We start from the raw sequence: 288358 nt of genomic DNA, 5'->3' as shown, positions 1-288358 counted from the left end.
AGCAGATTTGTCCAATGCAATATGTCATTTGATTTCCTGACTGCTGCTTCAATGGGCATTGATTGTGGATTCATGAAGAAACACATCCTTGACAACTTCAATTTCTTTTCCATTTATCATGATATTGTTTATTGGTCCAATTGTAAGTATTTTCATTATCTTTATGTTCAAGTGTAATTCATCCTGAAGGCTGCAGTCTTTTACCTTCGTCGGTAAGTACTTCTTGTTGTCTTCACTTTTGATGAGTATAATTCTGTCATCTACATATCGCAGGCTGTTAAAGAGTCTCCCTCCAACCCTGATGCCCTGTCATTCTTCATATAGTCCAGATTCTCGGATTATTTTCTTAGCATACAGATTGAATAAGTATAGTGAAAGAATACAACCCTGGTGCACACTTTTTCTGATTTTAAACCATGCAGTACCGCCTATGTACAGGTTCTGCATGTTCTGGAATTACCATTCTTCACAATGTTATCCATAATTTGTTATGATTCACACAGTCGAACGCCTTTGCATAGTCAATAAAACACAGGAAAACATCTTTCTGCTATTCTCTGCTTTTGGCCAAGATCCATCTGACATCAGCAGTGATATTCCCCATCCCACATCCTCTTCTGAATCTGACTTGAACTTCTGGCAGTTCCCTCTTGATATACAGCTGCAGCCATTTTTGAATTATCTTCAGTAAAATTCTCCTAGCCTGTGATATTAATGATATTGTTTGATAATTTTCACATTACGTTTGATCACTTTTCTTTGGAATGGGCATAAAGTTGGTTGGCCAGGAAGCTGTCTTCCACATTTCATGGTGACTTAGTTTGTTTTAGTTTTCTAGTGCTGCTATAACAGAAATACCACAAATGGATGGCTTTAACAAAGAGAAATTTGTTTTCTCACAGTCTAGTAGGCTAGAATTCCAAATTCAGGGCATCAGGAGAAGGCTTTTCTCTCTGTTGACTCTGGAGGAAGATCCTTGTCATCAATCTTCCCCTGGACTAGGAGTTTCTCTCCGCAGGGACCCTGGGTCCAAAAGACGCACTATGCTCCCAGTGCTCTTTGTTGGTGGGACCTCTCTCTGCTTCCTTCTTTCTTTTATCTCTTATAAAATAAAAGATGATGCAGGCCACACCCTAGGGAAACTTCCTTTACATTGAATTAAGGATGTGACCTGAGTAAGGGTGTTACATCCCACCCTAATCTTCTTTAACATAACCTAATCTTGCCCCATTAGCCACAGGCAGAGATTAGGATTTACAAACAAAGGAAAATTACATCAATCACAAAATAGAGAACAACCACACAATACTGGGAATCATGGCTTAAGGAAGTTGACACATGTTTTGGGGAGGTACAGTTCAATCCATGACACTTGGTGTAGACGAATAAGTGCTTTCAGCATTGCATCTGCTTGTTGAAGTATCTCAATTGGTATCTCATCATTACCTGAAGCCATGTTTCTTGCCAATGCCTTCAGCGATGGCTTGCACTTCTTCCTTCAGTACCAGTGGTTCTTGATTGTATGCTACCTCCTGAAATGGTTGAGCATCAGAGCATCAACAAATTCCTTTTGGTACAGTGAATCTCTGTATTCCTTTCATCTTCTTTTGATGCTTTCTGCGTCATTCAATTTTTGCCCATAGAATCCTTCAATATTGCAAATTGAAGCTTAAATTTTCTCTTCAGTTCTTTCAGCTTGAGAAATGCTAATTTAGTTTTATAAAGTACTATACTATAATGAAAGTATAATGAAATATGCAAAGACCTGGAGTTAGAAAACCAAAAAGGGAAGAACACAATTCAGCATCATAGCAACATGCAAGCCACCACAGCATGACAAACTAACATACAGGTGGTAGAAACATTAGGTAGACCTCATCAAAGAATTGATTTAGGGCTTGGGGCCAAAACCTTGCTAGCCATACAGGATTGCATGGCCTGGCCATGTCTTCTGTGCATAGATCTTGGTTGACAATGGTAGACAACCAATCAAAAAACAGGGTTATGAGGTCAGTATTCAATATTCTGGACTATAGACCTTTTCCCCCCCACAAATAATGCGCCCAGATAAATAATACACCCACACATGTAATGCACCGAAAGGATAAAATTAAGTAAAACAGATCTGGCATAATGTGTGCATTATTTCCATAAAAATATGGTATATCTTCTCCCAGTCTCAATAAAACTAACTCACACATTAGTACATTGGACCCTTAATGTAGAGAGATAGGTGTTGTACTGCCTGGCTTCAAAAATGGGAAGAACGGAAGTAAATATGAAACACTTGGCCTGCTTGACAGTCAGTGTTGATTAGGTGGATCTGAGTGACCAGATACCTAAAGCTCCCTGCCACTCCTCCTAGAAGCTGAGTTACAGGGAAGAAAAGCAAGAGTGAAACAGCAGGTGAGATCTATTTGATTCCTGAGCAATGGTAATGGGTTTTTTTTAGAACTGCATTTTTCTGGGCAAGATATTACTTTGCCATTTGTAAAAGACACTTGAACGGAAGCCGTGACTGATTTTATGCAACTTCAAATTAGCAAAATTTGGAACATATCAATTCAGAAAACATTGGAGACTACGTTAGAGATCTATAGGGGAATTGCTGTGTATTTGTGTTACATTTCTATTTGCAAGGCGTATATCCTCAATTAAGCTATTTCTTAGGCATGACAACCGTGAGCTGATTGGGGAACAGCAATAGAGATATTGTTCTGTTTTGTATAGCTGAGCTTTTATTCTCCATGGTCACTTAAGTTTTTTTCTAATGAGAGTTTTTGAAAAATGATAAAGCTTTATAATAGGAAGATACATATTTAGGAAGGCCATGGACCCATCCCAGTCTAGCCACCTTTGTTTTGTGAAGGAATCTCAGTGTTTGTAGTGTGTAGAGAGAGACAGAGAGACAGAGACAGAGAGAGATGAAAGAACAGTGTGATCAAAGAGCTCTAACACTTTGGGGATCAGGCAGTTATGTTGTGGGATAGTCTTAACTGAGCATGACACTGGGAAGATGGCCAAGAGAATCTTCTTCCCACTTCAAAAAGATTTCTAAGCTATCACAGAACCATGAGAATGGAGACAATGAGGGAACAATGAGAACGAGGTGGATCTTCATGCTTTGAACCCCGAATTAAAGGGCAACAAAGAGAAATTCCCAAGCATGTATTATCAAGGTGGGCAGTTTCAGAGTTCAGCTTCAAAGGGTACACCTGAGTGCCAGCTTCATTAATAAGCCAGAGAAGACATGTACAAACTCTCTCAGGAATTCATGGGAGCAGTTAAAAGAGCGGAACCCAGGAAAGATCGAGTTTATGGAGAACCAGTCAAGGAAGGTGGAGAGGGCAGTAAGTGTGTGCTGAGAGCTACTGCAATTGAGTATCAATGTCCATGGAGCCTCACAGGCTGTAAGTCTGAACATGGTTACATTTTAGGTTTCCTTTCAGGATTTTTGTGAATCCTAATGCTGTGCACATCCGTAGCAAGGACTACACTGTAAGAATTATAGTCAATTGGTATTTGAGAAATGGCAGGGTTATTGTAGGAGGCCTAACGCATGGAAATGTGTGTGGATTCTCAGTTTGTGAGTGCCAGTGAATAGCAAAGAGACTGTCGACACGTAAAACACCCAATGGGCTACTTTAAGGACCCTGGAAAGGGATAAAGTGCTTGGCAAATTTTTCAGAAAGGAAGAGAGGACAAATGCAACCTTACTAGAACTTAATTACTCTGAGACTTTGGAAGAGATACAGGGAAAGAGGAGTATCTGGAAAGTAGGCTTTTAGCCCAGCCCTCTCTACTTTGAGTACTAAAGTTCTATAAAGACTGAGCCTCTTCTCAGACCAAGACAAGCAACGAATGTCAGATATCGTCACAGCTTCTGAGTAAAATATCACCCAATGGATTTAAACCTGAGCATGCCATGTGCCACAACTCAGCTGCAAACTGTAAGGTCTGCGGTTTGAGCCCACAAGCCACTCCGTGGGAGAAGGATGTGGCAGTCTGCTTCCATAAGTATTTACAGCCTTGGAAACTCTATGAGGCAGGACTACACTGTCCTACAGAGTTGCTATGAGTTGGAATCTACTCGATGGCGGTGGGTTTGGTTTAGGGTTTATGCTATGTGCCATGTGCACATGTGTTCATGTCCTGGGATAGACAGTGGTGGGAACCACGGGGGCTAGGGGCAAAAGCTGAACGTGTTCCTCCCAAGTGTCACCACAGCACAGGAGGAAAAAGACACTTAAACTCTGGCTGGAGAAAATCACTTGCCATGAAACCTGACTCATGGCGACCCTGTGTGTGTAGGAGTAGAACTGTGCTCCACAGAGTTTTCAGTGGCTGAGTTTTCAGAAGTAGATCACCAGGCCTTTCCTCTAAAATGCCTCTCAGTGGACTTGAACAGCTAACTGTTCAAGTCCACTGAGAGGCATTTTAGAGGAAAGGCCTGGTTAGCAGCTGAGGGCATTAACCGTTTGCATCGCCCAGGGGCTTACTGCAAAAATGGCAGGTACCAGAAGAGAAATAATAACAGCAACAAACACAGTCACAAGAATAGCTCACATTTACTGATTGCTTGCTAGGTTTCAGGCATTGTGATAAGCACTTTGCAGGCATTATCTCATTTAGAAAATTAAAGGAGTGTGATGGAGAATCTTAGAGGCTTGACAATTGAGGTCATATATATCCTAAGGCATATGGTACTTCAATAACAGCAGTGGAATTTTTGAAAACTCTCGAGCAGACATTTGGGAGTATTATGAACTGCAAAGCAACCCAGGTAAAATTGCTAAAATTATCACTGAGAGAAAAAAAGCTAACTTATTAAAACTGGAGACCCTAAGCTGGAAGATGGTAGAGAAGAAAATATATATCAGGCTCTCCGTGAGCAAGCAATTATTGGGTTTGTCTTGTGCATAGCACTTCAATCATAGTTTCAGCTACCAGGCCAAGGACGTATGCCTAATTACTTCCAGCTGCTGAGACTAGGGATTGACACCAGGAAATACGGGTCACCTAGATCAACTAGGGCAGCTGCTGAACTGCCAAGAAGGCAAAGGCCTGAACTCAGCCCTAGGGTTTCTGAAAAGGAGTATACGTGGCCTCTTGCCAGACACAAGGGATTGTCTGCCAATGAAAAATACAGGAAGGGGTGCCCAGAAAACTGTAGAACAACACTGCCTTTCAACGGGGGAATCAGTGCAGTGAACTCGGCTACATACAAAAAGCTATGATCAATAAGAAAACCTATCTTTAGCATCCTAAGGAAAGGAGCATCAGAGAAAGTCACCTGGTGCAAGTGGCCCAAGATATGAATTGCCCCTAGTCCTTACAATAGCAGTCTCTAGGGGTGCAGAGGTTTGAGGTTATCGGAGGGGAGACGAAAAGGAGCAAAGAGGGATTTGATGTTAAAGCAGTGCAGAAGAGTGGGCCACACGCAATAATTACGTCGCAATCCCTCCATGACATACACCTGACCCACCTCCCTTCACAAGAATTGGATGGATTGGGATTATGTGGTTCCATCATAAAGTTTTTACCCCTACCCACTTTGGAAATGTGAATTCAAGGTTTGAGTTTTCCAAGGAAGGGAAAATGTGGATGTTGATAGTAGTGATTGTGTGCCTGAAGTAAGAAGGTGGGGACCAAGGAGAAGATGGATGGTCAAGACACTACTCCAGTTTATTCAGTGTGTGGGCGGCAGGCTATCACGGGGATCTGGAAATTCTCCCCACCCACCCCTGCAGACAGAAGCTTACAGAAGAAGGGTGGAAAGGAGCCAAAGACTTCTACTCGAGGTTGTCCCAGCTGGATCCCCAAGAATAAATTTAGAATTCTTAGCAAGTTCTGCTGCTGGGTGAAAAGAGAGGTTGAGGGGATCGTAATTCCTTAAGACCAAAGTTCTTTCTATGAATGGGACTTACATGATTTTCAGGGAAAATATAGAGCAGAACTGCTTGACCCTCTTCTCTTCAGGGAAAAGCTTGCAAAGATTGCATTGCTTGGGACTGGTAAAATCATTTTGAAGAATTACTGATTAATAAATGTCAAAGTCCTGAAGTCTCATGACATATATCTTCATGGTAGTGGCGGAAAAATGGTTAATGTCTTAGACTGGGTTCTCTAGAGGAGCAAAACCAGTGAAGCATATATATTTAAATATATACATAGAGATTTATCTCAAGGAAATGGCTCACACACTTGTGGAGCAAGTCCCAAATCTGCGGGTCAGGTGTCAGGCTGGAGGCTTCTCCTGATTCACATGGTGGCAGGGGCTGATAGACCCATAATTGGCAGCTCAGGTGGAAGGCCGCTTGCTCATGGGGTTGCAGGAGCTGACAAGCCTCAAGATCTGCAGGTCAGGCAGCAGGCTTCTGGCTCACATTCCAAGAAACAGAGGTAAGAGGATGACAAGTTGAATGCAGGATGCTAGCTTTGCCAGACCATCCATATGTATTGGATGTAAGCCATACACCCAAGGAAACTCCCTTTTCAACTGATTGGGTGCTCACATTAGATCACAAAATGGAGGATGATTACATCATTGCATAACTGCCAAACTACATCATTACATAACTGCCAAACTACATCATTACATAACTGCCAAACCACTGAGAATCATGCCCCAGCCAAGTTGACACACAACCTTAACGATCACAATTAAAATTCAGATATGTGTAGATTTTAGCACTCTGAATAGATGAATTAAACCAAACTGCTATACACAATAACAATATGCTAAACGGAGAAAGTACTGAAGTTGTCAAAGATTTCATTTTATTTGGACCCACAATCAATGTCTATGCAAGCAGCAGTCAAGAAATCAAATGATATATTGCATTGGATAAATATGCAACAAAAGACCTCTTTAAAGTGTTAAAAAAAAAAAAAAAGATGTCACTTTGAGGACAAAGGTGCACCTGACCCAAGCAATAGTATTTTCAATAGCCTCATATACATGGGAAAGCTGGACAATGAATAAGGAAGACCAAAGAAAAATTAATGCATTTGAATTATGGTGTTGGCAGAGAATACTGAGTATGCCGCGCACTGGCAAAAGAATGAACAGGTCTGTCTTGAAAGAAGTACGACCAGAATGCTCCTTAGGAGCAAGGATGGTGAGACTTTGTCTCACATACTTTGGACATGGTATCAGGAGGGACCCATCCCTGCAGAAGGACTTCATGCTTGGTAAAGCAGAGGGTCAGCAAAAAAGAGAAAGACCCTCAGCAAGATGGATTGACACAGTGGCAACAACAATGGACTCAGACATAGCAACAATTGTGAGGATGGCACAGGACTGGGCAGTGTTTCATTCTGTTTTACATATGGCAGCTAGGAGTCAGAACAGACTGCATGGCACCTAACAACAAATATGTACAATACTTGCTCCAGATCGCTTGCTAGGAGCTCAATGATTTCAGTGTCTATTTGAGGACCTGGAAACCCTGGTGGCGTAGTGGTTAAGTGCTACAGCTGCTAACCAAAGGGTCGGCAGTTCAAATCCGCCAGGCACTCCTTGGAAACTCTATGGGGCAGTTCTACCCTGTCCTCTAGGGTCACTATGAGTCTGAATCGACTCAACGGCACTGGGTTTTTTTTTTTTTGAGGACAAGGAACCCCAATGGTGCAGTGGCTAAAGTGCTCAGTTGCTAACCAACACGTCAGCAGCTCGAACCCTCCAGCCACTCTGCAGGAGAAAAATGTGTCAATCTGCTTCCGTAAAGATTTACAGCCATGGAAACCCTAAGAGGCAATTCTACTCTGTCGTATATGGTTATTATGACTTGGAATCAGCTTGACAACACTGAGTTTGGTTTGATTTGGTTGATTGAAGAGAGGGTTGTCAAAATCCTATGACTGAAAGGAATAAAAAGAGAACATGAAATAACCTATGCATAATTTCAGTTGAAGAAATTTGGAAATAGAATGGCTTGTCTCTAGGCTTGTCTCTAGATGGCTTGTCTCTAGATGTTATTAACAAATATGCTGTTAAAAATAATATATAATGCTATATACTTATATAGATCATGGAGTGATTCTAGGCTGGTATTTCTCAGGCTTCAGCCTCTCTAGTACCACCTCCCACAGTTTTGCCATATCTTTGTATCTCTATGCCATTATTTACTGTATTTTTACGCACATAACAGGTGTCTTCTACATTTGTTTGCCAACCACACCCTCCCCCCAGGAGATATTTTTGTAAGTGTGCTGTGTCATTTGCTGTAAAAAAAAAAAAATAGCATAATGCGATTACAAAAATACCTCCTGGGGGGAGGGTAAGGCTGGCAAACAAATGCATAAAATATGGTAATGTTTTTCTTTAAATTGATGTGTATTTTAAACTTACATACATCTTTTTAAAGAAAAAACTTTGTGTCATGACAGTAAAAAAAAAAAACAAAACCAATATCACTTGCCATAAATAGGAGGTAACAATAAAAACAAAAACCAAAGCAAAGTTATAAAACTCTAGTTAGATACTATTACACACCAAAGGCTCTCAGCCTAAGGCCTGCTTTCTCTTTTAAAAAGGGAGATTAGCAAGTGATAGACATACAAGCACCAAATGGAAACTTTCTCCTTGAAGTAATCAGTAGGACTGAGCAAGAACTGGAAAGGGAATAACTCTCTCACTGTGTGATTCAATGTCATTTAGTGTCAGCGTCTGGGTACCACTGATAATCTACTCCAGTGCCACTTAAATCCAGATCATGGTAAAATCCAGATCATGGTATGTGTGCCGTATGCTTTGGGAAACACAGTTCTTGGCCCTCCTAACATAACGTAAGCCTCACTCACCCTGAATAGTAGATATAGAGTTAGAGTAAGATAGGGAATCAGAGAAAGAAGGTATAAAAAAAAAAAATAAGAACAGTCTTACAAAAAAAAAGTCTAGGAAATTAAGAAGCAGGAGAAAAGCAGGAGTGAAAGACGCACAAAAATAAGGCAAACCGTCAAAGAAGACAGGTCAGAGGATAAGCTTATGTTTAAAAGTAAAAAAAGACACCTAAGGAAAAGAAGAAGCAAAGCTAATTGAAGACTGAAAGTGGCTATGAAGTGAAATCACACCCGATCAAGATAAGCACGAACAGAAATGCAGAAAGTTATCCAAATATGCACATGGGCTAAGTCTGTAGGTCACAAATCAATTAACTGTTACTCACTGACCTTTGTTCTTGAAGGGGAGCAGAAAGGGGGTGGTGGCGGAGACGGCAAACACCTCTGTTTGCATACAATTAGGTCATCATATGACCGAACTGACTTACCTGGCTGAAGTAACAGGACTGGCTGGTGTGTCAGGTATTTCAGCTACTTTAAAAAACAAACACCTTCTTCATTTTCCCCTGGAGAAAAACGTGAATTTATCCAGCTGAGTTATACTTCACAGATAGCTGTTTTGCATGTGGGATTTGAATTGTCCATCACTTAATTTGTTTTTCTAGAAGGTAATAAAATGTAATTTACAACTGGTAGGTTTAGTGGCCACAGAGAGTGATAAAATTCCAAACCCAAAGCCTTGGTATTCAGTACCTTTAGCTATTCCGCCATATAATCTAGCTTACAGCAAAGCAAAGATAGGTCACTTGGGGTTCCTATAGTTGCCATTTATCCCTCAGAAAATAATTTCTAATGATTGGGATAGGGTAAATAAACAGAAGATCAATAAAGCTCAAAGTAAAAGTTATATTTAGATCATACCAGAAGCTATACATATGCTAACAAAAAACTGTGTCTTGTTGCTTTAAAAATTTCACCATCTGGGTTATAACAGTGACTTGGATATAATAAATAAACATGGGAATATATATATATATACCCACAGTATATTTTTTTCTTTTCTTTAAGCTTCAAAATAGTGTTTCTTAAGTACTGTTCAGAAACCCTGGTGGTTCAGCGGTTAAGTGCTACGGCTGCTAACCAAGAGGTCGGCAGTTGGAATCCACCAGGCGCTCCTTGGAAACTCTAAAGGGCAGTTCTACTCTGTCCTGCAGGGTCACTAGGAGTTGGAATCGACTGGACGGTAGTGGGTTTGGTTTTTTTGTTGTTGTTAAGGACTGTTCAAATGTGGTTTTCTGAATTTTCAAAGTTCCTCCCAATTTTGTCTTATTCTTACATTGACAGAATGAAGCAAGTACCATGTTTATAAGACTTCCCAGATTTTAATGTAAAAACTTTTAAATAATATTTTCCATTTATATAGTGCATTATAACCTATAAAGGGTTCTCACATACATATTATACCCATGACCCTGTGAGGCAGTTAGGCTTTACAGAGGCCTTAACAGGCTCAGCCAGATGAAATGACTTGCTCAAGCCCACACAGCTAGTTAATGTGCAAAATGAGCATCAGTTGGGGCTTGTATGTTGTGGGGCTGGCTTTCTCCTCAGAGGCCCCACAGGTGGCCTTACTCCATAGAGTCACCAGGTTGCAGGAGCTATCCTCAGCTTGTCAGTGTTTCAGACTTTTGCATAGTCAACTGAAGATTCCTAACCAAACCCATAAGAGACCAAAGTCTAAACCAGAAGACTGGTTTATTTATTGTGAGGAACATCACTGCCGTATGGACCAGACAGAATGCACTTGCTGAACCAGTGTATTCTCTCCCCGTGGGCAGAATTACACGGCTGACAAACTACAGTTATGAGATTGAATGATGAGCATGAAATAAGCTGGAGGAGGTAGATGTTGTCGAGAGGGCAAGGAGAAAAAGAATGTGTATTGATAACTAAGGAGTTCCCAGGCTGTGCAAACAGTTAAGCACTTGACTACTAACTAAAAGACTGGCGATTGAACCCACCCAGGGGCCCCTCAGAAGACAGGCCTGGCAAACTGCTTCTCAAAGGTCATGGCGTGGAAAACCCTATGGAGCGGTTCTACTCTGTACACACGTCAGAATTAACTAGACAGCAATCAATTTTTTTTGTTTGTTTTATTGGTAAGCTATAAGATACCTATCATTATTATCAATCCCGTTATTACCAGTACTTACTATCATTATTTGTTTTATTCTATGAAGGAGGAGATTTAGACACAAAGAGATCGATTAGCTTCCCCAAGGTCTTACAACCAGTATGAGAGAGGATTCAAACCCAGGTCTATCTGCTTCCAAGGCTCTTGGGTCTTGCAGGACAGAATGTGGTGGTAGTTATAGGGGGTGGTGGTAGCGATTATGATGATGAGGAAGGAGAGGGGAAAGAGGAAGAAAAGCAGGGAGGGGAAAGAGAAGGAGGGCAAGAAGACGGGGAAGAAGGGCAGGAGAAGAAAGAGAAGTAGGAGGAAGAAGAGGAAGAGAGAGAGGAGGAGGGGTGGAGGAAAAAAGGAAAGGGAAAGTGGGAGGCGGGGAAGACAGAGGGGAAGAAGAGGGAAGGCCAGGATACAGCCTCTAGTTGAAGTAAATCCCAATAAATTCTAAAGGTACCTCAAGGTAGCTCTAGTGTGAGGAAGTCAGTAGAATTGAGCTAGTGCTGCTCTGCTGGGTCCCTATCCGGGAGTGATGCTGTTTCTCTGCGAGAAAAGATGGGGTGGGCGGATAGAGAGGGAGCCAAGCAGGCACTGTAGCAGCTAGTGCTAGTGGTGCGGACCCGTTTGTGATTAAGCTAATCTACCATTTGGGGACTTTCAGAACAACCAATTTAAAGAAGCAAATTTTAGCCCATATCATTTAGAGGTGGTGGTACAGTCTCACCGGGTCACCAATTTGGACTCCTGATTTCACTGTTTATTTTCTAACTTGAACATATCATCACTTAAACTCATCTGTGAAGTGGAACTAATACTTCTTGCCCCACTTTCCTTAAGATACTAATGTTTCTTGAATACTTACCACGTGTCAGCTCTATGCTCAACGCTCTCTCTGTATGCTCCATTGTTTTTAATAGTTATAAGAATCTTGTGACTCATAAAAGGATTTACGGTTATACACATTTTATAAATTATTAAAATGAGGCTTAGGAAGGCTAAGTATCATACCTAAGGTGATACTGAAACATGTTTGTCATAAAAATCTCAAAAATTTATTCTAAAAGTTTCTTGACTCAAAGAGTAACCTCTTTTTTATTTACTTATTTTTATCCCAGGTCATGAGTCAGAATCGACTCGACAGCAATGGGTTTGGTTTTTTTGGTTTTCATGAGTCCCTTGGAATCTCAGGAGGAGTAAAGAATTTGTTTGATTGCATTTTTAGGTACTGCTTCTTGAGATGGTGTTCTCACAGTTGAGCCAGAAGCTACTCACCCTGAATTACAGCAGGAAAAAAAAAAAAGTTACACGTAGGTTGAAGGCATATGAGCTTGCCAGGAATGGAGATGTTGTTGGGTAAAAACCCCCAAGTTAAGGGCCAAATTCGAGCACTTTGAGTCTCAGCTCCTTTGCAGGCAGCATCAGTAAATTTATTTAGTATGATGCTTCATACAAATCAGAGGCAGTGAAATGGTCCTCTCTTAAATGCAAATCCTCTCTAGAGAAGCTCGTCTGTCAGACAAGTGGTTCAGAGCTTGGATGTAGAGTCTTCCAAAACTTCTTGAAATTCCTTGTTAAAGGATGACGTAAATACTCTTTTACTAACATTTAATTTGATAAGCAGTAATAAGAGACCCTTTTCTCTTCTCCTTTTGCAATGTTATAGCTTCCTCTTTATTTTTTAAAGTTTTAAACGCATCATCTTTTCAGGACCCTGTAGGTTTTAATTACCAAAGCAGCCACACAGTTTTTAGCAAAAGCAGAATGACCTTATTTTACAGCTAAAACAAAGTCCAAAGCTTGATCCCAGCAGCAGGCAGTTAACAGGTCATTCCAGAAAGATTTATATATACTTTGAGGACCAAGAAGAATTTCAAACAGGAAGTCAAACTGATGGACTCGCTTATCTTTAATCACTTTAGGCAAGTTTGGATTTACTTCAATTACAGGCTGTAACCTGGCTAAATGAGGTTTGTTTTTATGAAAACTCCACACACTGCTGCCATTAAACAATTTAGAGAACAGAAAATTCAGCAACTAATTTTAATACACCTGTAGGAGAAACAAAAACAACCACCAAGTTTTCTTTCGTTTTAGAGAAACAGCCAGTGTTTCATAATTGTATTTATACACCTGGCATAAGAAAATATTCCTCAAAAGTGAAAGCAAGAAACTAGGGCAGCAATAGCTGGGTGCTGAAGGCAGATAGGTATGTGTGTAGGGACATTCTTTTATTACCTCTTAGATAAAATCAAGAGGTAATAATAGCAATATCAGCCTGTCGTAGTAATAGCAGTATCAGCCTATCTTCTAGTTCACTTTGCAGCTGTGACATTCCTTGGGGGGGGGAGGGGAAAATTATGGTTAAAATCTGCACCTCTGAATCCCCATTTTCACTCCCACCATCTTTGTTCCTTGAAAAAATCTGTTTCCAGTGTCTGCGCTGTGACCCTTTCTTATGTAGGTTTTCATTCTTGAATAACAGATAAATCAGGAAAAGGTCTTAGCCACAGCTCACTTCTTCAGTGACTACCTCGAGGACAGCTGGGGTCTGACAGATCCCGGCCAGTTGCCATACATGCAATAGCTTTTAAAAGCAGGCTGTCTTCAGTGCTAACCTCATGCAGGAAAATGAAAAATGGGAAATGCAGTGATATTTCATTCTGTTTCCTCTTGCTCATTCTAGGAAATACAACCAAGGGAACATATGATTGGAGTGAAAGTTGGTTTTTCTTGACAAATAAACATTCCACACAAAGAATCAGTACAAAATGGCCTGGGGTCTTAAAAAAACTTCCAAGGGGCCATCCAAGGCACAACAATTGGTCTCTATTTGCCTGGAGCAACAAAGGAAGGAGATTCAGGAATAGGAGGGGGATATGGAATGTGTAGTTAACTCTTGCCATGAACAACTGCCTCCTTTGCCATGAAACTAGAAGAACTGAATGTTACCGTTTTGATCAAAGAGTACATAGAAGAATCCTAATCAAAGGGGGAAAAATGCAGAACAGAATCTCAAATTCTCACGGACTCCAGAATTCCTGGAACCATGAAGGTTGGATGAACCCCTGAACTTTAAACCAAAAATATCCCGTGAAGTCTTGTTAAAACCAAATAATAGTTTAGCTTAACTAGTAAAAAATGTCTGCCTTGAGCATTATGCTCTTTGAAGATCTATATTGGATCAAATTGACAACAGCAGCTTGAAAGATTAGGTAGGAACCTTAGGGGGCAGTGAATTTATGTTAATAGGAGGAGCAACTCAAAAAGGAAGATGCAAATGGTTGCACAACTCAAAGAATGTAATCAATGTCACTGAATGGTGCATGTGAAAAACTGTTGATTTGGTCTATGTTTTGCTGTGTATATTCTCAATAAGAACAAAATAAATAAAATTATACAAAACAAACCAATTGGTACAAAATGGTACTGGATTAAATCATATTCTATAAAACAGTAAATGGCCATTCTTCCTCTTCCTACCAGTGAGGGTGGGAGAGCAGATAAACGGTTGACACTTAGAGAATAGGCCTGATTATTCTCATTTTTGGAAATAGCATTCAAATGTGTATAAGCTTTACAAATTATAATTGTCATTACAGACAGAATTATCCTTGTAAATACATTTTGGATGGGATATAAGGAAATGTGGGTGTTCTGATCTTTTGCGAACTCTTAATTAAGCCTATAAGAATTTTCTGCAATATAACCAAAAAAAAAAAAACCAGTTTCCGTTGAGTCAGTTCTGGCTCGTGGTGACCCTGTGCATGTCAGAGTAGAACTGGACTCCATAGGGTTTTCAAAGACTGCAATCTTTCAAAAGTAGATAGCTAGGCCTTTCTTCTTAGGTGTCTCTGGGTGGATTTGGGTGGCCAACCTTTCACCTAGTAGCCGAGTGCTTAACCTTCTTAACTGTATGTACTATCCAGCAACTCCTTTCTGCAATACAGGGTCCTTTGTCTGCAATATGAAGCCCAGTATACCCTTCTCGTAGATGGGGGATCAGGAAACGCTGAGCCTTGAAGTGAGAAAGATACCCAGTACAAGAGGATTGGGAGTGGCAGCTTGCTACCAAACAAAATCCACAGCCATTAGTCCCAACAGAGCAAATTCCCCTCCCCTAATATCCTGTCTCATTCCCAGCTCTTTTTTCCCCCCAAACTCGTGCTGTCAGTTTACAGCCTCTTGCATCTGCCTGAAAGCTGTGTCCTCTCAGTGCAGGAGCTCACCGGGGCCTCCATGCCCAAACGAGCAGAGAGAGGAGTTACCCCATATGTAATTATGCTGTGGAATCACTGCATTTCTTCATGTGGGAAGGGCAAGGGCTTGGCTCCCTACAATCCTGCCATGATATGGACCAGCAATATATATTACAAAGATTCATCAGACTGAGAGAGATGCTGCTTAGCCCAGGGACTAGAGGAGCTCCACCTCTGAGGCCAGACTCCAGCATGAGATGGGAAGTAGGATGGAGGCCAGACCTGCACTGCCACTGGGAGAGAAGGAGGGTCTCTTCGGAGGCAGTTCAGTGCAGTGGTTAAGAGTCCCGACTATGGCATCAGACAGCCTGGCTCCCTATTTACTAATTGATTTGGGGCTCATTTCTAAACCTCTACGGTTTTAATTTCTTTGAAGTACCATGTGGCACAGTTACAGGGAGCAGCATTCACATTGTATTTTACATCCCACGTGGCAGCCCTGAGTTTTTTTTTAATTGCTAAAATCGAAATAACTATTTCTGAAAATTATAAGAGATAATGCATGTGAACTGCCTGGCATAGAGTAAGCAGTTGATAAGTTGATAAGGATTAGGCATTATTATATTAAAGGTAAAACAAACACAGATTTCTCAAATGGCATCTGATATGTGGCTGAGGGCCCTTTCATCCCTGAGCCCAGGCTGCCCAGGTTCTTGGGTGGGCAAGTAGAGGGGCAGATTTAACTGGGCTTTAAATTATGCCCTTTACTTCAGTTCTGCAAATGTTGATTTTGTGTGGGTTAATTTCTGTGCAGAAGAGCTGGCAGGAAAACAGGCTGAGCTCTCGGTTGGGCACTTTCCCTTTATGCTCTACCTGGTCTCTACAAATTGTCTAATGAATATTGATGAATCAGTAGTAATAAACGTCTGCCTGAGAGAACTGCAGAGCAGTAACCTCTGACCTTTCATCCTGTCTCCTGCTTTCTGGGGTTCTGATAGTGACAATTATGGTTGTAATATCCACTTTTATCAAATAAGGAAAGGGATAAAATTAGGAAGATGAAAGTCTTGGGTGCACTTGGCTGTGCTGTTTTTTTTAAATGGGTATTAACTATTAAGAAAACCCTGGTGGCGCAGTGGTTAAGAGTTCGGCTGCTGACCAAAAGGTCGGGAGTTCAAATCCACCAGGTGCTCCTTGGAAACCCTATGAAGCAATTCTACTCTGTCCTATAGTGTCGCTATGAGCCGGAATCTACTCAACGGCAATGGGTTAACTATTAACATTAACTTTGTTCTGGGTATTGTGCCAGCTGTTGTCTTCATGCTCTATCCTTTAGTCATTGCAAGAACCTATGAGGAAGTTATTTTAGCTTTATTTTACTAAGAATCAGAGAGGTTAAGTAACCTGCCCCAAGTTACACAGCCGTAAGTGGCAGAGTCCTAATCCATCAATAGCTAGATTTATCTATATATGTTCACTCCTCAAGTATTTTTTGAGTGCCTACTGTGTGTTATTCACTGAGATAGGTGCTAGGGACATAATAGTGAGCAAGACAGACCCAATCCTGGTCTTCACAGAGCTTATAGTCTAATAAGGAAAGCTGATAAGTAAATAGGTGATTACAATTAAATGTTACAACTCAGGCTGTCAGGGACATTTCGAACAGGAAAAACAGCCTCTGCAAAGGCCTAGGAGCAGAAGAAAGCAAGACATTTTTGGAGAACTGCAAGGAGTTTGCTGCTATGTTAAATGCTATGTAGTAAATGAAGGCATAGAAGTGAGTACTGTGGACTCTCAAGGAAGGGAGCCACTATCTCTTTCTGGGGAGAGTTAGGTTGAGTTAGAGTTTATCTGAAGAGTTCTGCTTGTTGTCAAGACTCTCTGATGTTTTCCAAAGCAGTAATAATAGGCTCCGGAGATGATTATGTTTCATTTCTTTGATTAGAGGTTTCCAAAAAAGAATAGGGCCCAGGTTTCCCCAGGGGGTTTCCATGTTCCTGTGCCCCAGCATGAGCTGGAGGGCAGCTGTGGCTGGTTCACCAAACCAAACCAAATCCGTTGCTATCAAGTCGGTTCCAACTCATAGTGACCCTATAGAAGAGAGTAGAACTGTCCCATACTGTTTCTAAGGAGATACTGGTAGATTTGAACTGCCAACCTTTTGGTTAGCAGCCATAGCTTTTAACCACTATGCCACCAGGGTTTCCCAACCGATCACATTTACCAAGAAGTTATTAAAATAAGACATGGGAGGGGTGGGGCACCAAGTGTAAGGTCCTGATGTCCCATCAGCTGCCTCTAACACCTAACATCTATTTTGTGCCAGGCCATGCTCTAAGGCTTAACAGGTCCTGACTCATGGAGTCTTCATGATAGCTCTATGAGGTAGGCCTTGAGAGGTTAAGTAAGATACTCAGGCTCACACAATGAAGAGGTGCTAGAGCCAGTACATGAACCCAGGGCAGCGTGGCCCTGGAGTCTGTGCTCTTATTCACAGTTCTGTACCTCTCCTCTATTCCGACTGTTGGAAATGTGATGGGACTGTCAACAGTCTATGAAATCAGCTATATAAATTACGGAAGATAAGTCACAGCTCTGTTCTGTGGCAGCATAAAAATGAAAACCATTTATGAGCAATCTTATGGAAAGCTACACCTACTCCCAGTACTTTTGACCCTACATCTTTGCCAAACAACCAGAAGTGTTAAAGTGTGTTACCTCCAGTGAAGCAGTAAACAAAGATACCCCACCAAACCTTGAAGAAGTGGGGTGATTTCTTGTACAGGGCCTTTTTTTCCCCCTAGCCTGAGAGTATCATAAAGGCTCAGACTAAGGTGGACCATGGTGACATGGTGGCAGCCTTTTGCTCCCAAAGAAGCACCTTAGGGTCCTCACTCTTCATTATTTGACCTGGTCTTGCCCTAGGAGATTCCGATTCAGTGGTTCAAGGATAGGGCTCAGCACGCAGACTGAAAAAAAAAAAAAAAACTCTGCGAGTGATTCTGATATATAACCTGAATTGAGAACTACTGGAACTGGTCAATTAGATGGCATCATTAATCTGCCTGGTTAACACAAGAGGGTGAAAAGGGCCACAAACGCACTACTACTACTACTAATGATAATAATAATAATGAATAAAAAAATTAATTGAATAAATGAGTGAAATAACGCTTCCATGAAGTCTTTGGTAAAGTAGAGGATCAGCAAAAAAGAGGGAGACACTCAATGAGCTGGACTGACGCAGTGTTTGCAACAATGGGCTCAAACATAGCAACGATTGCGAGAATGGCACAGGACCCAGCAGCGTTTCATTCTGTTGTACATAGGGTCACTATGAGTCAGAACCGACTCGCTGGTATATAACAATAATATGGTTTCCAGCCTTCGTTATGTCAGTTATGTCAAGAATTCCTTCTCTTTTATAGAAAGTTATGACCTGGGCTAGATTTGCTCCCTCTTTGTCCCTCACACATATTTGATTGTCATCTCTTTGCCTCCTGGCCCATCTTATTCAGATTGTTCCACAGTGTCCCTTTTTCTGTCTTCATGCAGTGCTTAGTTCGATTGGTTACCTTTGGGTCAGTGGTTATCCCCCAGCTCTGCTTTTATCTGTGTAAGGAATTTCTGCTTCTTCTGTTACATTAACCTAAGTGAACCTGATGCCTAGGAGCTGCTATGAGTATCATTTTCCCCACTGAACTTTAGTACTCACTGCTGGGGAGTCAAGGTAGGCAAGAGGTTCAGCTTAGACACAGAGAACAATTTTGTATGAAACTGAGACAGACATTTGTGGTGTCTTCCTTTTCCCTAAATTCAGAGTGATGGTATAGTCAGTGTCTCATGGGGACACTACGGATATTTTGCTGAAAAGTGAGAGAAAGAACTGAAGACCTCTCCAGGTTCTTTGTTGTTGTGTTATAATGATCGGCATGGCTACTGTGGAAATGATACAATTAATTTTTTTCTCCTATTGAGTACAATTCTAACTTCAAATCTTGATGAGTCTTTTTGTGTAACATATATAAATCATGACCATTATTCATATCTACTGGTGTTTGCGGTTCTTCCCTTCTTTCTTTCTTTCTTTAATGCATATACATTTCCAGGAAAGTACTAAGATTAGAGAGAAAAATTACTTACCACCAGTACAAAAACATAACAAAACAAAAAAACAACTTTAACACATTTCTGGCTGACCTGGAAAAATAAAAAGCTATAATTTTATTCCTGTGGTCTAATTTTTTCCATCCTATGTAATACTAATAAATTATTGTAATTTGGAAAAATGTGAGAAAAGCTCAGTGACTTAGTTCTTTCAGCTTACATTAGAGGGAAGAAGAGCCCTACAACATCTTGACAGGTAGACCCCTAGCCTTTTACATTAAGGAAAACATGTCTGTGTAAGGAAAACATGTCTGTGTAGCACGGTGGTAACCAATTCATGTTTTAGGTTGGGTGATTAAATAAATTAGCTGGCTGTAAAGGAGGAAAGTCCATGTCAGGATTCTGCTAGGTATTGCCCCTGACTGGGAGGGCTACCAATGAAGAAATGAGATAGTCTGAAGTGAAATTATACAATAATGGCTCAAAATAAATAGACTTCATGTGTAAAATTCAATTCAATATTAGCCCTCAAATAAATCTTAACCTTAAAAATCAGATACAAAAAAGGTTTTGTTTTTTCAAACCAGATCCATCCCATAATTTAAGAGGCAATACTGGAATCACACATCTCATTATGGCTCTATTATTACCAGGAAGCTTCCAGTCTGTGGACTCCCAAGTAGATTGCGTTCAATGCTTCCAAAAGGTTTTGTGGCGTTTCAGCAGGCCTGTTCTGAATTGCAGGCTTAAACCTACCTGACTTGTTAGAGTATTAGGCTGAAACTTGCACAGCATATTTGGAATTTCAAAACTCTAAGTCACATTTACATTTTGGAAAAAGAAATACAAAACCTTACAATTCATAACTGGAAATCTGTAAGTCCTCTGAGCTGTTTTCATGCTTGAGGCTACTCAGTAAAATGCCTGTGGAATAAGAGCTCCTTCATTTTCAGCATTTATAAGTCACCACAGTTTGGCTGTATAATCTAGTCCTTCCCCCATTCCAGTCAATATAAAATCATTCTCTGACATAGAAGCACAAGATGTGAAATCAAACATTAGTTTAAGGTAATTAATAAGAACCAGGAAAAGGAAAGACGTGTATGCACCATGGAATCGATGACTCTCTGTTAAGAATTCACAGGTCAACAGATTGAATTTACTCATTCTTAATATCAGTTGTGCACTAAGGAAAGTCATTCTACTTCATTATTTCAGGAGATAGGTATATAGGAGTGTTTGAAAATCTATTATGTATAGAAAAGTATAAAAACTGTCAATAAACATATAAATAACCTTAAAGGACTATTATTAGTAGTAGGGGTTATTATTATTATTAAGTAACCCTGGTTAAGTGTTTGACTGCTAACTGAAAGGTTGACAGTTCAAACCCACCCAGTGGATCTGTGAGAGAAAGATCTGGCAATCTGCTTCTGTAAAGATTACAGCCAAGAAAACCCTATGGGGCAGTTCTACTCTGTCACGTGGGGTTGCTGTGAGTCAGAATTGATTTGACGGCACCCAACAAAAATATTGTTATTATTAGTAGTAAGGGCAATGCTTATTTAGAATCTGTTTACATTTTCCTGGTATTGCTAAGGTATAATTTTTTTCCAAATTATTGAGACATCCCCTAGACATCAATAGTTTAAAACAGAGTGCCTTTTTTTATGTTACCCAGAATTGTGAACACACATTTATTTTTTCCATGCTGTCAGCTGTAGCTTTTTAAAAAATTGTTGTAAACATACATGTAACACAGCATTTGCCAATTCAATATTTTTCACAGGTACAATTTAGAAACATCAGTTCCATTAATCATGTTGCTTAACCATCACCAACATTTGTTGACATATTTTCTTTTCCATCACTGTAAATGGAAACTTGATGCTTTCTAAACAATGACTCTCCTTTTCCTTCTCCCTCCTGAGCCTGGTCATTATTAGTAAACTTTGGTCTCTATAAAAACCACAAAACCCCGACTCATGCCTACAGGAGATATTTCATATGAGATCATAAAATAGTTGTGATTGACTTGCTTCACTGAGCATAATGTTTTCAAGGTTCATCCATGTTGTAACATGTATCAGGATTTCATTTCTCTTTATGGCTGAGCAAACTGACAAATATTCTACTGTAAAAGAAAAAAAAATTTTTTTTTTCTTTGTGTATGTACCAACTTTTGTTTATCCATTCATCTGTTGAGGGACATTTAAGTTGTTTCTACCTCATAGTTATTGGGCTGCAGTGAAAGTTAGTGTACTAAAATAGAGTGCTTTTTTATAGACATTTTACAAAAAACTATTTACATGCTCCTTGTATATTGATAATTTAACTTTTTAATGAATCAAATGAAGCAGTTTGAATGTCAAAATTGATGGGCTGGGACTTAAGTTGTATGTAATCAGAAACAAGGAAACATTTTCTTCCCTCCAAAACCTGTTCTTCCTCCTCATTACTATGCATCAACTTGTCTAGGGCAGAAATATCGATGTTATCTTTGATCACTCATCTACCATCTAATCAACTGTAGCATCTAAATGCCTCTTGAAATGTCTGCTTTTCTTCTTTGCCAATGACACTATAGTTCAGAACATCTCTGCTAGACGATAGCAAGCCACCATCTGCCAGTTTGTCATAACTGTAGTAGCTTAATGTTGCTATGATGCTGGAAGTTACACCGCCTATATGTCAAATGCCAGAAGGGCCACCCATAGTAGACAGGTTCCAGTAGAGCTTCCAGACTGAGACGGGCTAGGAGGAAAGGCCTGGAGACATACTTCTGAAAATTAGCCAATGAAAACCTTACAGAACATTGACACATTTGCTTTGGATACATCATCAGTAAGGATCAATCACTAGAAGAGGACATCATGTTTGGTGAAGTAGAGGGCCAACGACGGTGTGGGAGACCTTCAGTAAGATGGATTGACACAATAGCTGCAAAGATGTACTTGAACATGCTGCTGACTGTGAGGATGTTGCAGGACCAGGCAACGTTCTGTTGTACATAAGTTCACCAGCTAAAAACAGATGATAGCAAGGGTTTTCTAACCGGTCTCTCCGCCTTTAGACAGCCTGACTGTGAAGCCAATTCTCAATTTTATAGCCAGAATGATCATCAAAACACACATCTGATCAAATCATTCCTCTGCTTAACACTCTTAAATGGCTTCCTATTGCTCTCAGAATAAAACCCTAACTCCTTAATATGGTCTCCTTAGAGGCCCTTTATGATTTGATCTCTATTACCTCTGTTTACAAATTTTCAGTCTGCTTGATCTGTTTCCGATAGATGATGGTTAACATCTTCCACCAAAACTGTTGTTATCGAGTTGTTTCCAACTCATGGCAACACCACGTGTTTCAGAGTCAAACTGTGTTCCACAGGGTTTTCAGTGGCTATCATCATTCAGAAGTGGATCTCCAGGCCTTTCTTCTGAGGCACCTCTGGGTGGATTTGAACCACCAACCTTTTGGTTAATAGCCAGGCACTTAACCATCTGCATCAGTCAGGGACTCTTACTATGATGATGGGTTTGTCAGTTTCGCTTAGTGATTCTGGCAGTTTTGATTTCTACAGTTGAAAGCTTCATTGTTAGTTACATTCAACTTGTTGGTAGAGTCCCTGTTTATCTCTATTAATACGTTTTGTTTAAAAAACTATTTTTTTTTTTTTGGTCTGGTATTAATAATGCTATATCAGTTTCCTCTTTGTTAGTATTTTAATAATTTAATTTTTTCCATCCCTCTTTATGTGCATCTCTTGCTACCATAATATAGCCAAATATTTTTAAAAATAAATATGATAATTTCTGTATTTTAGTGATTTAAATCTGTTTAGTTATTTCCTTACTGACATATTTGGACTTAATTCTACTATCCTGTTTTGTGTGTGCTTTGTTTATCACATCTTTCTTGGCTTCTTGTATCTTCTTTTCTGCCTTCTTTTGAATGATCAATTTTCTATATCAAATCTCCTCAACCCAGGCCTCTCTTCCTCTCTGCTGGCTTAGAAGATCTAGATGGGATTTTTTAAAATATAAAACATCTTAAATACAAAGTATTTAGACAAAGTTATTATTTCTAGTCCTTTCCAAGTATGTCAAAGGCCTTAACATGCTTTATTCACTGTACACTTCCTTTTTTTCTTTAACACAAAAAATAGTTATTATTTTAATTCTGCGGTAAAAGTGGTGTTGTGGGGAAGGCGTCTGATCTCCTCTAATTTCACAAGGAGGAGACAGAATCATTACCAGCCTCAACAGCCCAAGGCTGATTCCTATGAAGCTGAGGTCAGACATGCCTCCACCCTTCAACCTCTTTACCAGTTCTGACACCAATCGTCCCTCCCACGGCTCTCTCTACTTTTCTGCTGAGTTCAATAATTCATTGCAATAGAGACATAGAGCTCACAGATCACACTCACGACTACGGGCTTTATTAGGGAAGTTACAGTTACAATTCAGGTTCAGAAACAGGATACACTTCTTCGATCAGGACAGCCTCTGCCCAATCCTGCTTGCAGGCATGACTCTCCCTGGCCTCTTGGCCTCTTGGCCCCTCAGCCTGACATCTGCCCTGCTTGGGTAAGTGTCACAAACCTCTTTTAACTCTGCCAATAAGTGCCCAGAAGCACCCTCCACCAGCAAGCCTTAGCCCAAAGGCATTCAGCTCCCTTGGTCTCTGGGCTGGGAAGCCCACTTCGCAGCCTCCTGCAGATCTTCTGCTGGTCTCCTGGTTCTGCTATCTCTTCTGCCACTGTTTCTCTGCTGCTGCTCCTTGCCATCTTCAGTGTTACAGCTGTCTCTGTCCTGGGTCTGCTGCCTCTGCTACATCCCTCTGTCTTCTATGTTACAGTTCCTCTCTCTATCTTTCTGTCTCCCTTTAAGTCTAGTGGGATGGCAAAATGACCAATCCCCTTGTTAGGGTTCCATATACCTTACTTGCATGGCCCCAACCACAAGGGTGCCATGCACCTTATTTACATTATTAGCAAGCTATCTAATCCCCTTGGTGGCCACAAGAACCTCATTTGCATAGTCCCACCCAATCATTTTGTGGGAGTTGCAAAGATTATGGCTAAACCAAAATCCTGTTGCCATGAAGTCGATTCTGACTCACAGGAACACTATAGGACAGAGTAGAACTGCCCTCTAGGGTTTCCAAGGGGCAGCTGGTGAATTCAAACTGTCAACCTTTTTGGTTAGCAGCTGAGCTCTTAACCATCGCACCACCAGGGCTCTATGGCTAGAAGGACCATCGTAAGTAATTCACTGCACTGCATCTATCAACACATTTTATTCATTTCTTCTATCACCAGTATCTCTGTCTTTTCTTTTTTTATTGTGGTGAAAATATACGCACCAAAACATTCATCAGTACAACTTCCATATTTACAATTCAATGACATTGATTAAATTTTTCATGTTGTGCCACCATTATTGCTATACTTTTCGAAAATATTCTACCACCATTAACATAAGCTCAATGTCCTTCAAACAAAAACTCCCCTTTTCCCCCTCCATCACATTCCTGGTAACTATTAATAATCTTTGGTCTCTATATATTTGCTTATTTCATATATGTAAGATCATATAGTATTTATCTTTTTGAGACTTACTCATTTCACTCAGCATAATGTTTTCAAGGTTCATCCATCTTGTGATATGCATCAGGACTTCATTTCTCTTTTTGGCTGAGTAACATTCCATTTTGTTTATCCATTCATCTGTTAATGGATATTTCTGTTGTTTCTACCTTTTGGCTATTGTTTAAAATGCTTCTGTGAACATTGGTGTACAGGTTTCTGTTTGCATTCTTGCCTTCACTTCTTCTGGGTATATACCTAGGCATGGGATTGATGAATCATATGGTAGTTCTATATTCTACTCTTTGAGGAACTGCCAATTGGTGTTCCATATTGGCTGTACCATCTTACATTCCCACCAGCAATGGAAGAAGGTTCCCGTTTCTCCACAACCTTGTCAACACCTGCTATCTTCTGTTTTTTTTATTTTATCATCGTCATTCTAATGGGGGTGAGGTGATATCTCACTGTGGTTTTTATTTGCATCTCCCTGATGTTGAGCATTTTTTCATGTGCTTGTTGTCCACTTAAATATCCTCTTTGTTGAACTGTTCAAGTCCTTTGCCCATTTTTTTAAATTTCTTTTTATCGTAGTTGAAAATATATACAGCAAAACATATGCCAATCCAACAATTTCTACATGTGCAATTTAAGTGACACTGATTTCATTCCTTGAGTTGTGCAACCATTCTCACCCTCTTTTTCTGAATTGTTCCTCTTCCATTAACATAAAGTCACTGCCCCCTAAGCTTCCTATCTGACCTTTGGAGTTGCTGTTGTCAATTTGATTCTATAGAGATAGTTCTTTAAAAGATGACAGTGTTCAAACTCAACCACAAAAAGACAAACAACCCAATCAAGAAGGGGACAAAGGATATGAACACGCACTTCACTAAAGAAGATATTCAGGCAGCTAACAGATACATGAGAAAATGCTCTTGATCATTAGCCATTAGAGAAATGCAAATTAAAGCTACGATGAGATTCCGTCTCACTCCAACAAGGCTGGCATTAATCCAAAAAACACAAAATAATAAATGTTGGAGAGGCTGCGGAGAGATTGGAACTCTTATACACTGCTGGTGGGAATGTAAAATGGTACAACCACTTTGGAAATCTATCCGGCGTTTTCTTAAAAAGTTAGAAATAGAACTACCATACAACCCAGAAATCCCACTCCTCGGAATATACCCTAGAGGAATAAGATCCTTTACACGAACAGATATATGCACACCCATGTTTATTGCAGCTCTGTTTACAATAGCAAAAAGCTGAAAGCAACCAAGGTGTCCATCAACGGATGAACGGTTAAATAAATTGTGGTATATTCACACAATGGAATATTACGCATCAATAAAGAACAGTGACAAATCGGTGAAACATTTCATGACATGGAGGAACCTGGAAGGCATTATGCTGAGCGAAATTAGTCAGAGGCAAAAGGACAAATATTGTATAAGACCACTATTATAAGATCTTGAGAAATAGTATAAACTGAGAAGAACACATACTTTTGTGGTTACGAGGAGGGGAGGGAGGGAGGGTGGGAGAGGGTTATTTACTGATTAGTTAGTAGATAAGAACTACTTTAGGTGAAGGGAAGGACAATACTTAATACACGGAAGGTCAGCTCAACCGGACTGGACCAAAAGCAAAGAAGTTTCCGGGATAAACTGAATGCTTCAAAGGTCAGCGGGGCACGGGCGGGGGTTTGGGGACTATGGCTTAAGGGGACTTCTAAGTCAATTGGCAAAATAATTCTATTATGAAAACATTCTGCATCCCACTTTGAAATGTGGCGTCTGGGGTCTTAAATGCTAACAAGCGGCCATCTAAGATGCATCAATTGATCTCAACCCACCTGGATCAAAGGAGAATGAAGAACACCAAGGTCACACGATAACTATGAGCCCAAGAGACAGAAAGGGCCACATGAACTAGAGACTTACATCATCCTGAGACCAGAAGAACTAGATGGTGCCCAGCCACAACCGATGACTACCCTGACAGGGAGCACAACAGAGAACCCCTGAGGGAGCAGGAGATCAGTGGGATACAGACCCCAAAATTCCCATAAAAAGACCAGACTTAATGGTCTGACTGAGACTAGGAAAATCCCGGCGGTCATGGTCCCCAAACCTTCTGTTGGCCCAGGACAGGAACCATTCCTGAAGACAACTCTTCAGACAAGGAAGGGACTGGACAATGGGTAGGAGAGAGATGCTGCTGAAGAGTGAGCTACTTGTATCAGGTGGACACTTGAGACTGTGTTGGCATCTCCTGTCTGGAGGGGAGATGGGAGGGTAGAGAAGGTTAGAAACTGGCAAAATTGTCAGGAAAGGAGAGACTGGAAGGGCTGACTCATTAGGGGGAGAGTAAGTGGGAGTAAGGAGTAAGGTGTATATAAGCTAATATGTGACAGACTGACGATTTGTAAACGTTCACTTAAAGCTCAATAAAAATTATTATAAAAAAAAAGATCACAGTGTTCAAGGCAGGCATTCTTTTTTTAAATTTTACTTTAGATGAAGGTTTACAGAGCAAACTAGCTTCTCATTAAATAATTAGTAAACATATTGTTTTGTGACATTGGTTACCAACCCCATGACATGTCAATGCTCTCCCCTTCTCAACCTTGGGTTCTCTATTACTCAGCTTTCCTGTCCCCACCTGCCTTCTAGTCCTTGCCCCTGGGCTGGCGTGCCCCTTTAGTCTCATTTTGTTTTATGGGCCTGTTTAATATTTGGCTGAAGGGTGAACCTCAGGAGTGACTTCATTACTGTCAGGCCAGTAGTCTGGTCTTTTTTTGTGAGTTAGAATTTTGCTCTACATTTTTCTCCAGCTCTGTTCTGGACCCTCTATTGTGATTCCTGTCAGAGCAGGCAGCTGTGGTAGCTGGGCACCATCTATTTGTCCTGGACTCAGTCTAGTGGAGGCCGTGGTAGATGTGGTTCATTGGTCCTTTGGACTTATTTCTAGCTTTCTAAAGAAGCACCATATTGTTTTCCAAAACGGTTGTACCATTTTGCATTCCCACCTGCAGTACATAAGAGTTCCAATCTCCCTGCAGCCTCTCCAACATTTGTTATTTTCTATTTCTTTGATTCACGCCAGTAATGCCAGAGTAAGATGGTATCACAGTGTGGTGTTGATTTGCATTTCTGTAATGGTTAGTGATTGGGAACATTTCCTCATTTGTCTGTTAGCCACTTGAATGTCTTCTTTGGTGAAGTATCTGTTCATTTTCTTTGCCCATTTTTTAATTAAAACATTTGTCTTTTTGTTGTAGGGGTTCAAGGTAGACATTCTTTACTAATTAAGCTAAACTGTTTTCTGTTTGCTTTTTATTATACTTTAGATGAAGGTTTACAGAATAAACTAGCTTCTCATTAAACAATTAGTACATATATTGTTTTGTGACATTGGTTACCAACCCCACGACATGTCAACACTCTCCTCTTCTTAACCTTAGGTCAGCTTTCCTGTCCCCTCCTGCCTTCTCGTCCTTGCCCCTAGATTGGTGTGTCCGTTTAGTCTCATTTTGTTTTATGGGCGTTGTCATGGATTGAATTATTTCCCCACCCCAAAAATGTATCAGCTTGGTTAGGCCATGTGTGGTTGTCCTCCATTTTGTGATTTTCCTATGTGTTATAAATCATAATCTTTGCCTGTGGTTAAAAGGATTAGGGTGGGATTGTAACACCACTCTTACTCAGGTCACTTCCCTGATCCAAGGTAAAGAGAGTTTCCCTGGGGTGTGGCCTGCACCATCTTTTATCTCTCAAAAGATAAAAGGAAAAGGAAGCTAGCAGAGAGTTGGGGACTTCATACCACCAAGAAAGCAGTACCAGAAGCATAGTGTGTCCTTTGGACCTGGGGTCCCTGCACCTGAGAAGCTACTCGACCATGGGAAGATTGAGGACAAGGACATTCTTCGAGAGCCAACAGAGAGAGAAAGCCTTCCCCTGGAGCTGACACCCTGAATTTGGACTTGTAACCTACTAGACTGTGAGAAAATAAATTTCTCTTTGTTAAAGCCATCCACTTGTGGTATTTCTGTTATGGCAGCACTAGATAACTAAGATAGAATTTGCTACTGAGAGAGTGGGGTGCTGCTCTAACAGATACCTAAAACATGGAAGTGGTTTTGAAACTGTGAATAGATAGAGAAGCAGCAGCTACAGGGCCAGCAGCAGCAGCAATAAACCTACAGCAGCAGAGAAAAGATAGTGACAGAGAATCAGCCAGCAGCAGGAGAACCAGGAGAGCAGCGCCAGACAGCACTGGAGCTGACCCACGGAACAAGAAAGCTGAGTGCCTGTGTGCAGGAGGCTTCCTAGCTGAGTGGGGTGCCTACAGGCACTTACTGGTGGAGCTACAGACCTTTGGAAAACTTGCCCCAGCAGGGTAGACACGGGCATGAGGCCTGAAGAGCTAAAAGACCAAGAAACTATGAAGCAGGAGCTGAAGAGACAAGGAACACAAGAAGCTGAGCTGCCTCAGTCTCAAAAGGTATGGTCATGACCTCAGGGGTTTCAAAGGGTGGAGTCACGCCTCTGGTGTTTCTAAGGGTGGAGTTGCCACTCGGATGGTTGAGGAGAATGGTGCATCTAAAGCCAAGGTAGCAGAGTTGCTGTCCCAGTGGGTCTGGAAGGCGGAGCTGAAGCCCAGGGCCAAGGGTCCTCCACTCAAAATCTGGAGAGTGTGGCCAATACCTAGAGTCTGGAGGGCAGGGCCATTGTACAAATTGTCTCAGAACAGAGGACTACTTTCAAAACTTTGAGGGCTAATGTAATGTGTTCTGCTGACTTGCTTGGTGCCTATTATGCCTTTTTTTCCTTCAGTTTCTCCCATTTGTAATGGAAATGTCTAGCTTGTGCCTGTTCTGCCATTATACCCTTGGAAGCAGATACTTGTATTCTACATTTACAGACGAAGAGGAATTTTTGGATTTTGGTCTTGTAGTTAAGACTTTTGCTATGATATGACGGGGTGAATATGTTTTGTAAGTTGCAAGGATGTGATTTTGGGTGGGCCAAAGGGTGGAATGTCATGGATTGAATTATGTCCCTTGGTTAGGCCATGTGTGGTTGTCCTCCATTTTGTGATTTTCCTATGTGTAATAAATTATAATCTTTGCCTGTGGTTAAAAGGATTAGGGTGGGATTGTAACACCACCCTTACCCAGGTCACCTCCCTGATCCAAGGTAAAGGGAGCTCCCCTGGGGTGTGGCCTGCACCATCTTTTATGTCTCAAGAGATAAAAGGAAACGGAAGGTAGCAGAGAGTCGAGGACCTCGTACCACCAAGAAAGCAGCAGCAGGAGCAGAGCATGTCTTTTGGACCTGGGGTCCCTGCACCTGAGAAGCTCCTCGGCCATGGGAAGATTGAGGATAAGGACCTTCCTCCAGAGCCGACAGAGAGAGAAAGCCTTCCCCTGGAGCTGATGCCCTGAATTTGGACTTGTAACCTACTAAAAAAAAAAAAAAAATAGACTGTGAGAAAATAAATTTCTCTTTGTTAAAGCCATCCACTTGTGGTATTTCTGTTATGACAGCACTAGATAACTAGGGTAGATAACTAAGATAGGCCTGTCTAATTTTGGCTGAAGTGTGAACCTCAGGTGTGACTTCACTACTGAGTAAAAGCGTGTATGAGGGCCATACTCTTGGGGTTTCTCCAGTCTCTGACAGGTCAGTAAGTCTGGTCTTTTTTTTTTTTCCTATGAGGTAGAATTTTGTTCTGCATTTTTCTCCAGCTCTGTTCAAGGCCTTCTATTGTGATCTCTGTCAGAACAGTTGGTGGTGGTAGCTGGGCACCATCTAGTTGTGCTGGGCTCAGTCTGGTGGAAGCTGTAATACTTGTCCTTTGTCCATTTTTTTGATTAGATTGTTTGTCTTTTTGCTGTTTAAGTTGTAGAAGTTTTATATATATTTTGGATGTTTGATACGTGTTTCCTGAAAATTTTCTCCTAATCTGTATGTTGTCTTTTTACTTTCTTGATCAAGCCCTTTGACGTACAAAAGTGCTTAATTTTTAAAAAGTCTCATTTATCTATTTTGTCTTCTGCTGCTCAAGCCATTGTTGTCGTATCTGGTAATCTACTGTTAAACACTAGAGCCCACAACTTTGCGCCTACATTTTCTTCTAGAATTTTAAGATTTTACTTTTCACATTTAGGTCCTTGATTCATTTTGAATTGGTTTTTGTGTGTGATGTGAGGCATACATCCTGTTTCTTTCTTCTACATGGGGAAATCCAGTTGTCCCAGTATCATTTATTGAAGACTCTTCTTTCCCAGTGAATGAACTTAGCTCTCTTGTTGAAAATCAGTTGACTGTAGATGTACGGAACCAGTATCTCTTATATCCTATGCTTTCCCTCTAGGTATATTTTTCTTATTGAGAGAAGCACATTCTTTAATAGTTGTTTTGGGGCAGATCTGTGGGAGGCAAACTCTTAGTCTTTTCTGACTGAAAATGTCTTTGTTTTGCTCTTTCCCTTAAATGATAGCTTATCTTGAAATCAAATTCTCAGTTGATAGTGTTTCACTCAGCACTTTGAAGATATCATTCAATTGTCTTCTCATTTCTATTACTGCTTTTGAAAAGTCTACTTATAGTTCCTTTGCAAATAATCAGTGGTTTCCCTTTGGTAATTTAAGATTTTATCTATGTCCTCATTGTTCTGTAGTTTCACTACAATGTGACAAAAATATTGGTTTACTCTATTTATTGTGCTCAGTACACTTGGTGTTCTGATCTTTTGATTAGAAAACCTTTAGCCATTTTCTTTTTAAATGTAGTATCATTTTTTTCCTTCTGAAACTTCTATTAGGCATATGTTTTTTTTGAGCCACTCAATCTAACCCCATGACTCTTAACTCTTTCACATTTTTTAAATCTATTTTTCTAAACGGTGTTCTGGGTGAGTTCTTCAATACTGCCCTTTAACTCAGAACTTTTTCTCTTCACTTTTGGCCTGCTTTAGAGTTAACCCCATCTGTTGACTTTCATTTCAATGATCATATTTCTGTTTTTCAAGATCTTTAATTGTTGTTGTTAGCTGCCTCTGAGCTGGCCCCTTTCTCATGGTGACCCCATGCACAATGGGATTGTTGTGACTCTTAGGGTTTTCAATGGCTGATTTTTGGAAGCAGATTGCCAGGCCTTTCTTCCTAATCTGTTAGTCTGGAGGCTCCACTGAAACCTGTTCAGCATCACAGCAACATGTAAGCCTCCATGAGTGGTGGTTGCACTTGAAGTGCATTGGCTTGGAATCAAACTCAGATCTCCTGCGTATAAGGTGAGAATTCTACCACTGAACCACCACTATCCTCTTTTTAATATTTACTTGCTTTTTATTCCATCTGTGTCTGAGTCTCGACTCCTTGAAATGGTGTTATCCCTTTATTTATCTCTTCGAGTACCCAAAAATATTTATTTTAAAAATCTTTGTCAGACAGTTACACAGAGATGTTTTATCTGGTGTAAATTTATGTTTTGAGTGTTCATTTTATTGTCCGTATTCCTTAGTATTAGATATCTTTGTTTGGTATTTGGTGGTCAGGCTCATTTTGAATGGGCAGATTTTGTTTTTTTCTGTTTTGTTCTTAGTTTGTTTTCTTCCTTTCACCCTTCCTCTATGCTTGCCCTTCCATGTTCAATGATTTATTTCCTCCACCTGCCTCCCAGACTTCCATTGTATAAACAGTTCTTATGTTGACATTTTGGTGTTCCTACCTTAATGTGCTGTTGGGGATATTGTAGATCCAGTCCCTTGGCCAGCTGCTTAACTTGGTTCCTGATCCAAAGTCTTTGTACTTCTGCTTTCCCAGGCAGTGGGTTGGCAGCAGTTTAATTTCATCTCCTTTCATGAGCTTCTGGCTTCAAGCACTAAGCCTAGCTCCTCTTCTCCACCCCATTTGGAGCATCTTTAGTTCCTGTCACCTTGTAGAGCACAAAAACCTTGGCTTTTGAAGCAGGCCTGTGACTTCAGCCTTCCTAAGTTCTTTCTGCCTTGGTTCCATTTCTGATCCATGAAATTATTTATTTTGCTTTTGAGTCGGCTTATGTCTTTTTGGTTTTCTCTTTTTAAATCCTAGCCATCGCTGATATTTGTGTGGAGTTAAGGGAACGGATCATCTGTGACCTTACTGCAACAACCTGAGCAGAAATCTTCCTTTGTTTATCTTTATGGCTTTACCTCTTACCATTCTTCTCTCTACAATCTATGTTCTAGCTATAACGAACTACTTTTCATTTTACAGAGGATCAATAAATTACTTGACCTTCCAACCTCACAAATCTGGACGAATTAAGACATAAAAGACAGTCAAATAGAGATAAAAAATGTCAGCTTTATTCTAGACCAGCTACTAGAAAGCCAGGTTAGATATCTGTAACCTAATGGGGCTTGCTAACACTCTCTGCCCACCTCCACCCCCTGCAGTATCTAGCATCAGGAAAGTCCACCAAAGGGAAGGCTGGGTCTGCAGAGCAGACACCCTTACTCAAGATCATTGTCTCCACTCATCTGGGGCAGAAAGAGAAAAGAGAATGAATTTTCAGTGATTGGGGCCTTTTAACAGATTAGCTCCATCCAATCTAGAACTATGAGCGAATGAAAGTAGCAGTACTTACCAACCAGGTTACCCACTCCTGAGTGTAAAGGATAGGGATAGTGTGAGAATCCAGGAGTGATATTCCAGTAAATCCTTCCCCATGAAAATATGGGACCAGAGGAAGGAGGTTCTCCTAACACAAGCCATGCTTTTTCTCTTTCCTCCTTTGTTTCAAGTCTTTGCACAGATTCTTCCATCTTTCTGGAGCATTCTCTCCCACCTCTCTTTACATGCCAGCTACTACCCATCCTGAGGCCTATAAAAAAACAATAATATTTACTGAATCCTAAGTATAAAAGAAGGACTATCACATACATTATATCATTTCATCCTCACAACAATCCTATAAGGTATGTATTTTTATTTTAATTTCATGGAAGAAGAAACGGAGAACAACGATTTCCAATGTTCCATGCATGTAAATGGTGGAGGAAGGATTAAGCCCAGTTTTCTACAGCTCCAGAGCCCATGCTCTTTTCATCATATGCAGCTCCTTTCCATAGTTTATTGATCTTTGGATGCCTAGCACATAGCATAGCACCTGGCAGAGTAGATGCTCAATAATATTTAATGAATGAATAAATAAATCAGTAAGTCATATTCTCAAGCTAGCTGCTTTGAGTGGGTTAAAAACAACTTTAATATGAGGATTTATGAAAAATACTTAACCTTTTTGGTATCAGATGCCTCTTTATAAAGGTGGATATGAGCATCCAGTTTTGAAGGCATCTGTAGAGGTTGCTGGAGCCCTGATGGCACAAGTTAAGTGGTTAAGTGTTTGGCTGCTAACCAAAGGGTTGGCAGTTCGAATACACCAGTTACTCTTGGAAATCCTATGAAGCAGTTCTACTCTGTCCTGTAGGGTTTCTATGTGTCAGAATGGACTTGACGGCAACAGGTTTTTTTTTTTTTTTGGCAGGGGGGTGGGGGTTTGGTAGGGGTTGCTAGGTTTAATTGGCTTCTACTCTCACTTATGTCCAGCCCTTTCAGCTTTATGTCCTCTTCCTCTGGCTGCCCAAGGAGATTGTTGTTCTCTCCTGGTTCTACCCTATTTTTGTCCCTGTCCCAAATATCCTTTTCACTTGTAAAACTAACCGATGCTTCACATACAATTGCAGCCCCAGCACCTCCACACACAGACACAATGTATGTTAATCAAGAGTCTTTTGATTGCAAGCCACAGAAACCAGTTCCAACTGAAAAAGAAATTCATAGGTTGGTGTAAGTGAGAAGTTCAAAGGATGAACTAGCTTTAGATATGGCTGAATTCAGATAAGAAGTAGATTTACTATGAGCCCAATGAAGTTTAAGCTCCTAGTCCCTCACTGCTGGCCCTGTCTAAGGCCCTGAGAGAGGCTCTAGCAATGTATTTACATGTTCACCTGTTTTTCTCAAATTTGCAGAAGTAAAATATTTTCATCACAATTGGTTAAGACTGTGGTCTCTTTTCCACTCGGACTTCCCATCCATCCCACCCCTTCATGGTTGGTGTTTCAGTGGCCTCTGGCATTTTGAAGAAATATATACTTGTAATTGAATTCTGTTTTAAACAAAATCCACTTATGTAACTCATTTTGCATTTATGATTCTGTATTCTTTTTCTTAAAAACAGACCCCAAATTATATGTGCTTCAGGGCCCACAAAACCTGCACCACCCTTGCCTCAAGGGCTCAGGTGATATAAGGTGAATATTTTCTCTCCCGGAGCCCTGGTGCCATAGTGGCTAAGAGCTTGGTTGCTAACCAAAACATCAGCAGTTCAATTCTACCAGCTGCTCCTTGGAAACCCTATGGGGCAGTTCTACTCTGTTCTACAGGGTCACTATGAGTCAGAATCCACTTGACAGCAACGGGTTTTTTTTTTTCCTCTCCCAGTGTCTCAGGTTCATTTGTAGGCAAGGTTCCTCTTTTTCACATGGTGGAAAAGAGGGCCGACGGGAGATTTAAGGTTACAGCATTCTCAGGATTGGTAATTCCAGGGAAAAGAGAGAGGTTTCTGGCCGATGTTGTTAGCAAATGACATTGATTTGGTTGGGTCACATGTCCTTCTCTGAACCAGTCATTATGACCAGGGAAATGTAGTACACTAATTAGTTAGGAATGAGCTCTAGTGGCACAAAGGTTGGTGGTTCAAGCTCACACAGTGGCTCCATGGGAGAGGACTGTTGACCTCATTCATAAAGATTAAAGTCAAAATAACTCTGTGGGGCAGTTATATTCTGTCACACGGGGTTGTAATCAGTCATAATCAACTCAACTGCACTCAAGAACAATGATTAGTTAGGAGTCCCTGGATGGCACAAATGGTTAAGTACTCAGGTACTAACTGAAAGTTAGTAGCCAGAGCATCTTGGAAGAAAGTCCTGGCAATCTGCTTCCAAAAGGTCACCAAAACCCATAGCCATGGAGTCAATTCCAACTCATAGCAACTCTATAGGACAGAGTAGAAATGTCCCATAGGGTTTCCAAGGCTGTAAAATTTTACAGAAGCAGACTGACACATCTTTCTCCCATGGAGAAGCTGGTGGGTTCAAACTGCCAATCTTCTGGTTAGCAGCTAAGTGCTTGACCACTGCACCACCAGGGCTCCTTTGGAAAGGTCACAGCCATTGAAAACCCTATGGAGTGCAGTACTACTCTGAAACACATGGGGTCACCAAGAGGCAGAATTAATTCAATGGGAACTGGTTACTGGTTTAATCAGATCAGAGCCACATACTCACCTCTGGATACAACTGGTGGTTGAAGAAGTCATCCCAACCTGAACCCATAGACTAAGATTGAGGAAGGGATGGCTTCCCAAAGGGATGCTAGGCAGAGTAAAAACTCATGTTTCCAAGCACAAAAACACCATCATCAACAGTCACGCATTATTTTGTACAAAACTAACAAGTTTTTAGGGCATTTTATAAATAATAGATGATTTGGTCTTCAAATGGTCCTATAGAATAGGTGAAGATTATTGTGATTTATCAATAAGGAAACTCAGTAAGTGGTGGAGCTAGATTGGAATCCATCTTTTGATTCCTAGTTCAGTAGTCTGTTCATAATCTGTGGTGTTTCTTATATACATTTGAATAGTCCCATTTTATTAATGGATTTGAAGAGGTAATATGTTTGCTGAAATAACAGAGCACTACCAATGAAAGCAGAACACCATCCAGGTCTTCTGATTACAGAAACACATTTATGATGCCCATTAGTCATCGGAGCCCATTTTACCTGCAATGTAGATAATAGTTACTGCTTCACCATTCTCATTTTCCCAGTTCTAGCATGCTGGAGGATTAGGGCAAGGCAAGCTATTTAATGAAAGAGTAAAGCAGGGAAGGGCTTTGTGGGTAAGCCACAGGAAAAACCAGCTATGGGTGTCTGTGCATGTTCTGCTTCTTAGGTTGGAATACCACCCTTCTCTTCTCCTGGTTAACTAAATAGTCAGCTTGGGTGACATTTGATCCAGGAAGCTTCCCTGACCCACAACCAATTACCTTCCACCCTGGTGCCCTCTCAGAGTTCCCGTAGCCACTGGGGTTTTATTCTGACAGAACTTGCCCCAATGCCTGGTCAGTGCACATCTCTCTCCCCATACCAGACTGCAAACTCACTGAGCATAAGGATTCTGACTTGTATCTCTAAATCTCAAAGTCTCTAGCACCTGGTAAAGGGCTTGTCACACAGGAGGCCTTCAACAAACGTCTCTGTTATAAGTAAATGAGCCTCAAGTACTTTGTCTAAGAGAAGCAGCCTAAGCTTTTTTTTTTGGCTTTTCTGTCTGTCCATGGAGCTAACTTGAGTTTCATAACATTGAACTTCAGCTTATCTCTGGCCTCCGAGGAGAAAAGCTTCACAGAAAAAAGCAAGAACAGAAGGAGCAGCGCTGAAGCCTGATTATGGTTTTCCCTACATATTTAATGGTCAGGTCTTGGAATCTCTCCTCTAACATCTTCCTTGAATACTTTGGGAGCCAGTTGAAACTTAAAAAGGAACAAGTTATGTAGGGAAATCAAAACTCTCTTTTTGCATACCAGCTATATTTTTTTTTCTCCAGCACGTCTTCGGTTTCACTCAAAACAGAGCTAGGAGACGTGTGTGTATATAATAGGTGTTAAAATTGTATCAATAATGGAAAAACCAACATATGATTACACAAATACAAGTAAATTTGACATTGCAATGCCTGAGTGGATTCCCAGAGTGGTTCTATGAATCTGAAACCTGGAGCAGTAATTTTGCTTTGCTAGGAATTTAATACTCCTAATTTCCTAAATTGTAAATGAATTAATATGGATTTTAAAATGAAAATCACCATTTGGCACTTTGGAATCTTGACCATACCTTTGATCAAAGCATACTCTTTTTTTTTAAATTTTACTGTGGTAAAATATGTATAACATAAAATTTGCCATTTTAACCATTATTAAGTGTACAGTTCAGTGACATCAATTATATTCACAATATTGGGCAACCATCACCACTATTTCCAAAATTTTTCATCACCCGAAAAAGAAACTCAGTACCCATTAAGCAATAGCTCCCTGTCTTCCCTTCCCCCCAGACCCTGGTAACCACTAATCTAGTTTTGTCTCTATGTATTCCCCTGTTCTAGATATTTCGTATAGGTGGACTCATACAATATTTGTACTTTCGTGTCTGACGTATTTCACTTAGCATAATGTTTTCAAGGACCAGAACTACTCTTTGAAAAGAATATATTCTCTTTACCCTCTCTGGAATGAAATCCTTCCCTGTTACGTACACCTAACAGTTTGCTCTGCTCTCTGCTGATTGCCCTCAGATGGACCCTAGTTTGTATGTTCACCTTGATTATGACTGACCTACCTATCTGCGATCTGAACTTGACCTTCTCTGGCACCAAGTTTCTTTAAAACTTTATTCATGTAATTATAAAAAAAATATAATAGCATACATAAAATATCAACAACCTAACACAACAGCCATAATTATTTTTGAATATTCCCTTTCAGTCTTTTTATACATGCATTTTTTATATGCTTGTAATCATAGTTTATGAATTTGTAACTTGCTTTTAATTTTTGAAAACACTGCTGAATCTTTTAAAATTCTTTGAGGGGGGACCTATCATATTTTTACACAAATAACACATGCCTTCTGTGTTTGTTCGCCAGCCACACCCTCCCCCTGAGGTATTTTCATAAGTGTGCTATGCTAATTTTTTTTTTTACAACAACATGTGGGGAAGAGGATTGGCATGGCAGCGCTTGTGAGGATACCTCACGGCGGGAGGGCACAGCCAGCAAACAAACGCAGATGGCACGTGTTATTTGTGTAAAAATACATCAGTTTACAGAAGAATATATATATAAAAAAATAATAATAGTTTTTTATGCTGGTGTAGGATTGTGATGAAATAACTTATCGGATCATCAATACCTTCAGAACTGCAGACCGTATTTGGACATCTACAATAACCAATTTAATAATGTTTTTACTCTCCTGAAGGAAAAATGAATTTTGCTAAACAGGCAAGGGCAATTAAGTAAAGGGACACATATAAGCCGTCTCCACCAGCTATGAGAGTGAGCCTGCTTAAGTTACACTTGTCAACTAGGTCTAGGTTTTGGCAGGTTTCATGTAATTTATAACTCTTGTAGTTAACAATTTGACGTTGTCTTAGGCTGGGTTCTCTAGAGGATCAAAACCATATACATATACACACTTCACTTTTTTATTTCAAGGAAATAGCTCATGCAGTTGTGGAGGCTGGCAAGGCCCAAACCATGGGTTAGGCATCAGGCTGGCGGCTGCTCCTGACTCACATGGTGGTAGGGGCTGACGAACTAAAAATTGGCAGGTCAGACAGCAAGCTGCTGGCTCACGTCTGAAGAACTGGACGGCAAGAATGACAGGTCAGATGCAGACTCGAGAGTGCAAGCTTTGCCAGAACATCCATATATACTGGATGCAAGCCACACCCTCAAGTAAACTCCCCTTTCAACTGATTGGCTGCTCACATCAAATCACAAAATGGAGGATGGTTTCATATCTGCTAAACTACTGAGAACCATGGTCCAATCAAATTGACACACAACCTTAGCCATCACAGTCAATCCCTTGTCAACTTGGCACCTGTATACATCTCCTTAAGCCATACATAATCTCTAAATACAATTATAAAGTCATACTTACCCCTAACATGATACAACTATCATGTGTACAACCGAAAGCATACTAGCTCCATTTACATCTTACATTTTATAAGTAATGGAATAAGGGAGGGAAGAAAACAAAGATATTTGCTATATACACACATACACGCATATATATATGCACATATACATGTGTGTATGTCACATACATATAAAAAAATAAGGAAGACATACTCAGGACAATTACAGTCTTAGTTTCTGCAACTGGTTACATGGTCCTGACTGGTATTTAGAACTACCTTCTTCCACCACCCATTCTGTGTTCCCTTTGCCCTCAGCAAATAACTTAGCTGGTCATGGTTTTTTGCCTGGTGGAGTGAGCCCTTCATTCCTGAAAGGTCTGGGCCATTAGTAGTCATGTTGGAATTGGGTTGTTGTTGTTGTCCATTGAGTTTAATCACCAGGTATGGTAGTACTAAGAGATGTCCTAAGGGATTTCCAATATTCCAGACACACTCTTCTTTACCTCCATTATGTAATATCAATCCAATTGCCACTTGGTAATCAGGATCAATCACACCAGCAAATACAGCAACTCTCTCCTTTGCCTGTTGATCCAGAGGCATGAGGAGCCCAAAGTGGCAAGGGGGCATTCTTAAATTTCAGTTCATTGGCACAATCAGTGTTGCGTCTCCTGGTGAGAGCATTCCTCCCTTTGAAACTAAAACCTCTAGACCTGCCGAGCATGATGTTGTGGGGACAGGAGGCAAAAATTTTGTGAGTGGGTCACTTGTGGTAATAGTGAGAAGTGCTACTCTCATCTCCACCCCTTGATTCCTGGGCCCATGAATCCTGGCTATGGGAGAAATAGCATCATAAATTGGACACTGGTTTAGAGCATATATAGCTTCCTAGAGAATATTGCCCCAACCCTGCAAGGTATTGCCACCTAGCTGGCACCATAATTGTTTTTTGTTTCTTAACATTTTATTGAATTTCTGATGAAAGTTTACTGAGCAAGTTAGGTTTTCATATGACAGTTTCTACAGAATTTGTTCAGTGACATTAGTTACATTCATCACAATATATCAACATTCTCTTTGTGTTGTTTGTTCTCTTTCCAGTATTCTAATTTTCCTGCCCCCTTATCTTCTCATCATTGCTTTTGAGTAATTTGTTGACCTTTTGGTCTCATACAGACTAGTAGAGACCTACATTGTGTCTTAGATGCCCTCTTGAAAGCTTCTAAGACCCCAGATGCCACTCACTTTAGTAGGATGCAGATCATGATTTTTGTGAACTATGTTTTACCAATTGAAATAGTCCCATGAGACTATGGTCTTAAGACTTCAAATCCAGAAAACCAGTCCTGGAAGGTGTTTGGTTATGTCTGAAGAGCATTCGTATTTTTGTCTTCAATGAATATATGTGCCCGCACAAATGTTTGTATCTACCTAAATAGATACTCCCTGGTGGTTTAGCGGTTAGGATTTGGTGCTCTCACCACCACAGCCTGGGTTTGATTCCTGGTCAGGGACGCCTTTCTTCTTCCTCTTTGCTCACAAGCTTGCTTCACACCTCTACGCCTTCCTTTTGGAGGCTTGGTGGTGCAGTGGTTAAGAGCTTGGCTGCTAACCAAAAGGCTGGCAGTTCTAATCCACTAGCTACTTGGAAACCCTATGGGGCAGTTCTACTCTGTCCTATAGGGTCACTATGAGCTGGCATTGACTCAACAGCAATGGATTTGGTTATTTTATGGTTATACAGATACTTCCAGGAGCCCTGGTGGCACAATGGTTAAAGTGCTTAGCTGCTAAGTGAACGGTCAGCAGTTCAAACTCACTAGCCACTCCATGGGAGAACGATGTGGCAATCTGTTTCCATAAAGATTATAGCTTTGGAAACCCTATGGGGCAGTTCTACTCTATCTTATAGGGTTGCTATGAGTCGGAATTGATTCGATGGCAATGGGATTGTTTTTGGTACAGATACTTCTATCTGTTCTCACCTGTGTACACACCTGTAACTACCCACATACCACTTTGCCTATACACATTCATATGGGCTCAAACACTCCTTTTTACTTTGGTTGTGCTGTGCTCACTACATCTACATTCAGTGCCACTTTTCCCATCACCAAAAATAAGAGGTCTCATGGTCTAAAACATTCTTTCCCCTTTCTCCCTCTCCCTGATAACCACAAATGACCACTGGTCTCTCTCTATTTATCTGTTCTTGTCTTCTTATAAAAGAGGGATCATACAATATTTGTGCTTACATGCTTATTTCACTTAGCATTATGTTCTCTAGGTCCATCTATGCTATGTTTTCTGGACTCATCACTGTTCTTTATGGTTGTGTAATATTCCATTGCATGTATATACCACAATTTGTTTATCCATTCATCTGTTGTTGGGCACTTCAGTTGTTTCCATTTATTTGCTACCATGAATAAAGCAATGAACATAGGTGTGCCTATGTCTGTTCACGTCATTATTTTTAGGTTTCTTTAGGGTATATACCTTTCAATTTAGCTACTCGACATTCAAGAGCAAGTTTCAGAGTCTCTTCTGACGTCCCCTTTGGCCTTTTCTTTCTTTCCTGCCTTTTTAATGACCTCTTGCTTTCTTCATGCATGACGTCCTTGATGTCATTCCACAACTCATCTGGTCTTCGGTCACTAGTGTTCAATGAGTCAAATCTATTCTTGAGATGGTCTCTAAATTTAGGTGGGATATACTCAAGGTTGTACTTTGGCTCTCATGAACTTGTTCTAATTTTCTTCAGTTTCAACATGAACTTGCATATGAGCAATTGATGGTCTGTTCCACTGTTGGCCTCTGGCCTTGTACTGACTGATGATGTTGAGCTTTTCCATCGTCTCTTTCCACAGATGTAGTCAGTTTGATTCCTATGTGTTCCATTTGTTGAGGTCCATATGTATAGTCACCATTTACATTGGTGAAAAAAGGTATTTGCAATGAAGAAGTCATTGGTCTTGCAAAATTCTATCATGGGATCTCTGGAATTTTTTCTATCACCTAGGCCATATTTTCCAACTACCAATCCTTCTTCTTTGCTTCCAACTTTCGCATTCTAATCACCAGTAATTATCAATGCATCCTGATCACATGATTGATCAATTTCAGACTGCAGAAGTTGATAAAAATTTTCAATTTCTTCATCTTTGGCCTTAATGGTTGGTGGGTAAATTTTAATAATAGTCGTGTTAACTGGTCTTCCTTGGAGGCATATGGATATTATTGTGTCTCTCACACCGCTGTACTTCAGGATAGATCTTGAAATGTTCTTTTTGACAATGAATGCAATGCCATTCCTCCTCAATTTGTCATTCCCAGATCAGACCATATTATTGTCAGATTCAAATGGCCAATACCAGTCCATTTTGGCTCACTAATACCTAGGATACTGATGCTTATGCATTCCATTTCATTTTTGACAATTTCCAATTCTCCTAGATTCATGATTTGTACATTCCACATTCCAATTATTAATGGATGTTTGCAGCTGTTTCTTCTCATTCTGAGGCATGCCACATCAGCAAATGAAGGTCCTGAAAGCTTTACTCCATGTCACTAAGGTTGACTCTACTATGAGAAGGCAGCTCTTCCCCAGTCATATTTTGAGTGCCTCCCAGCCTGAGGGGCTTATCTTCTGGCATTATACCAAACATTGTTCCATATTCATAAACCTATTCATAAGGTTTTCACTGGCTAATTCTTTTCAGAAGTAGACCACTGGGTCCTCCTTCCTAGTCCATCTTAGTCTGGAAGCTCAGCTGAAACCTGTCTGCCATGGGTGACTCTGCTGGTATTTGAATACCGGTGGCATAGCAGCATGCAAGCCCCCACAGTACGACAAATTGACAGATGCATGGGGGTCATGAATGTTGAGTAGCTAAAGTGAAAGAAAGAGATGATGAAGTAAAAGAGCTGAACAGAAGATTTCAAAGGGCAACTTGAGAAGACAAAGTACTATAATGACATGGGCGAAGACCTGAAGATAGAAAACCAAAAGGGAAGTACACACTCAGCATTTCTCAAGCTGGGAGAAGTGAAGTAAAAATTCAAGCCTTGAATTGTAGTATTGAAGCATTCTACAGAGAAAATATTCAACGATAGAGGAAGCATCAAAAGAAGATGAAAGGAATACGCAGTCACTATACCAAAAAGAATTGGTCAATGTCCAATCATTTCAGGAGGTAACATATGATCAGGAACTAAGAGTACTGATGAAAGAAGTCCAAGCTGTACTGAAGGCACTGGCAAAAAACAAGGCACCAGGAATTGATGGAATACCAATTGAGATGTGTCAACAAATGGACACAGTGCTGGAAGTGCTCACTCATCTATGCCAAGAAATTTGGAAAACAGCTACCTGGCCAACCAACTGGAAGAGATCCATATTTTTGCCTATTTCCAAGAAAGATGATCCAACCAAATATGGAAATTATCAAACAATATCACTAGTATCACACGTAAGTAAAATTTTGCTGAAGATCATTCAAAAGTTGCTGCAGCAGTACATCAACAGAGAACTGCCAGAAATTCAAGGTGAATTCAGAAGAGGATGTGGAACCAGGGATATCATTGCTAATGTTAGATGGATCCTGGCTGAAAGCAGAGAATGCCAGAAAGACATTTACCTGTGCTTAAACGTCTATGCAAAGGCATTCAACTGTGTGGATCATAACAAATTATGGATAACATTGCAAAGAATAGGAATTCCAGAACACTTAATTGTGCTCATGAGGAACCTGTACATAGGTCAAGAGGCAGTGGTTTGAACAGAACAAGGGGATACTGAATGGTTTAAAGTTAGGAAAGGTGTGAGTCAGGATTTTATTCTTTCACCATACCTATTCAATGTGTATGTTAAGCAAATAATCTGAGAAGCTGGACTATAGAACAGGGCATCAGGATTGGAGGAAGACTCATTAACAGATGACACAACCTTCATTATGCAGATGACACAACCTTACTTGCAGAAACTGAAGATGCTTGAAGCACTTAATGATAAAGACCAAAGACCACAGCCTTCAGTACGGATTATACCTCAACAGAAAGAATACCAAAATCCTCACACGTGGACCAATAAGCAACATTGTGATAAATGGAGAAAAGACTGAAGTTGTCAAGGACTTAATTTTACTTGGATCCGGCATCAACACCCATGGAAGGAGCAGTCAAGAAATCAAACAACACATTGCGTTGGGCAAATCTGCTACAAAAGACCTCTTCAAGGTGTTGAAGAGCAAAGATGTCACCTTAAAGACTAGGGTGGGCCTGACCCAAGTTATGGTGTTTTTGGTTGCCTTATATGCATGTGAAAGCTGGACAATGAATAAGACCAAAGAAGAAGAAGAGTTAACATCTTTGAATTGTGGTGTTGGCAAGGAATACCGGATATACCATGGACTGCCAAAAGAGAGTGGCTGTACAGTATGTTTTGATATTGCATTGTGTGAGGCCTTCTGTTGTGTTCTTTTTCTTTAGATTGCTTTGGTTATTTGGGGTTTCTTTCCTTCCCACATGAAGTTGGTCATTAGATTCCATTTTAGTAAAGGATGTTGTTGAAATTTGTACTGGGATTGCATCGTATCTGTAGATCGCTTTTAGGCATAATTGACATTTTCACTATATTGTCTTCTAATCCATGAGCCACCTCTTGAAATGGTTGAATATCGACTAATTCTTTTTGGTATAATGACTCTGTGTATTCCTTCCATCTTCTTTTGATGCTTCCTCCATCATTTAATATTTTCCCCATTGAATCCTTCACTATTGCAACTTGAGGCTTGAATTTTTTCTTCAGTTCTTTCAGCTTGGGAAACGCCGAGTGTGTTCTTCCCTTTTGGTTTTCCATCTCCAGCTCTTTGCACATGTCATTATAATACTTTATCTTCTCGAGAGGCCCTTTGAAATATTCTGTTCAGTTCGTTTACTTCATGAATTCTTCCTTTTGCTTTAGCTGCTCGACGCTCAAAGGGCAAGTTTCAGAGTCTCCTCTGACATCCACCTTGGCCTTTTCTTTCCTGTCTTTTCAGTGACCTCTTGCTTTCTTCATGGATGATGTCCTTGATGTCATTCCACAACTCATCTGGTCTTCGGTAACTAGTGTTCAATGTGTCAAATCTATTCTTGAGATGGTCTCTAAATTCAGGTGGGCTATATTCAAGGTCATATTTTGGCTCTTGTGGACTTGCTCTGATTTTGTTCAGTTTCAGCTTGAACTTGCATATGAGCAATTGATGGTCTGTTCCACAGTCAGCCCCTGGCCTTGTTCTGACTGATGATAATGAGCTTTTTCGTCGTCTCTTTCCACAGATGTGGTCAATTTGATTTCTGTATGTTCCATCTGGCGAGGTCCATGTGTATAAAAAATAAAAAATATAGTCGCCGTTTATGTTGGTGAAAAAAGGTATTTGCAATGAAGAAGTCGTTGGTCTTGCAAAATTCTATCATTCGATCTCTGGCATTGTCTCTATCCCCAAGGCCATATTTTCCAACTACTGATCCTTTTTCTTTGCTTCCAACTTTTGCATTCCAATCGCCAGTAATTATCAATGCATCTTGATTGCATGTTCGATCAATTTCAGACTGCAGCAGCTGATACAAATCTTCTATTTCTTCATCTTTGGCTCTAGTGGTGTGGTGCTGAAGAAGTCCAAGGTGCTCTGAAGCACTGGTGAAAAACAAGGCTCCAGGAATTGATGGAATATCAATTAAGATGTTTCAACAAACAGATGCAGTGCTGGAGGTGCTCACTCGTCTATGCCAAGAAATATGGAAGACAGTTTCCCGGCCAACTGATTGGAAGAGATCCATATTTATGCCTATTCCCAAGAAAGATGATCCAACCGAATGTGGAAATTATAGGACAATATCATTAATATCACACGCAAGCAAAATTCTGCTGAAGATCACTCAAAAACGGCTCCAGCAGTTTATCGACAGGGAGCTGCCAGAAATTCAGGCTGGTTTCAGAAGAGGATGTGGAACCAGGGATATCATTGCTGATGGCAGATGGATCCTGGCTGAAAGCAGAGAATACCAGAAGGATGTTTACCTGTGTTTTATTGATTATGCAAAGGCATTTGACTGTGTGGATCATAACAAACTATGGAAAACACTGCGAAGAATGGGAATTCCAGAACGCTTAATCCTGCTCATGAGGAACCTTTACATAGATCAAGGGGACATTGATTGGTTTAAAGTCAGGAAAGGTGTGTGTCAGGGTTGTATTCTTTCACCATACCTATTCAATCTGTATGCTGAACAAATAATCTGAAGCTGTACTATATGAAGAGGAACAGGGCATCAGGATTGGAGGAAGACTCATTAACAACTTGCATTATGCAGATGACACAACCTTGCTTGCTGAAAGTGAAAAGGACTTGAAGCACTTACTAATGAAGATCAAAGACCACAGCCTTCAGTATGGATTACACTTCAAGAAAAAGAAAACAAAAATCCTCACAACTGGACCAATGAGCAACATCACGATAAACGGAGAAAAGATTGAAGTTGTCAAGATTTCATTTTACTTGGATCCACAATCAAGAGCCATGGAAGCAGCAGTCAAGAAATCAAAAGACGCATTGCATCGGGCAAATCTGCTGCCAAGGACCTCTTCAAAGTGTTGAAGAGCAAAGATGTCACCCTGAAGACTAAGGTGTGCCTGACCCAAGCCATGGTATTTTCAATTGCATCATATGCATGTGAAAACTGGACAATGAATAAGGAAGACTGAAGAAGAGTTGACTCCTTTGAATTGTGGTGTTGGCGAAGAATATTGAATATACCATGGACTGCCAAAAGAACGAACAAATCTGTCTTAGAAGAAGTACAACCAGAATGCTCCTTAGAAGCAAGGATGGCGAGACTGCATCTTACATACTTTGGACATGTTGTCAGGAGGGATCAGTCCCTGGGGAAGGACATCATGCTTGGCAGAGTACAGGGTCAGCAGAAAAGAGGAAGACCTTCAATGAGGTGGATTGACAAAGTGGGTGCAACAATGAGCTCAAGCATAACAACGATTGTAAGGATGGCGCAGGACTGGGGAGTGTTTCGCTCTGTTGTGCAGAGGGTCAGTATGAGTTGGAACCGACTCGGAGGCACCTAACAACAACAATCCATGAGCATAGGATGTCTTTCCATTTTTGTAGGTCTCTTTTAGTCTCCTGTGGTAATGTTGTGTAATTTTCATTCCATAGTTAGGTTTATTTTATCAATTTGTGGCCCACTGTAAATAGTATTGTTTCATTTCTTTCCCTTAGTCTTTGTCAGTATAGGTGAATCCAACTGATTTTTGTGTGTTAATTTGGTTTTTTTTTTAATCTCGTACTGTTGCTAAATTCTCCTATTAGTTTCAGCAGTTTTCTTGTGGAAAATTTAGGGTCTTCTACATATAGGATCATGTCATCTGCAAAAATAGTTTTACTTCTTCCTGTCCTATGTGGATACTCTTTATTTCTCTTATTGCTCTGGCTAGGACTTTCAGTGCAGTATCAAAAAAGAGTGGTGATAATGGGCATCCTTGTCTCATTCTTGTCCTCAAAGGGAAAGCTCTCAGCTGTTGGTTTTGAAAATATGCCCTTAATTATGTTGAGAAATTTCCATTTATTTATTTTTTCCATTCTACTCCCATTTTGCTGAGAGTTATTATCAGGAAAGGTGTTGAATTTTATTGAATGGTTTTTTGCATAAATTGATATGATCATACGGTTCTTTTTGTTTTATTTATGTGATGAATTCCATTAATTTTCTTATGTTGAACCACCCTTGTAATCCTGGTGTGAATCCCACTACATCACGGTGAATGATTTTTTTGATATGTTGCTAAAGTCTGTTGGCTAGAATTTTGATGAAAACTTTTAGATCTATGTTCATAAGGGATATCAGTCTGTAATTTTTTTTTTTTTTTTTGATGCCTTTGCCTGATTTAGATATGAGAATTATGCTGGCTTCATAGAAAGAGCTTGGTAGTGTTTCTTCCTCTTCCATGTTTTCGAAGAAATTGAGTAGGATTGGTGTCAACTCTTTTCTGAATGTCTGGTAGAATTCTCCAGTGTAGCCATCTGGTCCTGGACTTTTCTTTGTTGGCAATTTTTGATGACACCTTCAACCTCTTCTTTTGTAATGAGCCTGTTTAAATTTTCCACCTCTATTTCGTGAATACCAAAACCTGCAGGTCAGACGGTAGGCTGCTGGCTTATGTCCCAAGAACCAGAGGTCAGAGGATGATTGGCTGGATGCACGATGGAGAGAGCAAGCTTTGCCAGAACATCCACATATACTGGATGCAGTCCACACCCCCAAGGAAACTCCGCTTTTAACTAATAGGCTGCTCACATCAAATCACAAAATGGAGAATGATTACATAATATCTGCCAAACCACTGAGAACCATGGCCTAGCCAAGTTGGCACATTAACCTTAACCATCACAGGTGTAAACCTAGGTAATAATTACTTTTCAAGACTTACATAACTTGGTATCTCATTCAGAGTCAATATTTATTTTTGTTAATCTTTCCATGAAAAATAATGACCTGAACGGTAGGAAACCGATGTATTTCTTTTCATTTGGGTTACAGAGAGCTCAGAATTAGACAGTCAAAATTGGCACATTTCATAAAGACACATTGGGAGGGCAGGGAGCTTCTTACATTTCCTATTCACATTTTCACAAGTGTTCAACACAAATTTCACTTTTGATCAGGCATTCTTACTGCCACCCTGGCTAGCTGAATTTGTGAGAGGTAGCCCTTAAATATATTAACTCATCTTTATTTGGTGAAGTGGGTCAACGACAACGACTTCTTTTGTCTTATGGTAGATAGATATGCAAAGGTTCCAGCAACAGTGAAGACTGGAATGTAGTTATGAATTGTGCCAATGAACACGAGGCTTTTGCTTCATTTTAAACCTAAGGCTGATTGTTTTTCCTTCCACTTAAGGGCCTCTCCAGTCTTCTCAATTCCATCATCAATAAGGATATGTAGAAGGAATGACAACTGATGCTAATATTAGAGCAAAACACAACCAGAACAAGCAAATTTGATGCAAGAGAATATGTATGTATCGCAACTAAGTTTTTTGGACTTAATCTCAGCACGGCTGTTTTCAATACCATGAAGAACAGAATTGACTCAGCTTGTTTTTCTTTCTAAATTTAACCAATATTGTTGTATTTTCGGGTTTTATCACCTTCTTTGTTCACTATCATTGCTTTTCCTGGGGGTGGGGGTAGGGGGTAAAGTGAAGCTTGTAAAGATGAAAGAACGTTTTCCAGCAATCGAGCCACAAAGAGCCTCCTGTCATACAGGGGGTGCCCAGACTCTTCAGAAAGGTAACCTAATTGAACGGGCAATGTATCCATTTTAACACAGAGCCTGGCACATGGTTCGTGCTCAACATATATGGCTGGAGCCTGGGGTGCCCAACAACGTGCACAGGGGCCGCATGGAAGAAATTTAAGACCCTGCCGTTGAACCGTAAGGACCCACGGTCTACAATGAAGACGAAATTTCACAGAGCAAGATTAAACGCTAACTTTAGCGGTCAAAACCCGTTAATTCCAGTAACTCTTAATTCCGCGATATTTTCGCGACCTGAGCCTTCTCTCTCTCTCGCCCAAATACCAGGTCAATCAAACGAACTGGCGGGGGCAAAGCTGAGGGCACGGGTGAAAGTTATCAGCCGAGCGCAGATCGTCCACCTTCTCCCCTCACACGCCCAGACCCGAGACGCGGGACGCTTCCGGGGAGCCCGCAGCGCGCGAGACCGGAACGCGGGCGAGGGGCGGGGGAGGGGCGGTGGCGGGGCCGGGAGCGTGCGCGCGCACCTCACACTCCGCCGCCCGGGGACGCCCACTCGCGAGTAGGGGCTGGCGAGCCGGCCCGCGCCCCAGCGAGCGCCCCGTAACTCCGGGTTCCTCTCAGAGGGGCGCCGAACGGGTGTCGGCCCCATAGCTGCTCTGCGCTCACTCGGGCTAGGGAGGAAGGGAACAAGGCCCGGGCCGCAGTCCCGCACCGCGTGGACGCGCTGCCTCTCCCGCTGCCGCCAGAGCGAGGGGCTGTGAGCGACCGGAGGTACCGCGGAGGAGGCCCCCACGGCGGCCGGCGGCCGCGGGGCAACACACGGAGCCTGTCTCTGCTTGCCCGAGGCGCTGCTGGTCCCGTGCGCCCAGGGCCGTCGCCTCCCCGGCGCTAAGCGAGGAATGAGCAGGCGCCTGCCCAGGCTCTGGGACTAAAGGGCCGCGGCTCGGCTCCTTCCCCCCGTCGCGGAGCCCCTGGAGCTTGGTCACTGCGGCCGGGCGCGACGGGGTCGGCGACGGCCTCGCTCCGGAGCAGACGCCGGGGTTAACTGAACTGGCGGCGGAGAGGAGGAGGAGCCGGGCGGGGGCGGCCGCCGCTCCTCCCCTCCCCCCCACGCGCCGGGGCTTTTCAGTGGCCGGCGGAGGAGGAAGTTCCGCTCCCCGACAGAGCCGTGCGGTAGCAACAGCGGCGGCGGCGGCGGCTGGGAGGGCTCAGGCATTTTGGACCCGATTGCCCGTAGCGCCTGCCGTCGAGGGAGGGGGGCATCAGCGTCCCCCCCCCTGCGCCGAGCCTGCGAGGCAGTGTCGGGAGGTGCCGGCGTCCCAGAAGACCTTCCTGCCACTTCAACCAGCGCCGCGGCTTCGGCTTCTCAGCGAGGTGGCAGACCTTTCTTCGTATTCGCAGACTTCTGAGGAGACCCTTATTTTTTTTGCACCAAGGTTAAGGAATTCCGGAATAGAAGCGCCAGTGGAGGTTTAGTGAATCGTCTGTAACTCTGGGATCACGTAAGGCCCCCCGTTTGGGGCGGGAGACGACATTTGAGCATCTCATTGGAGAGCAGGAATGGCAGAAGCCACCTTACATCTTTTCTGCAGTGTTGCTTGCCTGATGGACCCCTAGGAATGAAGAGGTGACTAGTGATAACCCGACGAGGTACTGAAAGGCGATGGCAAAGAAAATCCCGCCGGACACACACTAGTGGACGTCTGGGGGGAGAGGGGGGGTCACACAAGTTTTTGAATGTAAGTGGACGAGCTGTCTTAAAAAGCACAACAATCCCTTAAGCATTGAGTTTGCCTTTTTTTTTTGGCCAAGATTTTGAAGATTGTGTTCAATGTATTGTTGGTTTGATATAAGATGAGAACTTTATGAAGTGTTCTAGCCAGGAGTGGAACAATGACTACCCCCGCACTGCTGCCCCTGTCTGGGCGGAGGATCCCGCCTCTGAACCTGGGGCCGCCCTCCTTCCCACATCACAGGGCTACCTTGAGACTGTCCGAGAAGTTTATCCTTCTCCTTATTCTCAGTGCCTTCATCACCCTGTGTTTTGGGGCATTCTTCTTCCTTCCAGACTCTTCAAAACACAAACGCTTTGATCTGGGCTTGGAAGACGTGTTAATTCCTCATGTAGAGGCCGGCAAAGGAGCTAAAAACCCCGGGGTCTTCCTGATCCATGGACCCGATGAACATAGACACAGGTTGGTTGGTTCCTGAAGTTCTGGTTTTAATATTTGGCAAAGCAAGGGGTGATTTATGTGTCCATTTCTTTTTTTTTTTTTTTTTTGCACTACGGTGTTATTTTCCCTGGGTCGTAGGAGTTGTGTAGTGATTTCAGAATCGGTGGATTAGAACCGTAGGCTGAAGGCACTCCTAGAGCCTCATCTAAAGTTCAGCCCCTTCCTTTTATGTAGGAGAAACAGTAATGCTCAGAGCGGTGGCGCCTGATGTGGACAATTAGGAATGGAGGTATGAGAACTTCATCTAAAGAAATAGTGACATTTGCTGCACCTTTATTTTTTCAGAATGTGTCGCCTTCAGTCTTATATTGAATCTTGGCAGCCCCAATGGGTTTGTTCTCTCTCTCCCAAAGGGCTCTCATTCCCTGGCTTGAGTTAAAAGTGTGGTGGTGAGTCTTAGCATTTTAGGAAGACACTCTTGAATGGAATATACCTGTCACTTAACGTGTGAAAATATTACAGTTGTTATTTTAAGGAGATGTTCTTGGTACTCTATATGGAATCAGTAAAGTTCAAGCTGCCGTTGACTCAAGTCATTTCCTCTGTGAGTCTTGTAGACAAGGTTTAAGTCTCTCTCTCTCTCTCTGTGTTTGGTTATTCATTTAATTTTGCTCTGATCATTTTTTTCCCCCAGTGTGAGAGGTGGAGTGTGTCAAATAGCTATTACAGTTGGCCTCGCTTAAATTTGGCCCACTGAGGAGTTCAGTTCTTTCAGATCACCAAATCTAAAGTGAGCTCTTTCTTAGGAGACTGTGTTAGGATAAAATGGGAACTCTGGTTAAAGTCCTTTTAAATCATTTATACATTTTTACTTGAGGAAAGTTTGGAAATGTAGTTTACTTTTCCCAAACCTACAGTTTTTTCTTTTTTTTTTTTTTTCTGACCTACTAGCTCTTTCTCCTATCTTTTCTACTTCTTAAAATAATTCTTGGATATGTGGGGAAAAAAAATCTTATGCTCAAATTCTGTTTTTAACTGATATTAGTTTTTTTTTTTTTTTAACTATTATAGGGGCAAGGTGTTGATGTATGCGTTTAAGAATGACCAATATAAATTAGTTTATTATATGATGAATTCTTAATTTTTTGAAAAAGCTTATGTTCAAATGTTAGACTAAGTTTAAATTCTTGGGAAAATGCGTTCTTATAATGAGAGCTTTTTTTTTTTTTTTCCTTTTTTCCAACCTATTTAATTCATTACTTGCTTGATGGTTTGACTTTTGGCTGAACCTTATGGAGTAGTTCCTTCTAAAATTGTTTCACGCCCTTCTTCTGTACATACAAGAATTTGGAATATTGGCCATCTTTTTAATTTCCATATGCTTCATGTGTTTCTTTTATTTTGCCTTTTGTTTTTGTGATTTCGAGAAAAATACTGATAAGACCTGTGAAATAGGATGCTGAAAAATGAACTTTAAAATGCCCTGCTTTCCTTGAAAACCTTATTTCTTGTACTTATGTAAGCTATGATGAATATTTGAAAAAAAAAATGTTTTAAGCTTGGCTTCAGAGCTGTTTGACAGCAGCCACGCATTAACATTATTTAACTATCATTATTGTAATCTGTCGTGTACTAAGGTTTCCTTTGTATTTTAAGTGTGGTCTAAAGTTTACCAAAAAAATGGCTATGTTGTAGTTTAAAAACATTTATATAGAAAAATTCTCAGTTAAGCTGAATTAAAATATGAAATTTGAATGGAAGTATAGATAATGTACATTTTACTTACATTATGCATATTATTTATTGCTTAAACAAGAATTCGTAAATTTATATAGCCTCTGTCTCTCTATATGCGTGTGTGTGTGTGTGTGTGTGTGTAATCTAGTTTTCTAAAGCTATTTGGTTCTTGATTTTGGAAAGTGAGAAATTATTTATTGAGTTCTGGTATGAAGGGATGGTGAGTGAACCAAATCCTGAGCTTTGGATAGTAAGCAATAGGAGTTTGGATAGCAAGTGATACATTTGAGAATTTATTTGACTCTACGGAAAGCAAGCATTCAAAAACTGAGAGTTCAGGTAGGAATTTTTGTTTTATCTCTGAATATTTCTGTGGTTATATCAATATATTTTTATATCTGCTTAGTAGGTTATCTATTGTTGCTGACCATATCAGAAAACATAGTCTGATAAGGATTCTTCTACTTTTAAGAGTGAAATACATTTTAAATTAGAGATCATCCAGATATAAGTTTAAAATGTGGAAACACGAAACATTAAATTAAAAGATAAACATCAACTATTTAAAAAAAATTCAGAAAGTATTATTTACAGAATTAGAGCATACTTATTTTGGGTATGAATCAAAAACATGATGTTTCTTAATTTGGAAAATACAAATTGGCAATTTATCTTAATTTTGTAAGGGTGGGAAAGGTGCAGGATGGAGGGTTGAGGGACCTTTATTTTTATCGTACTTTATTTACTTATTTTTTCAATTGTGCTTCAAGTGAAAGTTTACAAGTCAAGTCAGTCTCTAATACAAAAATTTGTATACGCCTTGCTATATACTCTTAGTTGCTCTCTCCCTAATGAGACAGCACACTCCTCTCTATCCTGTATTTCCCCTATCCATTCAGCGAGCCTCTGTCCCCCTCTGCCTTCTCATCTCACCTCCAGGCAGGAGCTGCCCAGGTAGTCTCATGTGTCTGCTTGAGCCAAGAAGCTCACTCCTCACCAGTATCATTTTCTGTCTTCGAGTCCAGTCCAATCCCTGTCTGAAGAGTTGGCTTTGGGAATGGTTCCTGTTTTGGGCTAACAGAAGGTCTGGGGACGATGACCTCTGGGGTCCCTCTATCTCAGTCAGACCATTAAGTCTGGTCTTTTTAGGAGATTAAGGTCTGCCTCCCTCTGCTCACCTGCTCCATCAGGGATTCTCTGTTGTGTTCCCTGTCAGGGCAATCATCAGTTGTAACTGGGCACCACCTAGTTCTTCTGGTCTCAGGCTGGTGTAGCTTCTGATTTATGTGGCCCTTTCTTTGTCTCTTGGGCTCATAATTACCTTGTGTCTTTGGTGTTCTTCATTCTCCTTTGGTCCAGGTGGGTTGAGACCAATAGTTGCATCTTAGATGGCCACTTGCTAGCGTTTAAGACCCCAGATGCCACTCACCAAAGTGGGATATGGAATGTTTTCTTAATAGATTTTATTATGCCAGTTGACCTAGATATCTCCTGAAACCATGGTCCCCAGATTCCTGCCCGTGCAACCCTGGCCTTGAAGCATTTGGTTTATTCAGGAAACTTCTTCACTTTTGATTTAGTCCACTTGTGCTGACCTCTCCTGTGTTGTGTGTTGTCTTTCCCTTCACCTAAAATAGTTCTTGTTTACTGTGTAATTAGGGGATACCTCTCTCCCTCCCCACTCTTGTAACCATCAAAGAATATTTTCTCCTGTATTTAAACTGTTCCTCAAGTTCTTATAATAGTGGTCTCATATAGTATTTGTCCTTTTGCAACTGACTAATTTCACTCAGCGTTATGCCTTCCAGATTCCTCCATATTATGAAATGTTTCACGGATTCATCATTGTTCTTTATTGATGCATAGTATTCCATCCTGTGAATATACCATAATTTATTTATCCATTCATCTATTGATGGGCACCTTGGTTGCTTCCATCTTTTTGCTATTGTAAACACTGCTGCAGTGAACATGGGTGTGCATACATCTGTTCGTGTAAAGGCTTTTATTTCCCTAGGATGTATTCCAAGGAGTGGTATAGCTGGATCATGTGGTAGTTCTGTTTCTACCTTTCTAAGGATGGGCCAAATCGACTTCCAAAGTGGTTGTACCATTTTAAATTCCCACCAGCAGTGTTTAAGTGTCCAGTCTCTCCACAACCTCTCCATCATTTATTACTTTGTGTTTTTTGAATTAATGCCACCCTTGTTGGAGTGAGATGGTATCTCATTGTAGTTTTGATTTGCATTTTTCTAATGGCTAATGATCAAGAGCATTTCCTCATGTATCTGTTAGCTGCCTGAATGTCTTCTTTGGTGAAGTGCCTGATCATATCCTTTGCCCATTTTTTAATTGGGTTATTTGCCTTTTTGTTGTTAAATTTTTGCAGTATCGTGTAGATTTTAGAGATTAGACGCTCATGGGAAATGTCATAGCTAAAAACTCTTTCCTAATCTGTAGGTAGTCTTTTTACTTTCTGGTGAAGTCTTTGGGTGAGCATAGGTGTTTGATTTTTAGGAGCTCCCAGTTACCTAGTTTCTCTTTTGGTGTTTGTGCATTGTTAGTAATGTTTATGCCATGTATTAGGGCTCCTAGCATTGCCCCTATTTTTTCTTCCATGATCTTTATCATTTAAGATTTTTATTTAGGTCTTTGATTCATTTTGAGTTACTTTTTGCACATGGTATGAGGTATAGGTCTTGTTTCATTTTTTTGCAAATGGATATCCAGTTATGCCAGCACCATTTGTTAAAGAGACTGTCTTTTCCCCATTTAACTGGGCCTTTGTCAAATATCAGCTCCTCATATGTAGATGGATTTATGTCTGGATTATCAGTTCTGTTTCATTGGTCTGTGTATCTGTTGTTGTACCAGGTTGTTTTGACTACTGTGGTGGTATCTTATGTTCTAAAATCGGGTAGCGTGAATCCTTCCACTTTGTTTTTCTTTTTCAGTAGTGCTTTGCTTTCCCAGGGCCTCTTTCCCTTCCATATGAAGTTGGTGATTTGTTTCTCCAGCTCATTAAAAAATGTCGTTGGAATTGCATTGCATCTATAGATTGCTTTCCGTAGAATTGACATTTTTACAATGTTGAGTCTTCCTATCCATGAGCAAGGTATGTTTTTCCACTTAGGCAGGTCACTTTTGGTTTCTTGCAGTAGTGGCTTGTAGTTTTCTTTCTATAGGTCTTTTATGTCTCTGGTTAGATTTATTCCTAAGTATTTCATCTTCTTAGGGGTTACTGTAAATGGTATTGATTTGGTGATTTCCTCTTCGACGTTCTCTTTGTTGGTGTAGAGGAATCCAACCGATTTTTGTGTATTTATCTTGTATCCTGATTCTCTGCTGAACTCGTTTATTAGTTTCAGTAGTTTTCTTGAGGATTCTTTAGGGTTTTCTGTGTGTGAGATCATGTCATCTGCAAATAGAGATACTTTGACTTCTTTGCCAATGTGGATGCCCTTTATTTCTTTATCTAGCCTAATTGCTCTGGCTAGGACCTCCAGCACAATGCTGAATAAGAGTGGTGATAAAGGGCACCCTTGTCTGGTCCCCGTTCTCAAGGGAAATGTTTTCAGGCTCTCACCTTTAAGGATGATGTTGGCTGTTGGCTTTGTATAAATGCCCTTTATTATGTTGAGGAATTTTCCTTCTATTTCTATTTTGTTGAGAGTTTTTATCATGATTGGGTGTTGGGCTTTGTCAAATGCCTTTTCTGCATCAATTGATAAGATCCTGTGATTCTTGTCTTTTGCTTTATTTACGTGATGTATTACAGTGGTTATTTTTCTAATGTTGAGCCATAGCTGCATACCTGGTATGAATCCCACTTGGTCATGGTGAATTATTTTTTTGACATGTTGTTGAAGTCTATTGGCTAGAATTTTGTTGAGGATTTTTACATCTATGTTTATGAGGGGTTTAGGTCTCTAATTTTCTTTTTTGTGGTGTCATTACCTGGTTTTGGTATGACGGATATGCTGGCTTCATGGAATGAGTTTGGGAGTATCCCATCCTTTTCTGTGCTGTGAAATACCTTTAGTAGTAGTGGTGTTAACTCTTCTCTGAAAGTTCGATAGAACTCTCCAGTGAAGCTGTCCGGGCCAGGGCTTTTTTCGGGGGAGTTTTTTAATTACATTGTCAATGTCTTATTTTACTATGGATTTCTTTAGTTGTTCTACCTCTGTTCGTGTTAGTTTAGGTAGGTAGTGTTTCTGGGAATTCATCCATTTCTTCTAGGTTTTCAAATTTGTTAGAGGATAATTTTTCATAATAATCTGATATGATTCTTTTAATTTCAGTTGGGTTTGTTGTGATATCACCCACCTCATTTCTTACTCGGGTTATTTGCTTCCTCTCTTGTTTTTCTTTTTATCAGTTAGATGGCCGCTTGCTAGCGTTTAAGATCCCATGCGCCACACTTCAAAGTCGGATTCTGCTCTCATTTTTATTATTTGCTTTCTTCTGGTGTCTGAGGCTTTCTTTTGTTGCTCTCTATTTGTTTAAGTTGCAGGGATAATTCTTGGAATTTGGCCCTTTCTTCTTTTTGTATGTGTGTATTTATCCATATAAATTGACCTCTAAGCGCTGCTTTAGGAAACCCTGGTGGCATAGTGGTTAGGTGCTGTGGCTGCTAACCAAGAGGTCGGCAGTTTGAATCCACCAGGCTTTCCTTGGAAATTCTATTGGGCAGCTCTACTCTGTCCTATAGGGTCACTATGAGTCGGGATCGACTCGACGGCAGTGGGTTTGGTTTGGTTTGGTTTAAGCGCTTTAGCTGTGTCCTTTAGGTTCTGATAGGAAGTGTTTTTATTCTCATTGGATTCTGTGAATTTCTTTATTCCATTCTTAATGTCTTTTATAACCCAGTCTTTGTTGAGCAAGATATTGTTCATTTTCTAAGATTTGATTTCTTTTCCCTGCTTTTTCTGTTATAGATTTCTACTTCTATGGCCTTATGGTTAGAGAAGATGGTTTGTAACGTTTTGATGTTTTGGATTCTGCTAAGGCTTGCTATATGACCTCATACGTGGTCTCTTCTAGAGAATGCTCCATGTGCATTTGAAAGGAAAGTATACTTGGCTGCTGTTGGGCGGAGTGTTGTGTATATGTCTGTGAGGTCAGGTTGGTTGATTGTGACATTTCGATCATCTTTATTGAGCTTCTTTCTGTATGTTTTGTTCTTCACCGAAAGTGGTGTGTTGAGGTCTCCCACTATAATTGTGGAACTGTCTGTTTCATTTTTCAGTGTCTTTAGAGTTCGTTTTGTGTACCTTTGAAGCCCTGTCATTGCGTGCGTAAATATTTAATATGGTTATATCCTCCAGTTTTAGTCTTTTTAATCAATATATAGTATCCTTTCTTATCCTTCGTGGTGGATTTAACTTTAAAGTCTATTTTGTCAGAAATTAATATTGCCACTCCTGCTCTCTTTTGTTTTGTTGTTTGCTTGATATATCTTTTTCCATCCTTTGAGTTTTAGTTTGGTTTCTGTCTTCCAGTGTAAGGTGTGTCTCTTGTAGGCAGCATATAGATGAATTTTTTTTTTTTTTAATCCTTTCTGCCACTCTCTGTCTCTTTATTGGTGCATTTAGTCAATTTACATTCAGCGTAATTATGGATAGATATGAGTTTAGTGTTGTCATTTTGATGTCTTTTTTGTGTGTTGTTGATAGTTTCTTCTTCCCATTTAATTTTTTTGTGCTGAGTAGTTTGTCATTGTATATTATCTTTTCCTCCTTTTTGTTGTTGTTGATTTTGTTCCTGCTAAGCCTTTATTTTTTTCTTGTATTTGATTTTGATGAGTAGGATTGTTAGTCTTCTTTGTGGTTACGTTAATATTTACCACTACTTTTCTAAGTTTAAACCTAACTTTTATTTCATTATATTGCCTTGTCTTCCTCTCCATATGAAAGTTCTATGACTACATTCTGTATTCCCTCTTTATTGTTTTAATGTTGTCTTCTTTTACATAATGACATGCTGTTTTCCTGTTTTGAGCAGTTTTTTTAATCTTCATTTGTTTTCATGATTTCCCTGTCTGGGTTCTCATGTGATTGCTCTGTGCTGTGTTCTAGTCTTGGGTTGATATCTGATATTATCGATTTGCCAACCAGAGAACTCCCTATAAGTGTTTCTTGTAGTTTTGATTTGGTTTTTTATGAATTCCTAAACTTTTTATCTGGAAATGTCCCCATTTCTCCTTCACATTTGAGAGACAGTTTTGCTGGACGTATGATTCCTTGCTGGCAATTTTTTTCCTTCAGTGCTTTCTGGAAGTCATCCCATTGCTGTCTTGCCTGCATGGTTTCTGCTGAGTGTTCTGTGCTTATTCTTAATGATTTCCCTTTGTAGGTAACTTTTCGTTTTTCCATAGCCACTCTTAAAATTCTCTATCTTTGGTTTTGACAATTTTGATTATAATATGTTTTGGTGACTTTCTATTGAGATCTACCTTATATGGAGTTCGATGAGCATCTTGGATAGGTATCGTCTCATCTTTCACAGTATCAGGGAAGTTTTCTAGCAACAAATCTTCAACAATTCTCTCTGTATTTCCTTTTGTCCCTCCCTGTTCTGGTACTGCAGTCACTCATAGGTTATTTCTCTTGATAGAGTCCCACATGATTCTTAGGGTTTTTTCATTTTTTAAAATTCTTTTATCTGATTTTTCTTTGAATATATTGGTGCCAAGTGTTTTATCTTTAATCTCACTAATTCTCCCTTGCATTTCTTCAGTTCTGCTCCTCTGACTTTTTGTTGAGTTGTCTAATTCTGTAATTTTATTGTTAATCTTCTGAATTTCTGATTGCTAGTCTCTATGAGTTCTTGCAGCTTATTAAAGTTTTCATTACATTCTTGAATAATCTTTTTAATTTCTTCAACTGCTTTATGTGTGTGTTCCTTGGCTTGTTCTGCATTTTGCCTGGTGTCCTTCCTGACCTTGTTCCTGATGTCTTGAAGATTTGTGTATATTAATCTTTTGTATTTTGTATCTGGTAGTTCCAGGAAGGCACCGTCATCCAGAAGATTCCTTGATTCTTGCTTTGAGAGCTTGTTGAAGCGATGTGATATTGACTGTTGTCTCTGAGGCATTTATAAGTTATTGTATTAGTTTATTTTACATTTGCTTACTGTATTCTAGCTTCTTGTTTTGTTTTGATATGTCCAAATAGGCTGCTTGAGTGAGCTGGTTTGATTATTTTTGCCTTTGAAGCTCTAACGTCCTGTCACCAGATGGCTAAAGCTGTTATCAGGTATATGAGCATGGGAGTCCGTTCACTTTTCTTGTATGGATTCAGCTCAGGCAGCTAGGTAGTAGGTCATTAAGTGTGTGGCACAGGCTCTGTCCTGCAGTCTTAGAGGGGCAGGGGTGATTGGTGTAGGTACAGGTATCTGGTTGCAGCAGGAGGTCATGCTCTGAACAAGACGGGCCTGACAACTATCCCTTGAGTTTCTGTGAGGAAAGTGCTTTCTTGTTCCCTAGAGTGCACAGATGGGTAGATTCTGCAAACGGACCATTGGCACCCAGTGCTTTTAGTTGTAAGGACTGGGAGGTACCCGTTTCATGGTTGGCTGGGTCACTTTGCTGGAGCCATCAGTCCTTAGGCCCCTGATGTGTGTAGGTGAGGACCCTGTTTAATAGACAAAGCGGTGTCAAATATCAAAAACCCACCTCTCAGCCTCACAGCTGAAACAGTTGTGGTCTGCCAACAAGGGCCTGTTCCCCTGAAGTAGGCGCACACAGGTCCATGCAGGGGGGAAATGTATTCAAAGTCCACAGACCGTTTATGCCTGGGCAGGAGCCGCTTCTGTACTGAGCTCCCCAGGTTAGTGGAGCTGGCAGAGTATCTTTCCGCCACTTGTGAATTTATTCCTTCTCTAAGGCCGGGAGAATGGCTCACTATGCTCAGCAGGGCCTATCTCAGGCCCAGGGAAGTCAAAGCCACTGAATCCGGCTTGGGATCTTGGGGCGTGGTAAAATATATAGAAGTACTTAGGTTTTGCCAAGAGCGCTGTTCTCCTCTGGTTCCGAGGTATGAGTAGGCTGTGGCTTGCTGTCTCTCCCTGAAGAAACTGCGTCCAGAACGCTACTGCCAGCCCCACCTTGGTCGCTTCAGGGAATGGTGCCTCAGGGTTGCTGGCATTCTGGTCTGACATCTCCTCTGTGCTTCTGAACCATCTCTCTCTCCCCTTGCTGCTCAGTCCATTTTCTAATTTTCTTTTGATGCTTAGGGCTCCTAGCTTGTTGTAAATTAATTGTTTCACTTGTTTTTTCAGGTCTTTGTTGCAAGAGGGATCTCTGGAAGCATCTGAGTACTCCGCCATCTTGACTCCTCCTAGCAGTAGTGTTTTGTGGTTTTCCTTTTATAAGTCTTTTACATCCCTGGTCAGGTTTATTCCTAGGTATTTTATCCTTTTGTGGGCTTTTGTAAATGGTGGTGTTTTCTTGATTTAATTTTCAATGTTCTCTTTAGTGTAGAGGAACCCAACTGACTTTTGTGTGCTGACCTTGTACCCTGCCACTTTGCTGAATCCTTCTCTTAGTTCCAGTAATTTTCTTTTGGACTCTCTGGGATTTTCTATGTACAGGATCATGCCATCTGCTAAGAGGGATAGTTGTACTAGTTCCTTTCAAATTTGGATACCCCTTATTTCCCTTTCTTGCGTTATTGCTCTAGCTAAGACTTCCAATACAGTATTAAATAGGTGGTGATAATGGGCATCCTTGGTTGTTCCTGTTCTCAAGGTAAAATACTCTCAACCTTTCTCTGCTGAGAATAATATTGGCTGTTGGCTTTGCATACGTTCCCATAATTTTGCTGGGGAATTTCTGTTCCATTCCTATTTTGCTGAAATTTTTTATCAGGAAAGGGTGTTGGGTTTTATCAAACTCCTTTTCTGCATTGATTGAGATTAGCATGTGATTCTTTTTCTTTATTTTATTTATGTGGCAAATTACATTGATTTTCTAACATTGAATCACTGTTGCAGCCCTGATACGAATCCCACCTGATCATGATATATTGTTTTTTTGATATGCTGTTGGGTAGAATTTTGTTGGGAATTTTTGCATCTGTATTTTTGAGGAATATCAGTCTGAAATTTTCTTTTTTTGTGGTATCTTTGCCTGGCTTTGGAATCAGGGTTATGGTGGCTTTATAGAATGAGTTAGGGAGTATCCTTTTCTGTGTTTTGGAATAGTTTGAGTAGAATTGGTATCAACTCTTCTCTGAATGTTTGGTAGAATTCTCCAGTGAAGCTGTCTGGACTGGGGCTTTTTTATTTGGAGTTTTTTTTAATGATACCTTTAATTTTTTCTTCTGTTACGGGTCTGTTTAGATTTTCTATCTATGTGCTTGTTTAGGTAGGTGGTGTGTTTCTAGAAATTTGTCCGTTTTAAATTTGTTGGAGTACCGTTTTTTGTAATATTCTGTGATGGTACTTTTTATCTCAATTGGTGCTTTTGTAATGTCACCCATTTCATTTTTATTTTGCTTATTTGCATCTTCTCATTTTTTTTTCCCTTGTCTTTTTGCCCAGTAGTTTGTCAATGTTGCTTATCCTCTCCAAGAACCAACTTCTAGTCTTGTTGATTTTATTGTTTTTCTGTTTTCTATTTCATTTATTTATGCTCTGGCCTTTATTATTTCCTTTCTTTTGGTAACTTTTTTGGTAACTGTGGTCTTCTTTTGCTCTTCTTTTTCTGTTTGTTATAAGTTGTTGGGTTAAGTTACTGATTTTGGACCTTTTTTCTTTTTGGGTGTATGCATTTGTTGCTATAAATTTTCCTCTGAGCACCGCTTTTACTGTGTCCCAAAGGTTTGGTATGTTGTGTTTTCATTCTCATTCTAAATACTTATTTATTTTAAACTGTTCTATAAGTAAAAGTTTACAGTTCAAGTTAATTTCTCACAAAAAAATTTGTACACACATTGTTATGTGATCCTAGTTGCTCCCCTATAATGTGATAGTACAATTCTCCTTTCCACCTCGGATTTACTGTGTCTGTTCAGCCAGCTCCTGTCCCTTTTTGCCTTCTCATCTTGCCTCTGGACAGGAGCTGCCCATTTAGTCTCATGTATTTTTATCTACTTGAGCTAAGAAGCCTTCTCTTCACAAGTATCATTTTATGTCTTATAGTCCAGTCTGATCTTTGTCTGAAGAGTTGGCTTCGAGAATGGTTTCAGCTCTGGGCTGACAGAGATTCTGGGGGCCATGTCTTCTGGGGCCCCTCGAGTCTCAGTCAGACCAGGAAGTCTGGTATTTTTACTAGAATTTGAATTTGTACACCCACTTTTCTCCTGTTCCATCAGGGAGTGTTCCCTGTTGGCCTGTCTTTCAGGGTGGTCACTGGTGCTAGTTGGGCACCATCTAGTTCTTCTGGTCTCAGGCTGATGGAGTCTCTGATTTATGTGGCCTTTTCTGTCTCTTGGGCTAGTATTTTCCTTGTGTCTTTGGTATCCTTCATCCTCCTTTGCTCCAGGTGGGTTGGGACCAATTGATGAATCTTAGATGGCTGCTCGCTAGCTCTTAAGACCCCAGGTGCCACTTACCAAAGTGGGATGCAGAACATTTTCTTAATAAACTTCATCATGCCAATTGACCTAGATGTCCCCTGAAACCATGGTCCCCAGGCCCCCACCCCTGCTACTCTGTCCCTTGAAGTGTTTGGTTGTGTTCAAGAAACTTCTTAGCTTTTGGTTTAGTCCAGTGGTACTGACTCCCCTGTATTGTGTGTTGTCCTTCCCTTCACCTAAGATAATTCTTTACTACTATCTAGTTAGTGAATACCCCTCTCTCTCCCTCCATACCCTGGTAACCATCAAAGAATGTTTTCTTCTGTGTTTAAACATTTTCTTGAGCTGTTACAATAGTGGTCTCATATAATATTTGTCTTTTTGTAACTGACTGATTTCACCTAGCATAACGCCTCCCATATTCATCCATGTTATGAGATGTTTTGCAGAGTCATTGTTGTTCTTTATCATTGCATAGTATTCCATTGTAAATATTTTTTAATTTCATTTTTTCATTTCTTCTGTGACTCAGTAGTTTTCTTTTTTTCCTGGAAAATGTTTTTATTTTATTTTTGTGGTAAAAAAAATATGTAACAAAATATTTGCCATTTCAACAGTCTTCACATTACCCAGTATTTTTAAAGTAATGTGTTATTCAGTTTCCACAAATTTTTTTTCTTTGTCCTGTTAACTGATTTCTAGTTTTTTTTATAGCATTATGGTCACGGAAGATGCTTTGTATTATTTCAGTGTTTTTTAATTTTTTGAAGTTTGCTTTTTATCTAAAATATGGTCTGTTTTAGAGAATGTTCTATATGCACAGAGAAGGATGTATATTGTGATATTGTTAGGTGATGTGTTCTATATATGTCTATGAGGTTGAGTCAGTTGATTGCCTTATTTAGATATTCAGTATATTTGTAGATTTTTTAGTTTTTCTGCCCATCATTGAAAGGTGTGTGTTAAAGTGTCCTGCTATTATGGTAGAACTGTCTGTTCTTCTTCTCAGTTCTGTTAGAGATTGTTTTACATATTTTGGAGCTTGTCATTGGGTGCATGGATATTTATTATCGGTATGTCTTCTTGGTGAATTGACTGTTTAATCGTTACATAATGGCCTTTTTCTCTTATAATAGATTTTGACTTAAAGTCTATTTTATCAGAAATTCTTACTGCCACTCCTGCTCTCTTTTGGTTACTGGTTGCTTGATATATTTTTTTCTATCCCTTGATTTTGAACGTTTTTATGTCATTTTGTCTAAGTGTGTCTTGTAGGCAACATATTGATACACACCCACCCAGTGCCGTCGAGTCGATTCCAACTCATAGTCCATTCTACCCATTCTGCCACTCTCCGCTTCTTGACTGGTGCATTTAATTCATTTACATTCACTCCGATTATTGATAGGTATGAATTCATTGCTATCATTTTATTATACTTTTTTTTTTGTGGTGTCAGCAGTTTTTTTGTTTCTCTTAATTTTCTGTGCAGTTCTTTTTGTATATGAGTTTCCTTTTTCTATCATTTGTTGATATTGTTTTTGTGTTTACTGAGTCTTTTTTATTTTGGTAAGTAGGTTTATTAATTTTCTTTGTAGTTAGAAACCAAACCTGTTACCGTTGAGTCAGTTCTGACTCATCGCACCCCTGTAGGACAGAATAGAAGTGCCCTTAGGGTTTCCAAAGCTATAATTTTTATGGGTGCAGACCGCCACATATTTCTTCTTTGGAGCAACTGGTGGGTTCAGACTACTTCAGATTGGTGCTAGCAGTATTTTGTCTGCTGGAGAGCAGGGCAGGATGTCTCCATAGCCACTAGGCAGCAGTGCTACCCAAGTGGAAAGGATAGGCCCTCTACACATGCATGAATTGGTGTCTCATTAGGTGGTGGCCGATCGAGGAGTTTCAGAGCATTTAGCATGTTACCTTTCGGTTAGTGGCCGAGAGCTTAACTAGAGCTTCTCTTGGTGGGTACCCTGAAGTTTACCTTTATCCTCCTTTGTTTAAAACAGTCTGTTATATCTTGAAATTTCCTTGACTTCCTCTCCATATGGAAGTTCTGTAACCAAAAAAAAAAAAAACCCAGTGCCGTCAAGTCAATTCCGACTCATAGCGACCCTACGGGTCAGAGTAGAATTGCCCAATAGGGCTTCTAAGGAGCGCCTGGTGGATTTGAACTGCCAACCTTTTGGTTAGCAGCTGTAGCTCTTAACCACTGTGCCACCAGCATTTCTGGAAGTTCTGTAATAACACCATTTATTCCGCCTTTTGTTCTGAAGTTGTCATTTACAGCTTAACATCTCTGGTTCACTGTAATTAGTTTTGTAGCTTTATTTTACTTTCATGAAGTCTTTATCAGGGATATTATCTGGGTGATGCTGTTGTGTGCCTTTATCTCAGGTGGTTATCTGATATACTGTGTCTGAAGGACCTCTTTTAATATTTTTAGTAAGGCTGGTCTGGTGTTTAGAAATTCCCCTAATTTCTGCTTATCTGGGAATGTCCTAGTTTCCTCCTTGTTTTTGAAAGACGATTTTGCTAGATATATGATTCTTGGTTGGCAGTGCGTTTCCTTTCAGGATTTTGTATGTTGTCCCATTGCCTTCTTGCCTGCATGGTTTCTGAAGAGAAATCAGTGTTTAGTCTTATTGATGCAGCTTTGTAAGTGATATTTCATTTTTCATGAGCTTCTCTCAAAATTATTTCTTTGGTTTTGGAAAGTTTGACTATGATATGCCTTGGTGAATTTCTTTTGGGTCTATCCTGGATGGGGTTCATTGAGCTTCTTGGATGGAAACCTTCTCATCTTTTATGATATTTGGGAAATTTTCTGCCAATACATTTTCAAAAAGTCTCTCTGTACGTTTTTTTCTCCTCTTCTTTTGGAATTCCTATTGTGCGTAAATTATTCCCCTTCATAGTGTCCCATGTAACTTTTAGGCTTTCTTAACTTTTATTCAGTCTTTTTTTCTGATATTTACTCAGTTTTTTTTAATTGTGCTTTAAGTGAAAGTTTATAAATCAAGTCAGTTTCTCATAGAAAAACTTGTATGCACCTTGCTATGTACTCTTTTAGCTGCTCTCCCCAGTGAGACAGCACACCCCTGCTCTCTACCCCATATTCCCCACATCCACTCAACTAGCTCCCATCCATCTTCACCCCGCCATCTCACCTCCAGACAGAAGCCCCATAGTCTCATGTGTCTCCTTGAGCCAAGAAGCTCCCTCCTCACCAGTATCATTTTCTGTCTTATAGTCCAGTCCAATGCTTGTCTGAAGAATTGGCTTTGGGAATGGTTCCGCTCTTGGGCTAACAGAAGGTCCGGGAACCATGACCTCCTGGGTCCCTCTAGTCTCAGTCAGATCATTAAGTCTGGTCTTTTTAGGAGAATTTGAGATCTGCATCCCACTGTCTCCTGCTCTGTCAGGGAGTCTCTGTTGTGTTCCCTGTCAGGGCAGTCATTTGTTATAGTCAGGCACCATCTAGTGCTTCTGGTCTCAGGCTGACATAGTCTCTTGTTTATGTGGCCCTTTCTGTCTTTTGGGCTCATAATTACCTTGTGTCTTTGGTATTCTGCATTCTTTGCTCCAGGTGGGTTGAGACCAACTGATGCATCTTAGATGGCCACTTACTAGTGTTTAAGAGCCCAGACCCCACTCACCAAGTGGGATACAGAATGTTTTCTTAATACGTTTTGTTATGCTACTTGACCTAGATGTTCCCTGAAACCATGGTCTTCAGTCCCCTGCCCCTGCCACCCTGGTCTTTGAAGCTTTCGGTTGTATCCAGGAAACTTCTGTCTCTGCTGTCTCTGAGACATTAAAACATTAATTTATTTGAATATATTTTTTGTTGACTGCATTTTTGTCTTGTCCTGATTTTTTTTTTGTTTCGATATATCAGGAGCTTTGTTTCTTCTCTTTCTCTTTAGGATGTCTTTTTTCCTTTGTGTTATTTTAAATGTTATCCTGTGGTACTGGTCTGTGTATGACTTCGGTAGTGTCAGTTGGATGGGTGTGATTTCTTCTCCCTATTTTTTTTTTTAGTGGTTATAGTGGTTCATACCCATGTGTGAGCCCTCTCTTGTTAGGCTTATATGGGTTTCCTTACAGAATTGAGTGGAAGTGTGAAAGCCGGTCCTTTCCCTGATTTAGAGTGAGAAGTCGTGGGTGGTCAGGGTCCCTCCACAGCTCTCTGGGACTGCTTGGTCATTCCAGGTTGATGCTAGCAGTTAGTGTGTCTCCTGGAGAGCAGGGCAGGACCTTTGTAGCCAATGGGAGGCAGTGCTACTCAAATGGAAGGGATAGGCCCTCTGTGCTTGCACGAATTGGCATCTCAGTAGGTGGTGGGGGTTCAAGGGGTCTCAGCATGTGCAGTTGGCATGTGGGAACTGCCTGGGTGTGGGATGTGTGATGTTCCAGCTAGGAGGTCATTGGGTGAGGACACTGAGATCTCCTGTTCATTGTTGAACAGGGGCATGGGTGGCTCCTGTCGAGATGTGCTGGTGAGGTAATGTACCTGCCCAGTCTGTTACCGGGCATGGGTGTGGGAAGTTCTCCCGCTGGTTACTGGGTTATGGTTGTGGTGAGTGTGTACTACTGGTTGCTGGGCAGGGCAGGGGAGCATGTGCCCTGGTCACCTACAGGGTGGCAGAGTGTGGGTTGCCGTTTGCTGGCCAGGTGGGGTGGAATCAGGTGCCATTGAGTGGGTAGCATGGAGTTGCATGCACCAGTGGTAGCCAGGTGTGTTGCATGGTATCACACGTTGCCAGGTGAGTGAGGTGGGAGGGCACTCTGCTGGTCACCAGGAAGGGAGGGGTCGGCCATGTCCCATAGGCTGCAGCTGGTGATCAGGGCTTGGCTGGATAAAATACGAGCAGGGAGGGGCAGCCTGGAGTCTGGCTGCGTGGGAGACTTCTGGTTGTTACTCTGTGGATCCACTATTCTGTGGGTGTTTCCTGTCCAAATGGCCAGGCACTGCTGCTGGTGAGTAGTCTCATCCCTGTTTCCTGGCCCCCTCCCTGTGCTGTGGTTGCACAGATCTCTGGAGCTCTCACGTGCCTTCTTGTGCTTTCCTTCCTTAGATCCAATTCATGAGCTGTTCACCTAATCAGTATCTCTGTCTTCTATTGAGAAATCTGTGAAATTGCCTCCCTGTGCTCCTTTTTTTGGTGGCTCCTCTCCTGGGAATTGCCTTGTCTTAAGATGGCCATGCTGTGCTGGTACGGCTGGCAGAGCACCTACGATCCATAAATCTCCTTGTTTGCTGTTTTCATTCAGTCTTTCCATCCATTCATGTTTCGTTCTAATTCTTTATCCTTCTGTTTGATGGTCAGGTTTCCAAGGTTGTCATCTTTATCAGTTTCACTAAGTTTCTTGCGTTTTTGTTGTAGTGGAACACTATGATGTGTCTGACTAAGCTGCCGTCATGTACCAATCTCTCAGGATAGATTTTATGGAAGACAAAATCCTTAAGTAATTCAAACCCCCAGATCCTGTGGAGGCTCTGATTTTCCCTTAAGGCACAATTCTCTTTGGTTTAAGACTATAATTTCCTAACCTTAATATTGAGAGATGCCATTTACAAAGTGTTCTCTTCTGTTCTCTATTATTTAACAAGAACTTTTTAGAAAAGTTATATAAATAGTACAAAAAAGAAAAAAATGAAATAATCTGGAGACTACAAAGTACAATGTATTGTTGCTTTTATTTTTGACATTTACATATTTATAAAATCAACTGCTACTACTTATGCAGGTATATTGGACTCTCCGTAGTGATATTGATGTTACCATTAAAAAATAGTAGTCACATTTATTCAGAAAGGAATTTTGAGAATTTGTTATGTGCCATGCATTATGCTATGTATTGGGGATTATTGGAAAATATTATAGAAGATTAATTTTGACTGTGGGTACTATTGAAAAACTCAAATCTTAATGTTATTATTAAAAGCATGTATTATTATCTTTCAAATCAAATTCTTGGGGTTTTAGAGATACCTTTCCATTTAGGTGAGGTTCTGTTGCATGCATTTAAGTCATTGGCATTTTTGGAGAGTTCAGATAAATTATTTCATTATCTCCCTCTTTTTGTGTTTTTTCTAATATGTATTAGTAAATTAATAAATCATTAATTTGTGTGTTCCTGGTATATGGAGTAGGTTATCTGGAAATAAGGGGCAAATATTTTGAAGCTTTCTTTTGACCAGGAACCAGATCCTGGTATCTGAAAAAAATATGCCAAGCATTGTGCTAATTTGAGATCTGGCCTAGTTATATGCATTTATATGTAAAAAACCATATACATGTAGCAATATATGGCTATATTTGTAAGTTTATTTATAAAGCTATATGTGCATACATGATCTTTTTTCAATAGATTGGCAATAAGTTGGCATCTGGTATAAAGTTTATATCTCAATATGAAAATTTTTCCTGGCACTTTTGTGATACCATTAATAAACTTGTACCTTTTCATGACCTTGATTTTTTTCTCTACTTAAAAAGATTGGTAATACCCAGGATGAAGTGTACATTGAACAGCTGGCTCCTTGCATACTCTTGGTTTAATTGTTGTTAGGGGCCCTCGAGTCGGCTTCGACTCATAGCGACCCTGTGCACCACAGAACGAAACACTGCCTGGTCCTGCACCATCCTTACAATTGTTATGGTTGTGCCCATTGTTGAAGCCACTGTGTCAGTCCATCTTCTTGAGGGTCTTGCTCTTTTCCGCTGGCCTGTACTTTACCAAGCATGATGTCCTTTTCCAGGGACTGATCCCTCCTGACAACATGTCCAAAGTATGTGAGACACAGTTTTGCCGTCCTTACTTTTAAGGAACATTCTGGTTGTACTTCTTCCAAGACAGACTTGTTCATTCTTTTGGCAGTCCATGGTATATTCAATATTCTCCACCAATATCACAATTCAAAGGTGTCAATTCTTCTTCAGTCTTCCTTATTCATTGTCCAGCTTTCACGTGCATATGATGCGATTGAAAATACCATTGCTAGGGTCAGGTGCACCTTAGTCTTCAAGGTGACGTCTTTGCTTTTCAACAATTTTTTAATTTTAAAAAAGTAGTTGACATATGCAGAAATAAAAAGCAGCATTTTGAAATGACCTTGCTGAGGTCGGTGCACTTCCTGCTCTTTGGAATCAGTTGAGCTAAATGAATCTGGTGCTCTTGTTGGATGGGAACAGGTGATAGCAAATGCCTATCATTTAACTTTAGAAATGTATAATTAAAATTTACTCATTATGCTTGGACTTAGGGTACATTCCAATGCATCATTCCCTGACATGTCAACTACATAAAAAGTCAAATGCAATGTCAAATTCAAAGCCTCAAAATAAGAGTTCAGTTCCCAAGAGAACAGTGATAGATTAATAATGTAGAACTTTATCTAGAGTTTATCAGCATTAAATTAGTACCATTGAAACCACACATGGATTTCCAGTACCATTTGGAGGTTCTTTCTAAAGTACACATAAATAGAATCGTGGAAGCTTTTTATATTACCTAATCATTTTATGGCCTTATAGTGAACAAAATGAAAAAAATCTTCATTCCACACCCCGCCCTTTACCTCTGGATAAGATAAAACTTTATTTTTTTTTTAAATAGATTTTTTAAGTGTCCACATTTCTTAAACAAAAAAAAAAAAAATTTTTTTTTTTTTTTTTTTTAAGGAAACCATCTTTTAATTTTTGGACATTGTCACTCCTTATTTTGCACATGGAACTCCAATGCATATAACATTGGCATTCATCATCTAGTCAGACCCTTCACATGTTCTTCAATCAGTGAAATTTGAGATTCTCAACATTTTCCGTGTCAATAATATAAAGTATGGAATTAGTAGATTCGATGGAGATCTGATTTTTCCTTGCCATGCTGGAGCTTCTAGTCGTCATTTGGATTGAGTTTAGAAGATGGGGAAGTAGAGGTGTTTCTTGGCCTGAGTCTCTTAACAGTAGAGATGTAGAAGGGAGAGCAAGACCACGAGGAGACTGGCTGTACACTGCAGGGGACTTCCATTTTCCGTGGTGGTGGCGTTGGGTGGACTTGTGGCAGCTGAGAGATACTGGGAGGAGTTACTTACAGGTGCTGTGGTAGTTGTTTGATTTGAATAAATCTGCATGGGGAGGAGCAGCGCCAGGAGCAGCAGCCCCAACCCGAGCCTGACCACCATCGCTCTGCCCATGTCCGCTCCTCTGGGGCGCAGCGCGTCTCACTGGGTACCGTGAGCACGAAGAACCGCTGGCTAGGGGCCTCTGTAGCAAGATCTGTTGTATCTTCTTGATGAATTGACTTGAATACTTATGTATTTTAGAATTGGGTGATCAAAATCCCACTCTCTGCATTCCAGTCTGTCATTAGTGCTCCCTTTTAGTGGAACCCCAAAAGAAACTAACTGATAAAAGAGAGAGACAATTTGCAGAGAGTCTCATCTCTACCATCGTGAAGTAGAAAATGCAGGAGTGGATTTGGAATTGAGGATTATGGCTTACTCACTGGTGCTGTCTGACTCTCTTGTTTTAGTCTGTGGACTTTGATTAGGTCTAGATAAACAGTGAGTGAAGCAGGCTATGAGGCCTCTTCCTTGTAGAATTTGAGTTGAATGGCCAGCAGCTCACCTCAGGTAAAATGAGTGTGTGTTGGGGTGGGCCTTTTCTCAGGAGAGCTTTGCAGAATGTTATGACTTGTAGTCTCTTTCAGGTGATGGTTTGTCCCACACAGGTGAGCAGGAGGTCCTCTTCCTAACAATGACTGAGGCTGTTTAAATGGCAGGCCCTCTTAGCCAATGTTGGAGGTTATACTGGTTTTCAACTCAAGGTATAGCCTTGCAGGAGAGCAGACTGTATAGGTGAGTGCCTCTGTGGGTCCCAGGTCTCTTCCTAGATTCCTGAAAAAAAAAAAAAAAAAAACCCCGAAACCAAACCTGTTGCCATCAAGTTGATTCTGACTCAGTGACCTGATACAACAGAGTAGAACTGCCTTGTAGGGTTTCTAAGGAATGACTGGTGGATTTGAACTGCCTATGTTTTGGTTAGTAGCCCAATGCTTAACCACTGCACTATCTGGGCTCCTGAAAGTAGCTTGTAACTGAATGAGTAATAGTAATTATGGGCTGGTTGACTGCCTTCCTGCCTGCTGCTTTGTTCTCATCAGTGCCCGTATTCAGAGTATCTTGGAGTTTCAAGCATGTAGGTGGGTCCCATATCCATTTTTCAGTAGCGTTGATGGGCCAGGGTTGTCCATTCTACATTGATTGAATTGCCGTAACAAGAATTGAAAGGCGGAGAGTCCAAGGTGTATGCTTAGGTTATAGTCCCAGAATTCGTTTTCCATTTGTAGTAAAAAGAATTGTATGAGAGGAGTTTTGTATACAAATTGTAGAAAACTAACTATAGTGAGTTGAATAAAAATAGTTATTGGAAGGCTGTTGGGTGACTTTTAGAATTAACACGAGGCCTGGAACACTAGATTTAGCAAATAAGCAAATATCAAAGGAAGCCAGGTACTTAGAACCACAGCAGGTATTAAGGAGTGGTTAGGGTACCACTGTCAGTGCCACGGCTTTGCTCCCTCTGGTCACTCACTTGCTTCAGATCTAGAGTCCCAGCCAAAGCATCTAGTTGCCTTAGGATACATAGGTCATAGGCCCTTGGTGCTAGAGATTAGGAAAATCCCGTATCCTGAACTTTCTGGCTTCTGTAGGGAAGGAGGGATTCCACTACCAATATACTGGTGAATTCTTGAATTTAGGGAAGGGGTTATATACTGGAAGCTTAAGAAACGTAAACCTAAAAGAACCCTGCATTTTGTAACAGTGACTTGTGCTACAGTTGGGAATAAAGTTCATACTGGCACTATGCTATTTAGAAATATAAATAGATATAAATAGCTTTTCTATACTGTACCATTTTAGCGCTTTCTGTTCAGTGGTTTAAAACGGGCTGGTGCTGTCCCCTTTAAGAGTGCTTGGAAATGCAGGGGCATTTTTTGGTTTCAGAATGATGGGGGAGGGGTGTGAGGGAAGAAACTACTGACATTTAGTGAATGGGGACCAGGAATGCTAAACATCCTACAGTGCCCTGGTGGTTCTGCACCACAAAGAATTGAATTATTCTGCCCAAAATGCGAATATTGCATTTTAGAACCGTTGGGTTTATATGGATCATCTTGATGTGGGATTAGAAGTTATTACAGGCTTCCTTTGCTTTACAGTTTGTGTACTCTGGGTTAAATGTTACTTTTCACTTCCTTGCTTTGCTTATAGTTCAAGGGACTTGATTCCTTGTCTAGCTAAAAAAAAAGTTTTTTTTTTTGAAAAGTCGAGCTCCAGCCTAAATCCATGTTCTCTAGTTGTTAATCTTTCCTTAAAAGTACAGGATAAAAATATTTCCCATCACTCTGTGCTGGTTGTTATTAGCAGTCTCTGTCCAATGCGTAGTTGTCATTCTAATTGAAGTAGCAATTGGGTGAGACAATGATTGTTATGGTTTGGATCAAGAGGTACTGGTAGTGTGTGGCTCTTGGTGTTTGTGGGGACAAACCCCATAGCTCTCTGGTCTGTATTTTACATGTTGTTGTTGCGTGCCATTGAGTGGATTCTGGCACGATGGTTAAGCGCTCGGCTGCTAACCAAAAGCTTGGCAGCTTGAACCTACCAGTGGCTCCGTGGGGTAAAAGACTTAGTGATCTGTTTCCTTAAAAATTACAGCCTAGGAAACCCTATGTAACTGAACAAGGGTTCTTGTCCTGTCCTATCAGCCAATTGAAATAAGACAAACGCCACACCACCAGTTGCAAGGGAAACAGAAAATGGAAATTTATTGTTTGCACAGATGAGGAGCAATGTGGGGTCTAGCGACCATAAGGCCATGTGCTCCACATCTAAGGGGGCTAGGGAGCTTTTTGTTTCCAGTGGTGTCTGGGGTTGAGTTTGGTACCCGGAACTCTCTGCCCTTAGCCCTCCCATGTCCATACTTGGAGGTCTGGATATTAAATAATCTTCCGTTGGATGTGCGTGTAGTGGGACCCCTCACTTCTAAAACGGAACCAAGTGAAATCATGGCCTGGGAAATATCCTTCTTTCTAGTGACCATCAGGTCCTGGGTGGGTTGAAGGATGTGATCCCTTCAATCTGTGCATGCTTCAAGGTGTAGCTTGGGCTAGGTCGGTTGATGGAGCCACTACCTGCTGAAAAATGTTGCTCAAAACAAGGTTGTGGTTAGCAAGACAAAGAAGGGGGTTTTGATTGGGGTTTTCACTATGAGGCAGTTCTACTCTGTCCTCTAGGGTCGCTTTGAGTCTGTCTTACATGAGTAGTGTGAATCATTCCACATCACTTACAGGGTCCCTGTGAATATAAGTCTGTCTCACGTGAGTAGTATGAATCATTCCATATCACTAGGTCCAGTATACCATAAATGGAGTGAATTTTAAATAATGTAATAAAACCAAACCAAGCCTGTTGCTGTCAAGTTGATTCCGATTCATGGTGACCCCATGTATATAATGTAGAACTGTGGTCCAAGGCTGTGATCTTTTGGAAGCAGATTGCCAGGCCTTTCTTCCAAGGTGCCTCTAGGTGAATTCTAAGTGCCAACCTTTCAGTTAGTAGTCGAATGCTTAGCTGTTTGTGCCACCCAGGGACTCCTGTGTATGTAACGTGTGCCATTGAGTTGATTCCAACTTACGGTGACCCTGTAGGACAGAGTAGAACTGCCCCATAGGGTTTCCTAGGCAGTAATCTTTGTGAGAGCAGATTGCCAGGTCTTTTCTTCTGCTGGGTTCAAACTGCTGACCTTTCGATTTGCAGCCGAGTGCTTGACCTTTGCACCACCAGGGCTCATTGCATATGTAATTGGTAATTATAAAATGCAGAGGTGTGGGGTGGAGGTGTGCCATTAGCTTGTGAGCTGCAGGGCTTGGGCTGAGGGGAGGGACCAACCTGAGAGAGCATCTTACGGAGAAACCAAATAAACGTAGGTTGACCACAGAAACAAACTGTCTGAAGGGGCCAGACAGAGAGAAAGGATCTAAGCCAAAAATGCAGAAATTAGAGAACCCAGAAGAGAGAAAAGATTCAAAGTCAGAGAATGAAAAGGGAGAGTTTAGAGAAATTACCTGGAGAGATGGCTACAGCAGTTACGTTATTGGTTTTTACTGCCCTCGATGTGGACAGGGAGGCACTTGGTAAAGAAGCTTACAGTGCTAATAGCAACTTTCTGCGGGCTGCACTAAAGACTGAAAGGATAATGTTTTACTCCACAGAAAAATAATGAATAATGTAACAAGGCCTTTTTTTAAAAAAAACATTTAAAATCTTGACAGATGACCTATGTGACTTTTTGTTTCAAACCGATGTTGATTTCTTACAATAAATAAGTGGTATATCAGTACTCTCTGACCTGTTTTTATTTATGGTAATTTTTTGATGAAAGTATATGATTTTTTGTGAGAGCATCCTTACAATGATCAGAGAGCTTTCAACTTTTTTTTTTTTAATCTTTTCTTCCTCTTTAAAATGCCAATCTCTCTGTATGACCAAAAAAAAAAAAAAAAAAAAAAAGGGTCTTATATTAACGGAAGAGAAAGGAGGGGGATGGAGTTTCTGTGTGAATGATAGTGTCTTTTTTCTTTGGGTTTACTACATGTATACTGGGGTAGTGACTTTTATATCTGTTTGTTAAGTATTCTTAAACAACAGTAAAACAATTTGAAGGTTTTTTTTTGTAATGGGCTTTTACATATATTTTTCAGTTATCCATGTGTTTGCGTTATCTGTGCTTAGATTTTAGTTTCAGTCTGTAGGGCATCGGAATCAACTTGATGGCAATAAGTTTTTGAAGGAGTACAAGTGTATTGACAAATTGTGGGGTTTTCACCCTTCAAAATAAAGAATGTTGAATCCAGCAGAGGAAGAAAGGAGTCATCGTGTATTCATATCCCATGTCCCTGTCCCCCTTCCTCCTCTCAAGCTAAACCTAAGTTATTGTTGAAAAGGGTAATACGGGAGTTCAGGTAGTGGGATATTTGGAAAGAGGAGTTTGATAGTAGCTGCTGCTTGATGAGTTAGTTCTTTTGTGACCTACAAGTAGGTATAAAAAAAATTAGATAAAATACTTGACTGTAGAAGCCAGGGAAAATTCCAGTTGTAAAGGATAGTTCTTAATAGCTTTTTGTCTGTGTGAGCAGCTCCATCCAGTAGTCATAGGATTATACTTCTTGGGAAACGTTTCACTTTACGTGTTCCTTTTTTTGAGAAGTTGTCACTTACATGAACAACACATGCATTTCACAAAGTGAAAAATTTTCCAATTAAAAGCTCTATTTATTTAGATTTGTCATTTGAACTTCTTTTGAAAGGTTTTTTTTTTTTATGCTCTAAGAAGAATGGATTGGTAATGTTTTTTGTAATACGAAAAATCTCATAAAGGATTGGGGTGGGTGTAGGTTACCTGTGTATTTCCATATTAGTTTTCTGACAGGATAGTCCCTAGAGCTTGACTTCAATGAACAGGCAAGGAAATACCTTAAAATAGTGTAAAGAATGTGAGCTTTGGAATCAGATAGACCCGATTTGAATCCTGATTCTGCCACTTATTACCTATGTTGCCTTATTATTCTTATCTGTAAGAAGCCAATAATATTAATAATGCCATATTTTTATGCAAATAACATGCATCTTCCAAATTTGTTGCTGGAGGTGCCCTGCCCCTGGGAAGCATCTTCACAAGTGCGCTATGCTAGTTTTTCTGCACAGCAACATGTAAAAAAAACTGGCATTAGAGGTACCTATGAAAATACCTCGTGGTCGGGGGAGGGAGCAGCTGGCAAGCAGACACAGAAGGTATGTGTTATTTGCGAAAAAATAAAGTAAGTGTAAAGATTAAAATGACACAATGGTTAAAGCGATCCACTGGTGACTGAAAGGTCGGCAGTTTGAAACCACCAGTGGCTCTGTGGGAGAAAGATGTGGCAGCCCGCGTCTTTAAAGATTTACAGCCTTGGAATCCCTCGACTCGACAGCAGTGGGTTTAATATATATACTACCAAGAAATGTGGAAGACAGCTTCCTGGCCAACTGACTGGAAGAGATCCATATTTATGCCTGTTCCTAAGAAAGGTGATCCAACCGAATGTGGAAATTATAGAATGATATCATTAATATCACACACAAGCAAAATTTTGCTGAAGATCATTCAAAAACGGCTGCAGCAGTATATCGACAGGGAACTGCCAGAAATTCAGGCCGGTTTCAGAGTGGAACCAGGGATATCATCGCTGATGTCAGGTGGATCCTGGCTGAGAGCAGAGAATACCAGAAGGATGTTTACCTGGGTTTTGTTGACTATGCAAAGGCATTTGACTGTGTGGATTGTAACAAACTATGGATAACACTGCAAAGAATGGGAATTCCAGAACACTTAATTGTGCTCACGAGGAACCTTTACGTAGATCAAGAGGCAGTTGTTCGGACAGAACAAGGGGATACCGATTGGTTTAGAGTCAGGAAAGGTGTGCGTCCGGGTTGTATTCTTTCACCATACTTATTCAATCTGTATGCTGAACAAATAATCTGAGAAGCTGGACTATATGAAGAAGAACAGGGCATCAGGATTGGAGGAAGACTCATTAACAACCTGCGTTATGCAGATGACACAACCTTGCTTGCTGAAAGTGAAGAGGACTTGAAGCACTTACTAATGAAGATCAAAGACCACAGCCTTCAGTATGGATTACACTTCAACAAAAAGAAAACAAAAATCCTCACAACTGGACCAATGAGCAACATCACGATAAACGGAGAAAAGATTGAAGTTGTCAAGATTTCATTTTACTTGGATCCACAATCAAGAGCCATGGAAGCAGCAGTCAAGAAATCAAAAGACGCATTGCATTGGGCAAATCTGCTGCCAAGGACCTCTTCAAAGTGTTGAAGAGCAAAGATGTCACCCAGAAGACTAAGGTGTGCCTGACCCAAGCCATGGTATTTTCAATCACATCATATGCACGTGAAAGCTGAACAATGAATAAGGAAGACCGAAGAAGAGTTGACGCCTTTGAATTGTGGTGTTGGCGAAGAGTATTGAATATCCCGTGGACTGCCAAAAGAACGAACAAATCTGTCTCGGAAGAAGTACGGCCAGAACGCTCCCAAGAGGCAAGGATGGCGAGACTGCGTCTTATATACTTTGGACATGTTGTCAGGAGGGATCAGTCCCTGGAGAAGGACATCATGCTTGGCAGAGTACAGGGTCAACGGAAAAGAGGAAGACCCTCAATGAGGTGGATTGACACAGTGGGTGCAACAGTGAGCTCAAGCATAACAACGAGTGTAAGGATGGCGCTGGACCGGGAAGTGTTTCTTTCTGTTGTGCATAGGGTCGCTATGAGTCGGAACCAACTCAACGGCACCTAACAACAACAACCAGATAATGTGTGCAGTAACTGTTTTCTTCTTATTTTAAACGGGAAACATGCCTGGCTTATTTGTGATTTACACAACTGATCTACTTTGGGATCTCTGTTCTTATAGACAGTTACTAGCTGTGCTAGTCTCTTCTGGATTGTTTACATGACGTAGGTGAAAAGACTCTGATAACAGCAGAAGTGCTAGGTCATAACCAAGTAGGCACTCAATATTCAATAACTAATAATAAAGATTTTTAGCTCTTTTGGTAATGTATTTCTAGTTTGTTGTTGTTAGTTGCTGGAGTCGGCCCCTAACTCATCAGAATCCTGTGTACAGTGGAGTGTCCTTTGTGGTTACCGTAATATTTACCCCATTTTTTAAAGTTTAAACCTAACTTTTATTTCTTTATATTACCTTGACTTCCTTTCTGTATGAAAGATCTGTGACTGTACTTTTTAGTTCCTCTTTATTGTTTCAGTGTTGTCATCTTTCACATAATGACATTGCTGTTTCCTTGTATTGAGTGTTTTTTTTTATCTCGATTTATTTTTGTGATTTCACTATCAGGGTTGACACCTGGTTGCTCTGTCCTGTGTTCCAGTCTTGGGTTGCAATCTGAAATTACTGATTTTCTAAGCAGAGAAATCCCTTTATTATTTGTCGCAGTTTTGGTTTGGTTTTTACAAATTCCCTAAACTTCTGTTTATCTGGAAATGTCCTAATTTTGCCTTCATATTTGAGAGAGAGTTTTGTTGGATATATAATTATTGGCTGGCAATATTTTTCCTTCAGTGTTTTGCATAAGTCATCCCATTGCTTTCTTGCTGCATGGTTTCTGCTGAGTAGTCCGAGCTTATTCTTATTGACTTTCCTTTGTAGGTGACTTTTTGTTAATTCCTAGCCATTTTTTTTTTTTTTTCCTTAAGATTCTCTCTTTATCTTTGGTTTTGGCAGGTTTGATTATAATATGTCTTGGTGACTTTCTTTTTGACATCTACCTTACATGGAGTTCTATGAGCAGTTTAGATAGATATCTTCTCATCTTTCACAATGTCAGGGAAGTTTTCTGCCAACAAATCTTCAACAATTCTCTGTATTTTCTGTTATCCCACCCTGTTCTGGTACTCCAATCAGTGATTGGTTATTTCTCTTGTTATAGTCCCACATGATTCTTAGGGTTTCTTCATTTTTTTAAATTCTTTTATCTGATTTTTCTTTGAATATATTGGTGCCAAGTGTTTTATCTTCAGTCTCACTAATTCTACCTTCCACTTCCTGAATTCTGCTCTTCTTACCTCCTACTGAGTTGTCTAATTCTGTAATTTTATTGTTAATCTTCTGAATTTCTGATTTCTGTCTTTCTATGGATTCTTGCTGCCTATTAATTTTTTCAATATGTTCTTCAATAACCTTTTTAATTTCTCCAACTGCTTTATGTATGTGTTCCTTAGCTTGTTCTGTGTTTTGCCTGACCTTGTTTCTGATGTCTTGAAGAGTTCTGTATATTAGTCTTTTGTATTCTACATCTGGTAATTCCAGGAAAATACCTTCATCTGGAAGATTCCTTGATTCTTTGTTTTGAGAGCTTGTTGAAGCAATTATGGTCTGCTTCTTTATGTGGTTTGTTATTGACTGCAGTATCCAAGCCATCTATAAGTTGTTGTATTAATATATTTTATGTTTACTTACTATATCCTAGCTTCTTGGTTTTTTTTTTTTTGATATGCCCAAATAGGCTGCTTGAGTGACCTACCTTGACTATTTTCACCTTTGAAGGTTTAACATCTAGCCACCAGTTGGCTAGAGCTGTTACCAGATATATGAGCCTAGGAGCCCTTTCACTTTTCTTGTATGGATTCAGCTCAGATGTCCAGGTAGTTGGTCATCAAGTGTGTGATACAGGCTCTGTCGTACAGTCTTAGAGGGGCAGGGGTGATTGGTGTTGGCATAGGTATCTGGTTTTAGCAGGGTGTCACGTTCTGAACAAGGCAGGGGGTTGACAATCATCCCCTGAGTGTCTGTGAGGAGAGCATGTCCCTGTTCCCTAGAGTGCACAGGTGGGTGGGGTCTGCATTTGGACCATGGTTACCCAGTACTTTTTGTTGTAAGGACTGGGAGATACTACTTGTCCTTGGACCTCTGTTGCAGGTGGCTAGGTGACGTGGGTGGAGCTACCAGTCCTTAGGCCCCTGATGTGGGTAGGTGAAGACCCTGTTTAACAGGCAAAGGGGTGTCAAACATCAAAAACCCATCTCTTCGCCACACAGCTGAAACAATTGCAGTCTGCCAACAAGGGATTATTCTTCTGAAATGGGCTCACATGGGTCCGTGCCAGGGTGAAAGGCATTCAACGTGCATGAACCATTTGTGCCTGGACTTCTGAGCTTCCCAGCGTAGTGGAACTGGCAGATTATCTTTTTCCCCAGTTGTGAATTTATTCCTTCTCCAAGGCTGGGAGAATGGCTCTGGGCACTCAGCAGAACCTATCTCAGTCCCAGGGAAATCGAAGCCACTGAAACTGGCTTGGGGGCTGGGGATGCGGTAAGATAAACACAAGTATTTAGCCTTTTCAGAGAGCGCTTTTCTTCTCTGGTTCTGGAGGTGTGAGTAGGCTCTGCAGCTCGCTGTCTTACTCTGACAAAACTGTGTCCAGAATGCTACTGCCAGTTCCGCTCTGGCTGCTCCAGGGGATCGTGCCTGAGGGTTCCTGGTGATTCAGGTTGTGCACCTCCTTCCGCTTCTGAACTGTCTCTCCCTCCCCCTGTCGCTCAGTCTGTTTTCTCACTTTTCTTTTTATGTTCAGAGCGCCTAGCTTGTGATATATATAATTGTTTCACTTGTTTTTTTGGGTGTTTGTTGTAAGGGGGATCACCAGAGGCATCTGACTATTTTGCCATCTTGGCCCTGTCTCTGAAGTCCTTAATTTTGATAAAGTTTCGTTTCTCATTTTTTTCTTTTGTCTATCATGCCTTTGGTGTTGTGTGTTAAGAAACTTTTGCCTAACCCAAGGTCACAAAGATTTTATCCTGTGCTTTTTTCCAGAAGTTTTATTATGCATCTAGGTCTTTGATCTTTTTTTTTTTTTTTTAAATTTTGTGCTTTGGAGGAAAATTTACTGCACAAGTTAGTTTTTTATCCAAAAATCTGTGATCTATTTTGAGTTAATTTTTGTATATGGTACATGATATGGTGAGAGTAGGCATCCTTCCCCTGTTTTTGGGAGACACATTTAGTCTTTCACTGGTAACTGATGTCAGCTGTATATTTTTCACAGATATCTTTTTATCAGGTTAGGATGTTCTTTTCTATTTTTAGCTGGCTAAGAGTTTTTGTTAGGAATGGGTGTTGGATTTTGTCAAGTTTTCTTTCTGCATCTATCGAGATGATCGTGTGGTCACTGTTTTGATAAGTTAATATGGTGAACTACAGCGATTTTTGAATGTTAAATCTCATTTGGTTGTGATGTATTATCCTTTTTTTAATCATAGGATTTGATTTGCTATTTTCATGAGGGCTATTGGTTTGTAATTTTATTTTCTTTGTCTGCTTTTTGTCTGTTGGCCTCATGAAATGAATTGGGAAGTATTCCCTCTTCTTCAGTTTCCTGAAAGAGTTTCTGCATTAATTCCTCCCTAATTTTTTTTTTAAAACCATGGTAGAATTTACCAGTGAAATCATCTCAGCTTGGAGTTTTCTTTGTGGAAAGGTTTTTAAATACAAATTAAATTTCTTTAATAGGTATAAGGCTGTTCAGGGCCTCTTAAGTTCTTCTTTGGTTCACTTGGTTAAGTCCCTTTGCCGTAAAGAGTTTGCTCGTTACCTCTAAGTTGAATTTATTGGCATAAAATAAGGGCATAATAGTCCCTTATTATTGTTTTGGAGCACCCTGGTGGCTCAGTGACTAAGAAGAGCTCAGCGGCTAACCAAAATATCAGCAGTTTGAATCCATCAGCTGCTTCTTGAAAATCCTATGGGCTAGTTCTACTCTGTCTTGTAGGGTCACCGTGAGCTGGAATCTACTTGACGGCAATGAGTTTTTATTGTTTTTTATTTGTAGACCTGTAGTTATGTCAGTTATTCTTGACATTGGTAATTCATGTTTTCTCTTTCCCGCCACCTGCTGATTATTAGTATGGCTAGAAATTTATCAGTTTTATTGACCACAAAGAACAGCTTTGGTCTCATTGCTTTTTTTCTGTTCTTCTGTTTTCTATTTTATTTCTTTTTGAACTTATTTTTATTATTTCCATTCTTTTGCTTACACTAAGTTTAATTTGCTCCTATTCTATTGTTTTTAAGTTTGAACTCAAGGTAAGACCTTTCTTCTTTTCTAATATAGTTAGTGATGTAAATTACCTTCTAATCTTTTTTTTCTTTTCTTCATATAGGCATTTAGTTATATGGATTTCCCTCTAAGGAAATTCTTCAAATTTTAGCATCATTCTTCAAATTTTGATATGTTTCCATTTTCATTCAGTTCAAGATACTTTTTAATTTCACTCTTGATTTCTTCTTTGACCCATGGTTATTGAGATGAGTGTTACTTACTTTCCATATATTTGGAGATTTTCTAGATATGTTCATGTTATTGATTTCTACTTTAGTTCCACTGTAGCAAAAAATATTCTTTGGTATGATATGAATTCTTTAAAATTTATTGAAATTTGTTTTTTGGCCCCAAAAATGGCTATATTGGTAAATGTTTCATTTGCATTTAAATAAAATGTCTATTTTGCAGTTGTTGGTAGAAGTCCTTTCAAAAAACCAAAACCAAACCCATCACCATCAAATAGATTCTGACTCATTGTGACCCTATAGGACAGAGTAAAACTGTCCCATAGAGTTTCAGGGGTGTAATTTTTATGGAAGCAGACTGCTAAGTCTTTCTCCTGTGGTGGGTTTGAACCACCACCATTTAGGTTAGCAGGGAAGCTCTTAACCATTGCAGGATTAGGGCTCTTTAGTGGTTTGCTGTTATCCTCAGGATGAAATGCAAATTTTCTTAATTGAGTTTTTGTTTCCTGACTTACTTGTTAAGCCTAATTTTACCTGCTTTACTACATTCTTTCCCACCATACTACCGTCGCGGCGAATACTAAATTATTTGCGCACTGCTATGTTATTTCACTTCTTTCATGTGTTTGTGCACTGTTTCCTCTTGTTGTTGAGTCAGTTTTGACTTACGGAAACCCCATGTTTTACAGGGTAGAACTGCTCCATAGAGATTTTTTTTTTTGGCTGTAATCTTTATGGAAGCAGATCACTAGGCCTTCCTTCTGAGGTGCTGCTGGGTGGGTTTGAGCCACCAGCCTTTAGGTTAGCAGTCAAGTGTAAACTGTTTGCATCATCCAGGGACCTGCGCTCTGCTTAGAATACCCTATTTCCTTGATTCTGCTGGCAATCTCCTATTCTTCCTAGGTTGTGGCAGTTTTAGATCCTTTGAATTTTCATGTAAATTTTAGAATCATTTTTCTTTTTTTTTGGAAAAAAATCCTTCTGGAGTTGTGATGAATCTGTAGATTAATTTCAGTAAGTTCACATCTTAAAGCTATTCAGTCTCCCAATCCTTGAAAATGCTATATTTCTCCGTTTATCTAGGTCTTCTTTGTTTTGTTCTTTAAAAAGTCCCTTGGCATTTTGATTGAAGTCACATTGCATCTTAGATCAATTAGGGAAGAGTTGACATTTTGATGATATCTAGTCTTTTAATCCATGACCCTGGTATTTTCCTCCAATTTTTAAAGGTCTTTAATGTCTTACCATAAAGTTTTATGCTGTTCTCCATACAGGTCATCCATATCTATTTTATATGTATGTGTGTGTGCCTGTCTGTTTTAGATACGTACGTGTGTTGTGCATATATAGCATCTTTTATAAAAATATGTTTTCTGTTGCAGGTGTATAGAAATGTGTTTTTTTTTTTTTTACTTTGATTTTTATATTCAACCACCTTGTACTATTGTTTCTAAAAATTTGTAAATTCTTTTGGATTTTCTGTGTAGAAGTTATATTGTCTGTGACAGAAGGTTGTTTTGTTTTCAACTTCCTTTTCAGTCCTATATTTTATTCTTATTTTACTTTGCTGGTTAGGACTTCCAGTAATGTGGAGCAGAAGCTGTGCTAGTGAACATCTTTATTTGTTTTCATCATTTTGAAGGAAATGCTTCTTTTTTTAAAAAAAAATTTTATTAAGAATAATGTTTGTTGTAGTTTTTAGAAGGTGTCTTTTAATCAGGTTGAAGAATTCTCTTTTTCTGCCTTGGCGTGAGGTTTTAAAATCAGGAATGGGTATTAAGTTTTATCACTTTGTTTTTTGATTTCTATTGAATGCTTTTATAGTTTTTCTTCTTTAAGTTACATTGATAGATTTTCTCTTGTTAAATTGTTCTATTTCTGGGATAAACCCAATTAATTGAGATGAATTATCTTTTTTTTTCCCCTAAATTTTAATACTGCAGATTCACTTTGCTAATATTTTAAGATTTTTGCATCTGTGTTCATGAATGAACTTAGCTTGTAATTTCACTTTTTTGTACTAATCATTCAATTCTGTTTTAGACATGTTGAAGGTGCTTGGCAAATATTTGATGGTAATATCTTACACAGTGTTAGAAATACGTATCTGGAATATTCACTATCCAGGTAAAGGCTTACCATGTATACGTTGATACAGTCAAGAAAATGCAGTTAGATGATGTTGAACAGAAAGAGTATTGTCTTGCACAGTGTTAGAAATGTGGATCTGGAGTATTCAGTAACCTGGTAAAGACTGACTATATGTATATTGATGTATTTGTTAAGAAAATGCAGTTAGATGATGTTGAACAGAAAGAATATAGTGTAATAGCAGAAGTGATCCAAAGGATGGAATACAACATTTTGGGAATGCATTGAAGATGGTGAAGCTGTTGATCAGGCAGATATTGTTGGAAAGGCAGATATGAGGAATATGAGGAAGAGACAGTATCAAAGGAAGGATAAATGTAACTACTAACTTTTTATTTTATTGTGCTTTAGGTGGAAGTTTACAGAGCAAATTAGTTTCTCATTCAAAGCTTTATACACAAATTGTTTCGTGACATTGATTGTAATCCCTGCAATGTGTCAGCACTCTTCCCCTTTCCCTTTACACCCTGGGTTCCCCGTTTCCAATGTCCAGTTTTCCTGTTCCTTCCTGTCTTCTAGTCTTTGCTTCTGGGCAGGTGTTGCCCATTGGTCTTCTGTACTTGATTGATCTAAGAAGCACACTTGTGTTATTGTTTGTTTTATAGGCCTCTCTAATTTTTGGATGAAGGGTGAACTTTGGGAGTGGGTTCAGTTATGAATTAGAAGGAGGTCTAGGGCCACGGTTTTGGGGGTTCCTCCAGTCTCTGTCAGACCAGTAAGTCTGGTCTTTTCTGTGAATTTGGATTTTGTTCTATATTTTTCTCCCACTGTGTCTGGGATTCTCTGTTGTGATCCCCTGTCGGAGCAGCCTGTGGTGGTAGCTGGGCACCATCTAGTTCTTCGGGGCTCAGGCTGGCAGAGGCTGGTGGATGGAAGAGTGCTGTGAGATTCAGGAAGTGGAGACAGTAAGTGTAGTACTTTTTGGAAAAGTGGAGTTGTGAAAGGAAGGGAGGAGGACATGAATGAAGGCGGAGATGGAGGCAGTTTTGAGGAAAGTATTTATATGTTTATTTATTAAGGATGGGTGAGACTTCGTGTTTGTAGGTGAAAGATAAAGCTATAAAGCACTAGTAGGGAGGAAGAGAGTAATCTTTGCCAGATAAGATTTCAATACGGTTTTAGTTATCTCTGTGTACATAATTGACCTTATTTGCCCTCCTGGAGTGCTTCCAAACATGACTTATTTAAACATTCTAGTTGGAGAATGACATCTATCACTTAGCTATTTTACTTCTGGGAAATTAGCCCTTAGATACTAACACAAGTCTTAGGATATCTAGGACGGAGAGAGAATTGGTTAAGATTAAGGGTCGTTGATAAGTCACACACATAGGAAAAAAAAAACCCTCCAAAACACACACACAAAATAACAGTGGTTTAAGCGAGGTAGACATTTATTTCTGATCACATATATAATTCTATAGGAAAATTTCAATATGGGAGGCTAAGAAAGAGAGTTTTTATTTAGAGGGAGCATGTGTGCAGTTAAAAACTGAGGGCTCTAGGACTAAGGAGGAAGGGAAAAAAGATATTGGGAGACAGTTTTAGTATCTGCACAGTGAGTAATTATGAGACAAACTTAAATAGAATTCATCTCTCTTATTTTTTTTTTTTATATGAAAGGCAGTATTTGCATTGTGTTTAAGAAGGCAGAATGCATGTGTTTCAATGTAGGTTCTCTGCTTACTAGCTATATGTCTGAGTAAATTACTTAATTTTTTTCTTTGTGCCTCAGTTTCTTCATAATAAGATGGTGTAAAAATGAAATAAGATAATCTAATTGATTAGACCAGTTCTTGGCACATCTAAGCCACGAAATATATTAGTCTCGTTCTTAATTACTTGATTTTCAAGGACCAGGGTTGTGTTCAAGGACAAAAACAAGACAAGAAAATGGCAACAAAACCTAATGTTACTTGTGGGATATAAAAAAGTGAGTTAAATATTACGCTTTAAGATACAATTAAAAAGAGTACAGTCATCCCTTAGTATCTGCTGGGGATTGATTCCATGACCCCTACGGATACCAAGATTTGAGGATGCTCAAGTCCCTTTTATAAAGTGGCGTAGTATTTGCCTATAACTTACTCACATCCTTCCATTTACTTTGAATCATCTCTAGATTACTTATCATACCTAATACAATGTAAATGCTATATAAATAGTTGTTAATGCTTACACTTAACACTTAATACTTTTTCAGTGTTTGCAAACACTTTATCATGAACCCGAGAGACCATTTTTGCCATGGTAGGGGCAGCACTAACACTTCCACAAATTTCAGCTTCTTTCTGCTTTATTGTACGAATGCTAGGTTCTTACCGACCTTATGGCCCACTTGGGTAAGTGATATGTCACTTTTCATAAGATCCAAGATTTTTATCTTCTCATCAAGAGAATTTGTCTAATCCAGGAAATATCTGAAGAAGGTATGATTGACCAGCAATTTGAAGGTAATGGAGGAGTTTTAAGAGTGTTTTAAGCAGAGGAAACACCAGGCACAAAGGTTGTAATTGGTGGGAAAGAACATGGGTTGTAAAAGAGCTGAAAGAAGGTGTCTTAGTTATCTAGTGCTGCTGTAACAGAAATACCATAAATGGATGGCTTTAACAAAGAGAAATTTATTTTCTCACAGTCTAGGAGGCTAGAAGTCCAAATTTAGGGTGTCAGCTCCAGGGGAAGGCTTTTTCTGTAAGCTCTGGAGGAAGGTCCTTTTCATCAGTCTTCCCCTAGACTAGGAGCTTCTCTGTGCAGGAACCCTGGGTCCAAAAGACGTGCTTTGCTCCTGGCACTACTGTCTTGGTGGTATGAGGTCCCCCTGTCTCTCTGCTTGGTTCTCTCTTGAACGTCTCAAAAGAGAATGGCCTAAAACACAATTTAATCTTGTAGGTCTCATTAACATAGCTGTGGATAATCCATCTCATTAACATCATAGTGATGGGATTTACAACGCACAGGAAAATCACATCAGATAACAAAATGGTGGGCAGTCACACAATACTGGGAATCATGTCCTAACCAAGTTGGCACATATTTTTGGGGAACACAGTTCTATCCATGACAGAAGATATGGCTGTGGCTCACAAATAAATGGTGTGAGATGAAGCTGGAGAGGCAGGTAGAGAACACATACAGGATTCCTTAATAGGCCATACTAGGATTTTTTTAAAGAATTATGGGAAGGCATGAAGTGTTTTAAGTGGGAGAATGACATAGTTGGCTTTATATTTTGAAAAAAATCATTGAATCTGTAATGTGGATAGAGAACAGCTTGGAAGGTACCAGAGTAGATGTGTGGAGACTACTGAAAGGATATTACAGTAGTCCAGGTGAGGGATAATGGTGGCCTGGACCACAGTTGGTAGCATTGGAGATGGAACAGAGTTGATAGCTTTGAGAAGTGTGTAGGGGGTAAATGAGAGGAATTGGTATTGTGGATTTGATGTAGGAGGTGAGGGAAAGAGAAGTAAGATTAGGTTTTGATTTGAGAACCTGGGTAAATAATAAGTAAAATTGCCATTTACTGGGATGAAGAAGACTGGCAGAAGAGTGGGTTTGTAGGGACTGAATCAACTCTTCTATTTTGGATTTGTTAAGTAGAACTACAAAGTGGGCAGTTAGATACATTTTAGAGCTCGGGAGAGCAGTCAGATTTTTTTACTTTTTCCAAGTAACTAAAACTACTTTTATCTTAGTATGTTACCTTTGAGTTTTGTTCACACATGTATTTTATTTTAACATAAGCTGCAATCATAGGGTGTCACAGCTTCTAAAATATATTTTTCAGTTTTTTTCTAGAACTCCTTTTGAAGCTGCTGGGTTTTCAAGGGAGGTTTTGATTCGAGAGTTTTCTTCTCTGTCCTTGTGCGTTGTTGTGCAGGCCCTCAAGGAGGACGGTACAGAAAGTCTGGCTCAGTTACTGCTCTGAGAGAGGCCATGTGGTCTGGGCAGAGTCCAGATGAGGCTACAGATAAGCCGCTGAACTGGAGGGACTTTAGGGTGTGGGGTTCCCTGGGAGTTTCAAGTTTTTCAGTCTGCTTCCAGGGACTCCTGTGCTGAGCAGTTTTCAAGCCACCTACAAACAAATATTGAGAGGGCCACTCCTTACATTCACTTCCCCAAAGACCAGGGCTGGTGTTTAATCCGGGCCCGTGGGCCAAGGGCTGGTCTTTGGAGGGGTTCCCAGGCTTCAAGTTTGGAGGTCACACAAAAGAGTTCAGGCGTAGTGTCTCCAGGATTGCCTTAGAAATTAAGGGTGCAGCGAGCATGAGTGCTGTCCTAGACAGATGGGCAGAGGTCGGTGCTGGCAATGGAGCCAGCAGGGTAAGGAGGGCACAGCTGTCTGCCATTTTGACAAGAGGCCGGTCTCATCTTGAGAGGATTTGGTGCCCTCCGAATCTTTGTAGATTTGTCTAGAAACTACTCCTGTCACCTAGTTCAGAGAAGCCCAGAAGTTGCGAGAAATCATTGGATCTAGATCCTCCTTCCTCAGGACACTGTGATGTTAATCTAAATAATTAAATGACAATGTATGGGGCGGGTAGAGGATATTGGGATGGAAAGAAGAGGCTATAAGCGGTAAGGGAAGGAAGGCAACCTGAGTTGAGGACTTTTCTGGATTCTTAGACCCATGTGTTACCTCATTCAGTCTTCACAACAATCTTGTGAGGTTGGAGGGGACTCTTCACAGATGAAAAACGAAGGCTCAGAGAGGTCACATATCTAGTAGCACATGTCAAAAAAGTGGCCTGGTGATGCAAACAGTTAAGTGCTTGGTTGCTAACCGAAAGGTCAGTGGTTCAAACCCACCAGCCACTCTGCAGAAGAAAGATATGGCAGTTGGCTTCTGTAAAGATTATACCCTTGGGAACCCTGTGGGGCAGTTCTACTGTGTCCTGTAGGATTGCTATGAGTTGGAACAACCTTAGTGACAGCGGGTTTGGTTTGGTTTTTTAGTGTGTTCCATGGCATGTGCAGAGGGGTTGCGTGCAGAAAAGGGGGGCTGTTGCTGAATAAGTTTGAGAAGTGCTAGGTTAGACAGGAGTATCTATTGCAGGACTTCTCAGGACTTTCAGAATGCCCATATGCATTGTGAAGTTTTTGAGAAGGGGATATGGGATATATTGTGGCCTGTATCACCTGCCCCCTCTAGAAAGTGGGATATAATACCTGTTTGTGAAAGTTTGCTGGTGGGTGAAGATGTTTTCCACAGTAATGCCTTCCAAGCCATTGCAAACACGCTGGGGGCTTCCACATACCATTTACCAGTCACAAGGGGTAATGTGGTGCTTAAAGCTAGAAATGGAAAGCTTGGTTCCCTATGGAGACTCCCCCATCTGTCATCAGGTCAGAAACTGTCCATGAAGGAACCTATCCTCTTCTTTGCTGTTGCTCTTCCTTGGAGCTCAGTCCTAGGGCCTCCTTCCTGACTTTGTGCATGTTTGCTTGGGGAGTCAGTGAATTGGAAATATTCTTGGCTGAAAGTGACAGAACACCCAATGACAGTTATTCCACAGAATCTGAAATCTGGAGACAGGCAGTTGAAGGACCTGGCAACAATTCAGTGATATCAGCAGAAACTCTCCCTTTCTCTCTTCTACTCTCCTGAGCCATGTTGGCTGTTTGACCCCAGGTTTGTTGCCTCTTGGCTGCAAGATGGCTACCACAGCTTCAGGCATCACAGCCACATTTGAAGGCAGTAATAGGTGGTTGGGTAGGTGGGGCCTTAGCAAAAGGCCTTTTTCTCAAATGGCACTGTCTATTTGTTAATCTCTAGAGGAAAATATTTCCCAGTAGCCCCTTTCTTTTTGGTTAGAATTAGGCTCTGTGGCCACCTGTAGCTGCTAGGGCAGCTAGAAAAGACTTATCAGCATAGACTGATTATGATCTATTCTCTGGCAGAACAAGGGGTTTCTGTTGGTAAGGAGGGGGTGGAAGGCTACTGGGTGATACATGCCTGTGTTTGCGTTAGTTATCTTACTTGTCTAATACTTCATTTAGCATCTCTGTACTGATGATGCCCCTGTCTCCCTGAGTCTCCTCAAGAGATTAGCTGTTGAATTTTTCTTGGATGCATCCAGGGGCCAGCCTTGTCCCCTCCCTGTCCCATGCCTCCCATATCCAGTCTATGTGCAGCCTCCACGGATTCTTCCTCCTTTCTTAAATGACGTTGTGTGTCCTTCTAGCCCTGCTGTGTCCCTCAACCCTCTTTTCTCTTTTGCCCATCAGTGCCTTCTCACTTAGCAAGCCAGTTTTCTTTTTCCCCAAATGTTATTAATTTCATTATTTTTTTAATGTATTGTGCCTTAAGTGAAAATTTACAAACCAAGTCAGTGTCTCATACAAAAACTTATTTACACCTTTCTATGCACTCCTAGCTGCTCTCGCCCTAATGAGAAAACACACTCCTCCTCTCCACCCTGTATTCCCTGTGTCCAGCTCCTGACCCCCTCTGCCTTCTCATCTCTCCTCCAGGCAAGAGCTGCTCCCATAGTCTCATGTGTCTCTTTGAGCCAAGAAGCTCACTCCTTACCAGTATCATTTTCTGTCTTCTAGTCCAGTCCAATCCCTGTCTGAAAAGTTGACTTTGGGAATGGTTCCAGTCTTGGGCTAACAGAAGGTCCAGGGGCCATGACTCTGGGGTCCCTCCAGTCTTAGTCAGACTGTTAAGTCTGGTCATTTTAGGAGAATTTGAGGTCTCCATCCCACTGTTTTCCTGCTCCGTCAGGGATTCTTTGATGTATTCCTGACAGGGCAGTCATTGGTGATAGCTGGGCACTATCTAGTTCTTATGGTCTCAGGCTGATGGAGTCTCTGATTTTTGTGGCCCTTTCTGTCTCTCGGGCTCATATTTACCTTGTGTCTTTGGTCTCCTTCATTCTCCTTTGCTCCAGGTAGGTTGAGATCATTTTATTTTTAATAATATACTGTAAAATAGATTTTTTCTTCCTTTGGTATACAGTTCTGTCACTTTTAACACATGTACATTTTGTATAATCACCACCATAATCAGGATACATAAAAATTCCAACATTCCAAAAAATTCGCTTGTGCTATTCCTTTATAGTTAGGTCCCCCACGTTACCCTAAGCTCTGGCAACCACTGATCTATTCACCATCACTACATTTTTGTCTTTTTGAGAATGTCGTTATGAATGGAATCATTTAGTATATAACCTGTTGAGACTGGTTCTTTTATTCAGCATAATAATACCTTTGATATTCATTCAAGTTGTTGTGTGTATGAATAGTTCATTTCTTTTAGAGGCATCTCAGAAGAAAGGCCTGGCGACCTACTTCTGAAAGCTCACAGCTATTGAAAACCCCATGGTGTGCAGTTCTCTGAAACACATGGGGTCGCTATGAGTTGAAATTGACTCAATGGCAACTGATTTCTTTTTTGTTTTTTTTTTAATGATTTTAGTGTGGTGAGATGAATTGGCACAAAATAGCTGCAAATGATGGACTTGAACATGCCAGTGACTGTGAGGATGATGCAGGACTGGGCCGAATTTCGTTCTTTTGTACATAAGTTCACTATGAGTCAGAGCCCACGGCAGCTAACAAGTATTCCGTAGTGTGAACATTCCGCAGCTTGTTTAACCATTTTCTTGTTGAAGGACATGTAGGTTGTTTTAGTTTTTGGCTACTGTGAATAAAGCTGCTGTCAACTTTAGTGTACAGGTTTTTGTGTGAACATAAGTCATTATTTCTCTGGGATAAATGCTCAGGAGTATGATTGTTGAATTCTATGATAAATGCATTAAGTTTTTTAAGAGAAACTGCCAAACTCTTTTCCAGAGTGGCTGTACCATTTTACATTCCCACCAGCAATGTTGTAAATCCAGCCATCTGCAGAATTAAATTAAATTTTTGGAGAGGTGTTTCTAGTCATTGTTGGATTAGGTGTTTACTTTTAGAGTTGTCATTATTGACCAGATTTGGAAAATAATGGCTGAAAGTAACCACCACTCCTATATTCATTCATATAGGTTGGAGTAGAGGTAAAAAGAACACTGAGCTCTCAGAAAAGTAGAGCTGGGTAGAAAACCCAGTAGGTGTCTAGTACAGTAGTGGTTTCCAAATCTGTATACATGCCAGAATCATCTGGTTAAGTTCTTAATAATACAGATTAGTGGGTTGTATACCCACCCACCCCACTGACCTTGAGTTGATTCCGACTCATAGCGACCCTATAGGACAGAGTAGAGCTGGCCAAGGAGCGCCTGGCGGATTCGAACTGCCGACCTCTTGGTTAGCAGCTGTAGCACTTAACCACTACGCCACCAGGGTTTCCGGGTTGTATACAGACCTACTAAATAGGAATCTGTAATTTTTAATAAGGGCTCAAGAGAGTTTTAGTTGGCCATGACAACATGAGTTGGGAACATTGTACTATAATATCTATGCTATTTCTAAAATTAGAAGTTTTAGAAGCATATGATGTGCTACATAACAAATGAAAAATTTCCCATCCCCTTATCTTTTTTCCTTCTCTCTTTTCTTGCCCCTGTGTTTATATTTTTGTCCTCTCTGTGATACTTAATTCTTTTTTTTTACTCCTCCATCTAGTTTTTCACTGATATCTATTTTTTTATGTTCCTACTGATAAGTTACATGTTATCTCTGTTCTTATTCAACCGTGAAATTGTAACTTTCTTTGTAGTTTCCTTTTCTTCCCCAGTGTAAGATGTTTGCTCTTCTGCAGCTGTGGTTTCCTTTCTGTCTTATAACAAGTTTTATTTACCCTGTTCTTTCGGCATATCTGAGTCTCACTCAGCATTTTTACCTTTAATGGCAGGAATAGAAAATAACCATTGGAGTTTGGTGGAAGAATCTTTAAGTTTTATGTTTAAAGGTTGATATTCTTAAGAAGGCTCACTCTTAACAGTCATTTTTTTCTGCTCTTCCACAGGGAAGAAGAAGAACGTCTGAGAAATAAAATCCGAGCTGATCATGAGAAAGCCTTAGAAGAAGCAAAAGAAAAATTAAAGAAGTCAAGAGAAGAAATCCGAGCAGAAATTCAGACAGAGAAAAATAAGGTAGTCCAAGAAATGAAGACGAAAGAAAACAAGCCACTGCCACCAGTCCCTATACCCAACCTGGTAGGAATAAATGGTGGAGACCCAGAAGATAATGACATAAGAAAGAAAAGGGAAAAAATTAAAGAGGTAATAGGCTGAGCTTTGTGATATGGAATGGTTATGAATTTGTATTTGACTAGATTTAAATATACATATATATATGTATTTGTACTATTTTTTGTTATGCACTACTTGGATCTTGTTTGTTCTTGGGTCATAGTTGTAGTTTATTTTTCAAGTTGGCAGTAAGGACTAAAACTCTGTTTTCTTAATGTTGATTATAATATAGTTATTGACCACCAAAAAAACTGATATAAGATGGTTAATTGGATGGTGCCATCACTCATCCAGTGTTCACACATCTTTTGATAGTCAGCATTTTATAAATAATGTAAAGTAGATCCATATATAATTTATCATTGAATAAGAAATTTCCTAAGTGTTCAGTTACAGGAAACTGTGTTAGATACTTTGCAAATCTTCCCATAAGCGTGTTTTTGAAGAGCTAGCATTGTATCTGCCATCTTTTAATGAACATGTCATGATAACCCCTCGACCATTGTGTGGGTTCAGAACATATTCCTTCCAGTGAGCCTCAGTGCATTGAAGAACGGGGAAGGATTGATCTCAAAATTCTTTAAATTGATGTAGCCTCAGGAGTCTTTCAATTTGTTATTCTAGGAATTACTTGGAAATAAAGAGAACACCAGAGGGAGGAAAATCTTGTGTGAATAGTTCAGTTACAGTTTGCTAATTAGAAATCTTGCTAATTCAGAATTTATAACTATTTGGGCGAGAGCTGGATGGAGTCTGCAGTTGTACTGTCTCTGAAGAAAAAGATTTTGTCAGAGAGTATAATAGCATCAACAATATTTCATAAGAATTGTTTATCATAAAATAGGAAAATAAATATAGTTCAAATAGTCAAATATCTATTTGGGTATATTCTAGTAATGGATAGGGAAGGTTAGCAGATAATTAATTTAAGCCTGGTCTTATGAATTACTGTAAGACCTTGACCATGATGTAGTCAAAAGAGAACTACACACTGAATTTATATTACCTCTGGATTCTTTGGTTTATATACAGGCTGGTTAAGGTATTTTCTTTGTACATTGTTGGGGAGATATTGATAGTTTTTTTTTTTCAATGCCTGACTGGTTTTTTTCAGGTGTCATTAGAATTTATTGAAATACTTTCTCATGTATGTAATTCAGATAGATAACCATGTATGTTCAGGGAGCCCCCAGATCACCCTCATGTTTAATAATTTGCTAGAAGGACTCACAGACATCAGCAAAGCTGTTGTAACAGCAAAAGGATACATGTTGAAATCAGCAACAGAAAAAAGCACATAGGGCAGAGTCCAGGAGAGACCAGGTGCCAGCTTCTAGTTGTCCTTTTGCCGTGGAGTCATACAGACAGTGCTTAAAGTCTCCCAGCAACAACGTGTAACATGCACAAAGTATTGCCAACCAGGTTCACCTGAGCTTTAGTGGCCAGTTTTTTATTTATTTTTTTTTTTTGAGAGGGAGGTGTTGGTCACATAGGCATGGCTGAGCACTCACATGACTCTCCAACCCCTACAGAGGTTAAGCTGATACTGCATGACCCAAGGCTCCCACCATAAATCACATTGTTAGTATAAACTGTCTGGTGTGGTCCAAGGCCTCAGATAAACCAAGATACTCTTAACAGGCAGGATATTCCAGGGCTTAGAAGTTATCTCCCAAGAACTGGGCAAGGATCAAACTTTTCTTTAGAATATGCAGGATTTGAGCAACCCAGAGACGCTGAATTAATCCTTAACTGTACAGCATATTGTCACTGTTCCTGAAACTCAACATCAAAAATATGGTGTAGACTGCTGTTAAATATTATGAGTACTGATTTAGCAAGTAGAAAAAAAAGTTGAAACCTAAGCCTACGGGGGAGAAGCTAACAAGAAGCAAGCTGATTTGAACTACAGAATACTTGAAAATTTCAAGAATTTGAGGCACCATTTACCTCTAAAGGCAGGAGTATAAGATGGAACTGGAAAAGGATTATTTGAAACTTTGTGTAAGGAGCTCTTAACTTCCCAGATCCTCAATCCTAGCCCATGCATCATAGCTACTGTTCTCCCTACTCCAACAAAAGACCAAAGGTTTACCTTTTGGAGAAGATGAATCAGAGAAGGTCTGGTTTCTGGGAACACCAGAAATGACTGAGGGCAAAGGGCAGAGGTTATTCTGAAAAAATGAAGAGGGTGGTCAGTGTTGAGAATTAAGTGAAAGCCTGTATTCTGAATAGTGATACCACTTCATCCTGTTTAGCTCTCAAGAGTACTTCTTTCTAGGGAGACTGACCCAAGAAAAAAGGAGACCTACACTGTTCCTCAAAGAAATACCCCTGGTGTTATGGAATGAATTGTGTTCCCCAAAAGTGTACGTTGGAATCCTAACCCCTATACCTGTGGATGGAATCTTATTTGGGAATAGGGTTTTCTTTGTTATGCTAATGAGGCCATATCAGTGTAGGGTGTGTTTTAAAGACTTTTGAGATACAAAAAGAGCAGATTAGACAAAGAAGCAAGCAAGCACAAGTGGGGGAAAGATAGATGTCACCTGGAGATCTCCAAGGAACTCAGAAGAATACTAGAGAAGCTGAGACACAGATTTTCCCCCCGAGTGGGGAGAGAGCCTTCCTCTAGAGCAGGCCCCCTGAATTCAGAGTTCTAGCCCCCTGAACTGAAAAAATAAATTTCTGTTCTTTAAAACCACCCACTTGTAGTATTTCTGTTATAGCAACGCTAGAGAAGACACCTGAGTTTCCCCGGATCTCCCTTAGATGAGGCCCAGTCAACAAATCTTGGTCATTCCCTTACAGCCTTTGATTATTAAGTACTTCATTCTTAAATATAAAGAGCAAGCCAAAGATCACTAGACATTTAAGGAAGTTTCTTATATGAGAGGACCTCTTGCTTTTTCATGTATGATGTCTTTAATGTCATTCCACAGCTCATCTAATCTTTGTCATGAGTGTTCAGTGTGTCAAATCTGCTCTTGAGATGGTCTCCAAATTCAAGTGACATATACTCAAGGTCGTACTTTGGCTCTCATGGACTCGTTCTAATTTTCTTCGGTTTCAGATTGAACTTGCGTATGAGTAATTGATGGTCTGATCCATGGTTGGTCCCTGGCCTTGTTCTGACTGATGATACTGAGCTTTTCCGTGGTCTCTTTCCACAGATCCAGTCAATTTGATTCTGATAGTTTGTCCCAATTCAGCTCTAGATTTAATGTTATCCCAGTCAAAATCTCAGTAGCCTTTTATTTTCATAGAAAAGCTAATTCTAGAAAGTTTAAGAACCTAGAGTGGCCAAAACAATTTTTGAAAAGAACAAAGTTGTTCTTTTTAAATCTTACTTGATTTCAAAACTTACTATAAGTTGAAGTAATCAAGACAGTGTGGTAATAGTATTAAAAATGGGCATATAGATTAATGTAACAGGTAAGAGTTCAGAAACAGACTGAACACATATAATCAAGTGAATTTGGACCAAAGCACCAAGGTAATTTAATGGCAATAATAATCTTTATGACAAATGGTACTGTAACAACTGAATAGTCACATGGAAAATAAATGAACCTCACCCTTACCGCACACTATGAACAAAAAACTAACTCACAACAGATCACAGACTGAATGTCAAAGCTAAAACCAAAACATGTGCCTACACAAAGACTTGTACATGAATGTTCATAGTAACTTTGTTCATAATAGCCCAAAACTGGAAAAAGTCCCAAATATTTATCAGCAGGTAATTGTGGTCTGTCCATAAAATGAAATGCTACTCAGAAAAAAAAAAAACCTTTATATGCAATTACATAATTATCACAAAAACATTATGCTGAGCAAAAGCCCAGACACAAAATAGTACATACTATATGATTCCATCTGTATGAAACTCTAGAAAAGACAAATCTAATCTATGGTAACTAAAAGCAGATCAGTGGCTGGATAGAGCCAGGGAGTGGGATGGATTAACCGGGAAGGAGCACAAGGACATAGTTGGAGGTTCATGGAAATATTACATCTTGATTGTGGTCATTCCTGCACAAGTGTATACACCTGTCAAAACTCATAAAACTCTACTCTTAAAATGGGCATATTTTACTATGAGTAAATGATAGCTCGATAAAGTTAAATTAAATTAAAAAAAAATCGAATGTCCCGCCATGTCTTCCCCCCTACCAATTCCCACTCTCCTAAGGCAACTGCTTAAACGCTTTCAGTTGTTCTTTCTGCTATTTATCACTATTATTTCTAAATAATGAGTTTATAGTGCCATTTCTTGATTTTTCCCTCAGTTTTGCATATTTACTATTTTCTTTCATAGTTAAGATAAGACATTAGTTCTTTTACACCACTACCAACCCACCTCCATATACACTTCCCCACGTATCTTCCTCCAGCCCATATCCTCCCAATATTGTTTAACACTATATGTTTAATATTATTACACTTCTTTGTTCAACTTTTATTTTCCCTGGTATTAATAGTTGCTCTAAGAATTTTTGTTTGCTAAGTTTTAATGTAACTAATTTACTTTCAACTTCTATGCAAGTTTCAAAATTTATCTCAATATAATCAAACATATCAGCTAAACTATCAGTTTCAATTTATTCTCTAACATATCCTTCCTGAAGCCCTCAATTCTCCTGCTATTATAATCTGGATTTTTTTCTCTCAACCTGAAGTACAGGCATCATCCTGCTGATTCCCTTCATCACAATCCTGAGAATTTCCTGTCTCCCTCTGGTGACAGATCCCCTATTCTTGAAAACCCATCTTCTTATTTTTGGTTTAATCCTTCATTATGGTGAAGCATATTTGCCAGTAGCAATCTGAGAAAATTTAATACTAAAAGGCTAAATGATTTGATTCATAATTTGGCTACAAATATAATTCTTTCTAAGGCTTTGCTCCACTGTCTTCCAGTTTCCAACATTATTACTGAGGAATGTGATCTGCCTCTTCATTATTTCCAATTCCAGTCTTTTAGATGGAACCATTTTTTTCTCTGTAAACTTTTCAGATCTGTTCTTTGTCCTTTCTGCTTTTCTGAAATTTCAGTAAGAGTCTTTTTTTTTTTTTGTTGTTGTCTTAGATGACTGGCAGGTCCTTTAAATGTAGAAGCTCACGATCTTTAGTTTGAGCCAATTTTCTTTAATTATTTCTTTGACTTCTCCTCCTCCGTTTTCCCTGTTCTCTTTGCAACATCTACCTATTTAGTCATTTGTTAAGATGTTCTGGATTGATTTTCTGATCTTATTTTTTTGTTTATTAAATCTTTTTGTTCTACTGAGAGACTTGCTCAATTTTATTTTCTAGCTTTTCTATTAAATTTTTAATTATATCATGTTTTTATTTTCTAAGAGCTCTTTATTATTGCACTGGGCAAATTGGCTGCAAGAGATCTCTTTACAGTATTAAAAAGCAAAGATGTCACCATGAGGACTAAGGTGTGCCTGACCCAAGCCATGGTGTTTTCAGTGCCTCAGATGCATGTGACAGCTGCACAATGAGTAATGAAGACCAAGGAAGAATTGTCACCTTTGAATTGTGGTGTTGGCGAAGAATATTGAATATAACTATGGACTGCCAAAAGAACTAACAAATCTGTCTTGGGAGAAGTAAAACCAGAATGTTCCTTAGAAGCAAGGATGGCGAGACTACGTCTCACATACTTTGGACATGTTATCAGGAGGGATCAGTCCTTGGAGAAGGACATGATGCTTGGTAAAGTAGACAGTCAGTGAAAAAGAGGAAGACCTTCAGTGAGATGGATTGACACAGTGGCTGCGGCAATGGGCTCAAGCATAACAATGATTGTGAGGATGGCGTGGGGCTGGGCAGTGTTGCGTTCTGTTGTGCCTAGGGGTCACTATGAGTAGGAGCTGACTCCACGGCATCTAACAACAACAACAGCAATCATCTTAACAATACAGCGGAGTCTTACATTCTATGAGAATAGTATATTTTTCCACTTACTTAGATTTTCCTTAATTTCTCTCGGCGATGTTCTGCAGTTTTCACTTTACAGTTCTTGCATATATTCTGTTATATTTATTCCTCAGTATTTCGTGTTTTTTGATCTTACTGTAATGGAATTTTTTTTTTTTATTTCCATCCACGTTGCTCATCACAGTGTATAGAAATACAGTTGACTTGGTTTGCTGAACTTGTCTCCTGTTACTTTACTGAACTCATTTGTTAGTTTTAGTGACTGCTTTGTAGATTTCTTAGGATTTTCCTTGTGTACAGTCATGTTGTCTGTCAATAGAGGCACTTTTCCTTTGTTGTTTTTGATTTTTATGCCTTTTTCTTATTGGCCTGACTAGGATTTCCAGTACATTGGTGAAAAGAAGTGATGAGAATGGAGATACCTTATTTGTTCCCAACTTTAGGGGTTAAACATTTAGCCTTTTACCATTAAATAAGATGTTAGCTGTAGGTTTTCTGAAGATACTTTTTATCAGATTGAGGACATTCCCTTGTAGTTATAGTTTACAGATAGTTTTTTTTTTTTTTAAATCATGAATGGGTATTGAATTTGACTTTGTCTGTATCCATAAAGGTGATTATATGATTTTTCATCCTTATTCTGTTACCATAGTGAATTATATTGACTGATTTATGAATGTTATATTAGTCTTATATTCCTGGGATAAACTGCATTTGGTCATGTTGTATTATCCTTTATTTTGCTAATTTTTGTTAAGGAATTTTGCCTGTGTGTTCTTGAAATATATTGGTCTTTAGTTTTCTTGGCAATGTCTTTTGTCTGATTTTGGTGTCTGAGGGAGTCCCTGAGTGGTGCAAATGGTTAATGAGCTGCTAACCTAAAGTTTGAGATTGAAGTCTACCCAGAGGTGTCTTGGAAGAAACGCCTAGAGACGTACTTCTGAAAATTCAGCACTGAAAACCTTATAGAGTGTAGTTCTTTTCTCATATACATGGGAATGCCATAATACTGGCTACGTAAAACAAGTTGGGAAATGTTTTAATGAGTAGTGTACTGAGAAAGAACAGCCAGAATGCTCCTTAGAAGTGAGGATAGTGAGACTTCATCTCCCTTGTTTTGGACACGTCATCAGAAGGAATTGAGCAGTTGCTGGAGAAGGACGTCATGCTTGGTTGAGCAGGGGGACAGCGAAAAAGAGGGAGACCCTCAGCAAGATGGATTGGCACAGTGGCTACAACAATGGGCTCAAACATAACAATGGTTGTGAGGATGGTGCAGGACTGGGCAAAGTAATGTTCTGTTATGTATACTGTTGATATGAGTCAGAGCTGACTCGACAGCACCTAACAACAACAGTGCTGTTAAGTGAATGGATGTTTTAGACACCATTGACCACTATTATATTATTCAGCTTATATATAAAACCAAATTTTTTTTTTTTTTTTTTTTACTATTTCTGCTGTTGTATAGCTCAGAAGCTTGGGTTGTAAGAAACTCAAGTCAAACTAATTGATATAAAAATATAACTTATTATGTCAGGGACTAAACTGTAGGGCATTAGGCTTGGCTGGATTCAAGTCTGCAGATTTTATTGTCAGGAATATGATATGTCTCCGTCTTTTTCCTTTTGTTATTTAGTTGTCAGTATTGGAAGAGAGCCCTCATAAGCTCTAGGATTATGTATTAGACTTCAGACTGCAAAAGGAGAGAATCCTTCCCAGCGATCCCTCCCATTGTCTCCCATCAATATGCATGAAAGAACTAGTTGAATCACTTGTATCCAATCAGTTTGTCTAGGATCAAACCAAATAAATAAAACCAGTTGCCTTCGAGTCAATTTCAATACCATAGGGTTTTCATGGCTAATTTTTCAGAAGCCTGTCCATCAGGAAACCCTGGTGGTGCAGTGGTTAAGTGCTACGGCTGCTAACCAAAGGGTCAACAGTTTGAATCCAGCAGGTGCTCCTTGGAAACTGTATGGGGCAGTTCTACTCTGTCCTATAGGGTCACTATGAGTCGGAATTGACTTGACGGCACTGAGTTTGGTTTTTTTGGTTTGGTCCGTCAGGCTTTTCTTCTGAGGTGCCTCTGGGTGGACTTGATCTCCGACCTTTTGGTTTATACCACTCAAGGACTCTCTATTGTGGGTTTATTTATTGCGGGTAGGGGTTGGCAAATTGCCAACCAGTCCACAGTCTATTAAGTTTAACTGAAACACAGACATGCCCCTTTGTTTACTTACTGTCCAGGGGCAGCTTTCGTGTTACAATAGCAGGGTTAAGCAGGTGGGACAGAGACTGTATGGCTTGTAAAGCCTAAAATATTTACTGTAAAGAAAAAGTTTGCTGACCTTTGTTCTAAGGGTAAGGGACCCTCTAGCCAGGCTGAGTTAATTGTTGGTGGAATTAGTGCCCTTTGATTAACAGCTCTCTTGTAATCACAGTGAAGGAAGGACAGCAGTTCCAAAAAAAAAAAAACAATGCCAAACACTTTTCCTCCCTAACAAAAAATAACTTGTCCATCATTCATAATTTTTTTCCTGTTGTGTAGACCAAGGCTAAACATGGGTTATGTTGTATTTTCACAGTGATAAACATGTTAATGGAATAATATATGAATATGGGAGATATGGAAACCTTGGTGGCATAATGGTTCCACCAGGCGCTCCTTGGAAACTCTATTGGACACCTCTGCTCTCTCCTATAGGGTCGCTATGAGTTGGAATCAACTCAACGGCAATGGGTTTGGTTTGGTTTTGGTATGGGAGATACAGGATAGTGGGTAAGGATGTATGGTAATAGGATACCTAAGTTACCTGAAATATAAAAATAACAGTCTTTGAATGATCTAAATTGATAGATTATAATTTTCTTTTCTCAGATGATGAAACATGCCTGGGATAATTATAGGATATATGGATGGGGACATAATGAACTCAGACCTATTGCAAGGAAAGGACACTCTACTAACATATTTGGTAAGTTTTCTTTTTCTAATTACTATTTTCATTTTCTTCCTCCATTTTTAAAAACAGAATCTAAATTTTTAAAGTACTTTCTAAAACCTGAACATTTCTATGTAATTGTAATTTAAAGCAGCATGCTTTTCATCTCACAACATGAATGAATCTGGAGGGCATTATGCTGAGTGAAATTAGTCATTTACAAAAGGACAAATACTGTATGAGACCAGTGTTATAAAAACTCATGAAAAGATTTACAAACAAAAAGAAACAATCTTTATGGTTATGAGGGAGGGAAGGGATGGAGAGGGAAAAACACTAACTAGGCAAAAGATAAGTGGTAACTTTCGTGAAGGGTAAGACAGTACACAGTACTGGGGAAGCCAGTACAGCTTGATGAAGGCAAGGTCATGGAAGCTCCATAGACACATCCAAACGCCCTGAGGGACCAAATTCCTGGGCTAAGGGCTGTGGGGACCATGGTCTTTGGGAACATCTATCTCAACTGGTATAACAGTTTATAAAGAAAATGTTCTACATTCTACTTTGGTGAATAGTCTCTGGGATCTTAAAAGCTTGTGTGCAGCCATACTCCACTGGTCTCGCCCCATTTGGAGCAAGGGAGAATGAAGAAAACCAAAGGCACAAGGGAAAGATTGATCTGAAGGACTAATGGACCATAAGTGCCACAGCCTCCACCAGACTGAGTCCAGCACAACTAGATGGTGGCTGGCTACCACCACCGACTTCTCTGACAAGAGATCACAATAAAGGGTCCTGGATAGAGCTGGAGAAAAATATAGTACAAAATTCTAACTCATTAAAAAAAAAGACCAGACTTACTGATCTGACAGAGACTGGAGAAACCTTGAGAGTATGGCCCTTGGACACACTTTTAGCTCAGTAATGAGGTCACTCCTGAGGTTTATGCTTTAGCCAAAGATTAGACAGGCCCATAAAACAAAATGAGACTAAATAGGCATACCAGCCCAGGGGCAAGGATGAGAAGACAGGAGGGGACAGGAAAGCTGATAATGGGGAACCTAAGGTCGAGAAAGGGAGTGTTGACATATTGTGGGGTTGGCAACCAGTGTCACAAAACAATATATGTATTGTTTAATGAGACACTGGTTTGCTCTGTAAACCTTCATCTAAAGTACAATTAAAAAAAAAAAAAAATGACAGACGAAAATAGAAGTTGTTTTTATGATTACAAAACAAGTAGAGTAACATGCTTCTTTCTGCAGTCAAGAGTTATAGTTGCTTTGGAAAACAGATACATGGCCAGTTTTCTATTAAATTACAAATGCTTTTGTCATTTGGAAACCCTGGTGGTGTAGTGGTTAAGTGCTACTATGGTTGCTAACCACAAGGCCGGCAGTTCAGATCCACCAGGTGCTCCTTATAAACCCTATGGGGCAGTTCTTCTCTGTTCTATAGAGTTGCCAGGAGTCGGAATAGACTCAACGGCAACGGGGTTTTTTTTTTTAAATCATTTATTCTAAGTATTTTAAAGTTTTTTTCTGCATTTTTTTGCTCTTATACCAGGGAAGGTAGGTATCTGTAATTATTTTTTTCCTTCAGCACAGTGCCAGTTCTAATACTCGCACATTATAGAGGAAAAGAGGAAGAATAGGAAATTGTAATAGTGCTATGTACATTAAAAAAAGAAAAAGAAAAAAGAAAAACTTACCAAGGTGATTTGGTTGGTAAATTGAGTGGGCTGTTGCGTGTATCCATGGTTCCTAAAAAAGAACATTAATTGTTCGGGAGGGATTTAGGTGTTGGAAGAGCGCTCTGTTCACCTTGAGTTCATTCTGACTTTCTGCCTCTCTTGAATTCAGTCCCCTTGTTTAACTGGAAATATATATCCAATGGTAACTCTTGAGCATTGTCAAAATAATCTTCGTAGCCTCCTTTCCCCCCTTTTAAAGACTTCTTGATGGGATAAACATCTTTTAAGTAAAGATGGGTGAAGTCAAGAAAATATTAATGGGGAAAAAAGCATATATGTTAGTCATCTGCAGTGCAGTTTGTTTTTACTAATTATAACACTCCATCAAAATAACCCAAGTAACAGCACTTTTCTTTGATTGCGATGCTGTCGAAAAATCAGAATTTCCCTTATTATTTGTTTGCTGTTGCTTGGTTGCTCTGTGTAAAAATGTAAATGGCTTAAAAGATAATTTCCCAGGATTTGAGAGGTGTTCGAGTTGGGAGATATTCTTTTCCTTTAGATAATCAGTGACACCAGAGATCTCTAATGTGACATTTAATTTAGCAGCTATGATTGAATGAAATAAAGTACTTTTCCTTAACAGAGTTAACAAATTGAAAAGTTCCCATGACTTTGTGGCTGCCACAATATGAGATCTTAGTGCATTAAAATAAAACTAGTGCATTAATTAAAACTAGATCCCCCTTTCTAGTAGTTATCCTTTTATAGTGAACTCAATGGTAAACTGTGATTTCTTTCGAAGGATTGGAGTATAAACGTGTGTTGAAAGTGAAATTTTGATGTTAATTTTTTCTATTTGTCTTTTCAAACCATATTCCTTAGAACATCTAATGCATTGACATTTACCAAATAACTACTGGTCCTAGGCAAGGCGGTAGGTACATAATATACAGTATTTCATTTTAATCATCATAATAACTATATAAGGAATTTTTTTTTTTGCTGAATTTAAATTGAGAAGCTAAATGAACATTCAGGTAGCTTAAAATTTCATTCTTTATAAGGCAATATATTTCAGTGAGTGAAAGGGCTGTTTCCTAACTGAATATAATTGTGTTAAAAAATCGTAATGAAGAAGTTTTGACTTAATGGTTTTTCTTTTTAAAAATAATAGCCTTTGTTTTTTGTGAAAGGTAGTTTTAATTTATGGTAATTCCATCAGACTGGTTCAGATGTAAACTTTGTAGATTACAGATAGTCCCGGATTTATGACGTATTTGAGTTATGATGAACAGCACTTAAGACTCTTTTTTTTTTTTTGTTAGAAATATGTACTGTATACAGTGTTGCACCATGTAATTTGCTGATATTATCATTCTCAGGTGTTCAGTATTATAATTTATGAAGATAGCGATAATAAAAGGCAATAATAATGAAAACAAACAAACAAAAAGAGGTATTCTCCTTACGTTAGAACCAATTTACGACGGAGTCTTTGGAATGGAACCCTGTCATAAGCTGGGGACTTACCTGTATTATTTGGTTAGGTTGGAGCATGATGACTGGGACATAACAAGGTTCACGTTGTTGTCAGGAGAGTTCTTGCCAGCTGGTCGTTAGGAGCATTTAAGTTGATTTACTAGGTAAACTGAGAGTCATTTGTAAGTTCAGAGAAGTTAAAGGAGGCTAGAGTTGGAAGGAGTCCCTGAGTGGTACAGATGGTTTAGAGCTTGACTACTAACTGAGAGGTTGGAGGTTTTAATCCACCCAGAGGCACCTCAGAAGAAAGGCTTGGTGATCTACTTCTGAAAGGTCACAGACATTTAAAACCCTATGCACATTTCTACTCTGAAATATATGAGGTGGCCATGAGTCCCAATTGACCAGACAGCAACTGGGTTTTTTTTTTTAATTGTAAAAGGAGACTTTACAAATTATCTTTTTCATTCTCAGTTAACTGAGTTCAGCAGCAAGATTTTGCCAGTGATCGTCTATTTAAAAAGGAATATAAGGATAGTCCAATAAAAGAGATTTACTTTCTTGCTATTACTCTGGCATGAGGTCAGTTATTTACTTTAGCGATTCTGTAATTGGATATGTGAATAAAACTAGATTTTCCTTTAGAACAATAGTCATAAACACATTAATAATAATGCCAATGATATTTACATAGTATATACCATATGCCAAAGACTGATCTAAGTGATTTACGAGAATGAACTTATTTAGTACTCACAACAACCCTGTGGAAAAACACCAGACCTGTTGCTGTCGAGTTGATTGCGACTCATAGTGACTCTGTAGGACAGAGTAGAACTGCCGCATAGGATTTCCAAGGAGCAGCTGGTGGATTCAAACTGCCAGCCTTTTGGTTAACAGCCATAGCTCTTAACCACTGCCCCCTGTGAGACAGGTATTATTATTGTTCTCACTTTTACAGATGAGGAAACTGAAGTGCAGAGAGGTTTAAATAACTTGCCCAAGATCATACAGTTAGTAAAGAGTAGAGTCAGAATTTGAATCTATGCAGTCTGCTACCAAGGTCCAGGCTCCTAACTGCTGTTTTATACTGCTTTAGTAAAGCTTAAGGGTAGAAAAATATTGTTATCAACACACGGGAAAAATGTATTATATGAGGAAAATGATAGTGAACACAGTAGAAAAAGTGAAAATGCAATCTGTAGAATTTTCAGTAGTCTAAATTAGTTGTTTATATTTTTCATTAGTTTTTGAGTGGTGTCATGGATTGAATTATGTCCCTCCAAAAATGTGTGTGGAAACCCTGATGGCATAGTGATTAAGAGCTACGACTTAACCAAAAGGTCTGCAGTTCAAATCCACCAGGCGCTCCTTGGAAACTCTGAGGGGGGCAGTCCTCTGTCCTATAGGATCTCTCTGAGTCGGAAACAACTCGATGGCAACGGGGTTTTTTTTGGTTTAAAAATGTGTGTATCAACTTGGTCAGGCCATGATTCCCAGTATTCTATGGTTGTCCTCCATTTTGTAATTGTAATTTTATGTTGAAGAGCATTAGGTTGGGATTGTGACACCCTTACATGATCACCTCCCTAATCCAATGTAAAGGGAGTTTCCCATGGTGTGGCCAGCACCACCTTTTATCTCTCAAGAGATAAAAAGGAAAGGGAAGCAAGGAGAGTTGGGGACCTCATACCACCAAGAAAGCAGTGCTGGGAGCAGAGCATGTACTTTGGACCCGGGGTCCCTGTGCAGAGAAGCTCCTAGTCTGGGGGAAGATTGATGAGAAGGCCGACAGAGAGAGAAAACCTTGCCCTGGAGCTGACACCCTAAATTTGGACTTTCAGCCTGCTTTACTATGAGGAAATAAACTTCTCTTTGTTAAAGCCATCTGCTTGTGGTATTTCTGTTATAGGAGCACTAGATAACTAAAACAAGTGGTTACAGCTTTTATCAGCCAAATAAGCTCAGTAGGAATGGATCCCTTATTATATGTTTTGCCTTATGATTTTTAATATGCAGTTAGTTTATTAAAGAATTTGTTTAAGAAGTTGTTTCCTATTTATTCTATTCTTTTTCTGCATTTCAGATTTAAAAAAAAAAATTTATTGTGCTTTAAGTGAAAGTTTACAAATCAAGTCAGTCTCTCACACAAAAACTTATACACATCTTGCTACATACTCCCAGTTGCTCTTCCCCTGATGAGACAACCCGCTCCTTCCCTCCACTCTCTCTTTCATGTTCATTTCGCCAGCTTCTAACCCCCTCTTCTAACTCCCTTCTAACTCCTGCAGGCAGGAGATGCCAACATAGTCTCAAGTGACCACCTGCTCCAAGAAGCTCACTCCTCCCCAGCATCCCTCTCCAACCCATTGTCCAGTCCAATCCCTGTCTGAAGAGTTGGCTTTGGGAATGGTTCCTGTCCTGGGCCAACAGAAGGCCTGGGGCCATGACCACCGGGGTCCTTCTAGTCTCAGTCAGACCATTAAGTCTGGTCTTTTTAAGAGAATTTGGGGTCTGCATCCCACTGCTCTCCTGCTCCCTCGGGGGTTCTCTGTTGTGTTTCCTGTCAGGGTAGTTATCCATTGTAGCCAGGCATCATCTAGGTCTTCTGGTCTCCGGCTGATGTAGTCTCTGGTTTATGTGGCCCTTTCTGTCTCTTGGGCTCATAAGTACCTTGTGTCCTTGGTATTCTTCATTCTCCTTTGATCTGGGTGGGTTGAGACCAATTGATGCATCTTAGATGGCTGCTTGCTAGCTTTTAAGACCCCAGATGCCCCTCTCCAAGGTGGGATGCAGGATGTTTTCCTAATAGATTTTATTATGCCAGTTGACCTAGATGTCCCCTGAAACCATGGTCCCCAAACCCCCGCCCCTGCTACTCAGATTCTTGTTAGTATGATTGGAGTTTTTTTTTTTTTTTTTAATAGAAAAAGTCTTAAGAGAAGGATGGTTCTCAGTGTCTCGTTTGACATCCCAAATTCAGCAGACCTTTACAGAACCAGAATCTTAGAAGGAAGTTTAATCTCTCTATTACTGTAGGAACATATAGGTTGGATATCGAACCTTTATTCATAATGTCCTAGATTATTTGGAAAACATTAACTTAAAACGTATCCTTTTTCATTTTTCTTAGCTTTGATTATTAAAAAATTATGTAGCATTTGAAATGTGCCTGCCTTTGAGCCACAAATGCTATTCCTAGAAGGGTGAGATATATTGATTTGTTTTTGCCCAATTAGAGCTTACCTCTGGAGAGGGAAAAGTTGAGTGGGGAGAGAAAATGTTGGGCATAAGTTAGCGCTGATACTAATTTTTTCAATAGTGATTAATTATACTGAATTACTTTACTTAAATATTCTGGAGAAATGAAAATTTTTTGTTAGAGATAGGCTTTTTTGCACACTTAAAAGAAGGAAATTCAATTTGAGAAAGAGGATTCTTTTACTTTGCAATGCTTTTTGAGGTGTGCCTTTTATTTTCCGAGAGAGAGTGTGTGTGTATGTATGTATGTAGATATGTTTTCATGTGTGTGTATCTATATGTGTGTGTATAAATAAGTTCTTTTTGTTATTTCTAACTTAAATGAGCTTGATGAGAGAATGTATGCATAAAATACCGATTTTTTGAGATTTTATTTCCTAGTCTTTTCTGCAAATGTCTTATTGTGTTTGAGTGGAATTTACATATTTCTATTAGATCATTTTTTTAAATATTCTCATTGATTTTCCTTTTTTTCCCGGCCACTTAAAGTGTCAGTTACTGTGAGAAGTCTGTTAAAAATCCTCATGGTAATAGGGCATTTGTTTATTTTTTCTGTTTTTATTAAGATGTTTTTAACCTGTTACTAAGTGCATGCAGGTTTGAAATTGTTCTACTTTCCTAGTTGTACCTTTTATTAGCATGTAATTACTTTCTTTATATGAACCAGTACTTTTTGGTGTAGAGTTTATTTGGTTTGATACTCATGTAACTTTTCTTTTGTCTAAGCTGTTTTTCGTTAATTTTTACATTGCGTATATTCTAACATCTATTTACTTTTAATATTCCTAGCCTTTCTGTTTTAAATTTATTTCTTATAAATGGCATATAGCTTTTTTAATAGCATGATTCAAAAATAGAGCCTGATAATCTTTGTCTTTAAGTTGGAGAGATCATTTATGTTGATTGTAATAGAAATATTCAGACTTTTTTCTGACATATTTTTATGCTTTCTATTTGGCCGTTTTTAGTTGTCATCATCTTTTTTAAATCTCCTTTCCTTTTTGACTATTCCTTACATGTTTTTAGTCATTTGTAAGTATACAATAATAAGGAGATTCTAAACATTTTATGATGATTCACATTTTATATGTGAATATATATAACGTGCAATTCAGATTTTGCTCTCTGGCCATTATCTTCCCATTTCTATTGATTTGAGCAATGGCAAAATGATTGTTAATTATTCTTGAAATAGCTATGAATTATTTTGAAAACATTGAACTTAGTAAAAATATTTGACAGCAAAAATCAATGAAATAACTTACTCACATTCTGGTATTCCATCTGACTGTGGGAATAAAAGAAAAGATGGAATTTATGGTAGAGTTGTTTTTTGAAGTAAAAATAGGAGGGAGGAGAGTTATCACTGATTTCAGAGGGGAAAAAGTGTGTAGTATGATCGGAGAATAACGAGTAGTCCAGTTCGGTTAGAATATAGTAGAATTCTGGGTAGGGTGTTACCAAAAAATAAGAAGGATCTTGAATGTCAAGGTGAGAAGTATGAGTAAGGCATTTGAGACCATTGCAAATGTGACTATATTTACTAGTCTAATTGAGAATTCTAGAAAAAAGATAATACAGGACTGAACAAAGGCAGTAGTGTATTTCTTGGAAATTAAGGTAAGCCAGAAAAATTCAGTTGTATCTGACTGTAAGCATAGATGGGAACTCTGGTGACCCAGTGGTTAAGTGCTTGGCTGCTAACCAAAATGTCAGCTGTTTGAACCGACCAGCCACTCAGTGGGAGAAAGATGTGGCAATCTGCTTCCGAAATGATTTACAGCTTTGGAAACGCTATGGGGCAGTTCTTTTCTGTCCTATAGAGTTGCTATGAGTCGGAATTGACTACAGCAAGGGTTTTTTTTTTTTTTTTTTTTAATAAGCATAGATCAGATTCCTTGATTTAATCAAGGAGACAAAATCTTACCAAAACTGAGATGGCCACACAGAGAAGGAGCAAACATGTCCTTTCTCGTAGAGTTTTCTTGGGCTCCATAGTATCTGATGAGAGCGTAAAGCTTATAGTTACGCTCTTCACCTGGAAAAGCCATTTACTAAGCCACTCCCTTATTATACTAGGAGATTACCTCACAACTCAGGAATTACTTATACAACAGCCTGTGCATTTCCATTTTTTTAAAAAACAGCTTTTTTGGGGCATAATCGATATGCAGTAAACTATCTGTATTTAAAGTATAAGAACTTAATAACTTAATAATTTTGACAATCACCGCAATCGAGATAATGAACGTATCTGTCATCCCTGCAAAATTTCTTTTTCCAATCCCTACCCAACTACTGATGTACTTTCAGTCACTATAGATGAGTTTACATTAAAAAAAAAAAAAAATCCAAACCGTTTGTGTCCAGGCTTTTAACCACTATGCCACCAGAGCTTTTGCATTTTCTAGAGTGTCATCAAAATGGAATCATTCAGTATGTAGTTTTTTTGTATGATGTCTTTTACTTGGCATACTTACTTTGATACTCATCCATATAACATGCATTAGTACTTAATTCCTGTCTGTTGCTAAGTATTATTCCATTGTGTGGATATACCAGTGCTTGCCTACCATTTACCAATTATTGTAAGATTGGGTTGTTTTCAAGTTTTGGCTATAAATATTTGTGTACAAGTGCATTTCCATTTTGAAGAGCAAAAGTTTTAAATTTTGATAAAGTTCAGTGTCTTAGTTATCTAGTGCACTATAACAAAAATACCACAAGTGGATGCTTCAACAAATAGAAGTTTATACTTTTACAGCCTAGTGGCTAGAAGTCCAAATTGAGGGCGTTAGGTCCAGGGAAAGAGTTTCTCTGTCAGCTGTGGGGGAAAGTCCTTGTCATCAATCTTCCCAGGTTGAGGAGCTTCTCAGCACAGGGACCGTGGGTCCAAAGGATGAGCTATTCTCCCGGCTCTTACTTCTTGGTTCTATAAGGTCCCCCTGTCTCCCTACTCATCTCTCCCTTCCACGTCCCAAAAGAGATTGACCTAAGACATCACCCAGTCCTGTAGATTGAATCTCATTCCATCAACACAACCTAGAGGCAGGGTCTACAACACACAGGAAAATCATATCAGATGACAAAATGGTAGACAACCACACAACATTGGGAATCATGGCCCAGTCAAGTTGACAGACACCTTGGGGGACACAATTTGATCCATGACATTCAGTTTATCATTTTTTCTTTTGTGATTTGTGTTTTGGTCCTGTTTTAGAAATCTGCCTACCTCCAGATCGTGAAGATTTTCCTTTGTGTTTTCTTTTGAGAGTTTTATACTTTCAGCTTTTACATTTAAATCTGTGACCTATTTTGAGTTAATTTTTATATGTGAATGTGATAAAGTCAAGGCGTACTTTTTCCCTTTTAGCTATCCTGTTCCAATACCATTTTTTTGGAGTTTACCCTTTCCCCATTGAATTAACTTGGCATCTTTGTCAGAAATCCATTGAACGTTTTTGTGTCATCTATTTCTAGAATTTTTTTCCTTTCATTGATCAATATATGTATCCTGACTCTAATACCACACTGTCTTCATTACAATAGCTGTGTATAAGTCTTAGAATTAATTTATGTGATTCCTCCAGCTTTCTTTTTCTTTTTCAAAATTGTTTTTAATTATTTTAGTTCCTTCATGAGTCCATATCAATCAACTTGTCTATGTTTACAAAAACTGACTACTTTGACAGAAGTTGCATTAAACTTATAGATGAATTTTGGAGAATACGTGACTAAGATCACGGTGTGTTTCTCATACTGAAATAAAGGTATTCTTTGATTGCTTTCAGCAGCATTTTGAAGAGGAGAGCATTTTTTCTGCATACAGATCATGCACACATTATATTAGATTTATAACTAAGTATTTAACTTTCTTAGCCATTGTGAATAGTATTGAATGTTTAATTTCAATTTCCATATGTTCATTGCTGGTATATAGAAATATTGATTGTGTGGTATATGTGTTTGGGCATGTCTTGCAACATTGTAAACTCACAGTTCTAGGGAAAAAAATTTTTTTTTAATATTCCTTGGAATTCTTTATATAGATAATCATGGCATCTGCAATAGGGAAATCTGCGTATTTCTGGTTTCCTTTTTTTGCCCTATTGTACTAGCTAGGACTTCCAATACTATGTCGAATGATAAGAACTGGCATCCCTACCTTGTTCGAGAGTTTAGGGGTAAAGCAGGCCGTCTTTCACCATTAAGTATGGTATTAACTCTAGGTTCTTCTTCTTTTATTTTTGTATCAAGTTGAAAAAGTTCCCTTCTTTTTTCCTATTTTGTTCAGTTTTTTTTTTTTAATCACGAATGGGTATTGAATTTTGTCAAAAATTTTTTTCTGCATCAATTGATATGATCATGTCATTTTTCTTCTTTAATAATGTGATTGAATTTTCATTGAGTTTTAAATATTAAACCAGCTTTTCATTCCTGAAATAGACCACACTTGGCTGCGATGTATTGTTCCTTTTACATATTGTTGGATTTTTTTTGCTAATACTTTGTTAAGGATTTTTATATCCATATTGTTCTGTAGTTGTACTGTCTTTGTCTTGTTTTGGTATCAGACCAATGCTGGCCTCATAAAATGAATTGAGAAATGTTCTCTGCGCTTCAGTGTTTTGGAAGATACTGTGCACAGTTGGTCTTTTTTTTTTACTTGTGTGTTTGGTATAATTTGGTATAATGGTTTTACTTTTTTCTTCGTATGTTTGGTATATAATGTAGTGAAACCATCTGCATCTGGAGTTCCCCCCCCCCCCAGGAGCTTTTAGATCTACACATTCAATATCTCTAATAGTAAGGATATCAATTTTGGTTTGATATTAGTAATAGTAAGGATATCAATTTTGGTTTGATACAAATAAGGAGTATTGAAGTCCCAAACTTTAATTTTGAATTTGTGCCTTTCTCCTTTCAGTTCTATCAATATTTTCTTCATGTATTTTGAAGTATTCTTGTTACATGTTTGCACATTTAGAAGTGTTATATCTTCTTGGTGACATCATCAAACCCTAATCCAAAACCAGACAAATATAAGAAAAGGAAACTATAGACTGTTAATCCCTCATGAACATAGACACAAAAATTCGTAACCAGATCTTTCCAGTTCCATTTGCCATCTTGTCAGTTCCAACTCATGACAAACCTCTGTAGAGTTTATAATGCCTGATTTTTCAGAAGTAAATCGTCAGGGCTTTCTTTAAAGGGGCTTCAGGGTGGACTTGAACCTCCAACCTTTTGATTAGCAGCTGAGTGCATAAACCATTTGCAGCACCCAGGAACTCAACCAAAGTCTTAGTAACTCTAACTCATTAGTATATAAAGAGTAACACATCATGACCAAGTGGGGTTTATCTCATGAATATATGGTTGGTTTCAAATTTGCCAATCCATCAATATAATTAAAGATATTAAGGGGATAAAATAAAAGTCATATCATCTCAGATGCAAAAAATCATTTAACAATATTCAGTATCTGTCCATGATAAAAATTCTCAGCAAACTGGTTCTAGAACAAAACTTCTTCAATGTATAAAGGGCATTTCTCCATCTCTCCCCCAACGCCCCCCCCGACAAAAAAAGCCCAAATTCATATATTTAATGTTGGAAGACTAGTGTAAGAAAACAGGCCAAACTTAAATAAATAAACATAACTGTATAAATTCTAAATAAAATACTAGCAAAGCAAATCTAGCAGTATAGTAAAAGAGTAACTAACAGGGGGCAGATAGATGGATCCTCTCCCACCCCAGCAATGCAGTTGTTAGTTCTGAACTTTGAGAATGCAAATAGTTCACATGGCTTACTGTCTATATTAACATGTCTTAATCAACATGAGTTTTCTGTTCCAGGATACTCTTGTTCAGTCCAGGAACTTCCTGAAAGACTCATTAACTCTTCAACAGAAAGCATCAAATGACAGTTTACACCTGTTTTACCTTCCTTTAACTTTTGTATTATCAATATGCCATCTTTAGGAAAACATGCTAAATGATGTATATTATCTGTTACAGTGAGAAAGTGGACTGTATTGGGTATTCTTTTTTTGGTCCTCATATTATTTTGGTTATATTTTACATGTATATACATACATATGTATGTGTATGTGTGTTATATATATTATATGTATATATTTGGAGTTCTGGTGGTGCAGTGGTTAAGAGCTTGACTGCCAACAAAAAGGATGACAATTTGAATCCACCAGCCACTCCTTGGAAACCCTATGGGGCAGTTCTATTCTGTCCTGTAGGGTTGCTATGAGTCAGAATCGACTCTATGGCAGTGGGTTTTAGATATGTATATATGTGTGTACATACATATATACACACACATAATTAAAATAGGCCTTGTATAAAGGGCATCTTTTTAATGATAGATTTTTTTTTTCCCCTGCAAATATAGGAAGTTCACAAATGGGTGCTACTATAGTAGATGCTTTGGATACCCTTTATATCATGGGACTTCATGATGAATTCCAAGATGGGAAAAAATGGGTTGAAGACAACCTTGATTTCAGTGTGGTGAGTACATGATTGATAATTATCTCTTAGAGTGGCTGTGAAAAGACAGTGTCTGATCACAGTAGTTTTTGAACATTATACTATCAGTTTAAGGAAATCCTGACACTAAGTCCCCTTTCTTCTTTTAGGATTATCAATTATTTAATTTTTCTATAAAATACATACGCTTCTTCAATATCTTCCTTTTATGCTTATCATTTGAGGCAATGTGGTATGTATAAGAAAAAAAAAATAATGAACTATAAATAGCATTAAACCATAAAATACTTTATAAATAAGAGGGTTTTTTTAAAAAAAAATGATTTGGTGCAGCACCGATGACCCTTTATAATTAGGCCTATGCCCATCTGTGCTAACTGTACTACTAAATGAACAAGGTGGGAAAACCCCACCTTTATCACTAATTGCATGTATGTATCACCATGAATCCAGTCACCACGTGGAAATGGATCCAGGCTTCACCTTCTAATGTTTCCATGATCCAGCCGTATCTGTGGCACTTTCTCTCTCACACTAGCAACCCAGAGTTAGGTCAGACTTTGTCCCTGGCTACGCTGAGCCATGTCAGAATGTTCCTGGCCTCCTTGGGCCAGGTCATCTGGTACTAGTTATAGGCTCAGGAGTCTGCACAACTCCCTGTGCTTCAGACCAGCTGGCCTTTCTCTCTCTCTCTCTCTCCCTCCAAGGTTAGGTTACAGGCTGGGAAGATTCTATCCTTCTTCACCAACTGCCTGTGCAACCTTTCTCTGACCACCAGCCACCAGAGCTGGTCCTCACAGAATCACTGTACCAAAAAGAATTGGTCGACGGTCAACCATTTCAGGAGGTAGCATATGATCAAGAACCAATGGTACTGAAGGAGGAGGTCCAAGCGGCAATGAAAGCTTGGACAAAAAACAAGACTCCAGGAATTGACAGAATACCAGTTGAGGTGTTTCAACAAACGTATGCAGCACTGGAAGCGCTCACTCGTCTGTGCCAAGAAGTCTGGAAGACACCTACTTGGTCAACTGACTGGAAGAGATCCTTGTTTGTGCCCATTTCAAAGAAAGGTGATCCAACAGAATGCAGAAATTATCGGACAATATCATTAATATCACATGCAAGTAAAATTTTGCTGAAGGTCATTCAGAAGCGATTGCAAAGAATGGAAATTCCAGAACACTTAATTGTGCTCACGAAGAACCTGTGCATAGACCAAGAGGCAGTCATTCAGGCAGAACAAGGGGATGTTGTATGGTTTAAAGTTAAGAAAGGAGTGCATCAGTGTTGTATCCTTTCACCATACTTATTCAATCTGTATGCTAAGCACGTAATCCAAGGAGCTGGCCTGTATGAAGAACGTGATGTCAGGATTGGAGAAAGACTCATTAACAGCCTGTGGTATGCAGATGACACAGCCTTGCTTGTTTAAAGTGAAGAGGACTTGAAGCACTTAATAATGAAGATCAAAGATCACAGCCTTCAGTCTGGATTACACCTCAACATAAAACAAAAATCCTCACAACTGGACCAATAAGCAACATCATGATAAATGGAGAAAAGGTTGAAGTTGTCAAGAATTTCATTTTACTTGGATCCACAATCAAGAGCCATGGAAGCAGCAGTCAAGAAATCAAAAGATGCATTGCATTAGGCAAACCTGCAAAAGACCTCTTTAAAGTGTTAAAAAGCAAAGCTGTCACCTTGAAGACTAAGGTGCACCTGACCCAAGCCATGGTGTTTTCAATTGCCTCATATGCACGTGAAAGCTGGACAGCAATTGACGAAGAGTGAAGAAGAACTGATGCCTTTGAATTATGGTATTGGTGAAGAATATCGAATATACCATGGACTGCCAGAAGAACAAACAAATCTATCTTGGAAGAAATACAGCCAGAATGCTCATTAGAAAGCAAGGGTAGTGAGACTTCATGTCGTATACTCTGGTCATTTTATCAGAAAGGACCAGTCCCTAGAGAAGGACATGATGCTTGGCAAAGTAGAGGGTCAGTGAAAAAGAGGAAGACCCTCATGAGATGAATTGACACAATGACTGCCACAATGGACTCAAGCATAGCAATGATTGTGAGGATGGCGCAAGACTGGAAAGTGTCTCGTTCTGTTGTACATAGGGCCGCTATGAGTCGGAACCAACTTGATGGTACCTAACAACAATTACCTGTACTTACACTCATCTATTTATTATAACCCAGAAAGGATACAAGCAAAGAAACACATCAAGCACGGTTCAGAAGAGGTCCAGACACAAGGCTTCTATTGTCCCCAGGAACAGGCCATACTGTCTCTGATGTATGAATGTTCTTGCCAATCCAAGAAGCCCCAAAAGGAAGCTTATAAGGTGTCTACCTTAGTTATCTAGTGCTGCTGTAACATAAATACTACAAGTGGATGACTTAACAAATTTATTTTCTTACAGTTTATGGGCCTAGAAGTCTGAATTCAGGGTGCCTGCCCTAGAGGTTGTCTTTCTTTATTGGTTCTGGAGAAAGATCCATGTCTCTTTGAGCTTCTTGCTCCTGGGCAGTCTTCATGTGGCTTGACGTCTCTCTTCCCCCATCTCTACCACTTAGCTTGCTTGTTTAATCTCTTTTATGTATCCAGAGAAATTGACTCAAGATACGCTGTAACACTGCCTCATTAGCATAACAAACATAACTTAATTATTGCTAACATAACCTAATCCTGTCTTATCAATAACAAACGTAACCCGTTCACAAATGGGGATTATAACCACAGGCAGAGTTTAGGATTTACAACACGTATTTTTGGGAGATACAATTCATCCTGTAACATAAGGGTCCCTTATATGTAATAGTCATTGGGACCTCAGAGCATATGCATGACTCAGTGAGTATGCATGATTGACTACATCGTGTACCCTTTCAGTATTTGAGGTTTGGTGTCAGGTGAAGAGTTGGGGTCTCCCAGCTCATTTTGGATGCCTGTAAGTGTTCCCTGGCTGTTTTAGAAAATCAAAGACTGCTTGACTGCTTGGGAAATTCTAAGGGCTATTTTCCACAATCTGGAGACAAAGGCTAGACTGAGTTCTTTTTCCCACACACTATCCTTCCAGCATTTTGGCATATTCCTTAAGTGGGACCCTGTAAATTTGTAGCCCAGCACAGCTGCACTCTAGCTATGTGACTTTGGAAAGTTACTTATTCTTTCTAAACCTATCATACAATTACTATCTCATTGCAATATTATTAGGATTAGTTTAGGTAATCTGGTATATGTTAAAACTCGTGGGGCAGTTCTACCCTGTCCTGTAGGGTCTCTATGAGTCAGAATCTACTCAATAGCAGTGGGTTTGTTGTATGTTTTTGGTGTATGTTAAGTGCTCAGTAAATAGCATGTATTCTCCTTATTTTCATAAAAGATGTGTTGACTGTTTTGTCATATTCATTTTCTTTCGTGATATTTGCACTCATTGTTCATTCTGACTGTAACATCCTTCACTCTTTCTCTAGGTGTTTTTCTCTCAAATCTTTGATTATTTCTTTTGTAATGCCTTTCCTGAAACTAACTAGACAAAAACTGTTCACTTTAATGTTATTAAAGCATTTGGATATACCTCAATTAGAACAGTTTTCATTATCATTTAGATTTAGGTTTGGCTGTGAGTGACTTATAGCGGCCCTATAGGACAGCGTAGAACTGCCCCATAGGATTTCCAAGATGGTAAATCTTTAGGGAAGCAGACTCCCACAACTTTCTCCCATGGAATGGCTGGTGGGTTCAACCCACCAACCTTTTGGTTAGCAGCTGAGTGCTTAACCACTGTGCCACCATTGCCAAGCCAAGGTTCAAAATCACCAACAAATGTCATGAATCATATACAGGCAGTGGATGGAGAACTCACATAGAGAAGAGATGGAGCAAGGTCAGCTTCAATAGGGGCACTGGTTCCCCATGGCCAGTGAGGTGCTCTCCGTAGATGACACAGGGCTGGTCTTCTGCATATACCAGTCTCATGCTGCAGATGAGGAACCCCATTCCTTCCTCGTGGGCAACAGATACAGAAATGGGGTTGGGCAGCTGCCATACTGCACCCGTGCGTGAACAGAACAGAGAAGGTTACTGTGTACTAAGACAGGGAGAGAGGCTCCCTGATGAGGAGAAACTGGGAGAGAGAGAAACTCAGTTCCCAGCCTCTGTTAGGGAGTGTCCTGGGCCCAAGGCTTGTGAATTGCTGGCATGGGTGGGAGGCCCAAGGGCCTCAGTAAACCATCCTCCCAGCCAATATAAAATAGCTTAAATAAGATAGGTGTTTATTTCTTTTTCATGTAAATTAAGTACAGGAATAAGCAGTTCAGGGCTGATTTGGGTCATTCCATGACTATCAGGGACCTAGGATCTTTTGTCTTATTGCTCAGTCAACTTCAAGATGTAGCTTTCATTTCATGTACAAGGTGATTTCTCAAGATCCAAGTATTTTATCCAGCCTCTAACTGGCAGAAAAAAAGAAGGGACAGAGGAAGGATATGCCACTGATTTGATTTTTTTTTTCTTTTAAAAGGTAATGCTTGATTGTGTTTTCGGTGAAGGTTTACACAGCAGTTTAGGTTTCCATTCAACAATTTTTACACAAGTTGTTCCGTGACATTGGTCACTTTCTTCATAATGCCTAAGCATTCTCATTTCTTTTCTGGTTGTTTCATTTCCATTAATCTAGCTTCTCTGCCTCCTTACATTCTCATCTTTGTTTTAAATTAATTGTTGACCATTTGGTCTCTTATAGATGATATTTTAAAGGAACACAGTACTCACAGCTGATATTCTTAATTTTGTTAGCTAAAAGGTGACTTCAGGAGCTAGTTTCAGTTCTAGGTTTGAAGATATCTCAGTTGACCTTGCTTCTTGTTTAACTGATGCAGTGTAAAGCATTTTAAAAACAGTGAGTATGTCTTCTCAGTATTAAAACTATAAACCTGTCCACATCTATGCTGTATACTCTGACTTCCTTGCTGGCAAAATACCCATATTCTTACCCATATGCCAATCAAAGGCCTGCCTTTTTTCCTGTCCACTGGATTCTGTCCACCTTCACCTACTCAAGGACATTGCTGTATAATTGATCCTCCTCATTTTTTCTTTGCTAGAGCAGTTCCATCAGCATAGAAATGTCTTCCATTAAAAAAAAAAAAAAACAACCCCAAAACCCTTCTGTCTGTAGGGTTTTTTTCTTCATTTTACTGCAAAACTTTTGAAAAGTATCGATACTCCTTTTCCTTATTTCTCTTGAATCCCCTTTAGTTTGACTTTTTTTTTTGCCTCTGCTTCAGCAAACGTGTAGGATTAGCAATAAGCCTTACATTGTCAAATCCAATGGTTGGTTCTCAGTCCTCATCTTATTTGATTTGTCAGCAGTATTGGACACAATTGTTCTCTCCTTTCTTCTTTTTTTAAAAAATAATTTATTTTACTGTTTGGTTGTTGAAAATATGCACAGCAAAACATATACCCATTCAGCAATTTCTGCATGTACAAGTCAGTGACATTGATTACATTTTTCAAGTTGTGCAGCCATTCTCACCCTTCTTTTCTGAATTATTCCTCCAGTGTTAACATAAACTAACTGTACCCTGAGCTTCCTTTCTAATCTTTCGAGTTGCTGTTGTCAGTGTGCTCCCACACAGATAGTTCTTTAAAAGAGCACAGTGCTCAATTAAGCTATTGTTTGATTTAAAGAAGATTTCAGGGAATACTTTTGGTTTAAGGTTTTAAGATTATCTCAGAGCAGTAATTTGGGGGGTTCATCCAGCCTCTATGGGTCCAGAAAGGCTGGATTCCATGAGGATTTGAAATTGTTTTGCATTTTCACCCTTTTTGATCAGGATTCTTTTATAGAATCTTTTTTTTTAACTTAAGATTTTCCATTTTAATTATATTTAAGCATACAATTCAGTATCATTAATTAAATTCACTGTGGTCTGCAACCATCACCACTATTTTATTTCTAAAACTTTTTCATCACCCAAACAAAAACTGAGCACTACTTAAGCAATAACTCCCTATTTATACCACTCTCCTCCCACCCATCCCCTAGTAACCACTATCTTATTTTCTGTCTCTATGCATTTGCCTATTCTAGATATTTCATATTAGTGGGCTCATACAATATTTGTCATTTTATGTCTGGCTTCTTTCTCTCAGCATAATGTTTTGAAGTTTCCTTCATGTTGTAGCATGCATCAGAACCTCATTTCTCTTTATGACTGAATTCCTACCCTTCCCCCCCTTTTTTTAAAATTGTGCATTAGATAAAAGTTTACAGAGCAGATTAGATTCCCATTTGATAGTTTGTACATAAAGTGTTTCTTGGCCTTGATTTCATTCCCCACGGGTCATCACTCTTCTCATTTCTGCCCTGGGCTTCCTGTTTCCCTTTGTCCTGATTTTCTACCCCTTCCTGCCTTTTCATCTTTGCTTTTGGGAAAATATTGCCCTTTTGATCGCATGTAATTGATTGTTCTAAACAGCACATTCCTCTCAGGTGTTATTGTTTATATTATGGGCTTGTCTGTTGTTTGGCTGGAAGGTGTTCTCTGGGAATGGCTTCAATTTCGGGTGAGAAAGTTGTCTTAGGACCATAGTCTTGTAGGTTCTTTCAGACGAGTAAGTCTGGTGTTTTTTGTGAATTTGACTTTTTGTTCTACTTTTTTCTCCTGCTCTGTCCAGGACCCTCTGTTGTGATCCTAGTCGGAGCGGTTGATAGTGGTAGCCAGGCACCATCTAGTTCTTCTGGTCTTGGGGTTGTGTAGGCTGTGGTTCATGTGCCCATTAATCCTTTGGCCTAATTACTCTCTTGATCTTTTGTTTTCTTCACTCTCCTTTCCTCTGGATGGGAAGAGGCCAGTAGTTTAGATGGCCTTCTATAGAATCTTTGATCAACATGTTCAGTAACGGTAGCTGAGCGCCATTCCGCTCTTGTGGTCTCATGGCAAAGGAGGCAGTTGTTCATGGAGGCAATTAGCCGTGCATTCCATTTCTCCCTTCTTTTCCTGACTCTCCTTCCTCTGTTGCTCCAGATGGTTAGAGGCCATTTGTTGTACCATGGATGGCTGCTTGGAAGCTTTTAAGACCCGAGGTACCACGCAATAAACTAGGAGGTAGAACAGAAGCATTAAAAATGATATTTGGCCAATTAACTGGGATGTCCTGTGAAATCATGACCCTAAACCTCCAAACCCAGGAAACAAGTCCCATGAGGTGTTTAATTGTATATAAGCAGCATCAGCAGTTGCTCTTCTTTTGTTGTTCTTGTTGTAGAAATATATCTCCTTTCTTCTTGATTTGCCACCCTTGGTATAGAATCCAGTCTCTCAGTTCTCTTCCTGTTGTTTCACTCTTTCTCAGTCTGTGTTGATGGTTTCTCTTCCTCTTGCAAATGTCTAAACACTGGACATCCCTGGGTTCAGTCCTTGGAGCCCTTCTTTTCTCTCTCTTCACTTACTTTATAGATTTAAAAGAAAATGTAGTTTCATGACTTAATTTCTTTGAATATTTCTTTTTGGGTTTAATCGCTTTCTCCACGCTTTCTTGTACTCCAGTGACATATATTAGATCTTTTGATATTGTCCAACAGGTCTCGGGGGCTGTTTGTTTACTTTTTAAATTTTTGTCTCTCTGTTCTTCATATTGGAAAATTTCTGTTGATGGATCTTCAAGCTTACTGACTTCCCTCTGTCATCATTCCATCATTAGTAGAATGGAAATTTACTAATGAGCTCTTGCTTGAATTTTTGATTTCACATATTGTAGCTATAACTTCTGTTGAGGTCTTTTTTTTTTTCTTTTTTTTAAAGTTTTTATTTCTGTAGCTTTCAACTCATTTCAAGTACATTTACCCCACAGAGTATAGTTCTAAGAGGTACTTTAAAACCTTTGTCGGATACTTGCAACATCTGGGCCACATTGGGATTGGCATCTGTTGATTATCTTTTCTCTTGGGAAGTAGTTACATTTCCCTGGTTCTTTGTACATCAGGCAATTTTGAATCGTCCTGAATACTGTGTAAACTCTGAGTCCTTTTGCCATCCTCGAGAATGATTTTTTTGTTTCAGTAGGCAATCGACATGGTTAAGTTTATACTGTAAGTTCTGTCTCACCCTCTGTGGGTGGTGGTTCCAATGCCAGTTTAGTTTTCAAAACCTCTGCTTTCTCCTTTGGGTCTGCCCTGCACGTGTATCACCACAGGTTAGTCTGAGACCTGGGCCCTGGTTTCAATCTTAGTTCAGTTCTCTGCCTCTGCTATGCCGTTTTGGGTCTGTTCTGCCATGTACAAATCAGGGATGAGTCTTAGGCTTAGGTGGGTTCATACACAGAGTTAGGGGATCCCCTCTTGCTTTCTCCTCTCTGTGATTCCGCCTTACACTTTCTGGCTCAGGGAGCCCCTTTTCTTGGTTCTCTTGCCAGACAGGTGGGTTTTCTGTCAGAGGTTAGTTGACTGTGCTGCCGCTCTGCTGTGGACCTCCACGACTGGGCCCACCCTTGCGGCAAAGCCACAAGAGAAAAGAAGAAAAAAGTAATGGACATTAACTCCTTTTCAGGTTACTGGGCTGCTTTTATTCCCTTTTCAGAACCCTCAGGTAGTTGCTTTTGTCCAGAGATTTTAGCTGTAATTGGAGGAGAATGGCTGTAGTGGACTTCCACCACTGTGATAGGCTTTATGATTTTAAGTGCCATACTTTTTACTGAACACTCCCAAGTGTAGATCTGCTGCTAGGACCTCTCCCCTCAACTCAACATCTTCTTTATGTCTAAGAGGCATCTCAACTTAATGAGTCTAAAGCTGAATTCTTGATTTCCCACCACGGATTTTTTAAAACACTTCCTGGAAGTTGTCCACCCCATTTTTGCTCGTATACTTTTGGATAGACCTTACTCATGTGTCCCCACCTAACTGTGAAGGGAGGGTGAGAAATGTAATATTTTGTTTGTTTATCTATGTAACCCCTATAGATTGTAATTTTTTGTATCTTGTCCATTTCATCCATGTTTTCCAATTTGTTGTTGTACAATTGTTGCTAATATTCTCTTATGACCCTTTTTATTTTTGTAGAGTTGTAACGTCCCTACTTTCATACCTGGTTTTAGATATTTGTGTCTTTTTTTTTTTTTGTCAATTTTACTGATCTAAAAAAAAAAAAAAAAAAAACTTCTGGTTTCATTGATTATTCCTGTTGTTTGTCTATTATCTATTTAATTTATCTCTGTTCAGATCTTGTTTTATTTTTTTCCTTCTGGTAGCTTTGGACTTGGTTTGCTCTTTTTTTCCCTACTTCCTCAAGTTGTAAATTTAGGTAACTGATTTGAGATCTCCCCTTTTAATGTAGGTGTTTACTGATGTTAATTTCCTTCTGAGCACTGCCTTCTCTGAATCCTATAAGTTTTAGTATACTTTCATTTTCAGTCAGCTCTAAGTATTTTTCTGATCTCTGTATTGATTTCTTCTTTGACTCATTAGTTGTTTAATAATAATATATTGTTTAATTTTCACATATTTACGTATTTTCCAGTTTTCCTTCTGTTATTAATTTCTAACTTCACTTCATTGTGCTTTCTATGATTTTGTATGATTTCAGTTGTTTAAATTTATTGAGACTTGCTTTGTGACCTAATATAAGGTTTATCCACATCACTGGTGAAGACTGTGTGTTATACTCTTGCGTGGAATCTTCTACATTGGCTGTTAGGTCTCGTTGGTTTATAGTGTCCTTCAGGTCCTCTATTTTTTTATTCATCTCTTTATAGAATTTCTGTTCATTATTTAAAGTTGTATATTGAAATTATTGTGGAACTATTTCTCCCTTCAATTCTGTCAGTATTTGCTTTATATATTTAGGAGCTCTGATGCTAGGTGCATATATATTTTTAATTATTGTATCTTTTTGGTGAATTAACCCTTTTATCATCATGTAACGTTCGCCTTTGTCTTTCATAGCAGATTTTGACTTATAGTCCATTTTTCTGATACTAAAATCACAACCCCAGCTCTTTTTTGGGTATTGTTTTGCATTTTTTGTTTTCACCATCTTAGGGTTCTGTAGAGAAACAGAACCAGTGAGATATAGACCTGTACTGCTCCTTTCCCCCGTGTTATCACTTATTACATTGTCATAAATATATATTTGTATATATGTATACATACATAAACATATATATGTATGTATATGTGATGTTTGTGTGTGTATATATAGTGAAAGAGGGAGAAAGGGAGGGAGAGAGAGGTTGATTTACTTCAGGGAATTGACTCATACAGTCGTGGGGGCTGGCAGATCCAAAATTAATAGGTCAGGTGACAGCAGCTGGAGACTTGTGCAGACTTGCATCCCAAGATATGTAGTTCAGGTGATAGAGAGTGCAGAGAGGAGAGAAAGAATATTCATCTAAAAAACTATTTATAGTCTAGAGGTAGAACACACCTTAAGGAAACACCCTTTTTAACTTATTGATTGGTTACATTATATTAGATTACATTATGGAAGGTGATCAAATTATAGTAGATTACTTTATGGAGCAACAACTAGTCTAGTGTTTGGTCAAACCACAGGGAACCATACCCTAGCCAAGTTGACACATAAACTTAACCATCACAAACCTGTTTATGCCTTTGGGCCTATGATGTGTCTCTTGTAGATAGCATATGGTCAGATTATGTTTTGTTATGCCATTTTGTTACTTGTGCCTTTTGATGGAAGCATTTAGTCAATTTACATTCAGTTAATTACTGTTGCCTTTTTGATATTTGTTTTTGTGTTTGTTATAACTTTGTGTTCCTCTCCTCTTCCATAGCTGCTAACTTTTAAATTGTGATGGACCATTTTGATTCCCTTTTCCATTCTTTTTGTGTTTCATCTTTTAGATATTTTTCCATGTGGTTACCATGAGGATTACATTTAACATGTTACATTTGCGCTGACCTTGTTTATATTGATAGCAATTTAACTTCAGTAACATACAAAGCTCTACTCCTATATTGCCCTTAGTCCCTCTGTTCATGTTGTTTTTATTACCTGTTACACCTTTGTATCTCATGTGCCCTGTAGCATAAGTTTATATTTGCACGAAAGACTTAACAGCTAGAATTGCCAAGCAAAAATACCTTAAAAAATTTGCCCATAAACTTGCTTATGCAATTACCCTTAATGGAGATGTTTTTCCCCCCCATGTAAGGCTTTGAGTTACTATGTAGTATCCTTTCTTTCCCATCTGAAAGACTCCCTTTAGCATTTCTTTTTGGGCAGTTGTAGTGGCTACAAACTCAGCTTTTGTTTATCTGAGAATGTCTTAATTTTGCCCTAATTCTTGAACTGCAGTTTTGCTGGAGATAGTAGTATTGTTGACAGTTCTTTTAGCCCTTTAAAGATGTTATCCCGTTGCCTTCTGACCTCTATGTTTTCTGAGGAGAAATCAGCATGTAAACTAATTGGGAATCATTTTTGTGACTGTTGCATTCTTTCTTGCTGCTCTCAGCATTCTCTCTTTAGTTTTGAGAGCTTGATTCTAAACTGCTGCAGTGTGGGTCTCTTTGGGCTTCTCCTGCTTATAGTTCATTGCGCTTTTTGAATTTGTAGATTCATGTCCTTTATCATCTTTGGAAATTTGTCTGCCATTATTTCTTCAAATATTCTTTCTTTTCCTTTCTTTCTATCATTTCGTTGTGCAATTCCCATGATATATATGTTAGTTTGCTTGATTGTATTCCACATTTCCGTTAGGCCATGCTCAGCAGTCTTGAGCCTTCTCTCTTATTGCCATCTTATTTAATGATTCCTGATTGATGTTTCTTTTCCTCTTTTTCATTGCCTTCCTTTTAATTACGAGTCAGAATCGACTCTATGGCACTGAGTTTGGTTTGGTTTTTCCTTTTAATTGGACAGATATTTTTCTCATTCCTTTCCTTAAGAAATCTTTCCCCACCCCTGGGTTAAGAAGATTCCTTTGTTACCATCTACAAGATTTATTTTATATTTCTCACATAGGATTACATTTCATTTGGATTTGATTTTGGGATATGGTATGAGGGTCCTGTTCCATATTTGTTGCTGTCAAGTCTATTCTGACTCATGGCAATCCTATCGGACAGAGTAGAACTGCTCCATAGAGTTTCCAAGGAGCGGCTAGTGCATTTGAACTGCTGACTTTTTGGTTAGCAGCCGTAGCTCTTAACCACTGCGCCACCAGGTCTCCTGGTATAAGGGCGGGGGTCAAAAATTTTTTCTTAAGTAGTAATAGTTCACAACATACCTTTTCAAAAACTGCAGTGCAATAACTTCATTTTAAATCTGATGATTCTATATGCAAGTCTGTTTCTGGACTCTATTCAGACCCATATGGTATGTACCAGTACCACAGTGTTTTAAATACTTTAATAATTCTTGATATCTGGTGCTGAACATCCTTAAAATTTTCATATTTTAAGATGGTCATGGAGGAATTGGCGAACTCTGTTTTGGGGTTAAATCCAGCCTGTGTCCTATTTTTGTCTGGTTTAGTTGCTGAGAATTTTTTTACTTTTAAGGAGTTGTTAAAAAGAAGAAACAATCAGACATGACTTCTAATACCTAAAATATTTATTATCTGGCCGTTAACAGAAAAAGTTGCTGACCCCTGTCAGTTTCCATAAAAAAAAGTAGAAGAAAAACATACTGTGATTTTTATTACAAATGCATTGAGTTCATAGATGAATTTGGTAGTAATTTGTGTTTTTATAGTACTGAGCGTTCTAATTCATGAACATGGTGTAGCCTACCACTTCTTTAGGTCTTCATTAATTTATCTCAGTAACACTTCATAATTTCTATACCATACACATCTTTTAACTGAGTTGTTTATAAGGTTTGATTGTTTTTGATACTGTGTAAATTTGATCATTAAAAATCATTGTCTCATTATTTGTTGCCAGTATATAGAAATATTACTGATTTTTTTGTGTGTATCGACTGTGTATCCTGTGAAATTGTTCACTTAATAATATGTGTATTTCTCTTTAGATTTTTTCATTTTCCCACATACCCCAGATCAGATTTTCTACAAATAATGACAATTTTCTTTTTTATTCAATTCCTTTTAAGTTGTATGTCCTTTTGTTTCCTTATTGCAAAGACCAGTGCCTCTAGTACCATGTTGAATAGAAGTGGCGATCGTAGACACCCTATCTCATTCATGATCTCAGGGTGAATGCTTTCAATATTTCACCATTATATGTTCTGTAGACACTGTTAGGTACCTTTTATCAGATTAAGGAAAATCTTTTTTTTTTTTTTTTTCTTTTTTAGCATCATGTATTTTTAATCATGATGAATGGGTGCTGAGTTTTGGCAAATGCTTTTTTCTAACAATACTGGGTAATCTTCCGATTATTCTGTGTATATTTTAATGTAAGGAGCCCTGGTGGCACAGTGGTTATGCACTTGTCTGTTAATCGAGGGGATTGAATTCAGTAGGAAGATGTGGCAATCTGCTTTGGTAATGATTACAGCCTTGGAAACCCTAAGGGGGCGGTTCTGTTCTGTCCTCTAGGGTCGCTATGAGTCAGAATCGACTCAGTGGCACGTAACAAAAAACAACGTATTTTAATTTGATAAATTATTTTGATATTTGAATGTTAATACCTACCTTGTTTTCCTGGAATAAACCTAATTATGTTATTCTTGGGTCCAGTTTGTTAATATTTTATGTATGTGAATTTTACATCTTTATTCATGGGAGTGATTGTAATAAATTCTTTCATTATGATAAATGCACATGTAACAAGACATTTGACATTTCAACAATCTTCACATGTATAATTCAGTTAAATTAATTATGTTTGTCATGTTTTACAACAAGTAATTTTTTCTTTGAAACATCAGATTTTGCTGTCAAGGTTATGCTGTCATTAAATGAGTTGGGAATTATTTCCTCTTTTTCTGTTCTCTAGAAGATACCTGTGTAAGATTGATATTAAAAGTTAAAAAGAATTCATAGGTTAAACCTTCCAGGCCTGAAAGTTTATTTGCAGGAAGGGTTTTAATTGTGCATTTTATTTCCTTAGTAGATAATTGCACTAGTTAGATTTTCTGCATTCTTGAATTATTTTTGGACATTTGTGTTTATCTAGAAATTTGTTTACATCATCTAAATTAAAAAAATTTTGGCATAATATTATGTGTATCATTCCCTTACTAGCATTCTAATTCCATGGAACCTGTAGTAATGTATTCCGTTTTATTTCTGATAACTGGATATTTGAGCCTACTTTTTTGTTATTGTTCAGATTTGCTAAATAATCATTAAAATTTTTACTTTTTTGAAAACCAGCTTTTGTCTTTGATTATCACTACTGAACAGTTGTCTATTTTATTTCCATCCTTCTAATGTTTTTATTATTTGCAATTATTTTTCTAGCTTCTTGAGATAAATACTTCAGCTTTAAATGTGATTTATTTTCTAATATATGCACATAAGCCTGTATCTGTGCTTGGTTTTGGCTGCTTTCCACAAGTTTGCAACCAGGGAAGAAGGGAGTAGAAGACTGATTATAGTAGATTCATTCATAATAAGCCAAAACTGGGTTATTAAGTCTAATATAAATTCTTATTTTTATAATTTCCTTTATAATGTCAGTACTAGGGCACTTTAACTCCACTTACTGACTGTTCTTATCTTTTGTTCTTTTGTTGTCACTTTAATTCCACATGTTTTTAAATCTCCACAAGATATTATTATTGATTTTTTTTTGCTACCCTATTCATTTTTTTGAATATTTTTATTCTTTCATGCATTTTATTGCTTCCATGGGATCATTTACTTCAGACTGAAGAATTCTTTTTAACTATTACCTTTATTGCCTATCTGCTGGTAATGAGTTCTCTTAGGTTTTTTTTGGTTGGGAAATATCTCTATTTTGCCTTCATTTTTTAAGGGTATTTTCACTTGGATTAGAATTTAGAGTTCCTGGTTGGTGATTATAGTATCTCACCACTTTAAGCATCAGTACTTACTTTTCTGAATTTTGTATTTTTTTGATGTAAACGTCACCCCGAATTTGAGTCATATGGTATGTGTATGTTTAACTTTTTAAGAAACTTAAAGCGGCTATAATCACCAGCAACATACGCAATTTCCATTTATATCGCATCCTTGCCCATACTTTTTTTTTCTTATAGATGATTTGCATTCTGGGTAAGTTTAAATCTATCATTTGTTATCAATGCTACTGATTTTATACCCACAATGTACTACTTTTTTGAGTAAGTTAAATATTGTCATATTTTTCCTACTTTTTTATAGTAATTTTTTAAATATTTATTTCTGAATCATCTGGAATTTATTTTGATATGTATGTAAAATGTGCATTCAACTTAATTTCTTACCTAGGAGCCAATTTTCTTAACATTATTAACTGAATAATCCATCATTCCACTGTTGTTTTATGGTACCTTCTTAACATTAATTATTATATGTATTTAAAAAAATTAAATTCATGAAGAAAGATAAAAGTAAAATATGGAAACTATACTGTAGTTATTGGAACAGAAGGAAAGGAACCAGGAAGGAGAGTGGTATTCCAGACTTCAAGAAATGGAGGGAGAATAGTCAACAGCATGAGATATCTAGGTAAAATCATAATAATATGCAAAGTATATGAAAATAGCCTATTGGTTTTAAATATTAAGAAGCTTTGGTGACAGTAATAAGAGTAATTTCAGTAACATTGACAAATGGTTGGTTAGATTGCAATTGGATGAAGAACAAAGGTGCAGAAATTGGGAAAAACCCTTTTCCATAGGGTTTTTAGAAAAATTGAAAATATTTTGAAAACTCTGAAGTAATATATATTGTGAAATATATCCAACATGTTTTCGCAGAATTCAGAAGTGTCTGTGTTTGAAGTCAACATTCGATTTATTGGAGGCCTCCTTGCAGCATATTACCTTTCAGGAGAGGAGGTAAGCAAAATCAAGCAATACATTGTTTGGGGGAACAAGGGTTATGGATAGAATTCAATAAAATGAAAGATTTCCCTAGTAACATATTGTTTTTCTAAATTAACTAATATCGAACTAACCTAAAGGATTGCTGAAAGAACTAGATGCAGGTAGGAGTAATCATTTTTTCATTTTGAGAATCTCAATAAAACATAAACTCATCACAGATCCCAGCTTTCTATACATCATGTCTCCTTTGCAGTGGAATCCTTCTTCAGTGCTTAGTTATGGGTGTATCATTAGTTTCCTTAATATACATTTGTGGGCTATACTGTACTAGAAAGTAATAGTTTCTTTTATATTTTACAAAATAATTTTTATTTACCTTCTAGAAACTTTATTAGAAATTTCTGCCTCAGGCACTGTTTTTAAAAATTTATGATTTGCTGTTGCAGTTAATTACATGATTCAAACAAAAGGGGAATAGAAACTAGTAAGACTCAAATTAAGAAATCAATCAGGAAGAATTAAGACTATTCTCTAAGACCGAAAATTATTGAAACCGCCTCTTCAGAAATTAAATGCAGTTTATTGCTATAAATTAAAAAAAAAAAAAATTGAATGATTGATGCAGTATACACAGACACACTTGAGACCTATGGTGATGGGAAAGTGGGTTTGAGAAATTCCTTTTCATTACTCAGATGAGTAAAGGGATGGGGTTGTAGAGTGGGAGAGAGAAGCTGAAGGAAGAAGTTACCAATCATTTCTGTTTTGTTTTCTGATAAACTGCTTGTTTATGTTCTTTGCCCGTATATATTTTTAATTGGTTTACTGGGCTAAATTATTTATAAGACCTCTTTATAAACTTAAGTATAAATGCTAGATGTAGGTTTTTTGGAGACACTCTGTTAAAGAAATTAGCTTCTATTCCTGGTTTACTGAGTTTATGAATGGATGATGAATGTTGTCAGATATTTTTATGGTGTTTAATAAGTTGGTAATACAGTTTTTATTTTTTAGTCTATTGATATGGTAAATTATATTGGTTGATTTTTGGATGTCAAACCAGCCTTGAATCTTCCAGAGTAAACCCCACTTGCTACGAGCTTGGCTCTGACTTTTATGATGACCTATATATATATTTTTTATGTATAGCAGAATGAAACCCCACTTACTCACGGCATATTCTCCTTTTTATTTACTGCTGGATTTGATTTGTTAATATTTTGTTGAGAATTTTTTGCATTTGTGTTTATGACACTAGAATGTTTGTATGTGTATGTGTGTGTTTTGTTTAAGGGTAATGCCAGCCTCCTAAAAGGAGTTGGGAAGTATTGCCTCCTTTTTTTTTTCTGGACAATTTGGTGTATAATCAGTTTTTTTTTTCTTTAATGTTTGGTAGAATCCCACTCGGTGAAGTCTAGAGGGTTTTGTTTTTTAATTAGAAGTTTTAAAAATATTTAATTTCTTTGATAAATATAGGACCATTCAGGTTATTTCTCCTTGACTGGCTTTGTAGTTTTTGTCTTTTAGGGAATTTGTCAATTTCCTCTAAGTTATCTAATTTGTAGGCATAACGTTGTTTGTAATACACTCTTTTATTCTTTTCATATCTGTAGGCTCTTTAATGATAACCCCTATTTTGTTTTATCTTTTTTGTCAGTCTGGCTATAGGTGTATCAATATTAGTGCTTTTTTCAAAGAAATTCATTTTACCGTTAATTTTTATCTATTTTTGTGCATTCAGTTTTATTTATGCTTTCATCTTTTTTTACTTTCTTCTGCTTGCTTTGGATTTAGTTTGCTTTTTTCCTAATTTCTTTTCTTTTTGGTTTTTTTTTTTAGATTGTCTTTTATTTATTTATTTTTTAAAATAATTTTTATTGTGCTTTAAGTGAAAGTTTAGAAATAACTCAGTCTCTCACACAAAAACCCATATACACCTTGCTACACACTTCCAATTACTCTCCCCCTGGTGGAACAGCCTCTTCTCTCCTTCCTCTCTCTCTTTTCATGTCCTTTTCACCAGCTTCTAACCCCCTGCACCCTCTCATCTCCCCTCCAGGCAGGAGATGCCAACATAGTCTCAAGTGTCCACCTGATCCAAGAAGCTCACTCCTCACCAGCATCCCTCTCCAACCCATTGTCCAGTCCAATCCATGTCTGAAGAGTTGGCTTCGGGAGTGGTTCCTGCGCTGGGCCAACAGAAGGTCTGGGGGCCATGACCACCGGGGTCCTTCTAGTCTCAGTCAGACCATTAAGTCTGGTCTTTTTAAGAGAATTTGGGGTCTGCATCCCACTGCTCTCCTGCTCCCTCAGGGGTTCTCTGTTGTATACCCTGTCAGGGCAGTCATCGGTTGTAGCCAGGCACCTTCTAGTGCTTCTGGTCTCAGGATGATGTAGCCGCTGGTTCACGTGGCCCTTTCTGTCTCTTGGGCTCGTAATTGCCTTGTGTCGTTGGTGTTCTTCATTCTCCTTTGGTCCAGGTGGGTTGAGACCAGTTGATGCATCTTAGATGGCTACTTGGTAGCGTTTAAGACCCTAGACGCCACTCTTCAAAGTGGGATGCAGAATGTTTTCGTAATAGATTTTATTATACCAGTTGACTTAGATGTCCCCTGAAACCATGGTCCCCAGACTCCTGCCCCTGCTACACTGGCCTTTGAAGCATTCAGTTTATTCAGGAAACTTCTTTGCTTTTGGTTTAGTCCAATTGTGCTGACCTCCCCTGTACTGTGTGCTGTCTTTCCCTTCACCTAAAGTAGTTCTTATCCTAATTTCTTGAGTTTAGATAATTTGACACTTTTTTTCTAATATTACGCATTAGTGCTATAAATTTATTTCTCAGCTCTTTAACTGTGTCCCTTGAATTTGGATATGTTACGTTTTCATTTTATTTTAATTCAAAATATTTTCTACTTTTTCTTTGTACTTCCTCTTTGATCTCTGGGTATTTAGAAGTGTGTTGTTTAATTTCTAAGTATTTGAGAATACCCAAGATATCTTTCCATTACTGATTTCTAGTTTATGTTAGGAGCGGGAAATAGGGAACAAATCTCTTAAATTTGTTGAAGCTTGTTTCATGGGCCGGAGTATGGCCTATCTTAAAAAGAATGTACTCTTGAAAAGAATGTTTTCTGTGCTGTATTTGGGTTTAAATATCAATTAGGTCAGGCCAGCCAATAGTCAGATCTTCTGTGGCATTACTGATTTTCTGTCTACTTGTTTTGGCCAATACTGAGAGAGGAGTGTTGAAGCCATCAACTATAATTATGGATTTACTTATTATTTCTCCATTCAGTCCTGTCAGTTTTTGCTTCATGTACTTTGGGGCTTTATTCTTAGGTGCATACATTTTTGGTATTGTTATGTCTTCCTGGTGAGTTGACCCTTTTATCATTATATTACTTAATTTTTCTCTTTATCCATGGCGATTTTCTCTGTTTTTAAGTCTAGTTTGTCTGTTACTAGTATTAGTCACACTGGCTTTCTTTCAGGTGGTGTTTACATGGCATGTCTTTGAACCTATATACACTTCGATATTTAAAGTTGGATTTCCTGAAGACAGTTTTGACAGTGTTTGTGTGTTTAGACCATTTACATTCAGAGTAATTATTGGTATAGCTGTATTAAAATCTACTAGACCGTTAATTGTTTTTTGTCTTACCTGTTCTTATTACTTTTTTTCCTGCCTCTTTGGATTTGTGTGTGTGTGAAAGAGAGATTTTATTTTATCTCTACTGTTGACTTAATTTGAGTCCCTGAGTGCTACAAATGGCTGTTGTACTCAGCTGCTAACTGAAAGATCAGAGGTTTGAGTCTACCCAGAGGCACCTCAGAAGAAAGATTGGGTGATCTACTTTGAAAAATCAGCCATTGCAAATCCTGTGGAGCACAGTTCTACTCTGACACACATAGGTTTGCCATGAGTCAGAATCGACTTAATGACAACTGGTTATTGCCTTATTTATAATTTAAAATTTTTTTTAGTGGTTGCCCTTTGTTTACAGCATACATCTTTAATTAATCACAGACTTCCTCAGTCACTGTTATACTGTTGTTGTTTTTAGGTGCCGTCAAGCTATTTTTGACTAGTAGCGATCCCATGTGATAGAGCAGAATTGCCCCATAAGGCTTTCTAGACTTTAATCTTCATGGAAGCAGGTCTCCGGGTCTTTCTCCCACAGAGCTGCTGGGTGGGTTCTAACAGCCAGCCTTTCGATTAGCAGCCAAGCATTTAGCCATCGTGCCATCAGGACTCTTCTAATATTATGCTACTTCAAGTGTATTGTAAGGACTTTGTAACAGTATGCTCCCAATTCTTTTTTTCTCTTCTTTTGGGCTATTGTTTTTATACATTTTTTAAAATGCTACAGACCCATAATACATTGGTACTGTTTTTGCTTTGGATGGTCAGCTATCATTTAGAGCTATAGAAATAAGAAAAATCATGCTTTTTTTTTTTAACTTCAACTTAGCCTATTTTGTCAGTCTTCATTTCTTAGCGTAGGTCCAGAATTCTCTGTAGCATCATGTACCTTCTGTCTGAAGAGCTTCCATTAACATTTATAAATAATGTAGGTCACTTGGTAATGAATTTTCTTAGCTTCTGTTAGTCTGGAAGTTCTTTTTCTTCATTTTTGAAAGATAGTTTCTTTGAGTATAAAAATCTAGGTTGGCAGTTTTTCAACACTTTAAAGATGTCGATAAATTGATTTGTGATTTGCATAGTTAGTGACAAGCAGCCTGCTTCAATCCTTTTTTCCTATATATGTAGTATGTCTTTTTTCCCCCCTCTGACTGCCTGTCAGATGATTGTATTTTGTTCTAGTTGAAGATTCTTAAGTGGTTTTACTTTTCTTTCTTGGGGAGGGGGGTGGTAGGAATAGGGTTTATTTAGCTTGCTTAGGGTTCTCTGAGCTTCTTGGACCTGTGGCTTGATATTTTTAATTATTTTTTTAAAAAATTCTTGGTCATTATGTTTTAAAATATTTTTTTCTGCCCTCTTTCTCTCCTCCTTCTGGGATTCCAATTACACTGTGTTAGACTGTTTGATATTGCCACACACTTCTTGGATTCACTGTTTTTCCACCCCAAGCCCTCACTTTTTTCTTCCTGTGGTTCACATTGAGTAATTTTTCTAGACCTGTCTTCAAATTCACGGATTTTCTGCCCAGCTCTGTTGAGTCTATTTATGAGCCTGTTGAAGGCATTCTTCAATTCTATTACCTTTTTTTCCCCCTAACATTTCTTTTGACTTTTATAGTTTCCATTTCTCTGCTAAAATTCTCCATGTGTTCATGCATATTTTCCACTAGGTGTTTTAGCATATTAATCATTATTGTTAATCCAAGTCATTTTATATTCTGTCTGGTTGTTTCAGCTTCTGTGAATCTGATTTTATTCATTGTTTTGTCTCTGGACAGTAGATCTTTTCTTGCTGTCTTACACTGGCTTCAAATTCCTCTCGTATTACCTTTTAATTAGAGTGGTGCCTGGTTTGCAAGAGAGTTTTTCTTAATTTTGCTCTACCCTCTACTTAAGTCATTTCCTATATGCCCTTTTACCTCAGAGAGGTTCTCTGTGTCTTCACCCTCTCCCAGCCATAGGTTACTTGTTATTCCATGATTCCTCGCTTTATATTCATATTTTTCCCTCTTCCTGTCTCTATATATTGAAAGCCATGAATTTACACTGTTAACTCCTGTTTCACCCCAACACCATAACATTTGTTCTAGCTTTCTGCCTTTTCATTTTTATAACTCTTTTTTTGATTGTGAGAAAACGTGTTTCGTATTATTCCTGATGTATTTACCTATTTGCTTAGTACTCCTGTATGAAACCACTCTCCTGCTCTCATCAGGCTGCTACCTTATTCATTGTATCTTCCTCACATGGGCTCCTCTGGAACACCATTTCCTCTTCCTTGCTGGCTTCTCCTACCTCATGTGGGTTCCAGCCCTCCCCAGATCATTGCTACCACCCTAGGCATGTCTTCTGAGCACAGACCCCTGACTCAAGAGCTACTGAGTGAAATATTAAACAGTGAAGGGAGGAAGAAAACGAAACTGTTTTGACGCCTTCAATTTGAGATTTCTTTTCTCCAGGTTAGAGGTTATAAAATGTCTTTGAGAAAGGAGAACCTTTTTTTTTTTTACTTTTGGCGTATCTGACTATAAGGAAGTCATAAGTTTCTTTTGTGTGTAGTTGATATACTTGATGAGTTTTCTTAAAAGCCATGTGGTCCAAAATTAATTATGAACAGTTTATGAAAGAGAAGTTTCAGCGTCAGCTATTTCATTTTAGGCTCCATTTTTTTTTTTTATCTGAAGATTGAAGGAAAATGTTGAAATTACTGTTGTCTTAGATAAAAATAATATGCCAAAAAGTATATTGATGTTATCATTACTTCCATTTTACAACCTTTATGCCTCAGACTTCAAGAAGAAACATTTTCAGGTGGAGGGAAACACTTTTATGCTTTGGAGTTTTAGGTTTGAGTCCCTACTCTGTTGCCTCTTTGTAATACTAGGCAAATTATTTACCTTCTATAAGCTTCAGTTTCTTTGTCTATGAAAGTGTGACACATTCCTCTTAGAGTTTTAACAGTTAAATTGTGTGAAAGTAATTTCACATAATTTTTTATGTGATTTTTTACTACATAATTTTTGTGTTTCTAAGGATTGGATAATTATTTTACTGATTTTAAAATTAAAAAACTTGTTATTGTTGAATCGATTCTGGCTCACTGAGATCCCATGTGTTACAGATTGGAACTGCTCCACAGAGTTTTCATAGACCCCATGTGTTATAGATGAGAAGAGCTCCTTAGGCTTTCTCCATAGGGTTTTTTTTTTATTATTATTATTGTGCTTTAAGTGAAAGTTTACAGCTCAAGTTACTCATACAAAAACTTATACACACATTGTTAGGTGACCCTGCTTGCTTTCCCTGTAATAGGTCAGCACACACCTCCTTTCCACCCCAGATTTTCCATGCTAACCAGCTCCTGTCCTTTTCTGCCTTCTCATCTTGCCTCTGCACAGGAGCTGCTCATTTAGTGTCATGTAGCTGCTTGAACCAAGAAGTATGCTGCTCTTCATGAGTATCATGTCTTATAGTCCAGTCTAATCTTTGTCTGAAGAGTTTGCCTCGGGAATGGTTTTAGTTCTGGGTTAGCAGAAAGTACGGGGCCATGTCTTCTGGGATTCCTCCAGTCTCAATCAGACCATTAAGTCTGGTCTTTTTCCTAGAATTTGAGTTCTGCACTCCACTTATCTTCTGCTTTGTTAGGGACTCTTTGTTGTGTTCCTTGTCAGGGTGGTTATTGGTAGTAGCAGGGTACCATCTAGTTCTTCTGGTCTCAGGTGATGGAGTCTCTGGTTTATGTGGCCGTTTTTGTCTCATGGGCTAATATTTCCTTGTGTCTTTGGTGTTTTCTATTCTCCTTTGCTGTCGGTGGATTGGGACCAATTGATGCATCTTAGATGGCTGATCGCTAGCTTTTAAGACTCCAGACGTAACTCACCAAAGTGAGATGCAGAACATTTTCTTAATAAGCTTTGTTATACCAATTGACCCAGATGTCCCCTGAAACCATGGTTCCCAGACCCCCGGCTCCTGCCACTCTGTTCTCCATAGGGTTTTTTAATAGAATAGATAACATAAGTTAATTTTTTAGAATACAGACTGCTCTACTAAAAAGGAAAAAGTTTTTTCTATTCTGACTTTCTTGTTACTAGAATTTTACTGACTGCTTTTCTACTTGATCATTTTATATTAAACATTCTAATCCATACCTATTCTGGGAATCCAATGACGAATCCCTGAGATCTGCCAAAAAGAAATAAAACATAGGAAAATAATTTGAATACAGCATAATTTTGATACTTGATGGGCAATAAACTCCTGCATCTCCTATAAGCCAGAAAGTTAACTATAATTTATGACATGGCAGTGTCTTCCTTGTATTAAGGGTGCATGTAACTAGAATAAAGAACATTTTACATCCATTCTATTTACTGGTATAGGGGACCACCTGGGGGTTATACACCATCCTACCAAAGTGTTCCTTTCTTTTGTTGATTTATTAATATCAAAAATGTGAAACTTTATTGTTTTATTTTCTCAGAACAAAGCTATTTATATTAAATATTCACAAACTAAAAAATCTTGATGATTTATTATATTTATTGATGCTAGCCTCAAATATATAGCATTTCTTTTGCAGGATTTTTTCTTCTCATTTTTTTTTAACGGTTATCAAAGTGACATTCTTTCCTGATAAGATAATAGCATAATTTATGTGAATAACTGCATTCTGAAATCTGTCAGAGTAGAGAAGTGGTTTTGTGGCATTTCATACATGTTCACAGATACTAAAAGCAAAATAAAAGAAACAACAACAAAACTATTTTTACCAAAACACAAATGTACTTCATCACCTGTACCTAAGGCAGTTTCTGAATAAATGCAGCAATATTTTCTAAGACAAATATAATAGCTTTTTTTGACTTAAAGTTCTTTAGCTCCTGAAAAAACAATAAAAAACCCATTCGGGTGTCAGTTTTCCTGATTGAACTATTAACCGCTATTTTCCTTATTGCACTGATTTTCTATTTTTAGAAAATCTGTTTTTTCTCCAGATACTGCTGCTATTTCTATTGAAAATCGGACTTACTTTCTATAGATGTACTGGTAATTGGGGAAAACATTCCACTAAGTTTTGCTGACCCAGAAAACATTTTTAAATACACTCACCAACATTTTTCTCTTAAATGTGTGAAGGTCATTTATGCATTTGTATACATGCAAATATGTTTAAAATCACAGTACTAATACCAGTTTATAGTCGATGATTATGCTTATGATTATTGATTTGAGGAATCAGAAGACGGAGTTTGGAGTTACCACCAAAAAAAAAAAAAAAACCAAACCCGTTGCCATTGAGTTGATTCCGACTTATAGCGACCCTACGGGACAGAGTAGAACTGCCCCATAGAGTTTCCAAGGAGCGCCTGGCGGATTTGAACTGCCAACCATTTGGTTAGCAGCCGTAGCACTGAACTACTACGCCACCAGGGTTTCCACCTTTTGGTTAGCAACCTGTAAAAACAGTGTGGGGGCAGTGTCTGACCTCCTGTAACTTCACAAGGGGGAAGGAGAATCAAGATCAACAGCCCAAGGCTGATTGCTATGAGGGGGAGATCAGACAAACTTCCTCTCTCTGCAGTCTTTACCAACTGTCCCTCCCATAGCATTCTCTGTTTCTCTATTGGGTTTGATAATTCATACAATGGCCACACAGAACTCAACAGACCATACTCAGGATTATGGGGTTTATTAGGGAAGTAACAGATTACAATTCAGGCTCAGGAACATTCAAAGATACAATTTTTCCATCAGGACAGCCTCTTTCCAGCTGTGCTTATAGGCACATCTTTCCCTGGCCCTAGGCCTCTGCCCAAAGGCATGCAGCTTTCTCTCTCCATGGGCCAGGAAGCCCATTGCACCAACTCCTGCTGCCGGGTCTTGTCTCTGGAGTGGCTCATTTCAAGCCCAGTGGGATGGCAAAACCGACCAATACCTTTGGTGGGCCACAGTTACCATATCTTCACAGTCCTGCCCAATCACTTGGGTGGAAGTTATAAGACCATGACTAGAAAGGCTACACAAAAGTGACCCATGTCACTGCACAACCAAATGCTTAACTGTTGTGCCACCAGAACTTGAAGACAGATCAGTATAAACTACCTGGTTTGAAGACAGGAGGTTAAAAAAATTAGGACAGGAATACAGCTTTAGAAACTTGTGGGATAATATTAAAAAGTCTAGCATACCCTTTCTTAATTGAATTCCCAGAGAGAAAGAGTAAATATCCTAAATGAATAATGGCCAAATTATCCTCTATTTGGTGACAGACCTAAATTTCCAGTAGCTAAATGAATCCCAAACAACATAAATACTAACTACAAATAGGCATATTATGGTCTAGCAGCTGAAAACCAGAGAAAACCTTTAAAGCACCCAGATAAAAACAACACACACATTATATACAGAGGTTCTGTAATGTGAATGATCACTGACTACTTATCAGAAATGACAGAGGGCAGACAGTGAAAGTAACATGTTTAAAGTGCTGAAAGAAAACCCAGAACTATACAACCAGGGGGAATTTATTTCAAGAGGGCAAAATGAAGACCATTTCAAATAAAAAAAAGCTAAAAGAATTTGTCTCCAGAAGATTTATACTACAAGAAATGCCAAAGGAAGTTATTTAAGTGAAAGAAAATGCGATCAGATAGGAATGCAGATTTTCAGGAAGAAATGAAAGAGCAGCTGAAATAATTTTGTGAGCAAATACAGCAGATTATTTTTCCTTGTATTTTCTTTAAAATATATATGATTGTTCAAAGCAAAAAGTCTTAACATTTTGTAGTGAGGTTATAATAAATACACAGTTATAATACATACGACAACTATTACATAAAAGACAGAATGAGGTAGGAAATGGACCTGTACAGTTGTAAGGTTTCTACATTTTTCAACAAAGAGGCACAATTTTAACTTCTTAATAGGCTGTGAAAAGTTAAGGCTGTATATTGTAATGCCGACAGCAGGCACTAAATAAAAATACAAATGTGTATAGCAGGCAATAATAAATACATTAAATTTCTAGAAAATGTTTAAGTAATTCAAAAGAAGGAAAGAAAAATATAAGAATAGAAAACAGAGGGACAGAAAATAAATAGCAAGATAATAGATATGTATCCAACCATACCAGTAATACCATTAAAAGGCAACCACTCCAACTAAAAGGCCAAAAATAGTCAGAATGGATATAAAAACAAGACCTAACTAAATACTGTAAAAAAGAGGGACACTAATTATAAAGATGGAGAGGTTGAAGGAAATGGATAGAAAAAAGATCCGTAGCATACAAACCAAAAACCCATTGCCGTCAAGTTGATTTTGACTCATAACGACCCTATAGGACAGAGTAGAACAGCCCCATTGGGTTTCTGTGGCAAAATAGAACAGCCCCATAGGGTTTCCAGTCTTTATGGAAACAGTCTGCCACATCTTTCTCCCACATAGTCTGATGTGTTCAAACTGTTGACCTTTCGATTAGTAGCCAAGCATTAAACCACTCTATCACCGTCATACAATGAGTGTAAAAAGACTGAAATGGCTATGTTGATATCAGGCAAGATAGATGTCAGGATAGAAAATATTGCCAGAGGTAAGAGGGACATTTCATAATGATAAAAAGGTGAACTCATTAGCAAGATATAATAATCATAAATGTGTATGTACCTAATAATAGAGCTTCAAAATGCATTAATCAAAAATTTACATAATTAAAAGGAGATACAGGCAATTCCACAAAGAATGTTAGATTCCCTGACGTTTCTCTCTTAGTGAACAATAGAACAAATAGAAAGTCAGTAACTACGTAGAAGCCCTGAATGATATTATCAGCTACCTTCACTAAATTGGTATTCATAGAACACTCTACCCAACAACTGCAGAATACACAGTTTTTTTTTAAGTACATGTGGTTTGTTTGCAAAGATAGGCCATGTTTTGGTCTCTAAAACAAGTTTCTATCAATTTAAAAGGTTAGAAATCATGTAGAGTACATTCTTTGACCACAGGCAATTAAATTAGTTATCAATAACCCTAACACATCAAGAAACTCCAAATAGTTAAAATCAAAAGATACTTCTGAATAATAGAAATATCAAGGAAGCAATCACAATGCAATTTGAAAATATTGCAAAGTTGGTTCTTGGAAAGTATCAGCAAAATTAATAAACCCTTTTTAGTTATATTGATCAAGAAAGAGAAGACAGATTATTAATATCAGGCAGAAATGAGAGGTTACCACTGCAGATCCCACAGATATTAAAAACATACTAATGGAATATTATGAAAAATTTGTACACAAATTCAGAGACTTAGACAAAATGGAAAAATTTCAAGGTAAAGCAGAAAGCATGAATAACCTCATATGTAGTAGTAATTGAATTCGTTATCAAACACTGTCCTACAAAATTAGGTCCAAGCCAAATGGTTTTATTGGTGAATTCTGTCAAATAAGGAAGACATAACATCAGTTTCCACAAACTCTTTCAATAAATAGACAACACTTTCTGGCATTTTTTTATGAGGCCAGCACTACGTGACAAGGCAAAAAGAGAAAATTACAGGCCATTATTATCTCATGAACACATTAGCAAAACCTGAACAAATTGTTAGCAAATCATATCCAGAAACAGTATGAATATTAAAAAAAAAAAAAAAGTCATGAACAAGTTGGGTTTATCCCGGAAATTACAAGGTGGAATTAACATTTCAAAAATCAATTAATGTAATTCACCATATTAACAGAATAAAGGAGGAAAATTATATAATCATTTCAGTAGATTCAGTATGAGCATTTGACAAGACCTAACATCCATTAGGAGCTCCAATGGCAAAGTGGTTAAGAGCTCAAATGCTAACCAAAAGGTCAGCAGTTCAAATCAACCAGCCTCTCCTTGGAAACCTTATGGGGCAGTTCAACTCTGTCCTGTAGGGTAGCTGCGAGTCGGAATCAACCCAACGGCACATAACCACAACAACATTAGCTCAAGTCCTGTTGTCGTCAAGTTGATTGCAACTTATAGTGGCCTTTTCTAGAAGGGCCCCCCAGGGCTTCCAAGGCTATTTACAGAATCTGGCTGCCACAACTTTCTCTCATGGAGTGGCTAGTGGGTTTGAACTTCTGACCTTTTACTTAGCAGCCCAGTGCTTAACCACTACGCCACTATGCTCAAGTAGGTTTTTTATTTTTTGGTAAATTCCTTAAGAGTTTTCTACATATACAATCATGTTGTCTACAAATAAAGTCAGTTTCACTTCTTCCCCTTTGTTTGTAATCTCTGTGCAGCCAGGAACCCTATCATATTACTGGTTCATTGTAGCTATCACTGCACACACATTATAGTTTGCACTGATGTGGAATACTGTCCTTAGGAGCACATTTTTTTTTCCTCCCTGTAAAGTGGATGTACTTGTTATCACCCATTGGCTGTACCATCTCTGGTCCCTAGCTTCTTTATTTTCAGCATAATCTTGGATACCCCTGAGTAGCAAAACCTAGGTTATGTTGCTTACCCTGTAGTTTACAAAGGAGTCTGAGAAAAAGATTATCTGGTATTTGTGGCTTCCTTAAGGTAAAAGGTTCCCCACACGTAGGAATGGGGTTTCTTGTTCATTAGCCAGACAGAATGACACTTGTCCATAAATGATGGAGGGAGTGGAGAATGACATCATTAAGATAGCAGAATAAGAAGTTCCATACTCCTGTCTCCCCACAGAAACATCAGAAAGAGCAGAAATTGTTAGAAACCTTGTTTTGAACTCTGCTGAAGAGTCGGGGGTTAACAGCAACTGACTGAAAGTTTGTCAGCATTGTGGGATAGCTTTGTAGCTTTTTGATACTGTCTTTTGAAGTGACAGCCCACACTTTCGGATTAGGATCCTGGTCCCTGGTTCTGGAGTGAACAGAGCACATCTTATTTACAAATTACTGTTTTTCTGTTTGAACCTGTTGAATGACTTCCTAAAGAATTGAGGCAAACTGCCCATCTCTGTTTTTCCGTCTCAGAGGATCAGCGTGGAAGAATGTCAGGTACAGCCTAGGACAATATAGGGTGATCCTGTGACTGCCTGGAAATATAGAGGGTGATTGAGACAAATAGCCAGGAGAGTTTCTTTGGGAAATTGGGGCATTCAAAGGCACTTATGTATAATTTGGAGAGCCACATGCATGCCCAGGGCAAAACACATACTCAGAAAAAAAAACCCAAAACTAAACCCATCGCCATCAATTCTGACTCACAGTGACCCTATAGGACAGAGCAGAACTGCCCCCATAGAGTTTCCAAGGAGTGCCTGGTGAATTCGAACTGCTGACTTTTGGTTAGCAGCCATAGCACCTAACCACCGTGCCACCAAGGTTTCCATACTCAGAAAAGACATGTGGAATTCCTAAAGCTTCGCCTCAGGCTTGAAACGGGCAGCTGCTGGACAACGGCCGGGTAGAGTTCAACTGCTGGACAGCGACTGGGTAGCCGAAACAGGCAGCCCCTAGACAGTGGCCAGGTAGGGCTAAGCTAAAACTGGGAGAGTTAAAAAATAAGAGGCTGGGGTGAATACTGCATAGAATCAGTCTGAGGTGCCTGCACAGGCACAGCACAATGCACGCGTGCATAGAAAGCCTCAACTTGTCCTCCCAGTGACATATCACAGAGATGTCGCCAACGGGGGGGGGGGGGCACTGCGAGGAGCTAAGTCACCATTTTCCCTTTGCCGCAGCCATCTTGTGAATTCTGAACCCCAGTGTGACTGCATCAGCCCAATGATGATGACATCATAGAAGTTGTCCACCAATCCTGATGGACCATGTTCCTGGAAATGCCCGGAAGAAAGCCCCCACTCTGTTTTTCTCCCCGTATAAACCCCTGTGCCTGCCGATTGGGGAGCCATCTTGGCGACACAGGTCCTGGTGTGCTCCTTTGCTTGACCAAGGAAATAAAGTTTTCTTCTTTCACTTTCACCCAACTCATGTCTCAGTGTCAAGTCGAGCGAGACCCAGAGGACTGGTAACAGGCTGATCTCTAGACTTACTGTAAGCCCGGCTAAGTGTTGAAGGAGTTCCCCAGCACATAGCCAGACTGAAAGACAGCAAGAGGTGTTTTGTTTATTTTTTTGTTTGTTTTCTTCCCTTCTGTTGTTTTTCTTTTCACTTGTGTGTGTTCTTTTTTTTTTTTTCCTTTTTAACTGCTGGCATTCAAGGAAATCTCAATCAGAACGCTAGCTGAACACAAAATGTTTTAGGCTGAGTTCTCTAGAGAAGCAAAACCAATAAATAAAATATAAATGTATATATAGATAGATTGATATCAAGGAAACGGCTCACGTGATTGTAGAGGCTGGAACGTACCAAGTCCATGGATCAGGATAGAGGCTTCTCTCGATATACATAGTCACAGGGTCTGGCAAACCCAAGATTGGTAGGTCAGAGGGCAGGGATCCTGCTCACAGGCTGTGAAGATTGACAAATCCCAAGATCGACAGATAAGCTGATAGCTCAAGTCAGGAGAACCGGAGGTCAAATGAACAGAAGGCAGCCACAGGATCCAGAGTGAGCAAAAAGCCAGAATGTCTGCTTATATTCAGATGCAGGCCACACCCCCAAGGAAACTCCCCTTCAACTGATGGGCTACTCACAGCAGATTCTATGTGATCCATGGGAGTGATCACATATAAACACTGAGATTCACAGCGCAGCCAAGTTGACACACAATCTTAACCATCACACAAACTAAAGGAACAGGAGCTTCAGTGAAGAGATATGTCAAGGAATCCAGTCTTTGCAAAAATATTTTGGAAAAGCCACTAAACCAATGGACTACTATGACCTTCAACAATAAAAAAGAGAGGGAAATTAAAATAAATAAACCTCCCAGCAAGCCCTGAGGAAGGGCAATAATCTCATTTCCAGAGTTATATTATTCAAATGTTCCATTTACAAAAAAAAAAAAAAAAAGCATACAGAGAAACAGGGGTGGATGACCCATTGAAAGAAATAAAATGACATAAACTATTCCTGAAGATGCTCAGACATTGGAATTACTAAAGACTACAATAACTCAAATATGCTCAAAGAGTTAAAGGAAATTATGGACAAAGAAGGAAACCAAGAAAATGTGTGAACAAAACGAGAATGTCAGTAAAGAGATAAAATCTATTGCCGTTGAATTGACTCATGGCAACTCATCTATTACAAATTAGAACTGAGCTCCATAGAGTTTTCTTGGCTGTAATCTTTGTGGAAGCAGATCACTAGGCCTTTCTTTTGCAGCACTGCTGGGTGGGTTTGAACTGCCAGCCTTTCAGTTAGTAGTTGAGTGCAAACAGTTTGCACCACCCTCAAGTGAGTTTTTCATTTAATAATTATACTTTTCAGCTCCAGAATATCTGTCGGGCTCCTTTTTTATAATTCTTATCAATAAAGAGAAAGAAATTATAAAAAGAAACCCAACAGAAATTCTTGAGCTGAAAAGTACATTAACTGAAGTGAAAAAGCTAATGGAGGGGTTCAACAGCAGACTTGAGCTGGCAGAAGAAAAATATCAGTGAGCTTGAAGATAGTACAGTTGAAAAGATCTTGTCAGAGGAATAGGAAGAAAGAAAAAAGTAAGGAAAAAAGAACAGAGCCTAAGGGACCTGTGGAAGACCATTTAGTGGACCAGCATACACATTGTGGGAGTCCCAAAAGGAGAAGAGAAAGGAGCAGAAAGAATATTTGAATAAATAATGGTTGGAACTTACTAAATTTGACAAAAAGAAAGGAATTTGCAAATTAAAGAAGCTCAACAAACTCCAAGTAGGATAAACCCGGAGATATCTACACTGAGACACATTATAATCAAACTTTTGAAAACAAAATATAAAAGGAATCGTGTAAGCAGCAAGACAGAAGCAAATTGTCACATAGGAGGAATCCTCAATAAGAATAATTTCACCTTTGAAACCATGGAAGCCAGAAGGCATTGATTGGGATGACATTTAAAGTACTGAAAGAAGAAAAAAATGTCAACCAAGAATTCTGTATCCGGCAAAATTCTCTTTAAAACAAGTGAATCAATTACATATATGACAGTCTATGAACCCTGAGCATCAAATGCAGAATTAAGGAATTGGTCTGACCGACAGGGGAGGGTGAGACAATGCAGAAGCAGTGATGAGTTGCCGAGCCTGCGCAGCACCTCAGCTCTGATTTCTTGGTGCTGTTCTTTGGCACGATGGCGGCAGAGCAGATTGTAGTTTCCTGAGACACGGCAGCTTCAGCGAAAGAAGGCAAGAAAAGTTGCACATCCCTGACTCTGTGGCATATCTACAGCGGGGCTGGCCGCGGTGTTTAGGAAGTGGCTACTTCAGTGAAAGAAGGCAAATGAAGTGCCGGCACCCCGACCCTTTGGTGTGACAACTGTGTGACGAGCTATGAAGTTTAAGACAAAGCTGCTTCAGCAAAAGAATGCAAGCGCAGGACGCAGCCCCAACCTCCTGGGGCAATCTTGGGGGGGACCCAGCCAGCACGCACGAGATACACACGCCTCAAGAATCTGATATAAAACAGTGCTCTCGACACAAGATAAGAGATTTTGTCTAACTTACTGTGTGGATCTAATAGCTCCTTCTTCTGAAAGTACTTTCTCCTATCTATCTGATCCTTCCCCCCTCTGCGTCAGCCAGCTTCATTAACAGTTGAATTCCCTCGGCCTGAGATAGAGCCTACTGCACTATCTTTGAGCCATTCTCCTGGCCTCAGAGAAGGAACAAATTAATAACAGGAGAAAAAGACTTTCTTGACTCCACTAACCTGAAAGCTCAGAGCAGAAGTGGCTCCAGTCCAGGCATAAGCGATCCACAGACTTTGGCTTTCACCCCTACATGGATCCAGATGACTCTTATTTTGCAAGGGAAAATCTGTTAGAGGTCAGACTGTAATTGTTGCAGCTGTGTGGTGGAGAGAGAGGTTTTGGAGGTCTGATACCACTCTGCCTATTAATCAGGGCCCTCACCTACCCATAGCAGGGACCTGAGCGCTCGAGGCTCCATCCACGCCACCTAGCCACCCACGAAAGGGGTCCAAGGTTAGTGGTGCCTGCCAGTCTTTACAGGTATAAGCATTGTGTGTGTAAGGTACAGCTGCAAACCCCATCCACCAGAGCACTGTAGAGAACAGGTGCTCCTTCCTCACTGATACTTGGGGGAAGGCTGTCAGCATCCTGCCTTCCTCAGAGTGTGACCCCCTGCCACTACCAGAAACTAGTGCATACAACCGTCACCACTACTCCTCTAAGATTGTAGGTGTGAGCCTGTACCACACACTAGGTGACCGACTATCAGGACACCTGAGCTGAATCTATACAAGAATAGTGAATGGACTCCTGGGCTCATATACCTGGTAACAGCTCTAGCCATCTGGTAACAGGATATTAGTGCTTCAGAGGCTCCAATAATCATGTCAACTCACTCTAGTAGCTAAAAACTCAAAATAAAACAAAGCAAGAAGCTAGGACACAGTGAGCAAACATAAAATAAATTATTACAATAACTTATAGATGGCTCGGAGACAGCAATCGCTATCAAATCACATAAAGAAGCAGACCATGATTGCTTGTACAAACTCCCAAAACAGAGAATCAAGGACTCTCCTGGATGAAGATGTGTTCCTGGAATTGCCAGATGTGGAATACAAAAGACTAATATACAGAACTCTTAATGACGTCGGGAATGAGATCAGGCAATACACAGAAAAAGCCAGGGAACACACAGATAAAACAGTTGAAGAAATTAAAAAGATTATTCAAGAACATAATGAGAAATTTAATAAGCTGCAAGAATTCATAGACAGCATTCAGAAATTCAAAAAAATAACAATGAAATTACAGAATTAGACAACTCAATAGAATGTCAGAGGAGCAGCACTGAGGAAATGGAATGCAGAATTGGGGAGATTGAGTATAAGGTACTTGGCACCAATATATTTGAAGAAAAATCACATAAAAAATTAAAAAAAAAAAGAAGAAACCCTAAGAATTATGTGGGACTCTATCAAGAAGAATAACTTGTGAGTTATTGGAATACCAGAACAGGGAGGGATAACAGAAAATACAGAGAGAATTGTTGAAGATTTGTTGGCAGAAAACTTCCCTGACATCCAGAAAGATGCAAGGATATCTATCCAAGATGCTCATCGAACCCCATACAAGGTAGATCCTAAAAGAAAGTCACCAACACATATTATCATCAAACTTGGCAAAACCAAAGATAAAGAGCAGCCAGGGATAAGCAAAAAGTCACCTACAAAGGAGAATCAATAAGAATAAGTTTGGACTACTCGGCAGAAACCATGCAGGCAAGAAGGCAATGGGATGACATATATAGAGCATTGAAGGAGAAAAATTGCCAGCCAAGAATCATATATCCAGCAAAACTCTGTCTCAAATATGAAGGTGAACTTAAGACATTTACAGATAAACACAAGTTTAGGGAATTTTCAAAAACCAAACTAAAACTACAAGAAATACTGAAGGGAATTCTCTGGTTAGAAGATCAATAATATCAGATATTAACACAATAATAGAACACAAAACAGAGAAACCAGATATCAACTCAGATAAGGAAATCAAACAAAATAAGATGGAAAAAAAAAAACGCTAAAAACAGGGAACCACTGATGTTATTATGTAAAAGATGACAGTAATCAATAAAGGGAACTAAATGAAGAAGGCATAGATCTTCCATATGGAAAGGAAATCAAGATAATATAAGGAGATAGAAGTTAGCTTTAAACTTAAAAAAATAGGGGCAAACATTAAGGTACCCACAAAAAAGACTAACAATTCCACACTTCAAAATAAAAAACAAGATAAACATAAAGACTCAGGGAAAACAAATTCAACTACAAGGAAAAAGAGGAACACACAATTTAAAAAGAAAAACTCTGAGCACAAAAAAGTAAGCAGAAAAGTGAAACTGTCAACAACACACAATGAAGGGCATCAAAATGACAGCACTAAACTCATACGTATCTGTAATTATGCTGAATGTAAAGGGACTAAATGCACCGATAAAGAGACAGAGTGGCAGAATGGATAAAAAAACATGATCCATCTATATGCTGCCTACAAGAAACACACCTTAAACTTAAAGACAAACAAACTAAAGGGATGGAAAAAAATATATCAAGCATACAACAATCAAAAAAGACAAGGAGTGCAAATATTAATTTCTGGTAAAATAGACTTTAAAGTTAAACCCACCTCAAAGGATAAGGAAGGACATTATATACTGATTAAAGGGACAGTATACCAGGAGGATATAACCATATTAAATTTATGAACCCAATGACAGGACATCAAGGTACATAAGACAAATTCAAACAGCATTGAAAAGTGAGATAGACACCTCCACAATTATAGCAGGAGACTTGAACATACCACTTTCGGTGAAGGACAAGACATCCAGAAAGAAGCTCAATAAAGACACGGAAGATCTAAATGCCACAGTCAACCAACTTGACCTCATAGACATATACACAACACTCCACCCAACAGCTGCAAAGTATACTTTCTTTTGTAGTGCACAGGACACATTCTCTAGAATAGACCACATATTAGGTCATAAAGCAAGCCTTTGCAAAATCCAAAACACTGAAATATTACAAAGCACCTTCTCTGACCATAAGGCCTTAAAAGTAAAAATCAGTAACAGAAAAAGCAGGGAAATGAAATCAAATACTTGGAAACTGAACAATGCTCAAAAAAGACTGGGTTATAGAAGACATTAAGGGTGGAATAAAGAAATTCATAGAATCCCATGAGAATGAAAAAACTTCCTATCAGAACCTTTGAAATGCAGCAAAAGCAGTGCTCAGCGGTCAGTTTATATCAATAAATGCACACATACAAAAAGAAGAAAGGGCCAAAATCAAACATCTATCCCTACAACTTGAAGAAATAGAGAGCAATAAAAGAAACTCTCAGGCACCAGAAGAAAACAAATAATAAAAATCAGAGCAGAATTAAATGAAATAGAGAACAGAAAAACAATTCAAAGTGTTAACAAGACCAAAAGCTTGTTCTTTGAAAAAAAATTAACAAAATTGATAAACCACTGGCCAGACTGAGAAAAGAAAAACAGAAAAGGAAGCAAATAACCCGAATAAGAAATGAGATGGGTGATGTCACAACAGACGAAACTGAAATTAAAAGAATCGTATCAGATTACTAAGAAAAATTGTACTCTAACAAATTAGAAAACCTAAAACAAATGGATGAATTTCTAGAAACACATTACCTACTCTAACACAAACAGTGGTAGAACAACTAGATAGACCCATAACAAAAGAAGGGATTGAAAAGGTAATAAAAAACTCCCGAAAAAAAACCCCCCAAAAAGCCCTGGCCCTGACGGCTTCACTGCAGAGTTCTACCAAACTTTGAGAGAAGAGTTAACACCACTACTGCTAAAGGTATTTCAGAGCACAGAAAAGGATGAAATACTCTCAAACTCATTCTGTGAAGCCAGCATATCCCTGAGACCAAAACCAGGTAAAGACACCACACACAAAAAATTACAGGCCTATATCCCTCATGAACTTGGATGCAAAAACCCTCAGCAAAATTCTAGCCAGTAGAATTCAACAACATATCAAAAAAAATAATTCATTATGACCAAGTGGGATTCATACCAGGTATGCAGGGATGGTTCAATAGTAGAAAAACAATTAATGTAATCCATTATATAAATAAAACAAAAGAAAAGAACCACATGATCTTATCAATTGATGCAGAAAAGGCATTTGACAAAATTCAACACCCATTCATAATAAAAGCTCTCAGCAAAATAGAAATAGAAGGAAAATTCCTCAGCATAATAAAGGGCATTTATACAAAGCCAACAGCCAGCATCATCCTAAATGGAGAGAGTGTGGAAGCAATTCCCTTGAGAACAGGAACCAGACATGGATGCCCTTTATCACCACTCTTATTCAGCATTGTGCTGGAGGTCTAGTCAGAGCGATTAGGCTAGATAAAGAAGTAAAGGGCACCCAGATTGGTAAGGAAGAAGTCAAAGTATCTCTATTTGCAGATGACACGATCTTATACACAGAAAACTGTGAAGAATACTCAAGGAAGCTACTGAAAATAAGAGTTCAGCAGAGTATCAGGATACAAGATAAACCTACAAAAATCACTTGGATTCCTCTGCACCAACAAATAGAACATTGAGGAGGAAATCACCAAATCAATACCATTTATAGTAGCCCCGAAGAAGATAAAATACTTAGGAATAAATCTTACCAGAGATGTAAAAGACGTATACAAAGAAAACTACAAGACACTGCTGCAGGAAACCAACAGAGACCTACATAAGTGGAAAAACATACCTTGCTCATGGATAGGAAGACTCAACATTGTAAAAATGTCTATTCTGCCATAAGCGACCTGTAGATACAATGCAATTCTAATCCTAATTCCAATTACATTTTTTAATGAGCTGGAGAAACAAATCACCAACTTCATATGGAAGGCAAAGAGGCCCCAGATAAGTAAAGCATTACTGAAAAAGAATGAAGTGGGAGGCCTCACTCCACCTGATTTAGAACCTGTGATACCACTACAGTAGTCAAAACAGCCTGGTACTGGTACAACAACAGATACATAAACCAATGGGACAGAATTGAGAATCCAGACATAAATCCATCCATATATGAGCAGTTGATATTTGACAAAGGCCGTAGAACAGTTAAATGGGGAAAAGAGAGTCTTTTTAACAAATGGTGTTGGCATGACTGGATATCCATCTGCAAAAAGATGAAACAAAACCTATACCTCATACCAGGCATAAGAACCAACTCAACGTGGATCAAAGACCTAAATATAAAGTCTAAAATGATAAAGATCATGGAATTAAAAATAGGGACAACGCTGGAAGCCCTAATTCATGACGTAAACAGTATACAAAACATTACTAACAATGCAGAAGAGAAACTAGATAAATGGGAGCTCCTAAAAATCAAACACCTATGCTCATCCAAAGTCTTCACCAAGGAGTAAAAAAGATTACCTACAGACTGGGAAATGTTTTTAGCTATGACATTTCGAATCTCTAAAATCTACATGATACTGCAAAAACTCAACTACAAAAACACAAATAACCAAGTTAAAAAATGGGCAAAAGATATGAACAGGCACTTCACTAAAGAAGACATTTAGATAGATAACAGACACATGAGGAAATGCTCACTATCATTAGTCATTGGAGAAATGCAAATTGGAACTACAATGAGATTCCATCTCACTCCGACAAGGCTGGCATTAATCCAGAAAACACAAAATAATAAATGTTGGAGAGGTTGTAGAGAGACTGGAACACTTATGTACACTGCTGGTGGGAATGTAAGATGGTACAACCATATTGGAAATTGATTTGGCATTTCTTTAAAAAACTAGAACTACCATATGATCCAACAATCTATTTGGAATATATCCTAGAGAAATAAGGGCCTTTACATGAACAGATATATGCATACCTGTGTTCATTGCAGCACTGTTTACAATAGCAAAATGATGGAAGCCACCAAGGTGCCCATCAACGGATGAATGGATAAAGAAATTATGGTGTATTAACACAGTGGAATACTATGCATTGATAAAGAACAGTGATGAATCTGTGAAACATTTTATTACATGGAGGAATCTGGAAGGCATTATGCTGAGTAAATTTAGTCAGTTACAAAAGGACAAATATTATATAAGACTACTATTATAGAACTGGAGAAAGAAATCATTTAAATAGAGAAGAAAATATTCTTTGATTTTTATCAGAGGGGGGAGAGAGGGAAGGAAAGGAGAGGGGTTTTCGCTAATTCGATAGTAGATTAGAATTTTAGGTGAAGGGAAAGACAACATACAGTATGGGAGAGGTCAGCGCAACTGGACTGAACCAAAAGCTATGAAATTTCCTGAATAGACTGAATGCCTTCAAAGGTCACCGTAACAGGGTCAGGGGTTTGGGGACTATGGTTTCAGGGGACATCTAAGTCAATTGGCATAATAAAATCTATTAAGAAAACATTTTGCATCCCACTTTGGTGAGAGGCTTCTGGGGTCTTAAAAGCTAGCAAGTGGACATCTAAGATGCATCAATTGGTCTCAACCCACTTGAAGCAAAGGAGAATGAAGAACACCAAAGATACAATGTAATTATGAGCCCAAGAGACAGAAAAGACCACATAAACCAGAGACTCCATCAGTCTGAGACCAGAGGAACTAGATGGTGCCCGGCTACAACCGATCACTGCCCTGACAGGGAACATGACAGAGAATCCCTGAGGGAGCAGGAGAGCAGTGGGATGCAGACCCCAAATTACCGTGATAAGACCAGACTTAATGGTCTGACTGAGACTGGAAGGACCCCAGTGGTCATGGTCCCCAGACCAGTTAGCCAGAGACAGGAACCATTCCCATAGCCAACTCTTCAGACACGGATTGGACTGGAGTATGGGATATAAAATGATACTGGTGAAGGATGAGCTTCATGGATCAAGTAGACACATAAGACTATTTTGGCATCTCCTGCCTGGAGGCGAGATGAGAGGGCAGAGGGGGCCAGAAGCTGACCGATTGGACTTGAAAATGGAGAGCAGAGGACAGGAGTGTGCTGTCTCATTGTGGGGAGAGCGGTTAGGAGTATATAGCAAGGTGTATATAAATTTTTGCATGAGAGACTGACTTGATTTGTAAAGTTTCACTTAAAGTACGGAAAAGTTAATACAAAAATAATAATTAAAAATAAAGTGAGGGTAGAGAGACACTCCCAGATACATAAAAGCTGAGGGAGTTTTTTTACCAGTAGACCTGCCTAACAAGAAATGCTAACGGAAGTCCTTCAGGTTGAAATAGAGGACACTAGATAATAACTCAAAACTGTGAAGTAATAAAGATCTCTGGAAAAGGGAATTTCAGGCCAGGTTTATTTTTGGTTTATACTACTTGTTATGTCTGTAGTCTTGTGTCTTCTGCTATCATTTATGAGACTGCGCCAGGCTAACTTGTTAGTTTGCGAATAGAACAAAACCTTGGATGCTTCATGGTTTCTTCCAGTTGTGGTGATGGGATGATGAAGAAAAAAGGGTCATGTTAATGGATTTGAAAAGACTCCCTGAAATCCCGTAGTCAGTACTCTCACCCATGTAGTGGATGATAAGGGGGATGAAGGGACCCTTACTGTCCTACCTGGTAGTGAATGTTTTTAGAGCCTTCACAGTGAGAGATAGGATTGCAGCACACAGCCTGAGTGTGCCTTGGTTATTGTTCACTCACTTCTGGAGGGAGGAGGAGGGGCAGCAATCCCTGGTTCCCCAGCCATAAGGCATTATGGCTATGGCTGCTCAGTTCAGTGGGTCCTCAAAGCTAAGACAAATGATGTCAACAATTAGGGTGTACAGCTTTGTGTAGATTAAAAACAGCTGAAGTTAGTTGGTTAAGGCTGAGCAAGTAATTCCTGAAAACCAAAAGTAAGTGCAAAGCTTTGCTTACTTGAGTAGAGCTGCTCTTCTCCTGAGCCTTCTGAGTCTTCCCTCCCCTTCTGCCCTAACCTCAGCTGCTTTACGGAAGAAAGTCAGTTATGGACTTAGATTTTATAGTTGTGTTGGATAAAGACATCTGGGCCATCACTCTCCTTTAGCATCTCAATCTTCCTAGAGTGCCTTCTATTGATAGAGCCTAACAGAAGCCAATTAACAGAGCAGAAATGTGGTTTGTAGCGTCCCAGCCTAAGCATCACAAAAAAGAACATAAAGTGATAGTTTGGAACTGAGAGACTTTAAGTGGTACAGTTTTAAAAGAACACATCCTATATTGAAGTGTCATATATGGTAAAGTATTGGGAAATTATGGTTTATTTAGTAATTGGTACTGTCATCATGATTGATTATACATCCCTGAAAAAAAATACTGGACCTTTTACATCCACTCAGTATAATAGAAGAAAAGACCGTTTTAATATCTAAGGCTGGGGTCGACTTACAGAAGAGTTCTTGCAAATTGAATAGAACAAAAAAGAAAAAAAAGGAAAAATGGTCACATAACAAGACCACATAGTTCACAGAAATGAAATGTGGTGGTTGATAAACATACGAAGATGTTCAATCGCAATAATATACAGAGAAATGTGAATCAGGCAATAAGATGAACTTTTCTTTACTCATGAAATTAAATAACATTGATAACCAGCTTTAGCAAGCGTGTGGGGGAAAGGTACAGTCTAATATCTTGCTGAGGTGTGAATTGCTGCATCCTATTGAGTTAATGACTGGACCTGTATCATTCTCATTATCCCCATCGTTAGGGGTATCCTTAAAGGCTATTAAAAGGCCTGTTGCTAGGCAAGTTTTACTTAGGGTGAAGTAAAGATTACTGAAAAACTGGGTTAACAGAGAAAAAAAATTCATACACATACCTCCCACTCAAAATGAGCTAGCAAACTATAATTTAAAAACTAATGAAGATGCTACAGCATGAATAAACCTTGAAAACATTATCCTCAGTGAAATAAGCCAGTCACAAAAGGATAAATATTGCTTATACACAGTACGCAATGTATAGAGACCAAAGCTTATTAGTGTTACCAGAGTATCAGGGAGTGGAGAAAGGGAGTCATTGCTTAGGGAGCACTGGTTTTCTGTTAATGGTGGTGGAATAATTTGGAAGGGGATAGTGGTGATGGCTGCACAACATGAACATAATCAGTGTCACTGAGTTGTACATGTAAAGATTGTTGAATTGGCAAATGTTTTGTTATCTGTAGTTTTACCACAATTGAAAAAACAACTAATGAAGAAATGTAATGCTAATAAAGGGAGTCAACAAGAACTTGACTTTAGTCTAAATAATATTAATTTTATAGAATATTCTGACAAAATATAGTTGGGATGCTCTATGAAATTAATAAAGCTATAGCTTTCATTTAAAAAAGAGTCTTATAGACTTGTGAAATGAAAATAGACTTAAAGAGAGAATTCATGATTTGGAGGGCAGTACTGAAAATTCATCGAAGCATAGAGAGTCAGAGAGAGAAGATAAGAAAAAAAGATAGATTGGGAGGCTTCAAAGAATGTTTCTCAGGAGGCCCAGATGAGGTTTATGGAATAAATGATAGAGAACCAGTACTTTAAAAGATTTGAATTAATATTTGAAAAAGATTTCAAGAATAAACAGGAAATATTAAAAACTACCAAAGTGAAAGGACCAATTACTTAACAAAAGAATGGCATCTGACAGTAGAGTTCTTAGCGCAGTTGATGTCGGAAGATAAAATATATAATTGCCAACCTAGAATTTTATAGTAGCCAAACTATCATTCAAGAGACAGGATGTAAGATATAGGATAAAGAGGTATGCATATAAACTAATAAAGTATTTTGAGAATTATTGACTGTATTGAATATTACCCACTGCCGTCGAGTTGATTCTGACTCATAGCGACCCTACCGGACAAAGTAGAACTGCCCCATAGAGTTTCCAAGGAGCACCTGGTGGATTCGAACTGCTGACCTCTTGGGGAGCAGCTGTAACACTTAACCACTATGCCACCAGGGTTTCCTATATTAAATATTATTAACTATAAAAATTAAGACAAAACAGTGGAAGGTTTAAGATTACGTGGTGTTGTTAATTGCCGTCAAGTTGGCCCCTGACTCATGGCAACCCCATGCACAACAGAATGAAGTGCTGCCTGGTCTGCAGCAGCCCCATGATCATTTGTGTATCTGTGAGGTTTTCATTGGCCAATTTTTGGAAGTAGGTCGCCAGGCTTTTCTTCCTAGCTTGCCAGTCTGAAAGCTTCATGGAAACCTGTTCAGCATTATAGCAACACCCAAGCCTCCACTGACAGATGGCTGGTGGCTGTGCATGAGGTGTAATGGCTGGGAATCGAGCTCTGACCTTCCACGTGGAAGGTAAGAATTCTACCACTGAACCACCACTGGATTTTATATATTGAAGTTGTCAAGGATTTCATCTTACTTGGATCCTCAATCAATGTCCATGGAAGCAGCAGTCAAGAAATCAAATGATGTTTTGCATTGGGCATATCTGCTGCAGAAGACCTCTTTAAAGTGTTAAAAAGCAAATTGTCACCTTGAGAACTAAGGTGCACCTGACCCAAGCCATGATATTTTCAGTTGCCTCAGATGCATGCCAAAGCTGGACCATGAGTAAGGAAGACTGAAGAAGAATTGGTTCCTTTGAATTGTGGTGTTGGTGAAGAATATTAAATACACCATGAACTGGCAGAAGAATGAACAAATGTGTCTTGGAAGAAGTACAGCCAGAATGCTCCTTAGAAGGGAGTGTGGCAAGACTTCACTTCACGTACTTTGGACTTGTTATCAGGAGAGACCAGTCTCTGGTGAAGGACATCATGCTTGGTTAAATAGAGGGTCAGCGAAAAAGAGGAAGACTTTCAATGAGGTAGATTGACACAGTGGTCTCAACAATGAGTTCAAACATAGCAGTGATAGTGAGGATGGTGTAGGACCAGATAGTGTTTCATTCTGTTGTACATATGGTCGCTATGAATGGGAACCAGCTTGATGGCACCTAACAACAACAAAGCAGTGAAGTTGTCAAGTACATGGATTGTGGAGTTGGACTGGCTGGGTTTAAACCAAGGCTCACCACTTAGTAGGTGTATGACCTTGGGAAAGTTACTTATATCTCACTTTCCTATTCTGTAAAATGTGACTAATAGTATTACTTATTTCATTGAGTTGTTGTGAGGATTAAATGAATTAAAATATGTTTGCCATTATGATTTCCATCATTATCCAAACATTTTTGTAGACTATAGTATTGTTGAATGTTAACATCAGATATCTCAGGTAGATGGGGGTGATATAGAAGCTGGAGGAGAGAATTTCCTTGTTTATTATAAATCTCTGTGCCCTTTGGCTTATTAAATTGATTCATTCAACGGTTGTTGAGCACCTACTATATGTTAGACACTCGTTTAAGCACTGACAGTATAACAGTGAATAAAACAAAAACTTCCAGCCCACCTATAGCTTCCAGTCTACTGTGGGGAAACACAATAAATAAGATAGAAATTCAGAGAATGTATGTGTGTAACCACATATACAATGCATACATACACTGTTAGTAATAAGTGCTAAGGAGAAAAGTGAAGCAGGGAAGGGGATAAGGAGTTTATTATTTCAAATAGGATGTCCAGGGAGTACCCGAGACAGTAACATTTATGTTAAGACCTGAAGGAGATAAGAGAGTGAGCCATGAGGAAGAGTATATAGTCAAGGGACAAATTGGCAGTAGCTGTGAAAATGACAAATAAATATGCCCATTGATCAAACAATTCTAGTTCTGAATTTATTTTATATAGCTGTATAACCCAGGCTTGTTTGCCGGCCAGTGTACTTCACGTAGGTAGTATTTCATTCCATTGTGCATGGCGTCGCCTGAGTTGGAAGCCAAGTAGATGGCAACTAACAATAACAACGTAGTTTGGAAACAAATTTAAATGTCCATCAGTTTAGGGAACTGATTAAATAAATTATGGTATATTCATATAAGAAGTAATTCTGCAGCCCTTTGTGTGCTGATTTGGAAAGATCTCTAAGATACGATTAAGTGAAAGAAGAATGTTCAGAATAGAGTGTATGATACTGTACATGAGGGAGAGAGAGACAAAGTGTGTGTATGGGAGGCCAGGAAATGAGATTAGGAACTATGAAACTGATCAGCATGCATTATTTACTAGATATTCAAGAAACTGATGGCCGATTGCATTGTAGATGGTTGAGGGACAGAATTGAAAGAGACTTTTTTTTTTTTTTTACTGTATACTCTTTGATACCTTGTGTATTTTGTCTTACCTGTCTGCATTGTGTACTAAAACCTATTTTAAATTAGCTGCTGGTACTGTGTACTAAAATATGTTGGAGTTTTCGCTCTTGTCTACCAAAATGTGATTCTGAAAACAGAGAATTTAATGCTACAATGTATTTATCATTAAAGAGTTTGTATATTTTTGAATAAATTAAGTAACTATAAGAAGAGTTTCTCAGTGCCTTAGGTGTTTTCTCTTTGGAGTGTCCATTAGAATTGGTTACTATATATGTTAACTGTAATTAATGACACAGGGTAGTTAGTTGAAAATTAGACAATATGTTATTGATTACTTCTATAAGCGAAATGAGACTGCTTTCTATTGTGAAAAAATTTATATTTATAAATCATTTTACCATTTTTAATATTAGTTTCATACTTAGAAAAGATGTGATACAAAAATAAATGATTAGCAAATAGATAACAAAGCACTCAACTGCTAGCTGAAATGTTGGCAGCTGGAACCCACTAAGAGGTCTCTCGGAAGACAGGCCTGCTGATCTGCTTTCCAGAGGCCACAGCCTTAAAACTCTGGGGAGCAGTTTTACTCTGGACCCATGGAGTTGCATGAGTCAGAATGGACTTGAAGGCAACTAACAATAACAATACTAGTTCTTAGATGAAAACTTAGTTCCTTTGTTCTCATGGTAAATAGAAGTGATACTGTTTACTATAAAATGTAACCTGTCTTTATTAACATGTAAATATTAATGCTAAGAGAAATGAATTCACATTCGCGTTTCTGAATTAATGAGTTGAATAAGAGAAAATTATTCAGATGTTGACTTTAAATTATTATGTTTTTATTTGAGATTTTATATTAAGGTAAGTATTAAAGGAAATGGTAAATTGTGAATATATGCGTGTATGTAATTAAAAGGTCTGCTGAGTGGTTCTTACCATATTGAAGTTACCTTGCAGAACATTTTAACGTCATTCTTTTTTTTGTCTACTTGCACCTATTCTTCTCTAATATATTCTACCACAATAATGTCGTCATGCTTTGTTTAATATTTTCACAATTCAGACCTTTGGTCTGTTCAACTACATGTTATTATTTAAAGGCTTTAATAATGTTTTATCAAAAACATTCGGCTTTAATGAAAAGATGAGACCTTAAATAACCAAGCAATTTTTAATCAGCCTGAGAGGGGATAGACCTGAGGTAGATTGGTGAATGTGCTGCTGCTTCTAATCAAGCGTTATGACCCAGTCTCAGTTCAGAGCCTCTAATTCAGTGGTCTTCAAAGTGGGGTACACAAGCCTATCTATGGGAAAATGCTAAGAAAATATTAAAAATTTTACTATATATATCTTGATAATAGTACCTGGTTTAAAGAGTTTAGAGGCCACTGATATTTAGGCAATTTATTGTTTGGGATACCAAAAAAGCAGCAAATGGGGCAGAGAGGCACAAAGCATTTGTATGTCTGAAGGTAAACTTGGAATATGAACAGTCTACATTTTCTTTCCTTTTTATAATGCTTGTTAAATCTTGATGGAAAATGTTTAGACATAAGCATGGTTTCAGTAATCCAAGGCCATTTGTCTGAGTTGGATTACATCTCTTTCTTTTGTCTTAATATTTGAACTAAGCTCGTATTCCTTGGCTGAAAATTTGGTGGCCTAATGTTTTAGGTTTTTTGCCAGGCGAAAATATAGTGTCAACACCAAACCATGTTCTTCACTTTCAGTTAAATTGTAGTTTCAGGCCTTTGTATCTTGGGTACAAAGTATCCAGTTTACAAATGCTCTGATTGCTGTATGCTCCTGATGCGAAAGAGATGATGTCTTTTTTTTTTTTAACTGAGTGCATTGTGATATGTATCCATGAGAGATGAGCATATGCTTACTGATGGCTATAATTACGAATATTTATGTTTTTACCTAGATATTCAAGATCAAAGCAGTGCAATTGGCTGAGAAACTCCTTCCTGCTTTTAACACACCTACTGGGATTCCCTGGGCAATGGTCAATCTGAAAAGGTAAACTGCGTTTTGTGTGTGTATCTGTGCTGGAAGAATTAGATTCTTGAGCTTTTTATCCCTAGAATTTTCTAGTTCTCTCCACACACACTTTTTAAGACGAATTATTTTTTCTGCATATAAGCAAAAGCATGTTTTCTTTAAAATATTTTCTGATTTTTTAAAAGGTGTCCTTACTTTGAAACAGTTCACCTTTCTTAGCTTCATTCCAATTTCTGTCACTTGTTTCTCTAAGTCTAGATTTCACTTGCTTACCCGTATGGTTATAAAATGTCTCTTTTATTTGCGTATTCATTTCCGTGTAGTGCTATAATGGGTTCAGAGTACTTTTCCTCCCTTTTTTATTCTTTAACACCACCTGCTGATCTCTCTGTGTCAAAATGGAAAACAATATGTCTAAAAATCAGGACTTTCTATTGCTGAAAATCTTATTAGTGATAAAGGCAGGCACAATTCATGATGTTGACTATAGAGTGTTATAGTACCTATGCTATTGAAGTTCAAAGTGAACTTTTTTAAAACATGATTCTTTGCAATCTGTTTCATTCTAATAGAAAACACTTTTCACTTAGAAATGGATTAAATGTTTTCTTTGGACAACTTTAGAAATCATTCAGAGATACACAATTAAAATTTGAATAATGTCAACACATTTTAACTTACATTTAAATAATTTATGCTGGCTGAAATTGTTGCTGCTCATTTCTTCTTAAAATAAAGTTTATTATTCATTTCAGTGTGGGTACTTGGAAAGTACCTGAAAATGTGACTCTTGCTGTCCTTGCACCTGCCTTTTGAATAAAAGTTAGGAGTGTTTTTTTTGTTTTGGAGACATGATTCTGTGATTACTTGAAATAAACTAATCTATTTTAGTTATTTCTTTCTAACAGACAACTTTATGGAGTTTGTGTTTACATTGAGAAGTCAGCATTTATTACTGAACCTTAAACCTGACTTTACTATTCTCTTATTTCGTGTACTGGATGTAATGTAAATTACCTTCATGTGAGAGAAAAAGCCAGCTGGAGTTTCAGAACAGCCTCCGCAGATGGATATGGCCAAGTGATGTTCACATACCTGTTCTTTTTCCTTAGTTTCATGACAGATTTTCTGATGTTTCCTTTACTATCATCGTAAGAGTCATATTATCTTCTTATAGAATAATTAAATCTTAATTCTGATATGAAGAAAGACTGGAGGACATTTTTGTTTGTTTTGTCTAAATAGAGGAAAAAAACTGAAAAATCAAGTTTATGTTGCAAAACTTCAAATTTTGATTGAGATTAAAGTAGAAAGGTTTTCAGGGACCATGTCCTGAGCATTTTATAAATTTAATCTTCATTTAGCTTTTTTGTATATACTTTGTATATACCCATACCAATACATAATTTTACTTAAGTTGACATAAGTGTAATTACTTCTTTTTTTTTTAGTTGGCTTAGGCTTGCATCTGCCTGTTCCCCCACACAGGCCTTCCTCCAATCCTGCTGCTTGAAAGCCAACTCATGTTAACAATAGAGCATTGTCCTTTGATGTTTTTCTCTTTCCATGATAGGATCCAGCACACAGAAATACAAACATACCTACAGGGTGGGGCTCATTTTGTTTGTTTGTTTAGATGGTTGTTTTTCTGCTCTCGTTTATCCTTGAGAAAAATACTCTTACAAAGACTCATAGAAGTATTCTTCCAGGCTATTTGATAAAAATCTAAATCAGTCTTTATAATAACTGCATAACTGGGACAAGGGTTAGTTATACCATATCAGTGGTATTGATTTGTTTCCATTATTTTGCCTCTTTAAACATTGCTACAACAGTATACCTTTACATATGCCCTTGTGTAGTGGGGATTTTATTTCTTTGGAAATGATTATTTAGAATGGGATTGCTGGTCAAAGGGCGTATGTCGTTTTAGTTTTGTAGAATAAATTCCTACTGTGGAATTGCTGGATCAATGGGTATATGTGTTTTTAAATTTAACAGATACTCCAAAATATTCTCCAAAAAGTCTGTAGTACATGACATTTGCACCAGCAATGTGTGAGAGTACCTAAATGCCTGCAGATAGAAGTTTTTTCGAAATTTTGGCAGATTGGTACCCATAAGGCACTACTCATTGTTGTCTTAATTTTTTTCCTACTAGTGAATTTGAGCAACTTTTCTATAAATTTGTTGGACATTTAGATTTGCTTTTTGTGAATTATCTATTCCTAAGCTTTGCTTGGAAACCCTGGTGGCACAGTGGTTAAGAGCTACGGCTGCTAACCAAAAAGTCGGCAGTTCAAATCTGCCAGGCGCTCTTTGGAAAACCTATGGGGCAGTTCTCCTATTTTGTATAGGGTTGCAATGAGTTGGAATCTGCTCAGCAACAATAGGTTTTTTTTTTTTTTTTTAAGTTTTGCTTGGGTTGCTTGTCTTTTTCCAGTTAGTTTGTAAGAGTACTTTGTAGATTATAGAATCACCTCTTCTCTCCCTGCTCTACTATTTGTCTGCTATTTTTATTTATAGTATTTTGGTCATTCAGAAGTTTTAAATGTTTATCCAAATGTCTTTTATAACTTTTGGGTTTACAGTCTTGGTTAAACAAATGATCTCCCCCTATTGTTTTATAGTCTTCTAGATTTCAATAAAAGATCTTTATAATATTGCTTTAAAAAAACTTCACCAAGTGTGATGTTAATGGAGATTTTTCATAAAATGCCTTTATCAGTTTGAGGGAGTTCCCTTCTCTTCCTATTTTGCTGAGCGTTTTTATTATGAATGGATGTTGAATGTTGCTAGATACTTTTTCTTCATCTCTGGAGGTGATCATAAGGCTTTTCTTCTTTATTCTGCTATTATGGTATATAAACTTCATGCTGGAGTTTAAATGTTAAACCAACTTTCAATTCCTAGGATATTCCTTGGCCACAACGCATTGCCCTCTTTATGTGCTGCTGAATTTGATTTCCTATTATTTTATTACATACTTTTTACTGGGTTATTACTTTGTTACATACTTTTACAACTATGTTCATGAGGGATTTTGGTCTGAAATTTTCTTTTGTAGTGTCTTTGTCAGGTTTTGGTATTAAAGTTATCTGGCTTCTTTAAAATGAAGTAGGAAGTATTCTCTTTTCCTTTATTTTCGGAAAGAATGTTTGTAACATTGGTATTACTTCCTCCGTAAATGCTGGCTAGATGCATGCATTAAACTGTCTGAGCTTGAAATTTTCTTTGTGTGAAGGCTTTTGATAATAAATTCAATTTTTCTAATATACGTAACCAAAAAACCAAACCCGTTGCTGTCGAGTTGATTCCGACTCTTAGAGACCCTACAGGACAGAGTAGAGCTGCCCCATAGAGTTTCCGAGGAATGCCTGGTGGATTCGAACTGCTGACCTTTTGGTTAGCAACCTTAGCACTTAACTACTATGCCACCAGGGTTTCTATAGTGCTATTCAAATTTTCAATTTCATTTTGTTTCAGTTTTGGTAAACTGTATTTTTTAAGGGATTCATTGATTTTATCAAAGTTATCAAATTCGTCGGTGTAAATTTGTTCATATAACTTTCTTATGCCTTTCATGTTTCTACGATCTGTAGTAATATAACCCCTCCTTTAGTTCTGATGTTGGTAATTTGTGTTCTCTCTCTTCTTAAAATCAGTTTAACTAGGTATTTATAATTTTTTAAAATATTTTCAAAGAACCGTCTTTTGTGTTTGTAACAATTTTAACTTTTTTTGGTCTGTTTTCTGTTTCATTGATTTCTGCCTTATTTTTATTATTTCTTTCTCTGTACTTGGAATTACTTTGCTTTTTTCCAGGCTTCTTAAATTTGAATCACAGATCTTTGATTTTAGCCTTTCTCTTTTTTCCCAGTAGAAGTATTGAAAGCTATAAATTCTGTCTAATCTTGCTTCAGCTGCATCTCAGACATTTTGATATGTTTTCTTTTTCATTATCGTTCAGTCCAAGATATTTTCTGATTTCTGTTAGAATTTCTTTGATGCATCAGTTATTTAGAAGAGTGTTGTTCATTTTCCAAATATTTGTGAGTTGGTTAGATATCTCATTGTTTTGATTTCTAATTTAAATTTATTGTGATCAGAGAAAATACTTTGCATAATTTCAAAACTTAAATTTATTGTAACTTGTTTATGGCCCAGCATACGATCTTTGATGGTAAATACACTTGAAAAGAATGCTTGTTCTGCAGTTGTTGGGTATAGTATTCTATTAATAATAGTTACGTTAAGGTGGTTAATGGTGGTGTTCAGATCATCTTTCCTGATTTTTGTTTGTTTTTGGTGTGATTATTTTATGAGTTGCTGAGACTGGTGTTAAAATATCTGAACTATGATTGTACAGTTGTCTATTTCTGTCAGTTTTTTGCTTCATGTATTTTGAAGCTTTATTGTTAGGTAAGTTTATGATAGGTCTTTCTGATGCTTTGACTCTTTTATCGTTATGATGTGCCCTTCATCTGTGGTAATATTTTTGTCTTGAAGTTGTTTTATCAACTGTTAATGTAGCCACTCTACCCTTTTTATGCTTATTGTTTGCATTATATGTGTGTGTGTGGTGTGTGTGTGGTGTGTATGTGTGTGTATATTTAAACTCGTTTACTTTTAGCCTCTCTGTGTCATTATAATTGTAAGCCCTCTTCTTTGGGAGACAGCATCTAGTTGCATATTGCTTTTGTTATCCTGTATGACAATATTTGCCTTTTAATTGGAATTGATGCAATTATTGATACAGTTTGATTTAAATTCCTTCTGTTTTTTTTGTTTCTCTTTTCCTACTTTATGTATTGCCTTTTTATCTAAATCTCTGTTTTTTTTTGTTGTTGTTATTTTGGGGCTTTTAAATTTATTTTTTAGTGATGCTGTAGGAGTCACACTATATATAATTTCATAGTCAACTGAAAGTTAATACTGTACCACTTCATGTAAAGTGTTAAGGAGCCTTGGTAGCACAGTGATTAAGCGCTTGGCTGTTAACTGAAAGGTCAGTGGTTTGAACCCACCAGCCATTCCACAGGAGAGAGATGTGGCAGTCTGCATCCATGAAGATTACAGCCTTAGAAACCCAATGGGCAGTTCTGCTCTGTCCTATAGGGTTGCTTATAAGTTGGAATTGACTTGACGGCAGTGGGTTTTTTCATGTAAAGTACAGAAATATTGCAACCATATCCGTCTGTTCAGCCTTCCCTCCCATCCTTTACATGCTATAATTGTCAAGTGAATTATATCTAATATACTATAAATCTTGAAATACATTGTTAAAATGGTTGGTTTAACAGTCTTGTGTATTTCAGAAAAATTAAGAGGGAAGTAATAGTCTAATATTTACTCAGGTGTTTAATATTTTCAGTGTTCTTCACTCTTTTTCGAAGATCTGAATTTTAACCTGATACCACCTCAACCTGAAGAACTTAGGTTAGCATTTCTTATTGTGCTCCTCTATAGTGATGAATTCTTAGTTTTTCTTTGTCTGAAAAAGTTTTTGCTTTATATTCATTCTTAAAGAATATTTTCAGTCTGTATGTAATTCTGGGTTGGTGGTTTTTTCTTTCTACAATTAAAAACGTTCCACTCTGTCTAGTCTCTGTTGTTTCTTATAAGAAGTCAGAATTTGATTCATTGTTGTTCTATATATAATGTCTTTTTTTCCTCTCAATGCTTTTAAGATTTTCTCTTTGTTTTTGGTTTTCAGCAGTTTGACCAAGAAGCACCTAGGTGTGCTGTTGTTTTATGTATCCTGTTTGGGCTTTGCTGAGCGTGTTGAATCTGTATATTTATGTCTTTTACTAAATATAAGGGAAAATTTTGGCCGTTATTTTTTCAATTATTTTGTCTGCCCTATTCTTTCTTTCCTGTCCTTCTGGGATACCAGTTACTGGTATTTTAGAACGTTTATTACTGGTTTTATTACACTTCCACGTCTTTTACTAAATATAACGGGAAAATTTTGGCCGTTATTTTTTCAATTATTTTGTCTGCCCCATTCTTTCTTTCCTGTCCTTCTGGGATACCAGTTACTGGTATTTTAGAATGTTTATTACTGGTTTTATTACACTTCCACAGGTCTCTGAAGGTCTTGCTCTTATTTTTCAGTCTTTTTTCTCTGCTCTTCAGATTGCATAATTTCCATTGATCGATCTTCGTGTTTACATACTCTCTCCTATGTTGTCTCTAATCTATTCTTAAGGCCATCCAGTGAATTTTCTGTAGGAGTCCTGGCTGCACAGTAGTTGAACACTCAGCCACTAACTGAAAGGTTGGCAATTTGAACTCATCCAGCAGCTCTGCAGGAGAAAGACCTGGCAATCTGTTCCTATAAAGATTACAGCCTTGAAAACTGTGTGGGGCAGTTCTAGTTTATAACACATGGCATTGCTATGTGTCGAGGCTGACTCGACAGCAGCTAACAAAAACAACAACCCTTTATTACACTAACTTTTGGCTTTGTTGATCCTCTGTTACATGTTATATTCTACTCCTTTTGTTTTCCTTCTACATTCATTTGGTTTATTGGGCTGTTTGTTTTCTAACTTGTTGAGGTGAGTGTTCATTTATTTTCATACTTCCTTCTTTTCTAGTACACACATTTAAAGCTGTGTATTTTCCTCTACTACTGTAATTAAAATTACATCTCACAAATTTTGATAATGTAGTATTTTTATTATCATTCACTTTACAATATTGCGTTTTCCATTGTAATTTCTTTTAATCCGTAGGCTAATCTGAAGAATATTGTTTAAATTCCAAACTTTTAGAGATTTTCACTTTTCGAAATACTCGTTTCCTGCCTAATTGGATCACGATCAAAGAACAATCGATAGGATTTTAATTCTTTGAAATTTATTGAGACTTGCTTTATGGCTCAGTATTTAACCTATTTTTATAACTGTTTCTCCAGTGCTTGAAAAGATTGTGTTTTTTGTAGTTTTTGGATCTACTATTCTACATATGTCTCTTAAGGTCAGATTTATTAAGTGTGTTGTTCGACTCTTATATGTCCTTGCTAATGTTTTTTTGGTCTGCTTTTGCTGTCAGTTAATGACAGTGGTATGTTAGACTCCCCTATACGTGATAGTTGACTTCTCTGTTTCTCCTGTCATTTATCCCAATTTTTGCTTTATATTTTTGTGGTTATGTTACTAAGTGCATACATACGTAAGATTACTTAATCTTTTTGGAGGTTTAAACCCTTTATCGTTATCTATGATAGTACCATTTGTCTTACTCTTCCTGATATTAATATAGGTTCAATGGCTTAATTTTAATTAGTTTTTGAATGGTATATTTCTTTCTATATTTGTTGCATTGCACATGCAGGTTGCCTTAAAGGCTGTTTCTGGATCCCAGCTGACTACCAGAACACTGGAATGAGAAGTTCCCCTAGTTGCAACAACCACTCTGTGGTTGTTATGTCCATTTAGCCTGATCAGGCCATACCTATGAGACACGTACATGATGTTGGCAATAGTGAAATTTATTTTAATTTCAGACGATAGACAACATACAACCAGGAAAGTTCAGTGAATAGTGGTCCCCCCAGATTAAAAGCTGTCCAGGCAGGTGATGGAAAACTTTCACGTGTGCACCCTCGTTTTGCACCATGGGCAAAGGGCCCAGAGGACCTTCCCCCACCCGGTTTTATACTCCAGGGTTGGGTGTTTCACTGCACAGAACACAGTACAAATTTCCTTGCCTGATTACCCAAAGAGGAGGGTAGTTGGACATGTGGGCACCAGCCCGGAATTGTATCTGTTCAGTCCTGCTGCATATTTAGATAAACCATTCAAATTCTGACTTCGGAGGGAGAGGTGCAGTGGTTTGTTCTGAAGCCCAAAGATGCGAGGGGGATGGGGCAGGGACTAACTATAGCTGTTTGGGCCATCCAAAGGACTGCCTGTTCTCGTTTTTTTAATCAATGATTTTGAATCTGTATGCCTTCTATAAACTGCACATAATTGGATTTTTTAAAGAAATGAGATCAAACATCATTGTCTCCTAATTGGAACATATTGTCAGTTTACATGTACTCTAATTATTTTGATATATTTAGGTTTAAATCTTGTCTCACTTTATTTTGAGCTTTCTACTATTAATCCCACCTCTTTTGGTTTTCTTAAGTTTTTATCAGATTAAAAATTTATTATCATTATTTTCATCCTCTACTGGTTTGGAAGTGTTTTTCTTCTTTTCGTTGTTTTTGTAGACAGCACAGTTCGCATACTTACCTAAGTCTAAAGGTCATAAAAACATTTATTCTCCTATTGTATAGGATAAGACTCTTATAACTTTAAATCTCCATCTACCTTCTCTTGATTATATGTTTTGTTGTATGTTTTTTTAATTTAACTTTTTTACCCTAATAGACATTATTAATAACCTTATACAGTTGATGTTCACTTACCGTCACCCACATATTTTACCACTTCTTTTGTCTTTCCTTCCTTCTGCATCTCTGACTTTCCCTCAGGGATCACATTCTATTTGCTTGAGGAAGTACATCTTTTAAAATTTCATGTAGTATGGATCTGCTGGTGACAAAATCTCTGCTTTTGTTTGTCTAAAAATGTCTTTATTTTGCCCATGTTCCTGATGGTTATTGTTGCTGGGCATGGAATTTGAGGTCCTCAGTTATTTAGTTTCAGCACATTGGAGATACCATGGGACTGTTTTCTGGGTTCCATTGTTGCTGAGAAGTGGGCTCTGTTGATCTAACAGTAACTCTTATTAAGGTAAACCCTTTTTTCTGTTCTTAATATTTTTCTTTGGCCTTCTGTATTTTTACTGTGAGGTTTATTAGTCTTTTTGAATTGTGCATTGCTATTTTTCCTCAGTTTTGGAAAATTCTTGGCCATTAAACCAAACCCATTGTAGTTGAGTTGATTCCAACTCAGAGCAACCCTATAGGACAGAGTAGAACTGCTCCCCCAGGGCTTCCAGGAAAGAGCTGGTGGATTCAAGCTGCTGACCTTTTGGTTAGCAGGTAAACGCTTAACCAGTGCGCCACCAGGGCCCCTCTTGGCCATTATATCTTCAAATTTTGCCTTTGCTTCATTCTCTCTCCTTACTTTCACTGGAATTCCAATTCAGCATGAGTCAGAACTGACTCGATGGCACCTAGCAACAATGCGTTAGATTTTCCAGTTCTTTCCCCTGGTGTCCTACCCTCTTCTGTTTATTTTCATGCTTTTTGTCTCCCTGTTCTATACAATTTTTTCTGATTTATCACCCTATTGAATGATTCTATGTTCTGGTCTTTTTATCTGCTATCAAACAATTACATTGAATTTTTAATTTTGGTCATTGTGTATTTCTTCAAAATAAAAATTGAGACTGAAGATGAAAGAGGATGGAAAATAAAGAGGCAGTATATGGAGTGGCATAGAGCATTGAATGGAAATAGATCATCTAGGTTTGAATCCTTCCTTTCTTACTTATGCAGTCTTTAGGCATGTTGTATAACCGCTATTTACTTTATTTGCAAAAAGGAAAGCATTATACTACTTATATGATAGTTTTGAGGCTTATAATGTATATAAAGCACTTATAAAAATGCCTGCCACAGGACAGGGGTCTGGAGACCATGGTTTCAGGGGACATCTAGGTCAACTGCAATAATAAAATCTATTAAGAAAACATTCTGCATCTCACTTTGGTAAGTGGTGGCTGGGGTATTAAATACTAACAAGCAGCTATCTAAGCTGCATCAATTGGTCTCAACCCACTTGGAGCAAAGGAGAATGAAGAACACCAAAGACACAAGGTAAATATGAGCCACATAAACCAGAGACTCCATCAGCCTGACATTGGAAGAACTAGATGGTGCCCGGTTACCACCGATGACTGCCCTGACAGGGAACACATCAGAGAATCCTCTATGGAGCAGGAGAACAGTGAGATGCAGAACTTAAATTCTAATAAAAAAAGACCAGACATAATGGTCTGACTGAGGCTGGAGGCACCCCAGAGGTCATGGCCACCGGACCCTCTGTCAGCCCAGGACTGGAACCATTCCTGAAGCCAGCTCTTCAGACAGGGATTGGACTGGAGTATAAGACAGAAAATGATAGTGATGAGGAGTGAGCTTCTTGGCTCAAGTAGACACATGAGCCTATGTGGGCAGCTCCTGTCTGGAGGGGAGATGTGAAGGCTGAGGGGGACAGAAGCTGGTTGAATACACACGAGGAATTCAGGGTCAAGAGAGCAGCTAAGGTTACATAGCAAGGTGTATGTAAGTTTTTGTATGAGAGACTGACTTGATTTGTAAACTTTCACTTAAAGCACAATTAAAAAATGTCTTCCACGTAGTAGGGTAATTTTTGTATTATTATTGTTTTTCAAGAAAGATGGGTCTAGGGTTCTGAGAGTGTGTGTGTGATTGTGTATGTGTTTATGGGTGGATGATAGCATGTTATGAATATGTATTTATGTAGTCATAGACTTAAAAAGCTGGATTTTTTTCAATTCCCTACTTACTACAAAACAAGTACATTGTGATATTCAGATGAGTATGCATCCATGAGCCCATTTACATCTTCTGCTGTATGTATCCCCAAAAAAAACAAACCCAGTGCCGTTGAGTCGATTCCGACTCATAGTGACCCTATAGGACAGAGTAGAACTGCCCCATAGAGTTAACAAGGACTGCCTGGTGGATTTGAACTGCCGACCCTTTGGTTAGCAGCTGTGGCACTTAACCACTGCGCCACCAGGGTTTCTTGCTGTATGTGTAGCATGTTTTATTTGTATGTTTAATTAGTAAGGTTTTAAAAATTATTTGAATTAGTAATCCATATTCTGTATATTTTGTTGATATAAAAAATACAGTTGCTTAGTCCCCAGAGACAAAAATTGGTATTAAGACTTTAAAGTAAAAACCATTTCTTTCTGCCTCTGTGAAGAGTTGTCTTTCTGGCTTAAAATTTTTAGAGAGGACCAGCTTTGCAGGAATTTTGAAGTAGTCTGAAATTTTTAAATAAAATTTTCAAATTATTTTTGGGTAATATAATTGTTACACCTTTCCAAAATAAACACATTTCAAGATAATTACTAAAATACCACACACAAAAAACATGCTTTTATTTTGTCTTGCTTTTCAAGAACAGAGCTTCAGCTACCTCCGTTTTGTTAAGTGCGGGGTTTGCTCTCACTCTTCATCTTCGCCAGTCAACAAAATTTGACACAGTTGATCACTCCTTCCTCCTAGAAATACATTTTTCCCTGGGCTTCCAAGATACTCCACTTTCTTGGTTGTCCTCCTGTCTTACTGTTGCTGCTTCTCAGTCTCCTTTACTGGTCTTTCTTTTGTCCCCAGCCTCTCGATGTTGGAGTGCCCTTGCACTTCTTTTCTTCTGTATGTGCGTTCACTTCCTGGGTAATCTCATCACTTTCATGATTCTCAAATATGTATCTCCAGGCCAGATCTATCCTCTGAACCTGTACCTGGTGTCTACCCAACATCTCTACTCGTATGTGTAATAATCATTTGAAATGTAACATATCCTAAAGCCAAACTCCGTATCTTCTCCCTTTAGCCTATTTCATTGGTATTTTTTCTCCATCTCAGTTAATGGCAACAACATCTTTGCAGTTGTGCTTAGGCCAGAGTTTGGTCATCTTTGACTCCTCTTTTCTTCGCACATCCCACACCTAATCTGTCAGGAAATCCTGTTGGTTCTCTCTTCAACGTATGTACAGAAACTGACAACTTCTATTTCCATAACTATCACCCTGATCTGAGCCACCATTACCTTTCACCTGGATTATTGTAGTAGTCCCCTAACTGGTCTCTTTGCTTTTACCCTTGCTCCCCTACAGCGTGTCTTTTTCACAACAGCTAGTGACCCTTCTAAAATGTTTCACGTTATGTAACTTCTCTTCTCAATGTTTCCAGTGGCTTCCTGTATCAGAGTAAAAGCCAAAATCCTTACTGTATTATACTGAGGTCCTATAGATTTGGCCCTTTGTTATCTGTTGAATTTATCTGGTTACTCTACTTTTCCCTCGACTGTTCCTTTCGTATGCTAGGCACACTCCTGCCTCAGGACCTTCGTACTAGCTATGTGTTCTGCTTGGAATGATTGTCTACCAGATAGCTACATAACTGTCTCCCTCTTTCGTTTCAAGTCTTTGCTTAATGTTTCATTTCAGTGAGACCTACTCTGAGCACGTTGTTTAAAGTTACCAGCTCTGCCTCAACTTTTCAAATCTTCTTTACCCTTTGTTAGTTTTTCCCATAGCACTTATCATCATCTTATACTGTTTAATTATTTATTATGTTTATTTTCTCTCCCTCTCCCACACCAGAATGCATGGGACAGGGATGCTTGTATATACAGTGATGTATATGCAGCACCTTGAACACACTGCACGTAGGCAGCATTCAGTAAGTACTGGGGAGTGACTGAATAATGTAGCTATAAAGAGGGCAAAGATTTTCTTAACATACTTGTTGCTAGGTATTCGTTTAGACTGGCCTTCTTCTACCCTTTAGGAATCTGCTCTAGAGTTTCCCTGGCAGGTAGTCATGTGCTTAAATATTTTTGTTGATAAAAAATTATATTTCATGAGGTAATCCATTTCTAGTTTTGAGCAGCTTTAATCATTATGAAATTCTCCCTTATTCTGACTAAAAATACATTTCCTTGTAACCTCCACTTGAAATGGTTCTTCATTCCAGACCCAGTCAGAACAGATAATAATCCATCTGTACATACCAGTCTTGCCTTTTTTTTTTTTTTAAGTCAGCCACCATATCCCTTAATCTTTCTATTTCCAGGCCAGGCATTTTTAGTTCTAAAATTTATTGTCTTGTAGCAGGATTTTATGATTTTCGCTTACTTCATCATTCTGATCATCTCACTATGGAAGTTTCTTTTAAGTAAATATTTAAATAAATATGAATGTGTCTTTTAAATGAAACATTACTCTTCAATGAGATACTGACAACAATAAATTTGGATAATATTGGTTGATTAATACTGCCCACAGATGGATTTCTTAGATCACATATGATAAACTGATTTTAATTTTAAGTATATTATTTAAACAAATTTCAGGCCTTTGTAGTAACTAAGGTAGTGAGATTTTTATTTGTTTTACTATTTGAAATGCTGTAATTTGAGAAAGAATAAAATAATTATTTCCCCTGATGGGTTAATCAAATATGTCTATTGTGATTGATATTCTTTAGTCCCACCTCCACTGCAAAGAAAAATATGTTGATGATACACTGGTTGTTTGAGTTTCTAAAAAGATTCAGAATTGTTCAGGGAGAGAACAAGTATTCACCTTGCAAGTGTGACCCTAATACACATGTCAGATCCAAAAACCACTGAAGTGCTTGGAGTAATTAAGAAAATAGAAGTATCCGTCTTTTTGTATTTAAGGCTTTCTGATTTTGCTAATTTTATCCAAACTACGTAATTAAATTTAGAGGCAGTTTATTTTACAGTAGTGAAAATGATGTCATTCACATAGATACGACTATGTATATAACAATGATCTACATGGAATATAATCAACCAAAAAAAAAAACCAATATGAAAAACTGTCAGAAATGAGGGCCTAGAAGCAACACAACAATTCAGTGGCAGTGAACAACACATCAGGCACCCAGATCTTGGCTTCTAATACTATTCTTCAATTAAAAAAATCTGGTCTCCTTGGAGAAAGGATGGATCCTAGGGCTGGGACAGGGAATGTACAGAATGAACCTAGAACATCTTATAGTGCCAGAAAGTAAGAAAGTGCTCAAAAACACTTAGAATAATTGGGTTGAGGGCACATCAAAGGGACACAGAAACCAAGTTAAAGAGCTCCCAATGGCCAAAGCTGGAACAACTTGAGCAGCAAAGTAAGTAAAATAGTGTTGGATTATAGCCCAAACTATAAAATAAGTGTGCATGAGTTTCTGCTGGTGTGAATGAATGAATGAATAAGGAGAATAGTAATACCTCTTGTACAGAAGAATCCCAAATGCTTTATATAGAGACTTGCCTTTAAGGAGATGGAACATAACTCTCCACTCCTTAAATGTGGGCTGTGCGTAGTGACTTCCTTCCAAACAGTACAGGATGAAATGTTGTTACGTACCACCGAATCGGCTCTGACTCATAGTGACCTTACGTATAACAGAATGAAACGCTGCCCAGTCCTGTGCCATTCTCTCAGTTATTGCTATGTTTAAGTCCATTGATGCAGCCACTCTGTCAGTCCATCTCATTGAGGGTCTCTCTTTTCCACTGACCCTCTTACTTATACTAAGCGCGATGTCTGTCTCTAGGGACGATCCTTCCTGATAACATGTCCAAAGTATGTAAGACGAAGTCTCACCATCCCTGCTTCTAAGAAGCATTCTGGCTGTACTTCTTCCAAGACAGATTTGTTTGGTCTTCTGGCAGTCTGTAGTATATTCAGTATTCTTTGCTAACACCATAATTCAAAGGCATCAATTCTTCTTCAGTCTTCCTTTTTCATTGTCCACCATCCAACTGTCACTTTTTCTTACTGTGGTGGCTTGTGTGTTGCTGTAATGCTGGAAGTTCTTCACTGGTATCTCCAATACCAGTAGGGTCACCCATAGAGGACAGGTTTCAGCAGAGCTTCCAGACTAGGACAGACTAGGAAAAAGGTCTGACGATCTCCTTTCAAAAATTAGTGAATGAAATTAGTGAATGGATAACAGCAGAACATTGTCCCATGTGGTGCTGGAAGATGAGCCATTCAAATTGGAAGGCACTTAAAACTGGCGAGGAGCCGCTTCCTCAAGAGTAGAGACAACCTTAAGGACATGGATGGAGTAAAGCTTTCTGGACCTTCATTTGCTGATATGGTATGACTCAAAATGAGAAACAACAGTTGTAAATGTCTATTAATAATCAGAACTGTAAGGAGAGGGGGAAGAAGAGTACCTTTACAGTAGAGAAACCTGACGCATACTACCTCAGCCAAGCAATCAAAGTTAACATCAACAGTGATGGTAAGTCATGTTGATAGCATGTACCCTTGATATGATGTGATGCAAGTGACACTCAGTACCCATAACCCCAGCCTAATCCTGAGAAAAACATCAGACAAATTCCTATTAAGGAGCATTCTACACCAGGTAGTGTTTTGTTCTGTTATATGTAGGGTCACGATGAGTTGGAACCAATTCAATGGCACCTAACAACTCAAAACAGTCAAGGGAAGTCTGAGAAACTCACACAGTCTAGAGCTGCCTAAGGAGACATGACTGCTAAATGTAATGTGGTATTCTATATGGGATCCTGTAACAGAAAAGGGACATTAGGTAAAAATTAAGGAAATCGGAATAAAATAGTGGACTTTAGTTAATAATGTATCAGTATTGATTCATTAATTGTGACAGATGTTTCATACTAATGTAAGATGTTCTAATAGGGAAAACTGGATGTGGGCTACATGGGAGCTATCTGTAGTCCCTTTGCAATTTTTCTGTAAATCTAAAATTATTCTAAAATTGAAGGCTTATTTTTTTAAAAGACACGTAAAACACACACGCACACACACAAAACCAAACTGTCAGACATCTTCAACCTAACAAACTCTGCCACGGGGAGGGAAAGTGTAACTTAACAACTTGTAAGAAAACAGTGCACCTTAAAGAAGCTTAATGAACTTTACTGCTGATTCATTTACATTAAATGATATAATTTTCAACATTCATTTTCACACCAGTCATTGTTTTATGACCTACATAAGTATCTAAAACAACATTTTAGGTCTAAACCAATGTATAAAGTATGAAACTAACTCCAGCATGCGTAATCAGTCCTAATGAATGGTTCATGTTAGATGAAAGTGAGCATTAAGGTAAAGAAGATTTTTTCCCCAATCCCCAGGCTGAGTGAGGAAGTGTATCAAAGTAGAAATACAGTTGAATTTGGAATTAATTTTTCTTAGCTCAGTAACTCTAGATTACTACCAGTTTATTAAAAAACAACAACAAAAACCTCTAATATTCCTGATATCGTACTGTCATACAGTCAGTAAAGGATGGCTTTTAATTTTTTTCCCACACCCATAAGGAAGGTATTAAGATCTGTGGTGGTGCGATGCTTAAGTACTTGGCTGCTAACCAGAAGGTTGTTGGTTCAGATCCACCCAGTAGTTCCACGGGAGAAAGACCTGGCAGTCTACTTCCATAAAGATTACAGCCTAGAAAACCCAATGGGGGCAGTTCTGCTCTGTCACATGGAATCACTATGAGTTGGGATCAATTTGATGGCACCTAGCAACAACACAACAAGCAAGGTACTGTAGGTTTTTTGGGTGAATAAGACATAGTCCTCATTCTCAAAGAACCAGCCAGGGCTAGGTATTGTATTCAATGGAATGACATGTACGGCAGGTACCCAGATACTAATGTTATAATGTAGAGAGTGGAAATGTTGCTAGTGTAGTGGTTTAGAGCTATGGCTGATAACCAAAAAGGTCAACAGTTCGAATCTACCAGGTGCTTCTTGGAAACCCTGTGGGGCAGTTCTGCTCTGTCCTATAGGGCCACTATGAGTTGGAATTGACTCGATGGCAACGGTTTTTTTTTTTTAAATATAGAAGGCACGGGTAGACAACATGTTATGAGGACATCAGCAAAGAGGAAGTTTATTTAAGATCAGGGAGTTTTCATGAAACATTTGAATTTGCTTTTGCGAATGGGTAAGATGTTAACAGGTGTGTGAGGTAGAACATCTTGAGTGAAGGAAATAGTTTAACCAAAAAAAGATGCAACAGTGAGAAATCATAGGGGAGAAACTTGGACTTTCAAAGTAAAGACTGGTGATGAAATATGGGGAACCAGTATATTTGAACCTTCAAGTGTCTCAGCTAATCCTATAAGTAAAGAGATTGATGAAAGGGCAAAAGTGCCATTTCTGTGAGGAGGCTTAATATTTAACTGGAAGGCTCTTCTTGGGGTTATTAAGATAAACTCCGTTATCAGAAAATTTAAGGAAGACCTGGAGACTGTACTTGAAATTTATTTCTCTGAAAACGTAGCAAGACAATATAGGACACAAGTAAAGAAGGTCTGGTCGTCACTGTTGTTACTTGCTGTTGAGTTGGCTCCAACTCGTGGTTATCCCATGTATAACAGAATGGAAAAGCTGCCTGGTCCAGTGCCATCATTGGTATGTCTGAGTTCATCGTTGTTGCTGCTGTGTCAGTCTGTCTCATTGAGGATCTCCCTTGTTTTCACTGACACTCTAGTTTATCAACCGTGATGTCCTTCTCTAGCCATTTCCTGGTGACCTGCCCAAAGTAAGTGAGCCCAAGTCTTGCCATCCTTGTTTCTAAGGAGCATTCTGGTTGTCTTTCTTCTAAAACTGATTTGTTTGTTCTTGATGTCACAAAAACCCTCTAATTTCAAGGGATAACTCATGGGACAAACTGGAAGCACCTTTCTTGCAATCTTTTACCCTGCTGAAAGCAACATTAGAAAGCAATGATACCTAATCCCCATACTACATTAAAGCCTCTTGATATGTGTGTGTGTGTATATATATATATCCACGAGGCCAGAAATCATATCTGTTTTGTTCACCACTATATTCTTAGCACTTAACATGGTGACTGCAATGATTACATGTAGATAAGTGCTTATACCTGGCAAAAATCTGATTGATAGGTAGTGGTATGATTCTGACATGGTCGGCAAAAACACAAGGAATGAAGCTAAACTGAGTATCAGAATAGAAGCTGAGCCTAGCACAAAACTGTATGTGGAAAGCTTCATGAAAATCAGAAGAGGAATCACACGGAGATTAAATTCCCCACCTACACCTTCAGCCTCCTATACATCCCCCTCAAACTGCTATATCACTGAATTTTTTCAGGTTATGTATGACCACAGAAGGAATTCTGTTATCATCCAAGATTCACTGAGGGTTTAATTGTCTAAGAAGAAATCATCTACTGCGATTTTAGATAAATATCTATTTTGGATTGTTGTTGTTGTTACGTGTTGTTGAGTTGATCCGACTCATAATGACCCTATGTACAAGGGAACGAAACACTGCCCGGTCCTGTGCCATCCTCAAAATCATTGCTATGTTTCAGCCCATTGTTGCAGCCACTGTGTCAGTCCATCTTGTTGAGAGTCTTCCTCTTTTTTGCTGACTCTTTACCAGGCATGATACCTTCTCCAGGTACTGGTCCCTCCTCATAACATATTCAAAGTACATGAGATGAAGTCTCACCATCCTTGCATGTAAGGAGCATTCTGGCTGTACTTCTTCCAAGACAGATTTGTTTCTTCTTCCAGAAGTCCATGGTACATTTAATATTCTTTGCCAGCACTGTAATTCAAAGGCAACAATTCTCCTTCAGTCTTCTTTATTCCTTATCCAGTTTTGGCACACATATAAGGCTATTGAAAATACCATGGCTTGGATCAGGCACACGTTAGTCCTCAAAGTGACATCTTTGCTTTTTAACACTTCAAGAGGTCTTTTGCAGCAAATTTGCCAAATGTAACACATTGTTTGATTTCTTGACTGCTCCTTCCATGAGTGTTGATTGTGGATCCAAGTAAAATGAAATCCTTGACAACATCAGTATTTTCTCCATTTATCATAATATTGCTCACTGGTCCAGTTGTGAGGATTTTTGTTTTCTTTATGCTGAAGTGTAATCCATACTGAAGGCTGCAGTCTTCGATTTTCATCAGTAGGTACTTCAAGTCCCCTTTGCTTTCAGCAGGCAAGATTGTGTCATCTGCCTAACGCAGGTTGTTAATGAGTCTTCCTCCAATCATGATGCGCTGTTCTTCTTCATATAGTCCAGCTTCTCAGATTATATGCTCAGCATACAAATTGAATAAGTGTGGTGAAAGGATACAATCCTGACGCACACCTTTTTGATTTTAAACCACACGGTATCCCCTTGTTCTGTTTGACTGACTGCCTCTTGGTCTGTGTACAGGTACTGCATGAGCACAAGCAAGTATTCTGGAATTAACTTGGATTAATCTCTCATTATTCAAGGAGGATTAAGTAGGTAAAAATTAGGATCTCTAAGAATATTTTACAACTTAAAATTTGGAGAACCCAATCTAAGAGGCAGAGAAAGCATATTTTTGACAGAGTTTTACCAAAGTAAATATTTAAGTTTTAAACATATGCTCTGTTCCCTTGATGAATTTTGTAAGCATGTTGAACTTAACAATATTATGAAACATCATAAATAAAATTTTAAGTAAGTAACAAACTAGGAAGAAATTTTAGTAGCAGTAATGGTAGTAGAATAAGAGTATCATTCTTATAATTTGTGTAGGCTATTAATAAAAATGCTATTATTATTTAATTTAAAAAGCTGCAGAATAAATGAGTAGGTAATTCAAAAGAAAAGTATTTTTGAGAGATAAACATAAAAAATCTTAAGCCCCTTTAGTAATTAAAAAAATTTAGTTTTAAAATGTTACCATTTTCTTACCTTTCAAATTGATGAAAAGAGAATGATGTAGGACTGGCAAGAGTGAAGAAATGAAAACTCACACATAGGCTGTTGGAATTGGAAACTGGAATAACTCAGAGGGCAGATGGACAAGTAGGTTTCAGAACTTTGAAATATGCTTGCCCTTTGACCTTGTAATTTTACGTCTGGAAATTTATCTTAATGAAGTAAGAGTATGTACAAAAATTTAGTTGTGAGAATGTTCATGGCAGTGCTGTTTATACTAGTGAAAACAGAATGAAACACATTAAATACAAAGGATTGGCTCTTCCGTACAGTGAATACGATACAGCCATTGAAAATGGTGGTGTAAAAGTGAATTTCTGAAAAAGGAAAATGTGATATATTAAGTGAAAAAGCAACATGCACAAAAATGTGATCTTTTTTTTTTTTTTATTAAATAAGCATACTTTATCATGCTGGCTACCCACTTCTCAGTAGGAATCAGAATCCACTATTCTTACTGTTTCTTCTTCCTTCCCCTTAGACTACACAAGCAATCCTGAAATACCCTCTAAACCTCTTTCTTTGTCCTCTACACTCTCCTTCCTTTTCTTCTTCTCTTTTTATTTAGCTAGATTTTTAAACTGGAAAAAGTAATACTTGGTTAAAAATTCAAACCACACGTATTCATTACAAAGTAAACTTGGTATCTCAAATACCTAGTCCTTCACGGAAACTGCTATTAAGTTTCTAAGACAGAATCCGCTCCACAGCAACTAACAACAGGATGTCCTTGCAGACGTGTTATATAAGCATGTATGCCCTTATAAGTATTATTGTCTTTTTAATCTAACAATAGATCTTGAGGGTTGTTTCTTATCAACACTTCATGTATATTCACCTCATTCTTTTTAAGAGCTTCATAAATTATTATGAAAATATTGTAAGTTGTTTAAATGAATTTTAAGATTATTTCCAGTTTTGTTGTTAAAAAATGCTGGAAGGAATATCCTGCCTAAGTTGAGAATCATGTGTATATAGACGGCACTGGGTTATACATATACATACAGGTTTGAGTATACCTGTGGGGTACTCTAGTGATAGAAATACTAGATCAGAGTTTATGCATTTTTTTGTATTGATAGATACTGCCCTCCAACGGATATGCCAGTTGACATTTCCACAGAAAGTGTGTGAGAATGCCTCTTTTCTGACATTTTGCAACTACTGTTTATTTTTATTTATCAGGTAGAAAATGAAATCTTGCTTTAATTTTTGTATCATTGATTTTTGAGTGGTATTGAGTATATTTTATTCAGTGGACAGCCTTTTTATGTCCTTTGCCTGTTTTCTACTGGATCTTTTTTAGATCAGTTCTTAAGATCTTTTTGTATATTAGCTTAATTAATACTTTGTCATGTGTATTGCAACTTTTGTTGCTACTGTTTATAGGAATTGTTTCTTCAAAATTTCTTTTTTAGTACAAGTGTTTTTTTTTTATGTATATCCTTGATCCATCTGGATTTTATTGTATAAGAGGAAAGGTAGAAATTGAGCTTTTATTTTTTTGAGATGCTTAGATTATTGCTCTGACATTATTAATTGTAAAATCCCTCTTTTCCCACTGAAGTAGTAATTTTATGATGAAATATAATAAAGTATAAGAAGTATTTCTGTATTATATTAGTCTGTTTTCTGTTGTATTGATTAGTGTGTTTTAATTCTTATATATGTTGATTTAATTATCATAATGTGGTAATGTGCTTTACTGCCTGGTAGTACTGGTCCCTTCAGTATCCCACTTTTCAGAATTCTCTTAGCTATTCTCACATACTTATTTTTTCATATGAAATTTAGAATATTTTGCCTGTTTCTTTTTATCTTCTATATTTCAGTTGGGTTTGTATTAAATTTATAAATTAATTTAGGGAACATATTTCTAATAAATTTTCCTTCCTGACAATAAGTTATGTCTTTTCAAAAGTTGTATAGCCTTCATTAAAAAACAGACTTAATGAAACATTAGCGATGTCCCATTAAAATCAAGAACAAAGCACTGTTTAAGATTAACTGGAAGGTTGAGCAAATGTAACCAGATAGGAAAAGGAAATAAAGATACTGGGATGGAAACAAAATTAATTATAGATTGTATGATTGCCTGGACAAAAGATCAATTAAAAACCATAAGAACTGATAAAAGAATTTAATTAGATGAGCAGTTAAAGAATAAATCTTTTTGAATACTCAGGACATTGAATTGGAACTCTAGAAGGTCATGCTTTAGTAAAGAGCTAAATTAGCCATAGAATAAAGGCAACTGTAGAATTGCCCTGGCAAAGCCTAAAACGCATCTTGAAAGAACTGAGCTATCCCCAAATTATTTAACTGCCTGTCAAAAGAAAATTGAACATACTTTAAAGGAAGAAAACAAAATACAGACTTTAAAGAAGCAGGAAGTTTAACCCATATTCAGGAGAAAAATCTGGCAATAGAAATAGACACAGAAGTAACAGATAATGGAAATAGCAGTAAAGGACTTTAAAATAGATATTGTAAATTTTGCTGAAGGATTTAAAGGGAAATGTGGATATAAGAAGGAGGGAAATTTTTAAATGAACCAAATGGAACTTCTAGAGCTGAAAAGAATAATATATGAAATAAAAAATTCACTTGACAACCTTAAGCTTAACAGGAGATTTGACACTACCTCAAAAAAGATCAGTGAGCTTGAAGACATAGCAATAGAAACCACTCGAACTGAAGCACAGAATGAAAAATGAAAAGCTGGATGAGGGAAAGAGCAGAGCCAATGACCTGTGGGACAATATCAAATGGTTTAAAATACATGTAAGGAAATTGGGGGGTGATGCATGGTCTTATTTATCATAACACCAGGCAAGTTTTCTGTGAAGTTCACCACTGTATCTCCCAGTGCATAGTGTCTAACATATGTTGTTGTTAGCTGTGTGGAGTCAGCCTCCGACTCATGGCATCCCCATGCACAACGAAATGGAACACTGCCCAGCTGGCACCATTCCCCGATCAGTTTTAGATTATTGTGATCCATAGAGATTTCATTGGCTGATTTTCAGAAGTAGATTGCCAGGCCTTTCTTCTTAGTCCATGTTAGCCTGGAAGCTCTGCTGAAACCTGTTCAGCGTCTTAGCAGCATACAAGCCTCCACTGACAAGTGCTGGTGGCTGCATATGAGGTACATTGGCTGGAATCGAATCTGGGTCTCTTGCATGGAAGGTGAGAATTCTTTCACTGAACCACCAATGCCTCATCTAACATATACCAGTTAGTTGTTGTCAGTTGCTGTCGAGTCAGTTGCAACTCATGGTGACCCCATGTATGTCAGAGTAGAGCTGTTCTTCGTAGCGTTTTCAATGGCTGATTTTTTGAAAGTAGATCACCAGGCCTTTTTTCGGAGGTGTCTGTAAGTGGATTCACACCTTCAACCTTTTTGGTTAGCAGCCAAGAGCTTAACCGTTGATGCCATCTAGGAACTCTAACATACACTCCACTGTCGAGTCGATTCTGGCTCATAGCAGCCCCATACGATTTCCTAGGCTGTCAGTCTCTACAGAAGCAGACTGCCACATCTTTCTCTCATGGAGCCGCTGGTGGTTTTGAACCACCAGCCTTTCAGTTAGCAGTCAGTTGCTTTAACCACTGTGCGAACATGTAGTAAGTACTTAATATTTGTTAAATTAATGTCTTTCTACATAGTTACTATACCTATATTTCTTTCTTGATTCTCACAGCTATGAAAATCTGTTAGTAGTATTTGCCTACCATATTTTTTGAGGACAATGTAAAAATAGCACTTAATAAAGAAGGAATGGTTGCAAAGTAGTGATGTGTCCTCATATCTATTTTAATGTTTTCTTAGCACAGCTAAGTAAAATATAGCATATTGAATTGGCAGTATAAAAGTTGATATAAAATAAGAAAAACACTTATATTTTTGCTTCTTCCTTAGGGTTAGAATATACGCTAGAATATGGTTTAGAGTTTTAGTAGGAATAATTTAACCTGTGAGTTTTACTGTTTGAATAATTAATCTAGATTTCCAGTTTCAACCAATCATTAATGCTACACAAAATATATAACAACAAGTGATTTGAAGGCATTGGAAACAATACAGGCAAGACTCAAGGGGCTACGATCCTAACAGAAGGGCAGCTCCGTAGGAATGTTGGCTTTTTCCCGGAGGGCATGCTCCAAGTCATAGTGCAGGGCAACAGAGACCAAACCTAAAGTGAGCTGAGAAGATAGTGATCAGAGCTTGGCGCTGCCAAAATGACTGAGACATCAGGAACAAGATCTCAGAAAGGAGAAAACAGCAGAGGATGAGCCCCGAAATTTTTGTACAAATTCCTTTCAACTCGCTGGCTGATTCCTTATCTGAGGAGGGCAAGACTCAAACCCAGCAGAAACAGTAGCTGAAGGCAAAAGGGCTAAGGGGAGATTTTAGCAGCCACATGGTACTGGAGAGACAGACGTTAAATAAGAGTTTCAGGGTGCCTTAAAGGTAAAACCCCAGGCTTTCAAGTGAGACCTAAGGGGCTGTTCCCTAGGAGTAAGGGTAAAATTGAAATAGGTCATCCCCAAGAAAGCCTAAAACCAAGGCAATCTGCCTGTACTCTTCCTGCTTCCAGAAGAAACCTAATATTCTTAGAAGATAACATCTAAAGCTTCAAATTTTCATAGTTCGGCTTCCAATAAAAAATTACAAGGCATGCTAATATAAAAACAAACAGCAACAACAGAAACAAAACAGGAGTGTGTCCTAGATATGCATCTGTACAAATGGGAGATGTGCGCAGAATTCTTCACTGCAGAGTTTTCATACTAGCAGAATATTGGAAGTATCTCAAGGACTGATCAGTGGGCGATTGAATGTCTGTGTAGTGTAGCGGTTCTCACGCAGACAGTACTGGCGTTTGGGGCTGGGCGGTTATTGTATGGTGCTGTCCTGACCATACAGGCATTTTATATCTTTGACCTCAGCCTGATAAGTACACGTTATACCGCCAAGGTTTGAAGTACCCCAGAATGCTCCCACACATTTTCATATACCTCTGTGATGAAGCGTTCAAGTTGGGAATTATTGATGTTGTGGAATATTGTTTAAAAAAAAAGAAAGAAAGCCATTCGTAAACTGTTAGGAAGACACCTGAGATCACTGGATGTCTTTAAGAGTAAAATGCAAGATACAGAGCAGTAAGTATAGTTTGCTATGTTTTGTGTGAAAAAGGTGGAAAGTAGAAATATGTATTAGGATTGTTTACATATATATAAAAACTACGTATTATTGTATAAGAAACTAATGAAAGTCATTATCTGTGGGGCCTGGTGGGGTGAAGGGGGATGATACCGGGGTGCAGGAAGTACTTTTACAGTATACTTTTTTACATTTTCATTTTTTTTTCTTTCCCAACACTTTTTTTTTTATTAACTTTTATTGAGCTTCAAGTGAACGTTTACAAATCAAGTCAGTCTGTCACATATAAGTTAATATACATCTTACTCCTTACTCCCACTTGCTCTCCCCCTAATGAGTCAGCCCTTCCAGTCTCTCCTTTCGTGAAAACTTTGCCAGCCTCCAACTCTCTCTATCCTCCCATGCCCCCTCCAGACAGGAGATGCCAACACAGTCTCAAGTGTCCACCTGATATAATTAGCTCACTCTTCATCAGCATCTCTCTCCCACCCACTGTCCAGTCCCTTTCATGTCTGATGAATTGTCTTCGGGGATGGTTCCTGTCCTGTGCCAACAAAAGGTTTGGGGACCATGACCACCGGGTCATGGTCTTTTTATGAGAATTTGGGGTCTGCATCCCACTGATCTCCTGCTCCCTCAGGGGTTCTCTATTGTGCCCCCTGTGAGGGCAGTCATCGATTGTGGCCGGGCACCAACTAGTTCTTCTGGTCTCAGGATAATGTAGGTCTCTGGTTCATGTGGCCCTTTCTGTCTCTTGGGCTCTTAGTTGTCGTGTGACCTTGGTGTTCTTCATTCTCCTTTGATCCAGGTGGGTTGAGACCAGTTGATGCATCTTAGATGGCCGCTTGTTAGCATTTAAGACTCCAGGCGCCACCTTTCAAAGTGGGATGCAGAATGTTTTCATAATAGAATTATTTTGCCAATTGACTTAGAAGTCCCCTTAAACCATGGTTCCCAAACCCCCGCCCTTGCTCCGCTGACCTTTGAATTATTCAGTTTATCCCAGAAAATTCTTTGCTTTTGGTCCAGTCCAGTCCAGTTGAGCTGACCTTCCATGTATTGAGTGTTCACCTTCCCTTCACCTAAAGCAGTTCTTATCTGCTTATTAATCAGTAAAAAAACCCTCTCCCTCCCTCCCTCCGTCCCCCCCTCGTAACCACAAAAGTATGCGTTCTTCTCAGTTTATACTATTTCTCAAGATCTTATAATAGTGGTCTTATACAACATTTGTCCTTTTGCCTCTGACTGATTTCGCTCAGCATAATGCCTTCCAGGTTCCTCCATGTTATGAAATGTTTCACAGATTCGTCACTGTTCTTTATCGATGCGTAGTATTCCATTGTGTGAATATACCACAATTTATTTACCCATTCATCCGTTGATGGACACCTTGGTTGCTTCCAGCTTTTTGCTACTGTAAACAGAGCTGCAGTAAACATGGGTGTGCATATATCTGTTTGTGTGAAGGCTCTTGTTTCTCTAGGGTGTATTCCGAGGAGTGGGATTTCTGGGTTGTATGGTAGTTCTATTTCTAACTGTTTAAGATAACGCCAGATGGATTTCCAAAGTGGTTGTACCATTTGACATTCCCACCAGCAGTGTATAAGAGTTCCAATCTCTCCGCAGCCTCTCCAACATTTATTATTTTGTGTTTTTTGGATTAATGCCAGCCTTGTTGGAGTGAGATGGAATCTCATCGTAGTTTTAATCTGCATTTCTCTAATGGCTAATGATCGAGACCATTTTCTCATGTATCTGTTAGCTGCCTGAATATCTTCTTTAGTGAAGTGTGTGTTCATATCCTTTGCCCACTTCTTGATTGGGTTGTTTGTCTTTTTGTGGCTGAGTTTTGACAGAATCATATAGATTTTAGAGATCAGGCGCTGGTCGGAGATGTCATACCTGAAAATTCTTTCCTAGTCTGTAGGTGGTCTTTTTACCCTTTTGGTGAAGTCTTTAGATGAGCATAGGTGTTTGATTTTTAGGAGCTCCCAGTTATCGGGTTTCTCTTCATCATTTTTAGTAATGTTTTGTATTCTGTTTATGCCTTGTATTAGGGCTCCTAACGTTGTCCCTATTTTTTCTTCCATGATCTTTATCGTTTTAGTCTTTATGTTTAGGTCTTTGATCCACTTGGAGTTAGTTTTTGTGCATGGTGTAAGGTATGGGTCCTGTTTCATTTTTTTGCAAATGGATATCCAGTTATGCCAGCACCATTTGTTAAAAAGACTATCTTTTCCCCAATTAACTGACACTGGGCCTTTGTCAAATATCAGCTGCTCATATGTGGATGGTTTTATATCTGGGTTCTCAATTCTGTTCATTGGTCTATGTGCCTGTTGTACCAGTACCAGGCTGTTTTGACTACTGTGGCTGTATAATAGGTTCTGAGATCAGGTAGAGTGAGGCCTCCCAGTTTCTTCTTCTTTTGCAGTAATGCTTTGCTTATCCGAGGCTTCATTCCCTTCCATATGAAATTGGTGATTTGTTTCTCTATCCCCTTAAAAAATGACATTGGAATTTGGATCGGAAGTGCATTGTATGTATAGATGGCTTTGGGTAGAATAGACATTTTTACTATGCTAAGTCTTCCTATCCATGAGCAAGGTATGCTTTTCCACTTAGTATGTCCTTTTTAATTTCTTGTAGTAGAGCTTTGTAGTTTTCTTTGTATAGGTCTTTTACATCCTTGGTAAGATTTATTCCTAAGTATTTTATCTTCTTGGTGGCTACTGTGAATGGTATTGATTTGGTGTTTTCCTCTTCGATGTTCTTTTTGTTGATGTAGAGGAATCCAAGTGATTTTTGTATGTTTATCTTATAACCTGAGACTCTGCCAAACTCTTCTATTAGTTTCAGTAGTTTTCTGGAGGATTCCTTAGGGTTTTCTGTGTATAAGATCATGTCATCTGCAAATAGAGATAATTTTACTTCCTCCTTGCCAATCCGGATGCCCTTTATTTCTTTGTCTAGCCTAATTGCCCTGGCTAGGACTTCTAGCATGATGTTGAATAAGAGCGGTGATAAAGGGCATCCTTGTCTGATTCCCGTTCTCAAGGGAAATGCTTTCAAGCTCTCTCCATTTAGAGTGATGTTGGCTGTTGGCTTTGCGTAGATGCCTTTTATTATGTTGAGGAATTTTCCTTCAATTCCTATTTTGCTGAGAGTTTTTATCATAAATGGGTGTTGGACTTTGTCAAATGCCTTTTCTGCATCAATTGATAAGATCATGTGGTTTTTGTCTTTTGTTTTATTTATGTGGTGGATTACATTAATGGTTTTTCTGATATTAAACCAGCCTTGCATACCTGGTATAAATCCCACTTGATTGTGGTGAATTATTTTTTTGATATGTTGTTGAATTCTATTGGCTAGAATTTTGTTGAGGATTTTTGCATCTATGTTCATGAGGGATATAGGTCTGTAATTTTCTTTTTTTGTAATGTCTTTACCTAGTTTTGGTATCAGGGAGATGGCGGCTTCATACCTAGTTTTGGTATCAGGGAAATGGTGGCTTCATAGAATGAGTTGGGTAGTATTCTGTCATTTTCTATGCTTTGAAATACCTTTAGTAGTAGTGGTGTTAACTCTTCTCTGAAAGTTTGGTAGAACTCTGGAGTGAAGCCGTCCAGACCAGGGCTTTTTTTTTTTTGTTGGGAGTTTTTTGATTACTGTTTCAATCTCTTTTTTTGTTATGGGTCTATTTAGTTGTTCTACTTCTGAGTGTGTTAGTTTAGGTAGGTAGTGTTTTTCCAGGAATTCATCCATTTCTTCTAGGTTTGCAAACTTGTGAGAGTACAATTTTTCATAATAATCTGATATGATTCTTTTAATTTCAGTTGGGTCTGTTGTGATGTGGCTCATCTCGTTTCTTCTTCGGGTTATTTGTTTCCTTTCCTATATTTCTTTAGTCAGTCTAGCCAATGGTTTATCAATTTTGTTAATTTTTTCAAAGAACCAGCTTTTGGCTTTGTTAATTCTTTCAATTGTTTTTCTGTTCTCTAATTCATTTAGTTCAGCTCTAATTTTTATTATTTGTTTTCTTCTGGTGCCTGATGGATTCTTTTGTTGCTCACTTTCTATTTGTTCAAATTATAGGGACAGTTCTCTGATTTTGGCTCTTTCTTCTTTTTGTATGTGTGCATCTATCGGTATAAATTGGCCTCTGAGCACTGCTTTTGCTGTGTCTTAGAGGTTTTGATAGGAAGTATTTTCATTCTCGTTGCATTCTATGAATTTCCTTATTCCCTCCTTAATGTCTTCTATAACCCAGTCTTTTTTCAGGAGGGTATTGTTCAATTTCCAAGTATTTGATTTCTTTTCCCTAGTTTTTCTGTTATTGATTTCTAGTTTTATTGACTTGTGGTCTGAGAAGATGCTTTGTAATATTTCGATGTTTTGGATTCTGCAAAGGTTTGTTTTATGACCTAGTATGTGGTCTATTCTAGAGAATGTTCCATGTGCGCTAGAAAAAAAAGTATACTTTGCAGCAGTTGGGTGGAGAGTTCTGTATAACTCAATGAGGTCAAGTTGGTTGATTGTTGTAATTAGGTCTTCTGTGTCTCTACTGAGCCTCTTACTGGATGTCCTGTCCTTCTCCGAAAGTGGTGTGTTGAAGTCTCCTACTATAATTGTGGAGGTGTCTATCTCACTTTTCAGTTCTGTTACAATTTGATTTATGTATCTTGCAGCCCTGTCATTGGGTGCATAAATATTTAATATGGTTATGTCTTCCTGATCAGTTGTCCCTTTTATCATTATGTAGTGTCCTTCTTTATCCTTTGTGGTGGATTTAAGTCTAAAGTCTATTTTGTCAGAAATTAATATTGCTACTCCTGCTCTTTTTTGCTTATTGTTTGCTTGATATATTTTTTTCCATCCTTCGAGTTTTAGTTTGTGTCTCTAAGTCTAAGGTGTGTCTCTTGTAGGCAGCATATAGACGGATCGTGTTTCTTTATCCAGTCCGAGACTCTCTGTCTCTTTATTGGTACATTTAGTCCATTTACATTCAGCGTAATTATAGATAAATAAGTGTTTTGTGTTGTCATTTTGATGCCTTTTTATGTGTGTTGTTGACAATTTCATTTTTCTACATACTTTTTTGTGCTGAGACGTTTTTAGTAAATTGTGAGATCCTCATTTTCGTAGTGTTTGACTTTATGTTTGTTGAGTCGTTACGTTTTTCTTGGCTTTTGTCTTGAGTTATGGAGTTGTTATACCTGTTTGTGGTTACCTTAATATTCACCCCTATTTTTCTAAGTAAAAACCTAACTTGTATTGTCGTATATCGCCTTGTATCCCTCTCCATATGGCAGTTCTATGCCACCTGTATTTAGTCCCTCTTTTTGATTATTGTGATCTTTTACATATTGACTTCAGTGATTCCCTGTTTTGAACATTTTTTTTTTTTTGAATTAATCTTAATTTGTTTTTGTGATTTCCCTATTTGAGTTGATATCAGGATGTTCTGTTCTGTGACTTTGTGTTGTGCTGGTATCTGATATTATTGGTTTTCTGACCAAACAATTTCCTTCAGTATTTCTTGTAGCTTTGGTTTGGTTTTTGCAAATTCTCTAAGCTTGTGTTTATCTGTAAATATCTTAATTTCGCCTTCATATTTCAGAGAGAGTTTTGCTGGATATATGATCCTTGGCTGGCAGTTTTTCTGCTTCAGCGCTCTGTATATGTCGTCCCATTGCCTTCTTGCCTGCATGGTTTCTGCTGAGTAGTCTGAACTTATTCTTATTGATTCTCCCTTGAAGGAGACCTTTCTTTTCTCCCTGGCTGCTTTTAAAATTTTCTCTTTATCTTTTTTTTGGCAAGTTTGATGATAATATGTCTTGGTGTTTTTCTTTTTGGATCAATCTTAAATGGGGTTCGATGAGCATCTTGGATAGATATCCTTTCGTCTTTCATGATGTCATGGAAGTTTCCTGTCAGGAGATCTTCAGCTATTTTCTCTGTGTTTTCTGTCCTCCCTCCCTGTTCTGGGACTCCAGTCACACGCAAGTTATCCTTCTTGATAGAGTCCCACATGATTCTTAGGGTTACTTCATTTTTTTAAATTCTTTTATCTGATTTTTTTTCAGCTGTGTTGGTGTTAATTCCCTGGTCCTCCAGATGTCCCAGTCTGCATTCTAATTGCTCAAGTCTGCTCCTCTGACTTCCTATTGCATTGTCTAAATCTGTAATTTTATTGTTAATCTTTTGGATTTCTACATTCTGTCTCTCTATGGATTCTTGCAACTTATTAATTTTTCCACTATGTTCTTGAATAATCTTTTTGAGTTCTTCAACTGTTTTATCAGTGTGTTCCTTGGCTTTTTCTACAGTTTGCCTTATTTCGTTTCTGATGTCTTGAAGCATTCTGTAAATTAGTTTTTTATATTCTGTATCTGATAATTCCAGGATTGTATCTTCATTTGGGAAAGATTTTGATTCTTTTGTTTGGGGGGTTGTAGAAGCTGTCATGGTCTGCTTCTTTATGTGGTTTGATTTGGACTGCTGTCTCCGAGCCATCACTGGGAAACTAGCTTTTCCAGAAAATCCACTGACTGGGATGCTGGCTCCAGGCTCCAAAAACAGTTGCTGCTTCCCCGTATTTGTTCGTTTTCCATCTCTAAATCTGTGTTTGTTGTTCAGGGTTCGTAGATTGTTATGTATGTTATCGATTCACTTGTTTTTCCGAGTCTTTGTTGCAAGAGGGATCCGAGGTAGTGTCTACCTAGTCCGCCATCTTGGCCCCGCCTCCTCCATTTTCATTTTTTAAAATTTTATTGCTGTTGAAAATATATACTGCAAAACATACACCAATTCATCAGAGTCTACATATACCATTTAGTGACACTGATTGCATTCTTTGAGTTGTGCAACCTTTCTCACCCTTCTTTTCTGAATTATTCCTCCTGCATTAACATAAATTCACTGCCCCCTAAGGTTCCTGTCTAATCTTTCAAGTTGCTGTAGTCAATTTAATCTCATACAGATAGTTCTTAGAAGAGCCCAGTGCTCAAGGCAGACCTTTTTTTACTAGTTAAGCTAAACTATTGTTTGGTCTTAAGGAGACTTCAGGGAATATTTTTGGTTTAAGTTTTACCTCTAGGCAGTAGTTTCAGGGATTCCTCCAGCCTTCAGGGCTTCAGGACATCTGTAGTTCATGAGAATTTTAAATTCTGGTCTGCATTTTACCCCTTTTTATCAGGATTCTCCTCTAGAATCTTGGATGAAAGTGTTTAATAATAATAGCCAGGCAACATCTAGTTCTTCTGGTCACATGGCAAAGGAGCCATTTGTTCATGGGGCCAATTAGGCACACATTCCATATCCTCCTTCTATTCCTGACTCTCCTCCTTCCTCTGTTGCTCTAGGTGAATACAGACCAATTGTTGTGCCGTGAATGGACACTTGCTATCTTTTTTTTTTTTTTTTAATTAATTTTTATTGTGCTGTAAGTGAAAGTTTACAAATCAGGTCAGCCTCTCATACAAAAATTTACATACACCTTGCCATACACACCTAATTGCTCTCCCTCTGATGAGATAGCACAGTACTTCCCTTCACTCTCTTTCCTCACGTCAATTTGGGTAGCTTTTGGCCCCTTATGCCCTCTCATCTCCCCCTCCAGACAGGAAATGCCAACATAGTCTCATGTGACCACTTGATCCAAGAAGCTTGTTCTTCACCAGTCTCTTTCCATCCCCTATTCCAGTCTAATCCCTGTCTGAAGAGTTGGCTTTGGGAATGGTTCCTGCCCTGGGGTAACACAAGGTCTGGGGTCCATGGCCTCCGGGGTCCCTCTAGTCCCAGCCTGACCATTAAGTCTGGTCTTTTTATGAGAATTTGGGGCCTGTGTCCCACTGCTCTCCTGCTCCCTTGGGGTTTCTCTGTTGAGTTCCCTGTCAGGGCAGTCATCGCTTGTGGCCAGGTACCATCTAGCTCTTCTGGTCTCAGACTGATGTAGTCTCTGGTTTATGGGGACCTTTTTGTCTCTTAGGCTCGTAATTATTTTGTGTCTTTGGTGTTCTTCATTCTTCCTTGTTCCAGGTGGGTTGAGACCAATTGATGCATCTTAGATGGCCACTTGCAAGCGTTTAAGACCCCAGACGCCACTCTCCAAAGTGGATGCAGAATGTTTTCTTGATAGATTTTATTCTGCCAATTGACTTAGATGTTCCCTGAAACCATGGTCCTCAAACCCCTGCTCCTGCTACGCTGGCCTTTGAAGTGTTTATTGAGGAAACTTCTTTGTTTTTGGTTTAGTCCATTTGTGTTGACCTCTTCTGTATTGTGTATTGTCTTTCCCTTCACCGAAAATGAAACTATCTACTATCTAATTAGTGAATACCCCTCTCCCTCCCTCCTGCCCCCCCCCCCATAACCATCAGAGAGTATTTTCTTCTCTGGTTAAACTGTTTCTCCAGTTCTTATAACAGTTGTCTTACACAATATTTGTCCTTTTGCAATTGACTGATTTCACTCAGCATAATGTCTTCCAGTTTTCTCCATGTTATGAAATGTTTCAGGGATTCAACATGGTTCTTCATTGGTGCATAGTATTCCATTGTGTGAATATACCATAGTTTATCCATTCATCCGTTCATGGGCACCTTGGTTGCTTCCAACTTTTTGCTATTGTGAAGTCTGCAGCAGTGAACATGGGTGTGCGTGTATCTGTTCATATAAAGGCCCTTATTTCTCTAGGATATATTCCAGGGAGTGGAATTACTGGATCATATGGTAGTTCAATTTCTAGCTTTTTAAGGAAGCGCCAAATCGATTTCCAAAGTGGTTGTACCATTTGACATTCCCAACAGCACTGTATAAGTGTTCCAGTCTCTCTACAACCTCTCCAACATTTATTATTTTGTGCTTTTTGGATTAATGCCAGCCTTGCTGGAGTGAAATGGAATCTCGTTGTAGTTTTGATTTGTATTTCTCTAATGGTTAATGATGGAGAGTGTTTCCTCACGTATCTGTTAGCTTCCTGAATGTCTTCTTTAGTGAAGTACCTGTTCATATCCTTTGCCCATTTTTTAATTGGGCTATTTGTCTTCTTGTGGTTGAATTTTAGCAGAATTATGTAGATGTTAGAGATCAGGTGCTGGTTGGAAACGTCATAGCTGAAAACTTTTTGCCGGTCTGTAGGTAGTCTTTTTATTCCTTTGGTGAAGTCTTTGGGTGAGCATAGGTGTTTGATTTTTAGGAGCTACCAGTTATTTACTTTCTCTTTGGCATTTTTAGTAATGTTTTGTAATCTATTTATGCCATGTATTAGGGCTCCTAATGTTGTCCCTATTTTTTCTTCCATGATCTTTATCGTTTTAGACTTTATGCTTAGGCCGTTGATCCATTTGGAGTTAGTTTTTGTGCATGGAGTGAGGTATGGATCTTGTTACATTTTTTTGCAGATGGATATCCAGTTATGCCAGCACCATTTGTTAAAAAGGCAATCTTTCCCCCAGTTAGCTGACATTGGGACTTTGTCAAATATCAGCTGCTCATACGTGGATGGATTTATATCTGGATTCTCAATTCTGTTCCATTGGTCTATGTGTCTGTTATTGTACCAGTACCAGGCTGTTTTGACTACTGTGGCGGTATAATAGGTTCTAAAATCAGGTAGAGTGAGGCCTCCCACCTTGTTGTTCTTTCTCGGTAATGCCTTACTTATCCGGGGCGTCTTCCCTTTCCGTATGAAGTTGATGATTTGTTTCTCCATCTCGTTAAAAAATGGAATTTGGATTGGAATTGCATTGTGTATACAGATGGCTTTTGGTAGAATAGGCATTTTTTACAATGTTAAGTCTTCCTATGCATGAGCAAGGTATGTTTTTCCACTTATGTAGGTCTCTTGGTTTCTTGCAGTAGTGTCTTGTAGTTTTCTTTGTATAGATCTTTTACGTCCCTGGTTAGATTTATTCCTAAGTGTCTTATCTTCTTGGGGCTACTGTGAATGGTATTGATTTGGTGATTTCCTCTTCGATGTTCTTTTTGTTGGTGTAGAGGAATCCAACTGATTTTTGTATGTTTATCTTGTAACCTGATATTCTGGTGAACTCTTCTATTAGTTTCAGTAGTTTTTTTTAGGATTCCTTAGGGTTTTCTGTGTATAAGATCATGTCATCTGCAAATAGAGATACTTTTACTTCTTCATTACCCATCTGGATGCCCTTTATTTCTTTATCTAGCCTAATTGCTCTGGCTAGGACCTCCAGCACAATGTTGAATAAGAGTGGTGATAAGGGGCATTCTTGTCTGATTCCCATTCTCAAGAGGAATGCTTTCAGAATCTCTCCGTTAAGGATGATGTTGGCTGTTGGCTTTGCATAAGTGCCCTTTATTATGTTGAGGAATTTTCCTTCTATTCCTATCTTGCTGAGAGTTTTTATCATGAATGGGTATTGGACTTTGTCGAATGCCTTTTTCGCATCAGTTGATAAAATCATGTGATTCTTGTCTTTTGTTTTATTTACATGGTGGATTATGTTAATTATTTTCCTAATGTTGAACCAATCCCTGCGTACCTGGTATAAGTCCCACTTGGTCATGGTGAATTTTTTTTTTTGATACGTTGTTGGATTGTGTTGGCCAGAATTTTGTTGAGGATTTTTGCGTCTATGTTCATGAGGAATATAGGTCTGTAATTTTCCTTTTTTGTGCTGTCTGTCACTGGTTTTGGTATCAGGGATATGCTGGCTTCATAGAATGAGTTAGGGTATTTCATCGTTTTCTGTGCTTTGAAATACCTTTAGTAGTAATGGTGTTACATCTTCTATGAAAGTTCACTTGCTATCTTTTAAGACCCAGGCACTATGCATCAAACTAGGAGGTAGAACACGTTATTAGGCCAGTTAACTGGTTCCATGAAACTATGACCCTAAACCTCAAGCCAGGAAACCACATCCCATGAGGTTATTGGTTGTACATAAGCAACCTCAGCAGCTACTCTTTTTTTTTTTTTGAAACGTGTACGTATATTATCTATTCAAAAATTTTAAGAATAGAATTTTAGAAGTGAGTAAACTATTGTTAGACATAATTATTTCTAAGATTCATATAATATTTATGTACTGATTTTAAAAAAAGTATTCTGGTATTTTTCAAATCCTGTCTCTTTTTTTTTTATCTTTACTTTTATTCAGTGGAGTAGGGCGAAACTGGGGCTGGGCATCTGCAGGCAGCAGCATTCTGGCTGAATTTGGTACCCTACATATGGAGTTTGTCCACCTCAGCTACTTGACAGGGGACCCGGTTTACTTCAAAAAGGTTAGTTTTCTTGTCTTTTCTTTGTTTACTATTATAGGGTCCTTTAAGATCTACCAAAATCTTAATTTCTAAGGATTGATTAACACTTAAAAATTATGTACCTTTTTGGATATATGTTTATCAAGACTTTTTTTTTTTAATCTGAAAATAAGTCCTTTCTATTTAGAATGTATTTAAGATATTTACTGTTATTTGAGAAATTTAAACCACTATTAAGTTTTTAAAAAATTTCATTGTCATTTCCACGAGCATTGTACTGAAGTTCCTTACCAGCGTGGTAAAAAAAAAAAAAAAATGAATGAAAGGTTTAAGAATTGGAAAGGGGGCAAGAACGCAGTAGGTATTCACCAATTTTATGATTACCTGAAATAAATCTATATTTAAGTAATTAGAAATAATAAGAGTCTAATATGATTTTTGAATAAAAGGTCAATATAAATATTAAAAATTGCAGCATTTTTCTGTGCCAGATACAAAAGACAAACAAGTATAATTTTGTAAAAAGTTACCTTATGTAGTAGTAACAGATGTGTATGGTTTCTAGAAATGAATCTAACAAAAGATGAACCAAAGTGAAAACTTTACTAAATTAAAGAGAATCAAAATAAAAGACAAGGAAGGACATTATATAATGATTAAAAGGGACAACCCACGTTGAGGACATAACCATAATAAGTATCTGCACACTCAGTGATAGGGCTCCAAAATACATAAAACAAACTCTAACAGCACTGAAAAGAGAAATTGACAGTTCCACAGTAATAGTAGGAGACTTCAACACGCCGCTCTTGGTAAAGGACAGAACATCTAGAAAGAAACTCAACGAAGATACAGACGATCTAAAGGCCACAGTCAACCAACTTGACCCCATAGACATATGTAGAACACTCCACACTGCAGCAGCAAAGTATACATTCTCTTTCAACATACATGGAATGTTCTCCACGTCTTAGGCCACGAAGCAACCCTCAACAAAATGAGATAATTTAAAACATCTTTTCTGATCACAACACTATAAAAATAGAAATTAATAACAGGAAGAGCAAGGAAAAAAAAAGCTGAAATACATGGAAAAAGAATAACACCTTGCTTAAAAACCACTGGGTAATAGACGAAATCAAAGATGGGATCAAAAAATTCCTAGACTCAAACGAGAATGGAAACACATCATACCAAAACCTTTGGGACACAGGAAAGGCAGTGCTCAGAGGTCAATTTATAGCAATAGATGCACACATCAAAAAAGAAAGGGATAAAATCAAAACATTAGCTATACAACTCGAATAAGTAGAAAGAAAACAGCAAAAGAAGCCCACAGCCACCAGAAGAAAGGAAATAATAAAGATCAGAGTAGAAATAAATGAAATGAAAAGCAATGTAAAGAATCAACGAAACCAAAAATTGGTTCTTCGAAAGAACCAACAAAATCAACAAACTGTTGGCCAAACTGATAAAAGAATAAAAGGAGAGGATCCAAATAACCCAAATAAGAAATGAAATTGGGGACATTACAACAGACCCAATGGATCATAACAGAGTACTATGAAAAAACTACATACCACACACTACCTGATTTTAGAACCTATTATATTGCCACGGTAGTCAAAACATACTGATACTGGTAAAACACATACATAGACCAGTGGAACAGAATTGAGAACCAGACATAAATCCATCCACCTATGAGCAGCTGTTATTTGACAAAGACCCAGGGTCCATTTAATCAGACAAGACAGTCCCTTTAACAAATGGCTAGCATAACTGAATTTCCATCTGCAAAAAAAATGAAACAGAATCCATACCTCACACCATGTAAAAAAACTAACTCAGAATGTATCAAAGACTTAAATATAAAATCTAAAAGAACACAGATCATGGAAGAAAAAATAGAGACAACACTGGGATCCCTAATACATGCCATAAACAGAATACAAACCATAACAATGTACAAACACCAGAAGAGAAACTAGATAACTGGGAGCTGCTAAAAATCAAACACTTAGGCTCATCCAAAGACTTCACCAAAAGAGTAAAAAGACAACCTACAGACTGGGAAAAATTTTTGGCTACAGCATATCCAGTAAGGGTCTATTCCCTAACATCTACAAGATACTGCAAAACCTCAACAACAAAAAGACAAATAACTAAAAAATGGGCAAATGATGTGAACAGATGCTTCACCAAAGGAGACATTCAGACAGCTAACAGATACATGAGGAAATGCTCTCGATAATTAGCCATTAAAGAAATGCCAGTCAAAACTACAGTGAGATATTATCTCACCCCAACAAGGCCGGCACTAATAAAACAACACAGCGTAACAAATGTTGGAGAGGTTGGAAATCTTATTCACTGTTGGTGGGAATGTAAAATGGTACAACTACTTTGGCAATTGATTTGGCATTTCCTTAAAAAGCTAGAAATAGAAATTCCATACAATCTGACAATCCTACTCTTTGGAATATATCCTAGAGAAATAAGAGCCATCACACGAATAGATATATGCATACCCATGTTCATTGCAGCACTGTTCACAATAGCAAAAAGATGGAAGCAACCTAGGTACCCATCAGCACATGAATGGATAAACAAATGTTGACACATGCATAGAATGGAATACTATGCAGCAATAAACAACAGTGATGAAACTGTGAAACATCTCACAACATGCATGAATCTGGAGGGCATTATGCTGAGTGAATTTAGTCAGTCGCAAAAGGACAAATATTGTATGAGACCACTATTACAGGAACTCAAGAAAAGGTTTAAACACAGAAGAAAACATATTTTTGATGGTTACGAGGATGGGGAGAGAGGGAGAGGAGAATTTACTAACTAGGATAGTAGACAAGAATTATCTTAGGTGAAGGGAAGGATAACACACAATACAGGGGAGTCAGCACAACTGGACTAAACAAAAACCGAAGAAGTTTCCTGAACACAACCAAACATTTTGAGGGACAAAGTAGCTGGGGCTGGGCCCTGGGGACCATGGTTTTAGGGGACATCTAGGTCAATTGGCTAACAAAGTTTATTAAGAAAATGTTCTGCATCCCACTTCGGTGAGTGGTGTCTGGGGTCTTAAACACTTGTGAGCGGCCATCTAAGATGCATCAATTGGTCCCAAACCACTTGGAGCAAAGGAGAATGAAGAAGACCAAAGACACAAGGAAAATATTAGCCTAAGAGACAAAAGGGCCACATAAACCAGAGACTCCATCAGCCTGAGACCAGAACTATATGGTGCCCAACTACCATCAGTGATCACCCTAACAGGGAACACAATAAAGAGTCCCTGATGGAGTGGGAGAAAAGTGTGGAGCAGCACTCAAATTATTGTAAAAAGACCAGACTTAATGGTCTGACTGATACTGGAGGAATCCCCGAAGCCATGGCCCCCGAACGCTCTATTAATCCAGAACTAAAACCATTCCTGAAGCCCAGTCTTCAGACAAGGATTAGACTGGAATGTAAAACATAAAATAATACTCGTGAAGAGTGTACTTTTTAGTTCAGTCAGATACATGAAACCAAATGGGTGACTCCTGTCTAGAAATGGAATGAGAAGGCAGGAAGGGACTGGAACTGGTTAAATGGACAGAGGAAACCTGTGGTGGAAAGAGGAGTGTGCCGTCACATTATAGGGATTGCAACAAATGTCACATGACAATGTGTATAAATTTTTGTATGAGAAATTGAGCTGTAAATTTTCACCTACACCACACACACACACACACACACACACACACACACAAAAAGAACAATAGCTCAGGTAAGAAATAAACAAGAAAAACTGTACTTCAAGAAATTTCTGAACCTAGAGGAAATGGACAAATTTCTCGAAACACACTACCTACCTAAGGTTGAAAATCTGAACAGACCCAAACAAGAGAAGAGGTTGAAAAGTTAATTTAAAAAACTCTCAACAAATAAAGCCCTGGCCCATATGGCTTCACTGGAGAATTCTGCCAAACATTCGGAGAAGAGCTTGCATCAGTACTACCGAAACTATTTTAGAACATAAAAAAGGAAGGGATTCTTCTGAGTTCATTCTATGAAGTCAGCATAACCCTGATACCAAAACTAAAGCAAAGGACACCACAAAAAAAGAAAATTACAGACCCATATTTCTCATGAATATAGATGCAAAAATTCTCAACAAAATTCCAGCCAAAAGAATTCAGCATCATATCAAAAAATAATACATCACGACTTAGAGGGATTCATACCAGGTCTGCAAGAATGGTTCAACATTAGAAACTCAATGAACGTAATCCACCACATATATAAGACAAAAGAAAAGAATAACATGATCATCTCAAATGATACAGAAAAGGCATTCGATAGTCTAACACCCATTCCTGATAAAAACCCTCAATAAAATAGGTGTAGAAGAGAAATTCCTCAACATATTAAAGGGCATCTATATAAAAAAAACAGCCAACATCATTTTTAACAGAGAGAGTCTGAAAACATTCCCGCTGAGAACAAGAAAAAGACAATGATGCCCTTTATCACCACTCCTATTTAACATTGTGCTGGAAGTTCTAGCTAGAGCAATAAGACAAGAAAAAGAAATAAAGGGCTTCCAAATTGGTAAGGGAGAAGTAAAGTATTCCTATCTGCAAATGATACAATACTGTACATAGAGAACCCAAAAGACTCCACAAGAAAACTACCGGAGCTAATAGATTCAGAGTAGCAGAATGCAAGATAAACATACAAAAATCAGTTCAATTCCTATACACCAATGAAGAGAACTATGAAAAGGAAATCAGGAAAGCAATACCATTTATAATAGCCCCTAAAAAAATAAAATAGGAATAAATCTAGCCAGTGACTTAAAAAAACCAATAACAGAGTAAACTACAAAACACTACTGCAAAAAAGTAAACAAGATGTACATAAATGGAAAAACCATGCTCATGGATCGGTAGAGTCAACATTGTGAAAATGTCAGTTCTATTCAAAGCACTCTTAGAAATACAAGCAATCCCAATCCAAGTATCAACAACATTCTTTAACGATATGGAAAAACTAATCATTAGCTTTATTTGGAAAGGAAAGAAGCCCCCGATAAGTAAAGCACTACTGAAGAAAAAGAATAAAGTAGGAGGACTTGCACTACCTGACCTCAGAACCTACTATACAGCTATGATAAGCAAAGCAGCCTGGTACTGATACAACAGACACATTGACCAGTGAAACAGAATTGAGAACCCAGATATGAATCCATCCACTTATGGTCACTTGATCTTCAACAAAGGCCCAAATTCCATTAAATAAGGAAAAGACAGTCTTTTTAACAAACGGTGGTGGCAAAAGTATATGTCTATCTGTAAAAAAAAATGAAACAGGATCCATACTTCACACCATATACAAAAAGTAATGCAAAATGGATCAAAGACCTAAATATAAAACCAAAAGCTATCAGGATCATAAAAGAAAAAAATAGGGTTAACACTAGAGGCCCTAATACATGGCATAAATAGGATACAAACCATAACTAATAACACACAAACTCTAGAAGATAAGCTAGATAACTAGGATCTTGTAAAAATTAAACACTTATGCTCATCAAAAGACTTCACCAAAAGAGTAAAAAGAGAACCTACAGACTGGGAGAAAATTTTTTAACTAAGACAGATTTGACAAAGGTCTCATCTCTAAAATCTATAGGAAAATCTAATACCTCTGCAACAAAAAGACAAATAATCCAATTAAAAAATGGGAAATGGCATGAAGAGACATTTCAGCAAAGAAGACATTCAAGTGGCTAACAGACGTATGAGGATCACTAGTCATTAGAGAAATGCAAATCAAATCCGTAATGCGATACCAACTCACCCCTACATTACTGGCAAGAATCAAAAAAAAACAGAAAATAATAAATATTGGAGAGGCTGCAGAGAACTTGGAACATTATGCACTGCTGGTGGGAATGCAAAATGGTACAACCATTTTGGAAAACAATACAGCACTTCCTTCAAAAGCTAGAAATAGAAATACTATATTATCCAGTAATCCCTTTCCTAGGGCTATATCCTAGAGAAATGGGAGCCATCACATTAATGCATATGCACACCCATGTTCATTGCGGTATTATTCACAATAGCAAAAAGATGAAAACAACATAAGTGCCTATCAGCAGGTGAGCGGATAAACAAACTATGATACATATGTACAATGGGATGCTACATGACAATAAAAAACAGTGATTAACCTGTGAAACATCTCACAACATGGATGAATCTGGAGGGCATTATGCTGAGTGAAAGAAGTCAATCACAGAAGGACAAATACTGTATGAGATCACTATTATAAAAATTCATGAAAAGGTTTATACATAGAAAGAAGCAATCTTTGATGGTTACGAAGGAGGGGATGGGTGGTGAGGGAAAAACACTAACTTAGACAATAGATAAGTGGTAACTTTGTTGAAGGGTAAGACAGTACACAGTACTGGGGAAGTCAGCATACCTTGACCAAGACAAGGTCATAGAAGCTTCATAGACACTCCCTGAGGGACTGAGTTACTGACTTGGAGGCTGGGGACCATGATCTCAGGGGACATCTAGTCCAAGTGGAGTAACATAGTTGATAAAGAAAATGTTTTATATCGTACTTTGGTGAGTAGCGTCTGGGATCTTAAAAGCTTGTGAGTGGTCATTTATGATGCTCCACTGGTCCCACCCTGTCTTGAGCAAGGGAGAATGAAGAAAACCAAAGACACAAAGGAAAGATTAGTCCAAAGGACTAATGGACCACAACTACCACAAACTCTACCAAACTGGGTCCAGCACAACTAGATGATGCCCAGCTACCATCACTTACTGCTCTGACAGGAATCACAATAGGGGGTTCTGGACAGAGCTGGAGAAAAACGGAGAACAAAATTCTAACTCACAGAAAAAGACCAGACTTACTGGTCTGACAGAGACTGGAGAAACTCTGAGAGCTTGGCCCCTGGACACCCTTTTAACTCAGTACCAAAGTCACTCCTGAGGTTCACCCTTCAGCTGAAGATTAGACAAGCCCATAAAACAAAATGAGACTAAATGGGCACACCAGCCCAGGAACAAGGATGAGAAGGCAAGAGGAGACAGAAAAGCTGGTAAAGAGGAACTCAGGGTCTAGAAGGGGCAAGTGTTGACATGTCATCGGGTTGGCAACCAGTGTCACAAAACAATGTGTGTATTAATTGTTTGAGAAACTAATTTGCTCTTTAAACCTTCATCTTAAGCACAATAAAAAAAGAAACTCGAATTTTCAGGTAAAGACAACAAAATGGAATCAGATCATAGAATTTATAGTTTTCTAATTAAATAAACAATAACAATAAAAATAGTAAAGACCAAACTTCATCAACAGCAGTGAAAGCAGGTAAGGCTGCAACCTGAGTCATTTAAGAAAATAGAACTCTTTTCCCTACCACCATCAGAAAATAGGGGGAGAGATGTAAGTTCTCAGTGAAGAAAAAACAAAAACCTAGCCTTGCTGACATTTATTTTTATTAACTGGATTCCTAATTTTATTTTGTTTAGGTCATGCACATTCGGAAACTACTTAAGAAAATGGATCGTCCAAATGGTCTTTATCCAAATTATTTGAACCCAAGAACAGGGCGCTGGGGTCAGTGTAAGTATTTCTAGCACCGCTGATGCTGTGTTGAAAGATTATTTGTCTGAAATTGCTTGATGTAGTGAAAAGTACGCTAGATGTGCACTTAGAAACCCTTAGTTTGTGTCTAATCTTGTGATCTACTGATGCTGTTACCTTTGGCTCGTCTCTAATCTCTTGAAGCTTCAGTTTTCCCTGTAGTAAAATGGAAATATTGAAAACCTGTTACACCAGATGTTATTTCATATATGTGTAAGTTCTTTGAAAAATTATAGTGTGGCATTGGGAAATGTAATACATTAATTTCCTATTAATAAGTCATATCGTCATGTAAGTAAGACCATTGCCTGAGATAGGTATTTATAGGAGGAATATGAAGAACAAATGATATGTTAAATGACTAGAAAACGGTTGGTTGCTCTTGGATAACTTATGTCCAGACATTCATTTTAAAAGAAGGTATCAGCATGTCCACTATTTACTAGGTTTTCTGTGTCAGGTTCTTGGATGAGACTAGAGATGAGGAAAGAATATACAGGACTTGGTCTGCATTCAGAGAGCTTGTAGGCTATTACACCTAGTAAGGATGTAAGCAGATGCACTTAAAGTAGTTGGAATATATGCAATAAATGCTATAGTAAAGAATCGTACCAATTGTTACATGAAACTGTGGTAGAAATTATTTTCACTGCCCTAGGAGACAGTGTGTTGTATGGAAAGGTGGTACTTTTTCTTATTAGAGCTTTAGAATTTATCTTGGAAGGAATTGATTTTTTTAAATAATAATAAATAATAATAAATATTAGTGTGGAATTACGGAATTACAAAATTTTAGTAAATTATAGGTACCATAGCTAAGACAAAGAGAAGTTGTGACTTTTTCCCTGGTATAACATCTTTCAGTTATTTTTGAGACTAATAAAATCATAATGAAGTAGTTAAGTGGCAAAAGTATCATTTCATTTTATTTATTGAAAATACTACATCTACCATTGAATAAGTATGCTAATATGAATACCAAAGATAGTAAAATATTTACTGTGGAATTGTCACTTGGGCTCCTAGCAAAGAAGCTGTCCTTTATGCAAGGAAAGCAAATTGGTCAGTACAGTTATGTCTTTCATGAATCTGCAAATAGATCTCAGTCTTTGGCTATGATAGGAATCAACTTGACAGCAATGGGATTGCTTTGGTTTTTTTCCTCTCCTGAAATTATTTATATGGAGCTCATTCTTCTCTTTTATTTTGAAGAAAATATAAGGCCTAATGCCTAAACTGAGTGGAAATAATACTTTTCCAAGAACCAAAACCCTGAGAGCAGCATTTCTGAAATATAAAATGCATTTTCCTTTTCTCAGATAAGAATGACTGGATTGGATGTCTGCTCAGTAATTTGGGTGGATTTTATTATAAATTTTTCCCTTTAGAATTACATTAAGATTTGAGGCTAGAACATTTAGGGAAAAATTGTTTAGTTCCTTCCTTATGCCATATGCCAGTATATATTATATGTAGTATAATTTTTCAGATGTAAAAAATGAAACCATATAAGTACTAGAATATGGTTGAATATATATAAAGTTACAATCAGGAAAGCCTTTTCTAAGCATGTCATATAAAGCAGAAACCATAAAGAAAAAGGTGTCCATTTTTACTCTTATAAAGGTTAACCCTCATACATTTCTTAGCCTACCATCAGCACAATCAAAAGTCAAGCAGCAAACTAAGGAAATATATTAAAACATATTTGGAAAGCAATGTTTTTATATTCTCTGTGTCAAGAACTCTTATAGGGAGGGGGGCAAAGATGGCTGACTAGGTAGATGCTACCTCGAATCCCTGTTGCAACAAAGACTCGGAAAAACAAGTGAATCGATCATATGCATGACAATCTGCGAACCCTGACCAACAAACACAGATTTAAAGAGTTGACCTGAGTGACAGATACGGAGAATGAACAACTATGGGGAAGCAGAGACTGTTTTCGGAGCCTGGAGCCAGCGTCCCAGTCAGGTAACCTTGGCGCTGGGCTTAGGACTGGGCGCAGGGGAGCTGAACAGAACATCCTGTAACAGTGCAAACAAGGGGCGCAGCCCTACCCCCCTGAACTGACCTCAGGAGGGGGCCCAGCTGGTCAGCGCGGGCGGCGCGGCGATGTAGCTGGCGGGAGCAGAAGTCGCCGGGAGGCAGCAACTGGTTTTGGAGCCGGGAGTGCAGTGTCCCAGCCGGGGAACCTTGGCGCGGGGCTTTTGACTGAGCACAGGGGAGCTGAGCACCACATCCTGTGACGGTGCAAACACGGGGCGCAGCCCTACCCCCCTGAACTGACCCCGGGAGGGGGCCCAGCCAGTCCTCGCGGGTGGCACGGCTACGCGGCTGGCGGGAGGAGAAGTCCCCGGGAGGCAGCGACTGGTTTTGGAGCCGGGAGTGCAGCGTCCCAGCCAGGGAACCTTGACACTGGGCTTTGGACTGGCAGCGGAGAAACTGACCGCGGCTGCTGCGGGCCTGACCCTCAGGGGCAATCTCTACCCAGCCAGCACACATAGGCGACACGCCCCTCAGGACTCAGATAAAATAGTCATCCCAATGAAGATAAGTAACTTTGTCTATATCCCAGGGTGTTACTCTCTACTGTTTTTCTGAACCCTCCCCTCCCCTTCCCAGGCGGCTTCATTAACGTTGGAATTTCCTGAGCCAGAGGGAGAACTGCTCCGCGGTTTTTCCTTTCCCTTTTTTTTTTTTTGGTCTTTTCCTAACCCATTCTTCCGGCCTGAGAGAAGCAACCACAAAAAACCCAGGGACCAAAAATCCTTCCCTAATTGGACTAAAAACACAGAACCAGCTCCAGCCAAGCATATGTGATCCACAGTCTCGGGCTTTCGTGCCTTCAGGGAACAAGGTGGCTATTATAATGCAAAGGCAGTTCTGATAGGGATCTGACTGCATTTTTTTCTTTAGCGGATTTACTGGAAAGACAAATTTCCCAGGTCTGATATCTCTGCGTATTCAACAGAGCCCTCACTGACCCACAACAGGCAACTGAGGGCTGAAGCTCCCCCCAGACCACCTAGCCTCCTGCCTTAGGGGTCTAAGGAGGGTGACACCTACCAATCTGTAGAGGTACTTGCATTGGGGGCCTAAGGTACAGCTGCAGAGCCCACCCACCAAGGTGCTTTAGGAATAGAGACACACCTACCTCACTAACACTTAGGGGAAACCTGTCAGCATCCTGGCCCCCTGGAGTGTGAACCCCAGCTGCTACTAGAATCTGGTGCACACAACTATCACCACTACTTCTCAAGGTGGATAGGTGATAGGGTGCATCACACACTTGATGACCCCAAATCAGATTCTACTCAAGAATAGTGAATGGACTCAGGCATATATATCTGGTAACAGCCCAAACCAGCTGGTAATAGCTCATAAGTAAGTCAAGGGCTACAACAATCAAGACAGCACAATCTAGTTAGCCCATCCACGTATATTGAAAGAAAACAAAACAAGATAAGACTCAGTGAGCAAATATAGAATAAATCACTGCAATATCTTAGTGATGGCTCGGAGACAGCAGTCGATATCAAACCACATAAAGAAGCAGACCATGACTGCTTCTACAACCCCCCAAACAAAAGAATCAAAATCTTTCCCTAATGAAGATACAATCCTGGAATTATCAGATACAGAATATAAAAAACTAATTTACAGAATGCTTCAAGACATCAGGATGATCTCAGAAATGAAATAGGGCAATCTGCAGAAAAAGCCAAGGAACACACTGATAAAACAGTTGAAGAACTCAAAAAGATTATTCAAGAGCGTAGTGGAAAAATTAATAAGTTGCAAGAATCCATAGAGAGACAGCATTCAGAAATCCAAAAGATTAACAATAAAATTACAGAATTAGACAACGCGATAGGAAGTCAGAGGAGCAGACTCAAGCAATTAGAGTGCAAAGTGGGAAATCTGGAGGACCAGGGAATTAACACCAACATAGCTGAAAAAAAAATCAGATAAAAGAATTTAAAAAAATGAAGTAACCCTAAGAATCATGTGGGACTCTATCAAGAAGGATAACTTGCGTGTGATTGGAGTCCCAGAACAGGGAGGGAGGACAGAAAACACAGAGAGAATAGCTGAAGATCTGCTGACAGAAAACTTCCCTGACATCATGAAAGACGAAGGGATATCTATCCAGGATGCTCATCGAACCCCATTTAGGATTGATCCAAAAAGAAAAACACCAAGACATATTATCATCAAACTTGCCAAAACCAAAGATAAAGAGAAAATTTTAAAAGCAGCCAGGGAGAAAAGAAAGGTCTCCTTCAAGGGAGAATCAATAAGAATAAGTTCAGACTACTCAGCAGAAACCATGCAGGCAAGAAGGCAATGGGATGACATATACAGAGCAGTGAAGGAGAAAAACTGCCAGCCAAGGATCATATATCCAGCAAAACTCTCTCTGAAATATGAAGGTGAAATTAAGATATTTACAGATAAACACAAGCTTAGAGAATTTGCAAAAACCAAACCAGAGCTACAAGAAATACTGAAGGAAATTGTTTGGTCAGAAAACCAATAATATCAGATACCAGCACAACACAAGGTCACAGAACAGAACATCCTGATATCAACTCAAATAGGGAAATCACAAAAACAAATTAAGATTAATTAAAAAAAAAAAAATGCTCAAAACAGGGAATCACTGAAGTCAATATGTAAAAGATCACAATAATCAAAAAGAGGGACTAAATACAGGTGGCATAGAACTGCCATATGGAGAGGGATACAAGGCGATATACGACAATACAAGTTAGGTTTTTACTTAGAAAAATAGGGGTGAATATTAAGGTAACCACAAAGAGGTGTAACAACTCCATAGCTCAAAATAAAAACCAAGAAAAACATAACAACTCAGCAAACATAAACTCAAATACTATGAAAATGAGGAACACACAATTTACAAAGAAAAACGTCTCAGCACAAAAAAGTAAGTGGAAAAATGAAATTGTCAACAACACACATAAAAAGGCATCAGAATGACAACACTAAACACATACTTATCTATAATTACGCTGAATGCAAATGGACTAAATGCACCAATAAAGAGACAGAGAGTCTCAGACTGGATAAAGAAACACGATCCGTCTGTATGCTGCCTACAAGAGACACAACTTAGACTTAGAGGCACAAACAAACTAAAACTCAAAGGATGGAAAAAAATATATCAAGCAAACAATAAGCAAAAAAGAGCAGGAGTAGCAATATTAATTTCTGACAAAATAGACTTTAAACTTAAATCCACCACAAAGGATAAAGAAGGACACTACGTAATCATAAAAGGGACAATTGACCAGGGAGATATAACCATATTAAATATTTATGTACCCAGTGACAGGGCTGCAAGATACATAAATCAAATTTTAACAGAACTGAAAAGTGAGATAGACACCTCCACAATTATAGTAGGAGACTTCAACACACCACTTTCGGAGAAGGACAGGACATCCAGTAAGAGGCTCAGTAGAGACACGGAAGACCTAATTACAACAATCAACCAACTTGACCTCATTGAGTTATACAGAACTCTCCACCCAACTGCTGCAAGGTATACTTTTTTTTCTAGCGCACATGGAACATTCTCTAGAATAGACCACATACTAGGTCATAAAACAAACCTTTGCAGAATCCAAAACATCGAAATATTACAAAGCATCTTCTCAGACCACAAGGCCATAAAAGTGGAAATCAATAACAGAAAAATTAGGGAAAGGATATCAAATACTTGGAAATTGAACAATACCCTCCTGAAAAAAGACTGGGTTATAGAAGACATTAAGGAGGGAATAAGGAAATTCATAGAATGCAACGAGAATGAAAATACTTCCTATCAAAACCTCTGAGACACAGCAAAAGCAGTGCTCAGAGGCCAATTTATATCGATAAATGCACACATACAAAAAGAAGAGCGAGCCAAAATCAGAGAACTGTCCCTACAACTTGAACAAATAGAAAGTGAGCAACAAAAGAATCCATCAGGCACCAGAAGAAAACAAATAATAAAAATTAGAGCTGAACTAAATGAATTAGAGAACAGAAAAACAATTGAAAGAATTAACAAAGCCAAAAGCTGGTTCTTTGAAAAAATTAACAAAATTGATAAACCACTGGCCAGACTGACTAAAGAAATACAGGAAAGGAAACAAATAACCCGAATAAGAAACGAGAAGGACCACATCACAACTAGACCCAACTGAAATTAAAAGAATCATATCAGATTATTACGAAAAATTGCACTCTAACAAATTTGCAAACCTAGAAGAAATGGATGAATTCCTGGAAAAACACTACCTACCTAAACTAACACACTCCGAAGTAGAACAACTAAATAGGCCCATAACAAAAGAAGAGATTGAAACGGTAATCAAAAAACTCCAACAAAAAAAATGCCCTGGCCTGGATGGCTTTACTGCAGAGTTCCACCAAACTTTCAGAGAAGAGTTAACACCACTACTACTAAAGGTATTTCAAAGCGTAGGAAATGACGGAATACTACCTAACTCATTCTATGAAGCCACCATTTCCCTGATACCAAAACCAGGTAAAGACATCACAAAAAAAGAAAATTACAGACCTATATCCCTCATCAACATAGATGCAAAAATCCTCAGCAAAATTCTAGCCAATAGAATTCAACAACATATCAAAAAATTAATCCACCATGACCAAGTGGGATTTATACCAGGTATGCAATTTTATGCAAGGCTGGTTTAATATTAGAAAAACCATTAATGTAATCCACCACATAAATAAAACAAAAGACAAAAACCACATAATCTTATCAATTAATGCAGAAAAGGCATTTGACAAAGTCCAACAACCATTTATGATAAAAACTCTCAGCAAAATAGGAATTGAAGGAAAATTCCTCAACATAATAAAAGGCATCTATACAAAGCCAACAGCCAACATCACTCTAAATGGAGAGAGCTTGAAAGCATTTCCCTTGAGAACGGGAACCAGACAAGGATGCCCTTTATCACCACTCTTATTCAACATTGTGCTAGAAGTCCTAGCCAGAGCAATTAGGTAGACAAAGAAATAAAGGGCATCCGGATTGGCAAGGAGGAAGTAAAACTATCTCTATTTGCAGATGACATGATCTTATACACAGAAAACCCTAAGGAATCCTCCAGAAAACTACTGAAGCTAATAGAAGAGTTTGGCAGAGTCTCAGGTTATAAGATAAAAAACATACAAAAATCACTTGGATTCCTCTACATCAACAAAAAGAACATCGAAGAGGAAATCACCAAATCAATACCATTCACAGTAGCCTCCAAGAAGATAAAATACTTAGGAATAAATCTTACCAAAGATGTAAAAGACCTATACAAAGAAAACTACGAAGTAGTACTACAAGAAACTAAAAAGGACCTACTTAAGTGAAAAAACGTACCTTGCTCATGGATAGGAAGACTTAACATAGTAAAAATGTCTATTCTACCAAAAGCCATCTATACATACAATGCACTTCCGATCCAAATTCCAATGATATTTTTTAATGTGGTGGAGAAACAAATCACCAACTTCACATGCAAGAGAAGGAAGCCTCAGATAAGCAAAGCATTACTGAAAAAGGAGAAAGTGGGAGGCCTCACTCTACCTGATTTCAGAAGCTATTATACAGCCACAGTAGTCAAAACAGCCTGGTACTGGTACAACAACAGACACATAGACCAATGGAACAGAATTGAGAACCCAGATATAAATCCATCCACATATGAGCAGCTGATATTTGACAAAGGCCCAGTGTCAGTTAATTGGGGAAAAGATAGACTTTTTAACAAATGGTGCTGGCATAACTGGATATCCATTTGCAAAAAGATGAAACAGGACCCATACCTCACACCATGCACAAAAACTAACTCCAAGTGGATCAAAGACCTAAACATAAAGACCAAAATGATAAAGATCATGGAAGAAAAAATAGGGACAACGTTAGGAGCCCTAATACAAGGCATAAACAGAATACAAAACATTACCAAAAATGACGAAGAGAAACCAGATAACTGGGAGCTCCTAAAAATGAAACACCTATGCTCATCTAAAGACTTCACCAAAAGGGTAAAAAGACCACCTACAGACTAGGAAAGAATTTTCAGGTATGACATCTCCGACCAGCGCCTGATCTCTAAAATCTATATAGTTCTGTCAAAACTCAACCACAAAAAGACAAACAACCCAATCAAGAAGTGGGCAAAGGATATGAACACGCACTTCACTGAAGAAGATATTCAGGCAGCTAACAGATACATGAGAAAATGGTCTCGATCATTAGCCATTACAGAAATGCAAATTAAAACTACAGTGAGATTCCATCTCACTCCAACAAGGCTGGCATTAATCCAGAAACACAAAATAATAAATGTCGGAGAGGCTGCGGAGAGATTGGAACTCTTATACACTGCTGGTGGGAATGTAAAATGGTACAACCGCTTTGGAAATCTATCTGGCGTTATCTTAAACAGTTAGAAATAGAACTACCATACAACCCAGAAATCCCACTCCTCGGAATATACCCTAGAGAAATAAGAGCCTTCACACAAACAGATATATGTACACCCATGTTTATTGCAGCTCTGTTTACAATAGCAAAAAGATGGAAGGAACCAAGGTGTCCATCAACGGATGAACGGTTAAATAAATTGTGGTATATTCACACAATGGAATACTACACGTCAATAAAGAACAGTGACGAATCTGTGAAACATTTCATAACATGGAGGAACCTGGAAGGCATTATGCTGAGCGAAGTTAGTCAGAGGCAAAAGGACAAATATTGTATAAGACCACTATTATAAGATCTTGAGAAATAGTATAAACTGAGAAGAACACATACTTTTGTGGTTACGAGGGGGGGAGGGAGGGAGGGTGGGAGAGGGTTTTTTACTGATTAATAGTAGTAAGAACTGCTTTAGGTGAAGGGAAGGACAATACTCAATACATGGAAGCTCAGCTCAACTGGACTGGACCAAAAGCAAAGAAGTTTCCGGGATAAACTGAATGCTTCAAAGGTCAGTGGAGCAAGGGCGGGGGTTTGGGGACCATTGTTTAAGGGGACTTCTAAGTCAATTGGCAAAAGAATTCTATTATGAAAACATTCTGCATCCCACTTTGAAATGTGGCGTCTGGGGTCTTAAATGCTAACAAGCGGCCATCTAAGATGCATCAATTGGTCTCAACCCACCTGGAGCAAAGGAAAATGAAGAACACCAAGGTCACATGACAACTAAGAGCCCAAGAGACAGAAAGGGCCACATGAAGCAGAGACCTACATCATCCTGAGACCAGAAGAACTAGTTGGTGCCCGGCCACAATCAATGACTGCCCTGACAGGGAGCACAACAGAGAACCCCTGAGGGAGCAGGAGATCAGTGGGATGCAGACCGCAAATTCTCACAAAAAGACCATACTTAATGGTCTGACTGAGACTAGAGGAATCTCGGCGGTCATGGTCCCCAAACCTTCTGTTGGCCCAGGACAGGAACCATTCCCCAAGACAACTCATCAGACATGAAAGGGACCAGACAGTAGGTAGGAGAGAGATGCTGATGAAGAGTGAGCTATTTGTATCAGGTGGACACTTGAGACTGTGTTGGCATCTCCTGTCTGGAGGGGGGATGGGAGGATAGAGAGAGTTTGAAGCTGGCAAAATTGTCAGGAAAGGAGAGACTGGAAGGGCTGACTCATTAAGGGGAGAGCAAGTGGGAGTACGGAGTCAGGTGTGTATAAAGTTATGTGTGACAGACTGACTTAATTTGTAAACGTTCACTTGAAGCTCAATAAAAGTTCATAAAAAAAAAAAAAAACTCTTATAAGATCATAGGAAAAATCTGATCACCCCAATAGAAATACGGGCTAAGAAAAGTTAAATCATAAAAAAAAAAAAAAAAAAACCCGAAAACACAAGTGGACAATAAAGAAGTGTTTTCATATTTAACCCTGATAAGTGGTGTTAATGAAGATAAACAGTACAGATTGCTGCTATTGCACTAGAGATTACAAAGCCTACTGTATTTGTAGCATCTTCATGGACTGGTGACCAGAAACCTTGGTCGCTTTTTGCTCCTACTTCACCCCACCCTAATCAAACCAATACAGCTTCTAAACAGAAGATACTATTCTTTATCTCTTAAATTGACTTTAAATCAGTGGGTACAGGGAAATGTCCGTTCCCTTAGTCAATTTAATGGTGTCCTAGTGGCACAGTGGTTAAGAGCCACAACTGCTAACCAAAAAGTCAGCAGTTCGACTCCACCAGCTGCTCATTTGAAACCGTATGGGACAGTTCTATTCTGTCATATAGGTCGCTATGAGTGAGAACTAACATAGCCACATGAGACTTAAGGGCCTTTGCAGGGAATGGCACAGTTGTTAAACATCGTATAATAGAGATTCAGTTAAATTTCAGTGATACCTTCTAATGTGATATACAGTGCAGCCATCAAACGTGATATTTTAGAATACTTGTTATATATAAATATGATATATCTAGAAAGATACTTAGGAAGAGAAGCACTATAAGAATAACAACCTAAGCGTTACCCGTGATTTTCTGAGTGGTGCGATCATGCGATGTTTTTATTTTCTCTTTACTTTCCTTCATTATTCTAATTTGATAATGAATATATATTACTTTTGAAGTAAGATTAAAAGCGTTATTAAATAAAAGAGAGGATGGTATCTAGTATACTAAAATCTTAGAATACTAAAAAAAAATAAATCACTATTTGAGAATTTGCCAGCTTTGAAATGACCAACAGGTTTTTGGGGTGTAGCATTAATGGTAGCGGAGTTATTAAAAAGACAACTCTTTTAGTCTGCCGTGTTTTTTTCCCACACAAAATAAATTCAGGTTACCTCTTTATAATATATTCATTCTCAGGAGTTAATGGTTTGGGGAATATTATAGAAAAAGCTATTCACTAGTTATTTTGGCAAGAGGTCTTTAAAATCCTGAGGGAGCTGCCTTGATATCCCTTTAGCAGCTGCAGTCCTTACTAAATAGTTCAATTTCTTCCTTTTAATGTTTTTGTACATTTATTTCAGCTTCTGAAAAGTATATCAAATTCCTGTATTATATTTGAGCAGTATACATCTGCCATATCTATAAATAGCCTGCAAAACAAACAGTGAATTGAACTGAAATTTAACAATTCAGCTTTGGCTAACTGTATTGTAATTAGAGTAATGATAATGTCTGTAACATGATATAGCAATCACAGAGAATAATTACTGGTAATTACCTTCAGGAAAAGTACTTGACAACAGATATGAAAGATTGTTGTAAGGAACGTCGATTTAAAGAAACGTCAGTAGTTCTTTTCTTTTTTCAAGTTTTCACGAGTTTTCTAAGTACAGTGCTTAGCCTATGCTATTTAATGACCAAAGTGAAGAAAATGTAGGAGATCAGTCATTACTGATTGATTAAATTTTATACTTCGAAGTTAAAAATTGTGGGAAAAACAAAAATGGGTATAATATTTGGAGTTAGTAGACCTAAGTTCTAATCCTGGCTTTTATACTAGAATTTCCTAGAAGAACAACTTGTGTCAGAAACCTGCTGTTAACTGCATGACCTGTTGGGATAGGTCATATGAATCACTGATATTTAGGAGTACTTTATAACATGTTGGAAACCCTGGTGGTGTAGTGGTTGAGAGCTACGGCTGCTAACCAAAAGTCAGCAGTTCAAATCCACCAGGTGTTCCTTGGAAACCATACGGGGCAGTTCTGCTCTGTCCTGTAGGGTTGCTGTGAGTCAGAATCAACGGCAACAGGTTTAGTTTTTTTTTTTTAAATTAACATATCATCACTTTCTGAATCAAAGGACCTTGAAATGACAAGGTTCATCAAATTTGACACCTAGGCAGGCACAGTTCAGGGGTTCAAATAAGAAAGTCCAACCACTAGATAAATTCCATAGTTACCATGGATCGCAGGCTTCTACTGTGTATTCATTTCTTAAAGCACGTAATCTTTCACTGGAACAGCTGCCTAGAAGAGCTTCAAAAGAGATTAAAATTGCCTCAGGAACCTGACAGGCAGGACTGGGGCTAAAGCCCGTAACTTAAGTAGTCTACAGCTAAGACTGTAAACCCTAGCAATAACTCACAGGTGTTAAGAAACACTTTCCCTAAATCATGATGCCTTTCTTTGCTCTCCCCCCACTTATTTCATTTACTTTAATTCTGTTATCTCTTCTTTAGCTTGTGTTCTTTCTTACTCATTTGCTAATCCTTTCCTTAGAACTGCAGTGTATCCAGAAATAGATGTATGAAGCCAAAGGGCAAAATAAAAAATTAAAAAATTCTCTGTTATTTTAATGACTCTTACTTGTAAAAATATTATACTGGGCCTTCTTTGCCTGTTTCTTTACTGCTTTTTCATACTTTTAAATAGATCCCACCTGACTATGAAATTAGCTGTCAACAAGGATACTTTTTGTACCTTTCTAGCCATAGTTTTATATATTATCATTCCATACTATTAATTTTTAGGCTTGCTATCTTTCTTTTCACTCAGTCCCTAGCACATTTATTTAGATGTTGATGTAATAATGAAAATTGTACCTCATACTCTGTGAACTATTAAGTGACATGATAGAGTGTTCCTTTTTTTTAAAAATTAAGAAAAAATTACTGTTTTAAATATAAGTAATGATATATCCAAAGAGAGCAGCAGTTTACTGTGAAAGAGTTTGATTTATACTGTTCTCTGTTTTTCCTGATCTTAAGGGTGAGAAGGAAGTAGGCACATAAAGTGATGAAAATGTTCCAGTTCCATAGAAATATGTCTCACTGAAGTTATTATAAGTAGAATTAGCATTGAATTAGTGACCTTGCAATCAAGGTCACTAAGTTTCTACCATTTAAGTAATTGGGACAGGAAATTTTAAATAAAGGAGTAAATTATTTATGGGTTTGATTATAGAATGTGCCGTAATAGTTGTTATAGGTAAAATCATCTATCTCCAAAAATAATGAAATATAATAGACTAGAACTGCAAATACAAATACGTTTCAATATATAAATTTTTTTCTTTACAAAGATCAGAACTTACTATGGTAATTATAAAAAAAAAAAAGTTGGACAATAATTCAGCCTAGCTGAATAAACGTAAAGATGATTAAATGGAATTTGTCAAAAGCAGAAAAGTTACTTAACAGTCAGTAATGGAAGCTAGGGAGGCCATAAACCCTGTTTTTGAGGTCAATCTTCTAATCAAGTGTGGCTGTACAGTGATTGGGTTCCTTTACTGTTCTGACATGCCTGGAATGGGTACGTCACCCTTTGCCCAATCTATCATATATGCTTTCCCCATTATTTTATAAAGCGCAATAAAATAAGGCTCGGTTCCCAAGACATTGGGATACATCAAATGAATGTTGAGATCCAGTGACTCCAAACTGGTATTTCAGTAGAAATACCTGCTAAGGAATAAATATTCTCAGTATTTTCTTGGGTAAAATATACACTACAGAAAGAAGTAGCTTCAAGTTCTTTAATAACTTCCTTTTGCTTAGAATGTGATTTCAAGTGGTCTTCTATAAGCAAAATGGACAGAGTGCTTGCTTGCTTAAGAGGTTTTCTTGTTAGTATATTTTGTTTTCAATAGAGATAATTGATTTTGACAAGAAAACTTAATATTCTTCACACTGTTCAATATTAAAGTTGTTTTTATTTTAATGTCATTTGTAACTTTTCAATGTTACATTCTTCCTGCTTAGTGAATGTGTACTCTATTGAAGATTAAACAAACAAGGTATATTCCATAAGGTATCATATTGAGAAACTGACAAGACACTAGACCAAGCTTTGAGAAAACTCTAATGAGGAAATAATTACTTTTATTCTAGCTAATTTGTCTAGAAGACAAATGGTAAATACATAGGCTAAATTAGATAAAGAAGAGACTTCAAGCAACAACAACAAAAAAGGAACCCTGGTAACCAAAAGGTCAGTGGTTCGAAACCACTGGCTGCTCCGAGGGAGAAAGATGTGGCAGTCTGCTTCTATAAAGACTGCCGCCTTGGAAACCCTATGGGGCACTTCTGCTCTGTCCTGTGGGGTCGCTATGAGTTGGAAGCGACTTTCAGTGCCAACAGGTTTGATGAAGCCCTGTGTGATCTGGCTACTGTTAATTCTTCTCTCATTTATTCTGCTCCAGCTACACTGGACTCCTCTCAATTCTTGAGTCTATTGCACCTACTGTTCCCTCTCCCTCTCTTCTTCAGGTTTTTATTCAAAAGTTCCTTTCTCAGTGTAGTCTTACCTGATCACTCTACCTAAAATTTCCACTGGCTTCCTAACTCGCCAGATACTTTATATATCCCTTCCCTCCATAGTGGTTAAGAACATAGACTCTAGAGGCAGAATATCTGGATTTGAACCTTGAATCTGCTGCATATTAGCTGTATAACCTACAGGTTTGTCATGAATTGAATTGTGTCCCCCAAAAATATATGACAACTTGGTTAGGCCTTGATTCCCAGTATTGTGTGGTTGTCCTCCATTTTGTGATTGATATAATTTTCCTATGTGTTGTAATTCCTAATCTCTGCCTGTGATTAATGAGGTAAGGTTAGATTATGTTAAATAAGATTAGGGTGGAATGTAACACCCTTACCCCAGGCCACATTCTTAATCCAATGTAAAGGGAGTTTTCCTGGGGTGTGGCCTGCCTCACCTTTTATCTTGCAAGAGATAAAAGGAACGGGAAGTAAACAGTTGGGGACCTCATACCACCAAGAAGGAAGCTCTGGGAGCAGAGCATGTCCTTTGGACCCGGGGTTCCTGTGCTGAGAAGCTCCTAGTTCAGGGAAAGATTGATGACAAGGACCTTCCTCCAGAGCCAACAGAGAGAGAAAGTTTGTTGTCAGGTGCTACTGAGTCAGTTCCAATCCTGTGTACAACAGAATGAAACACTGCTCAGTCCTGCGCCATTCTCACAGTCATTGTTATGCTTGGGCCCATTGTTGCAGCCACTGTGTCAGTCCATCTTGTTGAGGGTCTTCCTTTTTTTTCACTGACCCTCTACTTCACCAAGTATGATGTCCTTCTCCGGAGGCTGCTCCCTCTTGATAACATGTTCAAAGTATGTGAGACCTCCTTTTTTTTTTTGCTTATTCTTTAAATGTTGACATTCTCCAGAGATTTTTGTCCTTTAATCACTAAGGGCATTCTCCCTGAGTGAACTCTCGTGTCAAGTTCAATTTATATACTTAAAATGCCCAAATGTATACCCCGAATTTAGCTCTCTCTCTGGATTTCCACATATCCAGTTGCCTTTTTGTCATCTCTATTTAGATATCCAACTAACTCCTCAAATTCAGCATATCCAACATTCAGACATCTTTCACTTTAAACTATTTTCCCCTCCAGTATTCCCAATTTCAATGAATAGCATCACTGTTCACCCACATGCCCCAGCCAAAAATCTAGACATTATCCATAATTTCTCCTTTACTTTTTCAGTTAACATTTGATAGATGTCAAAATAGAAGAGAATAGAAGACTCAAGGATGATTATTTTAAGATGTTAATGATAAGCATTTAAATGCTAAGAGGCAGATTCAGTTAAAGAGTAGAAGTGAAAGATAAACCAAGGGGGTGGAGATTCCTGAGAAGGAAGAAATGGTTAGGGTCTATAACTAGATAGTGTGTATAGAGTGGAGAGGGGACATTTCTTCCTCTCTGACAAACAAAAGGAACAGGCAAATTGATGGGGACGGGATCAGCATTTTCTCTGAATTAGAAGGCGTGGTTGTCTGCTGAGAGTGAGGAAGAAAGTAGAGCAATGGGAGACTTACAAAGAAGAGATTTCAGATATCTGTTTTAGGGAATGAGGGCTAATCAAGGAGTCATAGAAGAATTGGCAAGTAGTATTGAGGTCCCTGTTGTGAATTTGGCATAATAAGAGAGCAAAACTAACAGCTGGGTTGATGCAAAGTTGATGTTTTAACTGGATTGGGTGCCAGAGAAGGACAATGGAGCAAAGGTCCTGAATGTTTGGACAAGAGAATTATCTGTTGTTTCATTTCCCATCTAGCCTATACTATGTAGGATCCAAACTAAGATGAGAATACTCCTATCTTAATTTTTCTGTTTTACCTGTCCTATAAATCCCCCAAAATTTATTAACCCAGCTGTCTACGTCCCATTTATCATTTATGCACTGAGTTACCTGGGTATTGCCGATGAAAATCTCCAATATCACAGGTTAAAGTCACTATATGTTTATAATTTCCAACTCCAGTGGCATCTTTCCAACATCCAAAGGGTATCTTTGACAATCCTTTTTTCTTACTCTTCTATTTTTTTTTACTCTCCTTAAGCTTTCTGTCTGACTCTCCTATCCATCTTCAAGCTTTTTTTTTCATTAAAAAAAAGTTGGTTTTTTTTTTTCAACTTCCATGGCAATTTTAGTTTAGGGATATATATTTTTGTAATAGTATTTATATAGATTATTATTTTTTTAATGACGGTCTGTTGAGGTTACTGATAGGTTTGGACTAATTCCTAATATATTTTTAATTGTTTTATTTACTTACATTAAAAAAATAAATTTATTAATGTATAATTGACATACAATAAACTTTACATGTTTAAAATGTATACTTCCTTTCCTACTCCCTCTCATCCATAAACAACCACGATTCTCTTTTCTATCACCATAGATTAGTTTCTATTTTCTAGAGTCTTATATAAATATAATCCTTTTAATGTACTTTCTGTTTTGGGGGAGAGGGCTTGGCTTCTTGCACTCAGCATACTTACTTTGAGCTTCATCCATGTTGTGCGTATTATTAGGTCATTCTTTTTTATTGATGAGTAGTATTCTGCCACAGTTTATCTGTTCACCTGTTGATGGACATTTGGGTTGTTTCTAGTTTTAAGCTATATTAAATAAAATTGCCATGAGCATTCATGTACGAACCTTTGTATGGGCGTATGCTCTCATTTCTCTTAGGTAAATACCTAGGAGTGGAATGGTTATATCATGTTGTCGATGTATATTTAACATTTTAAGAAACTTGTCAAACTATTTTCCACAGTGGACGTCAGTAGTGTTCCCATCAGTGGTGTTCTTCCATGTACTTGCCAACACTTAATATGATTCGCCTTTTAATAGGTGTGTGATAACTCATTGTAGTTTTAATTAGCACTTCTCAAATGACTAATGATGCTGGAGATCTTTTCATATGCTGTTTTCTATTCATTTATTGGTGAATTGTCTGCTCAGATCTCTTAACCATTGCCCATTTTTTTTAATGCGTTGTTAATTGTTGAGTTTTTGAGAGTTCTGTATATATTCTGGATACAAGTACTTTATCAGATATATACCTTGGAAGTATTTTCTCCCCATCTGTGGCTTATCCTTACATTCCTTCAATGGTGTCTTTTGAAGAGGAGGAGATTATAACTGTAAAGTCCCTTTTATCAATTTGTTTATTTATGGATTATTCTTTTGGTGTCGCATCTGAGAAGCCTTTCCCTAAAACTCAAGGTCAGAGATTTTTCCTATGTTCTGTTCTAAAAGTTTTGTAGTTTTAGGTTTTATTTTATTTTTTTGTTTTGTTGAGAATGTACACAGCAAAACGTACACCAATTCAACCATTTCTGCATGTACAATTCAGAGACATGGGTTTTATATTTGGGTGTATGATCGATTTTGAGTTAATTTTTGTATAAGGATCAAAGTTCATTTTTTACATATGGCTATCCAGTTATTCCAGCACCATTTGTTGAAAAGTCTGTCCTTTTACTACTACATTGTCTTTACATCTTCATCAAAAATCAGTTGTCCATATAGGTGTGGGTTTATATTTGCACTCTGTTCTACTTTAGATCTATTTATCCATCATTTTGCCAATGCTATGCTGTTTTGATTAGTGTAGCTTTATTGTAAGTGCTGAAGTAAAGTAGTGTTAAAACCAAAACCAAACCAAACCCAGTGCCGCCAAGTCGATTCTGACTCATAGCGACCCTATAGGACAGAATAGAACTGCCCCTTAGAATTTCCGAGGAGCGCCTGGCGGATTCGAACTGCAGACCCTTTGGTTAGCAGCTGCAGCACTTAACCACTATGCCACCAGGGTTTCCACAGTAGTGCTAGCTCTTCAAATTTTTCTTCTTTGTTTTGCATTTTTTGGTTATTCTAGGTCCTTAGCATTTTAATATGAATTTTAGAGTCACCATATCAGTCTCTGTAGAAAATCTTGGGTGAGATTTGGATTGAGATTGCACCGACTCTACAGACCAATTTGAGGAGAATGGCATTTTAACAGTAGCGAGACCTTTAATCCACACACATATACGTGTATATGTATATATCCATTTATTTAGGTGTTCTTTATAATTTCTCACAAAAATATTTTGTAGTTTTCAGTATTCAAGTCTTTAACATGTTTTGTCAGATTTATCTGTGTTTCATATTTTTATGCTATTTTAAGTGGCATTTTTTCTTTCTTATTTTTTATTAGTATATGGTATAGTGATAAAGTTTATCTTAGTGTATTAATCTCCCCTCTGCGATCTTGCTAAATTTACTTAGTAGTTCTAGCAGCTTTTTTGTAGATTGCATCAAATTTTCTACATAAACAGTCATGTTATCTCTAGAAAAAAGTTTTACGTCATTATTTCCAACTGGACATTTTTATTTCTTGCCTCATTACACTTGGTAGAATCTGCTGTTCAATATTGAAGAGAAGTGATTAAAAGTGGATTTCCTTGTCTTTTTTTTCTGATCTGAGAGAGAAAGCATTTAGTCTTTCAGCAGTAAGTACAGTGCTAGCTGTAGGTTTTTTGTAGATATTCTTTATCAGATTGGGAGCCCTGGTGGCTCAGTGGTTAAGAGCTATGGCTGCTATCCAAAAGATCAGCAGTTAGAATCCACCAGCCACTCTTTGGAAACCCAGTGGGGCATATCTGCTGTGTCCTGCAGGGTGGCTATAAGTCGAAATTGACTTGGTGGCAATGGTTTTTTTTTTGTTTGTTTAAATCAGATCAAAAGAGTTCTCTTTTTCTTGCCTAATTTGTGTCAAGTCTATTATATCCTTGCTGATTTTCTGATTTCTTGTTCTGTCAGTTATTGAGAGAGGAATGTTTAAATCTTTGTCTGTCATTGTAGATTTGTCTGTCTCCTTAGAGTTGTATCGCTTTTTGTTTAGTGTATTTTAAAGCTCTTTTATTAGGTGTGTAGATGTTTATCACTGTTCTTTTCTTTTGATACATCGACACCTTTATGAATTGAACTCTTTATGAAATAACTTTGTTCTTGGTAATATTATTTGCTCTGAAATCTACTTTGACATTAATATGACTGCTAGAGCTTATTTTGGTATATCTTTTTCCATCCTTTTACTTGTAAACTGTGTTTTAAACTATTGCGTGTTTCTTGTAGGCAGCATATAATTGGGTTTTGCTTTTTTTAATCCAATGTGCTTTTTAATTGGGGTGTGTAGACCAATTATATTTAATATGATTATTGATATGGTTTGGTTTGAATCTATTATTTTGCTATTGTTTTCTATTTTGTACCATTATTTCTTTGTTTCCTTTTTCTACTTTTTTGGATTACTCAGGTATTTTTTAGTATTCCATTTTATGACCTTTGTTGGATTATTAGCTTTAATTTTTCGTTTTAGTAGTTTAATGGTTGCTTTAGGGTTTGTAGTATACATCTTTAATGTATGACAGTCTACCTTCAATTGATATTATACCACTTCACGTGACCGTATCTTATAATTGCATACTTCAATTTCCTCTCTCCTGGCCTTTATGCTATTATTTTCATGCATTTTACTTTTTATATGTTATAAACTCTACAGTACATTGTTATTGTTTTTAAGTAGTCACTTATTTTTTAAAGAGATTTTAATAATTAAAAAGCCAGCTTATATATTTACCCATGTAGCTACATTTCTAGTGCTCTTTAACCTTTTGTGTAGATCAGGTAAGGATTAACAAACTTCTTTCTGTAAAGGTCCATCCCTGTGATAAATATTTTAGGTTTTGCAGGCCAAGAGGCAAAATCAACAATATTAAAATGTTAATACTTGAAAAACACTGTATATAATAAGAGAAAACAAATTTTCACAAATTTTTTATTGATGAAAAATGGGGTATAATTTTTGTGTATTAAAGTTCTACTTAGAAGAATGGAATTCTTTTTTTTTTTTTTAGATAATAACATTTTGCTTGATTGGCATTCAAAATGAGTGTTCACAGTCACCAAAATCTAATGATCAGGTGTTTATCCATTAATGCTGATCTGTAATGAAATTTTGTTTCATCTTCCAAAAGTTGTTTTACAAAGGTAAATACTGCCAAATACTGATATCCATCTGTAGAGCTTATCTTCCAATAAAATTTGTTGACTTTGAAATTTGAATTTCATATAGTTTTCACATTTACAGAATATTATTATTCTTTTGATTTTTTACCATTAAAATATAAAAACTATTATGGTATAGATAGATTGTGTCCCCCAAAAAATATGTATTGTGGATCCTAACCTCCATGCCTATGGTTATAATCCCATTTGGGAATGATTAGTGTAGGGTGTGTTGTGAGTCAGTCTATTTTGAGATATAAAAGAGATTAAACAAGCAAACAATTAAGCAGATATGGGGAAAGAGAGATGCCAAGCCACCTGAAGATCACTCAGGAGCAGAAGTTCAAAAGCGACAAGTAACTCCCTCCAGAGCCGGCAGAGAGAGAAAGCCTTCCCCTAGAGATGGCACCCTGAATTTGGACTTCTAGCCTCCTAAACTGTGAGAAAATAAATTTCTGTTTGTTAAAGCTACCCACTTGTGGTATTTTTGTTCTAGCAGTACTAGATAACTAAGACATACTCTTAGCTCACAGAACATGTAAAAACAGGAGAGGAATAAATTTGACCCCCACACTATAGTGTGCCAACCTATGGTATAGATCCAGATTTCTGTTGTTTTCCATCTGCCTGAGGAAGTCCTTTAATATTCCTTGTATTGCAAGTCTTGTGATGATGGATTCTTTCAGTTTCAGCATATCTAAAAACATCTTTATTTCACCCTCATTTTTGAATAACATTTTTTCTGGGTATGGAATTTTAGGTTGACATGGTTTTTACTTTCAGCATATTAAAGGTGGTGTTCTACTGTCTTCTTGCTTGCATTATTTCTGATGAGATATCTGATGTAATTCTTATCATTCTTCCTCCATTTATAGCATGACTTTTTTCTCTGACTGCATTTGAAATTTTTCTTAATACTGGTTTTGAGCAATTTGATTATGTTGTGTCTTGATGAAGTTTTATTCTTGTATTCTGTTTTGGGGATTTGTTCATTAAGCTGCTAGGGTCTGTGGGTTTATAGCTTTTATCCATTTTCCTGTGTAACAAATCACTCTAAAACCTAGTGGCTTAAATCAATACTAATTGGTTATTTTTCCATATCTACAGGCTGGCCTAGTAGTTCTGCTGACCTGACTTGGGCTCTGCTGATACTATGTGGGGCTTGCCCTTGTTCTACAGTCAGCTCACCAGTTGGCTAGAGGCTGGCTGATCTAGGATGACCCCATTTGGAGTGACTCATCTCTGCTCCATGTGGTCTCTCATCCTCTGTCAGGGTGTACCATGCTTCTATTCATGGCAGTGACAGTGTTCTCAAAAGAGAAGTAAGCACACAAGGTGTCTTTGAGGCTCAGGCTTGAAATTGGCACACGGTTATGTATTTATTTTTACCACATTCAATTGGACAAAGAAAGACACAAGGCCAGTAAACGTTGAAGGGATGAGTGTTTTTTTCATACTCTTCTTCAGCTAGTTCTTTAAATATTGATATTCCCAGGGATTCCTACTTTTTACCATTTCAGTTGTACTTAACCAACCTCGTCTGTTCTCACAGGAAGAACTATGTCCTACGTATTGATGAAATCCAAATCAGCTATTGGTAAACAATTGCAGGCCGGTCTGTGGCCTGTTTTTGTATGGCCTGCAAGCTTAGAATGATTTTTACATTTTTAAAGGGTTGTTTAAACATACAAACAAACAGCTTCGACAACAAAAATGAAAAATGTGTGGCAGAGATGTATGTTGTCTGGTCCCTGACAGAAAAAGTTTGCCCACTGAGTGGAAATAATTATCAAATTAAATATCGAAGTGTCTACTTTTTCTGTCACCAACTATAAGAATATAACAAATCCCTACTTTTCATTTCTCTGTTCCGCTCTGATACCAGCTGCCTAATCAGCTCTTCTTTCTCTGACTCTAGCTACCTGGAGCTAGGTCAGATCTCACAAATTAAAAGTCCTTCAGACCACCAGTTTAGTCCAAGACCTTAGATGCTAGCTGCAAACTTGGGAGTCTCCAGGGCTCCTCTTGCTTCTGACCTGCTGGCTATAAATTCAGAATTTTCCCATTACCCCTGTAGGATGCCGGCCTCAATCTTGCTCTTCCCCTGGATGCTCCCCTTCTGACCTGCTGGGTACAATTCAGGGGTTCCCTATACTCCCTCATGATACAGTTGTAAGTTTGTCCCTCCTCCCTCTGAACTCCTTCACTTCTGACCTGCTGGCTTCCACTACTCCTTTGAGTTTGATAATTTGCTGGAACAAATCACAGAAAGTATAGAGCTTTCTCTGACGAGATCACAGAAAGCTCTATACTTATGATTACAGCTTTATTATGGCATAAAAGGTTATAAATGAAGAGACACATAGGTTGAGGTATTGGAGAGTTTCCCAACGCAAATTCCATGTCCCAAAGGGCTCGCTGCTCTACCACATGTTTAGAAGTCTCTCACCAACCAGGGACCCCCTGGAGCTTCCTTGCTGAGAGCCTTTATTGACCTCATTAAGTAGCCATGATTGAGTTAATCAGCCCACCTCCCTCCGGAGTTCAGCTGATACCAGGTGACATGATGGTCTCTCTGGCCTGGCCAGCCGCCACTCATTAGCACAAACCCCCAGGTGTGGTCTGGAGACCAACAAAGACACCTCAGTTACTCAGGATACTACAAGGTTTTAGAGTTGTCTCTCAGGAAACAAGGACAAAGGTGCAACTACTTTGGGGAAAGTGAAATTCTTCACTCCACACCCACCCATGATCGAAATTAATACTTCGTTACTGATCTTTCTAGGCTTTAAACTTACATTCCCACATGTATAGAATATTTGTTCCTGAGTATCTCATTGTTGTCAGGTGCCATTGAATCGATTCTAACTCATAGCGATCCTATAGGATCTATAGGACAGAGTAAGACTGTCCCATAGGGTTTCTGAGGATCAGCTGGTGGATTTGAACTGCTGATCTTTTGGTTAGCAGCCAAGCTCTTAACCACTATGCCATCAGGGCTCTGAGTATCTCATGGGTACCTCAAACTCAACATGTGTAAAAATGAACTCTTCGCCTGACTTCGTTTCACATACTTTGGACATGTTATCAGAAGGGATCAGTCCCTGGAGAAAGACATCATGCTTGGTAAAGTAGAAGGTCAGTGCTAAAGAGGAAGACCTTCAACGAGATAGATTGATGCGATGACCGCAACAGTGGGCTCAAACATAGCAACAATTGTGAGGATGATGCAAGACCAGCAGTGTTTCATTCTGTTGTAGATAGGGTCACTGTGAGTCAGAACTGATTCAATGGCTTCTAACAACACAACATCTTTTCTTTAAAATGTTTCCTCCTCCTGAGTCCTTATACTACTCACATTCTACATAGTTTGGCCCATGCCAGGAACTTTACAGTCAGGCTAGACTGCAGACCTATTTTTCTGTCTTCTTAGAACTCTCAAATCTATTCTGTCCTTCATTCCTTATTCCCTTCAGTTATTTTAGGCCCTCAGTTCAGTATCGCCCCTTCCCAGTGCTTCTCTACAATTCTCCTTGCATGATCCATACTTAAGGTTTATTTGATGTTTTGATGTATTAGGACCGATAAATGACTACATTTGCTCCTCACGTATCCACTGTCTAGTTATCCAACATTTCGCATTCATGACAATAGTAAAAAAGCTATTATCCAAATATTTTGCACATTAACAATGTACATCTGGCAGTGACGAACACCGAGGCATGAGGTGAGAGCAGTACTGGCTGTGATGGTTAAGGTTATGTGTCTACTTGGCTGGCCCATGATTCTCAGTGGTTTGGCAGTTATGTAATGACATAATTTGGTACTTATGTAATGATACAGTTATCCTCCATTTTGTGATCTGATGTGGTTATCCTCCATTTCTGCATGATGCCGATTTTCACATAATGACCTGGTCTTTGGAATCTAACCATGTCTATAAGTGAGGAGGAAAAAAAAAAAAACTCATTGCTATCAAGTTGACTCTGACGCATAGTGACCCTATAACACAGTAGAACTGCCCAAAGTGAGGAGTAGGCATTTAAAATTGTAGAGGACCATTCTGGTTTGGTTATGTGGAGTAGCTGGAAGCCAGAATACAGGGAATTAAGAAGCAAAAGATTATGAGAAAGAAGCAGCAGTTAGTCCAGACTCTTTTAAGGAAGATGGGAGGAATGAACTTGGGTATTGGGGTATTTTTAGAGCATATATTCTTATTATAGTCAACTGAGTAATTTAGAATATTTTACCTGGACATTGAGTTGTGAGAAAATTAAAAAGCTCTAGGCACAAATATATGTTTATAGAAGATTTAAAATCTCCAAAAGGAAAATCTTACTAAGATTTGTATGCATTTTTCTGATAATCTACATTAATGAGCTGTATTCTAAGTTGTTTTTTATTATCTTGGCAATGGTTATTTCATGAAAATATATACTATAATTATAGACATTTTAGTATTGAGGGAATTTAAAAAGTTTATAAAAATGTACATATGGAAATTTTATTACAACTTGAAAGAATGAGTGCTTCAGATATTTAATGCACCATTCAGCAAACATTTCTGTTGAATTTTTGAGTATTGGGTGCTATCCTAGGTATTAACGTTTATCCCATAATTCATTGTTTGTTTCCCTAAACAGAAAAAAAAAAAGTATGAAAATGGGTTTATTTTGTTAAAATGTGGTCTAATTGGTTAGAAAAAGAAAAAGCACCTTAAGACAAATTATTATAATTGTGAAATGTTATTCGTACTTGAAAATAAAAATACAGCCATTCATTTGATAATTGCTCATGAGCATGTATAAGTAATAATTGTGCTAGATACCGTAGGGTATATAAAGAAGCTTAAACCAGTAATACAAGTCAGCCGTCAAGTTGCTTGTAGTTTAACAGAGAGTCTAATTTTAGTTAATTCAACCTCAGCATATTAAACAAGACTGCTTTTGGATTGTTTGATATTTTTCTGATTGAGCTATCAATTTTCAAATAAGTGTATTAAAATCTATATTTGCCAATTTTTCAGTGTAATTTTATCAGTTTTTGCTTTATATATTTACTTTTTCCCTTAGTATATTTTAAATATCCATATTTTAAACTTGCTTTCAGAAGGTTGCTCCATCATTCGCTTTTTCTCGATACAGTAAATTCTCCTATTTATTGAGTTGAATTATGTTAGTGTTTTTTTGTAACTTAAGTTTTTCTCATGTGCATTAGAATTTTCATTTGAAAGCTGATCTTGAGTCAGAGCTTCATGATATATGTGTTTTTCTTTCCACACCCCTCACTCCCTCCTCCATGCCTGACAGGTTTATTATTACCTTCCTTGGCTCATCAGTTCAGAACTTGGTCTTTTTTTTTTTTAGTACACTGGAACCATGGCTCTCTCTTCCAAGGAGCCTATGCCTTCAGTTCCCAACATACATGGCATGTTAACTCAGTCTCAATTGTTCAGCTGTCTGTTTCCATCTGCTACTATAGGAAACTAATTTTATACCCAGCGTCCCACCACAAGTGAGTGCCTTGAACCCTACTAGCTTGTAGGAAGTAAACTCTCAGATGTCTTTATTTACTTCTGTTTCCAGAAATAGAAACTCCTGCTTTTAACGCTATGAGTTTCTTTGTATTTCTTATCTTCATAGTTTCTAAATTGTTTTAAACATGGCTATGCCATTTTAAGAAATATTTGGCTTATTATCATTGTTAATTGTTTTGGGGAGGGGTTGAGATTTTGTGTGGACTTAACATCTTGACAAGAATCATTATATAATTATTAAATTTTTTAGAAGTCTGCATACCACCTAAAAATCATCGTGAATAACATAGTGGTTATGATGTGAGCAAATTGTGACATAGGGGAATGAAAAATTAAACATTAACTAATTGCAGAGTTATTGAGAAAGAAGTCAACCTGAGAAGGTTATATTAGAACTTCTAGTTCATGGTAAAGATTGAACTATAACGTCATCATTATGAACAACCATTCTTCCTGAGATCAAAATGAAATGAAGATACAGAAATGGAAAAGGGAAAAATTAATGAAGAAAAAATAATGACGAGATTTGGAAGCAATGGAGGGGGAAGGGTTCATAATGAAGATATTTCAACCAGTTTCCAGAACACAGAATGTGGCTGGGAGTGGATGAATAGCATTGAGAAAGCCACAGCCTAGAGTATCTTAAAAAGAAAACTAAAGAAAAGTTAGCTGATGGAATCCCAGAGAAATTTTGGGTTCATAGGAAATAAGTAAAATTAATTGAAAACATGAGTGAAAAGTAAGAGCTAAAAACAGGAATTTATTCAAGGTTGTAATGTGAAACATAGGCTCCACTTGAATTCCTAATTTACCACCTTTTTTATCCCTGGCATTTATCACCAGGCATGAAACTATGCAGCTCTTCTTTTAAAAAAATGAGCAATTTCATTGAGGGAGGGTAAGACTTTCCATGTAGATGTAGGTGCTCCAGAATAAAGCTGCCTCCCCTCCCCCATCCTAAAATTTGAGCAGGTCCACAGTTTCACAACAAACAAACCATTCCTGACTCTAAAGCAAACCCTATCAGTTAGCCTACCCTTCTCCAACTTAGTCTTCATAAAAAAATCCAGTCAGTAGTTAACCAGTCAGTATCTATTATTTATCAGTATCTGTACCTCAGAGGGAAACCCTGGTGGCGTAATGGTTAATTAAGAGCTATGGCTGCTAACCAAAAGGTCAGCAGTTCAAATCCACCAGGTGCTCCTTGGAAACCCTGTGGGGGCAGTTCTACTCTATCCTGTAGGATTGCTGTGAGTCGGAATCGACTCGACGGCAGTGGGTTTGGTTTTTGGTATTTCAGAGAGTGGCTCAAGAAGACAAAGTAAAGTATTATAAGGAAACATGCAAAGACCCCCAAAAGGGAGGAACACACTTAGCATTTCTCCAGCTGAAAGAAGTAAAAACTTCAAGCGTTAAGTTGGCAATATTGAATAATTCTATGGGCAAAAAAATTGAATGATGCAGGAAGCATCAAAAGGTGGAAGGAATACACAGAGTCACTGTACCAAAAATAAATTGGTCAACATATCAACCGTTTCAGGAGGTAGCTTATGATCAAGAACCAGTGGTACTGCAAGAAGTTCAAGCTGCATTGAAGGCACTGGCAAAAAACAAGCCTCCAGGAATTGACAGAATACCAATTGAAATGTTTCAACAAATGGATGCAACACTGGAAGTGCTCACTTGTCTATGCCAAGAAATTTGGAAGACGGCTACCTGGCCAACGGACAAGAAAAGATCCATATTTGTGCCCATTCCAAAAAAAGGTAATCCAACAGAATGAGAAAATTATCAAGCAATATCATTAATACCATATGCAAGTAAAATTATGCTGAAGGTAACTCAAAAAAGGTTGCAGGAAACTGCCAGAAATTCAAGCCAAGTTCAGAAGAGGACGTGGAATGAGTGATATCTCTGCTGATGTCAGATGAATCTTGGCTTAAAGCAGAGAATACCGGAAAGATGTTTACCTGTGTTTTCTGACCATGCAAAGGCATTGAATTATAGATAACATTGTGAAGATTGGGAATTCTGGAACACTTAACTGTGCCTGTGTGAAGCCTGTACATAGACCAAGAGGTAGTTGTTTGAATAGAACAAGGGAATACTGCATGGTTTAAAGTCAGGAAAGGTATGTGTTAGGGTTGTATTCTTTCACCATACCTATTCATTGTATATGCTGAGCAAATAACCCGAGAAGCTGGACTATATGAAGAAGAACAGGGCATCAGGATTGGAGGAAGACTCATTAACAGCCTGTGATATGCAAATGACACAGCCTTCCTTGCTGAAAGTAAAGAGGACTTGTAGCATTTACTGATGAGGATAAAGACTACAGCCTTCAATATGGATTATAGCTCAACATAAAACAAAAATCCTACAAACAATAACATCATGATAAACAGAGAAAAGATTGAAGTTGTCGAGGATTTCATTTTACTTGGATCCACGATCTACGCCCATTGAAGCAGCAGTCAAGAAATCAAACGACATATTGCATTGGGCAAAGCTGCTGTGAAAGATCTCTTTAAAGTGTTGAAAAGCAAAGATGTCACCTTGAGGACTAAGGTACGCCTGACCCAAGCCATGGTATTTTCAATCACCTCATGTGCACGCTAAAGCTAGACAATGAATAAGGAAGACCGAAGAAGAATTGATTTGAAATGCATTTGAATTATGATGTTGGCAAAGAATATTTAATATACCATGGACTTCCAGAACCAACAAGCCTGTCTTGGAAGAAGTACAGCCAGAATGTTCCTTAGAAGCAAGGATAGTGAAACTTCGTCTCGCCTACTTTGGACATGTTATCAAGAAGGACCAATCTCTGGAGGAGGATATTATGCTTGGTAAAGTAGAGAGTCAGCAAAAAAAGAGGAAGACCCTCAGCAAGATGGATTGACACAGTGGTTGCAGCATTGGGCTCAAACGTAGTAATGATTGTGAAGGTGGTGCAGGACCAGGCAATATTTTGTACTGTTGCGGATGGGGTCACTAAGAATTGGAGCTGGCTCCACAGCATCTAACAGCAAAAATATCTATAAATGTGTATTAGTGATGGGATAGCATATAATTTCAGAACTATAACTCCTAGGTTCTGTTTTCGTTAACTATTACCAAATTTCCCTTAAATTCCAGCAACAATGCAGCATGACCTTATCAACATTGGCTATTATCAGTTGTTACAAAATTTTTTAATAGGTAAAAGAAAACCCTGGTGGCGTAGTGGTTAAGTGCTACAGCTGCTAACCAAAGGGTCGGCAGTTTGAATCTGCCAGGTGCTCCTTGGAAACTCTATGGGGCAGTTCTGTTCTGTCCTATAGGGTCGCTATGAGTCGGAATCGACTCGACGGCACTGTGGGTTTGGTTTTGGTTTAATAGGTAAAAACAAAATCTCGTTATTTGATTTTCTCTAAGCATCTTTGCTTATGTAAATTATCGATTTGTGGCTTTTTTTTTTTTCCCTTGTGAGTTACTTGTGTGCATCATATGTCAATTTTTTGTTCCATTTGTTCTCGTTTGTCAGAGTTCTTTGTTTAGGGTATCGATCCTTTTTTCTTATGTTGTGAGTATCTTCTCCCATTCAGTTTTTTGTCTTTGTCTTTTGTATTTATTTATGGTAGCATAAATTATAGGAAGAGCCCTGGCCACACAGTGGTTAATGGCTGTAGCTGCTAACCAAAAGGTCAGCGGTTCGAAACCCTATGGGACAGAATTGATAGCAGTGGGTTTGACTTTTTTTTATACCATAACCAACCAACCAACCCATTGCCATCGAGTCGATTCCAACTCATAGCGACGCTCTAGGACAGAGTAGAACTGCCCCATAGAGTTTCCAAGGAGCGCCTGGTGGATTTGAACTGCTGACTTTTTGGTTAGCAGCCGTAGCACTTAACCATTACGCCACCAAGGTTTCCTACAGCTATAAATCTTTTCCTTTATGGCTACTTCATTTTGTGTTTTACTTAGGATCATTTGCTTAGGAAGACTAGACATTCTTTTTTTTTCTTCTGGTATATTTATAGTTTTATGTTTCACTTTTAAATAGTTAATCTATCACAGATTTATATTTGTGAGCTAAAGATATAAATACTAATATGCATTTGTCCCCAAATGGATAGTCAGTTTCATAGGGCACTGAATAGTCCATCTTTTCCTTACCAGTTTGAAAGACCAATTATAGTACTATGTAAATGATGGAAGAGTTATGGGAAATGTGATATTTTTTCTTTCATGCAGGGAGGATGTAAGTTTTGAAACAAAATTCAGGGATGATAGGGCAGGGTTTGTACAAAGTCAGGAGTGAAAGATTTATAGAACTAAACTGTTTAGCATTAAAAATATAGGTGGGATAGAGAAAGAATATAACTAGGCAAACAAACGTGTACTAACAGCTGTATAAATACTAATGGAGGATAAAAATTCAGCAACTTACTGTGCCAGGTGTTACAGAGGAGTTCTTGGGCTTTTTTTTCTTTGTGGAATAATTTTATTTCCTATGGCACAGATGTTACCATTAACCACCTTATAGAGAAAAATGTCCAAGAGTGAGCTCTTCTAGGTTAACATCAGATCTAAGAGTATTTTGCGTATTTAATCATAGCTTACATATTTAGGGAGCCCTGATGGTACAGTGGTTAAGAGCTTGGCTGCTAACCAAAAGGTCAGTAGTTCTTATCCACCAGCCGCTCTCTGGAAACCCTATGGGACAGTTCTACTCTGCCCTATAGGGTTGCTATGAGTCAGAATTGACTTAATGGCAATGGATTTGGGGGGTTTTGTTGGTATATATTTAGAGCCATTAATATATGAAAGATAATTATTTTCAATTCTGGAAAGTTTGGATATGTGACAATGTACAAACTATGTGATTCAGGAAAATACTGAATATGTGAAATACCACATCCAGAGGAAAAAGATGTCCTAAAAAATTGGGTACATATATAGAGAAGAGTTATTATGATATAATCTTACTGGACTAAATTTGAAGTATGTTGATATATAATTTTAAAATTATTAATACAATTTTAAGATAATTGACCTGTAATATTATAATTGAAAAATATTACTTTATAGTCTATTTTTCCTATACCTCCATTCTTCTCTTTTGTTATAGATCATACATCAGTTGGTGGACTGGGAGACAGTTTTTATGAATACTTACTGAAAGCATGGTTAATGTCAGATAAAACAGACCATGAGGCAAGAAAAATGTATGATGATGCTGTTGAGGTAATTATCAGAACATTTTGCTACTTATTGAATGTAAACTGTGAACATTTGATAGTGACTAGACAAATACAACCATTGCATGCATCCAGGAAGTGCATATAATGCATATAAGCATTTTTATCATATGCAGTCATTGTATAGTTTTTAAGTGTTGTAATATAAAAGGCATATATTTCTTTACTTATATTGTGGCATTTTAAAGAAATTATTGAAGAATTTAGTGTAGCATTTTCTTTATGAAAAATTATTGCTTTTAGTTGTTGTCTACAAAGACTGGAAAAACTTCTGACTGAACATACATTTCCGTAAACCTTTCTTCTTTCCAATGATTACTTGTACCTACCCATTGAAAACTTCCCAGGTAAATAGTAATGACAGCGCACTTACATAGTGTTTTCCAAACACCGGGTGCTGTTCTAACTCCTTTTTCTTATATGAAATAATTTTACCATTACTTGCATTTTACACAAGAGGTCCTTAAGGTACAGAGAGATTAAGCAACTTGCTGAAGGTCGCATAGCTGCTAACTGAGGGAGCCTGGAACGAACAGCCTGATGCTGCAGCCTGTGCTCTTCACCGCTGTCCTGAGTTGTTCATATTTATGTAACCTCATACCATGATGCTGTGAAATTTTAAAATCCAAACAAGACGCATTCTTAGAAGCATTTAGATAGGATATTTCCAAGCAAAAACTGAAATAGAAAAGTATATGAATAGTAAGTTATTTTTTCTCTGACCCGTTATAAGCTCATACCCCATTAATGATTTAAAGTATTTCTTAAAATAGTATACTTTGTATATAAGAACACCGTTCTGGCTTTAGTCAAGTATCCATTTTCAGAGTTATAGTTTTGTTTTTATTTTTAATACTCATTTTATATCCTTGCCTTTTAGGGACCTTACAGCTGTCTATAAAAATGCACAGATGTTGAATTTAATATACAGTGTACATTGCTTTGCCCATTGTAGGCACTCAGTAAATGTTTGCTGAAGGACTGAGTTAACTAATAAATTGAAGTAATTGAACTATAATCAAGAATTAAAATTTTAGTATATGACTTCTAAAATACTTTGTGAAGTCTTAAATTTTGAAAAAGTTTAGAAGTTTTATTTCTCTGTTATTAAAATTTAAAACTAGAATTTTTATGGTCTAAGAGAAGTGATTAAGTAAAAAGAATTTAGTAGTCTTAGAATCATAGTGTTGAAAAGATCCCTCAGTCATTCCCACTACAGTCTGGGTACCCTGAGGGCAGAAACTAATTTGTTTATTTTTGTCTCAGCACCTAGCACTGAAACATAATAGTTACTCAGTAAGTGTTTGATAATTGAATGATTATATTTAATATTATCATTTTTGAGAAAGTGTAATGCATCATATACCATGTAATTGATATTTTTTCTTTATAGCTTGCTGCTTGCTTATAATATTCGTAATCTAAAACTATTTTTCCTTTTACTTTACTTAATTTTCGATAGAAGTGAAGGAAAATCTGTTTAATATTTGTCATTGATTTTTTTCATTGTATATACTTTGAAAGGCATGATATCTATGTGAAAGTTAACCTCATTAGGTTAAAATAATTTTCCACAAAACATCTGCTATATAAGTTAACTATTCTGTAAATCTTCCCATATTTGTTTTCTGTGTCCTGTTTTTATTAGTTCTTAAGTCCAGAATGGGCACCTAGTAAATATTTCTAAATGACCAATTAGCCTTTTTAAATTTTGAAGCATAATCTTAAGTACGCAGTTTTGTGATAGTAGTTTATCTTCAGTAAACAATTTTGTCAAGGGACAGAGTATACACAAATTTAACTAAGTGACATATGGAGTGCATGGGAGAGGTAGGAATGATCACTTATTTTAAGATCGGTTTTAATTTGAATAAGTCATATTTTAAGTTTGCGTTTCTGAGCCTTTGTATGTAATAATTCCACTTCCACCCCCCTGCTGCACATGTGCCGCCTGATACCCATATCCCTGGCTCTTACATGCTGCTTTTCTTCTTAAAAATTATTTACACTGATAGCTTTTGTGTTCTGATATAGTTTATATTTAGTCTTTAATTTTTAGAATAGTGAAGAAAAAATGTACTCTTTTAAAGGTAGTTTAGGATCAAGATTGGAATACCAGTGTTAGTGAAAATTGTTCAACATCTTTTAATCAAAGAATAATAATACTTCTTTTAACTGCCATTCAGCAGTTTGGCATTTTATACAAGTTGAATCCTTAGGATTTGTCATATTTACATACCAGCAATTTTAGGGGTTCGTAAGTGAATTACTGGTAAGAGCCCTATCTTTACTCATCTTTTACTTCAGTCCTGTTAGGTCCATGGGGATATGTTTGTATAGCTTTTCATTATATAGGTAAGAACGGAAATGTTATAATGAACAGAAATGACACAAAGACAAAAATATTGTGTGAAAATTTAGAACTAAAAGTACAGATACCATTTTTTAGGCATTTACTGAGTACCTTACACGTGGAAAACGTGGTAGATGCCATGAAGTCTGCAAAGATGAAGAACACCCCTCTACTCAATGAACAAATCTTTTCTTTTGTGCTTCAGGGCACTATGGTTAAAAGAAAATAACTACAACAAAAACTTGTAATCCAAGGGCAGTCACTTATTTTGTTTATCAGCCACCTCTCATTTCCCTTATAGGCCAAATATTATTATCTAAGAGCACTATTTATTTATTTACAAATTATTAGTTAAACTTTTTTTTATTTATTTAGTACTTACTACATTATAGTCCTTGTGTAATATAAGATAATGCGTAAGGCATAGTCCCTACAATTCTGAAAAACCTACATTGTTACTGTAGAGAATATAGAATAAATTTTTCCTAAACTGATTATTTTGAGGCTTGTCAGAGAACAACCCACAACAAAATGTGGAAAATTCTTGAATGAAATAATCCTTTTGATTGTCTGAAATAAAAGTATCTTCTAATCATATGCAATAATTTCTACCAAAGAGAAGTGGATTGATGTAAGTTCTTAGACTTTTGTATAGAAGTATTGTATTTCTAAAGGTAGAGCATTAATCCATAGACCCTCTCAGCGAAGTCCGGGAACATAGTCCAAAGGAGTAAAGCCCTAAAAAATGTCACCTTTAAAATTAAAGATGATTATTGGACTGTACTTCATGTCCTATTCAAGTTTATTTTAATGTACAGTATTTCTCAGGCCATTCCTACATCTTTTGAGTAAATCTGATATTCCAGGAGGATGAGCTGTATTTATCATATGTCCTCTCTTTTCCATGGCACAGAATCCAAAACGAGTCACTCAGTGTGAGAAGTAAAGATTACTTTCAACTAGTTTTGTAAGCCTTACAATGTACAAGGTGACTCACCTCATGGTACCTTTGTAAATTATTTTGTCAGGTGACATACTCATATTGACTATTTTAACTAATTATTAAAATCGTATTTTTCTGATTTACCTAGGTATTCTTCCTATTCAGATTTTGTTGTATGAAATAGAAAATAAATTGTTAGAGCCTTTTAGGTTATAATTTATCATTATGTTCTCATTTGACTGTTGTGAATTTTATTTAGCTCAAGAAGATAAAGCTTTTAATGGGTAGTGTTATATAGAGAGGTAATCTTAGGCTAAAGTTCCTCTCTTTCATCCTGGGTTGTTATAGTAGAGAATAGGGTATTCATTCCAGGTTATATGCAACTTGGGCACAAGTTTGTTGACGTACACAAGGATTTGCTAGACTAAGCCTCCCCAGTTTGGGAAAATTACTTCTTGGCAGAATATTTGATTACCAAGGTTTTGCAGTATCCAGAAGGGCACAGGAAGTTTGAACACCAACTGTTTGCTTCTAAAATTTTGAAAATCTGCTTTTTTCTTGTTATAGGCTATAGAAAAGCATCTTATTAAGAAGTCCCGTGGAGGTCTTGTCTTTATTGGAGAATGGAAGAATGGGCACTTAGAAAAGAAGATGGGGCATTTAGCCTGCTTTGCTGGGGGAATGTTTGCACTAGGAGCAGATGGTTCCAGAATGGATAAAGCTGGTCATTATTTAGAACTTGGAGCGGAAATTGCACGTACATGTCATGAGTCATATGATAGAACTGGTAAGAATATTAATAAGACCAATTACTTAGCCTAAAATAACTTCGAAATTAAAAATGTGCCCAGGAATTAGAAGGAAAATATTTAAGCATTTTTCACTTCAAAATAGTTTTAACACAGTAAATCATTTTTTAAAAAACTTGAATTTCAATTCTGGAGATATGTTCCTGCACTAGGTTTTTGGGGTTTTTTTGTTTTGTTTTGTTTTTAATTTTGAATTCTACTGTTTATTGTTAATGAAGATTTTGAAGTAATTGTTTTAAAGACAAGACGTGTAGAGTATTTGGGGATATATGTGATAACATTATTTATTTTGAAACAATAAGAATACATTTTAGCCATTTATTTCAGCTTCCGTAGAACCAGAGTTACTTGATAGAACACAAAATAGATTGATTTAGGTTACATAACCTTGTGTATCCTCTTGTGAAAATAAAAATATCTGAAAGATAACAGTTGAATGTTTAATTGATATCTAGATAATTTATCAGTGTACCTGCTAGTCAATTTAATAATTTCTGAGGTTGCATGTGCCTTTAAATTAAAAAATCCCCTGGCATTGCTTTGGGCAAGTAATTAATGTCTCCAGGCTTCAATGTCCTTACCTGGAAAATGAGATGATTTTCAACAGGAGCAAAAATTGGTTCTTGGAAGCAAAAAAAAAGTCTTACTCTTTAATTTATGAAGCACAGATAAACATACAGTCATAAACAGACATACAGTATATATTTGGTATTAAAATTTCATGGAAGGAGGAGGTGATTAGGGGGAAAAAAAAGCCTAAAAAGGTTCCTTAAGGGGACGGTAATGAAAAAAGGGTCGAGAAACACTGGGCAAGGCCTTCTGTGGTTTTCTCTGGCTTTCCTAAGGTGTTTCTATATAAAATAATGGATAATGAGCTCCCTGAAAGACTAGTTGTCAGGTGCCGTCAAGTCAGTTCTGACTCATAGCAGTTCTACCTACAACAGAACGAAACACTGCCCGATCGTGTGCCATCCCCACAGTCGTTGCTGCGTTTGAGCCCGTTGTTGCAGCCGCTGTGTCAGTCCATCTCGTTGAGGATCTTCCTCTGTTTTGCTGACCCTCTACTTTACGAAGCACGAGGTCCTTCTCTAGGGACTGATCCCTCCTGATAACATGTCCAAAGTATGTGGGTTATTATTCTCAGTGCTTATGAGTTGGAATCCACTCAATGGCAATGGGTATGGTGCTTGACTTCCGTTGTCATTTTAAAAGCATTTGTTAAATGCCAAATAATATTTTACCTTATGGCAGACTTTGTCAGTAAGCTGAATAGAAGTTTTCTTACAAAATACTAATTGACAATTTGATGGCTGTTCCTAATCTCAGATCCCTTTGAGGATGTGGTCAGAGCTTTGTGTGCACACATGAAGTCTTGCATTCAGTTTCAGAGGCTTCTTGGACATGACACTGTCTCCCTCTTCCAGAGCCTTCCATAGAGCTCGTGCTGCTCAGGTTAAGAACCCCTGCTTTCGTTCCACTTGAGTTGTTCAAGACTTCGCAGTAAACAACTGCAGTTATTAACTGTTGGAACACGTTTTGCTTTTAATACAACTGTCTGCAGTCCCTGTTGTGTGTGTGTGTGTGTGTGTGTGTGTGTGTGTGTGTGTGTGTGTGCGCGTGCGTGCTGTTTGTTCTGTTTTGGTGTAGATTGGTCTTTGACTGGAGAAGAGGGTAAGAAAGGCTTTATCTTTACCTCTAGTGTTTGTGATAAGTGGTTAAAATGTTCCGCTGCTAACCAAAAGGTCAGCGGTTCAAACTAACCAGCTGCTCCATGGGAGAAAGATGTGGCAGTCTGCTTAAAAATTTACAGCCTTGGAAACCCTATAGGTCAATTCTAGTCTGTGCTATAGGGTTCCTATGAGTCAGAATAGACTCGATGGCAACAGGTTTGGTTTTGGGGGGGGGGGGTGTATCTATGTGTGTGCATTTATTTGGAGCTTACAGTGTCATTCTTGTAATGCTGAAATCTGGTCACACCAATGTATGTCATGCCAGCAACCATGTGTGGCATGATTATAGTTCTTGTGCCACCTTTTCTTTTCTGAAAAAATATAAAAAATGCCCAGCATTTCTCAAAAGAGGGGAGAGACTTTGAAACTATTTTAACCTTTGCCACCAATGCAACCTAGTAACAAGAAAGAACGCTGATCGCTGAGAGAGAATGGTAATTGCATGTGACTCCAACATACCAATGGGAGATGATTTTGTATTGCCCAGATTTAGGTGCAGGTATAATTATTATTAGAGTCCTTAAAAACTTTTCACATACTGCTGTATATTCCAGCCTGAATATAAATCATATCATTCAAGAAATAGTGTATAATGCTACCAAGTATATGTGTCATGGTCACGTTTTATTCAAACTGATAAATGGGCAAGTTACTGATGAAATTCTTGGTGATGGGCAATTTGAACCTCTCCCTTGCTGTATTCATAGAGGCTATAGGATAATAGATTTTATTTTTAAAACTGTTTTAAGTTTTAAAATGTATTGTTTCTTACTTATTATGCTTTGAGGGAAAATTATATCATCTGTAACTAAGTTTAATCCAAGATGTGAGCTCCGAAATGTTTTCTGTATGTGTGTGTATTGTATCAAAAGGACTTTACATTTATCTCGACTTAAGAAAAAAATTCTACACAATACAATCTGTATCATTGTATTTTGGTCCAAAATAGAATATGTAATATGCTTTTGTGTAGCTTTGCATTTGTTTCCATAGGGTTACTGTCAACATAGTTAGATTTAGCAGTATGCTGATGTATATTATTCATGAGAAATATAGCATGTCAGAATAATAGGAAGTATTTATAAGTCTATTATAAGAGAACTAAATGTGGATCTTTTAAAGTAACACATTTGGCAAAACATGAACAATAAAAATAAAACACAATAACAACAAAAATAACAATTTCATATCCGGTTTTTTCAGGTGAGAAAAAATCTCTGTCAAATGACAAAAATGATTTTATTTTGCTCATTTGTTTCTTTTGTGATGTTACAGCATTAAAGCTGGGTCCTGAATCGTTTAAGTTTGATGGTGCAGTAGAGGCTGTGGCAGTCCGGCAGGCTGAGAAGTATTACATCCTCCGTCCAGAAGTCATTGAAACCTACTGGTACCTATGGCGATTTACTCATGATCCAAGATACAGACAGTGGGGCTGGGAGGCAGCACTGGTAAATAAGCCAATATTTCATTCTACGTGCAAAAATGTTCAAATCAGGCCCACCTATAGTCCCGTGTATTCCTCTCTCCTTTACCTCGTGTTCAGTAACTACAGGACTGTTTTCATTTATCTGACGATGAAACTGTGTTAGTCAATTTAAGTTACTTGAGCAGTAGAAGTAAACCTTGTAATCCTGTTTTGTTTTCTATTAGAAGCACTTCCCTAATAATATTCACTCACTGTTTTATTGAATAACTGTAAGGAGTCATTTAAAAGGCAATTTTCCACTATGATTATAAAATAAGCAGTTTAATTTTCTATACTGTCCTTTGAATGGAGCCATGGTGGTGCAGTGATTAAGAACTTGGCTGCTAACCAAAAGGCCAGCAATTTGAATCCACCAGCCGCTCCTCGGAAACCCTTTGGAGCAGTTCTACTCTGTCATAGGGTCTCTATGAGTTGGAATCAACTCTACAGCCGCAGGCGTTTTTTGGTTTGGTCCTTTGCATGCTTAACCTCTGGAGGGAAAAATCATTATAAAACTGCCCAAGTTCACAAAGCTAGGTTTAAGATTACCCCCTATTTATTTCAGCTTATGTTCTGAGTAATTCTTTAATGGATCATTATAAAAAGAATCAGTGAATTGTTGAATTTTTCTATATTAAAAGCCAAAATATACATAAATTTGAAAGGAAGAAATTTTAATAGTTAGTAAGTAAAGAAGTGCTTCATTCTTAAAATACTAGCCTGCCAGGGAACCTCATGGCTATAGTATTTGGGGAGGAAAAAACCATTAGTCTTTTCATCAAAGTATAGGGTATGAGTCGGAATTGACCCGACGGCAACGGGTTTTTTTTATAGCTTATTCTTAGGGCTGGGGTGTTTTAATCTCTAAGATCTATTAATTATGGTAAGTATTATTAATTTTAATGAATATTCATATTTGAATTATTTAGTTAAGCTTGCAGTCTAGATAGACTGACTGAGGATATCTCAGGTGAGGCTAGCAGGGCTAGTAAATTGCTCAGACAAGAATTTGTAAGGTTTAGGGCAGTATGTATACCAATTCATGTAAAGAGAAGGTTTCAGAGTAGCAAACAGAGGGAGAAAAGGTTGGAGTCATTATGTAGACAGCCTTACATACCAGATTAAAGAATGTATACTTCGTGGTTCAGGAATAAGACAAACACACACACTCTTCTCTCTGGATTTCTGTCCGTTACTACATACGTTATTTCATATGGGGAGTGGGAATAGGAAGTCCTTTAACCATTTTAAAAGCCTTTTAGATCATTTTCTTCTTTTTCCTCATCATGCCTTAACCACCAAAGCCCCCTAACTTTGAGAATCACTTATAGAACTACTAAAGGTTTTCCAATGGAGAAAAAACTACTGAAGACTTTTCAGTAGGGAAGTAACAAAACAAAACAAAAGGATCTGATTGAAGTCTGCAAACTGGTGCTTTTTGGAGACCACTGCAATAATCTAGGAATAATGTGATAAAAACTTGAACTAAGGTGGAGACGCTTATGTGACATTTGTCACTCAGACCTAGGTATTCCTCATGAAGTTTAACAGTAAGAGAATGTTAACGGGTGCAAGGTGGTTAACAGACCAGGAACAAACATAGCATTTATTGATGCTGCTTTTCCTTGACCCCTTGGTCCAAAATTGGGCAAACAGCTACTAGTAAACTTTCTATGCAGGGGGACCTGCCAGAGTTGAGAATATAGCCAGACTGTAGTGACAGAGGTTCAGGAATAGGACACATGCACAAATACAGTTCTTGCAGCAGCAGTGACTCCCTAATGCTTATATAAATCAGGCCATATTTTATGTAAGGGAATTAGGTAAAATAATCCTGCAGTGAATCTGTTTTCCCTGAATGTCCTCTGATATTTAATGATTCTTATTTAGAGGAATGAGGACAATACATCTGAATCATGTGAGGCAAGGGATGGGGAGAGGAGTGACAGAAGCACATCCTCTCATGGAGAAACAGTACAGTCATGTGTTATTGTCCTAAGGCCCTGTTTTCCTGTGCACTTTCATAAAATATGGCCTCGCTCTTACCTTATTATGAAGAGATTTGACAAGCTCAAACTTTAGCTCACATCTGCACAAATTTGAATGACAGGAGTTAGAATTTTGCTTTTTTAACCTGTATGGAAATACAAAAACTCAAAGTATGATTTCTCAAGAACAAGAACTGAAATAATTATGGTCTAAATTCAAGTTTCAAAAGTATGCCATGAGAAGAGGGGGGAGGAGACAAAAAGAAGAGGCTTCAAATCTTAAACAGAATTTGCCCATCACTACTCCTCTGGTGTTGGGTGGTGTGAAGAAAATAGAAGACAAGCTGAGATAGAATATAGCGGTATGTCATTTCTTCTGAAAAAGCATTACCTGTTCTATTTGCATCCTCGAACTTTCAAACCTGAGTGTATTAAGTATGAAGATTTGCCTTCAAGAAATGACTCTGAATTATCTACCTGTTCGTTATTTTTAGTTATGCCTCTCTGTGATTTCTCAGTACCCTTGTACTGTTCTGAAGACACATGATCATTGTGAAGAACATAGTGTTCAAAAACTCTTGTATTTAAAATAGATTTAAAATACAGGTAGTTCCCGCCTTACGACTTATTTAAGTTAGGATGAGCTACACCTAACAACCTTCTTTTCTTTTTTTGTACATTTTTTTTATACTTTATTATTAGTAATATGTACTACATACAGTATTGCAGCTCATAATTTGCTGATGTTATCATTCTCAGATGTAATTTTTCCAACCCTTAAAGACAAATCAAGATCAGATTTATAAAGATACTAATAATAAAAGGCAATAATAATGAAACTTAAAAAAAAATGAGGTATTCTTACGTCAGAACCAACTTACGACAGAGTAGTCATTGGAACAGAACTCCATTGTAAGTCAGGGACTACCTGTATTTAGGTAGAGAAAAGCACAAAACTCTTTGGTAAGAAGGCTTTAAAACCTAGCTGTAATCAAAATAGAGCTATAAAATGAACAGCTTGATTAGATAAACCTTTTCAGCACTAATGAGCTTTTCATTAAGAAGAAGGAGAACCTGAAGAGTAATAAGAGTACCAAGACCAGGAACAACAGCCTGGACTAGTAATGATAAGTAACTATATCTTCATTGGATGATATCTCAGGGTTGAGTAGAGAAAGAAAAGAGTACATGTGCTTTCAACTTTTCATGACTGGCTTAATTCTGGAGTGTGGTATACTTGCTTATGGGCAGTATATTGGTTGCTTTGACCAGCAGCATTGTGACTAGATTCCATTTAATTGAGTGTATTTTATTTAGGCTTGTTCAAAGATGCAAAGAGAGATATAAATTAAGAATTTTCACTCCCAGTATAGCAGTACAGCATAGTAGTTAATAATGTGAAGCAAATTACCCTGTGTCTCAGTTTTCTGACACGTAAAGTGGGGTTACTAAGAGTACTTATCTCATAAGGTTGTTGTGAAATTTAAATGACTTGATGTATTTAAAGCTCCTAGAAATAGCCTTCAGCACATAGTAAGCACTTCATAATTGTTAGCTCTTAATACCCACTGCCGTCGAGTCGATTCCGACTCATAGCGACCCTACAGGACAGAGTAGAACTGCCCCATAGAGTTTCCAAGGAGCGCCTGGTGGATTTGAACTGCTGACCTTTTGGGTAGCAGCTGTAGCACTTAACCATTATAGTAGGTGTGTGAGTAGGCTCTTTTTTTTATAATGCTTCATTCGTAGGATTATGATAACACAGTGTCTCTAGCATACAGCCTGTTTACAGTAAATGTTTTCTTTTATTGTCGTTACTATGGCAAGTTCTAATACATTTTTAGCATGTTTGAATTATTGCTCGTCCTTGGAATTTATGAAATTGAGTTTTTAATTTTCAGTTCAAACTGACCTTTATCTTGATTTGTTAGAATCTGAGGCTTTATTGTGTCAGGAAAAGTTCTCTATAATTCCTTGAGTATAGCCTACATTTGATTTCTGAGTTAAGGAAATAGGAAATGTCTTAAAAAAAAAATGAGAGTTTTGGGGAGAGAGAGATTCCACAGGAAGCAGAATACCTCAGTTAACTTTTCCAGTGTAAGAATTTTTCTATTTGATAATAAATCTTATTCTTAAAATATCAAATTCTCATACAGATCTCTATGAACTTTTAACTGTGGTTCCTTAACTTATTCTTCAAATCTTGAAATTCTGTGGAATTGGTTCTTTTGTCTGATCTCTTTCACAGGCTATTGAAAAGTATTGCCGAGTGAGCGGTGGATTTTCTGGGGTCAAGGATGTATACTCCTCTACTCCTACACATGACGATGTCCAGCAGAGCTTCTTTCTTGCTGAAACATTGAAGTGAGTATATGCCTTATTTATTTTTTATTGCAGACTAGTTTTTTCTGTGTGAGTACTACATGATAAATTGTTATTATTTGATACATTACACTGAATTTTATTATAAATATCTTTTCATATATTTGAGTCTTAAATTTTCAGCTGCACCTCAAGAGGAATGACTTAGAATGTGACTTATTTTATGGAATAAAAGTTTAGTACCTTTAAATTATTTTGTCCTTAGCTCTTCAGTAGGCATCAATCACCAGGAAGTTTGCTTAAAACACGAACTACTAGGCTGTATCCCCCAGTTTTCTGACTTAGTATGTCTCGGGTGGAGCCTGAGAACTTGCATTTCTGACAAGCTCCTAGGTGGTGCTGATGATGCAGATCCTGGAACCAAACCTTGGGCCACCCTGAAATCTCTTCAGAATAATAGTGAGGTTTTAATGGCACTAGATGGCGTCTGACCAGAGCCGCCTGTCTTCCCAGTGAGATTTCCCATAAAGAGAAGCATAAAGGGAACAGTGGGAAAGAAAAAGGATAACTTTATCGTTTGGGCTTATACTCAAAACCCCAGGCAGAGCTTTCCAGTAAACTAGCCTGGAAGAAGATAGAGACTTTAAATATGTCCACGTCCCTAAACATCTAAAAAGTACATATCTCTTGATAGACCATTTGATACCTTCTGCTAATTCAATTTTTATGTTTCCTGTGTATCTGACCTAAGTATCTTATCAACTTTTTATTTGTTCAGCGAATATTTATTGAAACAGACAAAAATTCCTGCCTCTTACAGTTTACATTCTAGTACACTTCTAGCTTACATTCTGGCGTATTACAATTGAAATACACGTCTCAAATTAAGTTTCTTATCCTAAATGGCCACCTTTTTCTGATTTTTTTTATTACCTCTGGTACTTTCCAGCTTGTGTTTTTTAGAGCCATTTCCGTTTCCTCCTCCTAACACATGGCTGTCTTCTGTTACATTGTTTCTTTATTTGCCCTTTCCTTTCCGTATCTACATTCGACCTTAATCTAGCCCTTTAATGGCTTGGAACATTTGCCTGATAGTCAGTTCCCTACCTTTTGTCATCCCTTCTGTAATATTGCTATGAGTTGGAATCGACTTGACGGCAGTGGGGTAAGGCATTCCTTGTTCTTATTTATCCTATGTGATTAGTTTTCAGAGACTGTATAAAAGAGTTGAAAAAGTGCTGAACTGTAAGTTATATACTTGCTACATACAACCTAGTTGATGAACATGTCAAAATAAAACTTTTTTTGTTTCAGTTTATGTATCTGTAAACTGTGAGATTTGACCCAGATTATGCAAGATCTCTTCATTTTTAATTTCAAAACATAAGAAAATATGTAAGAATAGTACAAGAAATATTTGTGTATTTTCACCTGTATTTACCAGTTGTTACTTTTTGCCACATTTCCTTTATCTCTTTGTCCACACACACACACGTACACATAATTTTACTATTTTATTTCAATTCATTTTTCTGCTGAACAGTTTGAAAGCTAGCCTCATGATACTTCAGCATATTGCTTTCAAGAAAAGGGCATTCTCCTACATAATCACAATACAGTTATCATACTTGGGAAACTTAACATTGATACAACTGCACTATTACCTAAAATGCAGACCATTTTAAGATTTTCTGATTTCTTCTAGTATTACACTTTATAGCTGTCTCTTACCCCAATCCAAGGTCCACTAAAGAATCATTTGTTGCATTTGCTTGTCGTGTCTCATTTAATCTAGACCAAAGTGCCCCTAGTTTTTCTTTTATGACATTGATATTTTTAAAGAATTAAGACCAGTTGCTTCAAAGAGTGTCCTTCAGTTAAATTTTTCTGATTGTTTCCTCATGATCAGATTTAGCTAAAACATTTTTGGCATGAATTTTACATAGGTGATGTGTCCTCATTGCATCTACTGAGGTTAGCCAAACCGAAGGTTAAGGGCATAGTCCTCAAGTATATAACTGAACTTCTAACACTAACTAAGTTCAGAGAGTTCCCAAAACCACCCTCAGGTTCAATAATTCTCTAGAAGGACTCACTGTAAGCTGTCATACTCAAAATTACAATTTATTACAGGGAAAGGATATAGATCAAAATCAGCCAAGGGAAGAAATGCTTAGAACAGAGTCTCGGAGGGTTCCAAACATGACGTTTCTATTTTCCTCAGGACGCATTACCTGATGTAATCCGTATGTGACAATACACGCAGAGTATTGCCAACCCAGGAAGCTTATTAGAGCTTCTGTGTTCAGAGTTTCTATTGGGGCTTCATTAGGTAGGCATGACTGACCAATTATTCACATGGTTGAACTCAGTCTCCAGTTCAACTGGTACCATGAGACCCAAAGCTCCCACTCTCAATCACATGATTGGTCTTTCTGCATGGCTAACTTCCACCCTAAGAGTAGCCACCCCTACCCTGTGATCCAGTGTGGCTGACCCCTGCCCTAAAGAAGGACACTCCTATCATATGTGACATAGATTACCTCCCAGAAGCCAAGGGCAAAGCCAGATCTCTCTTTGGGCAAGGCCAAATTCTTTACTACACAGACATGAGGTAAGGAATCACATGATAATAGTTTAGGCCATTATTGGTGATCTTTAAGTTTGACCATAAAATTAAATTTTATTATATTGTTGTTGTTGTTAGGTGCCATTGAGTTGGTTCCAACTCATAGCAACCCCACGTACAATAGAATGAAACACTGCTTGTTTCTGCACCATCCTCACAATTGTTCCTATGTTTGAGCATATTGTTGTATAGCCACTGTGTCAGTCCACCTCACTGAGGGCCTTCCTTTTTTTTGCTGATCCTTTACTTTACCAAGCATGATATCTGTCTCCAGAGACTGGTCCCTCCTGATAACATTCCTAAAGTGTGTGAGACAATGTCTCTCCATCTTTGTTTTTAAGGAGCATTCTGGCTGTACTTCTTCCAAGACAGATTTGTTTGTTCTTCTGGCAGTCCATGGTATATTCAATATTCTTCACCAACACCGTAATTCAAAGGCGTCAGTTCTTCTTTGGTCTTACTTAATCATTGTCCACCTTTCACATGCCTGTGAGGCTATTGAAATTACCATGGCTTGGGTCAGGCCCACCTTAGTCTTCAAGGTGACATCTTTGCTTTTTAACACTTTAGAGAGGTCCTCTGCAGCAGATTTGCCCACCGTAGTGTGTTGTTTAATTTCTTGACAGCTGCTTCCATGGGCATTGATGATGGATCCAAATAAAATGAAACCCTTGACAACTTCAGTATTTTGTTTGTTTGTTTATCGTGATGTTACTTATTGATCCAGTGGTGAGGATTTTTGTTTTCTTTATTTGATTATAAGGCCATGTAAAAATACCTTTTTTGGTAATTAGTAAGTGATATGTAGAGTCATTTTTTTTTTTTTTTTAAATGTAGAGTATTAACTTTGAGACCATGTCAACACCCTTTTGCCCAACAATCTTTTACCCAGTCTTATTAGCATTCATTGTTGCTTCTTGTCTGAACCAGTTATTACTATGATAGAGGTAAAATTAATTTTTAGGTCTCTTCTAGTCTTAAAAAAGTTACTTGATTCCAAAGGTTCATTTTCAGCATTCATATACCGTATTTATGATTGCACTTTCCTGCCCAAAAGCTAGAATGGTTTATTCAGCTCTCTAAAAAACAAAACCCAGCGCCGTCGAGTCGATTCCAACTTATAATGACCCTATAGGATAGGGTAGAACTGCCCCATAGAGTTTCCAAGGAGCGCCTGGTGGATTCCAACTGCCGACCCTTTGGTTGGCAGCCGTAGCACTTAACCACTACGCCACCAGGGTTTCCGTCATCTCTCTAGCTTCACTTATTTCTTTTACTTACTGATTCTGTCCTTAAACTAAGCTAATGTACATACAAATATTCACATATATGTAAGGTTTTTTTTTTCATTGTCTTTTGTATTTCACTGCCTCCGGCAAGAGTGCCCTTACCCCGTTAATACAATGCTTGTCTCTAATTTCTAAATTCAGTTCAGATCACATCATTTATAGAGTGGCCTTCATAATTAATTTTCAACTACCTCATCAGTAAGACCTTGAGCACCTTAAACATGTCATAAACCATAAAACCCAACCAAACCCCTTGGCATCAAGTCTACTCTGACTCACAGTGACCCTATACGACAGAGTAGAACTGCCCCATAGGGCTTCCAACGAGCGGCTGGTAGATTCGAACTGCCAGCCTTTTGGTTAGCAGCCAAGCTGTTAACCACTGAGCCAGATATGACATGGGTCTGGAAATATGTAGTGTGTGACCTCTTCCCCTTCCGGTATCCATATGGGGATATTATGGATTGATCTTGGTACTTTTCTCTGCCAAATTCAGGCAGAGCCTTCATCACAGTGCTCTAGGCAACCAGTTATTTATTTATTATTGATACAGTACTCATTTTCAGAAAAACCCATTACATTTGAATGAATAAAAGTAAAAAAGGTCAAACCAGAAGAAACATACAGATAATTATAGCAAAACCTAGGCTAAATGAAGTATCATAGTTGAGCATGACATTCAGCACTGAGTTTCTTGGCAGCTGAAGCGAAAAGAAAGCATCCAGCACAACGTCACTGTCACCTTTTGGCAGTGGGGGGAGCCATTATTACCTTCATATGAGATAAAATTTTTCTTACTGTTAAATTACGTTGCTGTTGTTGTTAGTTGCCATTGAGCTGATTCTGACTTGTGGCGACCCCACGTGTTACAGAGTAGAACTGCTCCAAAGGGATTTTTTTGGCTGTAATCTTAATGGAAGCAGATCGCCAGGCCTATATTTCGCAGTACTGCTGGATGTGTTAGAACTGCCAACCTTTAGGATAGCAGTCAAGCACAAACTGTTTGCGCCACCTAGGGACCTTCTGCTAAATTATATTGTATGGTTCATTATAAAAGAAACATGAAACTATTAGGTAAACCATATGAAACCACCGTTTTTTACATTTGAAAGCAGTTGAATATTAGCAGTTTCATATGGTTCCACATTAAGTACATAATGGTAAATACCTTCTAACACTGATGCAAAAACACTCTTAATAAGACTTACTCTTTATAAAACCTGACAGCATAAAAATAAAATGCAATTGAATCAAGACATTTCTGTGACAATCTAATGTAGATTTATTGTTTTCTTATTTATTATAAAGGTAGAGCTTTAAAGTCCTAGAGAAATGAAGGTTGGTTTTACTCCTTAGATTTTCTCAAATATCAATTAATTCAACTTGGCTTTTGTTAAAAGCTGAATAAAGGCTCATTTAAGATTGTATATCCTATCAAGTGGCTGAAATTTATCCTGAATTCATCGAAGGGTGGCAACCCATGTGTTTTAGTTTATAGCAGCTGATTGGCATGGCAATGGTAATGTTAAATGAAAACACCTGTGTTCCTGACCTACATGAAGGGCCATTTTACTTTCTACTTATTTTCACGGGTGCTCTGTGGCATAGTGGTTAAGAGCTATGGCTGCCAATCAAAAGATTGGCTGTTCGAATCCACCAGGTGCTCCTTGGAAACTCAGTGGGGCAGTTCTACTCTGTCCTATAGGGTTGCTATGAGTCAAAATCGACTTGAGGGCAATGTTGTTGTTTTTTTTTTTTCCTACTGTAGTTCTACTCTGTCGTGGGTTTGCTATGAGTTGGAATCAACTCAACAGCATACAACAACGTACTGTAGCTATAGATATAGGTATACATTTTTTCCAGAAGACAAGGGACTCTGTCATGCTTCTTTTGTTTCCTTCTGTAGTCCCTAATTTGTTTATTCATTTAACATATGTACTGACAAAAATTAACAGACTGTAATGAGGAAGATCAGAGAGAGATTCCTTCAAAGCCTCTTTCCTCAAAACCCTTAAACTGTCGTAGAGGAAATAAAACATATGCAACATCTGCAAGAAATTTTAAATTACTAAGTGCCATAAGAGAAATATAAACAAAATGTAAAAGTCTTTTAGAGAAGGAAAAGTTTGCCTAAAAGGAGATTTTATGGAAGCTGTGTCATTTAGCCAGACTTCAAGGCAAGGTAAGATTTTAATGTGGCAGATGAACATAATAGGATGAATTGGTATTCAGGGTAGTGGATGTTATGGATTGAATAAAAAAAAAAAAAAAAATTTTTTTTTTTTAAGTGTTCCCCCAAAAAGATATGTTGAAGTCTTAACCTCCAGAGCCTGTAACTATGACTTTGTTTAAAAATAGGGTCTTTGTAGATGCTTTCACTTAACATGAGGTCACACTGGAAGAGGGCAGGTCCTAATCCCATCTGAGTGGTGTCTTATAAAAGAGGAGGACAGACAGGGAGACAGAAATAGACACAGGGGGAAGATACAATGTGAAGATGCATGTGCAAGCCAAGGAGCACCAAGGAGTGCCAGGAGCCTCCAGAAGCTAGGAGAGAGGCATGGAACAGTTCCTCTTTCACAGCCCTCAGGAGGAACCAACATAGCCAATACCCTGGTTTGGATTTCTGGCCCCCAGAACTATGAAAAAATAAGTTTCTATTCTTTAAGGCCACCCACTTTGTGGCATTTTGTTATAGCAGCTCTAGAACACTAAGACAGTAAACAATGGAATATTAAGAATAAGATAACAGAGATCTCAGAAGTAGAATTGACAAGCCTTGATACCCTGTTAGATATGGGGAGATTCAGTAAGATGTAAGAATCAGAGATGATATTTTCAGTGTAGTGAACTGTAATGATTATGATACCAATGAGTAAAAATAAGCTGGTTGAAAAAAGAAATAGGTTTTCAGAAAAAAATATTGAGTTACTTTCGGGACATGTTTCCAAGAGACATTTGCAAATACAGATCTATAGCTCAAAAGATAAATTCAGAATGATTTTGAAGTATGAAAGAGAAGATGTAGGTCTGACCCTTTGAACATGCCTCCATTAACAAATGAGAGGGAGTTCAAGTTTAGCTTGCCAGAATGAACACATGCATTTATCCTCCACTCTCCCTTGAAAGCCATTAAAATGGCTGTACAGGGTTAAAAAGGTATAAAGGGTAAGGGCAAAGAGAATAAGAAAGAAATCAACAGCAGACAGGAATGTTAGCAGAATTATAGAAGACCGAGACAGAGCAGAGAAAGCTAAGTATCTGCATCAAGGGAAGTTAATTTACAGCAAGCTGACGAGTACTTCAGAACCTTGGAAGGGTGCAGGCTAGGACTGAAAACTAGAAAAATTTTTGAAAGTTTGTATAAGGAGTAGTTAGACCCCAAATCAACCCCTGCCACATCTCTAACCTGAACAAAGCATAGAGATTTGCTGTCTGAAGAGGTTGAATGATAGAGACTTTGGATTTATTAATACCAGGCTGAACTGAAAGTAGACAGAAGATCTGAGGATCCCTTTCCGGGAAAATTGGTTAGCCCAAGAGAAGAGATCTATAGATACTGATGCATAAGATTCCCTCAGCAAAATGGCCATGTCCTCACCCATTCGCCAGTGGTGAAGCCCAGCAGTAAGCAGCAACCTGCCTATAGGGATTCCAATCAGCATTTTAGTGCTTCACTTTTACATACTAATAGTCTGGACTTAGAAGTGTTTATTCAGTTATGGTCATGTAAGACTTGTGTACGTTTGTGCATGTCTGTTATACTTTCTTTTTTAAGTTTATTTTAAAAATAAAATATGAGTTTAGATGGCTATGAATCATCATACACTTAAGGTAAGCTCCCAAACTTCTAATACCAAAATAACCAAGAAAGGGCGGTGCGGGAAGGAACTCAAAAGCAGATGCAACACAAGGAATTATAGAAAACTGAAATTAGCATTCTCATATAAGAAAAGATAGTGCAAGCACAAGATAAAAATAAAATACTGTAAAAGGAGAACAATCAGATAATGAGAAAGAGGTCCTGGAATTACTGCAATTAAAATTAAAGTAGCAGAGAAATTTTAAAACTCAGTAGAAGGGTTAGAAATGTAAGTTGAGAAAATACAGAAAGGAAAGCAAAAAGACAGAACAGTTGTAAAATAAGGAAGACAAGATAAAATCAGAATATCAGCCCAGAAAGTGCAATATCTGCATAAAAGGAGTTCCACAAAGAGAAAGGTGTAGGAGAAAGAATCATCAAAGCAATTCAAGGAAATGACCCAGAACTGAAGGATGTGAGTTCAAGATTGACAGAAATAAGGTCCCAGCACAGCAGATGGAAACAGGCCCACCGCAGCCCTTTGCCATGGAATGTCAGAACCCCTGGAGTAAAGAAAAGATCCAACAGCTTCCGAAGAGAAGAAAAATTCTTGTAAAAAGGATCAGGAATCACAATGGCTTTGGACTTTTCAAGAGCAACAGTGAACGCCAGAAGCAGCAGAGCAACTCCTTTAGAATTATGAGAGAAAATTAATTCCAGCCTTGAATTATAAGTTTTTAACTATTTTAGGTCTCAGAAATCTACTCCCATGCACTCTTTCTATTATGCTTTTGGAAGATGTTCTCCACCAAAAAATGGTTCTAAACCAAAAGCAAAGACATGGAGGACAGAGAGCGAGCCAAAGAGAATGGTTAAGAGGGCAACCATCCAGGGTGAACAGGACCGAAGGCTCTGGGAGAGACTTTTTGAAGATTAAATTTATGAAATGTTTATATCTAAATATTTTGAGAGAAAATCTAGACAGTTGGTAGAGATTTTAAGTACTTAAAGTCACTTAAAGTACAAGTCAGTGCAGTTTTTAGGTTTGGGGGAGGATTTGTGCAAGGAAAGAAAAGCTGTGAATAGCTTTCAGTTAACATGTGAAATTGCTTAAAGACTTTCCTTTGGAGTCTGGATTGCTTTATAAGAAACGGTAAATAATAGCACTCTCCACATTTCTCCCTTTGCAAGAAGGAGAAATAAATCCTTTGATAATGGGTTTGCTTTCTTCCAAAATTGCCTGTGTATTGGTTTTAGTGAAAAAACAGTTGATCAAAAGCCCATTAAACTAAAAGAATTCAAGGAAAATAGCTGATAGAACACCAAGATTCATAGTTTCCCTGGAGCAGCCCTTTAATTGTTAAATGAGTATCTCCCATTTGGATTCTCTATAATTCTATCAGTTTGTACCATTTACTATTGTAAACCAATTCCTTTTTACAAAATCTTTGAAGAAGTATATTATTTTATATCTCTACCTCAGTCTGTACATTCCTTCATCTAGGTATAATTAGGCTTTCATTGAATCTCAGCTCAATTCTCTTGCTTTACTTGGAAGTCTTATAAATTGATGCATTTTAACCAGCTTTTCTGAGTTCATGTATATCAGACACTAAAATACCTAAGAGAAATCACAAGTGAGTTAAAAACAGTCTTTTCAATATTTGTTGTCAAAGGAAAGAGATATACCCTAAAATTAAGACCAAGTTTAATTCAGTGTATCTCTGCTTTCAGTGGCATCAGAATCTCTGGGGGAGAAATTGTTCTTGTTATGTGTTCAATAATAGATGAATGGTTATAAATTATGGCACATCCATACAATGGACATTATGTAGCCAGTAGCAGTTGCATTTTTATAGATATTTTTAATAACATGGGGAAATTTTCAGAATATAATATTAAGTAAGCTGTTAAGTGCACATACATATATAAATCATAGATGAATGCGTTAATATATATTTTAACATCAAAATGTGCACTGCGGTTTAGCTTGTGTTATTTGACTTTTTAAAATACTTTTGTTTATGCTTTTATAATCAGAAAAAAAATTAATAAGCTGCAACCATATTTTCCAACCTAAAGTTGAGTTGCTGTCTTTGTGTCTAGAATCAAAAGAAATTTCTGGAGCTGAAAAAATATTTAGAGGTTATCCAGGCCAATAAATAGCAGCGCAACCACACCCCCACCACCACCAGTCCCAGTGCTTTAATTCTCTTTACAGCATACGGCTTCATAAAAGCAAGGACTTTTCCTTTTAACTGCTCTGGTCTCCCAGCACCTAGCACACAGTATACAAGGAGCTCAATAAATATGTGTTCATTTATTATATAGATCTTTAGCTTGTGTTATGTGAGAAAAAAAAGTTGGCTTTTACATCTCTACCTGATCATTCTTAAGTAGTTTTTAATTATATCATTTTATCATATCCAACTGTATTTTTTGAGACATTCCATGATCATCCTGTATAAAATTTCAAACTGCTCACTATCATCTTTCTCAGCTTTACTTTCCCTTGTATCACTTATCTTCTAACACCATATAATTTCCTTAGTCATTCCCCATCTAGAATGTAACCCCCTGAGGGAGGTCATTTTTGTATGTTTTAGTTATTGGAGCCAGACATAGGTGTTTCAATAATAAATATTTGTTGAATAAGGAGTTGAAACTTTTGATTCTAAAGAGACACAGCTGGAAAACAATATCTTTCGAAAGTGGGAGTGAGTAGGGTGAAAAAAATAGTAGACCTCTGTTATGTTCTGGCTGGGGCTCAGGCCTTGATCTCAGAATTCAGTTAGTGCCAGGAAGTGGCTAATAATGGTTCATGGAGTTGGTAAAGCAAGAAGGACCAAGGCAAGATGTGAAAACTGGAAGAGACAGGGCAGTGGATCGTTTTCACAAGGGAGTCAAAGGTTCAGATGGCCACATGAAAGAGGAAAGCAAAAAATGTGCAAACGAACTGGTATTAGAAGTTACACAAAGCTGGTAAACCTGGGGCCGTGGTTCTTAAACTTGAGCGTGCATCAGAGTCACCTGGAAGATTTCTTAAAACAGATTTCTGCGCTCCATCCCCAGAGTTTTCTGATCAGGAAGTCTAGAGTGGGGCCTGAGAATTTGCATTTCTGGCAAGTTCCCAGGAGCTACTGATGCTGCTGGTCTGAGGAACCACACTTTGAAAACCATTGATGCTCATGGCTCAGTAAACCAATTGAGAATCAAGAAATTACCTAAGCTGACAAGCTAGCACATCAGATGGTCAGGTAGGCAAAGCATTGCATAACTGCTATATTTATGTAGTCTGAAAAACCAAACCAAACCCATTGCTATCCAGTTGATTCTGACACATACCAACCCTATAGGACAGAGCAGAACTGCCCCTTTGGGATTCCAAGGAGCAGCTGGTAAATTCAAACTGCCAACCAAGCTCTTAACCACAGTGCCACCAGGGCTGTGTATGTAGTCTGGTCTTCTCAAATAGGGGCACCTCAGGATCAGAACCATGGTGTACACATTTTTTAAATCCCTCTTAACAGTCCTATCACAGTGCGATCCAAATATTAGACACTGGGTTTTGTGTACGCTTACACACACACACAGTGATTTTCACTTGCACTATTTTATATAAGCATTTTTTTTTTCCCCCAGTTTGAGTGCCAATTTTTTTTGCTACAGTAGAGGGAGCTACAACCCAAATTGTATTTATGTAGCAAGAACACTATTATTATTACAGGTCCTTTTCCATTACTCTTTTTATTTTAGATCAGCTTTATTAAGGTAATTTAAGTGTACCATTTTATCTGTTTTAGCAAACCACCCTGTTAAGATATGGAACATTTCCGTCCTAGCCCCTTTGCAGTCAGTTCCTCCCTACCCGAAACTCCTATCTGCTTTCCTATCTGCTTTCTGTTTCCAAAAAAAAAAAATAGGTTCTAGAATTTCATATAAACTGAATCATGCAGTATGTAGTTATTTTGTGTCTGATTTCTTTTTCAGCATAATGTTTTTGAGATTCATCCGTATTATTGCATATATCATTCATGTCTTTCTGTTGATAAGTAGTATTCTCTTGTATGGATATACTACACTTTGTTTTTCCATTCACTTTTTGATGGTCTATTAATCATGTTTTTAAAAAAGATCAGAAAGAGAAGGAATTCATAGTTTGTTTGCCATTTGATTACATTTAAATGTCTTGCTCTGATTTTTTTTTCTCTCTGGGAATTTTTAAGTTCTTGCCTTAAAAGTAAATAACTTCATCTAATTTGCTATTATCAAATAAAAAATTAATTACCAAATAATTTGCCATAATTAAATAAAATTCTAAATGTTTTTAATCTGGTGCTTCTTAAAGCAGAAATGGCAAAGGTGGAACAAACTAAGTAGCTAAAATTTTTAGCAACAGTCTTCCTTTCAAAACTCAAGTAAGTATTGTTGCCTGCAATTTATTATCCTTAGTTTGTCCAGGTTTTTAAAAAAATTCCTATGAGACTTCTAATTCTGCTTTTGCAAATGATTTCATTAAGTTTTTCTTTATAATTAGCTGAATTTGCTAATTATTTGCTTTTTCTGAGGGAAAATACTATTAAAACGAAAGCTAGTAATACATGAATAGAATAATAACCAAAAAAAAAAAAAAAACCAAACCTGTTGCTGTCGAGTTGACTCCGACTCATAGCGACCCTATGGGACAGAGTAGGACTGCCCCATACAATTTCTGAGGAGCACCTGGTGGATTCAAACTGCTGACCTTTTGGTTAGCAGCCATAGCTCTTACCCACTACCCCACTAGGGTTTCTGAATAGAATAATAGATCTGTGATAAAGCAAATGTATCAAAATGTTAATTGTAGCATCTAGGAGCTAAATATACATGAGTTCCGCTGTAAAATTCTTCCAACGTTTTTGTATGTTTAAAAATTTTTATAATAAAATAATGGGGGAAAATATTAGCAAATTATTATCATTATATTCTTTAGTAGACTCTAGTTCCCTGGAGAAGAATATCATGCTTGGTAAAGTAGAGGGTCAGTGAAAAAGAGGAAGACCCTCAAGAAGAGGACTGAAATGTGGCTGCAACAATGAGCTCAAACATGGCCACAATTGTGAGGATGGCACAGGACCAAACAGTGTTTCATTCTGTTGTACATAGGGTCGCTATGTATTGACTGAACACCTGACAACAACAACAGTTCTCTTTTTCACAGTTACTGTTATCTTAGTTTGCCTGCCTGTGGAGGCACCCTCAGTATAAGCAAATGAATGCACAGTGAGCCAGTTATCAGATAAAGCCAATTTTCTAAAGAACAAGGTTTTGAAGTAGCTTCAAAGACAAGTAATGGTTTTATCAACAAAACATCAGTAGTAGTGACACTTTTAAGTTTGTAAGTGCAGATGCCTAAGTAATATCTTCAGGGCAGAGAGGGAGGAGTCAATGAGATGGTCGAGTGTGGGGATCCTTAGACAAGAAAAACATAGTTCGAGGGAAGAATGAAAAACAAAGCCACCGTTCCCTTCCTTTTGCCTTTTATTTTGTCTGTAACAGAATCCTGAAGTTAATGTCCTACCATGCTGTGCTTCTCCTTCTTGTTAGTTGCCGTTGAGTCAGCTCTGACTCATGGCGACCTTATGTATAACAGAATGAAATGTTGCCTGATCCTGTGCCATATTCATGATTGTTGGTATGTTTGAGTTCATTATTGTGGCTATTGTGTCAATCCATCTCATTTCCCTCATTTGCCCTCACCCTCCTCTTTACTAAATATGATGTCCTTTTTGAGAGAAGGCAATTTTTTCAGCTGGATAAAAGCAACATCAAGTTCCCTGTTTTCTGCTGTCTTCTGCCCACTCACCCCTGAGGTTGATTTGCACACTTAAGTCAACTTAATATTTATTAAGTACCTACTGTCTTCTCAGAAAGAAGCCCTGGTGGCAATCAGCTGCTAACTGAAAGGTTGGCGATTCAAACCCGCTAGCCACCTCCATGGGAGAAAGATGTGGCAATCTGTTTCTGTAAAGATTACAGCCTTGGCAAGGTCATGGAAGCTCCGTAGACAGATCCAAACTCCATGAGGGACTGAATTGCTGGGCTGAGGGCTGTGGGGACCATGGTCTCAGGAAATACCTAGCTCAATTGGCATAACATAGTTTATAAAGAAAATGTTCTTCACTCTACTTTGGTGAGTAGTGTCTGGGGTCTTAAAAGCCTGTGAGGAGCCATCTAGGATACTCCACTGGTCTCATCCCTTCAGGAGCAAGGAAGAATGAAGAAAACTAAAGACACAAGGAAAAGATTAGTTCAAAGGACTAATGGACCACACCTACCATGGCCTCCACCAGACTGAGTCCAGTACCACCAGATGGTGCCCAGCTACCACCACTGACTCCTCTGACAGGGATCACAATCGAGAATCCCAGACAGAGCTGGAGAAAAATGTAGAACAAAATTCTAACTCAAAAAGGAAGACCAGACTTGCTGGCCTGACAAAGCCTGGAGAAACCCTGAGAGTATGGCCTCCAGACACCCTTTCACCTCAGTAATGAAGTCACTCCTGAGGTTCACCCTTCAGCCAAAGATTGAACCAGCTCATAACACAAAATGAGACTAAAGGGGCACACCAGCCCGGGGGCAAGGATTAGAAGGCAGGAGGGACCAGAAAGCTGGTAATAGGGAATTCAAGGTTGAGAAGGGAGAGTGTTGACATGTCGTGGGGTTGTTAACCAGTGCCACGAAACCATATGTGTACTATTTAATGAGAAACAAGTTTGTTCTGTAAACCTTCATTTAAAGTACAATTTTAAAAAAGATTACAGCCTTAGAAACCCTATGAGGCAGTTCTACTCTGTCCTACAGAATCGACTTGATGGCAACAGGTCTCTTCTCAGAATTGTACTGTTCGAAACTAGAGCATATGAGACATATATACTCTACCCATGAGGAGCTTGCAGCCTAGTTAAGAAATCTCTCACTTGTAGGCATATAAAAATTTATGAAAGTCCAAAGTATATATATATGGTCCAGTGCTAAATTGTATAAGGTGGAATATGAATGTTGTAGAAGTTTAGAGAAAGGAATTTTGGTGCCACTAGCATAAGAAGCCCTGGTAACTCATTGGTGAAGCACTCGGCTGCTAATCAAAAGATTGGCATTTCAAACCCATCTAGCAGTTTTGTGGGAGAAAGACCTGACAATCTGCTTCCATAAAGATTACAGCCAAGAAAATCCTATGCAGCATTTCTACTTTGTCACATGGGGTCGCCATGAGTCGTAACCGGTACCCAACAATAACAGAGTAGTCATGAAGAAAGATTGAAACGTTGCTAAATGATACATAAGATTTTAATAGGTGAGCTAAAGCAGAAACCCTGGTAGCATAGTGGCTAAGACCTATGGCTGCTAACCAAAAGGTGGACAGTTCGAATCCACCGGCCACTCCTTGGAAACTCTATGGGGCAGTTCTACTCTGTCCTATAGAGCCGCTATAAGTTGGAATTGATTCAACGGCAGTGCGTTTAAAGCACAAAGTTGTTTTATGAAAAGAAGGATCTAGCTTGAGAAAATAAATGTTACCTTTTCAAAAGACGGTAAGAAAACTAGCCTGACTGAAAAGTATCCGTTAGGGAAGTAGGAGGAGGTAAGATTTTGGGATCAAAATCAGAGAAGCAGTGGCATGCTAAAAAGGGAATCGCGAGATAAAATGCAAAGTGCCCACACTTTAACTCCATCCTCTCTACCAACCTCCATAGCTTCTGTGTGGAATATAATTAAAGAAAACAAGTATAAGTAAGAGGAAACGGAAACTTCAAGGGGAGAAAAGTAACATGTTATTTCAAATTATTGTAAACTACTGTGAGGTTCCAAAGAAATTTCCTATCACAATACTACTACATATGTAATTTTGCAATCAATATTAAATATTCTTTTACAGATGATGGAGAGAAACTTAGCAGAATAGGAAATATATAATTTTAAAGACAGGAAAAATTATATTGAGGAAATTAAAGATCAGTTCATTTAATGTCAGCTATTATTCACCTTATTCACCAGAGTACTGATCAGCACACGCAGTTAGGAAACTACATGAAGCAGGGGAAAGAACCATCCAAGAGAGTTAGAGGGAAGAGTTTCCAGTGCTCACATAGGGCCAGGATCGGTGCCTGTTCCCACCAACTAAACTGGAAAAACTCATCATTCACAGGGCACTGGATAGAGTACTCAGGATGGTCTTGCCTCAGTAGTGTGGAATAAACATCCCTAGACTGAGTACTGCTTTGGACTTACATTTAAAAATCATGAAAGCAACACTTGAAAGGATCAAACTGTTTCCAAGTAACTGAACTGCATCCCTGAACAAAGCTCAACTAAGATTTATAGAAATAGGAATATACAGCACCCAACAAGGTACAATTCACAGTGTCTGGCATCCAATCAAAGATTACTAGACATGCAAAGAGGCAGGGAAGCATGACCAATGAGAGAATAATCTCAATCACATGAGAACCAATATGGATATTAGAATTAGCCATCAAGGACATTAAAATGGTTATTATAATTATATTCCATATGTTCAGAAAATTCAGTAGAGACGTGGAAAATATAAAAACCCAATCTGAACTTCTAGAAGTGAAAACTAAGATGTATGAGTTGAAAAATACACTGAATAGGATTAATTGCAGATTTAGACACAGCAAAAAAAAAAAAAAAAATACTGGTGAACTTGAAGACATAGCAATAGAAAACTATCCAAAATAAAACAAGAAGAAAAAGAATTAAAAAAAAAATGAACAGAAAATTATTGAGCTGTGGGACAACATCAAGTGGCTTATCATATTTATGAAATTGGAGTCTTCAAAGAAGAGGACAGAGAGGAGGGACAAAAAAAATTGAAGAAATGATGGCCAGAATTTTCCCAAACAGTGTAAACTATGCACCCACAAATCCAAGACACTCAGCAGGCCCAGAGCACAAAAAATATGAAGAAAACTTCACCACACCCCATCATAGTCAAATTGCTCAAAACCAGTTATTAAAAAAAAAACCTGAAAAGCAATCAGAGGAAAAAGACAGTTATGCATAGAGGAGCAAATATAAGGATGACAGCAGAGTTCTCACCAGAAACAAAACCAATATCCCTCATGAGCACAAATGTAAAATATTTAAACCAAATTTTAGCAAATCAAATCCAACAGCATAGTAGATGGATAATATACTGTGACCAAGTGGGTTTATCCCAGATGTGAACTATTGGTTTAACATTTTAAAATAAGTCAGTGAACTAGAAAAGAAAATCATATGATTATCTCAAAAGACACAGAAAAGCCATTGACAAAATCCAATGTCTATTTCTGATAGACACTCTCAAGAAACTGGGATACCGTATTTTTACGCAAATAGCGCACACCTTCTGCTTTTGTTTGCCAGCCGTGCCCTCCCCCCACGAGGCACCCTCACAAGCACCACCATTCCAACCCTCTTCCACGTGTTGCTATTAAAAAAAAAAAAAAAAAGCGTAGTGTGCTTATGAAAGTATCTCACAGGGAGTGGGCACAGCCACCAAACACAAAGTACGTGTTATTTGCGTAAAAATATGATAGAAGGGAACTTTCTCAACCTGATTAAGGGCATCTATGAAAATCCTACAGGTAACATCCTACTGAATGCTTTCCTCATGAGATCAAGAAAAAGACAAATATGTCTGCTCTCATCCTTCTATTCAAGATTGTATTGGAACTTCTAGCCAGTGCAGCCAGGCAGGAAAAAAATAAAAGATACCCAGACCGGAAAGGAAGAAGTAAAACTGTCTTTTTTCATAGATGACATGATTATCTATGTAGAAAATCCTATGGAATTTACAAAAAAACTACTGGAACTAATAAGTAAATTTTGCAACGTTGCAGGTACATACCAAAATCAATTTACATACTACTAATTAACAAAAATTGAAACATATATATAGCATCAAAAATATGAAGTATTTAGAGATAAATCATGACAAAACATGTGAAAGGACTGTACACAAAACTGGAAAACATTGCTAAGAGAAAGAAGACCAAAATAAAAGGAGAAATAGATCTTGTTCATGGTTCTGAAGACTCAGTATTCTCAAGATGTTTATTCTTTTCAAATTGATCTATAGATTCAGTGTAATCTCAATAGGATTTTTTTTTATAGAAATTGACAAACTGTTTGTAAATTTCATATGGAAATGTAAAGAACCTAAAATAACCAAAACACGTTTGAAAAAGAACAAAGTTGGAAGATAACACTAGCTGATTTCAGTAGTTGTGATAAAGCTATAATAATCAAAACAGTAAGATGGTGATGTAATGATAGATATATCAATGGAATAGAATAAAAAGTCCAGAAAAAACATACATGGACAACTGATTTTTGACAAATGTGCAAAGACAGAAAGACAATGTGGTCAAAAAGGGTAGACTTTTCAACAAAACTACTTGAAACAGTTGGATTTCTGTATGCCCCCCCTTGAATACTTACTAACTTATATAATATACAAAAATCAACTCAAAATGAATCACTGACCTAAATTTAAGACCCGAATATATAAAACTTTTAGGAGAAAATTTTTGTGACCTTGGGCTAGGCAAAAATTTCTTAGATGATACCAAAAGCATAAACCGTAAAAGAACAAATTGATCAATTGGGCTCAAAATTTAAATCTTCTGTTTTTTTGAAGGACATTGTTAAGAAAATAAAAAGGCAAGCTGTAGGCTGAGATGAAATCTTCACAAAATATACATATCTAGAATATATAAAGAATTCTCGAGACTCAGCAATAAGAAAACACACAACCCAATTTAAAACCTGGTAAAAGTTTTAGAATAGACACTTGACAAAAGAAGATATAAGAATGGCAAATACACCTGTGAAATATGTCCAGCATCTTTAGTGCAAGTTGAAACTGCAATGAGATAGCACTACACACCTACTAAAATGGCAGAATAAACTCACACCGGAAGAGGTGGCCCCCATTCCTTCCTGTCTTTGAGCTTTTTGTGTGAAGACGTAAAGCTTGGAGCATCTTGAAACCCTGATGAGAAAGCCAAGAAAATCATGGAGATGCTGAGTATTGGGGGAAAAATTAAAAATAAAATCTTCTGCCAACTCAGAGATTTCCCTCCATTAAAAAAAATAATAAATGTGGAAAACAAAGGAAATAGTTTTATTATTGAGTAAACAGTCAATCAGACTGCAGTTTCCATTACAGGCAGTCCGCTGATGAGATTGCAAAGACGAAGAAATTGTGCCTTTCTGTATAGTCAGGCAGATACAATCCATTACAGACATGTTCTCGAGATAAAGGAGAGCTTGTCCCCATGTAAGAGTGCTTGGCAGCACCATTTGCACTACAGCATTCATCATAAATTCACATAGTAATTGGAGGGGCAATCTGTGTTAGTTAATTGTCTTTACCCAAAGGAAAAAATAAAACCTCTTCTCCTTTATGACAACCCTGGTGGCGTAGTGGTTAAGTGCTATGGCTGCTAACCAAAGGGTCGGCAGTTCGAATCCGCCAGGCTTTCTTTAGAAACTCTATGGGGCAGTTCTACTCTGTCCCATAGGGTCACTATGAGTCGGAATGGACTCAACGGCCCTGGGTTTGGTTTTTTGTTTTTGTTTTTTGGTAGTTACAGCTTAGAGCAAGGCGCCTAGGCTAAACTCCCACTGTGACAGGGAGATATGCATACTATCTTTCTTGGTGTTTCATTTCAAAGGTAAGGCCTCCAGACCTTTAAGGAAAACATCCCTGGGTTGTAAAGTTGGTAAGGGGCTTGGTTCTCTTTTAAAAACATTTATATACATGTCAAAAGGACAGAGGAAGAATTTACAGTTAACAAGTTTTCTCCAGGCAGTGGTCTAAAAAAGAGTGAGGGGAAAAGGTCTCTTTCCCTTTTGGCATAAGGAAAAAAAAAAAAAATTCCCTTCATTTATCCTTCATTACACAACTCAGAGCTCCAAAATTGTTTCACTGCTGTTTGTTACCATCTGCCTCTGGGCTTTTTGTTATATGAGATAATAAACCTGTTGTTTATGTTAGTCTTAGGTATGTTCTATACCCTATAGGGGCCCAGTGGTTAAGAGCTCAGCCGTTACCCTGTTAACCGAAAGGTCAGCAATTTGAATGCGCCAGCCACTCCTTGGAAACCCTACGGGGCAGTTATACTCTGTCCTATAGGGTCGCTGTGAGACAGAATTGACTTGACAGCAACGAGTTTGGTTTTTGGTTTGTTTATAGGGAAAATCATTCTAACTTTCTCAGGCTTTACATACAGAGGAAAATTAATTCTTCTCAGCCCCCTTAGATCTGAAGACAAAGGCTAAATAAAATAAACCATTACAACATACAAAAATGTGTGCTTCCTCCATTTTATCTTAAAAATTCATGTATATTTAGCATTTGAGTTAGTAATATATTCATGTTTGTTTCAAACTTTTTTCTTACCCTCTTGTTCCCTCCAAGAAGCTTTTAATATTTGAGAAAAGATGTGGGGAAGGGCAGAGGGGAAGATCTTTTGAAGAGGTTAATTATGTGTTTTTAATGCATCATCTTTTAGAATTTCCACTGAGTATCTTCAATTTAATTTGATAGCTTTCTTGTCAGTCCATTGCAGAAGACATTAGAACTATAAATGAAATGAAGGTTTTAAGCACAGTATTTTTAAAACAACCTTAAATATATAATTCTTAATACAGGCCTTTTTAGAGTTGTAACACTAATCCATAATGCACTGAACATTTCCACTGGTGGTTTCAAGAAAGAATAAATGAGTCATTACGACTGTTAAAGGCTAAGAACACATTAACGTGGTGGTTGGTTCTTTAGCCTTACCAGCTCTTGGTAGGCACCTTCTGCTTCTCTTCAGATTTGTTTGACATTTCTTTCTGTAAAGCTTCTCTATTTCGTTTTACCAGCACTCTGTTGAGATGAGTTCTAGCACCACTGCCTCCTCTGAAGGTCTTGGTCTTTAGATAAGAAAAAGATAAAAGGAATGCAAGTGAACAGCATTTAAAAACATCTCTAAAAAGTAAGCAACCATTAAAAACAGCTAGTAAAACTGAAGTAGTTAGAAACATCTTCTTTTTATATACCTACAGGCTTTTGTCAGTGTTGTCTTGTCATCTTTCTCTGGGTTTTGTCATCTATTATCTCTGACTTTTAAACTATAGTTTTGAAAAATAATTCTTACTAGAGAAAAAAATTTAATAGTTTAAAGACTTTTCTCAGCTTTCATAGAAAAGACTAGGCATCCCCAGCTATTCTTTTTTTTTTTTTTTAATTAACTTTTATTGAGCTTCAAGTGAACATTTACCAATCAAGTCAAACTGTCACATATAAGTTTATATACACCTGACTCCATACTCCCACTTGCTCTCCCCCTAATGAGTCAGCCCTTCCAGTCTCTCCTTTCGTGACAATTTTGCCAGCTTCCAACTCTCTCTATCCTCCCATCCCCCCTCCAGACAGGAGATGCCAACACAGTCTCAAATGTCCACCTGATACAAATAGCTCACTCTTTATCAGCATCTCTCTCCTACCCACTGTCCAGTCCCTTTCATGTTTGATGAGTTGTCTTCGGGAATGGTTCCTGTCCTGGGCCAACAGAAGGTTTGGGGATCATGACCGCCGGGATTCCTCTAGTCTCAGTCAGACCATTAAGTATGGTCTTTTTGTGAGACTTTGGGGTCTGCATCCCACTGATCTCCTGCTCCCTCAGGGGTTCTCTGTTGTGCTCCCTGTCAGGGCAGTCATCGGTTGTGGCCGGGCACGAACTAGTTCTTCTGATCTCAGGAAGATGTAGGTCTCTGGTTCATGTGGCCCTTTCTGTCTCTTGGGCTCATAGTTATCGTGTGACCTTGGTGTTCTTCATTCTCCTTTGCTCCAGGTGGGTTGAGACCAATTGATGCATCTTAGATGGCCGCTTGTTAGCATTTAAGACCCCAGATGCCACATTTCAAAGTGGGATGCAGAATGTTTCCATAATAGAATTATTTTGCCAGTTGACTTAGAAGTCCCCTTAAACCATGGTCCCCAAACCCCCGCCCTTGCTCCGCTGACCTTTGAAACATTCAGTTTATCCCAAAACTTCTTTGCTTTTGGTCCTGTCCAGTTGAGCTGACCTTCCCATGTACTGAGTATTGTCCTTCCCTTCACCTAAAGTAGTTCTTGTCTACTAACTGATCAGTAAGTAACCCTCTCCCACCCACCCTCCCTCCCCCTCCTTGTACCCACAAAAGAATGTGTTCTTCTCAGTTTATACTATTTCTCAAGATCTTATAATAGTGGGCTTATACGATATTTGTCCTTTTGCCTCTGACTAACTTCGCTCAGCATAATGCCTTCCAGGTTCCTCCATGTTATGAAATGTTTCACAGATTCGTCACTGTTCTTTATCGATGCGTGGGCTTATACGATATTTGTCCTTTTGCCTCTGACTAACTTCGCTCAGCATAATGCCTTCCAGGTTCCTCCATGTTATGAAATGTTTCACAGATTCGTCACTGTTCTTTATCGATGCGTGGTATTCCATTGTGTGAATATACCACAATTTATTTAACCATTCATCCGTTGATGGACACCTTGATTGCTTCCATCTTTTTGCTATTGTAAACAGAGCTGCAATAAACATGGGTGTGCACATATCTGTTTGTGTGAAGGCTCTTATTTCTCTAGGGTATATTTTGAGGAGTGGGATTTCTGGGTTTTTTATGGTAGTTCTATTTTTAACTGTTTAAGCTAACGCCAGATAGATTTCCAAAGTGGTTGTACCATTTTACATTCCCACCAGCAGTGTATAAGAGTTCCAATTTCTCCGCAGCCTCTCCAACATTTATTATTTTGTGTTTTTTGGATTAATGCCAGCCTTGTTGGAGTGAAATGGAATCTCATCGTAGTTTTAATTTGCATTTCTCTAATGGCTAATGATCGAGAGCATTTTCTCATGTATCTGTTAGCTGCCTGAATATCTTCTTCAGTGAAGTGCGTGTTCATATCCTTTGCCCACTTCTTGATTGGGTTGTTTGTCTTTTTGTGGTTGAGTTTTGACAGAATCATGTAGATTTTAGAGATCAGGCGCTGGTCGGAGATGTCATAGCTGAAAATCCTTTCCTAGTCTGTAGGTGGTCTTTTTACTCTTTTGGTGAAGTCTTTAGATGAGCATAGGTGTTTGATTTTTAGGAGCTCCCAGTTATCTGGTTTCTCTTCGTCATTTTTGGTAGTGTTTTGTATTCTGTTTATGCCTTGTATTAGGGCTCCTAAGGTTGTCCCTATTTTTTCTTCCATGATCTTTATCGTTTTAGTCTTTATGTTTAGGTCTTTGATCCACTTGGAGTTAGTTTTTGTGCATGGTGTGAGGTATGGGACCTGTTTCATCTTTTTGCAAATGGATATCCAGTTACGCCAGCACCATTTGTTAAAAAGACTATCTTTTCCCCAATTAACTGACACTGGGCCTTTGTCAAATATCAGCTGCTCATATGTTATTCTGTTTTTTTAAATCTAGATAAAATCTTAAATTTGAATCGGTAATAGTATACCAGCTTAATGGACATCCACATCTGAATGAATGATCCAAAGTTAAAAGAGTTGTTAGCTTTATTATTCTAGTTTTAAACATTGATTTTTTTTTTTAATAAATTTTTAAGTATATAAAAAATTTAATGTTAGCTCCCGCTCTGTAGGGATTATTTGGCTTTCTGAGAAGTTGTCAGCCTTAGTCTTAAACCCCCAGGACCAAGCAGCAGTGCTTAAGGCTATCCTGGAGGGATGATAGTTGTACTAGGTTTTTAGGGCTGCTGTAAGAATTTACCACAAACTTGGTGGCTTAAAACAACAGAAGTTTATTCTCTCACAATTCTAGAAGCCAAACGCCCAAAATTGAGCCCTTGGAAGGCTCTACGGGAGAATTCTTCTTTGCCTCTTCCAACTTCTGGGGACTCCTGGTGTTCCTTGGCTTGTGGCAGCATGACTTCAATCTCTGTCTCTGTCTTACATGGCCTTCTTCCCTGTGTGTCTCTGTGTCCAAATTTCCCTCTCCTTATAAGGAAACCCTGGTGGCATAGTGCTTAAGTGCTACGGCTGCTAACCAAAAGGTTAACAGTTCGAATCCACCTGGTGCTCCTTGGGAACTCCATGGGGGAGTTCTACTCCGCCCTATAGGGTCGCTATGAGTCGGAATCTGCTTGATGGCAATGGCTTTGGTTTTAGTTTTGGTTCTCTTATAAAGACACCAGTCATTGGATTTAGGCCCATCCTAAGTCCAGGAAGATTTCATCTCAGAATCCTTAACTAATTATATCTGCAATGATGCTATTTCCAAATAAGGTCACATTCTGAGGTCCCATGTGGACATGAATTTTGGCAGACACTGTTCAGTACACGATGGTCCCTGGGCAGTGCAAATAGTTAAGCACTTGACTACTAGCCAGAAGGTCCCCGAGGCACCTTGGAAGATAGGCCTGGCAGTCTGCTTCCAAAAGGTCACAGCCTGAGAACTCCATGGAACAGTTCCATTCTGCGCACATGGGGTCGCCGTGAGCTGGAATCGACTCCATGGCAGCTAACAATAACGTTCAGCCCGCTGTGGTAGTATTTAATTAAAATTATTTTATTTAAAGGATGCTTTAATCTTTTTTTTTTTTTTTTAAAGATAATGGAATCCATGGGTAGTACAAACAGCTAACATGCTCAGCTGCTAACTGAAAGGTTGGAGGCTCAAGTCTACCCAGAGGTGCCTCAGAACAAAGGCCTGGTGGTCTAGATCTGAACGATCAGCCATTAAAAACTCTACGGAGCACAGTCCTGTTCTTAAGTGTATGGGGTCACTATGAGTTGGAATCAACTCAGTGGCAGCTGGTGTTTTTATCTTTTTTTTTTTAAATAATAATGATACTACTTTTTGCTATCTAAAACTTTGACATTCATTACCTTATCAATTTTCATAACATTTGTTTGCTTGAGGTACTTCCATGGCATCCTCTATGGACAGGAATCATTTTGGAGGAAACTTTAGCATTTTCTGTCTCCACTCTTTCATTAATTCCTCCCCACAAGTGATGAGACTGGGGAGAGCTAGACATCTACTAGCCCACTTTTAACCAAGAGACAGGGGCACTGTGTGCAATTTCACTGAGCATAGTTCTCCTGGACGTGTCTGTGCCCAGGACACCAAGAGCTTCAGCTTCCGATCTCCATACAGTAAACACACCAAGCAGGGTCTCCTGCTATGTCCAACCATGTGTTCTTGGTTTCACTCTGTTTTTTTGTTTTCGGCTCCAGCCTCTCTGGCTGCAACCTTGTAAATAAATCAGAGCCAAGCACATCTCAAGGTCTAGACTCAAGGAGTGAGATAGGAAGCCTTATTACTCTCCAGCCCAGCTTTACCAGTAATAAAGTTGCTATGTAATCCCCATTTACCTTAGTTCTGTGTGTTTTTATGCCACCATCCAAAGCTATCACAATAATCTGAAAAAGATATTAATAATCCTATCTTAAAAATAAACAAACAGGTTAAAACAAGTGGAAAGCAGTTCTTCGCTGAGGCCTTCACTGAGGCTTTTCGAGGCCCAGCCAGTCATTGCCAAGGTCAAGAGTCAGAACCCAGATTTCCTGGCTCTGTCTAGTTGTTTTTTGTACTTTGATGACTGCCTGGTAGGATTCAGATTAGAATTTGCGCAAGATTTTAGGTAAGAATCATTGTGTGTGTTTGACTATCATTTTAATTTCTAAGTGACCATTGTGGCTTGAAGTGCTGCTGGAGAGGTCAAGAATCCTTGCCTTCATATAAACAGTGCTGTTACCCATTAAGAATGATTAATAAATAATTAAATCTCCCATAAAACCATGAAGTTTCTAACAAAGCCCTTCAAAACCTTTATTTAACAGCTTGCAGTACCAGCTCCAAGAACTGCAAAAAAAATAATAACGTATTCTGAGGAGTGGTGCAAGTGTTCTTGCTATGTCCAAGTAACATGCATTACTTATTTCCTTCAGTGTTTATGAATAAATGTGAGTTAATTTTTAGTTGTATTCAAGCCAAAACATATTATTCATGATTTTTAAAAGAACTTCTTTCAAAAAGAGTGTTTTATATTATTTTGTAGCATTGTTGTTTTGTGTTTCAAATAAGCATGTAGAAATTTTTTTTTTTTATTGTCCTATTTTAGCATGACTGGTTGTGAATCTTCAGGATTTTCCATTGTAGAACATATTGTGTTTGTGTTTTAGATCATTTGGGCAACTAAGATGCCAGACTGAGGCTCTGTGAAGTCTTTTTAGCAAAGCTGCTCAGAGGAGGTTGTTGGTTTCCTCTGCTGTTATAATTGAGATGATTTGATATTCTTGTTGGATACTAATTGAAGCTTTTCCTCCCCCCCCCCCTTTATTTTCAGATATTTGTATCTGCTGTTTTCTGGTGATGACCTTTTACCTTTAGACCACTGGGTGTTTAATACAGAGGCTCACCCTCTGCCTGTGTTACATTTAGCCAACACTACGCTTTCAGGAAATCCTGCAGTTCGATGAAGGCAGCTCCAGAAGGACCGTTCTCACTTGTTTTGTTTACATGGACCACTACAGAAATACGCTGGAGAGGGCACTTTTGAAAACCTGGACCTCTTAAGTCAACTTGGCACAGTGAAAAGTGACTCTTCCCCGTAAGACTTTTCAACTTGTAGATACATCAGCTTTGAGATTATTCCATTTTATACCTGACCAAAACATGTTCCGGTACGTGTAGGACAGGGACCTGATATGCTTTGATTCTTAATGTGATGATGGTCACGTGAGAGATGATTATTACTCCCTGGTTTGTAGAGTCCTGGAGTCTGGAGGCCAGACTTCTAAGAACAAGCCAGGAATATGGAGCACCTTGCAGGAGTTGGAGATGGCCTTTGGAACAAATTATATGTTTGTTTTCTCCCACATGGAGCAGCTTTCAAATCAAATATTTACACATTGTTTAATCCCTTTCTCCTCTGTTTTAGTAATGGAATAAGGCAAACAAGAACAGTATAACTGCATCAGCAGCAAGAAGAGTTTAAAAAGAAACAGAAGTACCTATCCCTGTCTCATTTTCAGATTCCCCACTGGATGACCAAACTGGCAGCCGTTTCAAATCCCAATCTATTTCATTAAAATTTCTTGGTTAGATTTAAGTTTCTCTGGGAGCATGATCTCACAAAGAGTACTGCTCAAGTTCTTGTCTTCATATGGAATCATGAAAAGTGCTTTTTATCATAACCACTATTTATGAACTTGCGTTTGGGATTTTGTGCATGTCGTTCAGTCTAGCGTTGGTAGCATGACAAAAAGTGGGGAAAATGCCATAGTCTGTTGCCTTGAAACCTATACTAAGAGAAAGCCTTGGTTTTGTTGGTAGGAGATTATTTTTTCCAAACCAACAAATCTACCAAGCAAATTTTATCCACTTTAACCTTATTATAAATTTAGTACAGTTACTCAACTTACAACTTTATTTATGTGGCTTGGCAAAACGTGCTGTACGATTTTGTGGCTCTGGATTTGCCTTGATGAGCCAAATTACTATTACAAATTATTAAGTCTGGAATGGGGATAGGGTATCCTTTATTTATTATCTCATCAGATGAGTGAGCTTTTCAAAAATATTATCTGTAAAAAATAAATATAACTTTTATATTCTCTGAGGATATTGATTATTCCAAAGAATTAATCAGAAACTTTCAAAATAATCTTCAGTGATAAAAGTGCAGTGCAATTAATCATGTTAAATGTAATTTGGGATATATCTAAGGAACTTGCCCTTACCATCGGTAGGTTTTGCAGTGATATTTCTTTTAAAGGAATTTTCTAGTTCTTTATATTTGGGGTGGGGGGAAGAACTTAAATTTTCAAGAACTATAATATAAATATCTAATGCTTATAAATTTTCTGTCACAGCATAGGACACTTATTTTCTCCTTTCAGTTAATGCAAACAGCAGCCGTTGACATTAATAAAAGTTGGGAACGTATAATTAATCTAATATTTACTCTGAATTTCAAGACTTTATGAGACAATATTTATGCAAGTAGCCGACCTTGGAATTCTGAAGTCTTTTTTCCTTATTTTGATAGCTTTTCTTTTTAATCCTCTATTAGCATGTAGTAGATTTAAATTGGGATTGGGGAAAGATTTAATAAGTTAACATAATTAAGTGTTTTCTGAGGTTGATCATCTTATACTACAAATAGTGAAACAATCCACACAATTCAATAAATGATCCATAAATGATAGCCACCCCGAACTTTTTCAGTATATATAGAAAATAAGAGTGTATAGCCAGTTGCATTCTTTATGTCATTAAGTTAAATTTTAGCACATATTTTGAAATTGTGATATCTTTTACTACTTGAAAAAATAAACTTTTTAAATGAGAAGGGTAGAGTGCTTCAATATGACTTCAGAAGAAAAAGGGAAAGTGTTTGGGTCTCCCCAAAAAGTTAACCTTCCTCCTGGAAATAGCACAAGCCCACTTATGAGTCATTGAAGAAAAGTGAAAAACTCATCTGCCAAAGGCCCAGAGCACCTGTGCTAATGGCAGTCAACTGTCCCTCACTTTGCTTTAGGAGAATGCAGAGTCTAAGGGCCTTCATGTTCCCCAGGAACTTCTCACGTGATGAGGAGACGGAACCTCCCATTCCCAACTACTCTGTATTTGGATAACTGGAGCTTAAGAGAAGGCAAGAAGTGTCCAAGCAGGACCAATTCTGGTACAAGCAAAGAATTTGAGGACAGAGAAAGGGTTTTCGTCACTACCCCCCTACCTTCCTTGTGATGATAAGACTAGAGCTCATAACAATGCTTCTATTTTTTCTTCTCTGAATACCAAAGGCAATTAAGGTCAGCTACAAATGACTTGCCAGTGTTATGTTTATTTTTGTGATATTTTTAAATTATTTCCTCCAAACTCAATCCTTATCCTGTATTCTGCTTAGTTTCTAAGAAGTGATTTTTTATTTCCTTCTTTTCTTTACAGGCCTTTGCATTTACAGACCTTATTACTCAGGATAAATACTTAGTGAATTTCTAAGACCTTTTGCAAAGAGCCCAGAAATGCTCCCTCCCAGGTGCCTCTTCAGAGAGCTGACACATCACCTTATGCCTTTGGCACAAATGTGCAGAGCAGATCAGTTGGAACATAAAAAGAAAGAAAGAAAAAACCCTCTACCTTCTACATTTATTTCTCTTCATTTTAGAGACACGTTTTTGGTCCAACCCTGATTTTTTTGTTACTATAATTATCACTCAACCAGTTGTTAAAACCAAGAGAATGCAGCCCTAACCAAAAAGAAGTCTTAGTACAGAGAATAAGGCCCTGGTCAGGGGGTTCTTACTTTCTGGTGGGTTGCATGTGTATGTTCTGTTTCTCTAACATGAACTTATTCCTGTCTTTAAGCAGGTGTTTATATGTAAAACTAAAACCTGGGTATTGAAGGAATGTGTCCTTTTTGTGGACTGTTGGCCTGGAATCTTTATGATGTCATCTAGGGCAGCCCAGGGCTTCACTTGGTAGATTTTACCTACGCAGCATGAAATTTTGGCCATCAACCTCGCATCTTCTCCACTCTCCATTGCCAAAGTCTTTGTCAAAACAATGTGTTTGTTGGTAAAAGATTATGCTTGCCATCCTCATTTTGTAGTTTCTCCTGAAGCCTGGATTTCTTTGAATGAGTGCATGAGAGAATGAGTGAACAAACACGAAGTACCTAATACGTGTCAAGCATTGTGCTCGGCACTTTCAAGCATTAGATAGAACATTTTATGTGATTCCAATGGCATTTTCTATACAAGAGTAATTCATACCATTTGCAATGTTTTCCAGTGTGAATCATGTTACAAAATCCTTGATTTTATATTTCATTAAAGAGGAAAAGGTTTATAATATATTTTAATCAATGTGTTACTGTATAATACTAACAACTATAATTGTAGTTAATAACTAAAATCTCTTGGGAAATGTCAAAGAAATAGTTGATTTCTGAAGCAACTTGGACTAAAATATTTACTTTAGAAATAAAGCATTCTTATTTTGCTATATCACTTTACATAATTAAAAATTAATGTTTTATAGAAATGCTCGTTATTTTATATTAAAAAATTTTTGTCACAATTCACAAGTAACAACTTGCAGTTGTAAATTGTTTTTGCTCTGGTATGGGTCCTATAATAGTCTCATGCTTTTAAATATAAAGAAAAATATACTAAAATATTTCTAAGTTCTAAATAATAGTCCCTAGTGTCTGGTTTTTTAGTACAGTATTTTTGAGTTCTTATTTTTCTTGATGTTTTCTTGACCTCAAATTAGCTAGCTCCTGTCTTTATCCACACTTTACATAAATATCTACATAAATACAACTATATGCAGAGAGATTTCTAATACTGTCTGTGTTTTAAGTTAGTTACTGGTTTGGCTGCACATATTCTAAGCAGAATATTTGAGTTACCAAATACAATATGGAGATATTTTAGTGTACTTATTCTGGTTCAAAAACATTGGAGAAGATGATCTTCTGTTACCTCAGTTCATTGACATCATGATGGAAATGTTCTTTTTGATATACGGGTCAGCAAACTTTTCTGTAAAGGACCAGATAATAGATATTTTAGGCTTTGCAGCCCATATGGTCTACATTTCTACTAAATTCTGCTGTTGAAACATGAAAGCAGCCATAAACAATATGTTAATGAGTAGACATAACTTTTCCAATAAAACTTTATTTACAAAAACAGATTGCTGGATTTGGCTTGAGGGCCGCAGTTTGCTAAGCCTGCTGACCCCTGATGACAAGCTTAATTTGTGTTAAGCCCCTGCAATCTTTGTTCTGTATCATTTCTTTATGTTTTGATTTACATAATTCATTTTTAAAGGTGTTTGAATTCATTCTATAAGGTGTATATGTGCAGTTATATGTATTTGTGTAACCTAAAGCTATATATTTGTTGTCTTGAAAACAGATAAACTCCTCTAGAGTCTGTTTAAGTTTCAGGGTGATCTGGCTATAATGAAAGAAGCAAAATTTTTGTTCTTGGGGTACGCTATCAGCCAGTGTCTTTGCCTTGCTTATTATTTAATGCCACAATTCCAGAGTCCCCATGCAAAAGGAAGGGTTTTTATGGGGTCAAAATATTGTATACTTTTCAAGCTCTGCCTACTCATTGAAGTTAGAGCAGGACTCTGGATTTCTGGAGCTGCAGAAATGCCTCAAATCGGGTACACTTAGAGCCCTACAGCAAGAACATGATAGAATTTCTAACTTTTGTGCTATACAAACCATTGTTTTGAAAATATTTAGGCAACAGGAAATTGGTTTTGTGCCTCATTTGCCATTTGGTAGCCACTGTTACTTTTTTAGACTGCAGAAGGCAGCCTAAACCTGAGGAGGACAGAGAAAAGATGTATCCAAAGGAGAGCTCCCTTTGCCTTTTCTTGCATAGCTCTCCTCTGCACCTTTACAAGTCAGTGGCGTTATTTCAGAATGCCAGTGTGCATCATTTTTTTTTAATAAAACATCCTTCAACCTCAAGCTTATACTTCCACTGTTTAACAACTAATCCATTTAAAACTTGCTTTGAGCTCAGCAATTGCAGAACTCATAAAATTACATGACACCATATTACTCGTATATACATTGCAATGCACCAATCATTCTGAGAGAGAATAGATTTTCGCCAAGAAATTCATCAATTATTTCACCATTTTTGGAAATGCTAGAGGAAGGGAAAGCCTGTATTCAGAGTGGTAGAGGAAGCAGAGATTTTCTCTCTTCTACATTGTAAATGGACTGCCTTTCTAGGTCCTAGGGGTTTCCCTCCACGTTATTATACAGGTCCTTTCAACTCAGTGTGAACATGGTGTTAGTACACAAATACATATACCTACACACATAACACATTAATATACAGAGGGTTCTGAGCAATTGCAATTGCCTTGCAGCTATCTGAATGCTACCAAATTCTACTGCAAATTGCATACCAGAAAAATCCATGAGGATAATCTCAGCTCTTCATTAGGAAAAAGATTTTTTAGAAAATTAAGGAATTAGTTTTTGCTGGATTAATTAAATAAAATATCCCCAATTTTAATTATTGGATTTGGACGTTGAAGTGCCATTCTGTAATCTCACTGGTCTCAAATTCGCTGATATAATTTTACCCTAAACTAATTAATAAATGGGTAAGTATAGCTTCCTAAATCAGATACCCACTGGCCACACCTGAAATGGTTTCCAGTCATGTCCTCCATAAGTAATTTTTACAAATTAAAGGTAATATTGTATATTATAGATCAAATAAAGATGTTGTTTAAGTGAAAAATGTTTGTTTATCCTTCTTTTCTACCCATAGACAACTAAATCTTGCTATTTAGAGTACAGCAGCTTTGGCTTCTGGTTGTCTTCAGTCTCCCACGTTTAGAGAGTATTCTTTGATTTAGCTAATCCTTGTGTTTCTTAATGTTATAGAAAGATTAAGAATAACTTGCCTAAAGGGTTTTTTTTTTTATTCCAACTGATTTTAAGAGAACAAACTATAGACCTATGTAACAACCTTATAGTATTACTGTGCCTGTTGTCTCTTAGACCTAGTCTAGTCCAGCTTCTGAAATCGTCAAGCTCAGATTGCCTCAGTCACTGGACCTCATTCTGTCACATTAAAATCTGACCTGAGTCTGCTTAAATGATTCTTGTGCAGAAATAGGCCTAAGGGACTTGAGGACTAGGATCAGCTGGACTGAAAATAGTGATTTAATTTATTATTGATGTTGTAAAAGCACAGGCTATTTATAATCCTGTACCTACAGAGCCATCACATAAGGTAGTGGTGAAACCTGAAATAACAGCCAATTTTGCATTCTTGAGGTCTAATTCTTCCTGGCACAGTGGGTCTCAACTTAATCAAAATTTTAGACTAACTGCATTGTGGATTATCAAAATTTATTGTGGACTTTTTTTTTTTTTGTCAGGAACACCTAAAACAGGATGAGGTGAAGTTAAAAGAAAAAGGAACTCTGGGTGATTATAATTTTGTAAAACCTGGGCTTCTTCCATTTGGCCAGATACTGAAATTTTTATCATTTCCTTTGGGTTACGAAGAAACTGTCAACATGCAAATAGCATTCCCATTAAGATTATAGGAATGGATCATGAGTGAGCCTGCACCTTACATGTTGGTTGACTTTAGACAAATTTCTTAAACCCACCAAATCTCAATTTTCTTGTCATAAAATAGAGATAGAATCTTTAGAAGAATTAAATGAGGAAAATCTATGTACCTGGCCCAAAATAAGCTCACAATCTTAGTTGTTAGTGATTTTCATTACCAGGAGATTGGAGTAATCGTTGCTAAAGGAATAGAAAAAAATATGGAAAGGGCAGTTGAAACGGCAATAAAGAGCCAAGAAAATCATCTAGTCCTCATTTTACACACAAGGAAACTGAAACCCAAAAGGGGTAAAACAAAGGGATTAGATGATCTTTAAGATGGTTTTCCTGGTTTATCATTCATGATTCTGTGAACTAAGTCTGGTGCAGTTTTTGTGTCATAAAAAGTTTAATGACATACAAATATATTCATAATGCATATGAACCAAGCAGTTTAAAACGTCCACAGAAGTTACTTTTTGTTACAACACGTACACGGCAAAAATGTGCACTAAAAGTTAACCAGTTATCTCTGTGTGGTAAGGACGTAAGTGAATTTTTTGCTGTTTGCTTGTTTAAATAGCACTTTATTAAGGCATGCTTTACGTAAGAGAATTTTCCGATTGTAAGCGTACAACTCAATGATACTTGTAAGCTGATAGAATTGTACAACCATTCCACAATCCAGTTTTATTCATCACCCCAAAAAGATGCCTATTTGCAGCCAATCTCCATTTCCATCCAAGCCCCAGGCAACCACTGATCTCTTCTGTCTCTTGATTTGTATGATAAATGGAATCACACAATATGTTGTCTTTTTTATCTGGTGTCTTTCACTTAGCTTAATGTCTTCGAGGTTCATCCATGCTGAAGCAAATATCAAAAGTTTGTTCCTTTTTATTCCTGAAAATATTTCATTGTATGGCTATACCGCGTTTGGTTTATCCATTCACCAGCTGATAGATATTTGTATCATTTCTACTTTTTGGCAATATGAACAATGCTCCTCTGAACATTTGTATACAAATGTTTCCATTTTTCTTGGGTACATGCCTAGGAATGGAATTGCTGGGTCATATGGTAAATTTATGTATAACTTTTTAAGAAACCACCATACTGTTTTCCAAAGTGACTGTGCTATTTTACATTCCCACAAGCAATGTATGAGGGTACCAGTTTTTCCACATCCTCACCAACACTTTTTATTGTCTTTTTCTATTATAACTATTTTGTGTGTATGGAGTTGTATCTCATGAGTTTTCTGAGTTTCCCTAATGACTAATCATGTTGAACATCACTGCTTATTGGGCATTCATGATTTTGGTAAAATATCTATTCAAATATTTTTCTCATTATTAAAATAGGATTGTTTGTCTTATTGCATTGAAAGAGTTTGTTAATATTCTGGTTTTATTTTCTCTAAGATGGTGGTTTGTCCTCATTTTTTTAATGGCATATTTTGAAGCACAAAAGATTTCAATTTTGAACAGGTCTGTTTATCAATGTCTTCTTTTACAAATTGTGCCTTTTTTGCCTAATACAAGGTCACAAAGATTTTAGACCTATGGTTTCTTCTAGACATTTTATAGTTTTAGCTGTTGCATTTAGGTCTATGATCCATTTTGCATTAATTTATTGTGTATGGAAGGATCTAAAGTCATCTTTGCACGTGGATGTCCAATCATCCAGTACTATTTATTGAAAGAAACTATTTTTTCTATTAAATTGCCTTAGCACCTTTGTCAGGTATCAATTGACCATAAATGTAATGTTTTATTTCTAGAACTTTAGTTTTGTTCCATTGATCTATGTCTTTTCTTACTCCTGTGCCCCACTCCAATACCAAAGAACCCATAAGATACACAGAATGAATGTTATCTAGGAACAATTTAAGCGACTCTCCGGGAATATTTTTTTTTAATTATTCTCATAGTTATTATCAAAACTTTGGATGAGCCCAAAATTAATTATCTTAGGCATGGTATTTTGAAACAGTTCAGAGTAAGAATCCATAAATTTATGCCACCAGAGGGCAATAATCTCTTTTAAAGAAAAAAAGTGTTTTCAGCTGGTTGAAGCCTGGGAGATTAGAGATGCAGTGAAGCCCCTTGCTTACATTTTTCAATATACCCTGATGGTGAATAATAGGAGTGATGCAACAGCTTTGGAAGCTCAAGAAAACCTGCTGCACTGAGGATATGCCGGGACCTACAGCAACCTCTGCCTGCCCTGGGCTCGTGCCCTGCTGAAACCAACTCAATGATGAAATGTTTTCCAAACAGAAGACAGATATTGCCTGAAAAGGACTCCCATTTCCTTCAAAATGATGTGAACTTGACTATTAACCAAAAGGCTGGCGGCTCAAACCCACCCAGTGGCTCTGCAGAAGAAAACCCTGGTGATCTGCTTCCATAAATGCTGCAGCCCAGAAAATCCTGGGGGGTAGTTCTAGCCTTCAACACATGGGGTCGCCATGAGTCCGAGGCAACTGGATGGCAACGGGTTTTTCCTTCAAAACATGACTGTTCTGCCTTTAAAGGTTTTGTGCTAATAGGTAAGAGTTGTTAGAAGATGAAAAAAAATTTTTTTCAAAGCGGAAGACAGCTTAGGAGAATTCTAATTTGAACCCTGCAAATGATTTTAGCTCACAGAGTAAATATGTGCATTGTGGCATAGTATATTTAATGCTATTTTATAAATGTAATTGCTCAAGGTTATAATTAATTATACAATTACCTTTTTTTTTTTTTTTTAGAATTCTTTAAACATTTAGTGAACATCTACCATGTGCTGAGAACTCTGCAAGGCATTGAAGAAAGAGAGCCAACTATGACAATGAACTTGTGGAGTTCCTAGGCTAGAGGAGGACAGATTGCCAAGTCAAAAATTATATTTTGCTAGTAAAGCTATGTACCAAATGCACAGAGGAGAGAAACTGCTGGGGTGGGGGGTAGTTATTACAATATAACTAGTAATAATGAGTCCTGATTATAAGTCTTCCCCTTCCTTGAAGCAGAAGTGAGTTTGCTTATGCAAGGATGAGGTTTTGGGGCTGGAGTTGATCCCTTTGCAGTAGGGAAGAACCCCTTGGTGGGAAGAGAGAGCGGAGGGAGTGCAAACCACCCAAACTCAAGCTTTCAAAGAAGAATCAGCCATCTGGCTGAAATTTAAGGAATGAGAAGTTTGTTGGATGTAGTAGGTGTCTGGCTGCAAAAAACAAGGGAAGGGCATTCTAGGAGAAGGAAACATCATATTTAAGGCACTGAGGCAAGAAGAAAATTGTAGTTTAAAACAACCTATGCTTCCAGGCAGGGCTGCAGAATAGTTAGCACAGTGCATGACATTTCTGAGCAATAGCAAGGAGGCTGAAGTAGCATGAGCCAGGAAGGGTGGAAGGAGAGGAGACCACAGAAGTAACAGGGGCCCAAGAGCCTGACTTTGTAAAGAGTTTGGTTTTACGCTGTGTGAGGGAAGCCCCTAGAAGACTGAGCAGAGATGCAACACAACCTGCTCTGTTTTTACAGAATCGCTTTGGCTTCTGTGTAGATAAAAGATTGTAGAGGTCCATGGTGAGAGAAGGGAAACCAGTTAGGAGGCTACTGAAATAATCCAAGTGAGGAATGATGGTGACTTATACCAGTAATGAAGGCAGTGATTAGGTTTATGTTTTGAAGGAAAAGCTGACATGATTTGCTCATGGATTAGATGTGGATATGAGAGAAAGAAAGAAGTCCAGGTTAATAACAAAGTTTTTAACCTGAGCAATGAAAGAATAGAGTACCATTTACTGAATGAGGAAGATTAAATCTTAGGTGAAGTACAATTAGGAATTTGTTCTTGAATGCGTTAATTTTGTAATTTCTGTTGAACAGCTAAATGGACATGAGGAATAATTGGGTGGCTAAACCTAGCATTCAGGAGAAGTCTGGGCTTGAGATAGAAATTTGGCTAGTCAAAATGATACAACCATTTTGGAAAACAATATGGGCTTCTTTAGAAAGCTAGAAATAGAAATACCATATGATCCAACAATTCCACTACTAAGAATATATCCTAGAGAGATAAGAGTTGTCACATGAATAGACATATGTACACCCTTGTTCATTGCAGCATTGTTCACAATAGCAAAAAGATGGATACAACCTAGATGCCCATCAACAGATGAATGGATAAACAAACTGTGGTACATATACACAATGGAGTATT

At 38.1% G+C, this 288358-nt stretch overlaps 1 protein-coding gene across 1 annotated transcript; it reads left to right on the top strand.

Moving 5' to 3' along the window:
* The first annotated feature begins 50790 nt into the window (after positions 1–50790).
* On the top strand, positions 50791–286818 carry MAN1A2 (mannosidase alpha class 1A member 2). The gene is made up of 13 exons (XM_064282369.1): positions 50791–52154; positions 95404–95659; positions 104463–104559; positions 117377–117495; positions 133356–133436; positions 164841–164935; positions 200726–200849; positions 208394–208487; positions 239523–239638; positions 243516–243735; positions 246763–246935; positions 251189–251304; positions 277385–286818. Exons 1-13 carry the CDS (start codon positions 51853–51855, stop codon positions 277515–277517), a joined length of 1926 nt encoding a protein of 641 aa, XP_064138439.1. The 5' UTR covers positions 50791–51852; the 3' UTR covers positions 277518–286818.
* The last annotated feature ends 1540 nt before the right edge of the window (positions 286819–288358 follow it).

The sequence above is a fragment of the Loxodonta africana genome, chromosome 3, assembly GCF_030014295.1.
Source record: "Loxodonta africana isolate mLoxAfr1 chromosome 3, mLoxAfr1.hap2, whole genome shotgun sequence".
Lineage (NCBI taxonomy): Eukaryota > Metazoa > Chordata > Mammalia > Proboscidea > Elephantidae > Loxodonta > Loxodonta africana.
This window is presented reverse-complemented; position numbering and strand designations above follow the sequence as displayed.

Excerpts from the sequence above, each read along its gene's own strand:
- MAN1A2 (XM_064282369.1), top strand. The coding sequence starts at position 51,853 with ATGACTACCCCCGCACTGCTGCCCCTGTCTGGGCGGAGGATCCCGCCT. Across the intron at positions 243,736-246,762 it reads TGAGTCATATGATAGAACTG|CATTAAAGCTGGGTCCTGAA; the intron begins GTAAGAATATTA and ends GTGATGTTACAG. Across the intron at positions 251,305-277,384 it reads TTTCTTGCTGAAACATTGAA|ATATTTGTATCTGCTGTTTT; the intron begins GTGAGTATATGC and ends CTTTATTTTCAG.